General features: G+C 39.9%; 1 protein-coding gene across 2 annotated transcripts; it reads right to left on the reverse strand.

Annotated features, from left to right (window-relative positions):
* Positions 1 to 3,224: 3,224 nt before the first annotated feature.
* LOC135945156 (protein O-mannosyl-transferase Tmtc2-like) lies at positions 3,225 to 186,175 on the reverse strand. 2 transcript variants are annotated; one of them, XR_010575406.1, is made up of 12 exons: positions 185,958 to 186,175; positions 95,817 to 96,429; positions 66,449 to 66,675; positions 64,932 to 65,491; positions 51,037 to 51,151; positions 40,371 to 40,456; positions 36,173 to 36,417; positions 30,787 to 30,927; positions 29,380 to 29,464; positions 26,834 to 27,012; positions 4,378 to 5,253; positions 3,225 to 4,307 (listed from the first exon to the last, which is right to left on the reverse strand). XR_010575406.1 is itself a non-coding variant. In XM_065492625.1 (11 exons), exons 1-11 carry the CDS (start codon positions 186,041 to 186,043, stop codon positions 5,086 to 5,088), a joined length of 2,505 nt encoding a protein of 834 aa, XP_065348697.1. In that variant the 5' UTR covers positions 186,044 to 186,175; the 3' UTR covers positions 3,225 to 5,085. The 2 variants fall into 2 exon arrangements, 1 of the variants encoding a protein (XP_065348697.1); XM_065492625.1 differs by having other exon boundaries at positions 3,225 to 5,253.
* Between the last annotated feature and the right edge of the window lie 30,680 nt (positions 186,176 to 216,855).

Here is a 216,855-nt window from a genome sequence, read left to right on the forward strand (position 1 = left end):
GCATTGAATCTTTGTAAGATCTTTTTTAAGCAAATGAACAATAACCAAATTTTCTACTGTTCAATTACGTTTAAACCTCCGAAAACTAGACTTAACGTAATAGATGTGAGAAGGAAATATAAAATGAAATTTTATGTAGGAGATGTACATAAAAATCAGCCTTAATTCACCATATATGTCAGCACTTAGTTTTTGAATCCAACAATAGATGGCGCCAGTGGTTTCTTTCGATTTTAATGAACTTTCGCTGTGATTTAAGACTCAATCTTGCTGCTGTGCATTATGCTTCTAGAATTATTTCTTCAGACGTGCTGAAAACAAAAATCAGTCCAGCCATTCACGTAGAAACGTCGGAAAATATTTTTTATTTAAAAAAATAGTTTTTCACGTTTCTACGGAGATTGGCCTAACCGATTTTGGTTTTTAGCCCGCAAAGAAAACATGTTAAGTGAAGAATGGCAGGATTGAGTCTAAAATCGCAGCGGAAGTGCCTTATAATCGAAAGTATACGTTGGTACCATCTGTTGGTGGCTACACAATTGGTGATTTTAAATTTGAATTTCACTTTTTTTCTTAAAATTGGTGAGATAAGCAGTGTAATTAATATTAGTTTTATTTAAAGCTTCCCATTTGAAGCAATTCTATTAACAATTTTAAAAACCAATGCAGAGAAACTTTGACTTGCTGATAGGAAAGTGCTCCCAGCCTTGCAGACTGGAACTGCTCTCTGACATCGTCTTGGTTTCATGGCTTCCATGCAACTGTTGCTGCGGCTGGAAAATGATTCCGCAGAATGCTCAGTGTTTACTCCGTCGGCGTTTCGATGTCTCAGTGTTTGAAGCGTCAACGGGGCGGAAGGAAGCGCGATGAGGGTTGATCAGATCTGTTTGCAGAGAGTAAATGTGCTGCGGCTCTCGGGTGCGCGAGGAAGCGGAGCCGCGGCTCTAATTGAGTGCGGATGTGGCGATTTCGGATGCAGTGCGCGAGATAAGTGGCGAATCTGACAAAACATCCCTCGGGGACCCGTCAAAAAGCCATTTGCCTGCTAACAATGCTTTATTCATCCCTGGGAAGGCGGCGGATGTGCGCGCACACTTACACCGAGTGTGCTGCTGTGCGCTGGTGAAATTCGACGAGCGCCGATGAATTATTCAGAATTGCGGCCCGAGTGCGTCGGCGGCTTCCGGCTGCTTTCAGATTTCGCCCGATCCAATTTGGCACTGCGTACATGCTATTCCACGAAATCCGACTGCTCCCTCGAATTTTGAGTTGGTTATTGCACTTCCAACCTTGCTCTCTTCTTCCATTTGCAAACAAACGCGTATGAAATATCGTTCTTACGCATTATTTTTTAATGAAGAAACTTTTTAGTTTGGAAACTATAGAAATCCAGCCAATTCCGGAGAATTAACGGCTGGTACTTATTCTGCTACACAAGGCAACACAATTACAGTACATTATTAGTGTGCAAATTACATAAAATCGAAATTTTTAATGCCGTGTAGTCGTTGAGAGTCCATTCAATTGTCATATATAAGCCAATTTTTGATTTTTCGCTTCACAACACATTTGTCAGTTAAATTTTTTAGTTCTCTCGGTAACATGTTCCAAAGTCTTGGCAAAATACATGCAGATGTTTGGTTAAAATATTTGTTTTCTATAAGGTTTCATAACGGGTGAATTTTGTTAGTAAAATAATTGATATTCTAGACTTGTATTTATTGTTTGCCAAGGAACTGAAAAGGTAGAAGAACTACAGAAATAGTTGGCCTGGGACGCAAATATCCAGTTCAGCAAAAAATGAGAAAATATATAACGACTGCTTCCTCGACTTTGTTTGCCTATGGGCGATGCCATTACACTCGTGTACCTAATCAAGCAGCAGGAAACTCAGCTACTTTTTTCCTTCTCCACGAGGCTAATAAATTTTCAACGAGCGTTGCATTCTTGAGACAAAGCAGGGGCTTCATTTCCCAACACGCTAATTAAAAATGTCTCCTTCTCTGTCTCTCTGGCTGCCTGTGTGTGTTTTTCTCTGTGAAAAATCATCCCCTTTCTTTGACTGTGAGCAAGCAGAAGCGAAATAATTACTCGCTACATCAAAAAGCAGCGAGACACAGGGTGGAATAATTAAAACGCGGCCGCGACGATGCACTCACTCACACACACAAATTCGCAATTCGCAGGTGTGCCTGCTTCGCACGTAATTAAATTGAGAGAGATAACGAAGCAGGTCATTAAAAATAATGAGGCGCCCAATGCGAAAATAATAATCATAATACTCGAGAGCTGGTCGAATAATGAAACGAAAAATTTCTCCATTGACAGCAGACTCGCCTCCGTCGATGGATTTAATTCCTCGACTGCGCACAACTTTTAATGAACGCTCCTTTCTCTTTCTTTTATTTCCCAGTGTCGACGGCATCTGTATTGAAAAGCGGCGAACGCTAAAGTTTCGAGTACGATTTTCGAGAGAGCGAGAAAGAGAGAGAGCCCCTGCGCTAATTTTGACTTTTGCCTACCTGCCCGATTCAATGCACGCTCGAGTCCATTGAAAATCTGGAGGCTGTGATGGTTTGGCAGCCGGTTTGTTCTCTATGATCTGCCGGTTGCATACGTTCGAATGGCGTTCGAAAAGTTGCAGTGAAAGATTTATTTTAAATCATTATTACTAGAGTTGGGAATCTAAGACGATCGATTAATATTTTTCTGTGCTTCTGATTTTATTAAAGACACCAAATGGATGCAATGCAAACAATTTTATGACTTTCAGGCTCAAAAAATCGTCCAAATCGCATTGCTTGACCACATTTTCTTGGCAGATTTCGATTCATTATTAATTCAACTGTGAATGACTTTTTGGGGAAACTCTTTGTTTTGAAATAAAATCAGATTTAAAGTAGGGAGACAGTCCTCACCATTTGAAAAGTATGCTAACTTTGCAGCCACTTTTCTTATTGTTAGGTCAATTTTTGGCTTCAACTGAATCCAAAAGGATGAATGCATTAGCAAAAAGGATTTCCCAGGCTATTGTAGTATAAATCCTCTTTAAATTGGCTCCCACGAATCAGAACTCTTTTGACTATTGCACATTTTTAAAATTGTAGATTTGATCGACTATTCTTATTGTGGGCAATAATTCTAGAAACATTTTCAATTGTTGTCCTGTATCAATCCACTTTGAAATTTAAACTAGGGTTTGAAATGAATAATAAAGAGCAGGGTTTCAGAGTTAAAATAACTTTATTTATATAGTCATCATTTATTTTATTCGTCTTTGGCGTAAAGCAAAAATACTCAAGACAAAAATCATTGATTTGAGCGGTGGTTCTTAAAATTTCCATTTCACAATATATATCGTATGTATGTTTTCTGCTGCTATAATTGGTTTTAAAGGAAAAGAGAGCTATTAATGTTAAACGGAAACGAAACACAGTGACATATTCTTACACTTTTAGACATTCTCGGTAATATCATATAGAGTGTGTGTATAGTTCAGTGGTCCTCTTTTCGTCAAATCGCTGTTTTACATGTTCATTGCATATACATATTTATGTCATACACAGTATAAATTTATTGTTTTTAGGCGTGAATTACACCAACAGTGATTACCAGCAGCTATACTTGATTTGACACCAAATTCCACTCTTTTCGCATCGCAAGCTACAGCAGACACGCACGTTTCCCGAGCTCTCCAAAACGAAAACAACTGCAGCTGATGCATATAACTGGATTGATGGAATGAAAATTAATTTGCTCGAGGCTGTTGGCCGAGCGAGGAAAAGAGAGCTCTCGTTTGCATTTTTCACGCGCCGCCGAAAGCGAAATCTGAACTGGAGGATGTCGAAACGAGAGGCAAAGCCAGCCAGCCGACCGCCAGCGGTGCCGCAAACTTTGGGGTTACAGCTGATGCGCGGAATAATTTATGGGCCTGTTTGGATACACAGGAAACAGACGTCTCGCTTTTTGTTCCACCAGAGAGAGATAGAGAGAGATACAAAACAACCTCATTTCTGTCGACTCAACAAAAATACACAAACATGCCGCGCAACCCAAACAGGAAAACAATCGGTTTCGAATGGTGCTTCTCTCGGCCGCTGCAAGAATAGCAAATGAGTGTTTTTTTTATCATGGAGAAAATATATCGATACCAGAAAATGTATGCCGGTGGCAATTTTTATATTTATTCACCGATATCGGCAATATGCTGATAAAATTTTAGTCTTGAGGCCAACCATTGCTGAATTATTCACTCCAGGAAATATGAGTTATTTATTATTTCAGTTCGCATCAGGAGGATAATGTCGCTCGCCTATAACTCCAGCAGATTTCAGTGATTCAGTTTTTTCATGTACTTCTTAAAATCCCCAAATCTACAAATTGATTTTTTTATTAGGCAATCAAATAAGACATGTGATGCTAAATAGGAATTAATTGAAAAAGAAAATAATGCCACACGTCGTTGAAAACTCATCTCTGAGCCTAAACAAAAAGAGAGACGAGTTACACAATCTTGACAACCCCGTCAATCGCACCTCCTCATGAAAAAAACTCCCTATCACAACATCAACCAAGCAATTCCATCCTTTCTTTCCAAGCTATTTCAAATAATAAAATTATGATATTAATACCAATAACAAATTCTAGAAAGGAAAATTTTACGCGTGCCTTCCTGAATCGATTCCCCAAATATTTTTTAATTCCAAGCGACAAAAGATTTTTCCACTCAATCCAATTTTTTTTCAGAGAGCTTGAAAATATAAAATATTTTGTTGCTTCAATGATTGGCCTCATTTTCCAATATTATTGGTTCTTTGATATGCCGCCACCGAAAACGATAACCAATATTATCGGAATTCGTAAAACATGCCTCACTCTCTCCATCAGGCTAATCCTTACAAAAGCATGTTATTCACTCAGTTCAGAACCCCACCCAATTGAATAGAATCTATCCGCATCAAATTAGCACGTAGTGTTCTTGAAGAACAGTCAACTCAAATTCGCACAAACCGAAAATCAGACTGAAATTCTCACAGCATTCTTCTCTAGCTTAAATACATTTCACTTGTTGTCCGATCGCGTGCACTACGCGTGCCTGAGTCTGGACATGAGGCCGTACAGCTTCTGCAGGTTGGTCAGCGTCGTGTCGTCATCCGGTTTGAGCCGCAGCGCCTCCAAGTACGCCTCCTCCGCCTGCGCGTACTTGCCATTCAGGTGCAGCATCGCGCCTAGGTTCATGTGGCTGCTCGCGTCCTGCAGACAAAACGAAAAAATTCAATTTTTAAAAGGCAATAAAAATGCGGAAAATTGAAACGCTTATTTTGTTCCAAAATACGGATTTCAATAATATGGCGTAGCCCATTGTTTTACTATTGACAGGATTGGGAATCCGAGACGAACGATTTATGTTTTACTTCAGCGTCCCATATAATTTAAGGCACCATGAATCACGCAGAATAATAGCACTGGTGGTCTGAACCACCAGTGAAGCCTTTCCATGCTCCAAAAAATAAGTTTGAACTTAGAAAAGTTGATTTAAAAAATATGGAATACATGTTGAACAACAATTATCGTTAATTAACAGTTTTCTCTATGGCCAAGCTAACCCAGCCCCTTATCGTTTCTTCTATAATTATTATTTTTGCAGGGTTATATCCTACAGTATGCTTAATCCATTTAACATGGATGTCGGTTAAGCTGTGATGAGAAAAAAATTTTTGAATTAAAATTTCTCAATTTCATCCTCTCATTCTTCCTTATCGTCGGTTCGTTCCGTTTGTTGTCCTAAATGTTTAAAGAATGTATTATTTTAAACATGCCTTACAAATTCAATTATTACCTAATATGTATTTTTAACGAAAAAAACTGTTGTTGAGAGCAATATTGTATAATAATTTATCCAGCTTGGAAACGCATACAAATATCCTAGACGTGCTTATTCCTTGGCCATTGCTGACCAGAGGGGAGTGCATTCGGCAGCAGTCCAAGTTCTAGGGGAATCCGTTTTCACAGAGTATAAGTGAAAAGAGTAGTAAAGAGTCCGAGCAATAAAGGGGCGCGCAGGGCAGTTTCTAATTAGAAATATAAAAAGCGGGAAACGATCGGCACGCGGGTTAATTAACAGCTCTATTCCCCGGTTTGGCGTCGTTCGGGAATCTCGTTTTACGGCCGGGTCATTGGTAATTTGGCGCAAAAATCGGCGTGTCGGATGGGCCGACGGAGGGCGCGTTAGTGCCGCCGTATTTTTAACACCCTTGTCCGCCATAAGAGCAGGCCGGCCACTCTTTATGGGGGTCATTAAATAAATTCAATTACTCCATTTGCGATGGCCTCTCTGGCTCTCGGCTGCTGGCAAATAAAATTTGCAGCGTCCGTATTACGAGTGCACAGCTGCAGCTCTTTTGTCGTGCGCTCTTTGTGAACCCCTTTGAGCATGTGCAGGCTAATTTGCACTCGTCCTTTGCTGTACTAGCGCCGAGTAGTGCATCCACCGACAGAGGAAAGGCACCAGCCACCGAACTGCTTTAGGATGCGCTGTATTGAAAAATATTATATTTCCGAAGAGAAAAAATCCAGAAAAATATGCCAGTTGCAAGAAGTTTAATATAAGAGGGGATTTTTTCTACAATCGGAAAATCTCCAAATTTGTGCTTAACTCTCGGTATGAAAGATAAATTTCATAATTAATTCAAGATAAGTAATATAAGATGGAAGCAAAATGCATATTACAAGTGATTTTGTGGATTCTGAATTTGAATCTTTTGAAATAAATTGAATTTGAAAATATATTTTTAGAGTTACAAACAGCTAAAAGAGTATTTATTTTGTCACCTTGCGTCTAGTCTTCTTTATGAAAAAATAAATTAAGTTAAAAAAGAAACGTTATATATTGCGTGAAGTTTTAGCAGCACACTTTCTGTACAATTTTTGTAAACATCGATTGTGTTGAAAAATTTGTAAATCCCCATTTTGAGAACTGGTAATTCGTGGGGAGCTAATAATATTTGTGTTGTTCAATTTGTATGCTCGGACACTAATAAATTATTCTGATAGCATATAGAATTTTATACTAAACCTGATCTATTTTGCAAGGACCAAATCGAAAAAATAAAAAATCGCTCTTTTGATAAAACTGCAATGTGAAAACTGAGATTGGCTGCATAAATTTATAACGTATTCCTATCTTTCTTATCAGAAGTTAAATAAAAAACCGTTGCTAACTCGATAGAAATGTCAAGCGAAATAAGAAACTCCTAAATCATTCAAAACGACTCCGGAAAACCTTTTAATCGAATCAAACTATGAAAAGAGGCATTAGAAAGTTGCAACCATCACCTTGCAAGTTTCTAAGGTATCAGCTCTCGCTTTAAAATCTCGTCTTTCCCATTCTAGCAGAGATTGCTGGAGTACTTTGCTGAATGATAAATCCGATTTTAACCGTGTCGCACTGCAGCCGCCGTGGGACCAAGTTCGCACCCGTCACTTGGCGATTGCACTCAGTGCCGCGCTGCGCTTTTACATTTTGCAACTTAATTGGAACAAACTTTGCGTCGAGCATTAATGCAGGACTGCTGCAAGTGAGCGATCGAGGGAGGCTTGCAAAGAAAAATGTCGACCCGGATCCGAACTGGCTGCAACAGCTGCTTCTGTGCTGCGGTTGCTGCTCACTGTCTTGCCTCGATCCTCTAACAAGCGCAAATCCATTCATGTTCTGCGAAACGCAAAGTTTTGATTATAGCACATTTTCCTCCGCGAGCAGAGAAAAGGCAGCGTATATTTTAAATTAATATCTGCTCCATGTGCAGGATTCTGCATAAATATGTGTATATTTATATTAATCCCATCCTTCAGAATGTATTTTGTTAAATTTGAAACAAAATTTGTTAGAGAACTGAAGTCGTCGCTTGAAAGTTCTCAAGTAGGAAATATTGAGAGACATTTTTCCTTAAATTCTCTTAATTGGGGCTGTTAGCTTAGCCTGTTGAAGTTTTCGAGAAGGTTCACAGCAATTTTACTACTTTCATTTTTAATTGCGTCGATTGTTTTAATAGATGATTTCAAGCCCTCTACAGTTAATTCTTAGGTCTTGGATTTTGATTTGCAGGCAAAGCACTTCTGAAGTTTCATGAAGAATTTTCAATAATTAATTATATCTTTATTGTCTTTTGGCGAGGTCATACATCAGATATGGTCACATTTCCAAATATATGCCCCCAAATTGCTATGTACAAACAAAAAATTCACACAAAAATCACAACAACTTCAAGTCCATTATTTCGTAGCACATCCTAGAAAAATGTTAAAAAAATATAACGAAATAAACGGTCAACCAAATTCTCCCGCTTTGGAATATTTAAGATCCCTCTCTAAATTTATATCGCAGCTTTCTAAGAGAAGCATGAAATATAATAAATTGAAATTGAAATTAATTTGAATCAATATTGGTATAGGCGAATGATTTTGTTTCCGGGGGGTTGACGATAGTCAGGGTCTTTGGTGAATCGGTTTTGCGTGCACCCTCAAAGCCCTATAAATCCCTTTCAATAGGACATAATACACAAATAGCCCGTTCATCAACAACGCTGGATGGACCGGTGTTTGTTGCTGCTAAACGCCCGTTTGTACCGGACGGATGCACGTTTTTCACCAGGGGTTTGCATGCGTTTGCCGATCTGGGAGCCCTGGAGACGGCGGTTGCTGCGAAAGCCGCGCGGACAGCCCGGTGATAATTTATTGACGCTGGCTCCGGCCGAGGGCGCAATGTTGATTCAGGTTAATAGGCATTACTATTTAATGCTATTCCCAGATGATGTAGACTGTCAGTCTGCAATGCAGGGGTCCGCAATTTATGGCCAAGTGGCCAACCTTGCGGTCGTGTTCAAGCTCGGCCGGCCTGCTAATGCAGGCTCACCTCGACACGCATTAAAATTACAACAGCCAGCCAGAGAGCGAGAGCAAGAGAGGCGCACACTCGGACCGACTAATCGTGAACGACAAGCCGCCACACATGAATTAGACAGCGAGTTTTGGGCCAAACGATCACGACCTGCACGCAACACCGGCGCGTTTATGGCTGCCGGAAAAGTGATTTTTTTCTAAGCTCGTGGGTACGAGAAGCTTAAAGTTCTGCCAAAGGCGAGCAACCATCAACTATTGACGACGTGCACGTGTCCGATGCAAACGGCGCCTCGAGGAAAGTGGCGGGATCCGATGAAAAATGGCGGCTCTGCTCGCAGTAATGGATTTACACATTTTTTGACAGCCACTACGAACGACTTCAGTGCTGAAGAGAAGGTTTTTAACAAGTCAAATAATTTCCCATGCACTGACGGAAACACGATTCAGACTCTTTCCAGGGTAATGGTTAGTAAGAAGTATGTGAAGGAAAAATCCTGTGAGATTGTAAGCTTCTTCATTTTTTTGCTGCGGCTGTCTGATGAATTGAATTTCCGTAATATTTGGGGGGGTTAGGAATTTTGGAGGTTTTTTTTTGCAAAATTGGGTAACATTTTAATAAAAACTTGAATTTAACTATTTTAATTTGTTGTAAAATGACTTAAAAATACTGTTTATGTTGAAAATCATACACGAATCGACATTTTTAAACCATTTGCCACGTTTTAAAGGTTTTTATCAATGGATTATGATGGTTTTCGGCATAATTATATGGTTTTGGTTCCAAAGACGGCTTTAAAATTATATTGTGTGATTCTCGTGTTCATGTAATGCATAAAATTAAGTCAGACGTATTGAAAAAATAAATAAACAATCGATCGTTTTGAATTCCCAACCCTAACCATGTTTATTAAACAAGGAGAGCTATTTTACATGTAAATGGCATTACCGTAATTGAAGTGTTTTCATTGAAAACTAATTAGTTTGATAAAACATTCATGTTTATTTGGCAAATGAACCATTATCATTGCTCTGTTATAGTAACTCAGCTCTAGAAATAATTTCAATTTGCAAATATAATTTAATGAAAACCACTTCTGACCTTACTGAGCTTTGAATCACTGAAAACTTTTGAGTCACATTTCTGCTTCCAATTAGACCAATATATACCAATCAACCTCCTTTAAAATTTGTTGAATTTCCCAGTGAACACTGTAATGAATGTGATAATCAGCTTTGAGGCTATCTGCAACCAAAAGAAATCCGGGACTGTGGATTCGGTGTTAATCGGTGCGAGTAGTTCGCAGTGGAGGCGCGCGATAAAGAAGAGCCGATCCGATTACGATGGGAACAATGGGCCCGACCGTTCTTAGGCAAATAAAGAAGCTGGAAAATGCTGCGTGGCGCACCGACGCAAATCCCTGGGGCTAATTCGCGACGAATTTGGCTGCCTCTGCTCATTATTCACGTCACAGAGCGGCCGAACGCGCGTGCAACAGCGCCCGACGCAAATAATGAAATCCAGCCGAGACAATTCATCTTGCTCATTCGAAAGAGCGCCGCTCCATTGAATTAAAATGTGCAAAAAGGCTCAGCGAGCAAATCCTTTGTGCGGCTGCATGGCGAGCACAATAACACCCCATTCTGCAAATCCGCGAAACAGCCGCCTGCCTTGAGCCGCTTTGATTATTTTGCCTGATTCCGCGGAAACGAGTCCGCACCCTCGGGGTGTGAAAAAAGTCTGCACTTTTCCATTGAATTTATAATCCTGCAGCTCTTGCTTACCACCACTTTCCTCTGTTAAACCTTGCCTTGCAGCAGGAGAAGACCACGCAATAATTTCTACAAATATCTGAGTTTTAGTTGTTTTACTTTAGAATAATATTTCAAGTGTCTGAAGTCGTTTTCTTTGTTTGTTTTGAAACTTAAAATATAAAGAGGAATTATAAACTATAGTTGGTAATGAGAATTTGAGGAAGATCAACAATTTTTCATTTCTGGTGAAGGATTTACTCTCGAACGAATTTCGCAATCTTTTTTGACCAAAAATTGTGCAGCCACATTTTTTTAAGAACAACCGAATTTTGGGTACGCTTACAATGAATTATCTCCAATACTTTTGCTTATATTTAAATTATGTTTGTAACTTATCTCTCAATCATCATTGACTTTACATCGCTTTCACTTTTATAACTGAAGCAAAAAAGGTGATCTTAAAAAGAAAAGTTTCGTCTAACACGTCCCTTTGTGTTCACCGTCCCGTGTGCACTGTTTTCCTGATTTCGGGAGAAGAAAATCTGTGGTGCACGTCAGCCTTGCCAAGCTGTCATTTTAAAAGCGGCAGACGGACGGACGGGACCGGATTTGTCGCGATTCTGGGCCGCATGATTTATTCGAGGAGCTGATCGATTAGCATGTTGGTGGCATTTTTCGGCCCTGTTGTTGCCTTACCGCCTCCAATGCTGCGGCGGCAGAGGGCTGTAAATTTCCCCTGACATCGAGTGAGAGAGTCGGCCGGATTGAAAAGTAAATTATTCAAGGGAAAGAGGTGGAGGAGGTGTGTCACTGAGCGGCGAGTTTATTCCAAAGTGCGCCTCCGGGAGGGCCGCTCGCCACGTGTAAGCACTGGCATTATAATTAAATTGTCAGCAATATTAATGGTCTCGGCCGAGATTTTTTCGCCAGATACACCACTGGCTTCTTCGTCTTCTCCTTCGCTTTGCACGAGATCCGTCCGGGGCAGACCGAGCGCGACGACACCGTGTAATTACCTTCGCCCTGTAATTGAAATTCGCGCCTATCGATCAAGTGCCTTCAGCTGTGTTTACAATTAGTTGGACAGCGCGATGTGAATCGACTCCACCTGACGCCCTTTCATGCAGCCCCGATCAATCGAGGAGGAGGATATTGCTTCTTCACTCTGTTTGCAAGAATAGCCTAGTCGGAAAGGCTCTTTTGTCACTTTTCTGTGTACTGAATATCCGCCGATAAAGTAATTATGGGCCTCTCCAACCCAATTCAATCCCCGCTGGAAAAGGAAAATGAGTTGACGCAAAAACGCGGCTTGTAAGCACTGGAAGTATATTTAATTTATATTCCTAATTCATATCACAAACTAACGCGTCACTCGAAAAATCACAATTTTAGGACAATTATATAAAGAATGAAAAGAAATTGAATGTTGTAGCAACAAAATGAGGACCAAAGTCCTGTAAATTTCGAACAAATTAAAAAATCTGTTAATTTCAGGATGTTTCTAAATTAATCATTTGCTGCATTGATAGCTATTTTTTTTAATTTTAACCAAACAAGCTGTATTTTCTTGAGTTAAGAAATCACAATGAGACATTGGGTATTTAGAACACTGAAATTTTGGTGAATTTAAAATCTGAGCTAAAATACCTCATCTTAATTACGTTTTTGAAATTATTTTGAATGAGTCTATTATTATGGTTTTTAATTTAGAAGTCAGAGAATTGGTATGATTGTAAAAATAAAAACAGAGCAAATTCTTTTATATTGTAAAAAACAAATTTAACCTAAAGTTTCCGCTTATTACGCTTTCAGGAAAAAAATGGAGATTATTTTTGGGCTAAAAAATAACACCAGAAATTTTTTAATTTGATCAATTAATTAAGTCTGGGCTCACTTCGGCTGTGTTATTCCAACAGTCTTATTTACTTGTTTAACAGAAGTGTCGCCCATTCTCACATGCTTCCTTTCTTTGTAATTGACCTGTGATACTATAATGGATTATGACTAAATGTGAGAATAAACAAACATATATCAAACTTCCTCTCGTGAACACAAAATTGCACTTATCGCAAGGATTTTAATTTGATTCAGATGGCTTTTAACCGTTTATATATATTTTTTGAAGATAATTAAGACGGATTTATATGGTTCTAAAACTGTACGATTTGTGCTCTTTTGATGGTCCCATGACGATTTGAAATGCAGACAAAATATTCCGCACTATCTAAAATGCGTAGTTGGTATTTGTTCAATTGCTCCTGGATTCCACAGATAATCAATAATTTACTAAAGAACAACCTTAACTTGGCTAGGCTATAATTTCGATAATTTCCAATCTATTGCGAGACTTGATTTTGTGGCGCGAATCTCTAGGTGTAAGAAATCTCAATTATCACCGAGTGAACTTCCAAGTTTAATCCGCATGCTCTGGTTTCTAGAAGATGAAATCCACCAAACACGTGTTTAACTGTTCAGTGTGACACCCTAAACCCTCGATTAATTACTGAATTTCTATACTTGCCCGCGTCAATTTTAGCTCGTCTCAACTTCCAGGTGAAATGTTCCTCTGAAATCTGATCCTCTCTCTATCAATACGTTCCACTTGTGCAAACAAGCTTCACGAACGAGCAAACAAACAAACAAGACTTGGTCTCGCGTGTTTCTCGGAATTAGCTTGGCCGAGAATCGCGCGCGGGGAGCAGGAAAGGAAAGAGAGGGCGAAGCAAAGTTTGATGGGGTGTGTGTGTGTGTATCTAGGAGGAAGAAGCTGATTATCTGGCCATTACCGACTGGCGCACTACCTGCTCCCGGCCAGCCGTTACGTGAGATCACAGATTTCGGCCGCCTTATTGTCCCCCTTATCGTTCGCCAACGCCGCCGCCGCCGCCGACTGTGCAGTTGGTTTTATGCACCAACTTAGACCATTAAACGTAATTTGTTTAGCGATAAAGACTGGCTGCCTGGCGGACGAGCACCAATTATATTATTTCTTTTGTTTCCAACTCGAGTTCTGTTCGCGTTTTTACGACCACCAGGTATCTATGTACATAAACTTACATGCATGCAGGCACACGTACTCGCTCGATCGAATAATAACGCCCGCGGGGGAAATGCAGAGTGGAATAATAATATTTTGCGATCAGTGCGTTTTCATTAGGGATTAGAAATAAAATAATGAACTATCATTCGATTCATGATTGCTCCACTCACAATTAATAGCCTTTCATGCTAAAGACGTAATTGCTTTAACTACCCTAATGGCGACAATTTGGCGCTTTTGAATCTTTTACAAAATAATATTGATTAATATATAGATATACGCAGAAGTTTATGCGTCAAGTAATTTCCTTATGGAAAGAATAACGAGCAATTTGCGATTCACCGGCTTGTATACAGAAAAAACTGCTCTTGTTCACGTCCCTGGTAATAGCTTTGGTGGAAATAAATAGAATTCAGCGCTTGGCTCTCAATTTTTATGAGTGGGATTGTTTACCTTCACTCGCGCAGGAAGCAAGATAATTGGTTCACAGCAAAGTGCAGCGCAATGACTTCATTTATTTTACAAGTACCTTTCATCTCCTGCAGTCATGCTAATTATATGGTGTTTGAAAAATCTACGCAGCACATATTTGCAATAAAAAACAAACGGAGTTCACTTTGCTGATGTTAAACGGTGCAGGCAATAAAGCCTCTTTTTGCTGCATTCCCTTATTGTTAGAGGCAAGTGCTCTTGCAGTTCTTAATATCGTTGAATTTCTTTTAAATTTATTGCTACATCAGTTTTTACGCGTCTTTCTTTATATTAAATAAGAAATAAGGATATATTATTGACTTTGAATTTCATACGGTTTCCTGGCAAAGTAGCCGATTGTTATTTATTAGATTTTTATTCGGAGCAAATAAGTTTTGTTGGGTACTAGTGTTTGACAAAAATCACTCTAATAATTTGATATATGTTTATAGTTTGTAACCTGCTTAAATATAAAAAATAATTGATAATGTATTTTCAACATTTAAATTTTAAAAATTACCCAGGATTTTGAACTAGTGAGGACAGTGATTTTAATAAAAATATCTTACACAATTTTCGTCCTCTAAAGAAAAATAAAATAAGTTTTAGTTAAACCAACTCATTGTACCCAAAAAGGTATTGTATTTTAAAAAGAGTTGAAAAATGTGCTTGAATTTTTCAAATTTAGAAAAATTAGCTAATAATTTGCACCAATAAGTGTATATATAGCTCATTCTCTGGGTTGGGGACTGATTTTTTACGCCTTTAGGCGAATTTAGTAGTTTTAGGCATTTTATAGTATGGTTAAAATGGTTTAAAAGCGCATAATTAATGATAGGCTTTCATTTAATAGTCACGTGACGGTGTAAAAGCTAACGTCATACAAAACAGTCGATCGTCTAAAAAATTTACAGCTCGCTAGATAGAAGAAGCAGTGTTTGGGGATAAACAGAGCTTGAGAGCTTTGACTGTGCTCTCTAAAAGATGCATTATCAATTAGCGTGTGATATTCATTAGAAAGGGTTCGCGAAAAAAGGTCGGCTTGTGTTTGCAATCGACACAAAAGTAGCACTAATTGCAAAAGCGGCGCGGTGAAAACACGGCAAGCGAAGCGTGTCATTGGAGAGAGGAAACGAGCGCATTCAGCGGCAGAAGAGCGAATTTTCACTCTTTGATGCCTCGGCTTGCACAAAGTCTCTCGAAAGCGGCGCCACTCCAATTATCAAAAGGCGGAAATTCCGCTGCAAACAAAGCGCGCTCGATGAATTCCCTGCCCGCCCAGCAGCCGCCTGCACCGCACCGACGCTTTGCTTCGACTTTTTTACTAGTCTGGTTGGGCACGATTTGTCCGTAATAATGCAGCCCCCCGTGGGGGCGTGTGCGGCGGGTGGCCGGCCGCCGCAACAACTTTTGTGTCCGCCCGTAAAGGGCCGGCTGGCTCGCGGGAAATGAAATTTTTACGAGTGCGACACGGACAGCGTGAAAAATTAATGTCCGGCAAACGAGTTGTGAGCGCGCGCAGGTGTGTTTCACTCCCGTTTGCAGACAGCAGACAAACTCAACAAGTTAATCTTCCTTTTTGCTCCGATGGAGAGGGGTGCCAAGAGGAAATGGACAAACTTTGCCGCAAAAAAGCACCCGGCCAGATTTTTCCCGCGTGTCAAAAGTTGCTGGCGTCTGGCAAAGACTTAGAGCTCCCAACAGCAAATGGAAAGGGATCAGTGACGGACAAGAGCAAATAAGCGCCTTCCGATGCCCCATTCCGCGTGCGTACGACTTACGAAAGCAAATACTCGTCTGCCTGTCTTGTCTATACTCTGTACCTCTCACTTCAGTCTCAAGTACGAAACAATACTACCGCTGAAGAACCTTCAATTTGTTTATTGAAATTGAACATCATCCTCCTCTAGATTCCTTCAATTTCCTCAAAATTGGTTAGCTGCGGTTGTTTAAACCGGTTTAAACCAAGAAATAAGATGTTCAAAACCTTTTCTAAAGTGGAACCCTCCAAATTCAGAATTTATGAAAGCAACATTTTCCGGTAAAATATCGCTAAAATCCAGCCTAACACACAAATTAGCAGCCAGACATTTTTGAGTAATTCACAAAAAGAAAAGAATGGAAATTTGGCACCCAATGTTTCATTAATTTCAAATGACTCTTGTAAGAGTGGGATTGAGTGTAGTTCTTCATTAAATTTAACACAAATCCTACCATTGAGTGCTTCCTATCTTTTATTTTACTTTGGGAAATTGGTTGTTTTATAATATTTTGTCTCTTAAAGGATTTTTACAGTTGTCAAAAGTGTTTCTCCAGCACCAAAATTTTAACTTGAATCCCTGGTAGGAAGGCATACGCTCACTAGATGCAAAATGAGTGGTTTTATCTAGAGATCATTTTTGAAAATACTGCTATCGATGAATTATTTTCTCCTAATTCCCCAATCAATAGATAAATATATATAAATATTTTGTCTGGATTTGGCAATGTATGGGGGAAAATAGCCCTGCAGAACCATAATAAAGATTACTTTGAAACTAAACTTTCTCTCGATAGCTTCAAGGTAAATTAGGACTTAGTTTGTTTTGTTTGCTGTTCATCCAGTAAGTAAAAGATAAGAAATAATTACAATTTGAAAAAATGAATCAATGGTTGATGAAAAATTTACATTCTAAATGAATCCGAGTGTGAAGTGCTGAACTGATGATGACGACGCAATGGAAGCGATTTGTAAATATTCCCGACGCGAGCGAACGTTGCAGGAAACAAGCCTCAAAGACATCCTTTGCGAAGATTTGTATCGCCACAACAAGGGAGAAAATAAACACGGCGCTCCTCTCGGCGGAATTAATCACAATCATCAAGAGGAGTATTCGCCGGAGGGGCACACGAATTGAATAAATTTGAGCGCCGCGCAAGAAAGCAGAGCCCTTTTCTCTTTCTCTCATTTCGCATGCACAGAGGGAGACGATCATCGGCGCTAATCCAATAAATTTCTCAACTCTCGCGTGCCTCGGCTGCTTTATTGTTTTCGCAAACAAACCCGGCGCTCACTCGCTTGTTCCTTCTCTGAAAAATGAATATTTTGCGGCGCGTGTAAATCTTTGTTTCGTGCGCGTTGCTTACGCACAGCAGCAGTTGGAGTTAGTTATTATTATTAAATACGAGCGAACGCCAGCAAACAAACAACAAGTTTCCTTCGGGCGGTTGCAAAGGAACAAGCCGCTGCAACATATCTCTAAATTTCACATTTTCTCTCCGTCTCTCACTCTCCCTTGTTTTCATTTTGGCTACGTGTACGCGCGTATTTTAAATGTTTTTTTTGCAAAAGCGAAGTTTGTGTTCAGGGATAAGCACATGACCTATGCCCTTTTCATGAAAACTAGGCAAAGTCATCGCTCAAAATTTGCACCTCTCCTTTTGCCAAGAAAAGATTAACTTCTTTTCCTTTCTTTTAAAACTTTTCTAAGCACGCTCAGTTTAAAAATGTATTTTCGTTGCTCTTTTAATTTAATAGAAAATGTTAAGTTTTTATTTTGTTCTCAACATTTTTTCTTTGCGTTACTTAAGAGTGGAACTATTGTCCGGGTGAAAGTGTTGGCTGCTCCGATTTTAATTTTATTCATATGCATGTGCCTCTTTACTTATAGCTGTGAATTTGAGTTGATCATTATTTTAAATGAACTTGAATTCTAAAGCTATTAGTGTCATACTTACAACAGTCTAAATCTTTGAAAGTCCATCTGAAGCCGTGTAAACAGGCTAAAAATTTGCGGGAAAAACAATATTTGCACCAATTAAGAAAAACAGGTCGATTTTTCCTCTCCATTTTTAATATGGATTAGGAACATGCTATTATACAGTTGGTTTCATTTACACCTCATAAATATCAAAGCCACAAACACATAAAAAAAGTTTTTTTTTCATTTAAGAGAGATTTAATATAATTTTTGTGGGTTTGAAAAACTCACCTGTGTAAAGATAACATTGACAAGACTTAGTTCTAAATCAGAATAGTATTAATAAGTTATCGTATTAGTCAGTTAAAGCAATATCTCGTTAAGCCACTTCATATTGAAGATATATTTCTCCTTTAAGATATTTACACTTTATAGAGAATCTTTGAATTTCAATCAAACTTTGTCAATATTTTAATGTCAAGTAATAAAGTCGCTTGCTTCCACAGCATCGAATCGAGGATCGAGAGTGGGCCACATCACTGTGAGGTGCAAATTTTGAGGTTTGTCGACAGCATCAGGGCACAGCTTTTTGTCGGGTTTAATTACAAAGAGAGCAGCCGGCGCGTTTCTTTGATGGTGGCGGCGCGCGCGAGCAAACAGCAGGGAGAGCAAGAGAGAGAGAGAGAGAGAGAGAGAGAGAGAGAGAGAGAGAGAGAGAGACCCGAAGTGCGCACCTGGAGATTTGTCGGCGGGCGCGCGGGCGGGCTTCATTGGCATTCGGCGCACGCGGCTGCAAGACAATTAAAAAGCCTCCCCGCACGCCCAGCGGCGCCAAATTGGAATTTCGAGCGCGTTTTTCGCCCGCGCTGCCTTCTGATGAGGGCCCCCGGGGCTCGTGTGGCCTCCGGGGGCCTCGCGGAGGCGGAATCTCGATGACGCCGATCGTCACGTCAAAGTCAGATTCGAGCCGCAGGCATTGGTGCAAATTTTAATCCGCACGCCGCCTGCCGAATACTGATAATGCCTGCCCGACTCGAATACCAATTAGCCAGTCGGCTTGATTATCCTCTCCGGCCCGCTTTTAATTAAATCAAACCAAATTCAGCTCGGCCGCACCCCGACTTATTATCACCACCGTCAAGAAAGCGGATTCAGTTCCTTTGACGCGCCGCTTATCTTCGTCTAATGAGAAACTTTCGCGACGACTCGTTATTCCTCAAGGTGAAGCTCATAAGTGTACTTAAAACTTACTTTGAGTCGTGGAAAACTCAGTTGCAATCTTTACCACGGGGATGTTAGAAAATCTGATTATTTGTTTCTTTGAACATTATTTTTTCAGAAGAAATTTTAGACGGGGGTTTGTGTAGTTTTAAAAGGCGTTGAAAACTTTCTTTGCCACTTTTCAAATCAATAAATTTAAAACAAAATGGTAGCAAATTTTTGACGTTTGTAAATAAATTTTGATGCATAAAAAACAAAATATCCACCCCAATTTTTTACAGCACTTCAGCTATGACAAATACGAACAGGTGGCTTCCTCATTGTAATTATCGGTATGTTTTTACGAGGTACTCCTTCCCTGGTTATCATTTCCTTCTATGTAAAGACAAACGTCTTCATCTAGATGTTTCTGCTAATTGTGTATGCCAATTCTGCGATGAAGTCTGTATAGACATGTATCATTTCCTCAATTGCAAAAATAATACAACTACCTTATTTCAAGCTGCTAAATATAAGAAATTGCATCAAAATAATATATAATGTACTCTGTGTTGTACACCGTTGGTGTCTAATAAATACAATAATAATAAAATATATATTTGCAGAAAAAGCTAATTGAATCCAATTCCGATTTCACACCGATGAAATAAAAATCTGTTGTTGTGAACTTTTCTAAATGTGTTCCTGGAAATATGGTTGGAAAATCAAGTAAAAACAGACACTGGAAAACAATTTAATTTTTTTAGGTGTTTAAGAGTAAAAACAGCCTTAAATCCATAATTTTGTTTGTTTGGAGTTTGTATGTTTTCTCTTCAAAAATTTTGCGAGCAACTGAAGCAAAAATATTTGCTTTTGTTACAAGCAATCTAATATTAGCAGCTCTCAATGCCAAATTCTGAGCCTAACTGCGATTGAACCGCGAGTTTGCGGTGGTTGAAACACTGACCAAAATTGTGTGTGAGTCAGTCGGCAAACAAAGCGAATTTTCTTGCAATTTGGCGGGTCAGTGGCGGCGGACGGACGAGTGGGGCAGCCATGAATTCGTCATTAGGACGATTTAATTAGGCTAATCAAATTGGCAGTCGCACATGCACGTGCATGCTTTATTTGGCGAGAGAGCCGCGCGCCAGCCAAGCCCGGTCGCGTAATTTGCGCTAATCTGGCATATGCAGCCTAATTCCGAGCAGACGAGTTTATATTACTAATTACAACCGCGGTGCAAACGTGCCTTGAATTAACTCGCCGGCTGCCTCTTCCTCTGCAGTGCTCGCTTTTATGTTCGCCCGCTCTCCAAACGAACGTTTTGCAGATGCTCTTGCGAGCCGAAAGAGCATTGTTTCCTGCAATCCTGCCGCCCACCAGCGATTCGCTTCATCGGCTTTTGCAACGCTGACCCACTCATGCTCTGGGATCGAGTTCGAATTTTAATTAGAGGCCGGGAATATTTTATGTGCATGTCAAGAATGAGAGTGCAATTAAATTATTACTTATTCTAATTATGCTTGGAAGTTAAGCCCATGTGGAAAATGGAAACAAGACCAGCTGTAATTCTCAGCATATTTTTTCTAGTGCAGTGTCATATAATTGCTAATTGAAAACTACAACTTGGCTGCTCTATGTATTTAACTAAATTAGTTTTCTATGTCTAATTAAAAAAAAGAAAATAAAAACGGTTAATGAAGTTATGATATAATATAGTTTTTAGGGCAAAGCACTGCTGAAAAGACCTGAAGCGCTAAAACAACTCCTGTTCTTTGGAAATTACTTTCCTCATTGCTGCATTTTTTACGTTTTAGTGGTCTTTTGTTTAGTTAATTAAAAAATGAACCAGAAAATGTGCATAGCTTTGACTAAAAGATTATATAAGTAAAGCTTGAAAGGCCTACAATTAAGAATAATTCGCATTATGTATTGGCTATGACAAAAATGGTTCATTGAGTATATTTTTTGTGACTTTATAGCAACAGTTTATCTCTACAATATGCAATCTGAACTTTTATCGGAACATTGAACAGATTATCTATGTTTTTTTAGCTTTATATCGATTTCTCTCGTTGCTATCTATCCACACAAATTATGAGGCGTATTTCCTTATAGAAAAATAAACACCCTGATTTTCAAAAGTGCTCGCCGCTTGGTTAGTATGCAAACTTTGGAGTTTAAAGGGAAACCAGGGAAAATAATTTCCTAATTTTTAGAGCGTATTTTAAGAACGGTATAAAGTATATTTAAACAATATTTCTGCACAGCTTTACTTGAAATTTCTGAATGTTTTTCATGTTTTCCGGCAAAAAAATTTATAAAGGTATTGATTCCGTTGGAGTCGAATCGATATCAGGAGAATGTGTCCTGTGTTGTGTTTGTCTGTACAAACAAACGTGTCTGCTCGTCGATGCCGCATGAACAGTGAGCACAAGCTCTCTTTTTAATCCGTTTGAAAGGTCGGTCGTTTGTTAGGCGCTGATTGATGGCGCGCGAGAGCACAGTCAGGTGTCAAGTGCAGAGGGAGGGACAAAGGTCGCTCGCTGCATTCACTCGGTGCTAAAACAATACACCATTTTTCAATTAACCCGTCGGCGTCGGCTGTTGTCAACGCGATTCCGTGCGTCAGACCGATTTTTACGACGCCACCGTGTAATCGCATCAAAAGCCAATTTCGCCGCCAAGAATTTACGAGAGAGCCGACGATGATCCCGCGCGTAATTAACTACGGCGAAATTATCTGGGCCAGCAGCTGCTGCCACGTTCTCCCGGCAAATCGAGTTGTGATCGAGTACTCAATGGCATTTTGCTCGAGAGCGCGGCTTGATTGTGATTGCAGCTTATTTTCCACTCTTGCGTACACACTTCGTTCGGCACGTGATTGAAGCACAATGTTGGCGTTGATGCCTCAGTGAGTATATGGACTGATATTTAGTTATTAAGTGGAATATTTACGCCATAAGGAAGGTATTTAACAGGGCTGTGAGTTTTTGACGTTTTTTTTTTTATACAAAAATGGGACTATTTTTTCACTGGGCACACCTTTTTAGACCGGCCATTTTAGCCGAATTCAAATGTTTTTGATGAACATGGCATTTTCCCCAACAAATCTTAGATTTTGGCCAGAGTGGTTAAAATGGGGAGCATAGCACAGAATGCGTGAAAAATTATCTTTCTATATCTACTAAACTGCAAAATTGCAATAAAAAATATTGAGAACTCTTATTTATTTGCATTGAGAGTCTAATTTATTCGTAATTATAATATAAATTGTATAATTTAGCTGTTAGGTGGCTTTTTCAATACTTTTTTTACTGTCACCAAAAGGGACAAAGAAAGTATGAGTTATCACCATGTTGAAAAGATGTGTGAATAATTTAAAATGTTTGAAGGTACCAACATTTTCTTTACTGGATTCTTACCCCAAATAAATAAAAGCTGAAAATTTTGTCCTAAAATAGCAAATGCCAATGAAATATTATTTGATAAAAATTTTATCGAAAAAATGTGTAGTTTCGATGTCATAATATTGCAAGAATCGTCCTTATTTGATCGTCGCATGGCGTTTTGAAGCTTAGTAAAAATAGTCGACCGCCTCAAACTCACAGCCCTGTTAACATTATTATTATAATAAAACTTTTATTTTGAGGGGTTTAATTTCTATCTTGTAAGCATCACATTAAATAGAGAGCAATCCCTACATTGAATAAGGTTCACTTGGGGGGCAATTCTGTTAAAAGGGGCGCAAATTGCTGTTCAATAGTGTCGGCAAAGTTTCGGCAGCGAAAATCAACGGGTGCGTCACCTGTCTGGCTGGCAATAACCTCTTATTTGGGCAAAAGGGATTGGATTAGTTGCGTCGGAGCAAGTTTTCCTTCGCCGACGCCGCCGCCTGATGCGGTCAAATTAATCAGAGGGCAAAAAAGCGGTGCACGTGTGTCGGGCTAATTGCACGGCGTCAGCACTACGCTCTTGTTCTGTTCGTGGGCCGCTAATCTATTTTCACTTTGTGCTGTTTATTATTTGTTGTTGGCGGCGTACTAAAAAACAAACCTGCGCGCACATACACACACAAACACACACACGTGTTATCAGAAAAATCTAATTTCCCCGGAGGCGGCATCGTCGGGCGCCTTTTCCCCGATTTGTTTTCCCACTTGGCTTGCGAGCAACGTGGCGTGAGATTAAAAATTTCCAGAACAAAAATTGCGCTTTATTGATTCGCGCAGCGCACTCTGCCAACCGTGCCTCATCCTTCATCTCTCTGCCTCCCCGCCCACGCTAGAGTGGAATTCCAAAGGACAAAACAAAGTACCCAACAGGTAGGTGCTATATAACGACCTCTCAAACAACAAACCAAAATTACAAAATGGAATTAGTCAAAACGTTTCACAAATTTAATGCTAGAATTGAATTCAAATCTGGCCATTTTTTCGCAACTGAAAATTTAGTGCCGCCACAAAAATATACGATTTTGTAAAGGAAAACTTAAATTAGACCGGTTTTAAAAGGAAACCCATATACAATAGTAATTATGTAAATAAAATATATTTTTGGAAGTTTTTCTGCAGACAATTTTTTTTTAGAAGCTATTGAAACTGTAATTTCTCTTCTTGAGGTGGGAAAGTTAAAAGTAATTATAATTAATTTCTGAGGGGCCGGTGCACTAGTATATTTTTAAACAATTTTTTCTTCCTGTGTAAGCAAATTTGTTTAAAAAAATCTAATATTATGCCTTATAATACATGAGGAATATAATTTATATTACTCCAGGTGATTCTTATTTTACTTACCCCATCAGTTTGGGGAGCTGTCGATTTGTCTATGTTGAAAAGATTGCAACAAAATGATTTCGGAAAAGCATAAGTAAGTGATTTATTCTAATTTTGAAATGTTAAATTTTGCTCCAAATTCTAATTATTACATATTACCAGGTCAAACTCATGATTTTGTAGGAATAATAGTCGGATGAAATGATTGCAACAGAGAAATTGTCTTATTGTCATCAACGCCTGCTTTGAATTTTCTGCGATGCCTCAGAAATCAATTGCGGTTTCTTTTTATTTATTTTTTTTTTAAATTTTAAGCATTGCCTGAAACAATTATTTGATGATATTTTGCCAGTGAAAAATAAGGCAGTGTCACTAAATAGTCGTTTAAAATACTGAGTTCAAACATTGCAGGCTGGATATGAGGATAAAAAGCAGAAGCTCGACACAGATCTGCTGATAAATTTTCGGCGGGTAAGTTTGCGTCGCACCACGCGCTTCCTGGCTTTGGAGTTAATGTCGAGCATTATCCAAGTCTCGCGCGCAGTGACATTAATCCAGCAGGAAGTAATTCCGCGCACGCCGACACTAATTTTTTTACACCGAGTGTGCACCTTTAATTGCACACGGCGGTAATGATATATCCGACCGCACTGCCATTGGTCGGCGCAAAATTTTCAGCCCCACCAGCGTGGGGCTTAATTTGATATATTTTGCAATTAAAGCGGACGGGATTTATTGCAAGCGAGAGAGAGCAGCAGCAGTAGCAGCGGGATCGGCGCTTGTTTTATTTTGCTCGTATATCTAGTCGCGAGGAATGCAATAAAATTTATTGTTCCGAAATAATTTCAACTGGCTTCCTATGCCTGTCTTCGCTGCGACGCGAGGGTGAAAATTTTCAGCGAAATTAACTCAGAGGCATGTTTCGAGTGACAAGGGGCTATTTTCCGAGGGTCTGCCAGAGGGAAGACGCATTATTTGTGCCCCGGCTGCGATTTATTGGAGTTCGTCGCCGGCACAAAAGTTCACCAAATTCCATTTCGAAAGGGAAGCGGACGCGAAAGGAGTAGAGTGAATCTGCCCGCAGAAGGACGCTTTGATGCCAAACAACAGGGTATAACAAAACTTTTTCTCTCGGTCCACTGAATACTTCTGGCAGTTCTGGTCGATCTGGCACCTGAGAGAGAATTTCAAGGGTTGACACCAAAGAATTTATTTAAATTATTAAAAAAATTCATTGCACATTTCAGCCGGCATTTTTGACTCAAGGGAAAGCAATCTTGACTAATTTCAATACAAACTAGGTGGTCTTTGAATTTTTACTCGACTTTCGAATTAAATTAGTTTTAAACTTCATTGTCAAATATTATCCTAGTTCTATTATTCATCTATTTCATTTTTTACTTGAAGAGAAAAATTGTTTTGCATGTTCTGGCAACTGCTTTTTCGGCCCCTCGCCGAACAATGAAAACGATTACTGATGTAAGCACAAAGAAAAAAGAGCAAGTGATTTAATTATTAGAAACCCTGAAATTTTATTTTTTTGTGTCCGCTATGTCTGTAGCTTTCAATAACCAATCACAAACAAAAATTGCTTTAAAATATTTAGATATTTTTTGTACTAATGCAGAGGCGAATAAAACTTATTCCCCCACTTAAATTTATTTTCAGACAGGCCCCCAAATGTAACCCTAGACAAGTCGTGTTACACTAACCCTTAATTTTATTTTAAAGTTTCATATTTGTGATATTAAAAATTTTATGAACAGAATAATTATATTAATTTCGAAATTCGGTTTAACAATAAATATAATGCATATTTGTAATATTTAATCCTTTCAATAAGTTTGGGAATAAGAAGCTTTCTTCGGGATTTTCTTATAACTTAATTTCCTCTCTGTATACATCAACAAACAGATTTCAAAGTTCTGCATATCGATGCTGCTTTTGCAAATAACATTCGATGTTTGTCGAGACGAAGCACTGGCAATAAAAGTTGATCTGAGTTGCAGAGTCGTGAAATTTAGTATGAAACTAGTTCAATAAGTAACGCACACCATCGTGTGTTGGTCTAATTTCCAAGTTAATTTCTACCATTTCCAGAGAAGTCTCGCAACCAATCAAAGTTTACAGGGCAAAAAGCTAAGTTTGCTTCAGCCAAGAGACAACAGCGATGCAAAGAGGTGATATTGGAAAAGTGGCGTCTTTCGCTCAACGCGTCGCCGTTTTCCGTCAGCTCCGCAGCAGAAGCGACGGCGGCAGAGTGCGGAAATGGCATTTTTGCCGGTGCAGCCAGCGAGCGCGTCGTCTCATTTGTGCTGCAGCATATGCGCCATTACTGAAGAGCCGCCCGCCGCACTATCAGATCGTAAAGCACACCCAACTTTTGCAATAAATTAAATTACAAGGCGCTTGCGGAGCAGGATGGCGCGAAAATTCATTCCAACTCATCACCGACCACCTTAATCAGATTATTTCGCGCCCCGAGACGATTACGCTAATTCATCTCGTCAGCAGCTGCGACTTGCGGCAGATTTCATAAGACTCCTCGCACACAATTCAACGCGTGCGAGTGAGTGACTGAGCGCAACTCGCTCTTAAGATTTCACTCGACGGAGGATATGCCAAGATCGCTTTGTGCCTTTCAGCCCAGCACTACTTATTATTTTCCCTCTTTGTTACGAGTCACGAAGCGGAATATTTTTTGTTTTCCTACTCGCTCACTTGCTCGCATTTCTCGCATCTTGAAAATAATCGTTCCAGCAGCACAGTGATAATTCTTTTCCATTAAATTGCAGAATGGAGGAGATGAAAGATTTTCACAATTTCCTTTTCTGACATTTTGCATTTAATACGTTGAAAAAATGTCGGCGTTGTATTGCTCTAAAGTGGATTAATCTAGCATTTTTTTTAAATTACAAAAACCTATATGGCCAAAAATTTATTTTTCAATTGGAAATCCTCTCTTATAAACTGTTGAACCTGGTTTACATAAATTTCAGCTTTTAAGTTGTTCCTACCTTTGGCCTGAGGGTGACAGTGTGTCTGTAGAACCGCTCGGCTTCGGCGTTCTGTCCCGATTGTCTTAAGGCATTGGCGGCGTTGAAGACGATTTCGTAGTCATCAGGGGCCAGTTCGGCCGCCTTGACGTAATGCTGCGCTGCTTCCTCGTGCCGCTCAAGCTCAGACAAAAATTGGCCTGGAAAATTACATGAAACAGTCAGTGTTGAATTTTAAGTAGTTTGAAAAAGATTCAATGATAAAAAAAAGTTGTAACTGACAAAAGTGGGAAAATGGTAGACCAATTTTCCCAGTTAACTGCTTGTTTAATTTTTTAAGAAACACAAAAATATAATTCACATAATTAACATACACATCTCGATGATTTTACACTCATATGCTAAAATTATAAATTAGTTTGGGATCACCTTTCAAGCAAGAATTTTAAGCTTATATCACGATTTATCGCACCCTTACACCAATTAGGGTAGCCTTCAAAGTGTATAATTGAAGAGCAATGTTCACTGGATTTCCTCTTGATAAAAATTAAACGCATTGAATTTGAGCCAGATGTTTTTGTATCGTGTAATCATTCCAAACTTTTTAAATATTTTAATTTCCATTTTTTCATCGCTTTCAATCTACGAATCAAAATACGACAGATACTTTCAAATTCCTTGAAAGTATCTGTCGATTTTCATTTGTGAATATAAAAAAGACAGCCAGAAGTTTCATAACAGTAGTGGAATACATTTTTACAAGAGTCAATCTTTTGCAAACGCACATTCAAACAGCTGAAAACCGTTTGCCATTTTTCATCCAATCAATTTCGCTCGGCTCGCAACTTTTTCTCGAGATATGGCGGGGGCACTTTATCCCTGAAACAATATTCTAGCACATTTGACACGCGCCCCATTTTTCTTGCGACATTTTCGATTCAATTCCGAGGAGCAGCGAGCCGAAATCTTTGCCAGAGTAATCCCGTCGATTTTTCACCGCTCTCGCAGTTTTTCCAAGCGGGCGCGTCACATCATTCCGCGCGTGCATGTTTCAGTTTGTTAGGCTTCGCGTCGGACATGCATGTCAACCGGGTTGCATAACCTCGTCTGCCTCGAATGAAGCAAGAATAATGATGTGGGGGTTTTATCGTGCTGTCTACAAGATAAAGAAGACGGACTGACAGGGGTTTTTAGCAACCTGCTCGCATGTCGCCTTCATATTTCATAAGCGGCTCTTTTTAATGTCCTGCCTGCTCCCGCCAAGATTCGGTGTACGCATACAGCGCGCGCGGTTAATAAATGAGATGTTGCTCCGAACCGGGCACACATGTTTTTATAAATGCGGCAGACAAGCAGAAGAAGGGCTTGCGTCTTCTCTCTCGCCACGCGGTGAAAAATGGCCAGTTTTGTGGTTTGCACTTGGGAAGCAAGCGCTCGCAGCAGAGGAAAGAGCAACTTTACTGCCAGTGTCAGCAGCTTTTTATTGTGCGATTACCATAATCTCGCGAGTTTTCATTTAAGAGCCTCTTACATCGAGTAAAAATTGGATACTTAAAATGTATTTACGCGGGAAATCCAGAAAAATGTAAGACAAAATTGAAAAGTACCGATGTTGACGAAATATATAAAAATTTATTTTAAAACCTTCCGGGGATGCTAAACAGGACAAAGTTTATTGAACGTTTTTAACAGTCTTAAATACATCGCAAGTGGTTTCTCGATCATCTTTTATAGACTAATTATATAAAATAGGAGCCGCATTTTTTTAAAACGTTTTGTTTGCACACCATTGGATCAAGAATTTGTTGTAACACTCATTGGTTTGCTTTTACGAAAATGTTGAAAATCTCTCTTTAAAGCAAATGAAAACGAAAGGCAACTTTTGAATAGTCTTTGCCAACTACGTTTTTGTTTTCAATCTGCTGATTGGGCAGAAAAAATCTTGAAAATTATTACAAAAATTTCTAATGCTTCAAGAGTCGTGTTTATCAATTTTGGAGCTTTACGAAAAAAAATACATGATCAATTAAAATATCTTATAGAAATAAATTAACGTAAATTAATAAACTCCAATTAGCACGTATTTTACTCTTTTCAAATGTCCAACTACACTCATCTTTGAGCTTAAATGGAACTCATGGTCAACTCTTCTTCTCGACCCCTGCTTGCAATAGTACTGAATTATTCCTTGCAAAAAATTCACGATCTGAAACCCTTTATGTGAAGCATTTACAAAGAGTGAGATTATGATTCTTTTATTCGTTTCTGAAGGCTTAGTTTAGAGCTTGTACATATTTTTATCAAAATTTTGCTTGATAATTTATCACTTTATTTGACGTTTAAAATACAATCACATTGCCTATTACATATTGATTGATTTTCATGATCAGAGAATTTCCAATTTTTTAAAATAAATAGACATTATTTGTTAAACACTATCAACCATATGATAATATTGTGAAGTCATTTTGAAATACTTATTGTACGGCTAGAAGCAGTATTTTCATTAGCTCCCCCGTGAATATTCAATAAAGACTAATGCAAAGAAAACTAGAGTGGCGACTGACCAAAATGCTGGTAGACGCTGGAGTCGTTGGGCGCCAGCTGCTTGGCCCTGGTGAACCACTGCTCCGCCTCCGACAGCCTCGTTTTCTGGAGAGACAGAAAAAAGAGTTGCGTCAGTACACACACACAAACTCGCAGTACACACTGATTGGGTGGCGCGTCCGTCGAGCGATTTTTCAAGCAGTGCAAAGGGTGCGTCGGAAACAGGAGGGAGCGATAAATTTCATCGCCCAGTGCGAGTCAGTCACTCAATTACCGAAATAGAAACACAGCTTTTTTGCCTGCCGCGCGCGTTTGCAGGCAAATGCTTTCTTTCTTTCTGCAGCGCGCGCAACAATGTGCGAGTAGGGCCACTCGGGGTGCAGGGCACGCTGGCAGGGGATGATTTATGGCCTGCTCATTTGCTGCTGCATCTTGTCGTGAATGGCACGACGCAATTTTTCATATTCCAGCTACTCGCCTGCGCGGAAAAAGGGCAGAAAGAGTGATGTTGTGCCGGACCAGCGAACATGCAAAGTCAAACAAGGTTAGGGATGTGAAAAATAGTCTAAATATTCAATACTTTCGACCGAAACTCTCCACGGGTTGGCCAATAACAAAATATTTCAGTTTAGAAATTGGAGATCTCCATAAATAAAATTTGAAATTTGCTGTTTAATCAGTTCTGGTCCTCTCAACTGTACATTATTAATAAACGATATATCGATTGGAATTTATTAAATTTTATTTACTAGTGTTATCCCTAAAGAGAAGTTTAGAGCATTTAATATTTTAATTGGTTTTTACAATAAAAATCCTGTTTTTGCGACGAATATTTTGTACAGAAAAATTGGGTGGTGGAGTATTTTACGTAACAAACCAAATAGACTTGAAATCAAGTTAATTTGTTTATATTTATTTAATATTTAGAAAAAGAAGGAACTAACACTAACTGCAAATTTTGTTGCAATAAATGGAAATGAGCAAATTATTTTAATATCGACTGTTTGTCACAGCCCTATACGCAGGCTCTCTCTCTCTCTCTCTCTCTCTCTCTTCTCGCTTGATGTTTGCGCTTTCGCGATATGGGCAAAAAATTACGACACGCTATTTCCTCTCTTCTTCAGCCGGCTTATGGCCTTCGCAGAAAGCAAACGAGACTTTCTTTCTGCTTCTCTCTCTCTCTCTCTCTCTCTCTCTCTCTCTCTCTCTCTCTCTCTCTCTCTCTCTCTCTCTCTCTCTCTCTCTCTCTCTCTCGCTCACAGCACAGCAAAAAAGTTTTATTTAAGACGAGCTCAGAAAGCTCTTAATTTTTTTCTCTCAGGCTAGAACGCGCTGCGAGAAAGATTTGAAATGTTTGTTAACGTTTCTTGCTTTTAAAAGGATTTCAGACGCGTAGGAAGATTTGCACAGCAGAAAAAGATAATTACGTTTTTCGCCAGCATCTTGCCGTAGGTTAGGTGCGCTGGGATGTGATCAGGTTTCGCTTGCAGGGCTGCTTTGTACCACCTCTCAGCCTCGGCGAATTCGTTCAGTCTGTAGTGAGCCTCGCCCAGCATGTTGTACAGAGACTGCAACAGTAAGGAAATATATTTTTTTATTTGATTTATTCTTTTAAACAACTTTATAGTGACTGGGGAAACTATCCTTCAGAACTCCACGCAAGAAACAAATTCATTGAATTGTTCATATGTGTTAAAGTCGTAAAACGATATAGGACTATGCAATGCTGGAATTTAAGATCCTTATTTTGGTAAAAAGAAAAAAATCGAATATTTTCCTCTTCGACGAACGCCTTGAATGATTTATTGTTTATTATAAGGCATGCTTCTTTTCTGTTATTTGCTTTCAGACATCAAAAATTAAGCCACACTCAACTGTATGATTTGATTGATAAACAAACACCTTGCAAAACGTAGAAAATGATCTAAAATTATTATTTTACTCATAGACGTATAATTATTTTAAGGTGATTTTTAAATAGGAAAAATTAGTAATGTGACACCTGTTTGTTTAAGAGAAAGAAATATGTCTTGTTCATTTAAAATGAGATTAAGCCATTTTAACCGTTTTCAATGTCCAGTGTGAAATTTTCACAAATATTTGATCTCAAATCATAGTTTTGTAATGTCTCTCTTAATTTTATTGGTTTTGTATAGTCAAAAAAGATGTATGGTTTTATCACACGTCTCAAACAGAGCAATAATTTTTTTTAAATTATATGATTTGAAGAAAAATTATTAAAAAAAATATTTATTAAATCCTGTTGATAACATCTATACTGCTTGAATCTCTTAAGAGTGACCTGTTGGGGTAAAAAGGATACTATTTACCTAAATTTTGAATACAATTCAATTCAGATTATTTCTCCAAAACTAATAATTGAATATTTACTCTGATCCTGAGAATTAGGAAAAATGTATTTTTATAGAATAGATTATACAATGAATATTTCTATGTAGGTCATCTTTAGGTTTCGAAATACTGTCAAACCCACGCACGAGCAATAATATTTTTCTAATCAATATAGCATTAGAAACAGGCATCTGGCTTGCGGACGGGTAGCCGGGAATGATGTGTGCAGAGAGAAGAGGCACATAATCCCCGAGACACGGGCGTCGATCGGCGCGGTGCGGCAGCCTCAGCGGAAATCAGACACAGCTCTGCGAGGTGGCCGGCAAGTAATTGCACATGGGCTGCTTTTCATGCGAGCGGCTAAGCCGGATCGAGTGCAATCACGACATGTGATTAATTCCCGGCCTGAATCAACAAGCAAAGTCAGCCGACGCGTGTCTTATTGAGCGGCGGCGAAATTACGTCGGCCGGATTTGAGCCTCCGATATTATATTCGCATCCGAGTCAACAAACTTTACCCCGCCAGACCAGGGTGTGTTCCAACCACCCCTATATGATGCCGCTGCGCGAATGCGGCGGCACGGAATCGGCAAATAACCCAAATAACTCCCTCAACCTGCACCTCTCTCTCTCTCTCTCTCTCTCTCTCTCTCTCTCTCTCTCTCTCTCTCTCTCTCGCTGTTCGACAATGAGGGTGGTTGCACACGTGTGCACTTCCCAAGTCACGTGTTTGCTTTTCCAGATGCGCTGCTGCTCCATTACCCGCGTTCTGATGCGTTTTGTTTGCACTACAGCCAAGAGTCGAGTTTTTTTTTGCTTAAAGGCACTTTCAACAATATACAATATTGCTTCGCTGTCATTCTTTTATCGAGTTTACTCTTTCTTCATGTATAAGACACAAACAAATGTTTGTAATTACTTAAGAAGGAAGTGATTGGCAGAGCTAGCAAATAAGTGAAATTAGAGGGATGAAAAACAGTTGTTTTTAAAGTCTATTTTACCTGTTACAACTTTAGAGATTGCTAGGAGAGATCTTTATTAGGGCTATGAATCTTTAATCGAGCGATTTTTTTTCCGGGGTTTCCAGCCGCCACGGAACCATCAAATGAGTACAAATTTAAGCGATGCACTGAAAACCGTCTAATAAAACAGTATGCACCAACTTAAACATATTCTATGCATAATCGACTATTTTGCCGCCTTCCCAACAAACGTCTACAATTCACATCCCTAAAAATCACAACGACACGTGGAAAAAATGTTAAAATTGGCACATAAATTATTCCGGTATTTCTAATTCGATCAGTAGTTCTAAATCTAAATTGAGGCTGGAAATTCACAAGATGGAAGCTGAGTGCTAAATGAAGTGGCATCTGCGGTGCTCAGGGACAAAACAGCTCAGCGGAATAAAGCGATTGCGTGTGCATGTTGCACGTGTGCAAAAATGGCTGGAACACGCAGCGAAGCGTCTAGAGGGAAGAAGAACGCAATTTCCTTGTAATCCGAGCGGCGAGTGTCGTCCTAGATCCGCAATTAGAGAGCCCCTTCCAACCTGCTGACTGAGAATAATCCGGGATCGACGCAGGGCTAGGGATTTATCGTCGGCTCGCTAGACAGCTGGATTGACACTTTTTAACAGCCAATTAGTGCAAAATCGCATCGATCGCGCAGCTCATCGTCTCTAATTTCCAGCCCTCGGCCTTTGAAACAGGGTCTGTGCCACTTGCCTCGCCTGCACAGATCGACGAAAGTGGAACAAAAGAGCTGAATGAGTCTTTATAGTCTATTTTCAGAGGCTTAAATATAATTATTTGGTTCTTCCGGTTCTTGAAAAAGAGAAAAAAGCTCACTATATAATCAAAATATATTCAAAATGAAATAATTGTTGACCACCCAGAACAGCTAATATTTGTTGGGTTTACATGACATTTTTTTTTAAATTGATTTAGTCTTATTTTGGTACAATTTCTCGACATTGTGTAGTATTGATTAAAAAAAAATGGCACTGGTTGGATTTGTTCTAGCACTGACATTGTCCAGGCTTGACCTTTTTTCGGTTTTACAAACGACCATATTCATAAGTTTCAGATAGATTATGCTTGATTTTAGTTGAAACTTTTACACAATTACAAGCTATGACATTTTTAATTAGTTAAATTAAATGAATCCTCATGTATTTTTACATTAATACATTTCTGTATACTAAAATCGAGAAAGGGGTGAAACGGTTATCTTGCACCCAAAATCTGAATAAATTAATTTAACACATCCTTTTTTCAGATAGAGTGTTCTTTTATTTGTTCCATTCTACTTTCAAATTAGTTGCATCCACGCTGATAGTATAAAACTAGTAGATTTATTGTGAGCAATAAAACTAAAATAACGCTACAATTTAAATCGGAACGGTTGGATGTGTACATTCTGCAAAACGAGTGTGCGCCACAGAGAAAAGCAGGGCGAGAATGATAACAGAGTGGCGCAGCTTGCGGGGCGTCATCGTGCGTTCCGTTCAGAACAATACGCAATAAAGTTAGCCGCTGTGACATATACGGGGTGACCGGTTGCCATCAGCAGCAGCGTTTGATGCGTAACACAAAGGGCCCCATTGTTCCAAGCTAAATTGTCATTTCTCATTATCACGGCGGCAGACCGGAATTTCAGTCGACGCGATTCCGCGATTTAATAACAACACAGAGGGAAAGCGGCAGCCAATCGCGCTTCTCGCAGCATCACAAGGGAAATTCACGGCACACAGCAGGCTCTCGCTAGACGAGTCTATAATTAAATTTCAAAGCTTGTAAAACGGACTTTATGCGTCACTTCTAAATGCGGCAAAATGCGTCAAGGACGCCTGAAGAGATTCCGATAGCAACTAAAGCGACAGCAAAACGAGTAAAGCAACCATAAATTTGGTAGAAACAGGGGTCCTTCAAGTGGACATAATAAAAATCTAACAAAAATCACGCTCAACGAGAGCGAAAATAACCACGTATTAATTTTCGGGATGGATTGAACTTCAAAGTAACCATTGTATATTGGCGTTAACATACCAAAAAATAAAGTTAACAAACTAAAAATGTATGAATTAACTGCGTGTGTTAAGATAATTTTTGGATCTCTTCCTCTTTTTGGAAATTATATTTTGCTTTGAAAATTTAAAGTTTCAGTGTTTGTGCCATTTGCTCGCTGAATTATTTTATAATGTATGAAAATGTTTAAATATTAATTTTTAACCGCCATAATGGTAATATTATGACTAAAAACTGCCCGAAAACATTTTTATCGTTTGGAAAATTTCAACTCGAATGGCATTCTCTTGAGAATAGGGCACCTTATTCCAGCGGGGAAACCCAAAAATACTGTGGACCAAGGAATTTTAAGCCGTTATTTTTACGGTCTTAGATGGCTTAGATATTTTTTCTTCTATTTTAAAAATAATATTAATTTAGTTTGAGTCTGCAAAAGACAAGGCTAAGGACGCAATAGTGGTCATTCGCAAGATGAGCAGGCAGGCTGATTCGCGAAAACACGCGACGCCTCGGTGCGGGCTGCAAACGCTGGCGGCCGCATTTGCACGCGCTCTCGAGCCTGCAGCGGCAACTTCCTTGCGGCAGCGGCGGCGGAGGCAGCGGGCGGCACCCTCGCAACCAACTACTGTCACTTGAATTTAGTGGCTGACAACAAAAAGCACTCGAGCCGCCGATTCCGGAGGCAAACAAAGCGTCGCTCCAAAACGTGCGCAAACATTTTCGACGGCGAGGAATTTAACCTCCGCTTCCTCCCTTCTCTGCCCGAGTTCTCCAGAGGGCGCTCGAAAGGTTAAAAGCTCAATATTCGAACACCCCAGCCTCTGTTATCCCACCACTTTGTTTCAAATTCTATGATAAACAAACAACAGCCAAGTTTCAATTCTAATCCTCAACAACTATAAAGGGTAAAGGACAACATATTGACTAAAACTGAATATGAATATAAAATATATTAAGTTTTTTAGCTCTTGATATTTTGGCACGAAATAATTTTTAGCAAGTAACATTTATAAAAGAGACTTGAGTTTTTCTCTAAAATAATTCGTCGAGTTACTTGAAAAAAAGGGAAGCAGTTACATGATTATTTTTCTAGATTCCTACCCCAAAAATGACATTATATAATGGTATAACTTTGCGATGAAACTCTACTTTTCGAAAGTGAAAACTTATTTTTTCAGAAAATATTTTGTGATATTAAAAACAACTAACCTCTACTAGGCAAACAAAACTACTTGATTTTCCTCAATCGAGACCATAATTATATTTTATGATACAATGCAGATTTACGCTGTTTTAAACGTTTTAAATTGTAATATAAATAGCTCCAAATAAAAATATTCATGCTTGTTTAATTCCCATTTCGATCGAAGCTCTGCAAACCATTTTAAATTCACGGCCCTATTTTCAATAATTTCAATAAATGAAGACTCACCTGCGCTTGATAATAATCTGGCATCTTGTCGATGGCCTCTCTGTAGATGATGGCCGCCTCGTGGAAGCGGCCCTGGTCGGCGTTGAGGCGACCAAGGTGGAACAGGGCCGAAATCTTGGTGGCTTCGTGCGTCTTGGGATCCTTGAGCCCCGTGCCGTCCAGACTGGCGCACGCCTTGTACACCTGGACCGCCTCCGCGCTGCGCCCAACCTGCTCCAGCGCGTGGCCAAGGTTCAAATGCGCCACTGAAACATAAATTCGTCCTTATTGCTATGCTCAATGTGGGAAATTAAGGCATATTTTTTTGCTCTTTTTATCCCTGTCCTCTCGGACCGGGAAGGGCGCGCACTGCACTGGCACGAATGCTGGAACCCGGGTCCCAATAACACCGCGAACGGATAACATGGGCGCACCAGGCCGCACAGGGACCCAGCCCACTCAAGGGCCACTTGCCTCCGCACCGAGGACTGCATTTAAACGCTAGACATTCGTCCCGTGAAGCCAAATCACGCATGCTGGAAAGGTGCAAACCAGCAAGTAGCGAGTCGGCGCCGGTGCGCCTCCCAGCCCGTTGAGCAATTTGAGCATTTCTTGTCACTAAACTAACCACTTTATAAAACATGAAATTTCAATCGAATTGATATTGGGGAAAGTGTTGTGCCAAGAGTTAGCCGGATTAACTCTTATTCGATTCGACAGCGCATTTATAAAAAAAAAGATCGAACAGCCTCAACAGCCTACATATATATTTGCTCCTCGATTCGATTTTTTGTTTAATTTTACACAATTAAATGTATTTGATGACTTTTTAGAGATTTCTTAACTGTGTCTTAAATCAACAACTGTTCGTATTGCTTTCAAAACATGTTATAAAAATGATTTTATATATATAATATTTTATATCGATCAGTCAAATTGCGTTAAATTAAAAATTGTTGAATTTTCATTATTTACTTATCATCATACCGCACTCTTTAATTTAATACTTTAGAATAGCAATTAATTTTGCTAATAGTTTCAGCGAGTAACAATCTGGTCAATATAGTCTAAACTTTATCTTGCTACTGCTCGCAGCTGTGCTGTGTTGGGGTGAAACAAAAAATTCAAGTTGTATACACTCGCTGCTTGGCCTGGCAACAATAATTCACCTTCCAGGCTCATTACTCGCGGCGTGGTGCAAATGAAAGCTGGTAGCTGCGCCGCGGGAGGAGAAATGAAGAAAAATATTCGCGCCCCAGAGAGTGAGCGAGTGGGCGCGGAGGGCGGCGGCGACGGCATTTTGTTAGCGCGTGACGAAGGCAAAACCAGAAAATGCTCTTAAACACGTGTAAAAGAAGGCATAAAATATATTTAGTCGGCGGCGTGCGCGGCCCTTTCTCTCGCTCGCTCGAGTGTGTGCTGTGCGCGCCCGCGTCGAGTACTTTTTCCCGTCTGCTCTTCAGCATACACCATTAAAGTTAAGCAAACATAAAGCCACCACCACTCCCGCGCCAAACAATTCCATTATTTCCTAATGCGAATTTTTATTTCGTCCCTCCGCGCAGTTACACGCAATTTTTATGGCCGCTATAATTGCCGCCAACATCTGGCCGCCATGTGTGTCTCGGTCGCTGCGAGCAGCTCCAAGATCCAGGATGCAACTAAATTGAGTTTGGAAAAGTTGTTAGGAATGAATTAATACACTAATAGATTCACACGAATTCTTTAAAGAGTAATATAGTACTGTGTAAATAAAAATCTGGAACAAATCTCAGAAGCCTTTTTATAATTCCACAGTACAAAATGGCTCTACTCTATGCGTTGTTCAATAAGAGAATTTGATTATTCTCCTTTTCAAATTTCCTTATAGTCGCAAATATTTTATCAATTCCTCGCACTAGTAAAGCAATTTCGTAAATTATTAAATTCCACGAAAATCTGTGCGTTTGTGTATAATTATTTCAATTGTCTATTTATCTATACGGTTGCATGGAATGTTGGTTGGCTACAACATGTATATCACATCCAAGTTTCGCGGAAAAGGAAGTGTTTGTTTTCAAATAATGTGGATGACTGTGCATCAAACTAATTGGAAACGCCTGAAACACAACTGACTGAATGAATAAACAGAATTCTGATATGCTGATACGCGAAATGCCAATTAGGGCAGCATTGGAAAGAGCTTGAATTACAGGTATTATATGAAAGGGCCTCAATTCTCCGAGTTTGAATCAATCGCACCACATGTCAGTCGAACGGATCGCGTCGCCTTCCCATCGCTCTAGCTTTTTCTGTTTCGAAGCTGGAAAAGGGGTGCAACGCAAACAAGACTGTGAGTCCCATCGTTTGGTAACAAGGAGGGAATCTCTCGTTTAGAGAAGACGGCTGGCAGAAGATGCAGATATGGCACGCAAAACATCAGGCGCGGCGCACATTTCACCTAAATTCGTTTTGATTGCTGTGCTGGGAGGAGAAACGTGCGTCAGAATAAATACGGCAGAGAAAGGAGCGAACGTGCATGCTGTTGGTTTGCAGGCAGGCAAGCACGCGGCCACCGCCGACAATGAAAATTCCATTTGTTTGCCATTTTCGGCGCGCGGCTCGATCGCTCGGTGGCGATAAAAGAAGTCGTTATCTGCAACGGCGTTTTATATATCGGCGAACGCATTACAGATTGTCATTAAAGGAGGGAGGGCGGCGGAAAAAATGGTTTTTAAATAATTGAGCTGGCGAATAACGAGGAGGAAGAGGGCCGGATTGAACGGCCGCGCCGCCGTAAAATAATGGCATAAACCGCCGCCGCCGCCAAGCCACTTTATATGTATGAAAAGCGTTTGAAGTGGTGTTTGCGGCGTAAAAAGTTATCCGGCCGCAAACTTTAATTCTGCAGCCGACGGCGGCCGTGTTATGGCTCCTCTTAATACTCAAGCCCACGGCCTTGTAAAATCAAATTCCGCGCGAATCTTGGACACACGCGTAAAAGGTGCGCGCTTTATGGCTTCCACCTGAGCCGGTATGAAAATTCAAGACAAGTGCAAAGGTTCGAATGTCTTAAGTAATAGACTATTTGCTTGGAAAAATTGCTCAAAAATGGTCAGAACATAAAAATAAATTGCCTTTCTTGAATGAATGCCAATGAAGGCAGAAGCACACGAGGGTATCATAATTTTTTTCAGATGAAATTCTGCAGGGCATTTCGGTAAAAATATGGAAAAATAAACAGTTCTTTATACACCGAGGAAGTTAATTTAATTTCGTCTGACGAGCTGCAGAGAATTCTGAATTAGCGATCGTCGAAAACGTCACGCTTTACCCATTTCTGAGTAAAAACCGAAAAGAGGATACGAGTGATGGAATCTTGTCAACCGCCCTGCCTGTGATTTTGACCCTTTCTCGCAAAAATTCATTAGCTCAAATACCATCGATCGTAAATTAGAGATTCCGTCACTCGTATCCTCTTTCCGCTTTTTACTCAGAAATAGGAAAAGCTGGGAGTCTTTAACGATCGCTGATTCAGAATTCCTGCAGCCAATACTGCGGATATGAATTTTGTTTTCGAGTTAAAAAAAACTGCTGATGAGGCCTGCGGGGCTGAAATAGCCGCTGCACAGTGCGAGAACGTGCTATTTGAATTTTACTAATATAATTTTCATTCATAGCTGACCATCCAAATTTAATTTTCCACACCAAGAAAATATGGCAAGATCAGTTGAAAGTACATACAGAAGTCTGCCTGGCAAGACGCAAACACCTCAAACTACTGATAAAACTGCTAATTTGATTGTTTTATAACAACACAGTGGTAGGCTATTTAGCCAATCAATAGATTTTAATGAATGACAAATTGGAAATTGCTATTTTTTTACGCAGTCCATAATCAACATATTTCAATACAAAATTAATTTGCTTATATTGCTTCCCTTCATATGATCGTGAAGACAAATTTCATTTTGAAAAATAAAATAAGGATTTTGCATCTACATGGAGATCATATCTATTTTTAATGTTCTCTATCTACCAAAGAGGTTTGTAACTCGCTCGTTTTTAACTAATGATCTCATTCTTCTCTGGATTAATGGCCGATTTCCAATGCATGGAGTATTTAGAACGTTGAACCATAATAGGATCCGCTAACCACTTTCCAATTATTACACTCCCACAATTTTCTTCCAAAGCAGAGCAACAATCAGTTAGGGCCGAAATAAATGGGCCAACTCACCTGCCAATCTGGGTCTGAAGTGAATGGCTCTTCTGTAGCTCTCGATTGCCTGCTCATTGAGGCCTCTTCCCTGCAGCAAAATGCCCCTGCAACACAAGAGAGACCAAAGTCAGCTGACGAATGAAATGAATGACGAGACCTGGGCCGCGCACGCAATAACTCTTGACAAATGATTTACGACATGCTAGCCGCCTGGAGCCGCCGTCGCCGCACCGCACAAAAGCGGCTCTTTACACGTTTCGAATATTGAAATAAATGTGTGTGTGCAGCCTTTTGCTCCGCGTTTCGAGTGAGCGGCTAAAAACGCCGCTTAATGGCTGTGCTGCTGCAGACGCGGCCGATTTTATTGCTTTTCTGTCAGTTCAGGTTGTTCAACCCACGTGGGCTGAATGTATGCTAATGAAATTCAATGCGGCGATAGCTCCTTCAAACTTTTAAATGTTTTTCAGAACCATCGATAAGCTCACTGCTGGATGAAAAAAGGTTGGGTGAAGATTGTCTGTTTGATTTAAATAAGTTATTTTAATGTTTGATTAAATGAATTTTGAGCATCACCCAGACGTCAAAAATAGAAAAGTACAAATGACAAAAATATCGTAATGCCACTTCATAGATGAGGCAGACAAAGAAACAATTCATCCTATAAAAACATTATATTTCGAAACATCTAATATTATGTTTTTTCAAAGCTGGAAATGTCAGCTAGGCCCAGGTAGCATTTTAAAGTTAAAAAACAAGGAAAAAAATAAACGAGACTAAAAAATACAACTATAATAAACAGACTATTTGAATTTTTAGTGTGAGAAAACATATAAAACATTTGTTAATGTTGACCTGGTACATCCATATTATAATAGTCTTGCTGTGCCCTTTGGGACTAAATTTCGATGTAATTTTTTTCCAAGTCAATTGATTTGCATCAGATATGAATTTTACCATCTACGCTCAAATGACCATTCAAAATCACGAGGGAGGGCAAAGTGCGGCGCATTGGCGGCCGTTTCGGTTGATTAAAGAGTGAATCAGTCAGCAATTAGCCTTTCGAGTTTGGCAAGCAGCGGCGTGCCGGTCGGCAAAGGGGCTGTGTTGAAAATCAATGGGGTCGAGGCGTCACGGTGTGGTAATAATTACTTGCGGTCGGACCGAACACCGCGGGCGCTAATTAGCGGCCTAATTGGAGCCCCTCGCTCTGGATGTTGACTCGCCGTTAATTAAATTCCGCAAGTGCTCAGCGGCACGAATCAATTAAGAAAGCAGATCCACCTTGGGCCTGCTGGAATCGACGTTTTTGTGCACCGGCAATTTATTCAGCAGGCGTGCAGCTCTAAGCAGATGACTTTTGAGGCCGCTCTTAACACCGTTCGCAACAGCGGCACCGGCAACCCCGATGGATCTGACTATTGTGTGTTTTATATGCGGCCGACGCAAAGTGAAGCAGGGGAAACCGGCGCGACGTCCCTCGGGAAATGTTTCGGAAATGAGGACAAGGCTGTAAAATTTTTGACAACAACGCCGGCCGGGAAAAGAAAGCCTCTTGAATAACTTTGAGCAGATTTTGCTTTTAAAGGGGCTTTGGGAGCGAAACTTCTGCGCGGGTATTAATCATAGTCGGGGCTTCAGCCTGCTCACTTCGGCGAATTGAATACTATATTGAGTGGCAAAAATCTTGCTAAACTTTGTAATTTTAAACAAGGGCTGCTATGGAGAAGTACACTTCATCCTATAATTTTAATTAGTGTTGCAATTCAAAGCTTACAATTATTAGCTTAATTTCAATCCCATTAAGAGCAAGAAATAATATTGGTCGGAATCCTGATTTTTTTAAAATCATCTGCTCACCACATCCAGTGCGCTATGAGCTGAGCGAGTTCCAACAACACCACCGCATTCAGCTATGAAATATTTACCAATTTAATCAATACTCTTAGTTAAAATATCTACACTCAAGAGGTTGGTAGTTCTATATTCTAATTAAATTGGTCTTCATCTTCGTTGCGTAAAAAACTTCTCGTTAATATTTCATTCCGATAAGTTTTGGCGTCATAGTAGAGCTCTATTTCATGGAAAACACAACTGGCTCCAACACCAGCCAACAAAATAACCATCACTGTTAAGGCACAAATTATGAAATAAATTATATGAAGGATTGGAAATTTTAATAATTAGCAACTTACGATTAATTTCCCGGTAGCTAGTTTCATTTTTCTATCCTTACCTTCCGGGAAGAAGATTTTCAGATTTGAGCCGTGTTGTTTATAAATTTTTAATTTTCCTCGTAATACTTGAATAGCAACGGCATAGTGTGGTGGATTGCCCCCGGCTTTTTCTTTCACTTCTCAGAAACGAACAACTGCTCGGAGCTGCATTTCTTTCACAAGCGCAAGTTTGCTTAAATTTGAATACATCTCGGCTCTATTGCCTCTCTCTCTCTCTCTCTCTCTCTCTCTCTCTCTCTCTCTCTCTCTCTCTCTCTCTCTCTCTGCTCGTACACGTTTGTGCAAATTCCAGACATTTCCAGCACAGTCTGCTATTCTTCTCACGCAAAAAAACAGACAGTCCACCCACTACAAATGACTAGCTGTAGGAATTTTCAATTTCCAGCTGCGGTTGGAAGTGCGCACTGAGTTATTTAACTCGTAAATTTCCTAATGTATAAAGCGAGCGAGAGCATCTCTCGTTCATGCTACGTGTGCAATTTGACTAGAATTTTCAGGGCACAAATAGTTGCGGGATAAAGCGTTTTTCACGCCATTTGATGCGGGGCGAAAGTTTCTGGTTTTTGCAATCGTCTTGGGAACAAAGCGGGCATTCACTCGAGTGTGCGAGAAGATCCGACGGAAGTGGCGTCTTGTTCTGCAGACCGGGTTCGCATTGGCCGGGCTCAAAAAGTGGAAAATGTTGCACAGGAAGTGGCGCCGCGTGGCGCCTCCATAAATCGTGCTGCCGTATGAGGCGATGCACATTTTTAATTTATCTGCTCGGCAGCGATTTCGGATTGGGGCACACACCGCGGATTAGGTTCGCACACACACACACAAACGAGAAATGGCCAATGATACATCTTGCCGCTTGTTTACTCCGACCCCGCGACTTGCTCCGTCCTATCTGCGCGCCCATTTCTCATTCTTTCCCTCTGCGTTTATCTCGAGCCAATCTTTCATACCGAATCTGACGCAGAATAAAAGTCATTGTCTGTTCCTCTGCCAATATTCACATATAAAATAAACGCTCCACAGCGGAGGAAACCAGTTTCCCTGGAAATAGTAAATATTTTTCTCTCTCTCTTTCTCAACTTCACGTGTATTCCGGCACCAAAAAAATAATATTCAAGGAATAGCATGCCAGCAAGAAGTTCGGGTTGAGTTAGTGTGGGAAAATATTGCTACAGAGATGCCGCATTGATTAACCAAAACAGACTGTTCTAGTGAGGGTAGAGGGTACGTTGGCAAGAACAATTTTTTTATGTTATGTATGATTTATTTGTTTTTTTTTCCATTCAGATTTTTCTATGCCTTTTTTTAGATATTTTTACCCTTTGAATGCGCACTAAACTTGGGTCTAGATTTTAGGAGAGCGTGAAATATTATATTGAAGTAATTTTGAACCACATTTTACACTGTATTAAACCATCTTTTCAGCTCAAAACCATCTGCCAAAACACATCTTCAACTAACTGAATTGTTTGTAAAGCCTATTAATTGAGCCATGAATTATAGAGATTATTTTATTGGAAAATATTCGACTATTTTTAGACTGTTTTTTGTGCAAATTAGAAGCTTTTTATGTCGAAAGGCGGTTTTAAACGATAGTAAGTGTGATGTGTAAGTAGATGATTCAAGCTCATTTTATTCCATGATGAATGAAAGATCAGAAAAAAGTTGATGTTTAATGTTTCTCAAAACAATTTTTTGTCCTATTGTAGTTGAGCTAAAAAGTCAGTTGCTCTTCAGAAGAGATTGGGGAGGAATCAAAAGTTACAGAGTGGGGTAGATTAACTCGTCATTGAAACTGTTTCTATTTGACCCGAAAGTTCCTTTATGAAGCTAAAAATACGAAAAAGAATTTCGACCCCCTAAAAATGAGATATTATTTTTGGTGAAAAAATTTCTATAAAAAATAGGTTTAAAAACAGTTAAAAGCAACATGTCTTAAATTCCCAATTAAAAAAATAATTTTCGTAGATGCTATAATAAATAAAATTAGGATTCATAAATATAGAATAGAACTTTTCGACCTGAGTCTCATTTAATTCAGGCAAATAGGATTTAGTTTTAACGGCTGGAACTTTGTCACGGTTGGAAACTCTGACTGGAAAGCCGGAGTTTCTATATAGAAAAGTTTAAAACTCTGGGATCATCTCGTTTGTTATTGCTCATGCCCTCGGTGAAAATCTACAGCGAGGCGTGATTCTGCCTGGAGAAGTGCGAGACTTCTGATTGAAAAGCGCTTTGGCAAATCCCGTGTGCCATCAACTGGGCGGACTCATTTGGCAGAAAGAAGCCGCAGGCGTTGCGGATGCAATCTCGAGTTGAATTTCGCGGCTGGCTGATCGATCAAATCGCGGAGAAAATCCAGCCGTTGCTACTCTAAATTGAATCTTTCGCGTCTCGAAACGACACTTTTCAAACTTGACTTCATTTTGCAGAAAATATCGAACTGAGGGAATAAGAAGAGAGAAGATTGGTTCGTTAGCGGGTGGTAATTTAGTTTAGGTAGGAATTGTTGAAAAATATTCAACCTTATCAGTCATAACGTGCTTCAGCAGGAATATTTTTCCCCTTAAGCCGGGTTCTTTTTTACTGAATACCTTTCCAAATTTTTCCATATTAAATTTAATTTATTGAACAATTCAATTTAAACAGTTTTAATGATTTGGGCATGAATGTATCAAATGAGATTTAAAATATTATAGCGACTTGATTAAATAAAATGCGTCTCTCAGACTGTGATCTCAGAGGAATTTAAATCACTAGAAACTGCCACATAAAGTTAAAACGTAGAGCTTCTTGCGTAAAAAGCAACTCTCAGCGGTCTTTTGGACAACTTGAATGTGGAAAGTCAAATCCTGCGAGAGTTTTAAGGTATCACACCGTTTAAAATCTGGCCGTGTCGCAGAACAATTACGGCTGGCAGAGCGTTCGCGGCGTAAACGCCACTAAAAGCAAGTTTCTCGCGCAGGCAAAGTTTGGCCAAGTTGCCGGCTCACTCACTCCCAGCCAGCGAGCGTGAGTGTGTGTGTGTGATCTACAACTCTGGCGGATAATGCATGTGGGTGGGTGCTCGGCAAAAACGAGCATCGCGCGGCGTGCCTTTGTCAACGCGCGTATTGAGGCTGCCGCACGGAGATTAATAATGAGCGCAATTCCATAACGCCTTTTGTGCCTTGCTCGCGGATCCTTTAAGCGGCGCTCCTTTTGAGTGCCAAGTTTTGCCGACAAACTTGTGCGCACCAAGTGAGAACAAAAATTGGGTCTATGGTCTTCAAAAAGCAGCTTAAACCACAGTCGATTGCATTCCGCGAGGAAAATTATAAGTTCTTTGTTCTCATAATAGTTGTCAAAAAATAAACCAAACAGAAAAGATATACTTTGCAATTTACAGGAAAGCTGTAAACAAATCGTTTTTAGAGCATCAATTTAGTAAATAAACGGTAAACAAAAATTTGAAATTCTCATCGTTTTGATTTAACTATTGCCATTTTACTTTTATTCACTTAAAAGAGGCATAAGGTTTTTAACGCAGTATAGGTAATTCTGGTTACAAACAAATTGACTAATAAATTCTTCTTGTCGTCTCGGCAGGCACTTCTAAATTAAAAAATTCTATACGTTTATCATATTTACTGGTTTGAATGTGACCAGGAAGAACGATCTTCACATGATTATTTTTTATTATTTCATGCACCCTTCCAATATAAAACACATTATTTGCTTCATTTTTTGTCATAGAAGAAAAAGCAATTTAAGGCAATATACGAGAGCACTGCGCAAGAGACACTCCATCCATCAAAAGCGTGTTAGGCAACAAGCTCGTCTCGTCTGTCGTCCCGGTTGCATACTCTCGTAAGCCACTGATGGCCGCAGGTGCGTGTCCCCCGGCAGTGCTGAGCGAAATTAAAAGAGGTGGCGCTGCAAAGCTCGAACTCCAGGCACTCGCTGCACCCCTCGAAACGAACGACGCCGTGCAGTAGCATCTGGCGCCGAGAGCAATCAAGGAGAACTCTTTTATAATACTATAGTGCCACTGCATAATTTCAAATTAATAGATAGCTAATTAAAAGAAATCAACCTGAAAGTACTTGTCCCCACTGTTTAAGAAAGTATTTAAGTAACAAGGGAACTCATGGAATGCAATGTTGAAGTTTCAAGGTTAAAACACTAAATTCGTGTAGGATATTATGGTGTAAACAATTTACTATTAGAAATTTCCAATTCGACGATTAGCAATTAACAGGACTTTTTTAAACATGGCCCAAAATGTCAACATAATTTTCGCTCAATCCAATTAAGATAAAATGTTTGATTTAACAGATCAAATTTCGATGAAAAATCTATATGTTAAATCATTCCACAGTTCGCCAACTCCGTCGAATTGAAAATTTTGCCCTGCTGATATATCTAAACTCGTTAAATAGGACAAGAACACCAAACATTTAAAACGTTTCCTCCGTCGTGTTTCCTTTTAAAAATTTTGCTATTTGCGTTATTTAATAAAGCTTTACACAATTTCCTTCTTCCAGATTAATATTTAACCATAACTAGTGCAGAAACTAGAAAAAATCGATCTTGTTTGCAACAAAGAGGGGGCCGGTAGAAAAGAGATCAAAAGCTGCAGCCCTGCTCTCAGTGAGTGCAATCGAGGAGAGTGCCGGCCAAGCGAGGGGCGTCCTTCGGCGTAACTATGCAGCCGCGACTGCTGGACTGCAGCACACCGACTCACCGACCTGTGGATCGCGTTATCTACATCAGCGTTTGTTCGATTGCAGCTGTTTGTGCTGTGTGCGCTCAGCATTAATCGCTGAATCATGCACACGTGGCCAAGGCAGCGGGTTTCTTCTGCCAGCAGCGCCGGACGCGTGCCAAACAAGTTTGCGCGCCCGCCAGAATTTTAAAATGTGTTTATCGGGCCCGTGATATTTTTTTCTGATAAATTATGTATGGGAAATTTCTGCACAAAATAAAAAATGCACCAGCCTAAAAAAAAGGATGCAGAAAAAAATGGAGATGGTATTTCTTGAAATTCAATCCTTTCAATAATTTGGTTTTAAATGTTTAATTGGAAGGCTTTGTCTTAGCTCATCTTCACTACTGAATTTTTGTTTTGACTGTAATGAAGAGTTGAACAATAGAGCTTGTTAATATCCTTGCACATGTTCTTTGCGTTTCACATAAGATCTAGTCTATATTTTACTTGTACACTATGTTTAGAAAAGGTAAAAGAGAATGAGAGCTCTCAAATTTCAAATTTACTTACAAATTTATTATTTAACCATTTTTTTTTGCTCTTTTTATCCTTGTCCGTCCGAGGACCGGGAAGGGCGCGCACTGCACTAGCACGAATGCTGAAACCCGGGTCCCAATAACACCGCGAACGGATAACATGGGCGCACCAGGCCGCACAGGGACCCAGCCCACTCAAGGGCCACTTGCCTCCGCACCGAGGACTGCATTGAAACGCTAGACATTTGTCCCGTGAAGCCAAATCACGCATGCTGGAAAGGTGCAAACCAGCAAGTAGCGAGTCGGCGCCGGTGCGCCTCCCAGCCCGTCGAGCAATTTGAGCAATTCGAGTCACTAAACTAACCACTTTTTGCCATCTCTGACATTGGGTAGCCAGTATTAGAAAATATATGGCAAAAATATAATCGTATTTTGACATTAAAACACTTCCAGTCGATTTTGCATTATTCATAAGAACTATCATACCATAAATTTTGAAGAAACTTAATTTGTAAAAGTTTTTCTAGAAATGAAGCGTCTCTTGTCAGCAATTAATTAAATCGCTGCTGTGGTGTAGACAAGATGCTATTCTAATTTTTGTCTTGAATTTTCGGAGTCCAACTGCTCTGTAAAAGTTTAGCTACAATATTTAGCCTCTCTGTTCCCGGAAAAGCCACAAAAAGAGTTTCCCCGCATCTCTGGAGCTGTGCAAGTTTGGGCGTAATTCAGGCAGAAGCAGCTGCGCTGGAAGAATAAAAGTTGGCCTGCTCCGCACGATGATCCATTCTCGGGCTCTAATTGTGTTTGGCGAAGTTGGCAGAAGGTGCGGCCTGCACGCAGTGGTAATTAGAAGATGCTGCGGACTTTTGGAACGAGTAACGAGATTAGGAGACCGGGCGAAAAGCAGGCCGTCTTCAATTAAGTGATAAAATTCTTGGCGAAATAATTAGAAGTGGGAAGAGCAGGGCTTGCGGTCGGCGCACTCTGATTGAACGCGAGCGCGAGCTTTGAGGTTTTGCATCGCAGTGTTTGTGCGGTTTGACCCGGCCACGCCGCTGTTTGTTTGTTTATCCGGCGGCTCTCGCGTCGTAAATTTGGCGATAATCGCACGACGCGGCTGCCGCCAATTAAAGTGGAGCTGTACAGCAAAATCTGGATGAAAAATAATTTTGCATGTCTTCTTGTAAAATCTTAAATTCAATTGTTACTTGGTCTTGATTAGAATATTGCACATTTAAGAGATAACTTTTGCTAGAATCCACATGAAAAAGTAGATTCAATGGAGCACTTGCAAGAGCCGACAGTGCAAAATATTCTTAATTGTTGTCATGTAATGATCCACTTTAATTGAGGCTGCTGCATTTTGGCTGGGCGACAATTAGGCAGCGATTGTTGGTCGGCGAGCACAAAAGCCCGATAATTGCCTGCTTGCTCTGCCGACGCATTGTGATTCAGAAAAGTAATTCACCGACGAGCAACGACAATGGCCGCGCCTCCTGTGGGTTACGCCGCGTTTTTCATCGCGCTCCGCTGAGTGGAAATTTTTAGCGCGTCGCTCCGCGCCCGTGACGAATTACGATTTTAATTATGCATCGTCTGGACGTGTTTTACGCCGCTTTTCCGCGCAGAACAATTGTCTTTTTGAGGCTACGTTGAGTGCCTTTTACGTGGTGTGCGGTTCGCAGAACGTCGCTATGCCATTAGGTGCAAATTGCGCTCCGTCTCGCCCTGCATTACGTCCCTCACAACGCTCAGCCTCAATTTCACCATTTTATTTATTTATCACATTTTCTGTCTAAGAGCTACTGTAAAAACATGGCAATCAATAATGTCGACACTTACTATTAATTTTCTAGAGGGTCAAATGTTTCATTTTAAGTTAACTGCTCTTTTTGCAAATATTTTCGCCACATTTTGATGGTTTAAAGCCACAAACGCACAGAGATCCAAAAATCTCAAGAGTTTGGCAATTTAATTGATCAGAAAGACTGTTGAGTTTTTATGTAAGTGGTTCATCATCCCTGGCATTTGATTTTTAAAGCTTGCTGGGATGGTTAATAAAATAAAAAAATATTATTTCTTGCTTTTATCTTTCAAGAATTAGTTATTTGAGTGTTTGTTTCATGGTAAACATTTTTGACAGCTTATCTTAATAAGAAGATATATCTTCAAGTGAAAAATTTCAGAAGAGTGCGTCCATTTTGCTTCGCTGACAGAGAGCCCAAGGGACAACTGTCTTTGCTATAAAGTTGTTGTTTTTTGTTTGTTTTTTTATTTTTGGAAAAATCCTCTCTTGCAAATTGCCTAGGCAATTCGGCCTCACGAGCCTGGGCATGAAAATTTTTAACGACTCGAGAGTTGTTTATTCAAAGCAGAGAGTACTGTCAAGGGAAACGAGTCAGAACGGCAAATAGGGCAGAAAACAGGAGAGCATCGCAGCCATATTTACACTCGCGCTCGACAATGCGATGCGAAAGTCAAACAAATTGAAATAAGCTCTGGATAAATATCGCGATTTCGCCAGACCAGTCGGAGCAAACACGAGAGTTGGGAACTGTTTAGCAGGATATTGAAATACTCGGCTCTGGCGCAGACAGTTCCACACGTGCTACCAACAAACAGTAAAATCGGTATATGCTGAGCAAGAGAAGCAAGGAACAAAGGCAAAATTTCTGCGCGAGGAGAGCCACTTTGGTGCTTGCTGAACGCTCGACCGGCCTGATTGCTTGCCCGAGTGTTTAACTTTTTGCTCATCAAAGGCTCCGAGATGAGCCATAAGGTAATCTAGGCCGCAAATTCGCTGCCTCTCGCGCGCGTCTTTCCACCGAGTGGCTTCATAATTCAGCTCTTAACGTCGGAAAATACCCAGTAATTGCTGTCAGCTACCTGGAATATTGTGGTGCACGCCATGGTTTCATTTTCCTCACGTGCCCTTTTTATTTGGCCAGTCCCTAAAAAAAAACCTTGCAACGCTCATTGCTTTTGAGTAGCAATTGTTTGCAGGTTTTCATGAAAAATAACTGCCAACAATTAAATTCCAATGCTAATTTAAATTAGTAAAAATTATGTTTAATGAAAAAAACTACCATTTATGCTTAACTAAATCACGAAGTTTAATTCCATAGTCAAGAGATTTCGTTAATTATTACGAAATTTTAATTTTGGTGAAGCATATCAAGCGTTTAGTGGTCGATTGAGGCGAAAATTATAAGAAATGTTATACTCACAGGTTGTAGTGGACGTCAGCCATGTTGCTGCGGTGACTGAGGGCCTTTCGGTAGGCCCACTCGGCCTCGGTCAGGCGGCCCTGCGAGCTCAGCACGTTGCCCAGATTGCCGTAAGCTGCAACACACGACGCGGAGGCGTAAGAGATTACTTGGAACGGTGAAATATTTTATAAACACGTGTACACTTATTCCGACCATTTTTATACGTATGTATATTCTGGTGTCTGCGTGCAGAGAGAAAGAGAGGAGCGCTCTCCATCACTCTCAGGCAGTCGGCTCAAATCCTCTCGGGATTAGCGTCTGGATCGCGCTAGCGCGCGGGAAATTCGCCAACATCAAAAGAGGATGAAATCTGGAAAATATTCCTCGCATGTTTTGCAAGACACCACACGTCTGATGTGTGTTTGCTTATCACCACTGCAGACGAGACGATTTGTCATGATCAAACAACAAAAACATCACGAAAAATTCCGTTTGTAAATAGTGCGTTGCTCTATATATAGGATTTCCTTAAAGTGCCCGACAACAATGGTAAACTAATGCAAATAATGCAGATAGGAGAGAGGATAAACAAGTGTTTGAAAGATTTTGTTGTTTGCTGCTTTTATCTAGAAAATGACACTTTTTAACCTTTCAAGTCTATCCAATGGATGAATTTTTGGCTTTTTGGCGAGTGCTCGCTCAACTAATCGGAGAGCTATGACAAAAAAATATTGTTTAGTGCTGTGAATTTTTGACGATATACTTTTTCTGAGGTTGATATCGTCTTGGGACGAACAAAGGAGCACGAACCATAATAAATAAATATGAAACTAATATTAACATCAATTTATTGTAGTTGTACCTTTAATTCGTTAATTCAGTGGAATAATTATGTTTTTTGTGGACTGGGCTTCCTCTGATGAGGCTCGTGCTCTCATGTCAAGCCTATTTTCTCTCCTCAAAATTCCCGGGTCTATTAAACTACGACCCGTGTCTCGTTCTAACGTTACTTTTCCAACAGACCCACAACACACAGGAGTGACGCCGTATATTCCAAGTTGCGATTATTGACATTCTTTGTTGGCTTGTTTCAGTGAAGGCAGTGGATACAAAGGAGAGCCTCCTCACTCGAGTTTCGAGTTGGAAGTTAGCGCGCGTGAATTAATAATGTCTGCGGCCGTGGCTCGCTCTTTGGAATGCGTTTGGAGGACGTCGTTCAAAAAGTGGTTAATAAGCTCGTTAGCCACGCGCCGCTACCTCGGCTCAATGCTGGTGCGCTTTCATTGGGCTGGCCCATTGTGCAGGGCAGAAAAAGCGGCCGGAATTTACACAATTCACATTCTCTTTTGATGCACTCGACGCGTGCGTGTATAATTATATTTTTCGTCGGCGCACGAGCGCAAATACGCAAATACACGCACGCAGGGCATATTTTCATAGGGGATTAAACTTTGTTGATACAACTACACGTAATGCGCTTTATAAACAAAAATGCGCTCTTTTTCCGTGCCGGCCAGATGATGAACATAAAAGCCTTTAAAATGCGCTCTTCTGAGCACACAAGCCTCGGCTTGCGCTGAAAAAGTAGCAGGATTTTCTGGCGATTGTGCAGGATTATAATTTTTGCGAACGCGTGCCTCTCCGGCTGCCATAAAAAGAGCAAAAGCGGACAGATTCCGCTCCGCCGGTTTTAAGCACATTAACTAGGCTATGATAAACACGCGGTGAATGAGTTTTTCGTCAGTACCCATTTCGAATGCACCACGCTATAGAATTCAGTCTGGAAAATCGGAAATCTTGGGCGACAAAAAGAGAATCGCCAGACCAGATTCAGAATAATTTTTATTTTGCTACAAGCTTCAGTATTTTCGATTATTTATTAACTTTTTGCCTCTAATGTTAGCTTTTAAAAATTATTTATTTAGATTCATTTTTGACATATCCATTTGAAATATTTCCTCCAGATACTTCCAGGAATCTTTTACATCCCTGCGATGGTTGACCAGAACTGGAAATCGGTCTTTTCCTCTTAAAAAGGCATGGCATAATATTTTAATTAGCATTAGTCAAAAGTGCATTTAAGGCCATCCAAGGAGAAATTTTGTCGGCATCGGCACTTGGAACTTTTAAAACGCTTGCTGGTAATCCACTATCATTATTCGCCAATAATTTGATCCCGCGATAAGCAGATTTCACTCGAAAATAAATCCCAACAATTTGTGTTAGTTACATAATTTTGAAAAAAAAATGCAACTGTGTATAAGGAGCGATTATTGACAATAACAACAATTGTAATTTTTTTGAATTGGGTAAATGCTTACAACGCCCCCTGAGGTGAATTTCAATTTAGACAACCTTTTCTTAATGTCGCAAATTACAAATAACGATTTACCAATTTCCATCCTAGCTCGACGTAAAATGATGGCAAAAGGCAGGAAAAAGCGGTATACTTCCCGCCATGGAGCAAGTTGCACTTTGAGTCGACAACAGCAACAATGCTAATGACCTCCGTTTGAGCGCGAGTCATAAGGAAAGGTCTTGTCGCCGGGGCAAATAAGCTGGCGCAGCTCGTCGGAGGCTCGCTAATTAAATTCTAAATTGCGCAACGATGCTAATGAGAAGGCGTGATTTCATTTAGCGGGTGTCTTCTCTCTCTCCCACTCTGGCTGCAGAGCATAACTCTTATTTCGCGAGAACGAGGAGAGCGAGTCGGCAGCTGGCGCTCGTCATTCGCAGCAATCAGCCAAATGGGTCAAATCCGCCGAGGGATCTACCTTCTTGTAAGGCAGCACACGAGTAATTGCGACGCAAAACACCCTCCGTCTCCTAGTAGCAGCAACACGGGATTCTTTTCCGGCTAATCTCGCGTCATCTGGGAGAGTTTAGCAAATGAACGGACGGTTTTAAGGTAATTGCTCGAAGGACGCTTGAGACCGTTTTCGCTCAAGCTGAATTTAATTTACTACCCGGCTTCTTGTCTTCCTGCTCAAGATGACCATGTTTCGAAGAGTCTCGGGCAGTTGTTTCACATTGCCAGATCGTATCATTTTTCAGGCTTTAAAGTTTCAAAGGGAATTCTTGCCTTTTAAACTTCAGATTGTGGCTATAGATTTATAAGACATGTGCTTTTTTGGGACTGGTCTTGCTTTGATTAGAACTTACTTGTTTAGGTTTTATGACCATATTAAAGAAAAGAGCTATTAAAAAACAAAAAGTACTCGGACACTAGTCCCTTATTATGCTCAAGGGAGTAGCATTCCAATTTAGATTATCCAGTCCATAATATTGTTTTTGGTTTCAAGATTGCTATTTTTAGCAGCAAAAAGTAGATTTCGTTGAAAGTATATATATATTATTTAGACTGTTAATTCCTTGATACAAAAAATCCAGCTTTTTAGGAAAAACGTATGGAATTCAGAGCACTAACAAGATTTGATAAAAACGTTTCGCAAGACTGAAACTTATGGCTTATGGCAGTAAACAACAAATTTCTTTACTGTGTAGACCTCGTCAACGAGAAAGGAAAAAGCCCTTCAGTGCGTCGTCTGCTTTGCGGAGTGTGGAACAGTACTTTGCAATTATATGCTCCATTTTAGCAACAAAGCAGCCAACCGAGAACAGCGCGATCATTGTCGAATAATTACGCGCACAAGGCTTCTGCAGGTTTAGAGTGTTGAAAAGAGCGGCGCAAGCACTTACTGTCATTTAGCGCGCACAAAGGGAAGCCCGCGAGGTGAGGGAACAGATCTCTTTCTCTTTGCTACCTATAGACTCGCAAGTCCAAAAGTTTCCTAGGTAACTTTGCATGCCAACGAGCAAAACTTGCGAATTTTCTGCATGGACGATAGTGCGGTCAACGAAACAAAAGACTGTTAACATACGATGAAGCCATATTACTTCCTTTGACGCTTTTCAAGAAATTAACTTGATTTTTATTTGGGGAATGCTTTACTCTAACAACGAAATGAAAAGGTAACTTATAAACAAATTCTTTATACCCCATCCTGCGTTAAGCCTACTCTGAAGACGAGAAGGGGAAGACCCAGAAAGAGATCTTAAATTTTCTCTCAACTTTTGTAGTCTTGTTAGTCAAGTTAAAGGATGATATTTTAAATCATTTATAACAATCCGAATAGCTTTAAGAGGAACATTTAAAAATATATATTATGTATACATAGCAAAAAATATTACAATATATAAGTCGTATATAGGTTATTATTTACGGTCCGCAATCAATTGTTTTAAAGAAAAAAAATCAAACGTATTAAAATGTAAGTTAAATGTGATCTTCGAAGACTGTGCTATCTCCTAACTTAGAAATAAACTCAGAGACAAATAGATGAAATTAAAAAAATAAAGTTTTACATGGTAACTACTATATCTACTTCATCTTTTTTCCAGCACAATTTTTATTGATGTCAACAAAAGGCTATTTTTGCACTTTTTTGTCTAGCACCTGAAAGTAGGGATGATTGTAATTTTGTAATTTTTAAAGCCTTAGAATCGTAATTATTTGTTAAAAATCTGCAAAAGAGATTTTTCTCAAATAAAGTATATCTTCACTCCACAAAAGAGTAGAATCTATAGAATTCGAGCCGCTTTTGCAGAAAAACGGGGCCACTGACTGATTTGCCGACGCGTGCCTATCTCCTGACGAGGCCGATTTTGCATCTCGTTATATCTGCAGTCGCAACACACACATAGCAGCGGCAAATTACAGCCTGCTGAAATAATGGGATGCTAAAAAGATATGAAAAGTCGGCGTGCAGCAGCGGGCAACAATGATTATGGCCCGAGGCACGCAACAAGGACGGCCCCAGCGGGCCTGTTCTTTATTTACACAGCCCGGCCAAGCCTCCTCGGAGACCCACAAATGACCTGCGAAGGGTCAACCGGCAGGCAGGCCTCCCTCGGTCGGCCGGCACACGACCCCCAATGCGTCTTAATTTAGAGAGCCGCCCGCCCTTTATGCGAACGTGTGCACGCCCGCCTGCCCGGCCGCAATTGCACTTTCGGACCCGGCAGCTCCTCTCGAGTTGGCCATTTGCATTTTTATGGAGCAGTTTGCGCTTAATTTTAGTTCGGCCGGGCAGTTTGACTTGCCAGAGTGGTTGTTACGCAGGCCACTTTGGCGTAAAGGTGCCAGTTGGTTCAACAATGCTTATTATTCCAAAGTTCGTATAACGGCCGCAAGTTTATGTCTACTTCTGGTTCTTTAACGAAGTTGCTGCCAGGGTTGGGTGAAATTGGGTTCATAATTATGTAAAGGTCATATTTGAACATTAGGGGGGAATTGAAATCAATTTTTAAACGTTTCTGAAGCCGACTAAATTGAAATGGACGATTTTCGGTCTTGATTTTTTTGTTTGAAACGCAATTTTTATTTTTAACATTGCTAGTCCAGGTGATTGATTGTGAGACGAATTATCAGCTGATGGTTTCTCAGCTTCTAATCTCAGCTACCACAGTAGCATAAACTTGTATCAACACAAGAGCGTTGCATTTTTTGTAACCTCTGCTCAGCATATCCCGTCGGCTGTGAGCTCACCGGATCCCAATAACACCACCGAGCGGATAGCATGGTGCCCGAGTGGCCGCATAGGAACTTAGGCCCAATCGTGGACATCTTTCCGCCTCCCCCGCGCACCGAGGTCTTTGATTGAAACGCCAGACATTTGTCCCTAAAGCCGCTGGAAAGGTGCAAAAACAAGCAAGTGGTGAGTTGGCCTGTTAAGCTATTTGAGCATTTCAAGTCACTTAACCACCTTTTGCCATCTCTGACATTGGGCAGCCAGTATTAGATCCCCGAAATGTCTCCCATTGCGTTGACAGTCCTGGGAAAAAAATATTGATTGATCCAGCTTGAAATGGAATGCAAGTCAATTTAAACAAGAATTTTTCATCAGGAAATTCTCGTGAGATGAATAGTGCTACAAATAGATTTTGATTTGCATCATACAGAATACACGTAGCCACAGCATAAAATGTTAAAAGCAATATTACAGTGGTTAAAGCCAACAAATGCAGGGAAAATTGTGCAAAAATTAGCTTTGCACTTGTCAGATCGGAGCTGCACTGTTAGCAAATTTGCAAAGTGCTCGTGGCTGGGCAATGATTAGAGTCTAATGTAAAAATTTCATCGCCGGTCTGTGCTGATTAAATTTGCGCCGCGCGCGCACGCCAAATGAGCAGAAATTCGATTTGCAGTAAAATGAGATTTGCATTTTTAACACTTGCAAGCGGCAGCAGGTTTGTTTGCTCAGCGTCCGTGTATGCAGTGTGTGTTGGTTTTCCTCTTTATTATTTTTCCACCGCTCCATTGTTCCCTCATGTATTTTGCATGACAAAGCTAATCTTCTTTTGAGGTGGTCGGCAGCAGACTCGCTTTTCGCCACGATGGGCAGCAAACACGGCCGCAAAAAGCAAAAGCCCACTAAGGTAATGTGATTAAATTTCACATGCCCTTAAAATTCTCTTTATATTGCTTGGCTTTGCCTTTCTTGGTTTACATAATTTATTAATTTCCGTTTTCCACTGCAGAATGAAAAGTTTTCAAAAAAATTCTTCTGAAAATTCGGACTTTTCTTTTGAAAATTTTCCTTTCTTGTTTAAAAATTTTATTCCTCCTAGATAGACACGGGCAATGACAGTTAAAACTTTCGAGATACCCAGGGGCTGAAATTTCTCCATCGCCCGAGGTAACGGTGCAGTATTAAAACGTCAAAAGTCTGCTCTAATTTGCGGGCCGTGTGCGACGAAAATCCCTTTATAATTGCGAGCAGCGTCTCTGCCCACGCTAGTTCAAATATTGACCGGCGCGCGGCGGTGACTCGCTCAGCATGAGTCGCCTTTGCGAGCTTCTTTTAATTACTCCCATTTTCCAGTATATTCCGTCCGAGTACATGCATATTATTCCGCCACTTGACGAGATTCTCTCTTCCTTTGGCCTTCCTTCATAGACATGATCAAAAACTTTTTGTGGGAGTAAGGTAATGGAAAAGGAAGCCATCAACACTTCTCAATCATGATTTTTCCTTGGAAACAGGCACAGGTACAAGTTTATTTTGAAAAAAGGCACTAAATTCAAGCGGTAGAGTTAAAATTCTTCCTACATTAGTTTGAAATCAATAGAAACAACGGTAAAAATGAAAACATAAATTATCTGACTAAGGTTGAAAGTTAGAAATTTGAAACATTTTTCTGCTTGTGATATGTGAGGTGATAGTAATTTTATCCAAAATTTCGTAAAAAATATGGATCTTTTAATGATCAACATTGTACCACCTTTTCTCATTCTAGAATCAAATTAGTTCGAGAGCAACTTCTAAACGCATTAAAAACTCTAAAATGTAGTGTTGCAAAAAAAGTATTGCTTTTCCCAGTTCGAAGAGGGTTTATTGCGATGTATAGGTGATTAAGAGATTTTAAAGACCTGATAAATACAGATAATTTTTTTTAGAATTGAAAATATTTCTTTGAATCAAAACAAATCAAAAAGATGATTTCCGCCTTTTAAGTTACCAATTTTCATGCAAGGATCGTCAAGTCTATTGAGCCTTCGCTTTTGAAAGTAAGGGAAGCTTGAAACTCGCACAATTAGCACTCAATAAACAAGCAGGATGATATCTGAGGCAAACAGCCCATTCGGCGCGGCCTTTGTTTGCACGCCATCATGCAAAAGAAGGCGGGTGCGATTTCTGAATTTGGGAAGCAGAGTGCGGCTTGGCTGAGCAGGCACGCAGGTGCGGTGCACACTTGAATAAATACATCGGGCCGTAATTTACGAGTGTGCAGATAAGAGAGCGGCTCAAGTGCTCAAGGAGAAAGCCGACCGAATTATTATTATGCGCTAGCTCGTTCTCCCCTGCGTACTCTTATATATATTATTCAAACAATGGATAAATTATAGGATAGAGCGGCCTTATCTGGCACGCTAATTTCGTAAAATATTTCCTATCACACAGATAGCGCGCGCACTTCCTTCCCGGCCTCGCCGCGTGCATGTTCCGACCCAAGAACGCGCGGCCTTAAACAGTTTCTTTCCTCGTGCGCGTCGTTATTCAAATCCGGCTCGTTTTTTTGAATTCGCTCCAATTTCGCCCAGCGTTCGGTTCATATTATTCGTTTTCGTAGAACTCTATTACCGCAGAATGTAAAGTAGCCGTCGGAAATTGCGTCGTTTTTGTGTGTTTGTGCTGCGTATGAAAGGGATGGTCTTTTAAACGAGCAGGAATTTTGTTCTCTCTCGAGAGAGCAGTGAATCGCTCCGTGTTTTCCATTTACTCTTTATTCCATGCATAAACGGAATTGCGAATCGAACGTTAGTCCGCGACTGACAGATTTATTCTCGTGGCAGAACGGAAAATATGCTCTCGAGGAATTGCATTCGCCCGAAGACTAAAGAGCGTGCGACGCAAAGTGGGGCAAATATTCGTTTTGCAGCCTGAGAGTATGCAAACAACGTCTTCAGTGAAAAACGAACGCGTTGACAACCGAGAAAATGCATTTCCGAGGAATGGTGGAAAAAGAAAAAATGTATACAAAATGAAAAGCAAAAAAAGTCAGAGGAACACTTTTGTTGTGTTCAAAGAGCGCAGGAAAAGACAAACGACTTCCTCGGTGCTCAGTGCTCAACAACGAATTGTTTGCTTTCGCAGAACATAATCTCCACCATTATTGTGAGATGCACTGCACAGCACGGACAGCAAAAACTGCTGATTAATATTGTAACTTCAGAGCGCTGTTTCAATGCTGTGAGCAGTTTATTACAACTTGAAAGTTGAAAAAGTCTCCTTACACGATCTCGTTTGCATATAGAAAGATGTCGTTTGGTCTGATATTTTATTGTTTTTGTTACTATTATTTTTGCTTTGGACTAATGGGGGTAAACTATACCTGCTGATTAATTGTAAAATATTTTTGGTTCTAAAAGTTTAGAATAGAATGTGGATTAAACACTAATTGAGTATAAGAATACATGAATTATGATATAATCTGAGTAAGCAAACGCTTTTAAAACTTGTCAGCAGCCTGAAATAGGACGCGATACTGTTACTTTTATAAAATTCTGAAAGGAAACGTATACCCTTTAAGCATCAGGAAAGGAGTGATCTTTGCAGCGTAAATTGGAAGAAAAATTGAAATAAAGATGTTTGTTTTTAAACAACATGTTTTCTAAAAAAAACTGTCTTAAACGGTGGTTTTTTAGAGTTGAGTATTTGATATTGAGACCATATATTTAATAATCACTTTTCACTAAATTTTAAACTAATTTAGATATTATCTACACATTTTTGAAATAATCTCTTGAATTAAAATGTGTCCATACAGCCTCAGTAGCATAAAAGTAAGCTAAAAATTTAATAATTTTCCATTTGTTTCAAGACTTTTTTCCTGTCAATTGAAGCAACGAAAATTGAAAAAGTCTTCTGAATATAGGGCCAATAAAATATACGCCGTAAATTTACAACGAGTGTGTTGTCTGTTGTTAACTCAGCCAACTCCTGCAGGAATGATTTCGGCCTCGCCAAGTAGATAGTGGTTACGGCGCGTGAATTGGGGAAAAAAGGAGTTGGCAGCCCAGGGTGCAAATGAAGAGCAATAGCGACTTCATTGGCGTCAAAACAAGCAGAAAAGCAGCAGCCATCTGCGGTGCATCGAGTCATATCAAAAGTTGATCTCGGATGTCCCTGCGCCAAGGGGCCCTCGATTTGAGGGGGGTGAGAAACGGAGCTACGTCAGGGGTTGGCTTTTGGCGGAGCGCTAAGTGCGAGGACTTGTAGATTGCGTCCTTCTTTCCATTATTCCGCAGTAAATCACGGCCACTGCTGCTTTCGCGCCGTGCACATATATAACCGCCAAATTGGCCGAGACGCCAAAAAACATGTTTTATGGCTTAAAGCGATTGTTCCAGGCAGCCGAGACCGCCGTTTTATTGGAAAAGTGTATTCGCCAAATTGCTCCAATCGGTCCGGAAAACACGAATGTGCTGATTTTCAGGAAAGAAACAAATCCAACAGTGCTTGCCATGGAAATATAATCGCAATCCAATCTCACGTTCTGAGCCGAGAGCCGAGCGCCATTCCGGCCCGATTAATATTTGAATTGATGCAACAAAAGGGTCACCCTTATTAGTCCTGGGAGAAAACAATTTATTCTGGAAGCCAATTCAAATTAATGGCAAAAAATTGAGCTCTTTTCTTTCCTGTAATTATGTGGGGCGTTATAAAAAATTTCTTACTCACGGCTCATGGCTTAAAAGTAAACTTGAGATTTTAGTCTATCGACTGTTTTTTCATTATCTAATAGAAGTAGAGTTTGGACACATCTTTACGAATAAAGAAATTCTGATTTACAAAAATTGGTGTCTTAAATTCGACTTTTTTGACCAAATACAATCTTAATCTACAAAATGCAACGAATTCCTATAATTTTCTACGGAATTTCGATTTTCCCCTCAAACTGTCAATACGTTGGCTCTGGAGTAATGTGTGTTTTGACACGTCATCAAAAGATTTTTAGCCTTCCTTATTATTATTTTTTCTTCGGGAGAATTCAAGAAATTATAAAAAAATATGTTGCGTTTACAAATAAAATCCTTTAAAAATGACTCGTGTGCTCACTCAACTTTGTTCCAAAATTAAATTTATCCCTAAAAAGGTATACTGCCCTTCTTCTAAATCTTTTTTTCAGTTGATTTTAATTCCTCGGAGCTGTTCATTTTTCCATATTTATTTGTCTGAGATAGGCGACCATTTTATCCAAAAAACGACTAAAAACGTATTATTTTGGTTCAAAAAAATTGACTAAATAAATAAATTTCCCGATTTCGCTCATGAGAGCTAGTCTACAGTCTAGTCAATTAAATTAATCGCAATAATCACAATATAATTCTTGGTATTGATGAGTTACTCTGTTAAAGTAATAATAGAAATTTCGAAATGACAAAGAATTTTCGGGTGGTAAGCGGGTGTCCCGAGAGAGTTGCAGCGCGCAGCAATATCGCGCGCCTTAACAAACAAGCAGCCGTTGAGCCGGCAGTCTTGCGAATACACATTAGCCCATGGGTGCAATATCGCCGGGCTGATCCATGTTTGCGAGCAGATAAGCAAACACACACTGTTCTCTCGGTATACGTATAACCGAGTTTGGCGGATGCAGCGACCGCGCGTTATCAAATTTCATGCCCCAATAATTGACTATCGATAATTTATGTGCGCGACTCAATTTTCGCAGCGCGCGGCTCTAATCTAAAATCGATATTTTGCACGCGATGTTCGCAACTCGCGACCTCTAATTTATGATTCTCGTACACTATCGATGCGCTCTGTGTACCTTGGTTTGGAAAGTTTTGCATGAGTGCCGCGTTGTATGAGTTGGTTCAAGGCGTGATTTATGTGCTCGCAAGGTCTAGGTGTCTATAAACTTGGAAACAAATGCAACTTTTCTGCCAGCTGATATATACAGCGTGTTTGCCAAACGGGCGACTGCATGCCTCCTCGCCTCCTCTGATAATAGTTTTATCGGCCTATGAAGTTTCCAATTTATCTTCATCTTGATTGAATGAAAATTCATTGTTTAAGGTCGGAAATTTTAGACGGTCGATATTTCCTTCTGTGCGTCTGATTTACTACCGTCAAATAATCACAAATCCCACAATTTTGAACCACAATTAAAACCGTCTATGCTGCAAAAAACGTCTGCATCAACTATGCAAACAGAAATATCTTATAAACGCGGAAAACTATCTACATGTTATATTTGCTTGTACGATTTTGGTACAAAAACTATGGTTTTATGCATTTTTCTATGCATTCAAAAGTTTTTTTTCGTGAATTATTTGAAAGAAAAAGATAAAGTCAAGATTGAATCATTTTATTTATGCCGTCTTTAAAAGCGATATTAATTAAAATTGAAAAATGCACTCATTTTTTCTCAAATTTGCTGGTCTTGTAATCAGACACAGATGTTTAAAAGCTGAGTTTCGTTAGAATTTTTTCTATTTATAATTAAAAAGAATTTTAACTCAGTCAAGCTATGAAGTCAGTTGCTAACTTCTAGAGCTTGATTTTTTTAAACCAAGATGAATTCTGGAAAATTTGATCTATTTCCGTTTAAAATTATAAAAAATTGCTAAAGAAACCATCTGAATTTGACCTTTGTGCCCTTTTTAGAAGCATTAAAATCACGCAATTGCACATTCTGAAATCATAAATATAACATATATAATTGATAAGAAAACCGCTGGGTAAAATGGTTTAAAACAATCTCAAATCATCTTAAATATCTTAAATACCTTCTAAAAATAGCAGTCTTTTTGTCCAAAAGACCCGTTTAAATTTCCCAAGCCTATTAATTGCCCATGGTCACGGCGAGCTAAAGAATACTATTCATTATTAGGTATATCGTCTCCTCCTAGCCTGGTCTCAAATGCTCTGACTAACGTTACTCGATGAGTTTAGCTTAAATTTTTACATAACTTTGAAACAGTAAAAATTAAAAAAAGTATGCTCTGTATGTTTTGCAATTAATTTAATGTAAAATGAAATACATTTTGAGCCTTTTTGCACTTCGTTTCCAATATTTTTAATGTATTTGAGTGATTAATTTAGCAATAGTGTACTTTTAAAAATAATATATCGAATTGCTTCGTGAAGTGCACGAGGAATATTCTATACATACTTATCCGGCATCTTTGAGCCAATTAATAAGAACACTGCATTTAATACGCTAAGGGCATAAAAAATGAAACAGCTCGCTGGCACGAAAACGCCTCCTTTTATCATAGCTCTCGAGTCTCGAGGAATAATAGGCCACGAGAAGTCGGGTCGGGCCCGTAATGTATCATCCGAGGAAATTGCCCTGCACTCAAATATAAATTTGTATTCCGCGTCTATTTATTTTGCCGGGTGTCGTTTGAAATTCTGTTGCTCGCTCGCTTCTTTTGGTATTCCACGGAGGCGGCCGAACAAAGGGCACAATTTCGTGTCGGCTTTCAATAAAACACGAGGGATGATTATGAGCTGCCGCACATAGCCGCATTGGCCATTCCGCTCGTGCCAGCGATGATGGATGAAACACACATGCAGCTCTACTCAAATTGTTTCCACCCGGGGGCGAATTCACGAGGATGGAACGGGAGAAAGAGCAGAGAAATGTTAAGCCCGCGTTCCGAGGGCCGCACCGAGACTGACTATAGCTTCTGTCTGCGCAAACTTTTTACGGCCCAGGCAGTAAAATGATTCCGGATAACGGGCTGCCAGAAAGAAAGAGAAAGAAGTAAACTGCCGCAATGGCGGATTTGAGTTTAATATTGAAAATTTTTCCTGCCTGCTTCCTCAAATTTCGTGAGTCACAAATGAGTACATAGGAAAGGGAAACAAGTTTTAGGTTTCAACGTAGGTACATGAGGGGATTCTGGCATGATGTTTAATGCAGAGTTTAGGGGATGGTGAAAATTTTACCAGCAGTGAAACTTGTATTGTAATGAAAGCAAAATCAAATTGGCTTCCGTGATACAATATGTACACGTACAATTCATTGTTTATAAGAAAATCCCGCACACGGAACGTATTTAAAAAGCAAATTTTAATCAAACGCATGCACTGCTATGGTTTAAAACTCAGTAAACTAAACCACCAGTCAATATTTTTCTATCGAGAATCGTTTATTTTTGTTAGGGAGGTCATGGATAATTTTAAATTATGTAATAATAAGATTAATTTTTCATGTTAAGTGATGATTTTTGTATATATTTTCTTAGGTGAAAAGAATCAATTCATATTCTAAGTAAAATCTATAAAAGTAGAAACTAGAACAATTTTTCTTCGAGATTTCACTCTTCTTTTTATGTTTAACGAAACCAATTGAAATGATGCAAAAATGATGTGTGGTGAATAAAAGAGCACACTCACATTTAGGAGGGTTGATGGGAATTCCGGAGCGGTACAAGTTCTCCTCACAGCTCCAGTCACGGTTGCGCTGCACGGTGCGGGCCGAAAAGGCGGCCAGCAGGACGAGCGCAGCCATGAAGAGGGCCCTGCGCTGCTTGGGGGCGGCCCGCCTCCACAACTCGGCCGCCCCCTGGCCCAGCAGGAGGCAGTAGCCGACCGAGGGGATGTAGAGCACCCGCTCGGCCACCACGAAGCCAACGTAGAAGAAAAGGTTGGAGGCGGGCAGGAAGGGTACGCAAATCAGTCCCAGGCCCACGAGGGCCGCCTCTGCGCCCTTGGGCGGCCGGAACACTTTGCCCGCCACCTTGGGCGTTGGGTGGTTGTTGTTGTTGTGTCCCCCGGACGACAAGTGGCACACTGTGCACCGCTTAGCCACTTTGCTCGGCCGCTGCGGGTGCTGGGGGCGGCGGAGCAGAGCCAGGAGACGGCGGCCGGCACGGAATAACCCGTAGTACAGCACCACCGACAACAGGTTGCGCGGGTCCCAAATGGATTTCACCCTGGGAATGGCTTCCATCGACCTGTGAAAGATGCAACAAGGAATATATAGGAAATTAAACAATTTGTCATTTTAAGGAAATTTATCGTCAAAATCATCGACCAAACCAAAGTGGGAAAATTAGTTGGTTTTGTATGTAGAAAGTGAATTGATTTTTCAACTAGCGTCGGAATGCTTAAAAATTCATGACACATTTGAAAGTTCAAATACTAGACTGGTTTTGCGCATCTCTTAGAAAAATCCAATATTTGCTTGACAAAAGCTGTCGTGTATATTTGCAGTAGAAATTTGATCCAAAACTGTGCTTTTTCGAGTGGCAAAAGCAATGAATATCTTTTGAGAATCGAGATTTCTTTCTTCAAAAGAAATAGAAAGTCCATTCTATCTGCAATCATTGTGGTGTCGATTTCTAAGAAATGGAAACTTGAATAAATTTTGTTGATGTGATTTTTTTAACACATATTGAACACGTTTTTCTTGAATTTATGCTTTTGAAGATGAGTTTAATCTAGAATTTATGCTCAAACAGGTTTTTTAATTTGTCGGTAAATTCAAATGAAAGCAGGAGCACTTGGGGGTGTCATATTCTTTTCAGTTGAAATTAAATTCAGCTTCTTCGGTGCCTATATAGTTAGCTAAGTGAACTGTTTATTTTCCTGTATTTCTATAGGAATTTCCTGCTCGGCTAGTTCCCTCATCTATCATACGAGACAGGAAGCTCATGAATTAGAGCTGAAACACCCTATAGCAGCCTCTATACTAGTTTAGCAGTAAATTTTGGTAGAAATAAACAGCTCACAATACAACAAAGAAGCTACATTTTAATTCCATTGAAAAATAGTTTTTATATGGTTTTCATGAATTTTACTATCGTTTTATTTCCTGCTGAATTTCCATTTTGGGTTTCATAAAAAAATCATATAGAAATTTTAAAACTCTACTTTCAAAGTATAATGCAAAATTTGTAAAAAAAACTTACCAGTCAAAGCTGAGCCACTTGGGAAACACCATGAGGAGCATGTTGAAGGCTGGCAAGTAGGCAAAGGTGAGAAATCTGGTCATCAGCGATTTGGACCGGGCCGCAGGGTTGTCGCAGGAGGCGAACTCAGGCACTTGGCCGCCCATCAGGTACAGCCTGGTCTGCAGCAGGACGCCCAGGCCGGCCGCCAGCACCAGCAAGCTCTCCGACAGGCCGCGGTTCACCCTCTGTAACAAATGAGTTGAAAGCTGCGTTATTGGCCAATTCGAATGGAAATTTTGTAACAATGATTGCTTATTCCCGTCTCGTAACTTTTGACTGCAAAGGAATAAAATTTGACTGGGTCGTCACGGCACCTGCCATAAAAGCAGAAATCGCGGCCGAAGCCGCAAATATCAAGAAATATAAAGAGAATCAAAACGACGAGCAAGCATTAAAGGCCGGGTTATTAACATAAACATGCCAATGCGCTAGCGCGAATATGGTATTGAAGCCGCACGGAATGTGTATGGAAATGTGCGTTTGAATATTCAGAAATGTTGAAAGCCAGAGTTGCCCAAATCGCTGCTGTTTGCGCGTTAATGACCGAGCAGGGACTCGATATATTCGGCAGAGAAAAGCGATAATGTGAGCTATTTCGTTAGCGAGTGAAAAGTGTCTAAAGGGGCAATGCAACGAGGAAGCAAAAATTAAAATAGAGGCTTTTGATTTCTGTTTAGCCTAAGTAGAAATAAATCATTTGGGCTGCGCGCGTTTAATTTAATTAAATATATTTCTGGTATAATTAATGAGAACGAACCATGGACCAGCTGTGTTTACCAAGAAGTGGTTTTTCCTATTAAATTAAAAATTGTGTAAATACCGCAGAATTTCATGATTATTGAAATTTTACCGGAATTAATTAATTATGAGCCTTTACACTTTGATAGAAAACGGAAATGAAACAATTTAAAAAAAAATACAATATCCTTTTAAGGGACAATAAATAAACCAAAATGCACAGTCCTTCGATCAAATTCTCAATTTTTATGAAGCCTTATATAAACTGTGACTTCGTTTTGATAGGACGTGGACCATATTTCTGTTGCAAAGCTTGCATTTTTAGCAAAAAATCTAATATCCATCAGATCCTATAGCTGGTAGAAATAGAGAGCTTAGTAGCGGAGATAAAAAACAAGTTCGCCTCATTTAAGCAGAAATTTTTCCGCGTCATTTGTCGTTTCCCCGATTTGACAAGAAAATGTTCGAGTCGCAAGCAAGCAAGCAGCATCGAGCTTGACTTTTTCCATCGGCAAATCGCGTAGAGCACTGCCCCAGTCTGCCGGGCGGGCGAATGTGTTCGAATGCGCTGCAGCAAAACGTAACGGCGTGTAATATTGTGTTGCTGAGCCATTTGGCAGGATTTGAATTGTCACTCGAGCCTCATTAGCCCAAGGAATAAAGGGTGAAAGCTGGCTCTCAGCAGCGCACAGACAGACACGCGCGCGCTCGAAAAACATGAAAACTGCGCGCCGCTCAGAGTTAATCAAACGAGTGGCGCGTCATTAAACCGCTCGAGTGTGTCTGTATTTTATGTACATCTGCAATGGATACATTATCAAAACTCGCTTTTTCTGTTAGCTCCGGCACTCAGTGTGTTTCTCCAGCTGCGGACTGGATGACAACATTCAAAATCTATTTCAAATGGTGCAATGTCTATAATAATATAATGCGCAGTTGGCAAATTGCATCAGAGAAAAATTAAGACACACATGGAAGTGATATAAATATTTATTGTTTGTTTTTTGTACTTATTATTTATAAAGCCTTTACTTCATTTTATTGTTCATTGTTTGTTGTACATATGTTTTAGTTGGTGTTAATGTATTGTTTTGTGTATTTGAATACGACAAAAATATAAGGTAATAAAAATATTTTACCAACGTTTGGAAATCCGTTCCAATGAAGCCGTTTAAAAATGTATTTATAAAATTAAATAGACCTTTGATTTCTATAGGGATTTATTTTCCAAACTCGCATTTGCAGCACTCAACCCCTTCAATTTGTTTTACTGGCGGCCCAGTCCGTGCCTGTCACGACTGCTGACCGGATGCATCCAGACAGCGCAATTTATATGTGTATTAGTCTACATACGCTTATTAATAATGATGCAAATTAAACGCTCGACGGCGAGCAGCGTAAATCATCATGGTTGCTATATTCAAATGCATGCAATATCGCAGCCTTTTTGCCGATGCACGGCCTAATAGTTTGCTCTAATTAGATGAAATATACTCTCGGCTGTCAAAGTGATGTGCCGAGCGGATTGTTTCAGCCGACTAATGGACGGCAGCGTGTCCGAGGGGAAAAACGCAAATTGGTTCGGTTAAAACTCAATTTAGGAAGCGGAGGAGCGATATTTTAGCCAGTTGAAAAGGCTAAAAATAGCTGTCAGACGAGGGAAAATGGCACGCTTGGTGCTTCAAATAGGTGTGGGAGAGGAAAAATTACAGGTGAAATGTGGGCTTTCATTTTGGGTTAGTCGCTCGAAAAATAATTATTTCCAAATAAACCTTACTCTTAATGCAGTAACACAAGAATTGATTTTAAAGCATTTGCATTTCAACACAAAATAGACGGCTCTTTTAGACGATATTTTGTTCCATTTAGACTCTTTTTAAATCGGTTTTGGAGCCTATTCAAACGGTATTTCTATCCATATGTTAGGTCAACTTTATAACTTTTTAAAAAGTCAAATTCAGTTGTTTTTTGCACAAGAAGAGTGAACAATTTTGATCAAATTGTTCGATTTAAGATGCAAAATTCAGTTAATTTTATAAAAAAGTTAATTCGTGATCATTTCATGCCAAATTGCAAAGCAGACGACAGAGAAAAAATGGTTGATACAAAATGTGTATTGTTCTAGTTTCTTAATACCAATAAATTAAAAGTTAAAACGAATCAAAAATATCTATCCCAAAATAATAATTAAAATTATATTTCACTTACAATTTTTATGAGTATGAATGAATGTGAGAATTATATGAGTAAATGCATTTTAATATGTGCAAAAAGCTCAGAACTAGAGCCTGAAAAAATATAAAATTGACAGTAAATCAAGTTTAAATTTCAAATTTTACACCAAAATTAATTCAGTCACTCCGCATTTGCTAATAAATATAAATTATTTTTAAAGTATTTCAGCAAGACATTAAATTTTTATCTGTGTGCTACCCTATAAATTTTTCTTTTTGTTGTCAGTATGTTTTCCTCCTTTATGTCTGTTACTGCGTGAGATAAAGATAACGCAAAACGATTGGTGGGTCGAAAATGAAGCCAAAAGTTCAGGTTGATATTACAAAAGACGCGATCAATAAGAGCGACGACGGACCATGTGGATTTTGAACGACCATCCCGAGAGTAATGTTTCAGCAAGCTCCGCGTGTTTTCATTGCCACTTTGGTAGCTGTAGCAGCGGGGGTTGGTGCGACGCGAATAAAACAAGAAAAATCGTCCGTCAGCAGTTAAAAGTACACTAGCGAGAGACATAAACGGGTTGGGGAATGTTGGGCGGGTGGTGTTCGGTCGCAGGTATTATTAGCAGGGTGGTAAACACAGCAGGGCGTGGTCGGGGCGGGTGGGTTGGCGGCCAGGAGGGCTGCTCTATGCCCGACTTTCTCGAGAGCGCCGAGAGAAAGAGAACGAGAGAGAGAGAGAGGAACGTCACACCAGCAGTTTCCCAGCGACAACAAGCGTGGAATACAAAACAGTTGCTTGACTTATGGGTGCCGCAAAACACACATAATATGCTCGCTCGAGATGATGAAGCAACTGCTGCAGATCAATATTGAGAAGGGAAAGCTCCCCATATGTACAACAGGCATATGAACCAAACTTTTTGCACAATATGCAAAAATTGGAAAACAAATTATAAAATAGTTATTTTGAACAGATCAATTATTTTAATTTCCTCATTATAGTAGTGTTTTCAAAAATGAACTTCAAATTTTTAAAAAAATTTTGTGTAGGCTGTGAAGCTTACTTAACAAACAGCAAGCGAAATAAATTAATTAAAAAATAATTTTAAGATAGCTAAAATTTACTTGCAAACTTTTAATACAATTATACAAAATAGGAATTTTCAGAGTGGTGAAAATGATTAAAATGAAGAAACAGAGACTCAAATGAAACGAAAAAGCACTTGACTTTTTGTTGTGTGGTGAATTTATTTCAGCATTGTCATTTGTCCGACCAACTTGTGAATTTCCCCGTTAATTCAGATTGATAATTTTATAAAAGATTTAAAAAAAATGCTATTCGGTACCTATGAGGAGAAACCGAGTTTGCAGTTTTGAAGAGAGTAAATTTTTAAAATGAAATTTTTCGCATTATTTGCAATAAAGAGTGACGATTAACTTAATTTGGACATGAATTCCCCACAGCCACCTTGCTTTTGACCTGTGGTTGGCCCCCTGAATAGGCACTCTACGCTGTTCAAGAAAGAATTTTATATCCATCCATTAGAGAGGCCATTGAGGAGAGGCTGATATTTGCTGCAGAAGAGGACGGAAGGCACGTATCGCGCCACTTTTTGGATCGCTCCTTAATTAAAAAGAAAGTATCCGTTTCACCGGAGAGGGAAAAGTTGGGAAATTAGGGAAACTTTGTCGGAATTGTTGCTCTCGTCTGAGGCAAAAAAAGACGGTATTAACACACGAATATGGGACGGCAGAGGAGCGAGAAGAGTCAAGTTGAGCGCCGAAGGGCAGAAAGAGAGCCGTATGTGGTGGTGGTGGTGGTGAAGGAGAGAGCGCCGCGTCGAGTTCTATTTCATCAATCTGATGCGTGCTGTGTTTGATTTGCGGCAGATTCTCGCTAGCAGCCGTCCCCACTGCCCAATATCACTCGGCTGGCTGCTGCTTTTTCATCTCCACTACCGGACAAACATCATACTGCTGCGGCTCTCGACTCTCGCTCTTATATTTATCTATCATAAAAATCTAGGTAGACACCCGCGACGCTCAGTTAAAAATTATCTTTCAAACTGATTCTTTTAATATGTTTATTAATGCGCAATCTTACTGGCTTTTATATCAATGCATGGTATTTCCCTGAAATCATTTTCTTTTTTATAATGGTTTCTATAACTCTATTACAGAAAATGTTGATTTGCTTTGTGTGCTGGTAATGATAAATTTTGTTCATTTTTTGTATCGTGGAATAGCGAAAAAACGCCAAATGTTAATTTTAAAATTAATTTTCTTAATTTTTAAGGTGACATGATAAACTAGAGATTGATTTAATATTAAAAATAATAAATATAACATAAAAATGGTAAAAATTTAATACCAATACATGGATCAATTAAACATACCTGGCTAAATATCTTAATCCAACAGCTTGTTAGAACTCTCGCATTTCCGTTTATATTTTTGAGTGCTTTATTTGTAACACGGTCATCTATAGGGTTTCCCGGAAAAATCTGATTCTTATTTTCTAACTTCTCGTTAAACTAAGCCCCCTAATCACTTAATTCGTAACTCATGTCAAACAAAATATGTTTTTCACTCTTCGATTTTATATCCGGTGTTTAATGTTGTGTCACGAGGAAAAGTTTTTTAACAGAGCAACTGTAGGACTGTGGGATAGCGACTATACTTCAAAGCACGCTTTACGATTGCGTTACAATGTCATAAAATTTTCTGCGAATGGAACATTCACCTGTCAGTCTGCTATAAAAATTCAGCGCAAAAACTTCCTTCTGAAAAAGAAAAGAACTGTAAAAGAACTCGTGCTTTCGATTATTTTCACGCGACCGGTCTGCAGCTCGCGTATGTCAAAAAGATCAAAGACAGGGTGGGGCGTCGCGGGGCTCTGATGCGACAAACAGCCTGACGACGAGGCCTATATCGCCACACACGATTCGTTTTCGAGCAAATTTTCATCATATCCCGGCATTGGGAGCGAGAGAGAGAGAGAGAGAGAGAGAGAGAGAGAGAGAGAGAGAGAGAGAGAGAGAGAGAGAGAGAGAGGCTGGCTGGCACACACTCAATGATATCTTTTCACGTGCCTGCTCCAGGGATTTGAGCGGAAATGATGGCTGCGCTGCGACTCGGCTGCTTTTTGCGCTCTCAACGACGCCGCCACCGCCGCCGTTTTTACTCCGGTGCTGCTGAATTACACCGCAGAGGCAGCTGGACTTGAGGGAGTTAATTAACAAAAGTTTGCCGAGTGTTCTCTGCCCGCTTATTATTTAGATGCGCACTGCATACGATAAATACGTACGAGACGCAGCAAAAAAGGCGAGATAGTGCGCCCGCGGTTTCAACGCCCGGGCCCGAGGGGAGCTGCCTGCTTTTAATGTTTATGCAGCGCAGTAATTTATTTGTTTGTACGCAAGCACAAAAACACAACGGCAAGATGCTATCGGTGACGTCACCAGTTAATTTGGCTCGGAAAAAATTCCCTGCTCTCTTATCTGTGTTGCACAGCCTGTTAGCTGCTAGTTTGTTTCTCCCCCTCTGCGCCGGGGGGTTTTCTATTTCGCGACGCATTATTTGTGTATTTTCGACCGAGAGAAATTGCCCTCCGGTCTTGTTTGCAATTTATTTCGTCAATTGTAGATGTGCGGGGGAGCTTGCGTATATAAACAAACAGGTTGCTAGTCGAAAGAAACGGTAGCTCTGTCTTCTGGGCTGATCAAAATATTTACATGGGAACAGGAGTAAACGTGCGCCGCGTTTTATGGTTTTATTCAAATCGAGCAATTTTGCAGTGCCCGCGAACGCCACCAGATGGGTGACATGAAGCTTGGCCTTTGATGTCTGTTCTTCGTACTAGATTCACGTTTCACTGAAATATACTGGCTCGAATTTACGTTTCATGACCAAATTCTAGTGGAATAATTTAATCACGATATTGAAAATTTCCATAGACAATGTATTAAATCAACATTCTTCTTGAATTTTGCGATTTTTTGTATTTGGAAATGATTTAATTTAAATTACCACTCTTTCGGATACACACGCATACTTGATGAGAATTGATAAGCAAAATCCAGGAAGATCCTTGCTGTCAATACATAAATTAATTCCTACGAATTTAGTTAAAGGTAAAATTTGTGTAGGTAGAGTAGTAATTGTTGTAGAAAAGTGGCTGCAAAGTTGGTGTGCTTTCAAATAGCTGTCTCCCGGCCTACTTTGCAAGAGCCACCTTTCCCCCTCTTATCACCTTTACAACTCGACCCCTCTGTGCGGTCAAAATAAAATCTAGTAGTGTAGTGAAATAAAATCTTATTTTATTTCACTACATATTATATAGCTTCCCCAAAAAGTGTCATGAACCGTCTCGATGAAATCTGCCAAGAAAATATGGTCAAGTGCTGTAAATTTTGGAGTATATAGGAAAAAAACTTTATCTCCAGCAAGATCCTCAATTCAAAATTGCACAACACATTGTAAATCTAACAATTTAATCAATTTCTTACTGTGACCAACAATGTATTTTCAATTGTTGCCCTGTATTAATCCCCTTTAAAGTAACATTTTGAAAGGCTAGAATTATCTCTAACATAAATCAAATTCAGCGAGTTGGCAACAACAAAAAAAGTGGTAAAGTAAATATTTCAGGAAAAATTCATTGGGAAAAAATTATTGCTATAGATGCAAAGAGGAGAAAGAAGGTTGCTGTTTAGTCGACTGCTCTGCTCTCATTGTGTGAGTACACTTTCATATTCAAATGCAATTGCACCTGAATAGCAGCGAGTAGCGTGCCACCCGCACAACCGAACCTTTGTTTCCGTCCGTCGCTGCGAGAGAAGAAGCACGCGCGCGTAAACAACAAAGTGCGCTTTTTTGTTCCAATTGTCCCGGTGGCCAGTGGGCTGAAAGCGTTTTATTTCCGCCTTGCATATTTATTTTATTCTCGCAATGAGAGAGCGAGCGAGGGAATGCCGCTGGCAGAACGCGAAGGGTTTTATTTCGCCCGCGCTCTCTAATCCCCGTTTGAATAATTTGGACCGAAATTTACAATTTTTATGGCCGCTTTTAAGTGGCCCGGCCGGTTTTATTACTGCCGGCAGTCTTAAGTATGTAAATTGTTGAATAATGAATGACACTGCGCGCGCGAGTGCGAGCGCGGCCTGCTTGAATATTCATCGCGACGCTGGCTGTTGTTTGGTCAGCACTCCCAATTCGCCGGCAGATAAGGCACATTCCAATTTTGTGTTTACCGCAACACTCGCACTCTCTACGCAAATCATGCCTTATCTCGTTTTTAATCCCGCGCACTATAGCCCAAAGCTGGCGTTTTCCGCCTCAAGGACACTTTGCTCGATTCACAGCCACGTGTGCGAAATCACCGCTTTGTCCCGCTTTTTGCGCCACTTGCAAAAAACAAGCAAATCAATGCGTACGCTTTGTTTCGCGCAGCACGAAGGTGAAGTGAATTTGGACTTTAATGGTGCTTAGTCAAGATCATTTCAACAAGTCACTTCTTTGTTTCACAATATAAATTAATTATTTGCGACGGAACACAAACTTTTAAGGAAAGTATCCGTAGATGTAAAATAATTAGGTAAATTCGGAAAAAAGTGAGGTAGAATAAGAAATAATTGTTTCTCGTTTTAAAATTTTGTATATGGATTTGCTTTTTTATGAAAGCTATTGGTATTGGTTTTCAATTAGTTGCGGATTTTATTTTTTTAAACAAATAAATGAGCATAAATTTATTTTGCCCAAATAATATCGAACAAAAATTATAAATTTTGACTGCCGAGCATTTTAAGAGGCTTTAAAATTAATCTTTCTCTTTTGAGCTGTTTAAAAAATCCTTGCTAAAGTGGTCGGGCGAAGTGAAGAAGGGCCCCTCTCAAGACCCACGCAGCATTTGTTGCATAGGCAACCGGCTCATCAGTTACGACGCCCGGGTTGCATACTGTTGCAAAGAGGTGATTAAGCTCAACCGTGTGCGGGCGTTGATTGCGAAATATCACCGAGCGAGTGCATCGTTTAACCATCGACTGACCTGAGCTCGCAAGGCTAAGTGTCATTGAAGGTGTAGGCTAATCGAGTGGAAACTTTCATTACATATGCATTAAGCTGTGGTCAACTTACCAAGTAGATGGTAATGAACATAGAGAGGGGATTATTTAGCTAACAACACAATACATATTTGTTTAATTGATGATGATAAAATAATATTTACTTTATTTGACCTAATTGTGGCTCAAACTATATCCTCAAATAATTTGACAACTTTTCAAGGTAGACTGGAGATAAAACGTTTTATCAATGGAATTGAATCATCTTAACGTGCATTTCTGTAAATATACAGTCAAAATAAAATAATATTTAAGTTATTTTCCGTCAAAAAGTTTGAATGATTCCCATCACATAATTTAATACTAAAGAATTTTTTCGTGTAGCTTAACAACTCTCGATATCCAAATTTTCTTGAGAATGGAGCCATTACTCACGCTTCGTTCGAATATTTCGACCTTGACGCAACAAAGTTATGGCAGAAAGGGATAATTTGCATTGTTTGAAACAAGTCGAGGGCAAACTTGGCGCTGACGGTTGTGCATACAAATTTTCACGATCGCTTGCCCATTGGCAAATTAGTAGTCGGCGCTGCTCGAACAATTAGTCCGAGAGTTATTCATAGCGGCGGCTGAAACTTTCGCAATTAAAGACGCTGCTGCCGGCGGCGGCGGAGGCGGACAGCCGAATGTGGCGCATGCGTCGCGCATTCCTGCCGCCTGCAATTTCGGCTCTGTGCTGTGTTTGTTATTGCACTTTGCGTGCGTGCGAGTGAGTACAATGGGCGGCGTGCCTAACCTGTTGGCTGCCTGACGGAATGCTAATAACGCCGAAAAGTATGCAGACCGTCGTGCGCGGCGCCGGCAGCCACCCCCCGCCGTCGTCCCCCGCACCCGCAACAATCGATATCCGCCTTCTTGGGTCGCAAGACCATTGTTGCTGAGACAACATTACAGCTCACGCGACCCGACAGCTTTGGATTGCTTTCTTTGCCGTCCAACCGTCCAGATTCTTGCTGTCATTTCTCAAACTGATTTATTCTCCACCATTTATAAACCTTTCAGATACTCATTTGAATATAGTCATGCTAATTTAATGCACGTTTTATCTTCTTAATATTCTGAAGATATTTTTTGCATTTAAACTGATCAAGTCACGGGGACAAAGACAAGCATCGAAATTTGATTTTGAAAACGGAATAATATGTTGTTTGGGATCGTAAGCTTGGGTCCTGAAGCCTCTGGTCGCTTTGCTCTTGGTATGGGTGCGCAAGTTAACATCCTTACTTCGTAGGTACATGAAAAATTGAATTTATTTTTGTTAGATTATTAGAAAAATGTTGCAACTAAAATTCTATCAATTTACAGATAATAAAAAATGTACTCCAAAAGATTTCTTTGTAGACAGGATATTGACTGTTCAAGGCAAGTGGCCCTTGAGTGGGCTGGGTCCCTGAAATGTGCGGCCTGGTGCGCCCATGTTATCCGTTCGCGGTGTTATTGGGACCCGGGTTTCAGCATTCGTGCTAGTGCAGTGCGCGCCCTTCCCGGTCCTCGGACAGGGATAAAAAGAGCAAAAAAGATGGGCCAACTATGATACTATTAATAGCATTAATTTGGTATGACCGGACAGAGTCTTGGTTGTTCTGTGCACTTTTCAATGCAGAACGCGGAACTGTTTCATTTTATTTGAATTTACGACAGAATTAAATTTCCTTCATGGATAAAACTGTGTTCTTCGATCCAGCAGTAACATCAATTTGTTTTCATTTTCACATTCGTGACATGGTTCAAAACCTTCTAGTTAAAAAAAATCATGAATTAAGCACACTGAAAATACCCGATTTTACCATCCGGTCATGGTATCTTTTTAAATAATGAGTTGTGGCTATTAGATACACGCGTTGATGTATTTCGGAGCTTGAATGTCTTGCGACAGTGTATTTTTAGAATGGTCTCAATTATTTGATTTTGTACAACAAAGATTGCTTTACTATAATTGGTCCAATCAAATATTAAATGTGGCTCTCATTGTCAATGAGTAGACTCACAGCAAGAACTTCCACCCCGTCGGTTCCTTTTGAGCAGGCCAAATTACCAAAAATGTCTCGCCTGGATAGAAAAGGCTGCTTTCCAAGCAGTCGTCGTCGGCTGTCTACATTTATTTGGTAAATCGGGTGTGAATGGCTCGAGAACGGCCCTTGGCGCACCAAGTGCCCTCGGCGTAAAAGCTGTCTGTCTGCTGGCGACACGGAACTTGCTTGCTTGACACACGTCATTCACGTGGGTCCACTTGAGGGTTCGCCTATTCTTGCCGTCCCTCGTGTTATTCAACACAAAAATTAGGTATAATATTTATTTCTATTGGCGCTGCAGGATATCTGTATTAATTGAATTTTTATGCACTGTGTGTTATTTATCCAAGTGGCCGAGAGAGATGTGAGACGCATTTATTTAATTGAAAAAGGCGTGCACTAATTGATTACTTCGCAGTCTGTTCTTGAAAGTAATGGGGATTTGAATTAAGAATCAATTAATTCCAGCTCAAAAGATTGTTTCATTCCCAGAGAAACACTTCTATTAGACGCGTTTCATTTTGTCTTATAATTGAAATATGCTTGCTGATATATAAGCCATAGTGTAATTCCTGTTGGCTGAGAAAATATATCCGGCGCGGTGTTTGCGGCGAACTATCGTCTGGGTGTTAACGATGAATTACCATGCAAATGCACGGGCAGGCACTCAGCGCTACTAGTTTTGCTGCCTCAAAGAGGAGCGAGAAGCAGGTTATGAGAGAGAGAGAGACCGAGTGGCTTGACGGATTTGCTCGGCGGTAGCGAGCAGCCTCCGCTAACGACGGTCGTCGCGAGCCGCGCTCTGCAGACCAAAGAGCCTCGGTGTATATGTATTCTAGCCAGCATAGAGTGGAATTCTTTGATGATATACACGACCATAATCGGAGGAAAAAGCAGGTCGGGAGAGAGTGGATGGAATTCTATAAATAAAGAATGATAGACAGAGAGCAGAGCTTTTCTCTCCCCGCGAGTGGAAAGGTTCGAATCCATTTGCTGTCATGTAAATCCGAATGCCGGCTTGGATTTTGCCCGATAAGCAGAGTGAAAGCAGATCTGCAGAAAATTATATCACTCTGCGCGATGCACGGATTTTTTGATTGCTTTTGCTGCTGCATGGCGGCCCGGGTCTTTTCTGTCTCTTTGAGTGCTGGCATTCCAGCGAAAGCACTTTATTTGTTTGCTCTGCTCTGTCTCGATACAAGCACGCTGGATGAAATATGCAGCAGGAATTTTGAGAGGTCGCCCAGAGACACGCGCTTTCAATTGAGTTTTCCGCTCACTTGCCGACCCAAGTTTTAATATTACACACTCCAGCGCATTTTTTAAATATTTAACTCTCTACAGCTAAGTTGCAAGGAAAAAAAACAATAAAAAACTTTTCAATAATTGATATTGCAAACACGGGATTTTTAGCAGCGAATGAATAAAAAGACTTTATTTAGTTCTGGCACATGTGTATGATATTGATTTTTATTTTATTAAAGAAATTCCCCCTTTCATCTGGGAAAGTACACTTGTTTAATCATGAATGTAATAAAACAAGAGCTTTTGTCAACCTCTAACGATTGTCACGTAATGCAAGTTAAAGGTAGTAAGGGTGGAAATAGATTAAGCGATAGGCTAACTAATTTAGGGTGAACGAAACTACCCCCGGGAGCTCGATTGCAAATTATGCAATGCGTTTAAGGGCAAACACACAAAGCTGCTTGGACAATGAGGAGACGATATCATTCACGTGTCTAATCCGCAATAATAGACCGTTCACTCCCCGGTGAATAATAAATCAAAAGCGGTGCTCGCGGGCGGCGTGTCATTAAGCTAAAAGGTTTACTGCCTGCCGCACACACCGACAATTCCGCAGAACAGCAAAGAAAAATGATATCGCAGCGACGGTGTAATCGATTTGTTTCTGGAAATGACACACACGAGTCAGCAGGGCAAAATATTGACAGACTGCTCACTTGGAACTGGAGGCGGCGGAAGGGAAAAAAGCAGAGGATCCACCGCATCCGTATGAAGGAGCAGAGTGGAAAACGGCCCTTTATTTCAGCGCGTCCTCATTTCTGCGAACGGACATCAAAGTAACGGAATGACGGCCATTTGCAGCGTCGCCAGACTTAAAAATTTATTTCTTATTCGCTCCTAAAAGCTGACGACGTTTGTCGAGGCCGTCTAGCCAGGTGATTTGACAAGTGGATCACTACATGAATTTCGCCGCGAGGAAATGCAAGAAAATATAATAATTTATTTTTCCTCCCTTCATAAAACCACCACTTTTCTGCTAACACATAAAAACTACAAATCAGCAAATAAATTTGGCGTTGTTCGGCGTACAGTATTTTATTTTGAAAAATATGTTGCTATTCATAAACCATCATTGATTTGTATTCACGTAGAAAACTGTCAGTATTTTCAATCTGGCCTTAGTAACCAAGAGTTTGAAAAAAAATCAAATATTCATGGAAACTTGCTAATTTTGATTTTGCCTAAAATTGTCCTAAAATGCCCAAATTAACCTTTTTTAACTCAGTAAAATACATTTTTTTTTCGATGAACTGACTTTAAAATCTAATATCTTGGACCTCAAATACATTCGTGAATTTATTAAAAAATCAACTGATACTTCTAAGCCTTAATTTAAATTCTTATGTAATAACAATTTTTCATTTAAAGCAAACATATTACGTTAGCAAAACCAGCGATGTAGTATATTTCCTCTTCGTTTTTATCTTAGCGGAAAACGCGTCCGCTTGATGGATGGTGGGTACACAAAAAGCGGCATTAAATTTCAGCAAAGATAAGTGCGCGGAGGGGGCGAAAAAGTGGCGACGAGTCAAAACACAGGTGCAAATCCGCGCGGTCGGACGATAAGTGGGCGCAGCGCAGGCTGAGTTATTTGCTCCGTGGGAGGAGGCTGGCGTTGAGAGTTATTATTGTTATCAGCAGCAGCAGCAGCGAGTACGGTGGGCGGAAAATGCAATCTCGGTCGGCTTATCAAAGGAGACAAAACACAGAGAGAGACAAATCAAAGACACGGGGCAGTCATTAATTAGAGGCACGGAGACAGACACTAGTCGCGCGCCTCAAACGGCAGAAAAAAACACGGATAATTGCCGGCGCGGCGGCGATGGCGGCAGCGACGGTGGTCGGGGAGCAGGGCCGCGCGCGTTAATTAATTCGCTTTGCAAAGACTACGTGTGCATGCAGGCCGGAATTAGCCGAGCGAAGACGTCAAAGTAAATATGCCGCTCTCTCGCTCGCTCTGGCCCAGCCATCGAATAAACTTTAGTAATTCGCCACAGCGTTTTGGCCTGGATGGCTCTTTTCGCGCGTGCTGTTTGCCTTTCCACCAATTTCGTGTGTCGCAATTAATTTACAAATTGCTACGTCCACCCTTCACATGCTGACAGCACTGTTACAATTCACTTAAGAAGCAAGTTTGCCCGCTGAAACATTTTATCAGTTATCCTCTTGGACTCTCAAGATTTTTGCACGTGAGGCGCGAAGTAACAGTGATATATATGTTAAATTTTATTTAAGAAAATATTTTATACATTCACGTACGAGACTTAATTAATAATATTACAATTTTCAATAATTTGATTTGTTCTGTCCTATGGCAAATTAATATTCTTGAAGGCATGTGCAGACATGGTTATTGCTTAATATTAGATTTTTTAGATTTGATATGGCTATTTCATTTTGATCACAGTTTATGTAGAGTTCCGGGCTATCTTTGAACCGATTCATTCAATCCACAATTCTTACCAGATAATTTGTATTTACAATTTTTAAAGCAACCACTTGCAATGCTCATTTTTTATTTTTTAATGCTCTGGTAGCTTTCCCTTTGAAAATCCACTCGAAATATCTGATACAGAAAACCAGCAGCTATTTGCACAAGGGAAGATAATTTTTGAGATCGATAATTTTCTAAAATCCGACTCTTTTGCGCTAAAAAGCAGATGAAAATAAATCACTATTTTCACATTTCTCTATACTTTTGTTTGTTTTGATATAATTTCAATTATTTATTCATTTCAATGAATTCGTTAAATATAAATAAACATATTTAAGGTTTATTTGACCGAAAATTTTATTCAAACAACACAATATTTGTGTTTTCACAAATCATGCTTATATTATTACGAATAATGCAATATCTAATTTTTCCTCCTACTAAATATGACTTGATTGCTTGCTGCCAACAAATACAATTTTACTCGCTGATTACCAAATGCTTATTAGTGTGTACTTTTAGACATTTTGTGCTTTCCACAAATGAATCATTGCAATACAAACAAAATCCATAAACAAATCAAAATTTATTGAATCGAAATAAAATACTGAGGCAATAATTCCAATAATTCTGACGTTGCCAGGTCACTCCAATGTTGATTTAATCAGCAGTCGGCCGCTAATTCATTCCGACCAACAAAATTGGACTAACGTGAGCAGATAAAATGCAAATCCAGTCCCTTGCACGGCCGAAATGAATAACAAATTGAGATAGCAAGCCCCGCGCGTGCTGATCCCCGACAAAGTTCAGAGGTCTGTTTGCCTTGCTGGCGCTGCGTTTGTGTTTGTTTCTCGGGGCGCACACCGGCAATTTGGCGGTGTAAATTTTTTTCCTCCTCCATCGGAGCCGGATGATCCGTCTTGCACCTGACAAATAGCGAAATCTGGCCAAATATTGACTCAGGCGAGCATCCGCCGAGCGAGAGTCATCGAAAACGTGCGCCGAATGCCTTATTTACCGCGCGCCGCGCCAAGCCAGTTTGGATTTCAGCCCCTGCACCGTCGAGTGCTGGTAATGGGCCTTATCGGCTTGTTCCGATCACTTTTCCGTGACTCGCAATGCGTTTACAGCGGGACCGGTGTGTTAGAATTGTGAAAAATTGGCTACCAAACCCAACAAATTCGCTCCTAACAGAGCATTGACCAAATCTGAATTGATTCGGATTCGAAAAATTGATTTTACCAATATTTTAAAAGGATTTAAATTTTTTAAGTAGATCCAGAACATAGTTTTGCTTTGGTTTGTATTCTAAATAAATAATCCAACCATCTGAGTTGCTGCTTGGTGAGTTGACAGTATGGTAAAATTGTAAATTAGGCTTTATTTTTTAATTAAAAATCAGATAAAAATACTACTGGCTTTACTGTGTTATTTTTTTAATTTTGCTAATAAAATAGACATTTTACAAAAATAAACCAAAAACTGTCTAAATCGGAACTGGTCTACCTAAAAACGGATCTACAATGTGTTTTAAGAAAGAGGAAAACTTTCACTGTTCTTCAGCAGTGTGAGCATTTTCTTTTCCACGTGGGTGGGCTGATAGAATTTTTATGATCAGCTCACAAACAAAGCAGCTGCGTGCTTTTCATTAAAATTTTCACGAGCCGAATGTGGAATTCGATATTGGGACTGGCTGAAATTGGCTGCACGCGCTCTTTTTGTTGCCTACACCAGCGGATGATTGAATTACCCAATTTTGCGTGTGTGTGCGGAATGTGTCACTGCCGCTTCAGCTTCCTACACCGCGCGCCTCGTTTATTGATTGAATTTCAATATACAGCGCGCATATTTTCTCTCTAAAGTGCGCGTGTTTGTATACCTCTCGCGAAAACCAATTTAGCGTAATTGCTCTCGTGCTGCAACTGATTTCGTCGAAAATATATTCATTAATTTCGTTTGCCAGTGACTTGATGTTTCTGTGTATGTGTTGAAAACAAACAATTCCCAATGATTCATTTAGTAAATAGAACTTTAACAGGCTTTTCAACAAGGGTGTGGAAATTGTATGTCTTAGTAAATTGTATTGTTTCTGATCAGTTATATGTGGGTTCTATTTGATAATATGTTGTTTTATGTAAAAGTTTATGTAACTAATTTTGTTGGCTTCTTAGGAATTTAATTAAAAGCAAATATTTTTTAGTGCCTATAGGATCTAATTTAATTTTACTCGCCAGGTAAGCATGAAAATGTTTATATTTTTATTTTATTTAGTAACTGCTTTTGAAATTTAACTTTATTAGTGATTTCAATGAAATTTTTGCTAAAAGTAATCGAAAATTGCAAGCAAAACTATAAGAATTTTACCTTTCAGTTGTTTTAAAGCTGAAAAAATGTTATAAATTTGCATACCCCGAAAATGTGATAATTTGAACAGTATATCGCTACAGAAAACGTTTAGAAGCAGTTAAAATAGAGCCTATTTTTTGGCGAAAAAACTGTTTCAAATTACCCTTTTGATTCTTTATTAAATTAATTGAGGTTGAACTTGAAACTTAGCTTGAAATTAAAACCCATCGAGAGAAGGAAAAAAGCAGAACAAAAGCAGGGTTGAGCTTCACCGCTGCAGTCTCGCGGGAACCAAATATGAAGCAGCCAATTATGAGGGGCTGCGGCGGAGCGACGAGGGGCGAGTCAGTCAGTTTGCTTTAAATTAAGCGTACATGGCAAATGAAGTTTAACGTGCAGGTAATAAGTTTGCTTTTAAAATTCTAGCTCCGATGCTGAGCGTATGGAGTATGGAGATGCGAGCGAGCTGTGTGGATAAAATTGGATAACCCTCGCTCGCTCAGCTACTCTTGCTATCTGGGCCGGCGTTTTATGTTTATAAAGCTCAGCGCCGAGATATAATGGCATTACTGGCGTCGGATAACCGTGAGGCAGCAGCAGAGTAAAGGCGACATGGCCAACACGTTCCGGATCAGCCTAAATTAAAAGAGTCACGCGAGCCGCAGATTTCAGAAAATTGCATTTTAATGGAAACGACGAGAAATTTAATCTCGGCCTGAAAATGGGTTCTGACACTGCTATTGATATACATCCATGATTACTTCTCTATAGTAGACTTTATTTAAGCGAAGCAATTTACAGCGTATTATTCCAAAAGCCAAAAAAAATTTTAGTACAAACATAACTAATAAAATGAGCCGCGCATCTCGTTTTATCAAAAGAATTTTTAAAAATTAAAATAATTCTGATGTTACTCGCTTGTCTTACTAGAGAAGATATTTGCGTGCAGCACAAACTAATGTAAGAAGTATGCGATATCTAGAAAAATTTAGATTTTTCATATCTCACATTAGTGTGTTTAATAGTAAATTTAGATTTTTAATTTTTTTTTCAACGATAATTTTCACAGTTATTGTAAACCATTGTATTAGTTGATTTAGCTTTATAGATATCGTTTTGTGTTGGATGTAAAATTAGAGAATTAATCTCAAATGCATATTGCACAAGTTTTGAAACAGTTGTTTTATTTTCTCCTTAAAATTTAACCTAGATAGAATATGTAATCAGCTATTAAGAGAATTAATTTCTCGAAGCGTCGAGACTTCACGAATAAGTTTGAAGTTATTTTGGCTAAAAGGTGTGTCATTTTGCTTCAATATTTAAATTTTATCACATTTGGTATGACAGACTGTAACTGACACGTAGTCCTTATTTGTATTCAGAGCTTTTGAATTGAATTTATTTCCTTTTAGCAAGAATTACATTCCACAAACAAAAGCTGTCCAGTTCCACTTGATTGTCTGCGACAAAAATGGTCGGCTCGTTCGTGTGAAACATTCAGTAATCACCCCGCTGCTTGTTCCATTTCACACTCGCGCAAACGGCAAACAACAAAACTCAAATGTCGGCTGGCGCGTTGATGAAAAAATAATGAACGCAGGTGCCGCCGTTCCGAAACACAGAAATTCCATCAGCGGGAACACGACAAAAATTTCTAGCCTGTAATTATCCGCTCGTGAGGGTGGCCAGAGATAAAAATGAGACATTTCGGAACAACACACTCGCACGCGCGCACCGTGTTTTGTGGAGCTGTACTTACGTCACTATGACGAGCGCATTAATAGTTGAAAATGTAATTTCGCAAAGAGCAAAATTTGTCTTTGTCTGGAAATGGTGTTTGGTCTGATGGCCGCAAGACCCCAGCTCAAAATTCTGTTCTCATACTTTTGGGAACAAGAATCGTTTACATAAAGATTGATGAGTTAAAAATCAATTAAATTTGTATGTTGGGAGGATGGATGGCAAAAAATTAAAATGAAGAGCCAAATTTGTGCACACGCTATCGTAATTAAACTATAATCAATTAATGCCGGTGAAAATATTATAAATTAATTTTTTTGAAAAAATCTGAATTAGAAATTAAATCTCATTTAGAAGCATGTTTTCAGGATTGGGCTCTTTAAATATGTGAATTGTTTGATTAACCACGCATATATCCATTATTTTTGTGTGTGTGTGTGTGTGTATATGCAGAATTTTTTTGATATAAAATTTAACATTAACCAAATGAGATCAGCATCTTACTAAAAAAGAGTGGTCATTCATTTCACTATCATTTGCATGCAATAAATGAAACTTATAGCAACAAAGACCCGTGATAAGTGACAAGTCTAAAGTGTGTAGCTTAATTCCTAATGTCAGACTTGCCGGCCACGAAATCAATCCTTCCAGCCTGGCACAGGTAGATGCTAGATTAATTGAAAAAGTGTGTAATTATGCTGGTGGCAGCAAACAAACGGGCGTATAAGTCACGTGTGTGCGTCTGGATGTAATCAGAAAGCGGGCAGCAAAACACTAAATGGCGTGTTTGCTTATCACGCGTGTCAATCGCTCTCAGGGGAAATATCCGAGCTGGAAAGGGGACGTAATGTGCGCGTTCGTTCTAATTAGATCGGCTGGAACGCGGTGCGCGCGCGGAGATTCGCGCGCGACAACGGCTAATTCGAGAAATAATTTATTCATATTATCCGCGCCGCCTAATGAGCGGCTCGAGAGCACTAAGCTAATTATCGTGCTTTCAGCGCGCATTGTTGACGGCAGGCAGCGCCAAACTGCTCTCGAGGCGCGAATCCGCGCCGTCTTGGCACACCTATGAAGGCTGATTTTAATTTTTGATCGCGCGCCGGTCTCTGCTGAGCTTTCAACTGGAAGTGCGTCTTTTAGCTCCACATTCGCCTGCTTGCAGGTGGAAATGTTGTGAGAGCGCTTTAATTGGACCATTTCCCTCCTTCAAGTGCGCAAGCTGCTTCTTCGACAAAAGGAATTTGGTGATTCTGGCTAAATTTTAATTAGCCGTCCACTTTTGAAGTCTGTTGTTTTTGCCAAGTGGTGATTGTGCAACATTTTGGAAAGGAACAAGACCGCTCATCACTGAAACTCAAAATTTGATATTTTGTCTGGTTTGTATAACAGTTTTCATATTATTATGGCAGCTGTAATTTAATTTGAATATTTTACAACCATGAAAGAACACTGGTCAGTAAAATTAAAATTTACAATGAATGCTTCAAAATATGTCTATCCCCAAATTTCTTTCAAACCTTGCTTAGTTAATGGCCTGATTTAAAATTTTATTAAAAGAGAATATATAAAAAATTGATAAATACAGTACATATCAGAATTGCATGTTGGCTAGAAAACGCATTTCGTCCTGGTCCCGGTAAAATTGCGTAACTTTCAACAACCAAACGCGAATTTCTTTGTTACAAGAAAAGGTCAACAATCAATTCGACCAGGACGATTTGATGCATTCGATCGTGTTGTTATTTCTACAGCAATATATTTTACAGCTAACAATACTCAATAGAGAACCTGTTGCTACAGTTAAAATTAAAATATTCACCAAAATTTTTATGTAGACCTTATTAATTGGTAGATTTTAATTCAAAATCTATCAATGGTTTATTTTCAAAAAGCTATTTGTTTGTGATGTAAATGTAGATTTAAAGACAGTCCTCACCACTTTAAAAAGCTTGCTAACAAAAAAATTACACAATTACCTTGGTCAATTTTGGCTTTAAATGAATCCTTGGTATTAGTTTATGCTTTGGCATTGAGGATATCCACGGGGTTTATCAATCCTATTTTAACTTGAATTACAACAGCCTCTAATTAAAATCCCATTGATTTTTTTAAATTTATCTTATGTCTTCAGGTCGCATACGGCATGATGGTATTATTTTAATATTTCTATCAAGAGGGAAGCTCTAAAGAATGTGATATACAGTTTAATTAATATCAACTATTACACTATGCACCAACTCATAAGATGAGTTCTTCAGTGTAATCAGTGTAATGAACAATGAAATATGCTGCTTTCCGCATGATGAGCAGAAGCTTCTGAACAATTTCCACGGCATGCAGGAAGAGCAGTTTAAATAGGTGTAGCTGCTGTTGAACAAATATAATCCGATGGAGCAGCGTCGGTCGGTTTCAACTGCAAACACTATCGGGCTAATCACGCACTCTCGGCACTGAATTATTGAAATGCAATTAACAGGGCAACCACATCGATTTGCAATTAAGTGCAAATATTTACCACACTGGCGAAGAAACACGCGCACGCTTCAACACGGCGCCGACGTGCGTTTCGCGTTCTACGTACACAATAACACACACACACGCAGCGTGCGTGTAATGATGATGAAATTCAGTGGCAGGCAGGCAGGCACCTCAGTGGCGGCGTGCCGCAATAATTTAATTCCGAGCCGCTTGTGCTGACGATCATTCGCCATGTATGCGAAATGCATTAATAAAACAAGTGTGTGCGCCGAGCAAACAGCTAATTTAATTAAGCCCGCCGCGTGTATGTATATATGCATGCTTAGAAACTCTTCTTTGCAGCAGCAGCGGCGGTACCAGTAGCGTGGTCACTCCTCAACACATTCCACCCGTGCAGTTCTAATTAATCGGCCAATGACGTACACGCCCCAAGCCTACCGGGAATTTGGCCAAATTAGTTTATTACTTTGTCGGCGGCGCCGTCCGCTCTGGGCCTGTTTAACGGCGGATATCTCTCTCTGGCTCTCCTCGGACTTTTCCAAAATGAACCGCTTTCGCGTTTTATTTGCACGGCCTTTTTCCTCCGCACACTACACCGGGGAGATGAAAATTGCCGGCCTGGGTTTCAACGGTACTTTTGTATTCTGCAAAAGCGGAAGTAATTGGCGAAAGCCTTCGTTTTTGTCTGCACAATGAAATTTCGCTTGAAAACTTTTGAGTGGGATTGAGCTTGTTTTAGGCAGCCATCTTGTAAGTCTTCAAGTGCACAAAGGGTCAGATTTATTTTTCAATCCGGAGCAAACAACATGGAATGATTTATTACGTATGGAAAAATAAAACTGACTCTATAATATATCCACTCTAACAAAAATTCATCAGGCTGTACTTTTATAGCGAATGTGAATTTAAGAAATTATACCTTTTTGATGCCTCTTTGTGTGATTAGGACAATTCAATTTACATCTTTGCCTTTTTCGCCTTTCCTTCTAGAAAAAGGAAACTTTTATATCCTACTTCCATCAACTAAATTGCAATAGCTCTGCAAAAGATTTTATTTATGCATGAAAAAGTGTGAAAAGTCGTTCTAGATAGTGAGAAACTTTGAGTAAAAGCTTTTCTTTCACCTTTCGCCGAAAAGCATTAAGAAAATGCATCTTCGCACCAACGACACGCGATGCAGAAGTGATGTCAGAATGCAGCAACGCCATATCCGAACGACTCTTCACTTATTCAACACGGCAGACTACAGCAGCAAATCCTAGTTGCGAAACGGTAATGCGATTGGCGCTGATTGTTCTTTAATGCCGCGCAGCGACTCGCGGTGTAGGCTCGTGCACGCTTCATTTGATTCCGGGTAAAAGTTTGCAGAGGATGAAAAAGTTGGTGATAATAAGTCAGAGAGCCGGCTCGGCCAATAATTGGAAGGTAAATTTGAAAAGACGTGGGTCGGGCCGAGTGCGTGCAGTGTGTGTGCGGCGCTAATCAATAGCGGCGGTGAGCGGAGCCGCTCTTGACTTTTTCATCACTTTACAATCTGGCCGACGCGCCAACGCCTTGAATACAAATCAGCCAGTCTGGTGCAAGGCTGCGCCAATTATGTCGATATTTTATTTACCCTCGGCTTGATCCCCGAATCTCGTAAAAAGCGGCAGTAAAAAGTTTAGCGCGCTGTTTTGCGTTTCCTCTTCTCGACGCCAGCCGCACACTTTTACGGCGCGATAATGAATAAATGAAAAAAAGAGCATTGCAAATGATTCCGATCCTTTTAAAAGAGAGATCTCACATATCACTCTCTTTCAAATGAGATGAGCACTTATTTCAGGTTTTCGTCCATATTGATTTTTATTAATTTTCTTTGCTGCACTTTTAACAGAATAATTGCAAAAATCGAATTATGACTTCGCTTAAGTTCTTAAAAAAAATAAACGGCACTTCAATTATTTTTTGCTTGACTTCGATTCTTCTCGTCGTAATCAATCCAATGGTGTGAAAATTATGAGGTAAATGTTCTTTCTGGATAAAATTAAATAAATCATGATTTTCATTAAGGAAACAGTGCTCGCCACTTGATTATCATGCAAACTTTGGAGCCGATTTCGTCACCGGGAAAATTTTAAACTCTTTCACACTTCACATGCTTGTTTTTTCCTCAACACTGATTTTGTTAACTCACATTCCATCGACTCTCTGAGAGTAACTCATTGGAAAAAGCATTTGGAGTTTGGGTCATAGCATAAATCAAAACCAGGTATTTTCTTAGCTGTGTAAAGTCAGTTTTAATACAGGGAGGGGCATAATTGAACGTTCAAAAAGAACTGAACACCCCGTAGCGTGAGGTTGGGGTAGGATCAAAATTCCAACGGCGCGTCGTTCAGAAGCTGTGAAAGTTTTTTTGGTGAAATTTTCAACCCTTTCGGCAGAGCGATTTCATCGCTGCACCCCAAAATCCAACTTTGAAAAAAGTTTCTTATGGGAATCCCATGTTAAACCACTTTGAAAAAAAGTTTCGAAAATTCAGCGTGCGAAAGTGTTTTTAAGACCAAAATTTTGCGCTGATTCCGATTTTGAGGTCCGTTTATTGTTCCGGAGGCCGGAGGGGTTGTTTTGTTGGGTGGGAAGCTTGGCTCACAGGGGATGACGGTCAAAATCAAAGTCTGCAAAACGTGTCGTGCCGCACATGTTTCCGGGGGGAAATTTTCCGCAAAAACCAAATTTGAGACTCAAAATTCGAAATTCTTAAGATTTTTAAGAAAATTCGGCCAAAATCCGAACATTTTGTTATCCTCCGGGAACCGCATTTCTGAGGCGGTCGAATGTCATACATCTCGACAAAAAAACATGAAATTCGGTTTGTGGGCACAAAACAAAGTGCTGAGCAGGAAAAAGTGTGGTTTTTGAAAATCAGACCAAAATTGTCCATTTTCATAAGGGGTCCGAGTTTGGCCTTGCAGCTCGGCACCTATGGGTCCGAGAGCAAAAATAAGCACAGGTTCTGAAAGCTGATAAAATTTGCAATCTTCTTCATGCGGAAAAGAAATTTCCTCCACCTTCGGATTTTCCGGAAAATTCCTGTAAAAAATCTCTTAACCTTATGGGAAAAGGAAAAATACCGAGAAAATTTTTTCAAGATAGCCAAAATTTAGCACAGGTCTTCATTAACTTCTCGTGAAAAAATAAAAACATTCGTGCAAGCCGTTTTCGTGCTGCGCGCGACTTCCCAAGTGTCCACCTGGAAAAACCGAAAAAAATCGAAAGTGTCCGAAAATTGTCGAGCTGCACATTTTTGAACTCGTCATGAAATGCTGATTCCAAAAGTGTCTGGTTTTTAAAAATCCGAGCATTTTTCGAAAAGTTACGCTATTTTTAAAAAGTTGAATTTTTCCAAAATGTCCTAAAATTTTCAAAAATCTATAACTTTTTCAAAAATGTTCTGATTTTTAAAAATCAAACATTTTTGGAATCAGCATTTCATGACGAGTCCAAAAACGTGCAATTTGACAATTTTCGGACACTTTCGATGTTTTTTGGTTTTTCGAGTTGGACACTTGGGAAATTGCGCGCAGCACAAAAACGGCTTGCACGAATGTTTTTATTTTTTCATCAAATGTTGATGAAGACCTGTGCTAAATTTTGGCTATCTTGAAAAATTTTTATCGATATTTTTCCTTTTCCTATAAAGTTAAGAGATTTTTTAATTGAATTTTCCGGAAAATTCGAAGGCGGAGGAAAATTTTTTCCTCATAGGGAAGATTGCAAATTTTATCAGCTTTCAGAATCTGTGCTTATTTTTGCTCTCGGACCCATGGGTGCCGAGCTGCAAGGCCAAACTCGGACCCCTTATGAAAATGGACAATTTTGGTCTGATTTTCAAAAACCCAAATTTTTCCTGCTCAGCATTTTATTTTGTGCCCTCCAACCGAATTTCACGTTTTTGTGTCGAGATTTATGACATTTGACCGCCTCGGAAATGCGGTTCCCGGATAGTAACAAAATGTTCGGATTTTGGCTGAATTTTCTCAACAATCTAAAAAACTCCGAACAATTTAGAGTTTTCAACCTCCAATTTGGTCTTTGCGGAAAATTTCACCCTGAAAACATGTGCGACACGACACTTTTTGCCGACTTTGACGTCGACCGTCATCCCCTGTCAGCCACGCAACCCTATACCCTCAAAAAACACCCCTTTTGCGCGACGATTTTAATCTCTGGACTGTAATTGATCTTCCGCAGGTCGCGCAACCTAATAACTGTTTCTACGCGTTTTTTCTGGCATCATCGCTTACTTTTTTCACTTTCGGTTGCGGCGCGGTGTCATTTGCGAGGTGTTGCGGTGCGCGGGACGGAGGCGCTCTTTTTGGCTAAGCGCGGGACGGCAGCGAACGATCTTGTACCACAAAATCGTGTCGTTTGCAACCAAAACTCGCACCGCCGCACCACACTCAGCAAAATCGTTCGCTGGTTTTTTGAAAGTCAGACCAAAATTTCGTGTCCCAGAAATCAACGACCTTTGTGTCCGGGGCTCTAGCGCGAGAGCTCGAGGCGCCGTGGAGTCCGATCCGAAAAATTCCAACGTTGGCATAAACTTTGGCTGTGGAGGAAGAGACCAATAATTGGTATCTACCCTCCCAGGTCGATTGTTGCGCCGGTACAATGAAAATCGCTCAGGTGATAAAGGTGTCTTAAAAAAAACTCAGGTTAAAATTTTCCGAAACACGAAACTTAGTTTTTCTATCGTGCAAACAGGTTTTCTAGGGTAAAATTTCACGGGGAATCTGAATCTGGCGTTATTTTTTCAATTTACAATGCTAAATTTATCAGGGGAACAAAATTTTGAATTTCAGGTCACACAAAATTACGGCTTTTACCAAATTTTCTCACAAAATGTGAAGCACCACATGGATTCTGGCTGAAATTTTCCGCGAAAGCCATTGTTGATGTGAAACAATCGAAAAAATTATGATTTTGCATGAAAATCGGTGCAAATGTCTAACTAAGGCAAACAAATGTCGGGAAGCTCAGCTCGAGGGAGACTGAGGGGACAAATCATGTCGGATAAAGTCAAAATTCGGTATGCTGCTAGAAAATGACAAATTGGTCTGGAAAAATTTTAGTTTTTGAAAATCAGACCAAAATTGTCCATTTTCATAAGGGGTCCGAGTTTGGCCTTGCAGCTCGGCACCTATGGATCCGAGAGCAAAAATAAGCACAGATTCTGAAAGCTGATGAAATTTGCAATCTTCTTCATGAGGAATAAAAATTTCCTCCGCCTTCGAATTTTCCGGAAAATTCAATTAAAAAATCACTAGACTTCTTGGGAAAAGGAAAAATATCGATAAAAATTTTTCAAGATAGCCAAGATTTAGTAAAGGTCTTCATCAACATTTGATGAAAAAATAAAAACATTCGTGCAAGCCGTTTTTGTGCTGCGCGCGATTTCCCAAGTGTCCAACTCAAAAAACCAAAAAATATCGAAAGTGTCCGAAAATTGTCCAGTTGCACATTTTTGGACTCGTCATGAAGTGCTGATTCCAAAAATGTTTGATTTTTAAAAATTAGAGCATTTTTGAAAAAGTTATGGATTTTTGAACTTTATAGGACATTTTGGAAAAATTCAACTTTTTAAAAGTAGCGTAACTTTTCGAAAAATGCTCGGATTTTTAAAAACCAGACATTTTTGAAATCAGCACTTCATGACAAGTCCAAAAATGTGCAGCTCGACAATTTTCGGACACTTTCGATTTTTTTCGGTTTTTCCAGGTGGACACTTGGGAAGTCGCGCGCAGCACGAAAACGGCTTGCACGAATGTTTTTATTTTTGCACGAGAAGTTAATGAAGATCTCTGCTAAATTTTGGCTATCTTGAAAAAATTTTCTCGATATTTTTCCTTTGCCCATACAGTTAAGAGATTTTTTACAGGAATTTTCCGGAAAATCCGAAGGTGGAGGAAATTTCTTTTCCACATGAAGAAGATTGCAAATTTTATCAGCTTTTAGAGCCTGTGCTTATTTTTGCTCTCGGACCCATAGGTGCCGAGCTGCAAGGCCAAACTCGGACCCCTTATGAAAATGAACAATTTTGGTCTGATTTTCAAAAACCACACTTTTTCCTGCTCAGCACTTTGTTTTGTGCCCACAAACCGAATTTCATGTTTTTTTGTCGAGATGTATGACATTCGACCGCCTCGGAAATGCGGTTCCCGGAGGATAACAAAATGTTCGGATTTTGACCGAATTTTCTTCAAAATCTTAAAAATTTCGAATTTTGAATCTCAAATTTGGTTTTTGCGGAAAATTTCCCCCCGGAAACATGTGCGGCACGACACTTTTTGCAGACTTTGATTTTGACCGTCATCCCCTGTGAGCCAAGCTTCCCACCCAACAAAACAACCCCCCCCCGGCCTCCGGAACAATAAACGGACCTCAAAATCGGAATCAGCGCAAAATTTTGGTCTTATAAACACTTTCGCACGCTGAATTTTCGAAACTTTTTTTCAAAGTGGTTTAACATGGGATTCCCATAAGAAACTTTTTTCAAAGTTGGATTTTGGGGTGCAGCGATGAAATCGCTCTGTCGAGAGGGTTGAAAATTTCACCGAAAAAACTTTCACAGTTTCTGAACGACGCGCCGTTGGAATTTTGATCCTACCCCAACCTCACGCTACGGGGTGTTCAGTTCTTTTTGAACGTTCAATTATGCCCCTCCCTGTATATATAGTTATAGATTTTAAGCTGAAACTAATTAGATTGTATTAAAGCCAACCGGGATGAGGAAATTGATTCTCTGATTTCCAGACTAATTAATTTGATAAGCAAAGTAATTCCGATCCTTCCAACTACTAGAAATTAAAAATAGGCGAGATTCTCATTTCTCACGTCAATATTTGAGCATAATATGAGCGAGAGAGAGCTGAGGAAAACGGCAACGAAGCATCCATTTTCCACTCGAGGCATTTTTAACCGCTAAGAGTGTACTGACAACTTTAGAAAGAGGGGGTCTTTGTGGCGGTGGTCGCTCTCTGCAAATGACGAGGCAGAGAACTTATGTTTCACCCATCGTAGCTAAAAGCAATTATTTCCTTCTTTTCTCCACGGCTGACGTCAATCTGTGGAGCTTTCAGAAACACGTCTTCCCCATTGTCTCACGCCGAGAGAGCAAAAATCATATCGATTTAGAGTTGCGCTGAAGAAAATACACACGGCAGCAGCTCTTTGTCGACGGACAATGGCCTCCATTGTGACAAATTTTCCCATTTTCACTTCAGTAGTCTGACTGACTGAATGCAGATAAGGGAAAACGTGCCAACGACGGAAATCAGCGAATTCAATTAAGTGCGCCGCTTCGTTTGCAGCGGTAATGGGTGCGGCAAAAGCTGTTTATTTTCTTTCTGCCTTTCCTTCCTTTTTGCTATTCTCTTCCCGTGACAACTCGCCGCATTCTTTGCTTTTCATCACGTTAATTCGCTTTGCAAAGAGACACAGCTTGATAAATTTCCATTCACTCCGCGCAGTTGATAAAAAGGGAAAAACAGGAATGTAAAGAGTTGCTGCAACTGATAATGTATTTTTCTGCTATGCTACTCTTTTATAAGCTTCGCCGGTGTAATTATGTATTTTACTCATAGGCTCTTTTTAATACCACTCGTTTTACTGTAAAATATAAAATGGGCTGAGAGAGAAAAAATAACAACTGTTGCTGGTTTCACAAAATTATATTATGCGGGCTTTGAATTTTATATTTAATCTAGATAAATAGTCCACTAATTTTAAACGGTTTTTCGAGTAAAATAATTGGTTTTTAATTGGTTTCCAAGCAAATTTGAGGTTTCCAGATAGCCGCCTCGGCACAATATATGTTACTCTAAATAACAAATAATGGCATTTTTACGGAAAACTGTCATTTTCGTCGATTTTAATGAAGGTGCTTTTCCATCAAGAAAAGCGGATATCTATCTATACGTAAAATGAACTCACCTTGGTAAAGAGGTGGGCAGGATTGAAGTCAGGGTTGCGGCCGAGGTGCCTAATGAGGTCGTAGAGGGCGCAGACGAGCAGCACGGTGAGTCCGTGCTCCTTTGCGAGGCCTGCGCAGGCGGCCAGCAGGAGGGCAGCCAGCAGCAGCGTCCATTTGCGTGCGGCCAGCAGAGGGCCGGGGGTGGGCAGCGCTTCGACGCGTTCGCGCACGCGCACGTGCGCAGCGTAGCTGAGAAGCGAGAGCAGGAAGAAGACGCAGGCGGCCACGTCCGCGCGGCCAACAACGCCGGCCACGGCCTCCGTGTGGACGGGGTGGGCGGCGAAGGCGGCCGCCGCCACGGCCACGGCCACCGGCCGCCGCGGGCCGAAGAGCAGGCGGCCGGTGCGCGCCACCAGCGCCGTGGCCAAACAGTGCAGCAGCACGTTGAAGAGGTGGTAGCCCTGCGGCCGGAAGCCATGCAGCAGGTAGTTGACGCGGAACGAGAGCACCGTCAGCGGCCGGTACGATTTGTGCGAGCCGCTGTGGCCCAGCGGCGTACCCCAGAAGTCGTCCTGCCACACGCGTGACACCGGTGTCGACGGCAGCACGTCCTGGTTCGTCAGAATGGCACGACTGAAAGCACACAGAAAGCCAGAATGAATCACAAATTCAGGGAAAACGAACGACTGAGATTCTATCATTTAAAAGTTTTCATGATTTTGGTTACATGAGACTCATAAGCCGTCTTTTGATTTGCCGCCTTTTCAGCGTCAGTTCTGCAGACTATTAAAAATTATCTCATACATTTTATTACACCAACACCTTTCTGTGGACTCCTTGAGAGGAAGCTTTCAAAATGTTTTTTATTTATAATTTTAGAAACATTCATAAGGGTGAATTCATACATAGCAGAAAAATATTTCATGAATCCAACCTGAATTGACATTTTGTCTGATGCATTTTAAGACTGAAATCAACATAGATTAACCACTGTTGAAACGCAGCTTTTTTATTCATTTGATAATTAAAGACAATTAATTTTTTAAAATTTCTTTTCCAGCCAACATCGATTTTTGGCGAACTCTGTTTGTAATTTGCGTAATTTGATATTAATTTCTTTCGAACCATATACGCGTCACTTTCGATTTATAATTACAGAGGGTGTTGAAATTGAGTGCGAATTTCGATTAATATGGGCTAATTACATATGCAAATTACAAAATGTGATAATTGACAATATGATTGAGCTTGTCATTAGAACGTTCACACCAAAAAAGGTTTGATGCTCCAATCCACCTTTTTTGCTGAATGTTAATTCCATGAACGATGAATTTCATTATTTTAAAACTTGAATCCTAAATAAAAATCAAGCTTATCCCTAGTTGGGTCCGATTAACGAAGTTAACTCTCCGAGAGTCCAGGACGTGTTTCCATGTTTGTGGAAATAAGATGGAAGCGGAACTCAAAGATGAGGGGTTTGATGCCTGTTGATCTTGGGATATAGTAGCGCGAGTGCAGAGAGCAAGCCACCACAACTCATTCAATTTAATTGTTAAATGAAATGAATATAAATTTTGAGAAAACTGTTTTATTTTTCTAAATTTTAGACCCGCAATTAAGCATTTGACCAAAACAGTTGTATTTTATGCCAGACAATATTTTGATGATTCTGTTGCTGGATACTGTGTTTAAATATGTATTTATTTTGTTCAAGAAGTAGAGCTTCTTCTTTTAATAACCCCATTTGGATCGTTTTCTTCATAAATCAACATATAAAAATACGAAGTTAATTTTTCTTCAACTTTTCGTTTATGTTTATTTAAAAAATTGTGACGTTAAGCAGAACGTTTTCATATTTTCTTAAATGCAAGTTAAAAGTTACAGAAAACAAGTCATTCGCAGTGTTGGTTGATTACTTTATTTATAAATCCTCTCTCCGCATAAATCCAACTTTTGCCAGCATGAAATGAAGACCTTTACAGCTCGGAAGTAGGGAGCCGCATTTTGGCTGATCTGCCGGCGAGTAGATGGAAATATCTAGACCAAAAATTTTGCGGGTCAAATTAAGCGCGATTGTTCCAGCGGATTTTGCGGCCTACCGAGACGCAATAAGGGAGGGTGAGACAGAGCCTGCGGAATGTATTCCGAGACCAACTTTCGACTGCGGCACACTAGTTTTTTAAAAGCAATTTTCCACTCCCGTGATTTCCACTTGGCTCTCTCGAAATATTCATAAACTTTTTGCGCACATATCATTTGCGTGCCGCTGCCGTTTGCCGCAAACTCGCAAAGACACAAAAGTGCGGCCGCTGAAATTCAAACGAAACGACCCTTTTGTTCGTTCAGGCCGCGCGCCTATCGATTTTTGATTAATAAATAACCGAGTGCGTCGGCAACATCATCACCGGCAACACAAAAACAACAAATAACGCGCTGTTCGCTGTGCGGGGCTGCTGGCGTCGGCGTTTAATGAATTATTACCTGCCCGCCTGCGCTGCTAATAAAATAATATCATTACCCGGTCGAATTTATGCGAGCAAAACGCGCGTCCTTTGCTCGCGCCCCTCTAACGCTGTTAAATTTTCACCTACCGCAGCACATAATGGCGGGTTCAATGGCTGAATTCCGCACCCCTAATGTGCCCTTTATGCTGTAATCCCTCTCGCATATTTTTATGAATAATTTATCAAGCCGAATGCTTAAATTTCCGATAATAGAGATAAGCCCGCAGCTTTTTGCTGACCGTGTGTGCACTATGTGATCAAGCATGCAAATTTACCACCCACGCGACGGCAAAAAACACGACCCATGGCTGATGATGAATTATGGCATGCCCACTTAATTGGATTATTTAGCATTGCCTTCCCATTAGCTCGTAATTTGCCCCTCTATGATCCGTACGTGGAAAACAGCTTGTCAATGCTGCTGCGGATGCCGGATTTCTGAGAACGTGGCAAATATGAACCGTCTAGACTATTTTTTGTTATGGAATACTTTGACATGAATAGCATGTATCGATGGAAATAGCATACTTGATGCTTATTTTCGATCCCGACGTGGCTTTGATTTTTTTGCATGCAGTCCACCAATGCATTGGTCACACAGGCTTTCAAAAGAGCTCCAGCGGGAGAATGAATTTACTACCTAGGCACAGTCGCCAATTTCAATTACAACTAATCTGGCAAAAGTCCAGCGCAAAAATTACTCTGCGAGCGTACTCGTTTTAATCAATGCCCCAAAGAAAGAAATAAAGAAAGGACTCAGCTGTCCTCTAAAGAGTTGGCACTAATTTCAGCCGAGGCATTTTAATTTTTGAAAAGTCGGTGCTGGCCAAGTTTCGAGATTACCAAAGTTTGCCTTTCATTCCTCACGTGGCCGGTGAAAACAATAAAGCAGACGTCGTGTTAGAGGCGGTGGCAAACGGGCCGAAAAAGCGCCTAGTGCCATTTCGAGTTCTGTCCTTTGCCAAATGCCACGCACACATTTCCAGAATGCTGCGATTGAATTAAATGTCAGCCAACATTTCTCCAAATGTCATCACAATCGCGAAAAATGAGCTGTGAATAAGTTCTTGACGAGCCGCCCGCCGTCTTTTATTATCATATTTTCTCTCTGGCAGCTCCTTCCGCGCGCGCCTGGCTTCTGCGAATTTATTATCGCCTTTCGCGCCCGCCACCTAAATTAATGATAATTCGGCCGAGCCTCTAGCTCTAATCCCCTTCGCCTTCACGCCATGTCGGTGGCGATGAATTTTACATTGGACCAACCAGAGTTATGATAAAAAGCTGCCGCGACGTGATTGAATAGTCCTCTCCTTCGACAAGGGCGGGGAAAGGCTTTTAGAATGCTCCATTCATGTTTAGCTGTACAAAATTAATGCTGTTAGAAAAATTTGTTTAATGAGCTGAATTGGGTTGTATATATATACTTTTAATTTTGAATTAAAAAAATTATTTAATCCAAAAAAAAAAATACATTTATTTATCGTAGCAACTTCAAATATTTAATTTTTTTATTCGCAGCACAATGTCACATGACAAAAAAGAAATTTTCAACACAAGCTTCTATTCCTACTTCAATTTTATAAAATTTCTTTTGAATTCGTTCCATATAGGAATTAATATCGTTTTGGATATAGCAGTTCAGCTCAAGCTCCTATTATAAAAAATATATCAGATAGATATTCTTGCACTGAAGCCTGGAAAAAAATCAATCAGTCAAGACCACTTTTCGCAGCCCTTCGACCCTCATTCATCAGGGAGACGTTCTCTCTTTTAGCAAAACTTTTGGCAGAGAGACAATTTTGCTAGACTATTAATATGCAAATTTGGTCGAGCAAATTATTGCTCCTTTTTAAACGATTCTGCATGCGCTCTCTTTAGAGAAATGGGCCCTTTGGTGCGATGTGAAAATGAGAGAGCTCACAGGGTATTTCCATTCTATTATATTCTGCCTGTCGCAGCTGCTTTGTCGATTCGCTTTTCCTCCTATTAAATGCGAGTTTAAATTTTGGCAGCACGCTCGTCTGAATTCATTAAAAATGCGACCAACCCTAAAATAAATAGAAGGGTCGGATCTACTGCGTCGTTTTTATGTGACATCCCTGAGGACGATTCAGTAAGAAGTACAATGAAGAAGAATGCTGTATCTGCGGAGCAAATAAAAAGCTAAAAATAATTTTAAAAAATCAAGAGTTGAAAAGTCAATCAATGTGGGTCAAAAGATGGAATAATTTTGCATGTTAATTATATTTGATTTGTTGTTAATTTTGTAATTATTCAAACACTTAAAATCTCTTACTTATTTTCAGAGGTGAATGAATGGTAAATCCTAGTGAAAAGTTATGAAAAAACCCTGGCACCCAGGTGCCCAAAAAATAGTAGCTAGGAATTGCTAGGAACATTTTGTCCTGCCAATTTTTCTCCCAGCAAGCGAGCCACGCGCTAGACAAGGATAAGTATCACTCGCAGGTTTGTGCGGGCGTGTTGGGTTTTATCTAAATTCGCGGGTGCATATGCGCGCGACTCATTCGCACGAGGACGAGATGAGGGGCATTTACATACGCACACGTACGTGCATTTACATAAAGGCGGCAGCGGAGCACCCACGGAATAATATCTGCGAGAATTATCGCCGAATTTTAATAAGGGAGGCTGCCGCTCGGCCGCACCGCTGGAACGCGCGCGCTAAATTTGTTAATCTTGGGGCGTGCGGCGGTGGCGGCGGGCAGTGCGTTTGTTTGTTTGTTTGTTGGTAGGTTGTGGTTTACGTTCCTCCTGGGAGGCAGCACGGTGTATGTGCACGCACGCTATAAAAACGGACGGCGTGCGTTTTTACCCCAACGCGCGGTCGGCCATTTTTGCAAGAAAGTGTATATGTGCTGGGTTTTCCGAGGGAAAAAGATAATTTGCATTTTTTTCCTTTTTGCCAGCGTGCTGTCTATTTTCTTACTTTGTGGGTCGTTTATTTAGTGCGGAAATTGCAATTTTTTCGGGATTTTAGGGTGGATTTTATTAAATTTATTAACAAAAAAATAGACGTGGGATGCTCTTCTGTAAAGCTCAATTGCAATTATTTTTGTACTTTTGCCAAATTTGATTATATTGCTTGTTCAAAATGGTGCATGAAAAAAGAAATAAAAAATGTCAAATTCCTGGGGAAGTTAGTAGTATATAGTCCATCAACTAAATTTCCCTCTAAGCTAAAGTTCAATCATTCATTATAATCATTATAATCGGTTTCGAATCTAAACAATTCAAGTGAAGAATGCACAATGTTAGAAATCACAATGGACAATGGACATTCCTTATAAAATTTTGTATGATAAAACTGTCCTGAACATTTGTGTGGCTATGCAACAACAATGCACGATGTATAATTGTTGGGCAGGTTGCGGGCGCACCGAATGCGACTTCTTGTAAGTTCCTGAGCAGTGCTTGAAAGTCACGAGCTATCATCTTTTTAGAATTTGCTAACTTATATTTAAGTTTTTTAAAGGGAAAAAAATTTAAAATATTTTAACTCCCAACGAAAATTTTTTCATCCAAACTAAAGTTGCTGCCGACATTGGGAAGCTTTGAGACCTTTTGAAAGCGAGCATAGACATGCCGTCATTTGCATTTTTGAGAGGAAAGTTGCGTGCTAATTGGGTCGCTCAGCATTCTGCGCGCGTACTCAGCTGACCATTAAAAATGCGGAATTTCCATGTTAACATCTCACCCCGGCTGCGATGCGGTCAAACCGGAGAGCCTTTCGGAATTATTTCGAGCCGCGAGCAGTGGCAAAAGTTCAAAACTGTGAATCCCCCTGCGCTTTTAGGGGAGGGCTGGTAGCAGCAGCTTTTGATGCGGTTTCAGGCCAAAGTGCGGAGCTGGCTGAGTAATTTATTGCGAGGACCACTTCCTGTGTGTCGCTCTGTGTTGCGAGTCCTTTTGCGAGCAGTGCGCGCACGTCATCGAAAATAAAATGGTAAACAGAGAGAATGTCGGTTGCTGCTACAACAACACAAACAGACGGCCTGGTAGTTGCGAAATTTTGCAGGTCATATTTTCCTGACCGGCTGCTCTCGCATTGTTTTTTGCTATTTGTTCACCGGTGTATCTGCAATTCAGCATACAACCCGACGAAAATGAAAGAGCCAAATGAGTTGTGGTATTCTAGCAAAATTCGTGCAGGTGTTTTTTTTAAATATACAATTTTGTCAATATATTTTATAAAAAGCCGTATGCAACAGTATTTTTCCCCAAGGACTTCAGTTGTCTGACAATATTATGTGATCGTAAAATCGTGAGGTAAAACTCCTGACTTTAGGCTACAAATTTCCGACGAATAACTTTCAGATTAAATAAAAAAATTTAGGAAAAAAGAAAATAAAATTAAAAATAGCTCTGCTTGGAAGTAACAAAAGGACGAGCGGCTAAAAGTAGATCTATTTGTTAATATCCTTTTATTCTCTCCTAAAATTTTAAAATTTCAGATAAAATGAATCATTTTCCTGCATACTTTTTTTGCAGTTTAAAATTTACTTCATCAAATGTGCAAAAAACACTTAAAACACTATTTTTTTCAAATAAAATTTGTCAGAGTTTTTAGTGTAGTCTTTAGTATTGATATGCTACTCGTTAGGGTTTTCTGTCCTCCCCTCTGCATCCCAAAAAGATGGATCCTCCCCTAATTCTCTCGTTTCGTTTCGGGGAAATTACAAAATAACAAAATCGGCGAAAACATGGCCGTGGTGCGATACAATCTTCCAATTTCCGTCTCACACCGGGCGCCGGCGGGCGTCATATACTCTTTATATTTGCTTAGGCGCACTCACCAGCGAATAGCATCGGCAGCGCGCGCGCCTAATCCGCCAACAATGGTAATCCGCTTTGCAACAATGGCCTCGTTTTCAATTTGGCCAACACCGCGCCTAATCCTCTCGCCGGCCGGCCACTGTTCATGCACAAACACACACAAACGACGCACTCACTGGGCGTTTACGTGATCAGCGACGCGCATTTTTACATTCGCAGACTGATACTGCAAATTTTCCGATCAGCAAAATGCTTACGTGCCATATTGGGAGCGTAGGTGCGTAAATACGGACGCAAATTAGGATTTAGTTTAGCGTGCGGCAATCGCTGATTATTAGAGCAGTACGAGGTCACCGCGGCTATTATGTTGGAACGAACAAATAATCTCTCTTGAATATATGTTGACTGAAATTCTATGTTTAGTCAAGAGTATAAGGCACGGGGAACTGGAAGGTTTTGGCTCATTTACGAGCACAATCAAAGAAATGCAAACTTCATGAGAGCATATGTGAAACAATTTATTATTCATTTTTGCACTTGTCAATACGAAAAATTTTGGACAGTTTTTAGAACGTAATAGCTCGGATTATTTCTTCGCTGTCCGATTTTAAATATAAGGTGTGCATTGCATTCCTCTCGTCAAAAGCCTGATCGAATGAACACTAACTTGAATATGCAATTTCTTAAATTTTGAAAGAAAAACCTAGATAAGTATATTCAGGGATTTTCCGTATTCGGCTGTAGTAGACATTTCTTTGTTAACTATTTAGAGCGGCACACACTGCAAAAGTCATGTACTTTCCTCATGCTTTGCTTGCCAAAAGGTGTCTCTGCAGATTTTTCGATTTGATGTTTTCGCTTTCGCATCAGGGAGTGAGTGCACCTGGAATGGCAATTCCCACGCGCGCATCCCTTCTGACACAAGCCATTAAGAGCAGGACACACGAGCGCGACAGCGGAATCGAGAGAGAGGAGGGCAGGAAACAAAACGCGTGCAGGATGAAACAAAATGCCGCAGCGGCCAAATTTATATTTCATAGCTTTGCCTGTGCGGCGCGGCGTCGTTTTTCCTCTAGCACGCTCGCAAATTCGCGCCGACATGAATTACACGCGGCAGGTGAGCGCAGCAGCGGCACTAGCAGCGAAACGCATTATTGGGCGCGCACTGCGAATATCTATTATTCATATTTATTTGTTGGGAGAGGATTCCTTGCCTCTGCTGCGGCCGAGAGCGTGCGGAACGCTGCAACAAACATTTATTATTACTGTTTTACGGGCCCACTGGAGCCATTCGTATGCCGCGCGCACTCGTTTAATTGTAATCGTCGACGGCGAAATTGCAAATGGCCTCTGCGCGACCGGCCGGCAGGTACGCGAAAAACATTGCCAATATCGGATGCAATCGAACAGTGTAATCAACAGCGTCGTTATTTTTTGCGCAATAATATTCCAACCACGGAAAACATCGGTTCCAACAGCACTCTGGCCGCATATCATAAGCGCCACTACAATTTTATCCCCTCTCACACTCGCGCATGCAGCGGCACGAATTTCATTTCATATTTTGATTGTAAACATTCCGCCCTTGATTATTTCACGCATTGCAGAGCCCTGGTCTCTGATGGTGGGATTTAAAATCAGGATTTAAAATTTTCTCTGCACCTCTGATCAACACCATTATACATATATGCACAATACACAAGCAGTGGATTTGTGCTGTTATAACTGCTGGATACATAATTTTTATCTGCTACCTAAAATAATATATAAAATTTGGAAAAGAGACTTAATTTGACCGGAATAAAAATGATATTTCGTAAAAATTCGGCTTTAAAGTTTTTATGCTAATCAAGCGATGAGCACTGTCTCCCTAATGAAAATCTTGATTTGTTTCGTCAGAAGGGCCACTTACTTCATCGCCGTTGGCTAGAATGTAATGGTAGGAATCTAAATCAAGCGAAAAAACATTGAAAACCAGTTTAAATTTTCGAGACATGGGCCTGATTTTAATTATTAAACATTTTACAAATATAATTTCTGCTAGCAATAGGTTCAATGGACCAATTGTAGGAATCAACATTATCATGTACAGATCTATTTAAAATCAATGGTTTGTTTCGTAAAATTTTTTTGTGGAGTGGCTAATTTTGCACACTTACGAATCCTTATGCATATAGCTATGTCACGATAACAAAGTTGTGAATGCAAACGAGACCATCCATACGTTGGCATGCAATTAATAAAATATGGACGGCGCTGACGCCATATTAAGTGCGGAATATTTATGAGCTTCTGGATTGAATAATTATGGAAACTCTGCCCCAATTTGTTCCAGAATGAATTAAACAGCGCAAACAATATTGCTCGTTGGAATTAATTAAAAACCGTGCAAAACACTCCCTCGTTTGTTTTTTGTGTTGCTGTTGACAGTCTAAAAACGTGCTTTTTCACTCCACTGTGGCAGCAAAGTCATCTGGAATAGGTGCAGATGTAAACCAGATGTTTGCTTTTCAGCAACGAATTGTTGTCATTTTACTGACATGCATAATTATTACGTCCCGTTTCAGAGGGAAAACAGATAGAAATAATTCTAATAAATAGTTGGCGTAAAAGGAGATGAGGCTCGAACTGAAGCATGCATGCTATCTAAATATTTTGTAAGAAATACACTTATTTGGAAGCTTTTTAAGCTAAGAGAATTCCGAAGAACTATTGGTTATTGTGTCGCGGCTGCTCAGGTGAGAATATTTAAAATGTTTTTGAAACGAAAAAGAAAAATACAAGAGGTGATATTTTCAGCAAGAAAATATAGCTCAATTGTCATCACAGTGCAGATTAAATAGAGTTATAATAGCTTGCATCCAACTGATATACCTTTATGCAATTTCCAGCCGGCGGAGAACGACGCGAAGGAAGTTTTTACGAGAGTGCAAAGGCAAATTGACTTTTTTCCATAAGCAAAGTCTTTGATAACTCAATGCAAATACAGCAATAGCTCGGCAAGGGAAGGGCACCCCAGAGCCGGCTCTTCGCGTATAATGCAGATGATAGGAAAAAGTGTTTTCGCTGGGGCTTTCCATAAAAATGACATTATGCTATCAACACCGTATCACACACAATGAGAAGCAATACACACCCTTAACAGTAACACTTTTTATACATTCCAAGCGGCTCGCGGCGCGACACCGAGGGGAAAAGAATAATTTGAATCGCATTATCCTGAGCTGCATTCTCGCCTCTTTAAAAATCCGACAGCGCGCCAGCCAGCCGAGCGAGAGAGCGGGCGCTGCTGCTGATCGGCAAAAAGCCGACGAGAGAGAGAGAGAGAGAGAGAGAGAGAGAGAGAGAGAGAGAGAGAGAGAGAGAGAGAGAGAGAGAGAGAGAGAGAGAGAGAGCAGGGGAGGAAAGTGGGCGAAACCGTTTTTCTGAACGCAAGAGAGAAAGAAGGAGAGCCTTCAAGTGGCACACGCAACGCACCCGTCATTTTTATTTTATTTCATAAATACATCTGAAGTGGCTGCGCGGCAGAGAAAGAGAGGAGAGAGAGAGAGAGAGAGAGAGAGAGAGAGAGAGAGAGAGAGAGAGACGCTGCTGAGAAATGAAGTGGCGGCGCGGAAAAGCAGGCATTTCCGACTCGGGAATTCCAGTGTGTGCGAGATTTCAAAATTCCCCACCCCCATAAGCAGTGCACTTCAGGAAAACAAGGAAACTCGAATCTTGAATCATAGCAGGGTCTATATAATGAGGTTCGTCTGGCGTGTCATAATAGGGGATTTTCAGTCTAAAAGGATTATTTGATACACATAGGAAAGGAGTAAAAATAGAAGGGATGTTAAATTTAGACAATAGAATTGTGTCTGAGCTACCATAATATGAGGATGAATAACTAAATAATAACAGTTTTCTCGACTGTTTTTGGAAAAATACATTGCAAAGAGTAAAAAACTTAATTTTTGTATTGAAAAATCAAATAAATCCGCTTGTAAACCAACTAATTTAGTCCAACAACCCATATAAAAACAATCGAAAATTAAAAATAAATCTACAATTCACAGCCCTATAGAGATAAACTTAGTGTCGTAAAGAAGCTTCACAAGATAAAAATAAATCCCTGTTTTCGAATCTTTCCTTGATTAGTCCTTCTAATAGAGATCCGATTTCTGCCGCAGAACAACTGAAGCCCGATTGTTTGGAATCGGGTACGAAACCTGTGGGATGCACGTGGACGCAGTGTTGGGGCCGGGAGACGCGCGTTATTGGCGCTGCTTCAGAGCGCGGATCGATATCAGCATCGCTTTATTACTCCAAAAAAATGACTCGGGGCGAACGCGCGCGTATAAAAGTTGACTGCTGTTGAAAAGGGAGTTGCTGCTTTTTATGACGTCACCCGCGCGCGGAATTATATTTGAATTTTAATGCAATGTAAACCGTCGAGGCTGCAACGAACGCTAAGTACGTCAACACCTCGCCGGCTGCTGCGCCCGCCACCGCCCGACGCCGCCGACGACTCCCCCGAGCGCCCTTCGCTTTATTACGTGTGATCGTAAAGAAGCACCGACAAATGCAAAAATGAGATTCGGATATATGCGTGCGCCAGCTCTTTTCTCTCGTCAGCGCATCTTTTGTTATTTGGAGCGCGCGTGGCGCCTCCGAAAATTGTTTTCCGCTCCACGCGCTGCTATATTCTCAGCCACCAGGGGTAGACACCCTAGCCACCCAAAATCTCGCTTCGCTGAGCTGAGGAATGAAATCCTGAATTTAACAAATTAACAATGCTGCTATACATGTTTTTTCTCAAAAATACTTTTATGCATCACTGTCAAAATCAAAAGCATGTGAGAAAAGGGGAACACTTCAGGAAAACAAGTTAGACTCTGTCCAGGAAATCTCTCGGGATTCAAATTGAGAGATGAAAATAAAGTTTAGTTTATTTTCATGCAAACAAAGTTTGAGCACATCAAACGAAATATTCCAAGAATGCAAATTAGCATGATTGGATCTTAAATCGTACTGAAAATGTATGAAATATGTAACATCTGTTGGTGATTTCGAGCAGTTAGTTCTTTCCCAATGGGTAAATTCTTGAAAAATATAATATTAAATTTTTCCCATTGTAGAATATTTTACTTATCATAATGGTGACGGGAAAATCCCAAACAATATGAGTATTTTCAGATATTTAGTTGTTCAGTCGCATGAGGGGTCTAACATGCCAGCTATTTTTACCCTCGCATCCGCCTCAGCTCGATTCAATTTACTTATACGGATTGCGAGACTGACAAATGTAATCGCAATCGGGTCTGCGTCATTTCCAATTCGAGCCAAATCGCCTGTTTCACTTGCCTGCATTAATCCGGTGCTAATTCGATCCGGCCTCATTTGTTAAATCCGATTATATTTTATCCAATCGGATGCTCTCTGTTTGTTGTTTTTTCAGACACCAAATTGAATTTACTTTGGAGAATTATTTTACGAAAAGGCTGCTCTGCAGGGAGAAAATAATCGTTTTGAAAGGTCGTGCGCGTCCACTTGTCAATTGAGCGTAAAACCTTTTCCGAAACTTTCCTTTCTTTCGGTGACAACATGCCAAGACGATTTCCCTTCCGCTCCAACTCCCGACTTTTGTCCTCAGCTGATGCAACGTGACGAAACAGAAACAGAGAGGAAATATTTCAATCAAGCTGGCTGGCTCTCGACTCGAGCAAAAAATCTGGTGAGCCCCTTACGTCCACATTTCCCTTTAGAGTTGACAAGTCTCTCTTTTCGTTCCCTACTCTCTCTGCTCGCAAAAATACAACATGAGCCAACGTCAAAAGATCAACGGCGCTGCGTATTTTCGTCAAATGTAAAAATGGAAACTTTCCCTCTTCTCTCTCGGAACATTCCTCAAATGAAAAATGCTTGTTTATTCAAGCCGTCCTAAAAACTTCTAGCTCAAAAAGCGTAGCATAATATCTTTCTTTTTTAGAGTCAAGAATTCAAATTGAAACGTTATCGATTTCATTGTTGAGAAAAAGAGTCCCAACTTATGAATTGAAGGCTTTTCAGTGTATAGATGTTTTTTCGAAAGTTTATTATAAAAATAAAAAATTGAGAAAGCGTTGGCAAAATGTTTTAAAGCGATTTTCGCGGTCTTTTATTTTATAGGCAAAAATGTTCTACGGCTGCACATTAAGCTTTTTCTTGTTTAATTAGTTGACTTCAACAAAGCACAAATCATGAAATTTCAAAAACAAAACCAACTATGTCAATTTTAACTTTTTTTCTCAAAACCTCTGACTTTCCTTAATTCATTCACTAAAAATGCTCGTTTTTTGTGATTTTTTTATTAGTTTTTTAAATTCTAGTTGCGTAATTTACAACAAAAGTAGATTTTTCAAAATTGTTACTTTATGGATAAAAGTTTATTAAACAAGTGCTTAAAAGAAAAAAACTTAAATTAGTTACTATTTTGACCCAATAACAAACTAAAATGTGCTGCCCTAGTTCTGTTTAGTTTGTAAATTTTAAGTTTTATAAAAGGCTCAAATTCAAGGAGAAACATTTGTTCGCACTCTTGCTCGAAAAATTCGATTTAAATCAGCATAAATTTCAAAACGTTCTCGGTCCGGGCACACACGATCAGATTATCTCCTGTCACCCGTATTGTTTTTCCCCTCTCGGGCATTGATCGCGAAAAAGCAAAGTTGCACTCGAATGTTAAATTCACGGCGCGTAAAAGCTTTGCAGCGTTTGCACGTCGATTGTCATTGTGGTCTGCGATAATGAAGGCTGGCTGCTCGCTGCTGGCTTTATTCGGCGGCTGCATTGACGGCCCATCTCGCGGCACAATGGTGTTTATTTCGAGTGAGCTGGCAGCAAAAACACGCCAACAATCCGACGCGCGCGGCGCATTTTTCCAAATTAAATATTGATCGGTGTCGGCCGGGTCGGCTGAAAATATCGCCGGTTAGCCCCAGGTGATTAATTATTTACACCGTCGGCCCATTGTTGTGCCTGGCTGCCTGCATACCTGCATGTCCGTCCCTTTTCACGCGAGGAATATTGCCTGCAACGGCAATTTTGAATATTAAGGGACCACCGCCACTTGACAAATTGTGCGGCTTAACTCTCAATAACTAGCGAATGATTCGCGTGTGCCGTTTGTTCGTTCGTTCGTTGGTTGTGTCGCACGCGGCGAAACGCACCGGCCGGCCGACACCTCAGTCAGTTGCCACAACAAACTGTCTCCGCACCGATCCTTATCGGCCGGGCTGCAAGATTAATTGAAAGGCCGGACACGAAACGTTCGCTGCTTAATGCGAGTCTAATCGCTTCTTTATTATCTGCGCGGCGGCCAGTCTCCGCGCAGTTTTTGCTCCCGATATGCGCACGGCATGAATTTCGTGTCATTAAAAGGAAAACAGCCGCCGAGCAGAGAAAAGAGTTATGTGCTCACTGTAAAAAGTTTATTGCGTTGTAAAAAGCGCACGCCGCCTATCTTTTTACTTTCAGAGCCGCTCAGGGAGCCGCTTTAACGAGTTTCGCCCGTGTAATTTTTATGAATAACAAACAAGTTGTAAATTTCGTTTGGAATTCTGATTTTCACAGCGCTAATGAAGAAGTTAACAATTTAATGGACAGAAATGACGAATTATAAAGTTACATACAAGATTAGAGAGTCTGATTTGCCTCTGACGTAAATTCGGGCTCTGAATTTGAGGAATGAAAAGCTTTGATTTACATAGTTAACATTCATGAAAATTAGAAGGCTCTTATAGTGTCTGCCTATTTAGCTATGAGCTCTACATTGAACAGGAAAATGTTCTTCCTCAAGGCTGAACGTGAAATTCAAGAGGCCTTTATATTATCAAATTTTTTCGTTGTATATCGAGGAATAATTATCCCACTCGACTTCCATTTTGCAAAATGAAAAATCTTTTAACAACAAGGCTGTGAAAATTTTTATCGAATCCTCAAGCTGAAATCAACTGTAGCATTTTTTCCAGATAGCTAGTTGATTCGAAAAACCGTAGTACAATCTCTTTTTCGCTCATATTTTTGTCCCAATGCCATTTATCTCTCAAAATGAATTCCGAATTAAATATTTAATTAAGGGTTAGCAAAATATAAAAAAATTGCAACTTAGATCCAGGAGAGATTGGGAGAGATCATATGTTTCTTCAGTTTGGGGATGAAAATGATTTTATTTTGAAACTTGCATCACTAAAATCACTAAATTTCAAATTGTTTTAAAGGAAAAACACACTGCAGATATAAAATCACATATCCTTGGATCCCTACAAGACATAATTGCTTTGAAGCTGTAACTGGCGTTGATGTAATTACTTTGGCACTCAGTGTGTTTGCTGGATAATGTTAAAAAATATTTTTTATTTCATATTTCTCCATTGTACTGTATTGCATGTGGAAACCTACTATTTAATTCCTTTTTTATGTGTATTTATCATATTTTATCTTTTAAAAAGTCAAATAGTTTTCTCGTCCAAGGGAGAAGTTGGTTTCCAGGTAGGCCATTGCATTTTGCCCGACATAGGATTAGAGTGTGAGTGCGCAAAGCTCACAAGAGAGATCGAGCCAAAAAGCGTTTAGCATTGGGACGTGCCCACGGATTGCATTAGACACATTCGCGCAGTGGATCGACAAAGGTCCAGTAAGCCGGATGCCAACGGAGAGAAGTGCATCTCTGCGGGCAAACAGCACGAGGCTCGGCGAAGCGTGCAGAAGCGGCGGCAGCGGCAGGGCCAGCCAGCCCATTATCGCACACGGCACGTGTGATTAATGCCCGCGGCTTTGCTCCAAACGGCACACCGGCCACTCACTCAGCATACATATGCATAAATTCAGGGGCGCAATGCATGCATACATTGGAGCGATATAGCTGCGGCGGTGGAGTGTCCTGAGCGCGCATGTCCGCCCGCGCCTGTCCGTTCGCTTGCTCGTCCAGCACGCAAATTAACGAGCAGCCAGTCCCTGAGGAGGCTCTCCACAATGCACGACAATAATATTACCGCCTGCCTGCCCGCGTACGTCGAAAGGCAGCAGGCAGCTGTTTGCGAGAAAATGACATGCAAAGCCTGAGGGAAATCGATTGGATGCTCTCGCTCGTGTGCAGGCAGATGCTGCTCATTTCCTAAATGGAGCCGCACGCCCAGCAGCCAACAGCCAGCCAGCCAGCGCTGTTTATTGTTATTAATATTTATTGCTTTGTGCTGGATCTGCTCGTCACACTTAATGGAATAATAAAAGCTCCGCTCTGATAGGCAATTTTCGTTTGTCAGCAACTTCCTTAAGTGCATGTGATCAACGAAAATTTCATGAGCACCATCTTTTAAATGAATTGATGCAAGGCCAATGTTTAAAATGTTTTGTCAGTTTTAGAATGTTTCTGCAACACTCCGGTAAATCCTTAATGCCAATGCGTATAAACTAAACTATACTAATTCAGTTAAAGTCAAAATTAGCACTGTAAACTTTTGAGAAAAGTGACTGCAAAAGTAATACATGCTTTTCAAATGGTGAGGACCGTCTTTTGCTTGAAATCTTATTTAATTTCAGAGCAAAGCGTTCGCCCAAGAGTTGGCATACACCGTTATGTATCTGCGAAGAAAGTATGGTCCAGCGCTTTTAATTTGTGATAAAATTGGCAAAAGTTAAATTTGAACTGTGGCAGATAATTGATAATTTCACATCATAGACCAATTTGGTAAAACAAATAATTTGATCCGCTGCTTACAGAAGCCAACAATTCTAATAACATTCAACTATTATTGCCCTACATCAATCCTCTTAAATGAGAATCAAGCCAACTGTAAAAGTCAGAAAAATGCTTAAAAAATACATCATCGTGACTATTTTTATGGTAGGGTGTAAGAAAATCCAAGAAATGAAATTAAACAAGAGGGTTTCGAACTTTTTAAAGGACAAAATTTCGAGTTAAAAAGTTCAAAGATTTAGCTTATAACCCTCAAGTTTTGGTTTATGCACTGTAATCAATGATTTTTGCACATTGAAAGAACAAATTGAGCTGCTCCTGATTTGAATAAAATCCTCTACAATTCTGAGAGCTTGGAATAAACCAACTGGCACGAATGCCATTCGTCAAAAAGGTGGGCGAGCGAGCCGAAATCGGCATTCTCACCGAATTAATTCCAGTGTGCCGCATTATTATCATCGGGGAAATGTTAATAAATTTCTTTTATTGAGCCGGCTGCGAGGCGAGTGAGCAGGCGAGCAAGCAAGCAGTGTGTGAAATATCATAAAAATAGCCTCGGCCCGGCCGCGCCATAAATCTAGAAAAGTTATTAATCACTGAGATAACACGGCCGGCCGGCTTGGCTTGTTCAGCTCATTTTGGGCAGCATGCAAAACTGCGCCAACTGTTATTGACCATCGCGTCCGTGCCGAATGACCACTTTTGACCCCTTTGTTTCTCTTTGTGGCCTCTAATTTACGACTGACGTAGCACGACATTTTGATTGTATCCCAGCGTAATTTAATAAGGTTTAAAGTGTTCGCGTTTGCGGCTGGTACAAATTTGAGGCGCGTAATTCTCGCTTCGGCTGATCTGTTCACCGCTCTAATTTTATTGTTCCTCGTAAAACAAAGTCAGTAGGGGCCCTTCAAAATTAACGAGTTTGGACTGCGCTGCATTCGAATAATTTAATAGAAATTTTGCTGTGTTATGAAATATTGAAAATTTACTCATTTTAACGGGGGAAATTTTTATGTGTGCTGCGTAACTAAATAACTTACTAGGAGAATAAAATGAGCGCTATAGAAAGTCATTATGAGGAAATGCAGAGAGAAAACCCAGAAGTTAAACTTATAATCCTGAGGAAAGGAGATGGATATTTTGTAATATAAGAACTTTCCTCATCCCATGATTTTATTTTTTTAAACTTCATCCAGAGATTTGCATCGGGACCTTGTGACGACAAATGCATTATAATAATGACATAAAAATTTGTTGTTGCTTCAGTTCCAACGCAATTAACAGCAAAGAGGAAAAACCTTGAAAAAATTGTTTCTTCTCTTTGCAAGAGAATCTCATTAAGACCTGAGTAATCCGCAAAAGCAGCCGCAAGGCATTTTTAAATTACACAAGAAGTAACGCGAGAAGTGCAGGGCAGACCATAGAAGCTGGAAAAGAAACATAGGAGGTGGTGGGCGCTCCGTGTTGTTTATTCAACGCGAGGTGGCCGCCAGAGACGAGGGGCAACACTGCTGTGTCTCCCCTGGCCCCAGTATATGTACAGCAGCCTCTCTCTCTCTCTCTCTCTTGCTCTCTCATTCGCACTCACACGGAGCATCAAACGTAAACAATGCGAGAAAAGCTGGCTGCACCCGTCTCATCTGCATGCACCTGTCCAAAGAGGACAATCGATTTTTGCTTGGTACATGGAAGGGAATAAAGTATATATAATTTGTCTGTCCACCATTTTAATTGCAAATGTTGTCCAATAGGTGATGGAAATACAAGTTATCTGGAACTAATAATGGTGTCTGAAGAATAATAAATTATTTGTAAATGTAATGTAATTGTTAATTGTGAGGGATATTAATGTCATGACATTTTGGCCATGAAATCCGTTGGCAACCTCGTGATTTGGTAGCCGTTAGCAACCCTCAGGAAGGGAAGCGGAATTTGTTTTTTTTCTTCCTAGATTTTTTGTGGTATAAAGAGCAGGATGGAATTTTGGATTAGTTGAACAGTTTTGTTCCATTGGCGAGGTTGACTGATATTTTGTTACTCGTTTCTCTTTCCATATGAGTTTAGAGATTTTGTTCTGAAGGTGGAGTACTGCTGATACGAGGCCTGCGAAAACGTGTGACATAATCTTATTTGAAATCAATTCCCTTTTGAACCCCACTTTCCTTATTAGTTTATATCTGGGAATAAAGCCTTTGTTTGTAAAATCTATATTATTGCTTTGCATCTTCAATTGGATGCCGTTAATGAAGAAAATTTGAAGAGCATTTACAAAACATTTTTAATATAAAATTAATTTTATTTACATCAGCATATAGTTGTATAAAATGCATCAAACAATTCGCTTCAACGATTTGATGGACAGTAATTTGATCTCGGGCCGCGCTCAGAGTGTGTTGTTGTTCGTGTTCTGCAGCACTCGGCAATCTGCATCCGCATTTGCTGAGTTTGCACTCGCTCGTATATATGCACGTATGCTGTCGTAACGAGCGTGCAATTGAAACACGGCAGGTGTGTGAGTGTACGGGTTTCACGTTGGAGAACAATCCAATTTGCCACGAGCGGCAGCAGCGCTGCTTTTTAGTGGAATGCGATATTGCCGAGGATAATTACGTGATGGCCAGTGATTGATTTCAACAGAGCGACGACGTGTTTATAACCGCCCAAGGCAACCCTCGTCATACGCACGTGGTTGATTATTCCGAATTGCAGTCCAAAGTCGCTAGGTGTCAACAATAATCAACAATGCCTGCTTTGATTTCAAACTCTGGGATTAATTGCGGAAACATCGTGTGAATATTCAAAAATTTGTGATTAATTGTAAATGGGATATCCCATTCATTGCCAGATGTTGATCAATCATAATAACATCCAGGAAAATGCAAAACATTTTTGGTTAGAATTAAGCTCAAATATTCCACGTTTTTTTCCTTTTTGAACAACAAATACTAAACTGGAAGAGAGCAAATCAGATTTTTTAATTTTCCTAAGGAAAAACCTGGGAAAACCCAACCTTTTCTGTTTACTTAGACATATAATGATAGTTATATCAATACCAAAGAAAGAGCATATTTGGCGAGAAATCTAATTTTAGTAATGGACTAAAGCCATCCAAATTCTTACCAATAAAAATTTAAAAGATCTCCAAAGAGTTCAAAGTTAAATGTGAAAACGACTTAGAATGAGTTCACTGATAGTGAATTTTGAGACCATTTATTGTATCTTGTGTCCTTTGCGATGTTATGCGTATCATACTATTTTATACAAATTGATAAATAAAATTTAATTAAAATCAAAACAATATAATTTTTTTAGGAAATCTTGCTTTTCCCGTAAGCTGATAAATCAAGTGGGTTATCTTCAATGTAGTTCTACATTTTACATAAATACTTCCATTTTTCCTCCTCTTTGCCATCATTTGTTTCAACTCAATAATTTTAATCCAGGGCAAATATAATTGTTTGATTTTAAAAGTCAGATTTGTCACGGACAGGATTTATTTTGTAGAGCTACCGACTTGTATATTAAAAACCAGCTTGCCCGATAAATTCTCAAGTACGGTAAGTGGCAGTTGTGGAGTATAAAATCCGATGCAGCGACTCATTTTCAGAACGGCACTCAGACTATGCATAAAATATGAACGAATCCATTTCCATTATAAATGGCAAATGCAAACGTGGACTCGACGCTACGGCAAAGAGCCGCCGTAAAAATGCTCGAGAGCACTGCATTAGATAGATCTACGGCGGCAGCCATTTTTTCCCAGAAGCAAGCTCCTCTCTGCACCTGCGATGCAATAAATTGAAACACGGCCAGATTGTCGCCAGGTGCACTGCACCACTTTCCTTTTTTTTCTTGTTTCCCAGCACCTGTGCTCTCATTTTTTTCTCTATCGATTTCTGATTTCATCGTTTTATTTAAATTGCGTCCGATATGTCGGTTTTCTAATGTGGAAATGTAGAGTCGTTTTAATGATATGGTAATACAGGTGCGATCAATGTATGCGACAGTGAGTTTTTTGTAGTCGTGGGGAGAGGAATATCCATTGGCATAACGACAAAATTGACGTGATTGGCATAATGGACAAAAATACAGTCCCGTCGTTTTTCCCGGACATTTCCGGAAATAACTATACCCATTTTTAACCATGGTATTTGATGTGGATGTAAGTAGGACTGTTCTGCGACTGAAAATATATCGAAGAGTGCAAAAATGGTTTATTTTGTCTATTTAATAACGTCTTTTTACCGGGAATAAATACAATTTTGGCTTACATGAGATGCAATAAAATGTTTTGGAAGTCAAATTATCAAACAATCTCATAAACGAATAAAACATGACTTTGATTTTTAATTGGTAAAATATTTAAACGGTTTTCACGATTTTACTTTATTGTTGTTAATAGGGTGCTTAAAATACCATGTTTAATATTTTTCCAGCTGAAAAATAAATTCATGTATAACAAAGTTGTTTGATATTTTAAAATTTTAATTTAAAGTTTTTATCACTTCTAAACTCTCATCAAATTTAATATTAAAATACTGCACGAATTGATCTAATATTTGCCTTTAAACTGTTTCTGTTAAAATATTTACAGATTTAATTGACTCAATGTATCAATCACAGTCCAAAATCCCTTTGGAGTAATTTACAGATGCCAATCAATTTATGGTGTGTGTACATATAATTTAATTGCTCTTTCGTGGAATTATGAATTATATAAAATTGAAGCGTGATATATTACCCTTTTTCCTTAATAAAGAGTAAAGATCTTTCAAGCAAAATTCGCGATTCACTTTATACTAGCGATTTTTCAGATGAAACTTTCCCGTTCTTTTGTTTTTTTGCAGCGATCCCACGTCGCAATCAAAGGGAGAGTAAGCACTCTTTCGCGAAAGCAATTTTCAAAGGTCGTCCAAGAGCAAACTTTTTCACCGAATGCAATCTTTTTACGCACGGCCAGGCGGAATCTAATTTTTCTCGATGAGAAGCTGTGTGTGTGCGTGTGTGTGTGTGTGTGTGTGTCTTTTCCTTCCGCAAGAGTTTTGCCGAAATTAGCAAAAGGGGAGAGGCAGGGTCGATTTTAGTTTGCCAGCCAAGGCAATGAGGTCGCCTCGCAGATAATGGAACTTGAACTTTTGCAATAATTGAAAGCTGCTGCGAAGAGAGAGAGAGAGAGAGAGAGAGAGAGAGAGAGAGAGAGAGAGAGAGAGAGAGAGAGAGAGAGAGAGAGTTTGTCGGTCCCGCCCGCACACTGCCATCCGCCCGGTTGGTGAACCCTTTTCGGCATTGTTGCTTGTTGACTTTGAGCCGCTTGAGCGAACTATATTTCAAAATTTCGCGAGCCCTTCAACTTATTAAGGTGCTCCATTTGCTTTCGCCCTAGTTGCCGCCTTAAGCCCTCGAGGTGGCCAAATATAATATTTACTCAACATAGGGCCGATTTTTGACTGGGAGAAAGCAAGTTGCTCGTCCCAAATGAGCTATTGATTTTCTCTACTCTTTGCGTAAATTTCCCTCTGCTCCTCATCATTCGGAAAATTAATTATTCCGCACACAATATGAGCTGCGGCATGGCTCGCCAACTTTTTGTTTGTTGATTTTCGGCTGGTCTCCTTCGCGTCGATTACCGTCAAAGCGAATTCTCCGAGAGAAGGGGGAAGGATAGAGCGTTTTTGTTATCCGCCTGCAGGCGAGTTAATAATTATTGCGAACGACAAAGGAAAGGCTCTAATGAAAAATTCCAGCACGTAATGAGAGTCTGCCGTGTCGTCTCTCGTCAATATATCGCTCAGCTCAAGACGCTATCGACAAGCCGAGGCGCGTGTTATTAAAAGCAGTCGGACGAAAAGTTTTTCTCGAGGCAAAACACTGCCTGGGAGAGAAGTTTTTAATTGTTTTCCAGGAAGTGGTTCAACAATTTTGTTGAAATATTTATTTGTTTTTCATACAATTCCAGCCAATTTAGACGAATTATCAGCTATCTCTTTAAAAACTAGAGCATGTATATTTAGTCTTGTATCTACACAAAAAAGTTGTAAATCACAGGCAGTCTGTTTTTACTTTCTATCTTAAAAACACAAAACAAGCGTCTCTGGATGAAAACACTCTTTTATGGAGATGTTTTGGCTGACCCAACTGTGTTTTTTATATCTCTGGTTGCTATGCAAAATTTATCATTGCCCAAGTATTGAGTTTATTCATTAATGGTTTTCCTTCGATTTAATTACCTATTTGATTGCACTATTTATAGCAAAAATGATTATATACTTGCTAAAATAGCATAGGTACATTAGAAGAGCTACTTTTTAAGTTTTTTCTTTGGAGCTATTTTAAATCAAGAGGTAGTAGTTGCTTCCTCAGTAATCGAAGTTGGAGCATAGTATTTACCATTCATAATTTAATTGCAGGATTAAGCTCAATCAGTCCAGTACTACATTGATGAGTTTTTTCAGTGCCAAAATTAGAATCAACACATTATTTTACATTCAATAAACATGTTTTTTTTAATTTTACAGACACAGGATTATTTAATTTAATGAAATTAATTACACTTTTTGTTTACGCTTTTCAGAACAAAAACTTGTACAACACTTTTTCTTGCACTAGACAAATTCAGCTAACAGTTCTTCAAGCAGTGTGTTGGACTAGTTCAAATTTTAATCGAGTCTGCCTCACAATAATATCCTCTGCTTTTTGAATGCGGCACGTGTGCGGTCGGTGGATGAGGCCGGCCACCTCTCTTCACGTATAATGAACTGTGTTTGAAGCACGTATGCAACCGGTGCGACACGAGTGACCGACAATTTGCCTACTTCTCACGCGCCAGGTGCATTATGCTCACAGCTTTTGATTCGGTACAAAGCGACAGAGGCAGGTCAACGTACCACAAAGCAAAACAACGTTTGTGGAATTTCTAACGAGGAAAACACGGCAGTTTTGCAAAAATCTAAATATATTCATTACAAGAAACCAGATAAAGTGTAATTAAAATTGAGAATATTGATCCGTGAGTGAAAATCTCATTATCGACAACGAAAAAAAACGCCGTTTTTTATTATTATTTTTCTTACCAAAGTTTGGTTGTGGAAGAGTATTGGCACATTCAATAAAAAATTAACCTTACCCTGAGTATCCGTGAAAAACGTCATTTTTGTGGATGCTATATTTTTTGAGAACATATAATATCTCATCTCATCGTGTTCAAATTCCAGAAATAAAGTGAATTTGATTTCTTTAATGTCAAGCCGAATCGGATGAACACCAAATTTCAAGTCTTCGGGCTAAGGTGAAGTAATGAACGTATCATTTTCTGTGGAAATTGGGTGTTTTTCGAAGCAGTTAAAATATACACCATTTTTAAAACATTGAAAGCTCCTAAATTGTAGTTTTTTGAATGTGTTTTAAAATGTGGTTGTCTCCGAGAAATTCCACTTTTAAATCTGAAATACACGACTTTACGATTTTTGTCCATATTTAACGGCAAAATCTAGGATTCTAGTTGTCTGAATTGCAACAATTGCACACCATTTATTATTAGACTTTGAGGAAGTGTTTTTGAGGGGATAAAACCCATCCCTTTCTACACAGATTAAAGGAATTCAGTTTTTCTTCTTCTACCAAGACTTCTTTCTCAAAGCTAAAAATTACAAAAATTCGTTTCAAACTCAAGTCAAATTACTGCCTTATTTTATTGAATGCGGCTAAAGAAAAGCGCGAATAGAATGAAAAAATATAGCTCTCATCAGGTGAAAAGCATTGAGGATCGATACCTAACGGTGAACGTAGCGCCAAACGCTCTATTGTGGTTTTCTTTTGACGAACAAAGCGTGCTTGTTCGGCTGATAGATCGCATCGCATTTAAACAGGGCGTGATCATGTTTGCCGTCCATAAAGCGAAAGGAAGCGGCCGCATTGAGGGTGGTCAGGGGGGTGAAGACAAGCGGCCTGTATCCCGTTACAAATTATGAATGTTTGAACAACCCGCGTGTACTTTGGACACGCGAGCCAGGTGTGTGTGTGTGTATGTGTGTGTGTGTGTGTGTGTGTGTGTGTGTGTGTGTGTGTGTGTGTGTGTGTGTGTGGCTGTGATTTACGCCTTGACGTCTGGGCAAACAGGCGGTAATAAGCAAATATTTGACGGGCCAGTCCGGCCCTGAACACCGATAATCCAAAGGTGTCTGCCTCTGTCTGCGCCACTTTCGTGATCGCGTGCAACATAATTGGGCCATCAATGCGCCACTGCAAGTGGAACTAGTTCGTTTTCCTTCCTCCACAGACTTTTTTTATCAATAAAGTTGGGTTTTTTTCTCTCTTTCTCACTCGTCAAAAGTATTAAATGTGAACGTGCTTTGCTAATGGATTCAGATTTTCGGGCTTCGTCTCTGAGTTGGGGGAAGAGGACGAGACAGAATGGACTTGGTGGATATTAACTCATTTTCCAAGCCCAACCAGCGCTAGTTGGCAATAAAAGCTTTTTCCAGTCGAGTCTAATTCATCCATTCACATTGGCGCACAAACATGCACACACGTACATATTCTGACGGACGTACAAGCAGATGAAAGGGGTGGCAAAAGAGAGACGGAATCAACCCCAGGCGACAAATGTACACAGCGGTGGCAAACCTCTGGCCGGTTTTGCTTTGAGCTCGCAGCCAGGCATTGCACAACACACAAACGCGCGTATCAGCTAGTCGATTGCGAATGTGAATGCGTTGCTCGAGAATAAAGCCCACCGTAATTGCAAATTTCATTAAAGCACCATACACTCCGTCTCAAATTTCGATGCTTTGAAGTCTCGCCTTTGGCCAAAATGTGAATTCATATTTGCAAATAATTATTTCAGCTGTAAAGAAAATGGCACTGTTTGATTCAGACGAATAGGGCTGGAATGATAGTCATTTTCACGATCGATATTTTTTAGTTTGACTAATGAACGTGCAGTCCGCATTGCTGTTATCGTTGTTATTGAGAAATCGAAAACCAGATTTAAATCACTGAATGAAATATCTAAAATATCCTCAGAGTAAATTTTGGAACCATTGAAAATACTATATGTAAGGTCAAAAGGTGATTGACGAGTGATACATTAACATCCAGATAGTCCTAGATTGAGGGATATGTTTATTTAATATAATAAGAATGGTTAAAAGATTCCTTTAAACCCTTTAAAATTTGAGTAAAAAATGAAATTTGTCCTTTTGAAACCGTAATTTGAATTCCTACAAATATTCAATGTTGTAAAATAATACTTAGGGGGCAAAAATGTGTAAAAACCAGTTCTAAGACGTTGAATTATAAAAGAGTCTGAAAAAGTCAATTTCTTGGGGGGGGGGAAACACACATGAAATTCCTAAAGCTAAAAACGAACAACATGTGGTGAATATGATTTTGGGAAAAAAAGGTAAAACGATCAAGAAAAGCATAAAGGTAATGTGAAAAATACGGCATTTAAATGTGCGAGTTGGGCGAGGCCTCTTTTGAGCACCGCTTGGAAATCGCGTCTGTCTCCGCGATTTGCAGGCTCGTTCCAGGTTGCAATTTCCACGTACGGCAACCAGCCTCTTGTATTATTCTTGGAAGCCGAGCCGTACACAGTGTGCACTATACTTTTATTGCAATCAAAGGGAGCAGGTGGCCTATAAATTACACACACGACTCGCGGGCAGTAAAAATGAAAAACGGCTGCACTAAATGCAACGTACAAAGGCACGAGGAATTTCAACGTGTAATATTTCTCTGCATTCTCGAAGGTGTGCGTGTCACACTGCATTTGAATCGTCTACTCTCTCTCGCGCGCTGTAATTCCGCACGGAATTGCACGGCCTGCAATATATCACCAACACACGACGGCTGAATTACGCAGCCTTTTGTGCAGTATGCACTTTGCAGCAAAGCGAACGCTCGCGTGCGAACGCTCTGCAGCAAAGTGAAGTGACATTTTGCAGCCGTCGATGTCGAAATCTTGAAATCTTTTCAGCTTAACATAAACCAAATAACCAAATCTAAATCATTAAAATATGGATTTAAAATATTTTTATTTAGTATCCAGAAGGTTTGACTCATGTTTCTTACGTTAGCTTTTTCATAAAATATATTTTTGAAAGAATAAACTCACGGAACTTTCCAATTTGATAAATATTTATTTTGAAGCTAAAAATATAGAACAATTTATAAAAATGCATAGGAAATGACTCATCTGTATGATGTATGTGTGTATTTTAAAAGAGAATAAATTATCAGAATTTTTTAAAGTGGCACACGACAACTTTTCTGCTTGATTATTTATCTATGAAAACAAAAATTTTAGTTTGAAATAGATCCAAATAAAGGATGCAATATTAGTGACTTTTTTAAAACAGCAAGTTGTGCCTCAAGGAGGGTGAGTGGGTTTCACAAAATTTCATCACTTGCTGTCTTTTTTATTTTGCTTGCTTAGTTAACAATAACTGCAGATTATAAATAACAGATAATTTTAATAGCTCTACTGTGAAAATTATTAAATTTTTTTCCATCGAAAATTACTGTGAGGGGCCCAAACAACTCAATTCCAGTTCAAAAACGTGAGAAACAGTTTTCATGATAAAATACAGGACTATTTACGATCTCAATACAGTAAAATACAAAAGGTTCCACTAAAATCTACGCACATTTTTATGTGCATTGAATAAAACCTATTTTATTTATTTTGACAACAACATTAACACTTTCTTCAAATGATGCCATGAAAAAGTAATGTCACTGGGGAGCGGAAAATCGAAGCACCATTCCCTTGGCAGGTACTTAACAGTCATTTAAACCGACCGGTCATTTTACGACCTAGCTGGCGCAGCAATTAACTCGTGGGCCGAAATGCAAATTTGCAGGCCGCGTGTTCCCTTTTCGCGGCAGCGTGGGTGTTTCGCGATGCAGAGACAGTTTAATCGTGACCAGGCCGTGAACAAGTGTGCCAGAGCATGCCCGCGGTAATATGAGTGAGATGCATAAATTAGCTTTGTGGGCATTAACCCAGCGAGAGGCCGCGCGTTTCAAACATAAACTATCCGTACTAGCTGCGCACGTATTTCGTACACAATTGTTATGTATGCGTGTTGTCGTCTGGACGCGATAATTGAATTCATCAACGGGAATATTTTATCTTGAGCTGCTGGAAGAGGGCGTTGAACCTGCATTAGAAACACATTGAGAAGTAAATCTATATTGAAGAACGCCCCTATTTCTTTATTATTATAAAATGAGTATTAAGTTCAGCTATAAAAACTGCACAGGCTATTTTCGAGATAAATTAATTCTCCACTAGATAACTAAATAATATTTTTAAACCTTGAGGGTGCAAGTTGAAGAACAAAAAATATAGAACAACAATATCGTAATAGTCAATTGAAAGGACGATTCAAGCACTGTTATAAAAAAATATGTTTTATTTATCATCAATTAATAATTAACGATGCAACAAATTTCTTAAATCTTGAGCTCTCTCTGATATTTTTTCTTATGATTATAGTAGAGTAGTAAAATGGGACATGTTGCAATCATTATTTCCTGTCGTGCTGACTTAGGGAGGAAAATGTCTTATTTTCCCTGGACAAAGCAGACTTGTTGCCCAGCCAACGGCGCCGCCGAGACGGCCATAATTACCGCGATAAATACAAATCGGCTGATTTATGTGAAACGCCATTAATCTGCGGTCGCACGGACACCGATCAAATGCAAAAAAAATTATTGCAAGCGAGAACCGAGAGTCTGCTCGGGTGTTTGTCGCGCTTTGTTAGCCGCAATATGCTGTGCAACGCTGGAGAATGTTTTTAATTAATGAAATTCTCCAGTCTGCTTGCGGGGCATGAATCATTTTTCGATAAATCGCGTGTAATTAGATTGGCCAACCTTGGCGCGAATCGATTTTGCTGGGTGCATTGTATTGTTATCAATCGCCGACACCCGGCTCAGCAGCTCATGTTTTGTCCGCTCGGCAATAAATTTTTCCGCATAATCCGCTGAGTGGAACCCAGATAAAAAAGAAACACGCGTACTGCGTGATTTATTAACGCGTAAGTGCCTCTGCTGCACTTGTCACGGCCGAAATTTAATTTTGCCAGATGAATATTTTATTCGGGGGATTACCATTCGCAATAAATATATCCGTATCGTTTCCTGCGTTGCAAAATTTTTAGCCAATGCGCGATCCCAACATCACAATTAATCATTTCTACAAGCTGGTAAGTATATATTTATAATGCTTAATGCTAAGACTGCCATAAAATCCACTTCCTCGAGGCTTAAAAGATCTCAATGACAAATATACATATTAATATTAAAATCGCTAAATGGATTTTATCAATGCAAACCGCATACTGAACTAACTAAGAGTTGTAACAATGACTTATTAAGTTCAAATCATTAAAAATAATTTATATGTAATCTGTTGGAGAGTTTCTTCTCTCACACAAGTTCTGTAATTAAAAAAATACAGCAACTGAAGATTTTTTCTATTCCTCTTCAAAATAATGTAAAAATTATTCGTTATGTTCACTTCAGTTTTAATCTTCAACGTTATATTTGAAAAACTACTAGCCGTTAATACTCTGCTAAACTGGCCAAACAATATTTTATAAAAAAAATATCCGCTTGGAATATAAAACAAAATTTTAGCACGGTGCTTGTCAGAAGTGGTGCCTTTTCTCTCTTTTTTTTCCTCCGACAAAGTATTTTTGTGATGAATTATAGTGATTATTTGTTATTTAATAAGTGATACTAAATAATGACTTAAATATTAAGATGACTGTAAAGAAACTTAAAATTCAAAACTAGTTCATCGTTTACTAAGAACGGGTGGCAATGAAATATCAAAAATTAAAATGTCCCATTTCCTCATTTTGAGCAGCAGCTGTTTCGGCCCCTCAGGCCTTTGATCAGGAGCAATTTTCATGCAAACCTACACTGCGGAGTATTCTGAATCTCCGGTCGTTTTGAACGACTGACTGCCCTCAAGAAGATTTTTATTGAATTTTGTAACATAACTTGAATTGATTACCTTATTCTCCGTTTGTCTCACAGTTAGATTACATAATTTCAAAGATTTCTCACCTAGAACAGACAACAATAATAATCATTAGTAAAATCAATGGAAACAGCAAAAAGTAAAACAAAGAAACAAAAAAGAGAGTTCAATCAATCATTTCCAGTCGGCAGCTTGCAGTGCACGTAGGGCGAAATTTGGAACTTTTTACGCAGGCAAATCACAACTATTTTATTTCTTTTACCCGGCGAAGTTAAAATGTTCTGCGTGTGTGTGTTGTCTTAATATTCCGGCCGGCGTTCGCTTTTTGTTGCCTCTCGCAAGAAATAAAGCACGCAGGCAGCGCGTGTGCCAAACGAGGGAAAGGGGAGAGCGTGCGACACCTTTCGCCAATGACTTGATGTCGGCGAGGTGGCCGCCGGCCCCACTAAAACCCTAATAAATGCGAGCGAGCGGCTGAGACAGAGAGATGCCGTTCCTTCGCGACTTTCATAACGCAAATCTCGGCCGCCCGCCCATTCTTGCCAGCTGCTCCTCCGATGAAATCATCAAAGCCGAGAGAGAGAGAGAGAGAGAGAGAGAGAGAGAGAGAGAGAGAGAGAGAGAGAGAGAGAGCCAAGTGCGCAACGAATTAGTGAGCATTGGAGAGGATCTTGCGACGAGATGACTTGCTGACTGCACGTACATGGATGTAATAAATTTCATCCCTCAGCTGACGATTAGCCGAGTTTGTATGTGTGTACATAAACTTATCTTGAATTCTGTTACGAGTACGGCTCGCGAACGGAGTGTTTGCACCGACCTAAGGAGTTGAGAATATCAACGTGATATTAACTGTCGCGATGGGACAACTTTAAAAATGGGAATTCGAGAAGTAAATTTCACATTTTCTGGATTTCCTAGGAACATTTTGGAAATCTTGACTGGTCTAGCATTAAAAAAATATTTTTGTGGATATTATTATGGCCATATAGATGAATTTAATATTCATTAACCGATCTCAAGGTGAGATGAAATAATTTTTCAGTCTCAACGACTGAGATCCAATTTTTCGATCTGACGGTAAAACCCTTCTCGCACTTATTAGACTTCTCGGAGCAGCTCATATGCTAGCAAATTTATGGAGAGAATATGATTAGTGCTCATTAAGGGAGAGGCTTATGTTTCCTTTACTTCCATGCTCTTCAATTAACCCGATTAGACGCACAATCGAGGCTTTACAGATGTTCGAGATGTACGAAGAAAGGGAACCGCATCTTTATGATACCGCACTGAAGGATGGAAGCTACACAAAAGCCAATACATCCCGTTTCCATTGGTTCCGTGACGCGAAAACAAGCCACCCCCCGCTGCCTGAGCCGGCTTTCAGACAAAAACAAGAGAGGCGCGCATAATATTTACCCTGGAGCTCGACACGCAAATTGCGTCGGTGTGTGCACATATCCGCACTCTCGAGTCGTCGCCTCGCTAATAAATTCCCATCGCATCCATTAACATTTTAAGCTCTTGCGGTTTTAGCGAGAGCGAGCGAGATGAAATACACTAATCTGCCGTGTAGCAGCGCAGAGTTAGTGCTGACGGAATTATATTTCAAATGGAAAATGCCACGTGAGCGTCGTGCTGTGTGCATCGCGCAGTTTGCGGTTTCGCTGAAAGGCTCATGCTCATTTCCACCGAGGCTGACTTGCAAATCGCGTTAATGGTCGGATGGCGCCGCGCTCAAAGGTGAGACGCACCAGCAGCGCGCGATCAGCAAACCAACTTGAAGCAGCAGAAGCATTGTTTTCCGCTCAATCAAGCCGACGCCACCGCCTCAGACTATATAATTCGATTTGGTACCGACTTGCTGAGTTTCTGCTTGGTCGAGTCTCAAGATGATTATACAATATTATAAAATTGTTCAATTTTTTAAATACTGTCTTATTGTAAGATTCAGAGACTAAACATTCTATGGGAATTTATAGGTCAAATATTTATTCTTAGCTCAACTATGAATTTATACGGAAAAACTGAAACTGCTTATCATTTCATTTTTTACATATTTCAAGCAATAGCGAGTGTATGGTTTTTCGAAACACATGCATTACTGTAGCGCTTAAAAATATTAAATGTTGGAAAACCAAAATCATGATTTAAAATAACAATTCCAGGTCACTCATTTCGCAAAATACTAGATTTCTCACATATACTTGTTTGGTGCAAAATTTGGTATTTGTATAGGGGTTATATTTGGATAAACGTGGAAAATTAAAAAAGTGGTTTGTTTTCTGGCTATTTATGGAAAACAATTACTCGTGCATTTTTGCGCTTTGTAAAATTGTTGAAACCTGCACGGTATTGATGTGCAGTTATTTTAACAGTTAATAAATTGCATTATTAGTTTATTAATGAAAATCCCCAGCTGATATTTCAGTTATTACTTTCAAAAATGGCTGGACTTGTAACGTTCAAAACAATAAGCATGTTAATAATTTATATCCTATTGAAATTGAGACAAATAGTGGGAAAGATTTGTCATTTATTTCCGATCAATAATTCAAATTTTGTCTCAACCGAGTACTTTGAGTCATGATTCTATTGCGGAAACTTGAGCGATAATTTGCTCTTTCACTCCATGAAAGTAATTGAATACTGAATAGCAAATAGAATAAAAGTTTGAAATGGTAAGCCAATCGGTGGGTTGGGCCACATTGCTTGCCGTTTTATCGCTGGGCGTTTAATGTGCTTTCTCAAGTGGTTTGTTCCCGAGAGTTATTCACGACGACACAGTGCATTCCATTCGCAGTCAACGAACGTAGCCTACTTTTGCTCTTGTTTGTCAAACTTGCATTCTCACCATCAGTAAGAAGGGAAACGGTCGGTGTGGCGCAAATTTAATTTCCCATTGAAACTGCACTTTCTGCTGATGCAGCCGCGGCTTGTACATGCGCCTTAACGACTAATATAAAAAGGCGCTCGATTGTTGTCGACGCGAATAAATCCGGTGAAACGACCAATATTCGCGCAAGTGCCGTTAAGCGCGTGCAAATATCGAATATATATTATAATATTGGCGCTGACTCGATTTGCACAAAGCCATTTCTTGCCTTTCCACGCCATAAAGCAGCACATCGGCGTGAATGCACCTGCTGCGAGCCAATATCGCGGCCCAACGAATCGATCCGAGATTAAATCTGTGCCTCTCCGCCTCCGCCGCCGCCGCTACCAGAGGTGTCGAACTGACGTGCAGCTTTATTGCGCATAAATCGTGACTTGCTATCTGCGACTGCCGAGCCTGTTGCTCGCGCGCGACGACGCCGAGACACGCGCAAATTTGCGGGTCAGCGTGCCCTCCGCATCTTTATGGGGTCTGACCAGTCGCCCGAGGCTCTAGCGCCGACACCACGCTATCGCTGATGCTCACGAGGGTTCGTTGGGGCTCCTACACTGAATTTTCTGCTTGAGAAAGCTCGAATTATATCACATCTCTTGCACACTGAGCAGAGTTAAAATTAGGCTAATATTAGAAAAACAAAAGGTATAAAATCTCATTTTTTTTGCTACGAGAGATTTGAAGTGGTCTACAACTTTTAAATTTTTGATTGAGCACCATTCTGATTATTTGGTATGATGTTAGGGTGGTACAGAGATATTGAAAAATTGGGAAGAATTTTGGAGAAACAGACCTTTTGATGTTCATAAAAATTGGAATATCTCGAGCTCTAATGATATTAAAACATTTAATATTTTGCCAAAAGATGCCCAGTTAAACAGGCAACAACTTAAATTTTTTACTTTTTGAGATACGGACGCACAAAATAGCTTAAGAAATTGACCCTTATGGCATCTGGGTAGCCCACAAACAATCTATATCATTCAAATTAGCATGTGAGTCCACTTTACCGACCTCTTACGGGCTCTGCATTTGTTCGATCTGCAAGATATTCACAACATTTTGTACGGCTAAGTCAAGAGATTTCAGAATATGTACAATTCGACCCCTTTGAAGACATTAAGGCGTTCAGGCAACACCCCAGTGTTCTCAAAATCTCGTCCATGACCACCCTTTGAGAAGGATGAGCGTCAAACTGCGGTAAATATGCAAATATTCAAATAATTATAAATGGTTTGATTGTAAAATTAAACCATTTTTAAATTCAACGTGAATGTTTGAGCATATCAAGAGAATTGTCATTTGTTATTTTTTTATTCGCTGCAATCAAAGTCTCCTCTTTGAGGAAGTTTACAGGCCTTTCGCACGCTCTCAGTCAAGCGGACAAAGAAAAGGCGAAATTTCCCATCTCACGTGCATTTTTCCAGCGGGACTAGGTAGGTATTTCTTTGTCGCTGTTGGTCGAGTGGTGCAGCACGAGAGAGCGAATTTGACAATACAAAAGGCGCGTCCACGTGAATGGGCAATTTTTCAAGTGGACGACCAGTCTCTGGGCGCGTCTTTGTGCGCGATGACGTGAATTGCGCGCGGCCAAGGAGTGGAATTACTCGTGCGACCAGACCATAAAGGCGCTAGCTCGTGTAAATCTGGGTGCTCAAAAGAGAGGTGCGAATATCCCCGGGAAAAATGCGCGATTTATTGCCTTCGTCAGCGAGCGCGGATCCAATTTCGTCCAGAATGCAATGGCAAAGTGCGTCTTAATAAAGGCCGCAGGTGTCCCCGTCGCAATCTCATTTCGCACAAAAACGACGGGTCACCCACACAGCCTTGATGTTAATTGGGTTTCGGCCAGCCGGTCGAGAGTTGCACAAACATCTTGACTGGATTTCTTCCTCCGCATGGGCGAAGAAGAAAAGTAGCAAACAAAGCCGGCTCGGCCCGCCTTGGGAGAGGCAGGAGAAAGAAGAATGAATCACCGACAGTCAAAGTCAATCAGCAGGCCGACAAAGTGGGCGCAAATGAAGCGCGAAATTGGCCCGGCTAGGCCGATTTTTGGTCATTGTCCAATTCGCCCCGTTAATTAAATCGGGCCCGCAAGCGAGCCCGGTGTAGACGATAGACAGATAAAAGGAGTCGAGAAGAAGCAAGACACGCGCTCTATTTGCTAATGGAATCGAACTGTCCGAAAATAATTAGATTTATGTGCGTCGAGTCGGTGAAATAAAACCGGCAACGCTGCCTTGCCATCCCTATAATTTCTAATTAAGGTGAGCCCGTACGGCAGCATCATTTACTCCCAGCATTAACTCCAAATGATAATAAATTCGGGCCCGCCAAGAAAATATTCCCCCGCCAACAGCTGCAAACCGAGTTAGGGGTGTGAAAAATGGTTGCTTTTCCTTTTTCTTGTGCAGTATTTCTTTTATACGCGTTGCAGACAGTTTGCAAAAAACGTTTGTGTGTTTGTCTTTTTCAATATTATATGCCTTCATTTTAGCTAAGGGTCGTGATGGTGACAAAAGATTATTTGCTAAGAGCCATAAGAGGATCTTTTGCACGACCCTCCGCGAGTTTAGGTTTCTTTCTATGGCAAGGGAGCTGCTTCAAATTTCGATGCATAAAAAGGCGCAGCTTCCCCCTCAGGTCGGCTAATAACAAACACCAAGCCGCTTTTCTTAATAACGGCTCCCCTTTCTGGGTGCCCAAATTTATTACGCCAGCGAGTACCATCTGATTTCATTTCCGAGCATAATTAAAATTTCACGCAATTTATGCAAATCGAGAGTCCTTCAGACCGGAAGCGTTTTTTTCTACATTTTCCTTTCAAAACATTATGAAGGAACTTTTGAAAATGTGTGTATGCCCTCGTTTTTCATGCCTTTTTGTGTAACGAAATTATTCATCAGCTGAGCGTACAGCCTGACCCAAAGCTGAAATTGCAAAATTAATATTCACAAAAGAAATTTGCGCTCGTTTTACGCATCTAGAGTGGTTTCTAAGGCAAACATAGGCTCCAGCTTTATTTTAGACCGCGGTCAAAAGTAATTTGAATAATCCTTAGTGCGAGTAGCATTCAAGCGTAAAAATCAGTCTTTGTCGTCCAGGGCAAGAATCAAACCGTCGCCGAGTGGGCGTTTTGACGCACCGCACCACAGATTCCCCCCGTGAGTGCATTTTTTGCAAGGACGATGCGTCGGCCGCTCTCAGACACACACAGCATCTCGCCGACGTCTCGCTGCAAAAAGGAAGATTGTTTATGTTGCCTGGCGGGCGCAGAAGAAAGGCACACGCGCGCCACCCAAGGGCTGATTTGCTGCTGGCAAGCGACCAAGCGTCAAAGGTACGCCGACAACGACGAGAGGCTAGCAGGAAGTAATCATTAGGGGTGAGATTTTCAACCCTAAGAAAACCAACTGCACTTAATGCATATAATACATCGATTTTTGCTTTTTTATGAATTGAAATTATCTAACTTTGCTTGAAAGAGTGAATCGGTGAGATATTCTTTTACACAAAATGGTGCCAAAAAGAAAAAAACCTTATAAAACCCTTCACTAAAAAATGGGTAGCCAATAATTTAAAATAAATATCGCAAAAATATTCCAGATAATATATAAAAATGGTGCCAAACGAAAGCACCAATATTTTACAAGACTGTTGAAGCTTCTACCTCGTTATTTAATAGAACTCAAAGACAAAAATGCAATGAAAATGAAAGTTAAAGAATGGCTTATCTCCTTGATTAGATTTTTTGTGGCAATTATTTTAATACGAAAGATTATTTTGCATGCACTATAAAATTACTATGAGATAATCTGTAACTAGTAGCATGAGCCAAAAATTTGCTTATATCGGCGGTATGTTAATGTCAAAAAATAACATTATTTATATCAAAAAACGAATGAAAAAATATAACTCTATGGTTCGTTCATTATAATTTTTTTACCCAAATTTTTTGTTATCATAATTTTTCATAAATTTATGTACTGAGTTGAACATGATTCAGTTTCCAGGAAATATTCACTGCCAACCTCGGTGACTGACAGGGAAGACGAATCAAGGTTTGGCTAGAAATCTGATCCCCAGGTGCGTTTGGGGGCGACGACGGGCTGGAGGCCCGCAGGAAGTAATCAGCGGCGATTTTTCATCGCTTCGCTCTTGTGCTTCTTGCCCGGCCGAAGGGGCTGGGGACGCGTTGGCGTGCGGCAGATTTGGCGCATTGTGTGTTTGTGATTACGGTAATGGCCGCGGGAGAGTCCAAGTGTATTGTCATTACTCTTGTCGCTGTCACCCGGGCGCAGATTTACCGCCACTCGAGCTGATTTCTCGGCGCGCAGGTCGGCCGCAGATAAATAACAGCACGCTCGTCCGCCCTCTCGCACCGATCTATCAATGTGTGCGCCGGTGGTACATATTGTGCGGCGCGGCGCCCTCGAACCCATCAAACTCCACTCAGGCCCCAATAAAACCAAATCAACAAAACGCTCTCCGGCTTGCCAAGCGACTTGATAGAATTTTGTCCGCCCGCCAGACTTTATTGCGGCCGACCGAATGTCAGCGCACGATGAGCTCCGGCCGTTCGATCTCTCGCTGATTGGGCTGGAATTGAAAAGGTTTCTCCCCCGCCCACCCCCTTTGTCCTCAGGGATATGAATCTATTTGGCAAATTGCGACGCCGCGCCGTCCCAACGTGCATGTTTTCCCTCTGCAAACTCTTTTGGAATGGGGTCCTTTAGCCGGAATATTCAAATTCACTCGGATTGACGATCCATGAGGCACAGAAATTTCAACCCTCTGACAACAATTGTTAAAGACACTGCCTGAGTCCCGGGGAAACGTGGTAGGAGCCAAAACAAATTTTCGGAAGTTGATTTTAGATACATGATCTTTTAGATTGGAATGATTTGTCCTTACGATTCAATCTGAATGGACTGATTGGAAAGAAATATATGTGCACCATTGGATCTCTCAAAACGACAGGCTCAGCACTTTCATCTCCGAATTGAAATTTCAGAATATTACCCTAAACAGAACTCAAAATCCAAACATGGTTTAGGGCTGTGAAATTTAGACGGTTGATTTTTTTCTGAACTTCCACAACACTCTAAATTGACATGGAAACCTTGCATAAATGATGACTTCGGGGAAAACGCCTGGAGTTCACTGGCTTAAAAAAATTAGTTTTCCTCTAACAGCATTTTGCAAAAATCCAAAAAATGTGGTGTGAAATTAGATACTAAAATGTTATTCCAATTTTGTAGTTCGCAGAATCGCATGTCGCCCTTAAGAGTTGCTAGCTAAAATTGCTGACATGCTGGGAGCGAGTCATGTCAGAGTCGAAATTGAAAGGTATGCAAACAGCGTGGCTTCGGTCTGAGTGTGGGACTCCTCTGTTGAGCAGCAATAAGGAGCCAACGGGGCACGCAATTACGGCACGTTTCGGCCCATCTTGAGGTGACACTTTGCGGTTGCAGCGAGTTGCGTGCCTTGGGTGCAAGTGCGAATGGCGCTCTCAAGGGTGATCTACGGTAATGGTCGCTCCGTCCAAGCGGAAAATTGCACTGGCACGCAGATTTGCCTTTCTCCCTCTCAAAATTATTGCTAATGAGCAACTTCATAGAAGCTTGGCCTCAATTTTTTGTAATTAACTGCAATAAATGCTCAATATTTACTACGGGCAAAAGCGGATATGAAATTAATCAGGTGCAACGTGACACGCAGGAAAATGTGCTCTGGACACGTTTCATGTTAATTTTCCGCGAGTGAAACAAGTCGCGTTGTGCCAGCTTGTGTGTCGCAATGCTGTTTGATACCAGGAAAACAGCCGGATGGAAAATAACATTCATAATCTTCAAACATTGCGTAAAACTTTGCTACTTTTGTGCTTCAATCATTTCTATAACTCATAATTAGTTTAATTGCAAATTCAATAACAAACACAAACATGTTCAAAGCTACTGCTGTAAAAATAAATATTGTTATTAATCCTGAAATGCTGCTAGCCTTCTCTTTTATTGAATATTTATCTGTCTGACGTTTGTCCAACACTAATCCTTTTTAGGTGAAATATTAAAAACGATGTTATCAGATGGGTTTCTGTGTATCTATTCGCTATTTTCACAGATTTTTGTGTACAGAAAATGGAAAAACAAAAATTAATTTGATGAACAACAATTTTCAACCCATTTCTAATTTCATGCTCCACAGACGTTAAATTAAAACCTGTTTTGTATTTACAATTTCAAACGGCCAGCTCATCAGGCACATTTATTTTCGCTTCATTTGCTAATAGCTCTTCAGCAGGCCCATTATTTCCAAATCAAATTGATCGATTCGCGAGATCTCAACGACTCATATTCAGAGAGGGTGGACGCAATTAACTTCGTTAAAGTACCAGGTTGGCTCTAATCACACTGCTGTCGAGAAGGGGCACGAGAGAGAGAGAGAGAGAGAGAGAGAGAGAGAGAAGCGCAGCAACAACTGCTGCCTGCGTGCCGCCACCATTATAATGAAAAATGATTTTCAGTCGGCGTTCGAGTTGCACTAGAGTGTTTATAGAAATAAATGGAGAAGTCGGGGAGCGAAATTCACGCTGGGAAAAAACGGGCGTGCTTTTGTGATCGATGACCTGCGAAGAAGTGGCGTGCCTCGTTAAATGAGACGACCTATTGTTGGCTTTGGTAATTGGACCCTCTTTCTACGTCCCTTTCCTCCACGTTGACTATTCTACCACGAACAGTTCAGAAATTCATAATAAGCCCCGTTAGGGTTGTGAAAGACGTATCGTTTCTTTGATTTGTCGATTCTATTTTTGTGTAATCTACATATGTTGCAGCAACTTTGCTTATTTCAACCTCAGTTACGGGAAGAAGGTCATATCCTTGCAAATCATTTTCTTTTTAATGGCTTTGCAACGTTTTCCCTTCCTAACGGACCATTTTTCACGACCCCGTTGTTCTGCTTTCTTTCGAAAAATAATGAAGATGAAAGTGTGCATATTTCCCTCGGCTGCGTACCTTTTTCCAGCGCTGTTGTGCTCCGTAAAAACGGATCTGTAGCCACCTCACGCTCGTTTTTTCGTTTCTCTTTGATCAAAACTCTCGTCGTCGCTTTTGAAATAACGAGCTGCCACCGCTGCTCGAGATATAATTCTAGCACACGCTTTTTCGGTCGATTATTGCTGCGAGCGATGAGAGAGAGAGAGAGAGAGAGAGAGAGAGAGAGAGAGAGAGAGAGAGAGAGAGAGAGAGAGCCTATAGATGAGCGGTCTGAAGCCTTGGAGTCTTTTGATTCCGATATTATACGGCGTTGGTGAAACGCACTCGAATCACTTTTTATCTCCGAAATTCATCTTTGATTGGTAATGGAGGAGCTCGTCGCTGAGGCGAAATAAAGAAAAAAGAAGTTTGTTTTCCGTCTCACAACATTTTCAAGGGGATGCAATTCTTTGACATTGATCGCTTCATTTTAATTTCAAATGTGCTCTTGGAAACGAAAACGAAGTCCTCGAGAATATGCTTCTCAGTCAACTGTATTAATAAAGACGAATTTACATGTTATGTCCTCGTGGGTAATTACTCTCGTTCAGTGCTTTGATGGCGAATATTTGTTAGTTCTAAACTAATACGTGTCGCAATCACTGCCGGCAAATTAATCAAACGGAGGCAGGCATACCGTACCACTTGATATTTGTTGACTGACAAATAAAGTTCCGTAATAAACAAGCATTGCCGCAAACACCCATCAGTTCAAAGAGATGTTTGCCCTCCGTCTGTTTATTCATTCGCATGCTGGCGTGTTCTACACAGAACATATATATATATATACATTAACTTTTTTACTAATTTTCGAAAAAGTTTTACTGCAGCTTTCCCACTGTTAGGTTAAATTTTAAATTTGCCTAAGCTGTCCGTTTCTCCATGGGGAAAGTCGGTCGAAATTGATTTGCATGTAAGAGGCTAATTCAGTACCGTCTTCGTTATGTCCCCTCGACATCCTGTTTTCCAGCAAACTTTTATAATGCAATATTCTCCCTGGGGGCAGCAGCGAGGCAAAACTTTTAACACCTCGGTGCGATGCCACCTTTGCTGAATAGCTGGAAATGCCGCTCCGCCCCTCGTGAAATATGGTGCGTGGAAATTAATTTGCAAACCACGTCGCAAGCAGTCATAAATTCCTCAGCGGGCTCTTTCTCATTTTTCAGCGGCGTCGGCGGCGGCGGCGGAGCAGCAGGCAAACCGAAACTTAATCGCGCGAAAATGTCGCGCACGAAAATAATTACAGCGTGGCAGCGGCGGCATTGTCTCCGCCGGGAATAATAGTTCAAAATTACCTCCGGGCCGCACTCAAGCAGAGCGAGTTGAATTAATTCCGCACTATTGTACTCGAATAAATAACAACAGACGCGTGGGCCTCATAAAACGCGGCGCTGAGGAAGCGGTGCAGATGACAGAGTGAAAAAATTGCGTCGTGTCAAAACAAAGCATTTAGCAATTCCATCAGGTGGAGAGCGGCGTCGGCGGCCCGTTTTTGCCCGGCCAAATTACCACGCGGCGACGAGTGGGCCATTCATCAAGTCGGGCGGCCGGCCTGTGCCGCCGCCGCTGCTGCTGCGAGCACCCGCAGAATAATTCAATTATTTTTTAAATTGCACCAGCAGCCCTTTGTCGCCCCCAAATGTTTCGCAATTAAGACGCCCGCAGAGATTCGCACTCAATTTCCTGTTTTTTGTTCTTCTCCCCCTCGCCACTCGCCTGACTGAGTGTATTTGCTTTTTTTATTCCAGATCTTCGCTCTGATGACGAAAGCTCATTTCGCGCGCCCAGCGAGCAGCCTTTCCTTTCGCACTCGTCTCGTTGACAGTCTCATTTAGCAATAATATTGTGCTCCGTGGCAGGGTGCAAGTGGCAAAATTGGATTTTGTTGGGCACACTGCTCTGCGTCGCATTTTTTTCTCTCAGCTCAAGCTACACCGTTCCACAGGCATTGTTCACTGTGATATAATATGAGATGTAAATTTTAAATGTAGGATTATTCAAGGAATAAATTAAAACGCTTGCAGCAAAAATGGCTTTTGCTGGATTTTAGTCAGTCTTCCGAGACAGTATTTGGGAACATCACGTGCCATCTTACCTTGGTGCATTAAAAACCAATTCATTCTTGGATTCCTCTTGCTCATAAAAATCAAATTAAAAGCAATATGTCAAGGTCAGAGGTCATAAGTGTGGCTCATCTTGGGTATTGGAGGGGATTTTAAAAATGTGCACCAAGGTTTTCGAGTTTTCAAAACGCTCATAAATATGTAAAAGTAAAATTAAAAAAAAATCATATTGGATATTTTCAGTTTTGAAGCTTAGAAAATGCGTTTTTAAGCACTTGTTTTGCAAACCTCTATCTCAGCTTTAAACTGTCCAAAATTAAAAAAAAAACACAGCCTTTGATCTCCCTTGGTGCACTGAAGGGTTTAGAGGGTGCTCCACCCCGACCCACATAATATAATTTATTTTTTGCCCTCGTATGTAATAAAAGCAAAATGTTTAACTTCCAGTATTACATACTTGATCCCTTCACTATATTATTGTTATAAAGTACTTGAGTATTTTTTTAATACTGAATAACCTTCAAAACCTGCCAGTCCCTGCCAACCTGTACCTAAAAACAAACATCGCGGTTATTATTATTTTAGAAATTCTTGCAGAGGAGCCTTTATTTCCCAACATATTGGTTTTCAGCTGAAATTAAAGAACTTCTCAGAAAGCTGTGAGACTCCCAGTGGAAAAGTGAGTGTGTACACGGCACGCTTAAACCATCAAAAATTGCTTTTGCAGCATGCCCAACCTCTTTATAGCTCAGAATTGGTGCGCAAGCGTTCCGTTCACTCTATCTCTCTTTCTGGGGGAGAAGGCACGAAACATTAACCGCCAACGAAACGCTTGCCAAACATTGCGACGGGCTCTCTGTTTGATTTATCTGGAGCGTTTTACGCAGCAGCATTGTTCGGCCAGCGTGAAAGTGGTATGTCGATATATCGGCAGCGGGATCATTCGGGCAAATGGCTGTTTAAACAAATGACGCAAGGTGCTTTCTGCGGCCCATTCCAGCGGCCGCGCGCTCTATCTATCCACTCGCCAGGCGCAGGTACAAAGAGCACCCGCGGCGGGTACAAATTGCAAGCCCGCTGCATAAGTTATGGCATCGCGGCCATTGCGAAACCAGCGACCGCAACTATTCTCATTAACTTTGAATTAATGCTGCAGCCGCCGGCTGATATTGGGCTAATTCACTGCTAATTGATAATTCCTCCACTGCTCGTGCGTACTAACCACCTTGCACCAGACTCCGATATGGATCTGCGGTTAGTTTCTCCATCATCTCATATTATGCACCAAGCACTCACTCCAATCAAAGCTTTTCACGCTCTGAATCACTTGTCGTGATGATCAGACTTTGATGTTTCAAATGGACGTTTTGCGATTTTATTTTCGAATGCAGGATGTAGAAATCTTTAGTCAGAGTTGTCAGACCAAGTGGTTTGTTTACATTTTAGAACCAACCAACAATTCATCTGGAGGTACAGAAAAAAATAATTGCAAAAACGTAACGAATTTAATTTTAGTCTTGATATTTATGTAGGATGATATTGAGGATTAGCCATTTGAGAAACTTATCACTTTTTATTGCACACAGCAACTGAGTGCAGTCAATCGATTTCCACGGCAGGTGAAGCAATATCCTCTGCAGATTGCTGCACCGTGGATTTTGTATTGCAGGCTAAGTACTTCTGACGAGGCCGAGGATCTGAAACAGCTACTGTAAATTTCGATATTCGTTCCTTTTCCAATTGTCACTTTTTCTAGCCATCGTAATATCATAAAATTATAAAAAGAGAGCAATTGTAATATTCAAAATAATCAATGCTCTTTCCACAGAGTATTGTCGAATTTTGGCGAAAAATAATATTCAGGAAAGATCTTGACTCGACCGATTTACCAATTAATGATATTCAAGAATTTGGTTATTGGCCTAGTTGATTTTCTGTATTTTTTGTAAACCCACTTTCCCACGAGTTTCGTAATTGGTTCTGTCAATCCATGCATTTTATTGAGACTTATGAAATTCATTTACGCATGCTGGAAAGGTATAAACCACATTCCTCCAAAAGTTCAAAGTTTCAAATGCATGAAGTGCAATACCAGGCTAGACTATTTAAACAACAATAAGATTTTACTTTAAAATATTACACCACAACTGATTCATTTTTCCAGGTATTTTCTCCTTTCCCTAACGTAAGTCAAAATTTTTAGGAACAAATAATTGTCTGCTCAGAAACACTCATCGTTTGTAGCCGGGCTAAAAAAAATTTGACGGCCGCAGCGTGCGGCGGATCGATTTTCACGAATGTAGGTCGTCATAATTCGCGTGAGCCAGACAATGCGAATTCGCGAGTGCGTCTGAATTTGGCAACGCACTCACCTTGGGCGTGAATTTATTCTCTTTGCAGAGTTGCGAGCAAAAACGCGGCGCAGGCAGGCAGGCGAGCAGCTGGCAAGATTTGAAATGCAGCAGCAGCAGCCAGCCAGCCAGCACTCCACAGGCGACTTGTTTCATTATGAATGAGCCGGAGCGAGAGAGAATTTCGAAAACGAGGCTGCCAGCGAGTGAGCGAGGTGGTTTCCTCGTGGGAGGCGGGCCCGCTCCCCGAGGCTTCGGCACAGATGTTGCTCCAGCTCAATAAACTGCAGTGCAGCAGCACAATAAATAGACACACACTCGCTCCACGTATAAAAAATGGCCTCATGCATTATTTGCGTCGCTGCAAGTGTTTGTGTCTTTGTGCTGTTTGTTTATCCCGCTGCTCCACGCCGGCGTTTTGTCTCTCTCTCTCTCTCTCTCTCTCTCTCTCTCTCTCTCTCTCTCTCTCTCTCTCTCTCTCTCTCTCTCTCTCTCTCTCTCTCTCTCTCTCTCTCTCTCTCTCTCTCTCTTTCTCTCTGCGCAGTGGGGCAAAAATTCACTTTGCATTTTAGATGACCTCTCCATCATGCCGAGCCGCGAATTCCGCTGCTGCCTCCACATTTTTTCATATGTCTACTTTCGTCATTTTCCCTCTGCAGACAACCGCACACGTCGCTTAAACATGCATGGCGTCACCGTGGAAGAGGATGCAACCCGCACGACTCGCCGGACCGACGGAATGCCTACACGAAAAACGAACACAATGCAGCCGACCCAACACGCACAACAAACGGCAAGAGAGGCGGCGCGGGCGGTAGCATCTGCACAATGAAAGCGAGGTGCGGCCTCTGCTGTTTTCGCATCATTTTGGAAAAAAGAAAGGAAACACGCGCTGCAAAGGACATACATCTCACAGAGGGTGTCGAAAATAAAAACCAGCTTTTTGTTGTTATGCGTGAGAATTCAGAGTCTTCCACAACATAATATTAGATCATGAATTTACATATCAAATTTTCTTAATTCCGTCATGAGCGTGAATCATGCCATTTTAAACCATACATACTTCGAATCACCTAAATCAACCTAAAATAATTTAAAATTTTAGATAGTTTTAGCACCTAAATCTATGAATGCATTTTATTCCTGACGGAGAAGGGTTCCAAATTTTACTATTTCAGACCCAAAATATATTTCCAAGGATAAATAAGCAATTTCGTAACAATTAAAAATCTATCACGTTGCAAAATTAAATCTCAATTAGCGATCTTTGATCTTTGGCGTGGGAGGAGACAAAAAGAAAACAATTTATATTTTCAATTTAATTTGTTCCTTATAATTATAATTAAAACAGGTGACATCTTATGTAGGAAAAAACAAGTGATAGATATAAAATCAAGGACCAAGAATAATTTTAATTCCGCTCTTAAAGAATGCTTTTAGATCAATATATCTAATTGGAGAGTAAATTTGTTTTAAGATAGAACTTTAGTTGAATAAACACGGGCAGGCGTTTCTCAACTTAAATATTTCTTTAAAAATATATTTTGTAGTAGATTAACAGTCTATCTATTGCAAAAATATTTTCAAACAATTATCGGAAAAGTGAAATGAATTCTACTCGTAAATCTCTAAGAAATGGACCATAAATAATATTCCTTAAAAATACTTAAAAGTATAAAAAATAAAATAATATAACATATATCCGAACCGAAGGAGAAACTAATACTACGACTAGAATGTTCCAAAATGCAATCCCATTTCGACAGTTTTTCTTGTCTTAAATATTTGCGCATGTTGCCTAGAATGATTGCTGGGGTTGGAATGCATCGCCGCAAATTCATTGGACTTGATCTTGCCGCGAACTCTGTCCTTCTCGTACATACAAAGCACCGTCTTCCGGTATGCGGCGGAAAGTAAGCTGGCAAAAAGGCTGTGCTGCCTCGCACTGAATGTGAGTGTGTGTGTTTTGAATTATTCGAGCGGGTGCGCGCGGCACGTAGCACGAGCGAGCGAGCTAGCGAGCGAGCGGGGCTTTGATGCAAATTTAAAGAGGCCCCAGATTTGCAACGTCTATTTACTGGCTGCTGGCGGCGCTGCTTGGGATTCGACGCGAGGCCCTCGAATAAATTCCGCATTATGACTCGGATATGCAAATGCGTCGTGTCGCATTAATTTGGCCCGAGCAGCAGGTACGAATTTACGAGCCAGGATCAAAGTGTCGATACACACACACACACGAGTCTGTTGCACTTCCGATACTGCGTCAAACTCGTGTGCCATGCAAATTCGCAGCGCCGACGGATCCACGCCGGCACGCCCGCCGCGCCCGATCGATTATTCTCGTTTACGATTGGTGTTTGTGCATGCAAAGTGTGCTTTGTTTCGAGCGCGGGTGGATGGGTGGGTGCGTGTTGTTTGCCGAGTTAAGAGCTCTTCTCCGCCGATAAGAATGTTATAGAGCTCAGGTGGGAAATTGCTGCCAAGGCATTCGATTTATTACAGCCCCTCTTCATTATACGCCACGCAAAACGAGTCTGCGGCATCTTTCCCGTTACGCTCCGTGGCAGTTGGAAACCGTCTTGCCCCCTGGACCTGCAAAGGTCAGCTTTCCAGACCGAAAACTTGAGATTTACTGCAGCCCTCGAGGGAGGAGTAGTTCCAAATTGTTAAACAATATCTTTAATAAATTATGAGCATGTAGCACTGCATTTTTTAATCAGGGCACCGTTTTGTCAGTAATGCAGAGTGTTAATTGGAAATTCTATTTGGGTTTTAAAATATTGGTGCGACTATGTCAAAAAGTTGAGATTATGAGACTTGAAAAATATCTATCATGCGTGTTTGCAAATATTCTGCAAAAAATGGATAATTTGATCCAATCAGCAGTTTTATGCCGTGTGTACATCTCAACTCACAGAGCTTCAACATCAAATAATGCAATTTTAAATTGTCAGTATGTGCAATTAAAAAGAGTGGTATTATTTGTTGCAGCTGATGTGCCCTCAAACAGACTTGGATCAAATTGTATTTATGCGAAGCAATATTCCATTGGGTCGGATAGGTAGTGTGGGCGCAGCGCATAGCAACGCACTATAGATCGCATGAGCATATTGTGAGATACCCGAGAACTTTTAGCATTTGCGTCTGATAACTATATTTTGTTTTTAAAATTAGGTTTTGATTGGGATAGTGATGCAAACTCCTGCTTTGTAATTATGAGGTATCCACTGGCAGCATGTAATTATATAACTTCTGAGAATTTGTACCGTTCTAAATCTATTAATGAAACATTGAATAGCACCGCGTACATGACTGAAGTGCACCATTTCAGCATTTTGTGTTCTGAACTTACCAGGCTTTTCATTATGAGAGCTACATTATACTGTATAGAGTTCTTTTGCAATATAAATAGCTTGAATTTGCCAATATGAAAGTCCATAATGTTCCTACGCGCCTAGCCATTTTTCGGATACTGCCATTAAAGATGCAATCCTACTTCTGTTCATAATCGGTTAAATTTAAGGAAAACTTAATGAATTTACTCACTGTGTGGAAAAAATTAAAACGTATGTCTTTGTTTTAAAACAAAATCGGTCGCAGTTGTAACTAGAGTCCTTAGTTGAAAGAACATCAAACACTTTTTGCCTGGAAATATTGTTTTTTAGGTGTCTCCCGCAATCTACCGGACTAATTTTTATTAATGACACGTATATTAGGAAATATGTTCACCAAAATTCACATTAGCAAGATTGATTCTCAATTCACAGAAATTATCCGAAATTTGTAAGTGAACGATGGCTCCATCTGTTAGGACACTAAACACTACGAACGGAAATAAAAAAAATTAATTTATATCTATATCCTTATAGACAGCCTCGCAATCTAGTATTTCAGGACTGTGAATCTTCACCTGGAGCATTGTCTCGTCTCATCATCAAAGCTTCCTCCTTTTCGCACCTTGACTCGAGATTGGAACACGTCACTACTGGTTGGAATCCAACGCAGCCGGCCTCATTCTACACCAACTAAGCGTGGATTTGGGACTCGCAGAAGCAACGTAGTGTATGAATATGCATGCGCGGCGCGTAGAAACAAAGGGGTCGTGATTCAGCGCAGCGTGTGGCCGCTGGAGGAATGGTGCAAAATTAATGCTGCTTTCAATACAATGCAAAGCAGGCGCGCATCTCTCGCAATTTCCATGGAAACAAGATGGAGAGACGCGCTGGGCATGCCGGATTAGCCGCGAGGAAATAAAAGGCAGCTGTCCAAGGGCTGACCGCGTCGCGCGTCGGGAATGGAAAATGAAAAATTCAGCTGCTGAATAAGTGAACGTGGCGCTCAAAATGCAGCCGATGCGGCGTCGGAATTACTGCCGACGCGCGTGACGAAATCGCAATATGGCATGATTTGGCATCGGCCGCAACGCAGGTGCTGCCGTTTTCAGCCCAATTACGCATTCAATCGGCTCGCCTGTTTAGTCAGCAAACATTTATTCAGCCGAATTGAAATTCGATCCCGGCTGCTTTTCTGCATGCAATCGAGCATGTAAAAGCTCCACTGTCTGGATTATGTCTGGCCATTCAAGATTATAACGCTGCTCGCTATCGTATATTTGGTGCGTTGTTTTGGAAATAAAGCATTATGTATAAGCCAATGGTCAAATTGGTTAAAAAGTAAAAAAAGGCATACTTTTCTTCTGCATAGTCCAGGTTTACAAGGACTGCCATAAACTTGTGCCTATATAATAACCAAACATTTGGGGCAGATACGCGCGACGCGCAGGTATGGCATCCTTTGGGGTTGGAAACGGGTTGGTACAAATGTGGTAATCAAGATAGTTTCCAACAAAATTATAATAAAATTTGCTCTACATGAATTGATAACGCCTATTTGATCAGAAAAATTGACTCGCGAAACTCATACAGAAAGTAAACGAGATCTCAAAGTTGCCCACATTGCGACGCCATCTTGGATCTGACCGGTAGGAACTAGTTTCAACATGAATCTGGTCCTCGGTGCTACCAACCAGGCTTACAACAGTTAAAATAATTACGTTTTTTTAACTTACTTCAAAGGGAGATTTTATTCTGGACTTTCACCAATTATTAATGGTGATGATTTAAGTGACAAGTGAGTCAGCAACAATCTTCGATTTTTTTACAGCACATCCAAGCAATATCCTTTAAGCTTATATAATTAGGATGAATCAAAGAATTTCAAGTCCTTTTAAACACAGAGGTTGCCATAAACTAATCCACTTTTGGTGGAAATATTCTAAAAATCGTAAAAAAATAGCATCTTAGAGAAGCATTTTTACCAAATTAAACTGGATAAAAACTACAGCTGTCTTGACTTGAACAGAAATATCTTCTAGCATATCTTGGGGGACAAGTAATGCATTTCTCTTTCGGGTTTTTGTGCCTCGAGTGCAGTCAACAAGCAGTTGTTGCCCTTGGAAGAGATAAGGCGCTTGGCAACCGCGACTAATTCTCAGCGTCTGGATTATTCATGAATGATACAGTCGCGGAAAACAATATTGCGAGAGAGGCACAGCTGCGAAGTGCTTGATCATGACACCGCCACCGCTCGCCTAATCCATTTTCGAGACGCTGCACCAGCGTCAAGACTGCGCGTGAATCGTACTCTGCGCTAGGCGGCCGGGCGGGCGCAAGTGTGTATCGAGGGTTGTTTAGCTGAGCCGAGCTGTGGCGGAGGAGAAGGAAAGGCGAGCGAGCGTGGCGCCGGGATTTGCTGCTAATTTAGTGCCAACGGTCTTTCTTGGCGGCGTGATTCGTCGCACTTGGCTGCCACTGCTAATTAGACACTTAAAGCGCAGCCAGATCTCTATTTATGCGAGCCCATGGGTGATAAATTTGCGCCAATGTATGCCGCCAGCACCGCACCTTGAGACAATCGCACGCACTGCGCCACTGATGAATTGCGCCCCCGGCCCAGGATCGAGCTATTAATTAGGACGGAATTTCAATCTCTCCTTGCTGACTTGCCAGATTAAAGGGTTCTCTTGTTTCACGGAGACAATGGATGTGCTGCTTACAAGGAAAATGTTTCCTCGCAATCAGCAGCGCTTAAAAGCGGGGTTTCCAAGAAAGCGATGTCGTTGAACGACAATTTGTTGATCAAACAAAGCATATGAGGTTTCAGTCTGGTAGCTATATATATTTTATTCATTTCTGAGAAAACCAACGCTGCAAAGTATCTCTTATGGCTGGATGTACTGCATATATTTCGAAAAAGGTACTTAAAATATGTTTTTGTAATTATTTGCCCATTGTACGTATTTCGTGTCTAATAAATCTATTATTCATCGGTTTGGCTAGGAATTGTAGACGGTCTGATTTACTGTAGGACACTAAAAGAGCTCAAGTTTCACAATTTTAAAACTTAAACTTTGAAAAAGAATTTAAAATATCTATTTATTTTGTAGAAAACTGGCTCTGTAAAAGAACAAACCCCGTCTAAGTTAGCTTGAAAATCGTCTTAAGTTTCCAACCCTTTATATAACAAACTGTTTTTTAACATGTACGTACATTTTTCGAGGTGAGAATAAACAAGCAATAAATAAATAAATAAAAACATAAAACATTATGTAGCGCATTCTCTTTGTTGAGTTAAAAGCTAAATGTTACTTGCAAATGAGTACATTTTAATAAAATTCAAATGATCCTATTAAGTTAAATTTAATTTTACATATTGTAAGTTTTTAAAGGTGAAAGGATTTGAGTAGAAATGTGAGTTTGTGGAAACCACACCAAAATGCCAACGCAGAAACCTCTCCTAAAGGAGAAATTAGAAAGGAAACGTCGGCGCTGTGCGAAAAAGCGAGCCTGCAACACAATTTCCAGTGAAAAGTGGTGTGTGTTGTTTTGACGTGCCGCTGACTTTTTGAGGAGTCATCATCATCATTTTTTTACGTCAGCTGCAACTGGAGGGAATAATGCCGCGTGTGTGCGGGTCCCAACACACACACACACACACGCACACACACACACACACACACACACACACACACACACACACACACACACACACTGCTGCCTCCAACCGACGAGGCTTAGTCGGTAATGGGCTCCGTTCTAATGCCCTTTTTTCCATCAGTCGGCCGGGCCGGGCGCACGATTGATGCAGGCGATGCCAAATCTGATGTAATTTGCCCTTTTTGCAGGCGGGCCTAATAGCCAGCGGAAAAATGACCTCCACGGACCTGCTGACTGCGAATTAATCGGCAGGACTGCGTGACTCCTGAGATGCTGGCTGGTGCAAAAATTAATCTTTCCGCGGAATCCATTTGTGGGTTGGATTAAACGACTACGCCACTCCTGCCGCTCCTGCGGCTTCTTTAATTTATTTATTTGCTGTTTGGTTTCACACCAGCGCTGACATGCAGATGGATGGTGACGGAAGGTTTATCTACTGTGCTCCTATTTGTAAACAATTTCTCCGGCATGTTTCCATTGTATTTAAAGTGATGAAGAGAAAAGACAAATTTTCTCTATGAAGGCCATGTAGCCATGTTATGATTAGAAATATCATTTTCCAATGATTTAATCAAAATAGATCGAAAATATTCAGCCTAATGATTAAGATTCTTGGTAGAAGGCAGCAGCACGCGAAGTTATCATAATTGTTAGAAGAAATGAAATGCAGCAAGCTGTTTTTATCCGTATATCTATAGAAATGTCCTGGTCTGCTATTTTCGGCTACTGGTGGCAACCCTAAGTAGACTGACGATTACTGAGTTTCCTGATATTAGCAGAGCAGAACATTTCTGTAATAAAACGGATAAAAAACACACCAAACAAGCTGCATTTGATTTCCTCTAAAACTTTTTAACATGATGAAAGTAATTAATTTCCAACTTGCTTTACCAAATAAATTAATTCTTCTGGTTTCGAAAATCCGATGTCGAATTCCGTAAAAAGTTTGGCTTCAATCTGAAGCTCCAACAAACCATTTTTGGCAATGGATTGGGTTTCGATTTTCTATTTGACGCCTCAACTATAATATGAACGTTCTGATCTGTGGGCGAAAGAGATGTAATTTTAGCGGAAAACTGCCGGAGGAAAGAAAGAGAGATAGAGCCGAAAGAGTTGATATCCTTTTGATTGGCGCGTGATTTTTCATCTGGGCGAAAGAAGAGTTTTGAGAGTGGGCTGAAGATCGAGCAGAGGTCTCAGGTGAGCGATAGCGTCGTGTCAATACACCTGCCCACGTCGGGCTGCAGCAGAAGCCCCAAATAGTTTGGCCTGCTCGTCGGAGAAATAGGACTGCGTGTGTTTTCCCTTTGCTGCGTAGAAAAAGAGGGAATCAACACGGTGCGCCACCCACCGACGGACGACAAATTTCGGGCGGAATCCTCTTAAGAGCGCCGAGATTAGTGTGAGAAGCCGAGCAGCCGGTGCTGCAAACGCGGCTGCTGCAGCAGCCCCTTGGCTCGGCGGGCAAGAAACTCTCTGCGCCTCTCGGCGCGCTCGAGACTGCTCTTTATTTACAAAGCTGCCGTCGAAATAATTCTGCAAACACACTCCCGCTCGAGCTGCACAAAGGGCGATTGCAAAACCTGCACCTCTCTTAATTACACACCGAATGTGCGCACGATCCACCCCTGTATGCGCTCGCTGCGGGAGAGAGAGAGAGAGAGAGAGAGAGAGAGAGAGAGAGAGAGAGAGAGAGAGAGAGCTACTCGATTTTATAGTACTGCTCCGCTAGCTCGGGCTTTATTAGGCGGACGCAGTAATTCTTGTTCCGCTGCCTCGCTCGGCGGAAGAGCAATTTTCAGATTTAATGGCTGCCTTTTAATGAGGTTTCAGCGGCGGGTGTAGCGGTACCGCGCTAATGCCCTGTAAGATGCACTGCTTAAACGACTCCTGTTTGATCGGGAAGTGGCAGATTTACGGTCCAAACAATCTGCGGCTAAACAGCTTCCGAGGAAGTGCTTAGTTAGTCGCTATGGCAAATTTGAATCAAGCTTCTCTGACGCAGCTCGCTTATACGCTCAGTCGATAGAAATATATTTACTAAATGAGTTCAGCTTCCAATATATCTGCCGAGCTGAGGAATAACCTACAATGAGAGCGCACCTATATTAATTAAAACTGATTTTGATTTCTCTTACCATCAATAAACAGTGTTTGAATTACATGTAAATTTTCCTAAGGAATTTTGCCGTTATTCACAATTTTTATTATAGTAGTTAATGGACATTAAAACCCGCTTTTCTACGGCCATGACAGCTTCTAGGTTATTGATGAATTTTATGAGAGGAGTACGAGTTTGGCTTTATAATTCAGCAGCTAAAAGCAAGAGCAACAATCTTGGCAAATTCAGAAAGCTAATGAAAATCATGGACAAAATTTTCATCTCCCCAATTTCCCGGAAAAGCCGTTTTAAAAGTTACTAGCAAGTTATGCAACCCGCAAGATATTTTGAAATAGACAAAATGAAGTTTATGATTCTATGAAAAATATCTGTGCGAGTAAACTTAGTAAAACAAATTCTTTTAATCATTATCTTTTAAAAATTTATTTCACGAAGTCCTCAAAATTAGGCATTTGAAATTCAAAGAGATCAAATAACCAAAATGATCAGAGGGTGTCAAAGTGTGCCCCATGAGCACGGCTGGAACCTATTCCAGGTGCAATGGCAGCATTCCACACTGCGTTGCGGGATTAGAACATAAATCACGCTCATCTCGCAACAAGCCGCCACTGCTATTCATAAACGAACAACTCTCGTAGCTCAAATCGAGATCATCGTGGGTCTGAATGCAGCGGCTCACATTCAAACCATGCTTGACTCGGTGAATGAAGAATGCATATCCATGCTCACTCTGCGGTGAGCATTAAGCTTTTTACCCTTCCGCGTATGCCGGGGAGAAAAAAAGAAGGTCGTCGCCGTGCCATTATGCACGTGTGTGTCAACATCGTTAGAGAGGACACGATTCGAAATAATCAGGCCAGTTTGGATGAGAGCCGCTAACGAAGGGTATTATTTGCACACTAACGAGGCCACTTTGCCCGCGCGCTGAATACACCGTGATGAATATTTAATTGACACATCCGCCGCCCGCACGCGTTTTCACTTTCGACCCCTCGTGTTGCGCTCGCGGTGAATTAGCTAAATTGGCCTCGCGCGACCCGCACACGAAAGTTCCAAGGTTGAATTCGGATTAATCAAGCTTCTTGCCGGCAAATCTGCCTTTCAGAGATTTCCACGGCTTAAGAAGCCAGACGAGGCTGCAGGAAAATAAAACACACAAATCCCTCCCAGGAGCGAAGCTCAGGAAGTCAAAATACTTAAGGAAACGAATATGCTTTATTTCAATTTCTTCCCTTCGTCTGACTTGAATGATAAATCCCTTAGGACAAAGTTTGAAATGAAAATATACAAGCAAAATTGTCTTGCAGTTGTGATTCTTTATTTGGGAGAAAACGGTTTGTAGATGAAAAGAGAATTACAGCCCTCAAAAAGAGATATTAGTGGCACGGAAAGCAATAGAAAAATATACAAAAATATACCTGTCTATTAGTTCTAAAGCTGACTGAAAATCATGTGTTGGATTTGCAATAATTGGATGTATGTGGTTTGGTGCATTTATGGTGTTAAATTATGTACATGCCAAAAGACAAATAAATTAATTAATATTATTATAAAAGCAGCCCAAAACCGTAAAAAATGAATAACATTTTCCGTCGAAAGAGTTTCAATTGATGGTTTGCGTCCGATTTTCTACAATTTGAAACGGATTTTTAAGCCATAAAGTGAAAGCCTCAAACTAGCTTGTCTCAACTCTTACAGCAAAAGCAATCAAACCAAGCCACCACTTGATAAAAAAACCAAAAAGTGCTGAAATTTGCATTCGTCGGAAATGGAGCAGTGGGCGGAATTAAAACGCACCGAACACGTAAAAAAGTCAGCGGGAAAAAAACGAGTGTAACTCTGCGTGGCGAAGAGAAACTTTTCAAATTATGCGCGTGGCAAGCAAATAAAAAGCACGCGCTTTTCTTCTCGAGAGCGTGTTTTGCCGCAGGAAGCAGCAGCGGGCTGCTTTTGAAATTCAGATGCCGCGAGTTTGGCGCGACGCCGGCTAATTTCGCATTCATCGCGTCCATTTGCGGCGTCAAAACTCATTCAATTTGCGGTCGACGGGCGACAAAGCAAGCACAGATCGAGCCGGCTCCATTGATGCAGCGCAGCAGCAGCTTTCGCCCTCCGGCTGCCCCATGCCGATACCGACTCCCACTTATTATTCAAGAAAAAAACGGTTTCATCCTAGGCACACATAAAACCGCTTTATTGCCGCTACATAAGTTGATACAGATTTGTATATAAGTGGTATTCAAATTGCAGCCAGCATTACTATAAAGAAGCAAAATATGGCCGCGCATAAAACGAAATAGCTAGGGAGGAGGATTCGCCGCCGCCGCCGCCGCCGCTACTGCTGCTTCTTCTCTGCTGCCACGGCCAAAGAAATGTAACACATAACGCGCTCCGCATGCAGCAGCAGCAAACTTGGCAAATTCGACCTAAAAAGAAGTTTATGTCGCATTATTTACTCCTCCCGCGACTGATCCGAAGCAGATAAAAACTAAGTGCGGAGAGTATTATTATAAATTCGCTAAGCATACGCGTCGCAAGTCGCAACGAGACTCGCTTTTCCGTCTAGGGCATATCTTTAGAAAGAAGCACAGTCGACTCAAGAAGGCAAGCAAAGAGAGAAACGATCAGCTCCACTGCTTTCCTTATTATTTAGACTTACGAAGCTGTTTTTTCATCTGAAACACCAGTGCAGCTCAAATCTAGTTCTTGAGAAGAGCTCAGCGAATATTTTGTTATTAATTCTTAGAGGTTTGAACAAAGACAAATTATCCAAGTATCATGAGTTATTTTTGGTACAACTCTTTTGCTATTATCAGCCCGTGGTTATTAGATGCTCATCAACAACTATTTTTGCATTATTTTCTTGGTTTATAGTCCTTATACAAATGAATGAGAGTCTAATAGGTGTTACTTCCAAAAGAAAAAGAATTAATTAAATTACTGAAAAATTTATTAAGCTCTAAATTTTCATTTTGCATGCATTTTGCTCTACATGAACGAAGATGATGAATATTCTCTCACGCACCAAACATGATTTCGTATTAATTTCTTGAGGACGGCGGGTGTGCCGAGCAATATTATTGTTTGGCTGAGGAAATTTAATAAAGGCCTTTGTGTAACTTGATCCTGCCTCGCAGCAGGTGTGCAAGCAAGCAAGCGAGCGAGCAAACCCTCTCCTGCCCCGCCTCCTCTTTGATTAATTGCTTGTAGAGTGTTTTGAATAAAAAGTTTCGCCTTTATTCCTCTCGGCGCGCGCTTCTTCTAAATCTCAGATATATCGACTCTCGGAAGCGCGAGAGCCAACTTGCAGCTCGGAAGAGAACTTTATGTTCAGCAGGTTGCAGCTCAGATTGATGCCCTGATCGAGCTCTCTGAAATAAATTATTTTTGCACTCGGCTCGAGGTTGACTGCGGCTCAAAGTGATACTCAATGCGAGAGATGTTTCAAATTGATGCCTCCAGATTTCCGCGTTGAGAAATGATACACAACCACGAGCTCGCTTTTCATCTACAGAGATAGATGTTTCAAGATTCCCGGCCCACAATTTTTAGGCTTGAGGATCTGACATATATATGGGTTCTACTCATTTTTCAAACCTTTGGAGGAAATATAAATGATGCGTAAATGTCGCAAATATTCATTTTTATACTTTTAAATGATTTAACTAATCAAATTCCAGACAATGGAACTCTCAATATTGTTCCTTAAATATTACATTTTATTCATTGAGTTTTCAGTTTTAAAAATTTGAAATCCAGAAATATGGACGTATGTGCTTGATTTTTAAAAGGTAGGATCTAACGGTATTGTAGTTTTTTTTTTTGAAATCTAACGCTCAAACGCCGAGGAGTGAAAGGCAAATGTGTTTTTCGTATGAAAGCCATCATAAAAACTGAGTTTCCAAGTCTTTTTTTATTCATCTTCAGGTCCCTTTAATCTCTGAAATGGTTTAAGTGTTAAACTCTCAACTCTGTTGTGCAATGAGGTACCAAATTTTTTTTATCTCCTTGAAGGAAAAACCCCCAAGACACCTTAATTGACCTCTTGAGAGGTCAAAACGAGTCTAACTGTTTGCGGTGTTGGAAATTCCAACTTTTAAAAGCTGAGATTTGGCAGTGACAGTTTAATTTTTTTCTGCAACCAACCTGAGCAAATTTTCAGGTTCTAATCTTTGGACACTCGTATATAACCAGCAAAAATATGATATTCGGTGATTAAATAGGAGATCTCAACGGTTTTGCTGGTCGAATAGAGCTAAATATTCAACAAAAATTTCAAACGCTATAGGTGGGCTGGATATAAATTTTCATATTTCTCAGCTTTTGAGTTTCAAGTCGGATATCCAAGAAGCGCTTACAACGAAGTCCCGTAATCACGATTTTCCTGCTTTTCTCGCCCGACGACAAAGGTTAGCAGGCTGCTGCGAGAAACAATAGGTGAAAAAGGGGCATTTCACGCACCAGTGATTATCTGTTATTAGTCAAGAGAGCGGACAAAAGAAAATCGGTGTGGTGCAACCGTGAAGACGCCATATTGGACGCGGCGGCGGGTGTAAGTAAGGCGGCGGTGGGTAACAGGTGCACTCTCGTCCCTCTTTATTAACGACGCGGCTGCGGCGGCGGTGGCTGCTAATGCAATTTTAATAATTATTTAATTCGCGTTGCGAGGCCGAGTGAATTTGAATAAAACGAGCGAGGGAAATAGAGCCAGGTCAAATGCAGCTGCTGCGCAAACAACACATAAATTGCGCCGAATACAAACTAACTAACTGACTCCCGAGTTTACATAAGCACGCGCGGCGCACTCAGACGAGCCGGCAGGAATTATATTATATGCGCGTATTTTATTGTGAAAGTGTGAGCGGATTTACGAGAGAGAGAGAGAGAGAGAGAGAGAGAGAGAGAGAGAGAGAGAGAGAGAGAGAGAGAGAGAGAGAGAGAGAGAGAGAGAGAGAGAGAGAGAGAGAGAGAGAGAGAGAGAGAGAGAGAGAGAGAGAGAGAGAGAGAGCCGTGTGGATCGATTTTTGCTCACAGGCTGTGCAGCGCGCTTTGCGATTGCTTCGCTCGGTCCGAGCTGTTGCACTGCGATTTTTAATTAGCATAATTTACCCGACAAACCGTAAATCTCGTCTCTGAATAATTCACGCTGACCTCAAGCTAGCGCAAAGTGCGGAAACGGTGCGAAACTCATTTACGCCGGGCACACCGCATTAATGTGCGCGCGGCGCATCTTCCCCTGCTATTGTCTCCATTTTCCAATTAAAACAGGGGATGTGTAGTTTTTACTCGTTCCTCCTATGAGGAAAATTATTGAATTAAATGGATGGGGTTGACATGTTTTTCATTCACTCGATTTTTTTCCTGAGTTGGGAATTTTAGGTGGTTTTCGTCAAAATAGACGACTATATTTTGGCTATTTGTTTCCGAGCAATTTGTAGATGCTAAAAAAATTCGATTGCCCAAAATCCCAATTCTGGTGTTCGGTCAGTTTTTTCAAAAATCCAACGCACATTTTTAATTTTCCTTGTTGACGCACTTTTTAATCCGAAAATTTGTTTTGCTCTCTGATGTCTTTACAAACAGAAGCGACACGTTTTATGAACAAAGAGATAGGTATTTTACCGGAAAAAAGTTGCAAAAATGTTTTCATCAACACATTATGGATGCATATAGCATACAAAAATCTCGACCATCTTTATCCCAAAATAGAAAGTGCCCTAAAAAACTCTCTGAATATTCCTGATCTGTTCTCTCGCGAACAGCAAAAGCCGATATATAAAGCAGGCGGGATGAAAAAGTACGACAAGCTTTTAATCTTTCCACCACGAATGAATTTCCACCTCAGTGGACCCTGTGTATTTCTCATTTTCAAAAAATCGTACCGGCGGAAGAGACGGGGGATAATTACGACACCACTGGTTTGCGCCCAGCTGCACCCGTGTTGCGGATCCTTTGGCCGCACACACACATTCATGCATTTGCAAAACCGAAGCTGAATGTATAAACAAAAGGCGCGCGTGGAAAATGCCGGCCGCCGCGCATTTTTAATTAAGATAAAAGCCTTTTTCAGAATTAAAAGCACCGCGCGCGGCTGAAAAGCGCGTGGAAAGACGCGTCACTCTTTTCTCTCTCCAATTTTCCAGGCCAAACAATGCAACCAGCCGACTGGCAAGACGGCAAAACAGATCGATCGTTCTTTGCAATCGGAAAAAATATATATTCAACGACGCAGCCTTGCCGTTTTTAATAATGTTTCGATTTCTTGGTCGTCAAAGGGCGCAAAACTCATTTGCAAGAGAGCTGACAATGTTTTCGGTAGCGATGCCGGGAATATTTATTTTTTTATTTCCCCGCAGCAGATATTTTTAATTACACACGCCCGCCTCTTATTTTTCCTCTCGGAATGCTGCGGTAGCCAACCCCCGAAAAGGAATTTCTATTAAAAAGCAGCAATTTATTGCCTCTCGCCGCCGAGCCTGGAATTGAATGAGCAAAATGAAAATATGACGACGCGCCAAGGCGAGGCGGGCGGGCGTTCGATCAAAACGCCCCTTTATACTGCTCTTTCGCTCTCACGCTGCTTTTCTTGCACATATTGGAAAGTAGTGTGATGGAAATATTTATGCTCGTCGCTTATACCAATGCTGCTTGAAAAACATTCCTTATTAAAACGCTCGAGGACGCGAGAAGGAGGAAAATTACTTTTCAATTCTCGACACAGAGAAATGAGGAGACGCTTTTCCTACAGCGCCAATGCATGGATAACGAATCTGTCTGGTACAACATTTGCAATGCACCTTTAAGAGGGTTTCTTTTAGTTATTTTTGTTTATTGAACGATAAAAATTCAGCCAATTTTAGATTAAATAAATTGTCTGGTGTCATCACCAAAAAGTGTCGGGAAAAAACGATTTAAAAAACATAAGAGGAAAAGCAAGTTTTCGGCTTTGGTTTATCACTTCATTTCAGTCACTCACGTAATAGGTGCTTCCACAGTAAATTGTTAGAATTTAAATTAAATTATTATTTACTGTCCATCATTATAGTATTATATTACAGGATTAAGTTTAATCATTCTTGCACCTAGTAGTTTCGTTCGTTAATCATCAATCTTGATTTGTTAATTTTATTCACAAACGAAAGATTCCAAACTTTAAAGTACGTTTTGTATGCTTTTCAGAACACTTTTATGCAATTGATTAGTACACTGGCAGCAATTTTAGCACGATTTTTTTTATATTTTCAAAATTTCTGCAAGCGCTCACAAAAGGCCTTCTACTCGTTTCCAATATGCGTGCTCATATTGACAGCTTTTGCTAGCATTTTATTACAAACAAAAGGGAATTTCCATCGCGGAAAACGCAGCGTGCGGCGGACGGCGTTGGCGTCGCTTCTGGGCGACAACTCGTGTGTAATATACACGTCTTTTGACAGGCCCTTTGAACAGTAAAAAACACATTTTTCCTTTCTCTTTATATCCACGCGCGGGCGAACGCGCCTTCGACATTATACATCATCGAGCCGCGCGGTGTACTGCGGCAAAATGGAAAAGAGTTGTCAAATATCAAATCACGCCTCGCTCGCTCACTTTTCCCGCTTCGGTTATCGATTATTCGCCGATATTTCACCGCAGACCCAAGAGAAACGCGTATAATAATTCCACGCAATGCTCCGGACACTTTAAATAGGATGGAAACTGAAAGAGCATAATATATACTTACAAGCAGAGAGTGCGTCTTTAATCAACTTTATAGTTAAATAGAAGAGTCACGTGTTTACCTGTAACACAGAGGAAATAGTTTGCATTAGTTCGGAACATTAATTTGCAGTTAATTGCATCAGGAAAACTATGCTATAGTGTTTTCTGGTTAATCATTCAGAGTGATAACTGGAATTAAAGAAAAAATACAATGTATATGGACGGCACTGATATTGAGTGAATTGAATTAAGAAATATCATCTCGCACGTTGTTTTGGCCTTCAGGCTTTTCAGCATTGTTTACCTGCAGCACAAAACTAAAAAAGGTATCACAACAGCTGTATATTTCTATCAACTGTGATTTGCTTATGGCTGACAATTTCTTGAGCTCTTAGTCATGAAATTGTGAACGACTGTTTTTATTAGTATGTCTATAGAACTTTTGTGTTAAAAAAATGAACCATTAATTCATTTATTTTACTATATTACAAATCAAGAATTGCATTTGCTAAATTAAAGTCCGTGCAACGCAATCAAACAGCAAAGCAAACACTAGCACACCACGTGGCACGACTCGAAAATCGAATCACGCGTGGGGCAGGCCAAATTGGAAATGAAACAGTGCGATATTGCATTTGCGGCCATGAACGCGCGGCCGGGGCCTGGATTTGATTAAACACGCACTGCTGGCCCGGCACAGGTTGGTCGTTAAAATTAAGCGGGTGCGTGCAGTGGCAGTGATTATGCCATTTACCGCGATCGGCCTGCACCCGGGGCAGTAAATTTTGATTCGGGAGAGCCGGGCGGCGGGCCGAGGGCGGAGACGGGCTGTAGCATTTTGCGAAAATCAATATTCAATATGAATGCGGAGCGGCACTTAGCCTCTCCGTACGTACAATTCCACCTTGGCTGCTGCTACTGCTGCTGGTCGATGATGACTAGGGTCGACCATTTTAGTCAGTCATCTTTGCTTTGCACACGGGTCAATTTCGTACATTATATAAAATGATTCCCCTGTCAAATTGTAATATGAGAGTAGAAACCGATATCTTCCCCAATCTCGAGGTGGCATGTATATAAATAATAAAATATTTTTACCAGTAAAATCAGTTGGATATTAAAATGTTTCAATTACGCTATTATAATTAGAATGAAATCTCTAATCATTTTCGTACAGTTAAATCATTGCTGTTTGAAAACGATATGATATTTTGTAGGCTGATTTGGCTAATTGATGTAAGTATATTTGAAAAGTGCGACCACTCGAGGTTGTTTTCATGTTGAATATAATTAAAACCAGGCTTCATCCTCGAATATTCATGAATAGGTGGGTGTTTTTTTAAAAATTGTATGGAATTTATATGATTTTAGATGTGACATTATTGTATTGTTTGTTATTTGATTGTAATTGTAACTCATGATTAGGACGTACTTGGTGACGTCGAAACTGGTCGAGAAATAAAGAAGACGAATTTCTCTTTAATTTGACAACGAGGATGAAGCCTGGTTTTAATTATATTCAACATGATGTAAGTATGTTTAGATTAATAATTGTGGTGGCTATTGAAATTATGCATCTTTTCATAAATGGCAATGTATGGGGCAAAATAGCCCTGCAGAACCATAATAAAGATTACTTTGAAACTAAATGGAAATATGTTTCAGTGTCCTTCAATTCAAATAAAAACAAAGCATGGTGCAAAGGATACTTTAAAAAATGTTAATCTTTCGAAAGTAAAAATAGTAGAATAAAATCAAACAAATTAGGGATTAAAAATATAAGTATAAAAGCACCTAGGTTTTCCCAAATTTCTACTTTTTTAAAATGTTGAAGAGTATTTCTCAATTTTGGTTGCTTTATTTTCTCAAAATGAATTTATTTTCCAATTTACGATTGAAAAAACCCTACATTTTATTTTAACCTTTAATTAAATTGCCTTCGAAAAGTCGATTATTAGCCTTTTAAATTGCGTCTAGCCCAACACACCTAAACAAAAATCGACCAAATGTGTTCAGTCAAACCATTAATCATCAAAACTGGGTGATTTGCCACTGAAAACACGCGCATAGTGGAAATAAAATGGTCGTCCCTGATGACGACAGCCTTACACTGAAGCCGTCGGCGTTAATGCTTGCTGCGGGGTTCACGTGGCCGCTTTTTCATTTCGGATAAATTGGAAAAATATGCATGTCAAATGGTCGGACACCAGGCATTGGGTCTCGATCGACGGGGCTTTTAGTTTCGATAGAAAATTTATGTGCTCTCGCTCGCAGGCTGAATGGACGGATGAAGCCGGGCACAATAGCGAGAGCGGAGAGTGAGAGAGAGAGAGAGAGGACTCAATAGCCAAGAGAGAGCAGCTGGCCAAATACACACACATCGGCCCCCTTTCTCTCTTTCTTGCCTGCCCCGTCGCCGGCGTGGCCCAGATCCACTGGCCCTTATTTCGGATCACGCAGCAGCATCCTACGCTTTTTCTATACTCGCCGCGCCTTTGAGTCCTTTCATGCAGCCGCGCCTCCGCCGCGCTTGTAAATCTCATGCAATTAACTCGCCATTCAAATGGAAAATTCGAGTGCCGCCGGTTCATTCTTCGTTTCTTTCGCCGCAGCACCGCAAGCTCACTTCTTTCTCGCCTTTTCTATTTGCGGCTCGCCTCCGGCATGAAACCAACCTTCCGTCAAACTTAAACGGCATTACATATAGTGGAAAAATACTTGATGAAAGTTGAAAGGAGCAGGAAAAAGCACTACTAGGGCTTCAGTTTGTCACGCCAAGCACGTGATTAAGTTTAAATTCGAGACATAAATTTGTACATTTGTACAAATGTGCAAGCAATTTTTCATTATATACAATTTTATGTCCAGAAAAATTTAGAAGAATTATTGGCTGGTGCATTGTCCACTGCAAATCGCAGCTACTATATATAGCACAAAAATCTTGTGTCTGAACAAAATAAAAAATATTATTACGAAATATGAAAAGTCTATCCAAGGAGAGAAAAACCATTTTTAACTTTATGCTTCGCTTCATTTTTGTCTTGTGAGTCATTTAAAGATGATTGATTTACATTCACCCCGGAAAATCCTTGTTGCCAATGTATAAACTAATCCAATTTAGTTAAAGCCAAAATTGACTTGTACATTTTTCAGAAAAGTGGTTGCAAAAGTAGTATGCTTTTCAAATAGTGAAGAATGTCTCCCTACTTGAAATCTTACTTAATTCCACAGCAAAGAGTTTACCCAAAAGTTGGCATACACTGTTAAATAGATATCGATGAGAGGAATCAAAATCTGCCAAAAAAATATGGTCAAGCGCTTTAAATTTTGGAGAAAAATGGCAAAATTTGAAATTTTAGCTGTCCTCCTCTGATTTTGTACATAGTAGTACAAATAGTTTAAAAACTAACAATTTCATAAATTTTCATCTATAGCTATGAGCTCAAACAATTTCCAATTATTGCCAGTCAATCCACTTTAGGTTTTCGTGGTACAGCAAACTGTTTTAGATTCATAAAATATATCATTTTGCAAAATTAAATAGCTATCTCATTCGTTATCCTCATTAAAATAATTAATAATTTCCCCCATTTTCCAAATTGCCACCTCTCACATTTTCACAGAGCTCCATAGTTACACGTTCACCCGTCAGAAAACAAGCCGCGTAAAATATGCGAACCAATTTCCTCGTCAAAGTGGAACATGGAAGTATGTGGAGTCTGTAAAAATAATATAGTGTACGAATTCCAAACGGATTCTTTCATTTTTGCACGCCCAACGATAATTTGCAGCACGTGTATGAAAATATGCCATTAAAAAATCGATGCAGAGCGAGGCGCCTGCAGACAAAGCCGGCGCGGGAAACAATGCTTCCTAAATGCATTTCCATTGTATTTTCTCCAGAGGAAAAAGCCCAATCGAGAGCAAACCGGTGCATTTAGCAATCTCCTCCGCATCTGCTGGCGAAACAAGGAAATGCCCCTTTTTGCTGGCCGCGTATACGTGACGGAAAGGGTGAGAAAAAACATGGCGCCCCCCATTTTGATAAATACGACAACTTGCCTCGCACTTTTCGCAATTTATTTCCCGCTCGCCGCGGTCCACTCCATTCGCAGAAATTGAATAAAAAAATGCTGTGATATAGGGGCAAAAACATGGCCGTTTTTCACTATCAGACTTGTTTTCGTCGTTCCAGAAGCATTCAATATGATTACGAGCCACACAACGGAAAAAGCTTCACCTGGAAAATTAATATTGTATCTTTCCGGAAGCTCATTCAGGCCTAGAAGAAAAGGCTTTTAGGATGAGAGCCGAGTCACACGCACACATACATACACCACAGCACCGCATTCCCATTCACTGAGAGTCGAAAGAGAGATTGTGCCTTGAAAACGACGACGACGATGCTTTTTGCAACGGCAGCGATTTCACTGCACGCGCGCGTGTACGAATAAAAATAAAAGCGGCGTCGCCCCGTAAAAGGCGAAAGCGCGCAGCATGCTGTAGCCGTTTTCCACCTGGACGCCATCAGCACTTTTTGCTCGTTCATTCCGCTGCCGGTGTACGTTTTGCATCCTGGTTTTATTAACGGCTGGTAATTTCCGTCGAGGAAGCAACTTTGGCGAGAAAGCGTTTAAATGGTACCCCGGAGTCGTAATTTTTTGATGTTTCGGCGTTTTTCAAATTAATGCCATGAAGATGCCTCGTAAATATCTTTTAAAAGCTGGTAGTCAAACGGATCCGAATTTCCTGCTTCGTTTCATCTTGCCATCTCAGATATTTTCAGACTAAATAAAGAGCCATTATTAAAACTTCCAATTTTCCAGGTCTTTTTTACTTAGAGCCCAATATCGCAGCCATTCTCTGTAAAAGAAACAAAAATGGAAAACAATCAATCCTTCCTTGCAAGCAAGCTTAAGTAGCAATTAATGGAATTTCGTTTTTGACAATGTCAATCGATTCCTGAGAGTCGAATAATCTGTCGAAAATTCGGCGCTTCAATCGCTTCCACTGGCGGTCGCTGTGGCGCTACTTTCTTGATCTTATGCCATACCAGTAAAAGCCAACCTTCTCTGATTGGTCACCGGCGTTCTTCTGGTACTTCATGCTCAGACCAAAAACCACGAAAGTTGCTGACGATTTTCGGCACGCTGTGTAGTGTAGAATTGTCGACCAAGTGATTCAGCTGGCTAACCTAACGCGACTCTCAGGAATCGATTTGCACGGTGAAATATGATATTCCAGGGTGCACCTCAAAATTATTAAAATAGATGCATACTTTTTTTATAATGAAAATGAACAATTATATCACACTGTAGACAACAGAAAAAGAATTTTAATTAAATAATAAAATTCATCTTAAATATTTTCCCTTTTTTCGACGGGATATAGCTCTTGGTAAGAAGCAGCACATTCGTCCACTTGGGCTTGTGTTCCATCAATTTAGATAGCATCTCATAGCCAATTACGGACGGACACAACAGCAGTGGTGGAGAGCGAGAGCGGCATCGCATGTGCGCCTCGAGTTAATAAATCAAACGGGGGCGAAACTAAAGCGCGCGTTGGCTTGGCCTGAGGGAAGCAAACGCACAGATTGCCGGCCAGCTCGTTATTTTCGCCTTGGCTGCTGTTTGATGGTAATAAAACTCTCGGCGGCCAAGTTTTCGCGTAAAGAGCAAGTTCTACTCTGATCATTTGATATCGGGCTGAATTTGTTACCTGCTTTTCGTCTCGTTAAATCGATTGGATTCATCGTTTGGCAAAATAGCAGTAGTTGCTCTGGAAATTCGCTGAGCGGGAAAAGCAACCCGTTATTATCACGCTTCTACATACTCTTGCAATTGAAACATTCTGAGAATAGCTTTGAACTATAGAGTTATGAATTACTTCACATGATATACGCTTGCTGGCATAGACTACAATGTTAAAAAAGATAGTAATAAATGAGTAAATAGGATTGAGAGTTTAAAATGATCGACAATTTTTACTCTGCGTATGATTTCCTCTTTGACACCTGAGGAGCACGAAGAAAGTAATTTTGGGACTCTTGAAACACTCTTAAAATCTTTTTGTAAGGCTCATTACTCATTATACGCGTATTAAGTGGCGATTTTAACTTCAAAACTACATTATTTGCTTTGAAGTCTGGAGAAAAAGCTGCTTGATTAATGAAAGCTATGAAAATATTTTCGCTTCCCAATATATATATATATATATATGAGATATAACATAATCTGGAAAACTATAAATATTAAGAAGTACAATTCATTTTGCAATTTAAGTTGTGAAAAATAACATTGGGAAGCGAAAATATTTTCATAGCTTTCATTAATCAAGCAGCTTTTTCTCCAGACTTCAAAGCAAATAATGTAGTTTTGAAGTTAAAATCGCCACTTAATACGCGTATAATGAGTAATGAGCCTTACAAAAAGATTTTCATTCTAGAGCAACACAAAACAATATATATATATATATATATATATATATATATATATATATATATATATATATATATATATATTGTGTTGCTCTAGAATGCCTCAATTTTATCTTGTTGTGCTTTATGATATTCAAAAAGTGATAATTCGCAATTTATCGGCTTTCAGAGAATGTGTCGTTAAAAATGACACGGCTCTCTTGGAGCATTGCGTGTTTGCGCACAGATGACAGATGGAGCACGCGTCATCACGATTTGTCTTGGGAGCAAAACGTGCTCGCTCGCTCGCTCGCAGAGAAAAACGTAGTTGTCACCTGTGGATGCTTTTAGATAAACTGCGATATGGTGTCTTCGTGCAGCGGGATCAGCTCTCCCTTTTTCCTGCCATTCAAATGAATCACTTTCGCCTCCGCGGGGCGGAATTGAATTTCCCTGAAACGGGAAATGGCTCCTTCTGCGGCTGGGGAGAACACTGGAGCTGCGTGTGACACCGCGTTTTTCGAAATTGAGAGCCTCGGGGGTAGAGGAGGACGGAATGCTCTTGATGGGGAGCGGCGCTGGAATTTTGAAGCCCAGATTGCGTCTCTTAGTTTAGAATTTTGATGACAGCTTATTTTAGAGTGGAGAATTGGGTCCCTTTTTTCAGGGTAGCAGCTCACTGGCTCAGGGTTAAAGAGGATTGGTATACTGCAAACCCTATCAAATACCTTGTTACCAATGTATTAACCTGTTCTTCAATCAAAATTGAATTTAAATTTTCCAAATATTTTTCCTTAAAATTAAGATACCCCAACAAGTGATGTTCTTTTCATATTAAACCTAGCTTAATTTAAACATTTAAAAAATAATAGATGGCGATTAATGGGTAGCACAAACTTTCAAGTCATAAAAAAATTCACGATTTTGACACATTTTCCAAATAAAATGAAAATAAATTAAAAAGTATTTTGTAATCAAGAAGTGAATAAACCAAATGTGTGACACTGAAATAAGTCTACATGAACCGCAAAAAACTGGTAAACACGATACAAAATCACTGAGCTCTAAGTTTAGGTAAATCCCTGAGAGAGTATTAACCTTGTTAAGATCATTGAAATTTAAGTACTCCACAGAGGCCTGAGGAGAGTTGGGATTTTGTCCTGCTTTTTCCTACTTTCAAAGGTTTCTAACCGAACTGGCTTTGAAATAAAGGGCGTCTAATCTGTTGCAAATGGATCCCGTTTATGAATTTTTAATATCGAAACTAAATTATTTGATGGTTTAAAAAGTAATTTACACAGTAACATTTTTAATAATCATGTCCTGCCAGCATTAGAACCTGCGAATTAGTATTAAATGTGTCCATATTTGATATTTTTGGCGAATTTCACGCACTAAGAGGGCAGAGGGATTTTTCACTGGAGCTTAAGCTTTGTCTGAGGGGAAACTAATTTAAAAAGAAAGCATCTGCCGTACTTGATATGTCAGAGGTTCCACTTTAAATTAGCAAATGGCGTCTCTGGAGTTGGCAGTGCGAGGGCGGCTGGCGAATGCAAATGTGTAAGGAAGTCGGTGGCGCTGATCAGCGAGTGAGCGGGCTTGTTCCTTCGTTAACAGCAGTTGCAACAAATTACCCGGCCGGCGGAGACACTGCTCCAAGTCGTCTCGTTTTAATGAGGCCGTCTCCGCGCGTGTTATTATTGCCTAATGCGTTCGCTTGTCCAAGAAAGTGGCGGCGAATTGAAGTCGAGCAGCCTCTCAAGAATTATACAGCAAATTGTTTTTTAATGTCTTCCACGCAGTTGGCTCTCGCAGGATCCAGCTGCAGCGGCAGCAGCGGCCCCTCCGCGGCCAATGGTCTTATTGTGAGCCGCTCGGATTAAGATGTTTAGAGCCAGCCGCAATTTAGCCCATTGTTATTCATCCGCACTCGGCGCGCGCCCTTGCTATTAATTCGGCCATTTCTATGCGCCGACGGGCAAAACAATTAATTCAGCACTGTTTTTTGACTTCGAGAAGCTCTTGGCTAATAAATTCCGGTTGCTGCGCTCTCAAATTGATTGCGCTTTTCTGGCAAACGCAGCGAAATGTAATTTTCCGCCTGTTTGCTATTCGCTTTATCGCTTGGCAGGCGACGTTTAAAGCCAACAACGACTTAAATATCAATCTCGCTCTGAAGCCAACACAGATTAGATTTAGAATCGATTTCCATATTTCAAGACAATGTTTGCCAAGTAATCAAATAAAAAAAGCAAAATTGACATTTCCAATTTGTAGTCACGAGCAGAAAATTAAACAAGTTAGAATATTCAACACTATACGATTCGATAAATAGTTTAAGCCATTTGGAAATGTGCTGGCACAAGTAATTTGTTTGTGTTTTCAATGAAGCGAAAGTGTTTATCTCTTGCATGTTGTTTTCATTTATTTGCTGAATTATTTTGGAGAATAATCAGATTCGAAATGAAAATACTCTATATTTGTTGTTTTAAATAATTGATATACAAAGAGAAAAACTGTGTTATTTATCTATTTTTCATTTTTCTAAAATTGTGTGATGTAGTGATCTTGAATTCAGGATTTTTGAAGTTGATATGAATTCGTCACAGTGTTCTCTCTTTTTACTCGTGCTCAGATAGGAGTGCAGTCGACCGCGGTGATTCAAAATTTCATGCAGCTATTTAAAGCAGCGCTGAATTTTATTTTGAGAGCAAGCTGATGAGGCCTCGGGCCGAATCAGCAAGTATTACAGATTGTTTCTAATTATAAATTTCCTCTCCAATTTCACCCACCTTCATTTCCAAGAAATGAGGAAATCCATTTAAAAATTGGATTTGGATAATGTTTTATTTCATTTACCCATACAAAATTAAAATTAAAGAAGTGATGGTGTCGAAACGTTGTTCTTTATGATAAGAAGACACGTAACTAAAAAAATCCTGCATATTAAATTTGGGAAATAAAAAAAACATTAATATCCAATCAAAATGGAGGGAAGAACTGCATCATGAAAAGTAACCATGTTCATCGTCAAGGCAAATTTTAAATTATGAACGAAATTATTTCCTTGATTAGAGCTAAAGATTAAACTGCTGAATAAAGTAACCATCCATTTTAAAATAAAATACTATTAATGACTTTGCAGGCAGTGAAAATGATCGTTCCCAACTAAACGTGTTTTTCCTGCGCAGAGAAGACAAATCCCATTAGAAGAGTCGGATGGAAGAGAAAATTAAAAATAATGAAGCGAGTTGATCATCATCAAGCATGATTACGTCTGGAGGAAAAATCCGCACACGATCCCATGGCATAATCCTCGCAAACCATTAATTTTTATTAAATTCGTGCCGCCTTCGGGCCAAATCCCTTGAGGACGCCCATGCTACGGCGAGAGAGAGAGCAACTAAGTTTGATTGAAGAAGTGCCGAGCTCGCGAGGAAGAAGCACCGGCCTCCCGAGGCATATTTTGGCGCGCCTCAAGATTGATAATAGTTTCGCAGCGGGGCCGACGTAGCGCGATTTTTCACTCACGCCGCGTCTGCAGCCGTTAATTTGCGTCCCGACACAGCCGAACTGACTGGCTGAGCGTAATTCGCTTAATTAATAATCCACTCGCCGAGTTTAATTCGATTCGTGGGGTTTCGCGGCGCAGTCAAAAGTACGTGCGCGTCGAGTGAGAGTGAGTGGGTGGGCGCTGGAGCAGAGACGAGACGAGGCCTCTTCATGCCGCAGCCGGCAGCTACACGCGCATATGCTGACGTGTTTAGCTCTATTACGTATCTTCTCACCCCCAGGCCATCAATAAAACGAGAAATGTACGCACCAGCTAAGTTTGACGCGAAAATTCTAATACAAATTTGTTTTAATTAATATGAGGCATCATACGAGATTCAATAAATCGCACACTGCTTAACAAACTATTAATTTTTTACTGTTTAGTTAATATTTCATTTTCTTGCAACGAGGAAAGAAATTTGATTTTGTTTCTTAAATGGTGATTCTGACTTCTGACCTATCTCAAGACTCTGGGAGCGGCCATGTTTGAATAAGTTTTTTTGCTGCTGTGCAAGGAGCACAAGTCCAAGATTGAGGGGACGGTGCATGTATCTCTGCATTTGAATAGCTGTCTGGAAAATTACGACGAAAAGCAAATTAGCAAGCTATTTATCCGGACGGCGCGGCGAAAATGCCACCGGAGGCATAAAAGCATAAAACGCACGTAATCTTATTAAGGGTCGTGGGAGAGAGGGGTGGGGGTTCATCGGTTCACATGTGGCCGCCGCCGCTGCTTGGCGGGCGAGCATAAATACCTGCCTGCTCGACGGGCGAAGAGCGAAGATTGATTCGGGCGCGCGCCCGACAAGTTAAGCCCCTTTTATGTAAAACGCGCACATCAAGGCCGCATCATAAAGCAACTCTCGGCCTCCTTTAAAACAATCTGCCCAATCCTTATCACAAAAAGCTCGCTCTTTACGGCCGCCGTCGCCTGCCTTTTACGGCTCCTTTTCCTCCCTATTCATCAGCAGCGGCCAGAGATTAAATTCTATAATGGAATTCTGTCTGAACGCTCGCATTTGAATTAGGCACGGCTTGCGGCCGGCTGGCATTTTAGAAACCACGTGCGTGTGTGTGTCTCTCGTCGGATTAGCCGCCGACGAGCAAATCTAGCGGAAGAAACTAGCTCTCTGGGCTGACTCTCTTTTATTAGCCCTTCCGCTGCGTGTGTGTGCGGTCAGTTATTCTCCGTGTTTGCTCCGAGACTGCTGCGGTCGTTGCAATGAAAACCTAGCTTGTGTGTGTTTGTTGTGAGAGAGAGAGAGAGGCACCGCAGGCCGAAGGGAATGTGCTTTGCGTCCGATGCTTTCAGCTCAAATACTATGTTATTCCTAGGATGGAAGGCATCGACCCCAGAAAACAATCATACTCATTCCATTCTGCGAACCAGAGGAATGCGCAGCCCAGTAGACAATGAAATGCATTGACGAATGAAATAGTATGATATTTTATATAATATAAATTTCTTAATATGTAAAAAATGTAACTATTAACTGTATCCATTAAAGAGGCTGTTTTATTTTAGGAATGTAATTTAGACTTGTTTGATAGGTTCATATTAAATGGAAATAAATATATAGAAAATGAAAAAGCTATATTAAATTTGAAACTTGTTGGTCTTGAAGAGAATTTTGATGTTTAATAATTTTTCCACAAATTTGTATGTTATTAAATTTAGCTTGAAATGGCGAATTTCTCTCTCATCATTTTTTTAATTTTTTCGAGCTTGGAATCCAAATCTCATGGTCAAATGTTGAGTTTGAAGGGCATTTTTTCTAAAAGGGAAATTCCCATTACAATTTTGTATCTTGACGAGCCCTGAGAGAGATTGAGAATAGATTTGAGCCACAAAAATACCCCGGTTTTCATACTGTGGAAAAATATCAAAATTCGCCAAAGAATATCATTAAGTGTCCGTTTCTCCCCGCTATTTCATTTCATGAATATATAACTGAGAAATTTATTCGATTAAATTTAGATCAGGTTTAAAATAAATTCATTATTTGAACAGTATCCTGATATGATAATCAATATTTAATGATTTCCAGTTTTGGTGAGAGCAAAAATCCAACAAAGAAACTATTTAGAAATAAACTAGTCTGTCGTTATCATCTTAGAAACAATATAATGGTGAAAATGGACGGTAATTTCTCAAATTTTTATAGGCTGGCTATAATTTTCACCGCGATCGATTTCTCCTAAAAAACTTTGAAGTCATGGCGATGAAAATTTTTCACCAAATTGACTATTTGTTTTCAAAAATGCATTATTGGGATCAATTTTTAAATAAATGTTTTAGTATACTTTATTTATAAGCGAAAGACGATGTCCAAACATAAATTCAAGTTATAGATTCTACGGTACAGTTCTTGAAAGCAGAATTTTTTTATTTGAACGCAATTGCACGCCGTTTATGCTAAAAGGAAATAAAGGCAAAGTGTTGCCTTACACTTTTCTATTCATTTTCGGTTTGCCACAGAGAAAAGCACTTTCACGAAAAGTGTGGGCGAAGAGCGTGCTCAAAAGGGCGCATGATCCCGCACATACCGACGCAAACGAAAACACACTTGGCATCAAATGAATAAAAGAAAACGCCATGCATACTTTATTTGCCCATTCTTGCCGCGCGCGCGGGCGCACTCACAAAGAGCGAACGAGTCTGCGGCCCAAAGTGAGAACAAGCAACTTGTGCCTGGCCTGCGTTCGATCTCGAGAGCGCATATGAAATTCTATCAGCCATCCATTTTTATTAAAAGGCTAATGTGGCGGGCGCCGAGCACTTTTTAGTTGGCGATTTGGCAGCCGCCAAACCTCGGCCTGTTAATGCACTCGCTGCTGCGTGTGCGAGAGGACACATCTGGTAATGAAGACCGTTTATTCTGGCCGCTCTGCTAGCTGCAGCCAACGCCGCCTCTGCCCAGCCAGGGCTGTGTAAAACAGTCACCAACTGAATTCAATTCTCACTTGATAATTGAGCTTTAAAATGAAAAGGGTATTTTCGGTAACTAAAAGTGATGTCTCGGAAGAGAGAAGACTCTTTCCCTGCTGCAGACAGTGCAAAATTTTCAGTTTTATTTGACGCACACGAATCATTCGGTTATTTTGACGTTGAGTTGGTTAATTTTGTGCCTTAAAGACAAGAACTAAATTATCTATAACATGATATAAATTTAAAAAAACTACTTTTTCGTTTAAAGATCACAAACAATGGTTTAAAAACAGTTTTGGAACAAAAATGCTCATTAGGAGGTGAAAATAAATCGACGACTGTTTTTCACGCCCCCGTCAGCTGGCCGGTCGGCTAGCTGGGCACCCTTCTAGTCCTAAAACATCCAGCTGCCTCGGCCGGCAGGATTATCGTCTTGTGATCGTGCCAAATATTTAATCTGCCCGCGGAAACCGGGTGCAACAGTTTCGCCATTTTTGCAAGTGATTTTAGTTTTTGAACGAGCAGCGGCAAATCTTTCCGCCGCCGACTCCACGGATGTGTGGGCAGATAAAAGCTACCACTGGATGGACTAGCTTCTATGTGTATATCGGCGCAGTATAAACGTTGTTGTTCATGTTGCCAGGCTGGAAGTTAAAATGTTGTGTTTTGACAAAACATCAGATTGAAAGAAACTCAGTACAGTCTCTCCCCTCGTGTTTTATTTCCCAAAACGTCCAAACTGGTTTCAGTCTCGAATCTCGAAGGCTGAGCAAATTATTTGCCTTCAACTGAGCGGAAGATTTGAATCGGCATATTTGTCTGCAAAATGTCTAATTTGGTGCTAATTGCGGGTTAACTGTAAACATGTTTATCGAATGTTTTAACTTTCAACAGCCCTCTCCATTAAAATGTTTGCTCAAACGTCGTTATATATATATATATATATATATATATATATATATATATATATATATATATATATATATATATATATATATATATATATATATATTATAACTTCTAAGCAGTAAATTACAGTAAAAATGCGTTTAGACGAACATTCAACGATTCAGACTAGAAGTTGGGAAATATTTTGGATTCATTGCATAGTGATAATTGCATTTCATTAAACACCATTAGGTAATTAGTAAATTTAACTATAAATCGGTTGAATCACAGCAATAAATTTTGAAACATTTTTTATAATTACTGCTAAAATTTATACAGTAAATCCTTTGGGAATAAAATGAAATTGAGAGTCAGCCCAAAGTTACTTGTTTAGCCTTCCTATTTGCAATTTATTTTTATTCTTCTCTAGATCAGTGTCCATTATTTTTCATCAGTTAAATCCTCTGACAATGATAAAAGTGGTGTTAATTTTCCTTAGTTTCATCAAATTCCCTTGAGTCTGAACTTAAATCTATTTTTAAAAACCATTCCCCAAAGCCATATTTCATAATGGAACCTTTTCTCTAGGACAGCAGTCGCAGCCGTCATTGTGAAAAACGGATATTTTTCCTGGTGTTTTCCTTAAGTTGTGAGATTGTTTGCATCAATCCACTAAAAAATAAAATTGCTTGTTAGTGCGAGAGCGAAAACAACGATTCTTGGCCAAAAATCGGCTGCGAATCGATACTTGGGTACGTGACACGAGCGGTCGGTCTCTCCTTCTTTTTCTTGAATCGAAGAAAAAATATATGCGGAGCCAAAAAGGAATGGAGCAGGTCCAAGTTGCGGGCCAATATTTCACGCTCGGCTCGGGTCTGCTTGTTTTTGTCCTTTTCACTCGGCCTGACTCCTGCGGGCTCCTCGACTATTTGTCGACGAGCAGTCGAGAGCTATCTGCTCATAATTAAACATGAGGCGAGTGTATTGCGAAGAAAGTGGCGTTTGAGTGCGGTGCGCCGGAAGCGTGTCCTCGACTACGTGATCTGAAACGCGAGTAGCCCTCCGCTGCTCTATTGTTGCAGATCAACACCAATAAATTAGCGTCGACGCTGCCGCTGATAACTATCTCAGAACGAATTTGTCTCCGAGATATTAATCTAGCAGACAAACGGTCGTGGGGCACATTTCATTTGTAGTTTAATCCGGGAACAACTAAACAGATGGGTCTCTGTAAAGGACTTTTTAATTGCTCCACCAGGAAGTCTATTTTAAAATTACAGACGAATAACACGAATGCGTAACACAAAATTTTTAAATCATCCTTATGTAGATTGAATGTGGCTTTAAATAGTAGATGCTATAAATGACGGTATATTTTATAGAATGTGCACAAATATAGAAAATATTCCAGAAATAAGTCGTTCAATAATTCACGATTCAAAGAAGAATGGGAATTGAAGAAAATGAACCATTATGAAGAGATTAATCAATTTTATTATTGAAGCAGCAGGATGTGCTGCAATGTTAGTTGGGAATTAAAGACAATCGGCTATTTTTCTATGTATCTGATTTAAGTTTAGATACTAAATGAGCATGACTCATTCAATTTTTAAGACTTTTGATTTTGAACCTCATATAAGACCGTCAAGAGCCATCTCTGGAGCCCAAAAGAGACCATCTAAAATTCTCTAAATTGCTTAAAAAGTCAGAAAAAACACGTTAAAATACGTGGATAATAGTTGATTTTTTGTTGCATTTCAGATTTTTTATATTTAAAAGAGAATCATCGTTTTTCTAAATGAAGAAATGAGTGATCATATTAATTCCAAGATTGAATCGTTTATAGCATAACTATTATTTAATTTTCAAAACGATATTGACGAAAACTAGGATTCAAACTATAAATTTTTAGTCACCTCAAACATTGAAAAAAAATACCGTCCGTAATTCCCAACCCCCTTGAAAAATCAAACTAATTTTTTTTTGTAAGTTGTCAATTGCCATATAGAACTGCATAACTGAGCTTAAATTTTGCAAAAAGAACAATTGTTATTTTTGTCCACGGTAAAATATGATAATTTTAAAACTCTCTAGAGAAACAACTCAATTTCAAAGGATTTAAAAGTTATGCAACCTGCTCAGCAGCTTTGATAAAAAAATTGCCTAAATTTGTTTTGTGAACAAAATATATATTTTAAGACAACTTCTTGGTTAGAACTATGCCCCTATTTTGTTGTTCAGTATTAGAGCACAAAAGTTTGTGAGAAACAAGCAAAACAGGGTCGAGCTAATGTGCTCTTGATTTCACTGGCAACTTTTGCATTAGGGGCGATGACAATTTTGCTTCGTCGAAAATGCAAACCAAGTTACATTTATTACACAGGGTTGGCGTGCGCGCGAAGATGATGAGGCGAGATTTGAGCCCTAAGTTTTTCACTTAGGGGCTTTCAATTGAGTTAAAAGGTGTCGGGCGATAAACTCTCGGCTGGCTCTCTACTCTAGCCGATGCCACTGCGGGACAAAGTTTTCGGTAGCTGAAAACACGCCGGCTACACAGCAGGCTCCAGGGTAAAATGTCAGCCTGTAAAATGAAAGTATCGAGCAGATAACGGGCGCGCATTTACCCCGGCCTTTCTTGCTCCACGGCTTGTATACTGCAAAGGAAGGAGGAAAGAGAGAGAGAGAGAGAGAGAGAGAGAGAGAGAGAGAGAGAGAGAGAGAGAGAGAGAGAGAGAGAGAGAGAGAGAGAGAGAGAGAGAGAGAGAGAGAGGAATACGTCGACGGCGGGAGGCACAGGCGGAGGCGGCGTGTTATCTCTCGGGCAGGCCGCACACACACAGCAGCAGCAGCCTCCATCTCGCAAGCAAGCTGCAGCCCGCCACTTTTAGAAATCGATTTGCCACTCGTAAAGACAAAGGGACTCGAGAAAACACGGCACATGTGATGCAATGTTGCCACTTAAGACCTATTCGATTTAGCCCTGTTGCGGTTGCCAGATTTGGCCCCCAAGGATTACATACAAAGTTGCTGACGTGAAATAAAATCGGGGAATTTCATTTAGGCGACATGAGTCAAAATCACGCAAGAATTCAATTCCAATTATTGATTTGTTCGATTTTCTGATAGGAATAGAGTGCTCTCGTGCTGGCGGCTAAAGTCAGCACCTGGATTTTTGGAGAGAATATGTTTTAGAAAAAAATGACAGAAAAAATTGACAGAAACCAATTGATTGAGTATTAGCAGCAGTAAAATCATTAGGAAATATTTAGCTCTTGTAAATGCCATATAGAGATGGGAAATGTAGGGGTGAGTTACATTGTGTTAGTTGAAAAGCCTCAAAATTCAACTGAAATTCCCTCAATTTCTCTTAACAAAATGTTTTGACGACTTTTTCAACTGAAATTTTTCCAATTGAATTGCGTCTTCTATCCCTTACTGGCTCAAGTTGGTCTAGGGTAAAATAATCTCTGTTCTAACTCAGGCACCCTGATGAGTAACGGATATTCGGGTTTGGCAAGTTAAAAAAATAACAATTTTTTTAGGAAAAAGTCAAAGTAATTTTATTGTTCTGAGAAAGAGTGTCTATTGCATATGGGGTAGCGTTTCCCGATCCACCAAACCACTGGAAATGGCCCCCTTTTGAACGGGCATGCCTCGGATCCTTGCAATCAGGCAAATACTGAAATTCTGTCAAGAAGATGAGTAATTATCTGCATTCGCCGCGGTGAGGTTAAAAGAAATTGTGCCGTGAGCTCTCAAAAGAAATGTTGCGTAAGAGGAATTCCAATAGTTTCAAAGGCGCTAGGAGCGCGATGTGCGCTGAAAGGGCTTCCACTTTTGATGCTGGTTGCAAGTGAAAGGGACAAAGCAACTGTTGAACCTCGCATTCGCAGCTCGCAGCAGGGCAAGCTCCAAGACGCGCGCGCCAATTCCCAAGCGCAGCAGCAGTGGCAGATGTACACACACACACACACACATTCACGAACACACACATTCATTTCCGAATTCTCTCCGGCATTAGCGGTGGAGTTCTGCATCTCTCACGCGCAACTTAATGAATCGTGTGCGCGCACCAGCAGTGTAATAAATTAATAAGACTTGTGAGAAATGGAGCACATTTCGTCAAACGCTCTCTTGCCGGCCGGGATTAGAGCAGCGCGGAAATGGGAGCCGAGAGTTTCTGCTCATTAATTTGCCGCCGAATCGAATGAAAGCTGATTCAATTTTCGAGCCTCTTTGAGGCGATTTAATCGGCCTTGCGAACGGCAGACTCGGTACTCGATCGAAAAGACACAAGCGCTGCTTTTACATATTGGCTTAGTTAGGACGCCCCCGCGTTCATTGGCTGTCACTGCTAATGAAGAGGAGCTAATTTAGTATCCGATCCACACAAGTCGATGCTCGACTCGCAAACCTACTTGCAACTCGGGGTTGAAGCAATGGATAACATTTTTTGAAACTTATTCAGCCACAAATTTGAAATTTGAAGTTGAACTATTATTTTCCACACTGAAAATTAGAATAGAAAGGGAAAACTACCATTCTTTCATAGTTAAAATTAAATATTATAAATATACACATTCTATTGGGGAGACTCCTGCTCTGCTTGTCTCACCGTAATTCAAGAGTTTTTTTTATTTCTCCACCATATTGCCAAATGTTTATACAGTAAAAGTATCCTTGAAATTAACTCGTCTACGTGTGGTATTTAAATAAGCACTTACTGATTATTCTCTTTCTGAATTGGTTAGAATTTTAAAGTTCAACTAAAGCTAAAAATAAACAGACTTGATAACACATTTATCGTTAATCAAGAAAAAGTGAGCCAGTAAAAAAATTAGAAAAAAATAATTAGCTCCCCTAGTCTGAAACTGCACAGCAATTAATTCAGCCCCTCATGCACTTCTCTACCTGCTAAAAAAAAATCCATTACACAACCACAGAACAAACTGCAGGGATTCTGAATCACTAGCAGTTGAAAAACAATTATGGAACTCATTGCAAGTAATAATAGGACAAATGACCAAGAATTGTAAGGACTCGCCCTTCGTGTGACCTAATTGCCTACAAAATTTTCAAGCCAAACAATTCCATCTATTTTCGACCACCAACTTCAAATAGAGAAGTTATGTTTCCTAAATTAATGGATTCTAAAAGCAGGAAAATTAAATTCCGCATATATCTCATAGCTTTTGCCACCTAATCAAAGAGGACCTTTAATGTCGCAAAGTGCCTTCAAACTTTGCATATTTTAGGTTATAGATTTTAATTGAAATTGTCAGATTTAGGCCAAATTGTAAGGACCATTCATAATTCGTGATACAATTTTCATCTAAAGAGCCATGCTAAAAATAGTCAAAGAATATATTCAAAGTATATAATATGCATACCACTTTCTATTCTTATTCTGAAACCATATGAGGTGAGTTTGAAAGTCCACGAAACTTTTACTAGAAGCTATTCTTAGTTACCCCAGCAGTTCCCAAACTGCTTCAGTTAGCGTAAGAGAGAAATCAAGCAAATTAGTGCTGAGATGTAGCGGACCTATCCCCATCCCGAAACACAAATTACTGTCTGGCAATTAATACTATTTTATATCGATAACCAGATCGGATCGTTCGAAGGTGTCGCTTTGTTTGCACGAAACAGGTCACGACACTGTTATCTGCATCAGCACCTGCACTTCTTTGTCCTGCTTTCATGTCGGCCGATTTGAGGAGCAGAGATAGAAGGAGCATTAGCATGTTAAAAATAAGTACAGGTACATAAGCATAGCTCTTCGTCGGCGGGGTGCTTATCGATTCAAAGAGAGCAGCCTGCTTGTGCCGCTCGAGCACCCTCAAATCCGTTCTCTGGAGCGCGTTCACGCGGCGGCGGGCGGCTAGCAGCTCTCGATCATCTCGAGACGGGGCCGGAATTTAATTATTCAACAGCTTGAGGGGTGTTTGACACTCTCTCGATACGCCCAATGCGCGGCATAATTAATGCAATATTCATCACTGATTCTCTCTTTCTCTCTCTCGGCTCCTCTCTCGCGTATCGATTTTGCTGCTGCCGCGCCGACCCCTTTCCCGCCGCCGACACACAATCTGCCGCGGGCAAAAATGATGACATGCGACTCGATCCGTTCGAGAACCTGTGTGTGCGCTGAGTATGATTAAAATTTGCATAATTTGTGATTCACTCCCCTGTGATTTATGTTTGCCAACGCGCTGAGAGCGTTACATTCTCGTCGAGCCAACTTTGGAAAGAGTTAATGGCGCGTACTTGTAGCGGAATGTAATTGCAATTTAAAACTTGAGAAGAGGAATTTCTTAATTAATTTCATAAAAGTGGAGCAATGTTTGCGGAAACTTTATTTCGCGCCACGCTTATGGAATTGCAAGCTTCAAACAAGCAAGTGTTCCTGTCTTGTTACACTACTTATATTCATCTCGCAACTTTCCTAGATAAATGCGTGCAGTGCAGCGCGGTTAATACTATAACTAACACTCTCGAGTATGAATTGCGACTATATATTAAGAAATATATTGTAACACTTGACACATATCCAAGCAACACGTTATTTTATATATTTTGAAGCAATTATGTGGCAAACGAGTGTGTTGATACATATACTTGGAGATGTGAAACGTGCGTTCATTTCTAAACTATATACACATAAATATTGAGTTGCAAGTAAGTCTCGCTTCTTGGAGTGAGTGGAAATCGTAAATATATATGTGGTTGCCTGACAATTGTGAAAATATAAAAGCAGATAACTGATAGCGACATTTTTCACTCTGTGACTTTCCTTTTCTTAAGTTCATGGCATAAAGGTGAACGATTGACACAAATACTGTCCAGTGTTCTTTTTTCGGATATCTGAAGGAGCCCCCCCCCCCCCCTTGAAACCAGTGTTTTCGAGATGCGTAAAACCGTGAAAACAAGAAAATCGACATGATTCTGCGAAAACAAAGAAAATTCTACCAGCATTAATTTGAGGACACGAGACGCTCCAAAAATTTAATTCATATTTTTTTACCAAAATATTAAAGCAGAAATAAATAGCTGTTGTGTTTTCAATTTTGCATTGGCACAAGGATGTGAATGATATTAAATCATTTGTGGTTAATACACCACTTGCGATTTATTTATTTTTATTGTAAATTCATTTTATCTTTCCAATTTTCAGGTAAAGCTATTTCAGGTAAAGCTTAAAATTATATAACAGAATTCGGCAGTACGTACATCCATCTTTAATATTCAGAGTGTACTAATGATTTTCGCTCTTTTATTCCAATTTCTAAAGTCTCAAACGTCCCTCATTTTGATTATTGAGCGAGCATCCCCGCGCCTAGAAAAGAGAAGGGAAGAAGGAAGATGCGCACAACATCGGCAGAAGGAAATGAAAACTCTGCCAACCATGGCCGTTCACGGAGCGGTTTTTAATTTTTGCAGCGCCCAAGGGTGAAAAGTCTTCTTGTTGGCTGGCTGGCCGACTGGTTTTATTTTTATCATGGCGCACACGCCCCATAAAAATGTATGGGCGCACTCGCTCGCTCTCACACAATGCATTAGGCCGACAATGCAACGCCGAGCGTTTTATTATACGCCAGCGGCTGCCGTTGCCGACCCTCGGCTGCCTAGCTTCCAGCTGATATTATTATTATTTGACGATACAATAATGTTAAAAGCCTGGGGATTTTCTACTTCTTCGCCGCGTGATTTGATGTATAAGTGAGCACAAAGAGTACCCGGTGGATGGGTATGTTGCGTCACATATTTCCCGCATTAATAATACACGTCTGGCCGTAGCGTGGGAGTCATGTAAGGAAAAATCTCTTAAGGCGCTTTTATGTTCATTTAATCTGGGAAAATTTAATATTCCTTCAGTTTGTAAGTTCCTAGCGTTGCATCGAGCAGAAGAAGAACCTACAATGTTTATTTCTACAACTCACTCTACAAGAAAAATCCAATATTTTTTGAAGTTCCAACAATTCTAAAATTTGTTTGCACATTATTGTTTGTTAAGTCCGTTTTAAGTTTTGGTTACTTTCAGAGGGTGCGTTGCGATGAATACGGCCGATGTATCAGTTATTCCTAGCTTTGTAGAGCTTGAATTTAAATTTTGATTTTGTACCGCTAATTGACTTTGATTAAGATGCCATGAATTTCAATATTAAAACTTTTCACAGAAACTTAGAAATGATTGCTCGTCTTCTCACTAGGTCCCTCGTGTATTTGCCAATGACGCTCAGAGGAGAGGCTCGTCAAAAAAGTTAATATCCGATCTGGATGCACTTATTGTCGCTCTTGGCGTTTGCCCAGTGCGACGGTAACCGCCGGCGGGCATAATATCAAAACTGAGCAGGCCTCGAAGAAAGAGAATCTTGAGCACTTTATTGACGGCTCTTTATCCTCTTTTACTGGATCTCAGCCAGGCAGGCAGCCAGCTCGCTGTTTGCCCAGATTCAAAAGAGGCGAAGACGTGCTGCACTCGGGCCCGTGCAAAATCCGGTCTGATGCTGATAAATTATGGCCTTGCCGAAAGCAGGCTGGCCATTTTTTGCACCCCCGCAGGCCTGCCGAGTCCCCGCTAAGCCTCACGACAACAAACAAGCCGCTCACTTGGCCGCAAAATCGCTCTGAAATGGTCCAGCTTTTTTTGCTGCGCCTGTATCGCGCTTACTGCAAAATGGACCTTTTGAAATCCGAGAGAGAAAAGGGCGATTAATTAACTTCACTTCTTACATGCAAACTGGAACAAATGCACATATTAAACCACCAATATCTGCCTAATGAGATCAAATTTAACCCTACAACTTATTTAAAACATTTTTAATATTACTTTTTCTTGATCAGTTTTACTCATATAATTTTAGAAATTATTCAGATCCCGGCCTTGTTTGATTTTGTTGAATTAGGTAAGAAAAATGCAAATCATTTTATTTTATAGATTTTGATTAAACATAAATAATGATAACGATTTTACCTTATTTCCTTATGTTTTTAATCCATTTTACAATGAGATACACAGTGTATTGAAAAGCATTTTGTTGTTGAATTTAACAAGTCATGCTACTAACCTATCACGTACTAATTGAAAAAATATATCGGGAAATCCTGTTAAAAAACTATTTCATATTTAAATTTTTGTCGTCTCTAAAAATAATTTTAAAAAAGCTTAGGGTCTTTTCGTCAGTTATTTCAAATATTCATGATACATTCTTGGGCTCTTTTGAATTTTAAAATCAAGAGGGGTTTTCCTAAAGCAGAACGCAAGACACACAAATTATGATGGTCTAATTTACCCTGAGAGTTTCTGCAGTTAGACAGAGCAAGCCGAGCAAGCAGTTCGTCAACAAGTCTCTTTAGAGACGAGTGAGACAGAATAAATTTTCATCTTTGCAGTGAGACAGACCAGACTCATGCCGAGCTGTTCCTTGTTCGAGAGAGAAAGAGCGAACAAAAGAGGTATTAGAGGCAGCTCGCAGAATTTTATATTCATGCACACGGCGGCGCGTGGATTCGCTCTCTCGCTGTATGTATGTGTGCATTGTTGTATCGCATCCATTATTCATCACTCTGGGCGGGCGGATGGATGGATGGATGGTTGGATACGGCTGTATAACGAGTTTGCGTTATTACAATCCAAATGACGGCACTCAAACTTGTCCCCCGATTATATTATACATATATCGCTCGCTGTGAATAACTCGTTCATTCCGGCCGGTGCAGAGAAAAAATCCGTGTTTCGAATTGAACCAACAAACCGAGCTCATCCTTTTAACGAAACCCTATGATTTCCAGATTCTCAGCAAGGGAAATAGCTATTTTCGTTACCAGTCGCTCTGAAAAGTAACGGCTAACGGGTAACCTGACAACCAATTAGAAGTAGTCCTGCTTCGTTTTTAATTGGAAATATTTCCAATTAGCGCTACGCTTTTCTACGCCATTCAATCAGCAGGCGCATGGATAGTGGGTCAATCGCATTTGAATCAAACGCGGCTTTCCGCAGATTTTCACCCACTGATTCCACCTCAAACCACTGAAAACGACTGCACTGCTCGTTACTGCCGGTTCGACGGGCTGCAACTTTTATACACTCAGCGCAAACGGTTGCAAATTTAAAGCATAGTGCATTGCAAACACTGCAAACAACCAGCTGCCGGCAATAATGATAAATGATGCATATTGCTGATGATGTTTATTTGAAATTCAGCTTTCTGCGAAGCGTATATGTAAAACTGAAGTTAAGCGGATCTATGTTATATATTTATTTTTGCAGGAGTAATATATATTCTAACTCCCTTGTCGCAAAAATAAAGACATGCTTTATCTAGGCTACCTCTTCGCGATAGTTAATTTCAAGAGTGTGATTTTACTATTGATATTTTTCTCGCTGTCTGTGACTAACATTTTTTTATGTAACAAATACAGATTAGAAATTAAAATCAATTAACCGTAAAATTATTCAGAAAAATGTTATAAGGTTTTCCAATTTTCTCGTGCAAATCTGATATTAACTGTTAAACTAACACTCTTTCCGCTTTTGCCGCAACTGATCTCTAATTCAAAAGAAAAACACTCACCATTCCATTGATCAAAAACATCTATCATTAACGAGTTATCTGCATAGTTTCCAATCGATAAATCACGACAGAGAGATTATCACCGCCGGCAGGCGCAAAGTTAACATTTGAATTGGCGGCAAGCTAGCTAATAAATAATTACACAGCTGGCGTGTGAGGCTGGCTTGCATGTTTCACGGCTGGCGACCAGACCGACTTCCTCGGCCGCGACCTTCGCCGCGGCCAAACATACAACAAGTTCGAGGCGTGCATGTGTTTTGCTTATTTACGAGCCGCGCGTTATTAATTCGTGTATGCGGAAAACAATAAGCGACCCATTAGCATGGGCAAACAGGCGGTTGTGTTGCCAAACGCGCCAGCCGCGTTCTTTCTCTCGCCACGTCGATACAAAGGCGCTCTTCCTCGCTCTTTGCACCCAGCGCAGGGTATGAGCTGGAATAGAATTTTAAATAATGTATTCCATTCGAGCTCTCAAAAGTACTAATTCATAACGCTGAATGTTGGGGGGTTACATGGTTTTGTACGATAAATAGACTCGTTGTGATGCTATCAATTTCATTACGATTGTTTATTTTCCTTATTCAAGCCGGCAACACGCCTATTTAATTATTTCAGTAGTCGTTAAGAAACATACGCTTCAAAGGAATGCATTTATAGAAACCAAAACAACTTTAAATCTTAGAAATTTCAAAGGCAGTGGCGGAATATTTAAATTGAATCAAAAGTTTATGTGCTCAGGAAAATACACGGCTATTTTTAGAATTGTTAGGTGTTTCGTGTTTATTTTATTGTTAAAAATTTTTGAAGCGAGAAAAATTATTCTTTTTACTCATTCCAAGTGGATGCAATCAATTTTAGATTACAGATTTGGACATTAAAACTAAATCATCTTATCTTTATGAAAAATGTATGCATATTTATATTTGAAATATTTTTTTAAGAATTTGGAAATTCTGGCAACAATTGCATGTGATTAGAGGCATGAAAAATAATAATTATAAAAACAATCATCAGTATCAATTTGATTCAAAAGAGAGAAAAAATGAAACATCAGGAGGGTCTTTAAATTATTCTACATAGACATAAAAAATCGAAATAATTAATTTATTTTCAAAAGAGGCTTAATTCCTACTAAACAGCCAATTTGAATGGGAAAATGGAATAGAACAAGCGGCCTTTCGAATGTATGCAACCATTTTGGCGTGCGTGACTGGCAGGTTGCCTACATTGCAACGCCATCACACCGCGCTGCCAAGCGGTATCTGGCCACGTCGGATTGATTGTTTTGAAACGAAATGCTAACGACACCGACGACCCCGTCCCGAGTCTTTTCCAGCCAATTTGCTTCCACTCCGGCGGGGGCGAAATTCAGAAAGTTTGCGTTTGCAGCAGCAGCGATCGCACACAAAAGCAGAGAGACGACAGACGGCACGCTTATTTGAATATTCATCCCTTAAGTCTGGCTGGGCCGGGCAGGCGGGAGACGAGAGAAGATGTTTAGACTGCCGCTGCTGAGAGGATGGATGCTAATTAGTCGGTTGTGTGTGCTCAGGGGCTGCTCGTCGGCGCTGCTACGCCTGCCACGTGTGTTTATGGCTTTTCATTTTGTTTAATTGACGCGCCAGTGGCGAATAATTAAAGCGTGCATATGCAAATGGAGCAGCAGCAGCAACACGCTCGCCCACGGCTGATCGACAGCCGTTTTCAACAGGATTACACATGCGGCACTTTTGATATGTGCCACATTAGGCGCGTCACTCTCTGCTGGACGCCATTTTTCACATTGGTCTAATTGCACGACACGCCGCGCACCCGTTCGAACACTTTTATCCTTTGCCCTGCCATTTTTCAATTTGTCCTCTGCAGAGTGCGTCGGGATTTTTTGCTCATCCTGCGAGTTAGTCATTGAATTGGCCTCTTGGTGGAGCCACTGGCTGAGAGCTTGATTTATATGAACAAGGTGTGGAAAATCAGGTCCTATGTGGTATATTGCACTCGATTTAATCTAACAAAAATCTTCATAATTTAATTTTAGTCGTAAACTTTTTATCAAATTTTGGCTCTCCTTCAATTTTGAAAGCCACTCGCGGTTATGGTTTAGATATTGCCACCATTATTTATACTAAAAAATGAATGAAAAATGAATTAATTAAAAAAGGCGACGGTCCAGTTATGAAGTCTAATTTTAAACAAAGTCAACTTCTTGACGTGGTTCAAAAGAATTAATTCTCATTTACTTTCAGTCCAAATTTCAATATTTTGGTACACGCACATTTTAAATTAAGTTCTTAGTGAGTGAGTTAATGGTGTTTTGTAGGCTTTTCTCAAAACACGAGGAAAAACAATTCAGGAAGAACAAGCCTGCGTTATCAGCGGCTGACTGGCGTTACAAGCGGCTCATTATTCCTGCGAGATGGGCGGATTAATTTATTGAGAAACGCGTCGGGCATTGTGCGCTGAACTCGCCTTATTAATTCCCGCGTGAATAATGGGTCGCGATCAACTATGGCGCAAGTTTCGCGCGCCGGCAAAAACACCCGCATTGTTGTTCGCACGCGGAATAAATAATTACACGCAACAATAGTGGTGTGGCCGGGATAATAAGCGTGCAGTGGTGCAAAAAGCGGCCCTGCTACTGGCTAATCCTCCTTCAAACCTGCCAGCGCTTTTTGCTGCGCACGAGGAAAAGCCGACGGCGTGCTCACAACACCATGAATCTTTGCAGGTGGCTTTTTAACGATCTCTCTTATCGCTTTGCTGTCCGAGACACAGTTGAAATGAGGAAGAGACACCACAAAGCTTAATTTTGCTGACAAATTTAAAGTGTTTGCTATTTTTGGAAGTTCAAATCTGCTGCGATGATAGTCAAAAGTGTTTTTTGGCATTGCAGTATTTGCTCATTAGCCACATCAATAAATTCACTGTTGATTCATTTGTGTTCTAAATATACCTCAAATCTATTAGATGTGATTCGCTCACTGCCTCTTGGCAGATTTTGCTAAAAGTTTTTCCAGAAAATCACATACACTGTGTAACTGAGAAAAGGGAATTAACCAAATCGGAAAAAAATTAAATCACTCAAATAAACATAATAATAAATAATTTTATTTCTAAACAACGCCAGAAAGTAGTTATTTGGAATATTTGTAATGTATCTCTCCTTAGGTGAAGACTACAAAAATTATTTCATAGGGATGAAGATAATTTTAATGGTTTCATTTCGGTTGTTTCGCATTTTACGATATAAAAACTAGCTTCTTCAACTTAATTCAAATATTCGGATTCCGGCAATTCATTTTAATCTCTAATGAGAATTCTAATGTCAGTTGATGGCTGCCGAGCCTATTTTTATTGAACAAAATTCCGTAATTTGGACACATAGCCATTTGCAACGTTTGCAACAATGCACCCCTTTGACGTTTAGTTAAAAACAGTCATTTCTTCTCGAGACAAGCATCGGGAAATCTCAGCGTCGATCTGCACACTCTTGCAGAATTGAATTCAGCAGAATCACGTGAAGGCGAAATGCCCGAATCGCGTTTTGGCTTTTGGCACACGGCGGCGAGATAGCGAGAGTGCGTGCCGAGCTCATTTTTGTCTGCGAGTCGGGCGGGCAGAGGGAAGCCGACACCGCCGCCGGGGAGCAACAGGAGGAACTGCGGAAAGCAACAGCCCGAGTCAGCCGGCCTTTCTTTCGGCCCGGCGTTGCTAAGAAACGCAGGCGTGCATCGCGTCTCTCTGCGGCCGCAATTACGGCAAATAAGCTCGCAATCGCGCACAACTCCGTTGTTTCGATGTGAAGCCTCTCTCAGCAACTTTGCCGGATTATTATAACTAAGCGCAGACAATGACACAGCGTGCCTGCCATAACCATCAGCTGTGCGGGAATGGATTTGAAGAGATTCTAACTTTGAAAACGGATTGGATGTCTCGTTCGACAGAGAGGAACAAACCACAGAGCAAAAATATTATTCCCTTTTACATTAGGATTGCGTGACAAGTGCAATAGTTCTTTTTTAAAAACGAGAAGTTTTTTGCATAAGAAGTCAAGCTGAATTCACATAACAGAAATAATATTGTGTGTAAACAAAAAACAGGGCTGAAGAAAAACGAAATCTGATTTATTCTAGTAAAGGAGAGATTTTTTGACTACCTGTTTCATTTCATTTAAATTGAGTTAGTATAAATCGCGAGGTAGCTGACTCCACAGTCTTTGTAGAGCATACTTGGAAGTCTTATAGCAATATATTGCTATATTAAAGAATCCAATTTTTTTAACGAAACTGCGTTCAATGCATAACTTGCCATTAAGATGGAAGTTTTATGAAAAAATTTCAATGGACCAGATGCCTTAAGGTTAACTCCTGCTTGTATTTTTTAATTTTTTGCTAAGTGATTTAAAAAAAACTAACAGTTAAACTCATTCAAAATCTTGAAAATAACACGAACAAAGCAATCTTTAAATTTCCATTTAAACCAAATACAACAGAAGATGGATAGAATTTGAATTCCAGAAAATCCTTAGTAGATCTTAAGTTGTTTTTCTTGCCCACAAACTCGAATTTTTTGCAAATCAAAGGGAATCAGGGCAAACGTTGAGAGTGTATTAAACATTAGTAAAAGTGGAAGGTTCCTACCTGTCATCGTAGACGAAGCCGGCGTCGAGCGTGTTGTAGTAGAGTGCGAATGCGAGGCCGCAAGAGGCGAGCGTGATCGCGTCCATGGCGTCAATCAGCGGCCAGAGGTCATAGTCTGTGTCAGCGAGTGACCGCGTGCGCTGAGGTGTGTGTCCGCGTCTCGGAGGCTTCGTGCTCGGGCCTCGCAGTCCTACCGACTGACTGACTGACTGCGAGCGCAGATCGATCTGTGAGGCCCGTCCGAGAGCGGCAACGGCGCCGCCGACCGCTCACACATGCGCTGCGAGCAGCCGCGAGGGGCGCATGCCACCGAGGGCGGGCTCCGCGTGGACAGCGTGCCGCGGGGTGCAAGGGCCTCCCACAGACCCAGAGACCCCGCGGCCTCCAGCCCGTCGTGTCGACTTCGCTGTTGATCCCACCGCAGGCCACGTGTTCGCCCTTCCGAATATTCATCTCGATTGTTCCACCCTGAACGTACCATTAGCACTGCTAGATTTCGCAAAATATGAAAAAGGCATAAATAGGCATATTTCAAAAATCCTTAATTTTACTCTAAAATTAATTAATCGTCTTTGTCGTAAGATTGGTAAACGAGAATTAAAAAATGGATGATTTTGTATTAAAAACTGAACAGGGGAAAAATAACACTGAAAGATGAGCCAATTCAATTTAGATGATTTAAAACTTTTTACTATATATTTTTCTTACTAACAGTATCTATAATTAAAATGATATAAATGGTATGATTTGAAACTTCTAAAAAGAGCTTAAGGGGAAATTCATATAGGTTTTGCACTAACGAATTGTCAATTGACTTCCGATAGTTCGGGTACTTAATGAAACAGAGCATTTGAAATAGGATTTGATTTTCCAGCTATGGATGAATGAATTAAATACCCTATAATTAACGCCAGATTTGAGTTTCTGATGGTAAAAATAAAACAAAAAAGCTCTATGAATCGACACTTCAAATTTAGCCTGCCAAAACCCCCTGGGGGCTCCCACGGGATGGGGGTTGGTTTCAAACCCTTCAGGAATGCTTCAAATATTTATGATTAACCATGTCATGATCAAATTGGACCAAATCTGTATGAAAATACTCGCAATTGCATGTCACTCTGATTATCGGGTATGAAAATATCACGTTTTTCAACTTTGAAAGTAATATGATGTAAGTAATATGAATCTCGAAAATGAGAAAAAATACACATTTTTCGATGTTGCCCATTCTTCCATTAAATGAAAAACATTTTAGCTATATTCAGTTTTGAATTGTGTGATAATTAATTTTTCCCTGTTCACTCATATCAAACATTTTAATTATTTTTGTGATATTCAAAGCAAAACTTTTATAATAATATAATTCTGAGAAGCAGTACCCTTAGATAAACCAGCTCAAAGCATAATTGCACGTTGAGCGTGGCACAATCAGAGGACTAATATCAAAGCTTTCATATCTGCTGAATATTTACTTAATTAAATTTTGCATGGATGCACCGAGTAATTCACTCCTACCCACGCACTTGCAATTTGATCTTTTCTACAGAATCTGATCCCAAGTTTTGTTCAGCGGGGTAGTTCCTGAAGACTAAACTTCATATTATTTGTAAATCGATCGACTTTTGCATGTGTTGTCAGCTCTGCTTATTATAATTCCAGGCACACACATACACGACTCGAGAGCAACAATGAAGCATTGTTGTTGCTTGCAGGCAGGAAGGCGACTCGGTTTGCAGAACGTATCCTGAGCACATATTTGGCTTGCCTAATGATCTGCTTAACAAGGAGGCAACAAGCTCACAGAGATGGATGCCAATCTGCGAGATCGTAATACGGTAATGCCCGAGACGAGAAGCGCGCACAATCGCCTCCAGACCAGACAGGTACAAACAAGGACCATCTCTGCAACGTATTCTTGTTTAACTTTCCTCTGAGTGAGCTAACAAAAGATAAACTCAAAATTGCTCAAACAGACCGAGAGAGGAAAGTGAATTTTTGTCAAAATTGCGTCAAGACTCAGGGACATCTCCCTGTATTTCAATCCAAAAGGGAAAAAATATATACTGACATGCCTCTCTGAATACAATTAGAAATGTCTCCTCTAAAATTTAGCAAACCAGATAGATGGCATTTTTATTTCAATAAACTCCACAAGTCACAAAATTCTCAAAATTTAAGATCATATCATTTCTTGCATTGTTAAAATGCATTACTAGCAGTGGCAAGGTAATAGGAGATATTTGAGCATTGCCCAAGGTCAGAAATAGCAAAAGGCGGTTAATCAAGTGACTTTCTGCAAAGTAAATTCTCAAATAGCTCAACGGGCTGGGAGGCCATATTGGTCCGAAGCTAATCTGCGGCCACTCGGGCCCCATGTTATCCGCTCGGCGGTGTTTTTGGGACTCAATGAGCTCATAAAGAGAAAACGAGTAATGAAGGAGAACTCCACAATTCATATTTCCCTGTGACGAACATTTCCTCTTGTTGATTCAACTTTGCCGAAAATTTTATCATATTTTTTTAGCTATTTTCAAAAAGTGAAAAAATTTCCTTAACAACCCAAAAAATAATGGCAATAAATTAAACCAGGCTTCATTTTCATTACCAAATTGTGGTCGCCTATTTCAAAATCCCAAAAAATGTCTAGAGGGGAGAAATAGAAAATTTGTGTCCACTTGAAATCTCCTAACCACCGCCCAACCAAGAGGATTATATTATAGCACATGAGTTGTGCTGTAAGCAGAAGTTAAAAATTATTATTTATGTATTTATTATTATAAATAAAATCGGAAGATTTTTGCTTAAGGTTTTAAATCGTTAAATGATTTATAAAGAAGCAGGTTTGATAGAATCTTTTGCTCATTTTATTTTTGCATCTCATAAAAAGCCCATTCTTTAAAATTTAATTGGTAGGGGATCCTTTTAATATGAAGGTATCAACGATATAAAAAGAGAAAAATGTAACTTCCCACTGTTCATCGATTGAAGTCATTTGTCGGTTTATTCCGTCTGCAGGTTGGAGGGTTGCTGAATTTTTATCTCCCTTGGCCACTATTTTCAATAGCCCTCAGTACAGATTGCAGTTGAAGTGTATGCAAATCTGACGCAGAAGGCTGGAGGCAGGCTTATTAGATCACATCCATAGCTTTTGCGAAATTCTCGGAGCAGGCCTTCTCACGTCAGCTCTTTGCAATTTATCCGCTGCGCAGGCATACAGAAAGAAATCTCGCTGAGTAAACCGAGTAGGAAAGAGCTCGGCCATGATTCTTTTGATGTGGCAGAATAATGGTTTGATCAAACACGAGCACAACAAGTTAACCATTTGAGCAAAGGCGCTGCGGAAAGGAGAGTGCATGAATTTTTACGAATATATGCTCAAGCGGCTGCGTAGAGACGAAAAGGCGGAAAACGTGAAGTAACACACACATCGAGCAGGGTAAAACGCCGCGTGTGTGTTTGGTTGCCGCGGCGAATATATACGCACTAAATTAATAAACATGCAGGAGCGAGAGAGCGGTGGCACCGCAGGCCTTTTTCCTCAGCAAACACTCTCCCAAACATAGCCAGATGAGTTGGAGATGAGATTTCTAGCCAACAAGAAACGGCATTTCGGCAGCATCTCGGGTTAATTACTCTGGTTATTGAGACAATAAATCAATAGAAAGTTCATCAAGCAAAGGTTCAATGTTAACTCGACATGCTTATGAATTTAATTACGCCTTTGTCTGTGCCACAAGTTGGAAGCTCACTCAGTCTGCGTATTAGTTTCATTAGCACGATATACGCCAATTAATATTGCCATCTAATCTTCTCTTTGAAGCATCACAGAGGTGGTTGCACGCGTGTCGTTCAGGGTCATATTTGGGGTTGTGAAATACAGACGAATTATATTTTTCTGAGCTTCGTTGCGAGACCGTCAAATGAGCGCAAATCATGCAATTTTAGGTCATTTTAAACTTACTTAAGACTGTCTAAAACCCCCCAAACCATTTGAACAACGGCTTAACAGTCTGTGATCATCTGATTTTTTCAGTTATATAGCTGAAATCGGGTCACATATGCTCATTCCACTAGAGATCTTACAACCTAGAAAATTTGTTTTTTGTCATAATATTTATTTTTAACAATAATTCTATATTATGATAATAAACATTTGAATAACTTGATGCAAAAATAATTTCACATTATCATTAGGTAAGTTTATTTTATTAACCTTACAGGTAGCATAATATATTATATTATCTCAATTTGCTATTGGAAAAATTAATAATTCAAGTGTCAATAGAATTTACAAAATAATAAATATCTAAAATGTATCTAAGACGGTAAAAGAGTTCATTTAATTTTTTTAACTAAGCTTTTTAAGAAAATTCAACTATATATATTTGATAATTATTTTGGTAATTTGGGGAAGGGTACAAATATTTCTCGTGCTTGGTCAAAAAATTCAACTTTAGATGGTTTCTAAAAATTCCAATGAGCGCTTCTTAAGTATAAAATCTTTTGTAGGTCCCCAAATTATTTTAGTGACCAAATATATCATCCTCTTCAAACCCTAATCTGATTTATTTTAAATAAAACTCTTTTATATTAATATCATTCAAATCACTTTTGCAAATTGAATCAAATTTGAAATTTCGCTTGCAAGGAGCAGCAACTGCAAATCTGATCCCAAGGAATGAGTTTCGCAGATAGAGACGGAGTGAGAGCGGAGCATTATGTTTGGAGGCAGCCTGGAGGCGCGAGCAGAAATTCAACTCAAACTAACTTTTCACACCATCTTGGTGCGGAATTCGGTTTGCTGCTGCCGGTGCTCCAGATGCAAATGAGACTGCCAACAGATGCAGCCCCTCGGCCCATCCGCCTCGCTCGCTCGCTCTCTCCGCCGTCGACATGCAAACACCATTTGCAATAATACATACGTGTGTATTTCGAGCGTGCCACCCGCACTCTCATCCCGCCCTCGGGCCTCTTCGCAATTGCAAATCATCCGTTGCCTGCGCCGCATTCCAATTGTGCTCGCTCTTTTTCACATATCCAGAATGAGTTGGTATTGAGAAGTGACAAATGTGTTCTGAATATTTCTTCGTCGTAGCGTGCACACAGAGCTGCACAGAAATATGATTTCTATTAAACATATTAATTAATTATAGTTAAATAATTTTAATAAAACTTTTCCTGTTATAGTGACTTGGTTTATTATTAGTTTCAAAATTAAACGTTTAGATAGAAATGTGGAATTCATGCATGCAGCCATGCATGGTTCATAAATTTTGGTAGGTGCACATTAGTGGTAATGAAAATTTTTATGCAACTAAGAATGAGGAAACTTCTTTCAGATAAACTGCTCAAAATCAAATAATCCCAATAAAGCTAAGAAATTTGTTTAATTTTCAGTGGCACACATACATTTAAATAATGGAATTCTTGCTTTGTGGGCAGTTAATTTAACGGTTCTAAAAGAACCTTGAGTCCATTACCCAAAAGAAGAAGAAGAAGCTTTTTTAAATACCATAATGTAATGACAGATGAAGGAAATCTATAACTCAAAGCTTCTTAAATGTTAAATATTTTGAATATTTTGATAGAAATCTAGATATAAAATTCGCTAGTTTTGGAACTAACCATTTAATAAATAGACATGATAATGTTTGGTTGAAAACACCAGTTGAAAGCCTGCCAAAAATTTTGATAGATTATATATCCTTTACCGTTGAAATCTGAGATTTTGTTCAATTAGGATGAAAAAATTTAACTTAATGAATTTTAAAATCTAAGCAATTAGTGAATTTAATATATATCCACAATTATTTTAGGTTTTAATTATTTAAGAAGATTTAATCGTTTTTCTTTCCAAATGAATTATGTTATGCGATTCACCCCTCATCTTTCAATTAAATTTTTTAAGTTAATAAAATATAGGATTTTTGTAATGCGGCTCTGGTTAAATCTTAAGTTAAGCGCATTTACAGAGGCTGAGGTGCAAAACTTAAGCTTTAAAAGCCCCAGTGGCGGATGTTTTCCCGATTCCGGTCTCGTAGGAGCACTCTCTTTGGGCATGGGCCCGGACTGTTTGTTCAACATTTCACCCTCGATTATTAGCTTTCCAGTTTCAACGATTGCCAAGGTGGAGTTGGGAGGCAAGAGCCGCTTCAACTAGGTGATAGGATTAATTGATCGAACGCATTTGGATTTTCGAGGATAATGCGCACGGCAGCAAATGGGAATTGCGTGTTTGCGCTCGAGACGCGGAGGCGCAGTATGAAAACTAACTTCGTAACAGCTTTCCGAGATTCGAAAGCGGCAAACCCACAGCACACACACACACACCGATTCTTATATATGTTTAATCCTCATCAAAAGAGGGTAGTTGTTTAATTACAAATTAATCCTTGGCGCACCGCCGCTCGGCTAAAGTTTGAATGTGGGGAGGATGCACAGAATGATCTGTTGTTTGTGGAGTGTAGCGTTGCGCGCTCATTAGAAAACTGGGTCTCATTAAAATTTGCCTGAGTCTGGACGAATCGCTCTCGGTTTAACGAGGCCATGAGGTGCAGACGATATGTGCTGGCTTGGCTGCTTTTTCTAAATCCGAGCGAAACACCGAGCCGCATAAACTGACTCGACTGCGGGAAGCAACTTTCTTCTCCGCATACAATTGCAGAAGAAAGAAAACTGCGAGCGAGCGAGCGGAGATCGAGTGAATGCTGCAAAGTTGTGTGCGCGCGCCTGCACCACGATAAGAAGTTTTAATCGAAATGCATCCCTTAATGAGCTAGCCTGTGGGCCTTATCTGCAACTCGGCTCAACCAACAATGCAAAACGTGAGAAGGTTTGCAGAGTACTATGAGCTGGAGGCGACGCTTGTGTGTGTGTGGGTGGGTGTGCAATAGACCTTCCTGCATTTCACCCTATTGTACCTAGCGAAATTGCAGAGGATTCCGATGTAATAGAGCATTTTATTCCGTTGCATTACGCAATCCAAACAAAAAGGACTTGAACAGCGTTTGCATAGGGAAATTTAGACCAGAGATAATCTGGAGAGGAAATTTTTCTTTTGTGGCTGCTGCAAATAAAATTTTAATATAAACAAGACAGCAAAGGACATATTTTCCTGGTATTTTCACAACTAAATAATTTCCTCGGTGCATGAAATCGAGTAAATCTTGGTTTCTTCATGCATACAAAAAATTAGTGAAAAGTAGAGAGTATTCCAGGAAACAAAATGGAAACCGGAAATTCCAGATTTTTCCTGAAATCCCTGCAGAACGAGAAAATTGTTGCTGGAATTTCTTTTTTGTGTGGCAATTTCTTAAAAATACACCAGGAATTCCTGCTGAGCTTAAGGAGTGTTTGAACAGTTTTTCAAGACTTAAGAATTTTAACTGACACCAAATTTCTTTGACTTAAGAATTGACTTTCTCCGAGTTCGTTAAAAATTTTACGTTTTAACTCCCGGCTTGGAACAAAGTTAGAGTTGTTATTTTTTAGATTGCACATGCCAGTTTTATAATTTTAAAATAAGGGAGAAACCACACTTTTTTTCAACCGCCGATGTCCCCTTCCTTTACCTCTCACATTTAGAACATTCAGAAAAAATAAGTTTCATTTCAAACGTTTCAAAAACTACCCTAATCACACTTTGAATTTTTCTTAGGTAAATGTTCCATTTTCAGACTCATATTTAATTTCCAAACTAAGAACAGCTGGGTTGATTAATTTATATTTCTTCTAAGTCCTAGACGAGCAAAAAATTACAAGATTCCTTCTAAGAACCTTAAAATTAGATTAATAAAATTTAAATCCAGAAAATTCTGAAATTTAGATATCAAAACAGAGAAGGACACATATAATAACATATAATAATTGAGTAATGAACTCTTTCTTCAGTCAAATTGCTCTAAAATCACCAAACCTGCAGATAAGGTTTGATTCTTCGAGGTTTACAGCCAGAACTGCCCCATGAATATCACTACCCCAATCGTCAATTATTCCAGCGCAAAAAAGCCGAGGTATGTGAAGCGTTGCAAACACCCGGTTGTTTTAATAGCGTTTTAACTCCTCTTTGTATCTTGAAAAAGCGCAATTTAGGCCAGGGGTCTCCAATTTCATTCTGGAAGAATTAAAGCCTCATTCGGCGCGACGTAACGCAATTAGAAGCGAGGCAAACTCGCACCTGACACCCTACTCGGCACTGCTCCACCACCGGCAGCATGTAAAAAACTAATTAAGCGGACAATGGGGTCGGCCCGAGGTGCAAGTTGAGGCTTTCCTGCGCTGCGGTCTAAAACCACTCCCTTAAAATTCGTGTAATCAAATGAGAAAGCTCCTGATTTAGCTCCGGCAACCGCTCCTAATTTTGCAACAAGGTGATTTACATTTTCGTGTTAAATTTTCCTCATTCCGCTCATTCCCAAGAAATTTCGACCTTAGAATTAATTCAAAGGTTGCTCCAAACTATTTATTGACGAAGCAAACTTCATAGCAGCTACTTTGTAAAGTAAATATAGTTTCCATTAGCAATTTCAATGCACTGAAAAGTTGGATACTCTGCAAATAAAATGAATTGCGTGTTATAGCATTCACTCACTATAGTATCCTTTCTTAAATATGTAGTTGTATGATTTTTGTGTAAATTCCCTTGTTAAGTTGAAACGGCAAAATTTGTATGTTGTGTCATTGCCATACAGAAATTCACTTGAAAACAACACATAAAGGATATGGTTTAATGTGCGCTAACATTTAACTATTATAAAATCTAATATGCCTCTACAATGTGAGAGGGATAATTAATTGTTTTATGTTTTGCTAATTCCCAATTGAATTTAATTTTGCGGCAAGAAAAATTGTAATTATATGTGCTCTGAAAAGCAAAAGCGAGCTCTTTTAATTTTGAAGTGTTATGGCAGCAGAAATAATTTATAAATCTTATTTATAAAATGTAATAAATATTTTCACTGTCAATTTTTGCACTGAACAAACGCACCATTGTGGTACAGGACTGATAAAATTTAATTATGTGCTACCAAGACTATAACATCTCGTGATTTAAAATTAATCAAAGCAAAGATGAAAAGGAACAGAAAGTTAAAAATGGATTATCTGTTTTCCTTTTTTGCAACATTTTTAATGTAGACACGAGACTATTTGTGTTGTGTGATAGCTTCGATTAACAGCTGATAATTCGTCTGAATTGGTGGATTTGTTATTATAAAAAATAAATATTTATTTTCAAAATATAAAAAATTATATTGTCGTCGATCAAAGTTTGTTATTCCGTATATTGTTATAATTAAAACGGAAGTTTTAATGCAACGAGTATGAAGTCGGTTTAAAAAATAATATGGGATAGATAACGACGATTGCAAAAGAAATACCTTAATTTAAAATGAACAATTTGAATGATTTAAGGTTTCTCATCCTTTTATACACTGCGGTCTTGACCAAAATAGCAGGAATGTCATTTTGAACGCACGCACCGAAGCAGTGCTTAGTCCACAAAAAGGATCACAAAGGACGCCCATCGACAACATTTTGCCCAGCACTCGTCCGACTCAATTTGTCTGCGAATCATTTCCAACATGCAATCACAGGGGAGCGCTTTGAGTATCGAAAATCCGATAACGTGCGAACGAACACAAATAAAAAGGAGCGCTCGTGCGAACGAAGACCTCTCGATTTTATATTTCCTGCGTACCGCTCTAATCCCGTCAGCGCCAAAATCACGTAATTAAACCAATTTGCCTTCAGTCCGATTCAATTTTGGCTGCGCAAACAAACCAGCCGCGCTTCGGGCAGCCGAGAGCAAGCTGTTTTTCGTCTCCATTGTTGTCGCCAGCCGTCCGGCCCCACGATATCGCCGGCTCAATTTCCAGCGGCTGTTTGCTCTCTCATCAATACCTTAAATTACCTATCACGGACCACTCTCGATATATTGGCTCGGGCTTTTATTTGGCAAACGCGCGCCGCAGCCGTCGTCACCGGGGCTGATAGGGCAGTAAAAAATCAAACGGGAAAATTGCATCGGCCTGAACGACGCGCGTGTTGTAACGAGTTCTCCGCGCAACCGTGCCAAATTGTCTCTGTCCGACTTTGATAACCGCAGATTTGCTGAATGTAACCGATTCAATTTCATTACACGTGGAACGGAGAATACAAAAAGAGAAAATTAACAGCCGCGCAAAGGCAAAGTGGTTTATAATTTAATAATAGATATCATTCAGCAGTTGGTTGAGCTTTGAAAGTCTAAAAATGAACGCATAATCTGATTCTACTGAAAAGCACTGTCAAAAACACAGTTTCCCCTTTCCACTTTGCAGAGGGGTAATGTTTTTCGCTATCTCGATGGCGCTGAAATTATATGAGACTTGTCCTTAAAAGGAAAGTCTGTTTTTTGAATTACAAATATTTGATTATGTTAAGGCGAATATTCTATAAAATATACCATAAAGCTTTTTTATTTTAAATGAAATACTCAGCTTGAAATTGTTTAGGACGTAAGGGATGATTTATATTAATGTGTCAACTTTTATTTTATCCGCATCCTTCTTGCAAGTGTTCATGAAGAGTATTACAGGTATTAATTTGTAAACCAACCAAATACAGAAGATGAAATATTTGTCAAAAAAATTACTTTATAGTAATGAATTGAAACGATGCAACTCATCTTACCTGAATAACTTGAAGATATGTTGATAACCAAAAAGCATTAAAAAATAAATATTTTTATGAATAAGAAAAAACAAAGTTCAATGAGCACACCTGATTGTGAATATTTAAACATTTAATGTGTTGTTTGATAGGGTAAAAATGTGTATTGTAATTGTTTCTTATAACTAAATGAATGTAAACTAATTAAAAATTGTTTTCATTAAATATCCTAGACAAATTGCTCGTTAGTAAGGTCAAAATTATAATTTCGGTTTAACTTCAGCTTTAAACAGCTCCAAAAACTGTTCTTATCTTCACATTGTCGAAACGAGTTGAAAAAAATTTATATATAAAAACTAAGACAACATAGTAAATTTGCCACTACCTTACTTGTGCTCCTTCAGCACGCAATGACGTGAAAATGCTTTGAGCTCAGAAACTTTTCCAAATTATGAGATCGAGATTAGGTTGGCCACTTGGCGAATTGTTTACAAATCAAGCGCAAGATGGTTCGGCGCCGGACGAAATGTGTCCATCCGCGGAACAAAATGGGAGGAAAGTTGGCCGAGCAGAGAAATTCAGAAACATTTATTAGGGCGGAAGAGAGGGCGCAAAGTGGGCTCGACGAAAGAAAGAGAGAAAGCGCGCAGGGTCATGTTCCAGCCAATCTAGAATCAGACAAAGTTTGCCCTACTCGCGTACACGAGAGCTGAAAATTGCCTCATTTTTCCGCTATGGACTCTAATAAAAGAAATGACTAAAGTTGGAATTGTTTTTCCGACTCTTCTTTATGTATCATACCCTCTCTCTTCTGCCGGCCGCCGCTTTTTCTGTCCCCTTGCTTGTATCTCGCAATCTTGGCGGGTAATCTTGCTGGAATTATCTCGGCCAGATTAAGTACTCGGCAAACAAGGCTACATTTTTATTGCCGACTCTCTCTCGTCTGCTTCTTTTTTCCGCAGCAGTGGCGGCGGCGGCTAAAAAAGTGCCGAGCGGGTGTATTAAAAATTTTTGACCGCCGGTGTTAGCGCGCTCGTTAAAGCCGCCGGGCGAATTTCATTAATTCCGCCGCTTTTTGCCGCTTTAAATCTAGCTTAGGAAAAAATTCAGCAGCGCGGATTAAGTGAGGCCGACCGATGCATGCAGCCAGTTTCGCACTTTAATTATGCAGGTGCTTTCCAGCTTTATGCCGTTGCGAAACTTTCATGCACAAACACTGGATTTTTATACGCGGTCTTTATATTCTGAAAAATAACCGGCACGCTCGTTGCTTCATGGTGAACCGAGCGGTCGTAATTCCGCACTCTTTTCCGTTTTTATTTGCATCAAAAATGCTATGAAAGTGAGATTCTAATCATATTAGATTAAAAGAATAAAAGTATCGTTGACGGGACAAAATACTACTTTTCTCCCGACATTAACGGAGCACCAAGCCGAGGAAGACCCTACTGCTTTTGAAAGGGAATTGTTATTTGCCCAAAAATTTTAATCTATATAGAAGAAGAAAAATAGACTATGAGACGTGGGTTGCCTATGGGAATGATGCTTAATTTAATTTTATTAATCATAGCTTAAGTTATCCTCAGCTCCCAGACTGAGACAGGAGGCTCATGAATATGGGCAACCAGCAGCCGAAACTAGTTGAGGACATTTTTGTAGAAATATGGAGCAATAAAACAGCTCGATATACACGGAAGAAGCTGAATTTAATTTATTCTGACAAATTATGACAGCCCTGAGTGCTTCTACTTTCATTAGCATCTATCAAGTATAAACCAAATAATTTAATTTGCATTTTCATCTCCTAGGAAAATGTACTGATATTTTTAATTTACAGAAACCGCGTCTATCTTCTCTGTTCTCATAAAAAATATGAATCTAAAAACATCTTTGTTGGTTTGATTTGAACGACAAAACAAAGACATGCTATTTTTCTCGAAAATATTGTCTAAAATGGTTGAAGCCTGATCTGCAGTGCTTTACTGACAAAAAGATTGACTGTACTTGAATACCGAAAATGAAAAGTATATATCAAGAAGAGTATGTAGCATATAATTAAACTCCGTATAAAATAACAGGACCTTTAACGACCAACAATTAATAACAATTTGCATTGTTGGCTATGGTATGAATGTTTTAATCGAGACTGTTCGAGGACAAAGTTACTTTTGAAATTTATGTTTTGCCCAATTTCTTGGAAAAATGAAACGGTTCGTAAATCATTTTTGGCTTGATTTTGGTTCCTCTCGTTGCGTTTTTTCCCACTGTGTTCTAAATATGAGGCAAATTTCAAATAGGAATTGCCTCTTGATTAGCATGCAAACTTTGGAGCCATTTTTCCGCAAATTCAAACGGTTGCCTCGGAGAGTTTTAGTACATATAATTTTTTAGATAAAAATACTTCAAGGATATGAAAAAAGGAATTTTCACAATATTTTTATTTATTTTTTGTATAGTTTTGTATAGTTTTCTATACAAAATTCTATACACAATTTTTTATGTATATATAACATTAGCATGCTGTAAGTCTTGCATTATATTAATTTCTAAAAAATATGTTTTCTTGTTATTATTGACATCATTTCTTTCCTTGAGAACCAGTAAAGACTCGCATTCTTCGCTATTCTAATTTTTTTTTAAGTTTTTGTATCATTGTGTTTTGTTGATGGTAACTATAGAGATCCCATACAACCCCCTGCTTTCATCTTATAAAACCTCCTCTTTAAAATTTAGCATTCGCAGAAGTAGCAACCCATGCACTATCCCATTGAACATCTCACTAATATGTCTGGTAGGTTGAGCTCTTTCTCCGATCGGTAGAAGGAAAGCTCTTTCTTCCCGACGAAATAATGATAATTTGACCCCATAGAAAATGCTCCACCGGTGCTCGTTAGCAAAGGAAAATTCGCAGCCGCACAGTTATAATTGGCTGTTGAGAAAACGAAGCAAATGGTATGGCAAGCGCTGCAGAGAGCATCCGTGACTCCATTGTGGCTGCTGCGAGATAAGTCTTTGGCAATTTCAATGTGGGCCGCGCGCGCATTAAAGGCAAAAGGGAGAGGAGACGAGATATGAAATATAATTGTTGTTATTCATCGTCCGCGTGCGCATTCAGCCGGCTGCCGCCTCCACCGCCGGCAAAATTATTTCCAAGCCAAGAAAAGGGTATAACGCAGCAGAATAAATCCTCATCCGTCGTCGTCACGCGCGCGTTCTGTTTTTGACGGGCACCCGCTTTTCCCGCAGAATAACACAAAGCCAGCTGCTCATTGTGCACTTTGGCCCTATTGTGCTGGCGCCTCCGCGCGCTCTTATCCGCGAAAATTTCATAATTTCGACGAGAGCACCAAGACTTTTCAAATGCACGCGCTCCCTCTCTTCAATCCGCGGCGGGCTGCGCTGCCAGCATTTCGAATTGGTTTTTCCACTGCGTGCATGCGTTGTTTCAACGGTTGATACTTTCCTCTGTAGGTATAATCGTGTTTCAAGATTTTAGCATAATTCCAGATTGGCCTTAATTTCTCAAGGCCCCCTGACTACAGTTCCGCGGTTCTTGCAAGTGTTCACTCGGTTTTATGAGGTCACCCTTGGGAGCAGAAGATGTATTATTTATTAAAGCACCATGCACGCTGAAAATAGAATTACACCCAGCAATCTTGCATTTGCCTTATAACCCCGATTGTGATGTAAATATAGAAAGAGCTAACTCTGACTCTTCCGTTGCTGCACCGTAAATCCAAAATCATCATTGGGTCTGGGAATCTAAGACAGTTATGTCAACAAACGAAAAAAAAGGGAAATAATTCTAGCTTTGGCAACAACTTAACAAATTTACAAAATATACGCGTCAAAAATATCATTGAAAACCAACTTACGAATGAGAAAAAAACTATATTGGAAACCCGAAATTAGTATGGGCCAAAAAATCCACTAATGAATAGAAAAATCCTGACGTGAAACCAAAGTGTTGCAATCTTTCTCGGACTCTAAGCCAATTCAGCAGGTTTTAGACTGTTTTAAGATTATTTTAAACGTTTTTAAAACAATTCTTGTAGATTTAAACGATTTTAAGTGTGGTTAAAATTGCACGATTCTTGCTCTTTTATGATTCCAAAATAGCTTAACATTAAAAATAAATACATATTTCACTGTTCAAAAACTGTAATGGCGCAGTGCTGTTGCATTGCAAAAAAATGACTCGGAAAGTGCAAGTTTGCCAAGTGGAGACGTTTTGTTAAAAAAACAGCTCGGGCACAAAATGATATAATAATTCTTGGCCAAGCTGTGTTATTTCAGAGAGAAGATAGCATTTGATTACTACTGGCTGCTGGGATGTATGAATGCTATCTCGAATGTTGACACAACGATCCCAGGCGAAATTGTCTCCAGCTCAGCAGAATAATCTGGCGTGGACCAGGCTATTTTCTCCGAGTTTAGCCCCGTCATAAAAGCTGCGCGAGATTCTTTGCGTGCTGCCAAAAGCCGACGCCAAAGCGTTTTATTCTTGCTCGGCCACTTGCAAAGCGCACAGATCGAGTTTTGCCTGCCTGTGCGTAAACTTGCGATGCAAATTGCGCTGCTAAGGCAATTTTCCTCGCCAGCAACCTTTTTGCCGTTTTGCATCGAAAAAGCATAGACCAATATTGGAAACAATACTATGTGAGCACGTATTAGGAATGTCAAATATTATATGAGTGTGTCTCAAAGAGTTCGGAACTTTTTTCTGTGCACATTTTACTTTGTTGCGAATAATTTGGCCAAAAGCAGATTGATTAAATTTTTGTAAATTGTTTTAAGCTGAAACGGCAAAATTTATAGGTGTCCTTGCCAAACAGAATTTCGTTTGGAATCAACATTATAAAAGGATATTCGAAAGTTTTTATAACATTGGAAACAATACTGTGAGCACTTATTAGGAATGTCAAATATTATATGAGTGTGTCTCATAGAGTTTGGAATTTTTTATTTGCACATTTCACTTTGTTGCGAATAATTTGGCCAAAAGTAGATTTTCTTTTTTCTAAAAATTGATGAAATTTTTGTAAGCAACAAGCTGGTAGCATTCATAATATTAGTCACTCACGCTGCTGTTTATTGCACTCAACAACTGTTTTCCATTGGGCGCAAGGAATAATACTCTCCGCAGATTGTGACAGGATGGTTTTTATTTTGCTAGTAAAAACCACTAATGAGTTATGGCTGTACATTTTATGCCATTTTTCGGAACAAAATAGTCGTTTTATGACGGTTTCTCGGTCGATATGGACGGATTTGAGAACATGTTTGGCACAACTTAGGTTTTTTAAAAGGAACACTAGCAATTAATCAAAACTAATATTTTTTAAATATGAAAAATCTATTATGTACAACAAATGTGCTACCTATACAATGATGTATCTAATTTGATGACCCCATGACAACTGGGAGCGAAAAAATATATAGTTGGTAAAAAATTCATATATATCTAAAATCCCTACATGAGGCTTACTCTTCACATCATTAAAGTAAATAATGGACTCATAACAATTATTTAAAAAAAATTTACTGCTGATAAAAAGCAGAGAGAGAAAGAGAGAGAGAGTTTATTAATCGTCAATTAACGTTTTCCTTGTCCACAAAAAACTAGACTTTACTTAGCTTATATCAGATCTTAAAAAACGTCTCTGCAAAGTAAACATTTTATAAAAGCAGAAATTGCGTGCACAGAAAATATTGACATATTTTTTGCGTTTCGGGAAGGCTTCTGCAACAAAAAGTCGGTTTAAATTAATGAGCAGCAAGCTGACTTTAGGGAGCCTTTTAACGTACTGACTGTAGAGCAAATTCACAGTGACAAAAAATCGCGTCCAATTACCAGCTATATCCGTGCTCACGCCTTTTCGCCCTTTGCGATACAGAAACAAAATCCGGCGCATTGCGACTTGTCAAGGGGGCGAAATGTCTCTGGGGCGATTTGCATTTCAAAGAGCGCCGTTCCCCTGTGATCAGCCGACGGCGGCCAATCAATGCGCTGGCCAGGTGTCAATTTTGCGTCGGCCTACAAATGGAGGTCTGCAAGGGCTTGCCGCCCCAGGTAAACAAAGCCCCAATTAGCTCCGAGCCAATTTGTTTGCACGGCCAGTCAGAGAGAGACTGGCCGCGTGGACGTGTTCCTCTACGTTCCACCGAGGCTTACGCTTCACACGCCATAAACAAGAAAATGCCAATTATTGCCAATCTACGCTGCTTTTCACCTCTGCCCTTTTAACGTTGAACAAATGGACGACTAGCTGAGGCAATAATATTTATTTTGACATAACAAATTAGGGCCTTAGTGTGTTATTTGATCGAATAATCACTTCACCATTTTTGTTCATGAAATTTGTTGAATATCAGTTTGTCAAGTAAAAACAATTTTAAAAATTATATTAGAAATGAACGGCCAGAAATTTATTTTTATTTACTTAGCAAGTGGCAGAAATTTTTGGTATCAGACAATTCTGAACTTCCAGCACCAAATCTCCCTGACGAGCTGCTGGGAATCGAGTGGAAAACCTTGGCCAACGTCCGCTAGGCCAACATAATATTTATATGATACTTCTAACCCAGTGAAGTCAATTTTGAGAAAACCAGTCGAAACTGATATCTAACCTTTTGGCTATCATTCTAATAAGTCGCGGCTCCTAGTGGATGATGACTGTGTGGGACCAAGCCTGCAGTGAGGACCTGCGCCCTGAAATCACCTTCAGAGACGATCTGACTCCGGTCAATTTGATTTGTTCATGTGCCATTTACCGACTTGGCTTCATCTTGTAGGCCCGCTGGATTGTGTGTATAATTCTTAACCAATAACATGATTTGTTATTAAATTATTTTAAATTAATTGTTTTATCCTTGTTTAAAGCAAAATTCCTTTCATAATTTATATATTACCTTAATTGCTGAGCTTTTCAATTTTAGTTTTATGTCCATGAACGTTAACTAACATTTTGACTTCCATTTTTTCAAGATTGTATCCAATAACAACCTCAACAAAGAACCTAATTAAATGTCGAGCGACAACTTAAAAAATCCACCTCTGGAACATTAAATATGTATATATGTTAAGCTTCATCTTGAACAATATCATTTGAAACAGAAGTTTTCCTCTTCGCATATTTTTCATTTAAATTCATCGCAGATTCATTTTTTCCTGCTTGTTATTCCAGGAAGAAAAAATGCGACGGATTGAAATTTAGTTTGTACAGCGTGTATAATAAATGAAATTCGGAAACAAGGCACACATAAAAGTTTTGTCAGGCATAAAGCAGCAGGCTCTCCGTGTTGGCCGGAAGGCAGCCGAATCAATGTGGAAACACATGCAAAATTCTAATTAGGAACTGTACAACGTGCAAAAATAAACATATACACATCAGCAGCAGCCAGTAGCAAAAAAAGCCGCCCGAGGAGATTGCGATGTGGACGTGAAATTTTAATGAAAACGCCGTCAAAAGAATTTGAGCGAGTTTGTCGCCGGTGGGCGTCGGCAGCCAGTCAGCTGCGTCGTACATACGCACAGCACACCATCCTCTCGTGATTACAGTAGTTGTTGCTGTTTGCGTGCGACACGATGAACGCCAACGACACGCAATCGCCCCTGAGTAAAATCAGCAACAACAGCAACTTAGTTTCGCGACAGCATGCAAAAAATATCATATTTTAACATTGTGATATTACAAAATGTAAATTGTCTCTCAAATATATGTCTCGATTTAATGAGAGTTACATTCTAACGAAATGTGATGCCATATATAGGTTGGAGGTCAAAATTGGAAGGTGGTAAAGAAAATCCACAAAATTCAAGCCATAAATCAGATACCACGATAAAAATAATTTTTTAATAAATTTTCAATTTTACGGGTTTCACAGGAAAACTGTAACACCTCCCAATTTCAAAAAAGGGTGCATTATATTCCTCTTGCCAAGCCCGATCAAATTAACACCGAATTCAGAGTCCTAGGTTAACGGTCTCTATGCATAGTTTTTAAAATTTTGAAAAAGTGGTTAAGTTATGAAATTTTATAAATAAAATGGGGTTTCAAAATATTTAATTTGACGCAGAGCTTTTAAACCCATTTGAAGTTTACTTTCCTTTCCACCCGATTAATTACCACTGTCCGTAATTGAAAATTCCACTAGCAATTCCCGGCGCATCCATCGAATTTGCTCGTTCGAAAGAGACTCAATTTAGCAAATGTGCCTGGAGGCGCAGGTCCGCTCAGAATTAAAATCAACAAATAATTAATTTAACACTGGAGCTGTTACAGGGAAAGGGAATCCTTGTGTGTATATGTGCGGTTTGGTGCGCGGCAATCAACTTAATGGAATGGCTCCAGGAGGATTATAATTTGGAGGGAGCGTGTGCTCTACTCCTGCAACTAACACACACGTGTCACTGCAGCAACGCGCGCCTGTTAATGTTTTTGTGGATTTTGCTACTGTCCAAATGAACTGCTCTGAACTTTCGACCGCAACGCATTTCGAATGTGACACAATCTCTGGGTCTCCTAATCCCAGCCACTTCACAAACGAATTGTCATAAATTTAGTGTATATTTGACAAATTCAGTATTCCAACTCTAGAAAACTGAGATCACAAAATCCAAGATAAGCATTTCATAGAAAATATTTTAAACATAATATTTTGCATTTAATCCATATTTTTAGATTAACCATAGGGAAACTAATTAATTGTGGTTCATCTGAGAAAGAAACTCTACAAAGTTAAGCATTACAGAAAATTTGTGAATTTTTTTTTAAATGCTATCTAAAAAGCAGGAAATGCCAAAATTATCCCAGGTTGCCGTTTAAATTGAGAAAATTTGCTCCATATTTAAGTTTGCATGCTAATCAAGCGGCGAGCACTGTCTCATCCTTATTGGAAATCATGATTTTTTCGCATGGTGGGAAGTTAGCACTCTATTGGATAGATCGCGTCGAGAAGAATCGAAATCTAGTGAAAAATTTTTAACAAACCGTTTAATTTTTCGAGAAATTGGACAAAACCTTAAATTTAACTCTGTTCCTCGGTCCTGACTTCATTATTGTACATTATACTGTTTGGGAAATTTAGCAACAATGTGCATAAATCAAATCATACTGATTCTTATGATTAAATTACACATTTTACCCAATAGTTCGAACAGTGATTAAACGGCTAGCCCATGTTTTGTTCCTTGATTTCCTCTGGTTGCAATCTATCCAACGGTGCAAGATTTAAGAGGCAAATTTCCTTTCTGCTGAAAGAAATCATAACTTTTAAGCGAAAAGGTGCAGTTTTCATTATTTAGCATGCAAATTTAGGAGCTGATTTTCGCGGAAATTTGAACAAACCTCGATTTAGGTAAATTTTGAAATTTCAATCTTTATAGAATATTTTAAGAATTATTTTTTAGAATTTAGCAGTTAAGATCCCCTTAAACAACGAATGCTTCAGCTGAAACTTCTAAAAATATATACGGCAAGCAATTTTGTTGCTTGGAGCTTGGAGAGGGAAAAACGTCATGTTGTTTTGTCTCTTGGAAAAACAGATCCTAATAGTAGGTCGCTTTTGCCGCCTCTCGGAAATAATATTGAGAAAAAATAAGCTTCTTGACGAGAATGATTAATGGAAGTCTCTCTTCTGAGATTTCCCCGGCGCGAGTATAATAAATTATTTCATTTCTTTCTTCCTTCTTGCACGACGAAAGTATATAATTTTTTAAAGCCACTTTGTAATCTCCAGCGGAGTCGAGCATCATTTTTCATTGTCAATTAATAAAGTGTTCGGAACTGCGTCGGAAGCAAGCTAACTCACAATGAAGGTTTCCGAATTTCGAGTCATTAATATTGAGAACGAAGTATATTTTTTCATATTTTCATTTCCAGCTTCAAATTAAAACTTTGAATAGTAAAAAAATGACTAGGAACTTCTTTTCGATACTCGAAACTTTAGTAATTAGGCAAAATTAATTCAGTGCAAGTTTTATGAAAAAAGTTGTGCCTTTGCTGTAATCATTGCCACTTGCAAAGTATCAAATTGCAAAAATCTGCTTCCAGTTTGATGGCGCTTTGTTGCGGTGCGCAGTAAAAAATTGGTCCCTCCTTAGCTAAAAAGTTTGAGCGTGTCACCCTGAAAGTTCAGCAACAGTTGCTCGTCCATCAAGAGACAAAATTGAAAAAACAGCCAACAAACAATATCATAACAAGAAAAGTTTGCCGCCAATTTCGAGCAGCTGAGGCGCAGTTTATCCGAAATTAAATTCCCGACCGCCGCGTGATATGAAAAAGCGCCGCAGAATAGATATTACACATGATACGAAATCGCTCCTTGCTGACGAAACGAGAGTCATCACAGACGCAACTTTTCCCCATTGAAACACACGTTGTTTAATGGGAAAACTCGGTCGTCATTATCATCAGGACGACGATATTAAAAACGGAGCAGCGGATCGTGAAATTACAACACGCACGTGCACGCGTCAACAAAGCGGCTCTCGTCTCTTCGCAACACAGATACATTTGCAATTTGTTTCATATTTGCTCTACGCAGCATCGATCAACGTCGCTTTCAATGAGGCAAAGATAAACACGACGTTGTCGTTGGCAATTGCGGTTTTTCCGCATGCACTGTCCAAACGGGTACAAGCCGCCATCACTAAGCAAAAAACTGTTCGCAAAGGGGTAATTAGTTTTTGTCTCTTTATTTTGCGGTCTGCTGTTGCATAAATGGCCTCGAAGGTCGTTCATGCAGCTATTATAATGGAGCGTCTGTATAATTTAAAAAACTAGAGTGATTGATTTAACTATGCATCATAACAAAAGTCTATCATCTAGTTAACTGAAGAGTAGTTTTAGTGCTTTTGAAGTGGCAATTACTGTCTCTACCGTAAATCTAATCTTATTTCGTTAGTGCGAGGCTCTCACACTTGTTGGTGGTCAGATTTTGATGAACAGAAATTAAAATTAGCAATAAAAACCTGGTCACAAACACCTTAAATTTTCTAGAGGGTTGACTCAATCTGATTTTGCTTGTTTTATTTGTGTAAGATTGTACAAAATATCTACTCAACTAAAAGTATGCAGTATAATTTTTAAAAATTAATAATTTGTTTCTTTTTCGTTTTTTCATGCTCTTCCATGGCAAATTTCAACTCCTTCATCGTTTCGTTATATTAATCACGATTCTCAAGTAGACTCTTCATTCAATTAAATTTCACATCAGAAGAAGAACCACTGTGGCTGCTGTTCACGAGCAGTCACATCTGATGGTAGCAAATTTGCCGGCGTGTCGGCTGTCTGATCAATAATCTCGCCTCCGAAACGGTTAATTAGCAGAAGACGCTGAGAGCGAGTGTGTGTGTGTGTGTGCAAGCGAGGAGGGCGGCGAACAAAGCGTGAGACGTTCGCTCATGCAGCCGTCAGAGCGACACCTCGGAGGAGCGAGCACAGCACACGCGTTATGAATACCTTGGAGGCCGACAATGGCATGGCAGGCAGCGCAGAAGTGGATTTGGCCCCCGATGAAGGAAGGCAATACTATCAGCCGCCGTTGCCGCCGCCGCTGCCGCGTGATTTACTCGGCACTTACATTAGCGCTGCAGATTTGTTATTCCCACGCGGCTCGCTTCTATAGACAGACACCCAGAAAGCATCTCACTCGACGCAGCCCCGCGAGCTTCATTTATCTCCGCGGGTAATTCATCGTGCAATCCGCTGGGGAATCAATTGATTTAGTTTCGCGCCTGCCTCCGCCTCGCTGATGCACTCGTGATATCGCAATGATCTCGCTGCTTTTCCTTTCCTGCCGCAATCTCACCTGCCGCCGCTCTCTGATAGAATTTACAATCACTTTCGCTGGCTGCACCGGAGCTGCCGCTGCCGCCGCCGCCGAGCATCAAATATTACGCTATCAAACCTGCCGCAGAGTGCTCTGCCGTGCTGCATAGTCTGCAGATTTATTCATGGCACAATCTGCCTCGTGTGTGCTTCGCAACAAGCGTTGAAAGCGTTTCCTTTTTCTTCAAATCTCTCCACACGCTTGTCAGTTTTGGGTGTTGCGCAGTTGGGCTCGAGCGCATCTCAATGCAATGTTTGGCAATAGATCTGAAAGAATTAATTAATAGTAAGTTTGTTGCAGTTTATTTACTTCGTTTTAATCATTTGCATAACGCACTCAAATCAAAATAAATTAATTGTGAAAGAGATTTTTCATAAAACTAAAATTTATTTGAAATAAGTGCACTGTCCGAATATTGAAGTTTTCCGCCATTATTGAATGAGATTATTAATCTTTGAAACAACAAAGGGGACTGCTCCTTTATTGCTCAAGGGATTGAAACCAATTTTGATTGTCTCTAGACTGCATTTACCTATTTTTAATCAATATTAAATCCTAAATTCAGCTCTAAATTTCCAAATTCTGTTTATAACACTGATCAAATTTATTCAAATTCCAAACTAGATAGATTTTTTGACGATGAAGATCCATCAGTTTCCAAAAGCAAGTTTTAAATGCCGCAACAAACTTCTGATATAGTTAATCTTTTTAAGAACAGTCCTTAAATATAAAAATAATAAACGAAAATGAGGATCATAGATCATAGGTGTTATGAAGGCTTAAACTGTCAGCCAGCCTCGCTGCTCCGCGCCAGCCGGCTAATTTTGGGTTATGTATGTCAGCTGCCAGCCGCCGGTCCAAAGGTAGACAAAAATTTGCCGGTGAAAAAAAATTGGCCCTCGAGCCGCAAAGCGTTCACATTTAAAATTTTGTCAGCTGCGCCAGTTGCAGGCAAAAATTATCAGCCGCCGCCACCGGGCCAAAATTCGGCTGAAGCCGGTTAAACCAACCGTCGCATAAAATTTTGCGGCTGAGACCTCTATTCAAATTTAAAAAATGGTTTCAATTGTTTAATCGGTTTCAACATTATTTCAAACCTCGTGCATAAGTTGTAATTTGAGCTTATTTTGTGTCCAAAGGTTAATCAGTTGAACAGAAAAGGGAATCGATTAAAAGGAATTTAATGGCAATTGACAAGAGACAAGAGAGACGAAAGAAGAGAAATGATTGTTTCAAAAAAGCAGCAGATCATAAATTGAAAATTTAATGAGCATGGAGTTTACAATCATTGCCATTTTTAATTTAAAAATCACGTGTGGAACTATTTCACACTTTGAAAAAGATGCACTTTAATTTAATAGGGGAAACATTAAGTACTTTCTATTCCGTATTTCCTTATTGTTAATGCACTTATAGAAGCTCAAAAGTTTTAATTTCGTGGAAAAATTTATTATCTAAAAATATTCCTTATTTTTACTATGGAAAAAATTAGAACTTAAAATTTACAAATATATCCCTCTCTTTGAAATATTTAAATTTTTGTCTGAAACCTCACAAAAATTTCTTTTAATGCTTTTAAATGAAAAGTTAAAAAAAAATTATTGCGATTTCATTTCAAATATCCAATCCGTGTTTAGGTTTCTTTCATGCCCTGGAAAAATAGATTTTTATACCTACTGATAAAAGAATATGAGCCAATGCTCAATTCCTATTTCCATACGCATTGTGTAGAGCGAAGTGTATTTCTTAAGCAGTATAAGTATGTTGGTAGAGATTGCGCAGCCAAGTGGACGCGATTCTTATTCCATTTCTTGGTATAATGACTTTTCAAACAATGGAGTTTTCGCGTTATTGCACCCGCCATACATAATTCTCGGTGTGGTCTCGGTTCTTTTTTCAATCCAGGTCAACAGCAGATTGAAAAGTCAATGGCGCGTGAAATCGTTCGCTCAGACGTCGAATAATGCAAATTGCTGAAATCACGAACAATGCTGTCAGGTGGAAATAGTTTAATGGATGCAAATGAATCTGGCTAGGCAACACACTCACTCACACAGAGCAATCTGCATCGCAGCGCTCGCGCATCACTGCACCCTCGTCACACGCTATAATACATATTGCTAATGAGAAACGCTTTGATGTTAACTCACATTAAAGAATGAATAAACGCACACATAGGCTTCCGCTTTAATTAGACCGTTGGGTTCAACAAACGTACAGGAAATGCTATACAATTATAGATTCTATTTTAAATAGGTCAAAACATTTTTGTTATTTATACTTGATAATTCAACTGCAATTTGACTAACTGAGCCTTGAAATTACAAATGACTTGATCGTAGGGGTGAAAAGATTTTACATGCATCCAAATTGTCTATATCATCTAAAAAATTTCTGATCAGCTGTAAAAATTCGATTAAAAAATGACAATTAAGAGCTTTCTTAAGTCTTGATGTTTGTTTGAAATTTTCGTATTTTGTAATAAAATCTTCATCTATCAATTGTTTTTTTTTGTGGATTCACGCAGCAAAGTCCGGGAAGCATCACTGAACGAAACAATTCCCGCATGCAGCAATCGATGAAAATGAGCGGCACTTTCAGCTCATGAAATAATGGATATGCGAAGCATTACATATGCAACCGTTTGATCTGGTCGGTCGGGCGGGTTGCATACGTCGGTCATTCGGTCGTGTGTTTCCCGTTTGGACGGATTTAGCGCGTTGAAAATGCTGCAAAATTGGCAGAGTCGAGTCAGTCAGACACGGACGTAAAAATGCGGTCTGCGCTCGATTGGTTCGAAATAAAAAGTAGCGGTGGGCACGGGTGAGCGGCAATTCGAGATGGGTGGAAATAACCGGCCGGCATTGTATCAATGCAAGTGGAGCGCATCAAAAATAAAATTCCACCGCGCCCGCCTGATGGATGGATTTTTATGCCCAGTTAACTGCACAACCGCGCGCCGCTCGTACATACGTATATATACGTGTATATGTACCTGACGGTGAAACAGGAAACTCTGAAAGGCCCTCATCCTCCAGCCAGATCATATTATACGTAGTGACTCGTATTGCAGGCAGCCGGGAAAAGTGGCTCCAGAGAGCGGTGAGCTGAAAATGATTACGCCTCTCTCGTCAATCTGCTGCCTTTTTCCACCCGCTGCCTCTTTATTCACCACCAGCATAATGTGAAACTGAACAGTCTTTTTCGCGCAAAAAGACTTGAATTTTTAAACACTTCCACAGGCCGAACCAAATGTGGTGTATTAAAGACATTTAATTCTCACATTGTAAAATTTAATTTGTTTTGCTAAAGGATGCTTTGTTTCTTAAGTGACACAATCTGAGAAAAAAAAACTATTTTCTGGTGAAGAGTTAGGATATTTTTTTAAATATCATGCTCAAAAAGCTAAGTAGTCCGATTTGTATTACTTTAATATAAGATTCTAGTTTATTTTTAGAGATAATTAGAGCTGCTAATTTTAGACGATCAACTTTTTTCTGAGTTTCAAATCTTCATGATGAGATTATCAAATGATCACAAAATTTGCAATTATAGCCTGCTAAACCACACTCTATATCAGCCCAAACCGTCTAAAGGCAAATAAAAGCTGTTTTTATTTGGTTGTCATAAATCCTCTCTTCAGGCATAACTTTCTTATTAAAAATTAAATACATAATTTTTAGACAAATTGAATGCTCAAGATTTTATTATTATTTTTCATCACCTGTCGGCTTGTTCAATATTTATGAACCCGATGAGAGACAAAAAATGTTACACGTTTGCCAATATTGTCACCACCAAATCTCGGGTTCTAACAGTTAGAATTGCAAAAACTAAACACCATTCGACTCGTCTTGACTTCCCCTAGACATTCAAAGGGTTTTGAGTACGATCAATTCTCATCCTTCTTCCACCCCATGCATTGCAGTAATGATAAAAACACGTCGCTTTGAACTTTCAGCAAAATTATTCACTGATCAAATTCTCTCTGAAATGAATTGAAATCTGCCTTTTACCCTTTAGAGGACGTTAAAAGGTTATAAATTGATTAGTTGGTTCAATTAATAAGAGTTAATATTTGACTATTTTTTTTAAATGCAAATCAATTTCAATAATCAATTATTATTTTAAATTTCCTGAACATCTTGTAAACCTCCAGACTTTAAAAATATATAATTATTAAGATGTTTTTGACCAGAATACTTCATAGAAGTTTTAAGTTAATTGATTTTAGGTACATTAATAGTGTTATGTTAACATGGGCTTTTTTCGTGATATTTGATCTAATTTCAAGACCATTAAATCACAAGCAGTAGAAAAATATTTGAAAAACCAAACACTCAACCCTAAAAATTACTATACATTTGCATTTCTCAAAAGTTAATGTTAGCGATAAAATTGTAAAATACAAAAAAGGTCCTATGTACGTTTATGCGATAAATAATTGTAACCCTTTGCAGTTTCCCTGTTAACTGTACTAGAAAATTAAAAATGTGTTTAAAAAATTAAATTTTATTTTCTCTCTACTATGATTTAAATTTAATTTAAGTTTTAGACTCTCTACCTTTCTCAATCACATGGCGCGTTTAGAATTAAAAACAAAAAATCTTGCTTCACTTCTATCATTCTTAAAAAGAGTCAGAACAGAATGAAATAGACGAGACATCTTGTAACATTGATACCCAAATCCGAACTGCGAAGCACTTTCTTGTGTGCGGAGGAGCTTCTTGGCAGCGGTCTCAAATGTCTGTCTGGTGTCCCCTGCGCCACTCGAAGGCAGGCCGAGACACGCGCGCGCGGAGGGCGAGTGTGACCACTTTACAAGAGAAGAGGGCAGCCGAGAGAGATGTGAGAGCGTTCGGCCATTCCTTATATGGCTGTCTCGTTTTTTAGGCAAATGCTCTCGCGCAGCAGGAGCCGAAATAAAGAAAAGACCATCCAGCACTATTTCCTCAAACACATTATCATAAATTCAGCCTGGATATATATGCTAAATTTACTACATATTAGGTTGACTTTTGCAGGCGCGCCGTATCTCTTATTCGTCTCAAGACGATCTCCGCACAGGCCTCACACAAATCATTGGGGTTTTTAAAGGCAAAATGATTTTTGTGCTCTGTATTCGATGAAAATTGAAAAATAAATCGGAGGGTTAAAATCACCTAACCGACCCTGGCAATATGAATTAGAGCCACAGTAAACGAGAGTGGGGTCCTGTATTTTTCTTTTTATTTTCGCTATTGGAAATGAAATTAGTTCTTTGAAACTGTGAGATTTGAGCTTTTTTTAAAGTGGGCAACAGTTGTAAATTATCATGATTATGATGGGTACAAAATTAAGTTGACCAAATTGTTAGATTTCTAGTAGGAAGACAGTCCCCATCATTTGAAAAGCATGCTAACGTAAGCCCTTTTCTAAAAATAAAATGACTGCGCTACCGAGGTCAATTTTGGCTCTAACTGAATTCGCAGAGATTAGTTTATGTATTGGTATAACAATGATTTTCTAGGAGTTTGTAATATTCTTTAATTCATCAATTGAAAGTTGAATATTCAATTTCAATGTTTTTTTTAATTAAAACAAAATAGAATTATACCATCCGAAAACGCGAGCAAGTATTGAGTTTTATTTTCTTTTACAATCCCCATGAGTGACAATTCGCCAACAAAATATTTATTTCATCAGCCAAAAGCTCTCTGGTGTAAAGTGAAAATGTAAAATCCGAAATCCAGTCGTTTATTAAGAGTTGGAGGCGAAACAGACGGAAAAGGCGTTTCCGGCCTGTTCAGAGAAGGTCCCAAGCGAGCGAGTGGGATCCGGCTATAAACACCGAAGCGGCCGTTGATTTTAGCCCGACGCACAGCCCCCGGTCCGCCCCCTGCAGCAGGCTATCCATCAAGCGACGTCTCTCAGCGGGTCGCTAAACCCGATTTTTCTGGTCCAGACGTGGAGTATAACGCGAAACGCAAGCGAACGAACCAACCAACGAGCTCTTTTCAATTCTTTTGTGCAGCTCTCTCCCTTTTTCATTACGGCGCTTTGTGATTTTTTTTCAGTGCCTCTGATAGGCAAACAAAACCAAATCCGTGATTAGAACGCACGCAGGCAAAATGGAACTGACGAGCCGAGCTTGGTATCGTTTTTCCTCCATTTCAGCGGATATCTCTGTATGGATTGATGAAAGCAGCCTTCTGAACGCAATTGTCCTCCTTTGGTTCACCCACTGAGCTTCTGGACGCTGGATCAAACGAAATGTTTAATATGAAGTGAAGATAGCATTGAGCATTTTGTAAATAAACACAGTTATAAAATTATTTCATTTAACTTAAGCTTACAATTAGTGATTATTCGTCATTTATGCTATTTGTTTTTATAACCAATTAACAGGTTTTTCTCTACCTCTAACATGTTAAAAAGGCACAGAGTGATTTTTATTTGCTGCCCATCAACGTCTTAAAGAAAGTTGGAAAGCATTTCTTTTTAATGATTTTCATTTTCGCAAAAATTTTGTCAATTTTTTTTAGCATTCACTTCAGATTATAATTTAAATTTAATTAACCCTAAAGCAAAATAATCAAAACCGATTAACAATTTCAGCGTGCGTAGATAATGCTGCTTTGTGTGCTCATAAATAATGGCAGTGCGAGCGACAGGGAGCAAACCTGGAATTCAAGCTATGTCAATTAATTATTCGCGTCGCGCGCGTCAAAGCAGCAGCAGCCTTTTCATCCGATTGAATTGTGTGTCGTTCGCCAAATTCATCTGTCAGCAGGCTGCTGCAAGAGCACCTTGCTTGCACGCCTCGGATCATTTAATTTGTGCACCGCTCAGCGTATTTCTCTGACAGCCTCGCTGATTTAAATTGATTTCCGCGCCTTTGATGGAAACAGTCGACGCCGCCCCGCTGAATCCGTCGTAATAAATCTGCTCGAATCTAATTGGGGGGGAATGGCTGGTCGAATTATTTAATATTTCCATTCTTTGTCTTCCCCCTTTTACGAAAAGTAACCGATGCCTCTTTGGATTAGGCCAAAAAATTAAATAAATCAATTTATCATTTTTCCTATGCTTGCCACTTTTTGTTGAAGTAAAAAAATTAACGAGAGACCTTGATGCACTAAGTTTCCCCCATTATTTTTTTAATATCAATTTTTTCTTAGCATTGCCATTTTGAGTCATACACTTCGAGTTAAAAAAATGTTTTAGCAAACACGCCAACTGAAATTTCATTTTTGACAAAACAATAAACTAAAAGTATTCAAATTTCTTAACCCAAGCATTATGGCAAAATATCTCATTGTGTCGAGAAAGATTCTTTGTGGTCTGTTTTATGTAAAATTATTGTTTATTGTGACTCAGAGCTGTGAGAGATAACTTTTACAGCTATGTACTAGTAATGTTAACGCTTTTGTTATTGCTTTGCATTTTATTGCAAACAGGGAGTAAGTATATCGCATAAATTTCTCGAAGTCCTTGACCACTGTTAAAAAAATATTTTGCTACTTTGACTTTATTTTTAACGTCGGAGAATTTAGACAACTAACAATTTTTAAAAGTTAATTTTACTTTCGCATAATATCTTATCCTTGTTATGGATTTTTGCAAAACGGGACAGTTAAGACTTAAAACGTTTAGATTTAACCTTTGTAATTTTTGTTTGTTTTGGAGTTGTAATAAATCGTTTTTGTTTTATACGCCTATTATGTCTTAATTTTATCTAAATTGTGGTAATAACCCCTTTTTCATTAATATAACACCATTTTAGGGGGTTTCAACAAAAATTAAAAAAGACTTAATTCCATCTTTTATAATTAAAGTTTGTTTCAATGGCAAAAGTGAAAAATATTTGAAAGGAAAATTCATGCACGATCTCGTACTGAACAGCAGCTGTTTTAGACCCTTAAACCTGATCAGTTGTTCTTGTAGTGTTAAAAAAATTTTAAATCGACCTGCAGAGGATTTTTCGTCCTACCGACAGAGTAACACTATTAATCTTTATCAGTTGCTGAAAGCAGTCCTTAGAGAAATAGAGATAGAAACAAATGTCACCTTCCTACAACAGTTACAAACACAAAATTCCATCAATTTTTTAAAGGGACTTAAAATGAGAGAAATCATCAACGAAATTTTTTGCATCTAAAGTGGCTCCTGATTAGTCAAAGAAGGTTTTGACGGCAAAGAAGTGAATCAAAATAAATTATTTCTCTCGTTCCAGAGTTTAAGTTTGAGGAAAGGAATTTAAAACATCAATTCTATAAAATCCAGTTTAAATAAAATTAGTCTGAAGTTTATTCTGAACTTTGATATTACTTCTTTTCGCTCCAGCACAGAGTCTTTTAATTTAGTGGTGTGTTTCCCCCCTGTTTCATTGTCGCAAGATAATGAAACACAGGCGACAGAAATTGCCAGATTT

This window comes from Cloeon dipterum, chromosome X (assembly GCF_949628265.1).
Source record: "Cloeon dipterum chromosome X, ieCloDipt1.1, whole genome shotgun sequence".
Taxonomy (NCBI): Eukaryota; Metazoa; Arthropoda; class Insecta; order Ephemeroptera; family Baetidae; genus Cloeon; species Cloeon dipterum.

What these genes read in the sequence shown, in the direction of transcription:
- LOC135945156 (XM_065492625.1), bottom strand. Translation starts at nt 186,043, where the DNA reads ATGGACGCGATCACGCTCGCCTCTTGCGGCCTCGCATTCGCACTCTAC. An exon ending in CTGCCCACCTCTTTACCAAG is followed by an intron (nt 66,676 to 95,816) that starts GTGAGTTCATTT and finishes CATTTGTTACAG; the next exon opens with AGGGTGAACCGCGGCCTGTC. An exon ending in CTTCAGACCCAGATTGGCAG is followed by an intron (nt 36,418 to 40,370) that starts GTGAGTTGGCCC and finishes TTTATGTTTCAG; the next exon opens with TGGCGCATTTGAACCTTGGC.